The sequence below is a fragment of the Lampetra planeri genome, chromosome 2, assembly GCF_965212315.1.
Source record: "Lampetra planeri chromosome 2, kcLamPlan1.2.h2, whole genome shotgun sequence".
NCBI classification, from domain to species: Eukaryota; Metazoa; Chordata; class Hyperoartia; order Petromyzontiformes; family Petromyzontidae; genus Lampetra; species Lampetra planeri.
Window position 1 is genome coordinate 30,199,126 of NC_136108.1, and position 274,423 is coordinate 30,473,548.

Genomic DNA, 274,423 nt, shown 5'->3' on the forward strand with positions numbered 1-274,423 from the left:
TTCGTGGTTACTTCTGAACGTGGTCGTGAACGACAGAACAACACGAGAAGCACGGAGAGATACGTGGAATTGCATTTGAGAAACTGTCAGTTATACTATATTTTAATTGTATTACTTTGTTAATACAGCAATACAAAATACAATTTACATTTTAAAACGTTCAAAAGTAAATACATTGTTAAATAATGTCTAATAATTCCCTTTCTAGAAAAGCCTAAGTCTCAAGACTATTTTGGCCAATTCCATTTATGAGCGTTTGGCTTAGGGGGTTATTCAAGTGAGTGGCACTTTGTAGGAATTGAAGTGTTATCCCTCGATGGGGGGGGGGGATTGCCTTCAGGTTCTATGATTTCCTCCCACATGAAGTCAAACACTAATGTAATTGGTCAAAAGTGTCTTGAGACTTGGGCTCTTCTGGATAAATATTACAGTACAATTATACTATTGGGTTGCAGCCGTGGTGGAGCGGTGACGAGCGCACCGTGCTGCGTTTGCTTCCTAGCGATTGAAATCATCGGTAGCGACTGAAATCTGAATTGTCCCCCCTTTACCCATCCCCCACATTAGCAACGACCAGCGTGAAGTACTGTACCGACAAATTACCCCCATCCATCGCCTTGGCGTGTGGAGGGACGCCTTCATCAATGAGCAGTGTATTAATAAAGAACTGAATGCGCTAATGGATCGATTACCATCTAACTGTACGAAAAAAACTGTAGTCTAACGTGCCACCGCCGTGGGAATGTGGAATTTCCAAGGCCACCCCAAACGAGGTGAACCCCGAATAAAGGGAGCTCGTTGGAGCAGCAACAAAGCGGCCTCTGTTGGCTACGTTTTGTTCAAACCCGCCCGGGCGGTTTCGCGGGCGAGCGAGCAAGTGGCTCGCAAACCAGTTCAACTCCTAGTCAGAGGAGGTTGACTCAGCCTCTCATCATCCTGCTGGGTCTGGCGATACAATTAGGAACACTGTATAGGGATGGGGACGTCAACAGTGGCTGCACCATGCAGAGAGACTTCCCCCAGATGTCATGGGCATGTGTAAGAACAAAAAAAATTCCACATGAATTTGGCGTTTCCACTCCAGATGGCAATCGCCGCATCGATGCCCATTTGAGCAGAAAATCACTTTGACTGACTATACACAACGGTTAACCATGACAAAACATGACTTTTCCGCTTTCCTTTGATCAGGCGGACACGATGACGCACAGCCAGAGGGGACCCGCGTGTTTGTTTAAGAGCACAGCGGCTCCGCAACGCGATGAGTGTGTGTAGCCATGCCAAGCTCTCACGCCGTGATGTCTCCGTGCAGTACAGTACAGGGACCGGATTAATGTGCGCGTAAGGCCCTAGGCACTTCTGTTTCGTGGGCCTTTAGTGATAACTTTCCAGAAGTTGGTACTGCTGCTGCTGCTGCCCCATGTTACTACAATCGCAGCTGTTACTCCGCTTGTTTCACGCGTGGCACGACAACGCCGCCTTGCCTCCCCGTGCCCTCTGATCTCTATTGAGAATGAGAAAACCATTCGGAGGTGTTATTGCTAAATTTGCATGGAAACAATACCGCAAAGTTCATCTCCGCGGTTGATTTCTCTCACCTTATAAAAAAACGATCGACATGACTGCCTCTTTGTATGTACAATGTGCCTACATTTTTTCTATGTAAATATTGTTTATTTAAGAAGATATATTGGTTACATTTTTTTATCATACAAAAATTTAACTTTTGTTTTATTAGGCCCTTTTAGTTTTAGTAGGCACAATACTGTACTGTCGGTACTGTGCCTATGGAAACTATTGGATAACACGGCCCTGGTACAGTATCAAGGCCGTAATTATAATATATTGGGGGGGACACATTCCCCCCCAATATTCAAATATGCAAAAAATGCCCCCCCCCCCCCCATATATTGCAAAAAAATTGCTATGCTATGAAAATAAAAACAACAATTTGCTAAACCTTGGCCACAATATCTGGCCTTGTCTTCATATAAATTAATGCATAGATTTCTGCTTATATGATTGTGGTTATGGTTGTACTTTATTAATCCCTAATCTCTGCCATTACATACAATGAAACAAAAATTTAGATATTTTTCTGGGTTGGGACCCCCAGACACCCTGGAATATTTGGTGCCCCCCAATGTTGCCTCCATGGCTACGGCCATGTACAGTATATACACTATATACTTGTGAAAGACCCAACGCAAAAATATCCACCGCACAAACCATGACAGTAGATGCAGATACCTGATGCACAAATGGGAACATTAAAAACTCTAAAAAAGCGTGCGACTGTGGTCACCCAGACGAGCACGTGTTTTGTGTGAAACTCAGGGTCCATATATCTTGCTCATTTCTCCAGCCCCACCCGTCCATGCACGCCACAAACCCTACCCCCTCTCCCCTGTGAACCCCTACAGCCACACTTATCCTTCTCCCCCGTGCTTAACCCCTACAGCCAAACTCCCCCCCCCCCCGTTCCGAACTCCTACAGCCAAACTCCTCCTTTCCTCCCCCCTCCCGTGCCTATATAAAGCCACAACAGCAGATAATTTTTCTCACCTGAAGACGGCAGCTTGTGTTGCGACCGAAACGTCGTGTTTTCTTTTATTATTTTTTCTATCTACGTGACTTTACCGAAAGAACCAGAGAGTATCTGTATAGTACTGGTGGAATAAACATTATTTAATGTATTCATAATAAACCGGCCTTCATCAATCCACTGCTGGATGAAGGCCGCATCTGCCATGAATGGGTTGGATTGGCCATGCCTCGCATCGCTGGTGAATGCGAAGGAAGGACGGGGTGGACAGGACCAGTTCAGATATCACGCGTCACCGATGTTAGCCGTGGCCGGACATTGAACCCACGCATCTGTGACTGTATGTTGAACTTCTTTCGCACCGTACGTAGCCAACCACGCTAATCGGGGGTGCGGGAGGAGGACAACAAGCGCCTCTTACTCGCAGCAAATCAAAAATTCATAATTTGCTACTTTTAATCGTAAAGTGGAAAGACAAACGCTACTGTGAAGGTTGTGTGCCACAATGATGTCCATTTATGTACAACAATGCATTCAATGAATGCAGTGTCGTAAGCATGTTTTTTTTATATGCACATGTATTTTAAGTGCTGACTTGTAATTCTTTGAAGGTCACGGGATTTGTTTTCTCTCGTAAATTTGGTAATTTGCCAACTTGGTCTGTATTGTATGTTACGAACGTTCCCTTTGTTAGTGGCATCATCATCATTGGCATAATCAAAGCCGATGCCGCCACCATCATTATCATCGTCGTTGCAATCAGAATCATAACTATCACTATCTTCAACACAACCGTTAGTACAATAGCTAACATCACATCCACGTAGTTAAAATGATCACAATATCCATTTTGAGTTACCGTATTATGATGATGATCCTTCTGCGAGAGAGACTGGACCACAATTCTACAGAGTTTAGTCAAATACGATAGACCCGGTCATAGAAATATGGCATGTATAATGAGGATGATGTGATTATGGGTACGTGGACATGGGGAGATATGACACTGCGTCGTATAAATTGCTGATGTGCGGCTGGCATAACGCGGTGTTTGGTGTGTTACACGGACGCAGGGTTAGGGAGGCCCTGCAACCAATGGGAGCGAATTTTAGTGGGGACAACGTAACCCCACCTGAAGAAGGACGCTTGTGTTGCGCCCGAAACGTCGTGATTTAATTTAGTTTTCATTTATTTTATTTGATTTTGTACCTACGTGACTTTACCGAAAAAAACAGAGAATGGGAGCGAAGTTAAAAGGTCACTGCTGTAGTGCACAGCAAATAATAATAATTTACATAAGTAAGGGGAATTTCATCCGTAAAGGAAACTTTTGCACAAGAGCAAAAGTTTTGTTAAAGGTCTTGGATACAAATTCCACCCAGTGGCTATAGACCCAGGCGACGTGGAACGTTGGGTCAACGTTGGACAAACGGTTCCAAAACGAATGCCAACGTTGGGCTCAATGAACCAATGCTTGAAGAGTCAGCGAGTGAGAGTAAACTGAAAGACGCGGCTCCCTGGACATGCAAATCTGTGGATCGTGGCCGATTGTTGGGTAATCGAGGCTGGATAACGTGGCGGGTTGTGGCCAAGGGTGGCACAGTCGGGTTTTTTACAATCGGGTTTAATTGTCTTTTTATATTACACCCAATCCGGTTTAATTGGTTCAAATTGCAGAACTGCACTTTTCAACGATGGGCTTCCTCCATTCCAAGCTAAGGAACTCACTGGCGCCCACGATTGTGGAGAAGCTCGTGTTCATCAAGACCAACCTGCCCGCATTCTACGACTACCCCGTGCCCGATGGCCCCGAGTACGATAGCCGCACCGACGAGGAAGCAGCCTAAGCCTATCAGGTTGAATTGTATTAAAGAAAAAACCCGATGCCTGCCGCTGGAAAAAAAATCTGTTATTTTCCACCCATGGTTGTGGCGGGGGCGGTGGGGTCGCCATCGCGAAGCAGGCCACATCGGTCGTGGTGGCCAGAGCGTGCAGCTGCAGCGACACTCACGAGTGAATCGAGCGAGATAGGAACATTTCACAACGCGAAGAGAGAACGTGATGACGGTGGAACATTCATATTTCGATACCCCAACCGTATCGGACCATTAACAGGCCCGATGCGTCCATCTCCTTCACATTTAGAATCAACTTGCTTTTAGAGTATTTATTAGCTCCTATAAATTTCCACGTGATGAGACGCTTCGTTGAGCTGTCATTTGTGGCCAGATCGCTTCTGAGAAAGAGCTGCTTAGCTCAGTGGGCCTTACCTGGTAACTTAAACAATTGTTTAGTTTATAGTTTAGTTTATCAACTAACTGGCATCTGTGGATACAACAGATGCCAGTGAAGACCTATTGACGAGCACCTATTAATCTTAAACCCAGGAGCTGATGTTTACATTTAAGCTTCCAACCGCAACACACGGGTGCTATGCACTTCACCCCGAGTTTTGTGACTCGGCGTGACGCATGCCAACTGACAACGGCGTCGTTTGTGCGGAAATCATCGTGTGTAGGAATGTTTGTGTGCAGTAACCAACGAGAACTAACAAAGAGGAAGATCCCCCCCATATGACCTTTGCAGACTGTTGGGGAAGATGTTGATAGTGAGCACATATGAAGGCCGGCGCCTTTGTCACCCCAGTGGCGATGTTTACACATCGCACCAGGTACTCGTTTGAGGCCGAGTCAACCTAGGGGAGGCCCAGGACCGGTTCAGATAATCTGGTATTCGTGGTGAACGGGAATCGAACTCACGTTTCCGAGTTCGTATCGCAGTGCGCTAACCACTGCGCCACCGCTCCCTAACGAGAACGTCCACACTCTCACACCAAGACACTTCCTCAATCGCGCACACGCACAGTTGAAACTCACACATACACTCTCTTACGCTCGTACGTTCACTCACTTAATTTCACATACATTCCCTCAATCCCACACACACGCAAACTATAGCTCACGTACAAAAAGAAATATTCCCCATACAGCCATTAACAGGTTGTTAACCGAAGCTGCTTGGGCGTGCCTAGCCAACATGTTTGAAGCCAACGCTGGCATTCCTGCAAACGGGCCTACGTTTCGCAAACATAAAGAGCAAATATGATTGTAGTTGAGTTTTGTGACATGCCCAGGTAACTATACAGACAGTGTCACACAACAGATGACATGTACGTGCGTTTAACTTCTTTCGCACCGTACGTAGCCAATCTGTGCTTATAAGGCTGCTCGCGCTGATTCAAAGTGAGACATCTGCTGCCAAGCCAGAGCTGGCCATGATAATTCTACCCAGCTACGATAACTTTTCCAATATGATAACAAAAACAAAAAGGCCCACCACTTATTGACAGATTTAGCTGCAGAGTCTCCAATTCATTCTTATTACCTGCAGGTCATCAGCACACATAATAACATGGCTGACCAGTTGGAAGCCATCGATCCACCGCATTTGGGCATCAATCAGCCTTTTATTGTACTATCTGTACCAGATGGAGAGTCCATGTGTAGTGACATTGAATGAGTCACTGTAGCGCATGCCACTGGAAGATTGGTAAACAATGAAATTAGGGGTAGCAGCCCGTTCTACCAGTTGGACCTGTGGGTAAGGCACGGAGCCTTCTAGGGGATCCAGAGGGGTGCGGGGCCGAGGACAGAACCTGGCCACGTTGGGCAGAATAAAAGGCGAGTTCCGACTCACAGTCGGGGCTGCTGCGATCTGGAATGGAACTTGCGGTCCCGTCGCTGTAGTTGTGATCTTCGCCCTCTTCAAGCTGCGGATCTGGCAGCGTGTTGGCTGTCCCGACCGGATATGTAGTTATCCCCTAAGGCTGTGAAGGCTGGAATAAAAGAAAGAGAGAGAGTACCTCCTACTAGTGTTTGGGAATTAGAACACTACACATGGAAAGATTTTCAAACTTCGGGGGGTTGACTCCAGTTTCAAAAAATGTTATGCCAATTTGTGGGGAAGTCAACAATGATTGTCCAATGGACAGATTCACCCCTGCCATAGAAATGTGTAATTTCTACCAGTGGCCCAGGGCTCTAAACAAGAGATGAGCACCGCATCAATGTTCTTTAGAGCAGGAAATCACCCTGACCTTGTAGTTACTTGAATACATGGACACTAACACATTCCTGCAGAGGGAGCTGGTAGGAACGTTGGGTTGTTCGGTCAATGGCCAGGGTCAACGGCGGCGTGGTGTATTCCGCAAATATTCCCGACTGTGAGGGCGGGCACAAGCCGGCGTGAGTAGGTTAAACGTTGAGTTTTATAAGGGCACCACGGGGTGATCAGCCCCTCCCCACCCAGCCCCACCCCACCCAGCCTCTCCCCACCCAGCCCCACCCCACCCAGCCCCTCCCCACCCTCCCCTCCCCGCCCAGCCCCTCCCCACCCAGCCCTTCCCTGCACGACGGACGGACACAATAATCCCCGGTGGGCTGGTGTAACCAGAGGTTCCTACCAGTACCAGAGGATATCTCTAATTCAATTATTATGAAGGAAACCAGAATATCAGTTGGTACCGGAGATCAATACTTGCAGCCATCTTTGTTACAATGCAAAGGTTACAAAGGGAACCCGATCGTCCAACGGAAATGAACGCAACGTGGGTGCTGTCGAGGCGACGCAAGTTAATGTCAGAGTTCAATTGAAAGTGGCTCTCTATAGCTTCATGATAATCACGATCCATGGGCAGATAGCCCGTAGGTGTCCCCTGCACACGTCGTCATTTGTTTCCACCTTCCTCTATCTTGTGCCAATATACTCAAGTAGTGGCCACAACTTTCTGGCACCAATCTCTCGTGTCGTCGTCAAGCCATTCTCTGTTAGGTCTTCCTCTCTTTCCGGTTCCGTCCATTTTTATGAACAACACACTTCAAATGTTCCTGTTGTTGTCCATTCTACATATGTGTCCGATAGCTTCATAGTCGGTGTATTGATAGTGAGCATTTCTCCGTGCGGGGGGACCTAGTTGACCTTCGGGTTCAGGCCTCGTCAATTGTCAGAAACTACTCAAGAGATGGCATTTGCAGAGTGAATTACTTGCTCATGGCTTCCTCGCACATTACGTTTATGATGCAAGTTTTCCCCTCGGTGTTGTGACCGCAAACCTGCAGCTCTCAATCTCTCTCACTCTCTCTCTCCCAATATGCAGCAAATCTGGCTGTGACGGTCCCACCTGATGACGGAGACTTGTGTTGCCTCCGAAACGTCGTGATTTTATTGTTTTATTTTTATTAATTTCATTTTTTACCTACGTGACTTTACCGAAAGAACTAAGAGTATGAATCCTTGCAGTCACGAAAGCTTCAAATTTAGAATGAAAATATCTTCTCACCACAGCAAAGGAATGTCCTTCTTCGTGGAATGCTCGCTTGACTCACCAAGGTGTGGCTCGAATACCCTACCCCTCCAGCCACACGTTACGTCCGCAGTTAGCGCTCTTCTTGGCGTCTCGCGCAAAAAATGTCACCGATGTCGCGCTCAAACCGTTTTTTGATGGGGTGGTAGTTGCACCGTGCCATGGGTGGAAAAACCCCGATTTTTTCCAGCGGCAGACATCGGGTTTTTTCTTTAACACAATTAAACCCGATTTCGGGGAATTAAAACTTGGTTTAATGAATACGAAACTCTGATAGGCTTAGGCTGCTTCCTCGTCGGTGCTGCAATCGTACTCGGGGCCGTCGGGCACGAGGTAGTCGTAGAATGCGGCGGGCAGGTTGGTCTTGATGAACACGAGCTTCTCCACAATCGTGGGCGCCAGTGAGTTCCTTAGCTTGGAATGAATGAAGCCCATCGTTGAGAAGTGCGGTTCTGCAATTAAAACCAATTAAACCGGATTTCTCCCAATCTCAGATGATCTGGTTTAATATAAAAAGACAATTAAACCCGATTGTAAAAAACCCGACTGTGCCACCCTTGCAACGTGCACCCTCCACGGTGGCACGGGAGCAGTTGCGTCGTGCGCTCTCCACGGTTGCACGTCAGTGTCACCTCGGACTAAATTGTGTTGATGACATGTCAGACACAGCCCTGACTTTCCTCACGAATAAAAAGTAACGACGAGAGTTGCTCTGGGTGGAAAATTCACTCTGCGGTCGGTTGGCCCATCCGTTGTGCAACGTCCGCAAATAACACGGAACAAATGTTACTTCGTAATGTAAGCATTCATTGAGCGAACAGATCCGTGATGGACAGCAGCACAACATGAATAAACAACACACCACACAGATTAATAACCCTCAAGGCATCTATTTTTCAAGTCAACTTGTTACCTCAAGGTTATTTAAGCATGCTAAAATAAGTATAGGTTTTACCCTTTCTGGAAACAAAACGGGAGGTGTTAAACACCAAATAGAAACCTTTTGCAAGGAATCAATTCTGCATTAACCACCCGTACGTGTGGTGAACATGAAACAAACATGATCTGATAATATATGCATTGTGTTTTAAACGGATTGGCCTACACCAGAGACAGCCTTCTTTAGGGCCTAGTCTCATCAGCTTCAGACCAGAGAACGCCAAACGGCCAACAGTACATAGATAATTCACTGTCAGAGCATTTATAGCTCGGGTGAGGAGTGTACTTTGATGCTGGCAAAAAAAGGTCCCATTTTGTTATGTAAGAAATTCGCATTCCTTTATTTTCACACAAAAAGCCAATGTGTGCACCTCTTACCTGCTGTTAAATGACATAATATTATCATACAAGTTATTATATTATTTACGATTGTGGCCTTCTCCATTGTATTCTAGATATGTATTCATCCCTCCCTGAAGTGTATTAATACCAGACTCTCTTGTACAAAAGGACCTCAAGTGGCACACACACATTGTAACATTATCTTTTTACAACACACCTGCCTGGAAACTACACTCGGTACATTCATGCTTTGTGATGTTATCTGTTTTCACTTCAGTTACGGGCCGTCCATAAATGACGTCACGCGATTTTGGACGATTTTTGACCCCCCCCCCCCCTTTCGTCACAAGGCGTCACAAAAAGTCAGACCCCCCCCCCCCCCTCAAATATGACGTCACAAAGCTCTGCCCCCCCCCCCCCAAAAAAAAAATATAAAACATTCTTCAAATCGCTTCAAACTATTGTCATTGTAGTGCGTATTTAATGTGGCGCTGCACTCTGATGTTGTAGGAGAAAACATTTATTAAAAAGTCTATTTAATTAAGTAGAACGTGTTGTCTATATTTATTTATTGTTGCGGATTTTTATGTGACGTCACATTTCTCACCCCCCCCCCCCCTCGTCACACATCGTCACAAATGTCTCCCCCCCCCCCCCCCAGGTGCGTGACGTCATTTATGGACAGCCCCTTCGTACATTTATAAACGCGCAGCTCTTATCAACACGAGTGCATAATGTTCATACATTGTTAGCTCTATTAAACAGTTTTGTCTTGCATTTTCTACTGAACTGGTGAAATGTCTGTGAAGAGTCTCGAACATCGTGCAGCGGTAGTGAGTTTCAAGCTGAAGGAAAGCTGAGTAGGTGAGTGGGTGGGTGAGTGGGTGGGTAAGTAGGTGAGTGGGTGGGTGAATAGGTGAGTGGGTGGGTGAGTAGGTGAGTTGGTGGGTAGGTGAGTTCCAGACCGATGGACCGCTGAGTAGGTGAGTGGGTAAGTAGGTAAGTCAGTGGGTAGGTGAGTTCTTTGCCGATGGACTACTGAGTAGGTGAGTGGGTGAGTAGGTAAGTCAGTGGGTAGGTGAGTTCTTTGCCGATGGACTACTGAGTAGGTGAGTGGGTGAGTAGGTAAGTCAGTGGGTAGGTGAGTTCTTTGCCAATGGACTACTGAGTAGGTGAGTGGATGGGTGAGTAGGTAAGTGGGTGGGTAGGTGAGATCCAGGCCGATGGACCGCTGAGTAGGTGAGTGGGTGAGTGGGTGGGTGAGTAGGTGAGTGGGTGGGTGAGTAGGTGAGTGGGTGGGTAGCTGAGTTCCAAGCCGATGGACTGCTGACCGCAAAGCTGCGAGGTCCAAATCTCGCTGTCCAAGTGCATGAAATGATCAGGTCACTGTGAGCTTAGACGTTTTTGTTTCTGCAAATGTGCGTTCCATGTTTGTGACTGTTATGGGACCCTTTTGCCAGTATCAAGATATGGAATGTACCAATCTGGTGCAGGCCAATCAGTTTTAAGGACATTATCGAAACATAGTTGCTTGCGTGTTTTTTGTACCACAGGTATGTGCGGTTAATGCAACCTTGATGCTTTGTAATAGGTGTCTATTTGGTGTTTAAACATCTTATCACCTTCCTGTATTTATTCCAGAAAAAGGTAGAGCCTTTTTTTATCATTCCGTATCTTTTATATTGGCGAAAGTTTCCGAAAGCATTCACTGCTTAATCTGAGTTATTAATGCGTTGGTGTTTGTATTGTTCCTGTTACTGCTCGCTTTTGGCAGTCATTGGTCTGGCACCAGTGAGATAATTCCATAAAATAAATAAACAAAAAAATCCAGGTAAGGCCCACCGAGCTATATAGCTAGTTTCAGAGGCGACCTGGCTGCAAATGATAGCCCAACAAAGTGGGTTATCGTTTTGAAAATTATAGCAGCCAAATACTCTAAACGCATGTTTCTACATTTGGAGGGGAAAACTGGAGGACCCAGAGAAAAATCCGCGCGACGACGGAGAGAGAGGCATGCAAACTCCAAATATACAACAGGCGTCAGGGTCGGGATCAAACCCACGACCTCCTGAATACCAGGTGGGGTAGTTAACATCTCGCCACCATGGCGCCAGAGGCTATCTGTGGTGGGTGCAGGCCAATCAGTTTCAATGACGGTGTATACATTATCAAAGCATATTTTTCGGGTTTTATGCGTGGCTAAAATGCAGACTTGATTTCTTGTAGTTATTATATATTTGCTGTTGAAACGTCTGTTTTTACGCCAGAAAGTATTACAGCCTCTTTTTATTATTCAATGTTTTTTTTATTGTTTATACGATGTGCATATTTTTTTTGAAGAAGAGATAAGGGCCTTCCCCCACCCCACCTGGATACAGAACAATAAATATGACACAATACATCACAAACGAGTTGCTCGGCTGACACTGAACTCAAGTTGCGTGAATCGCCAATTTGGACGTATTGTCGGTACAAATCTGTTTATTAGTTTTGATTGATCCTGTTGCCAAGTTTGACGCGATTCGAGGGTTTATTCAGTCTACTGAGATGTGAACAATAAGAATAGGTTTGACCCTTTCTGGTAATAAAACAGGTGTTAAGATGTTCAAACACCAAATAGAAACCTTTTGCAAGGAATCAAGATACTGGTGAGACAGGCCATAAACAAGGCTGTCTCTGGTGCAGGCCAACCAGTTCCAAATATAATGCGCATATTATCAGATGTTTGTTTGCATGTTCACAACAAGTGGTTAATGCAGACTTGATTCCTTGCAAAGGGGATCTATTTGGTGTTTGAATATCTTAACACCTGTTTTATTGCCACAAAGGGTAAACCCTATTATTATGTTTCATACCTTTGTAGTGCCATAGATGGGCCACGCTTACTGGCAGTGGTAGACGGGGCCCATCTGCAAGGGTACCCCGTACCGCCAGGGGAGGGGCTGGCGTGCCAGCCCAAGAGGGGAGGAGCTGCTGGGGGCTCAGGACCCCAGACAGCTAATCCCCTCGGCGCCACACCTCGATGGGCAAAGGGGCATAAAAGGGGACCTCCCCAGCCGATCAGGACCAGTCGCAGCCGAAGTATGAAGACCAGCCAGCTTAGGACCCTGGACGCCCTCGCCCCACTTGTCCTTGTAAGGGCCGGGACGCTGTGCGGGCTAGTGGTGGGACTCTGGGACTCCCGGCTCTATGCCCTTGTAAGGGCGAGGTCCGAGGAAGCCAGAGTCTAGACCCGCACCTTGGCTGGGTCGGGTCAGGTAGCCTCTCCTAGGGTAATTATAGCCGGAGGACCCGAGAGCGTAGCCAGAGTCAGGCTCGCTAGAAGTAGGCTGTGTCCCTAGGCTGTAACAGTGTATCAGGACTGTTGGAGTGGTGTATTGTAATAAAGAAGTTGCATCTACAAAGTGTCTCCGGAACCCATTACACCTTGATACTGGCAAAAAAGGTCTTCTGAGACCTGTTGAAAAAGTTCAATATTGACCGTTGATTTGGGTCCGGGGCACGCAATTTTTTGGGCCGACCAGAAGGGCAAGCGCCTGAGCAGCAGGAGCAGAAGCTTTCTTGCGTTGCCTTACGAGCCTGAGGTGGGACTGGATCATCGTCGTTGTCTTGGACCACCGATAGATAAGTACGGCAAGAAGAGCTTTGGGATCGTTACGGTTGGGTTAGGATTATTGTAATGGCAACAATAATGAGGCCAACATATACATCCAAATGTTATTTCAAGGCAAAGTTTTCGAATATAACCCGAACCTTCCGACCAAGTCAAGGGCACGAGTCAAAACACGGAGCTAATCGTCATCAGGCTGGGTGCTGCTATACGGCAACAGGATGTGAAGCTTCGTGTTCAGCTGCTCTTAACATTCGTCTTCCGACTGGTTCGACATCACAAGAAATTATTTTGACGCACCTCGCAAGATTTTATGACCGGGGTTGCCAATCGCGGGAAAATAAATAAAAAACATAATTGTAACGAAAAATGTGTTTTTTTTTATACCCAACATGTTGTATCGCCAACGGGTTCAATTGTCTAAACTAAATGTCCCTTTTCGTTAGGACATATTTCAGTTTGCAGTCAAATGTCTTGTCAAGACATTACATTTTACAACGTTTAACTCTTGTACACAATGTTAACGTACATCCTAAGAGAATATCACTTACTTGACTACAATTAAATTATACATTTACATTTCAGAAAAGGCACCCATACTACAGTCCACCAGGGCAACTTTTCAATTAAAAGACAAAAAATCCCCGATATAGCCTTAACAGACTGTTGGGGCAAGGGCTGTTAGTGAGTAGCACCTATTCATGCCATTACGGCCACATGACGGGCTGGCGGCCAGCACCACGCCGAGCCGCCTTTGTCTCCCCAGTACTTATGGATACACTTTGCATCAGGTACCAATTTAAGGCTGAGTCGACCTAGGAGAGGCCCAGGACCAGTTGAGATATTCGTCACCAACGTTGGCCGTCAGCGGGAGTCGATCTCGGGCCACCGAGTTCGTAGCAAAATGTGCGTATCACTACGCTGCCACTCTCCATTCACAGACAAAGCCACACACTCACACGATCACTCGTACAAACAAACGCACTCCCACTTCACGCAATCGCAGACCAGTGAATAACTTGAGAAGACACTATGGGAACCTTTTGGCGTCATCTGGTCCAACCCATATGAGACTAGGCTCTAAGGAAAGCTGTCTCGGGTGTGGACAGTGCACATTATCAGAGTTATGTTCTTTTGTTTGTATTATGACTGCAGGTATTGCGGTCTATGCAAACATGACTCCTTGTAAAAAGGTGTCAGTTTTGTTGCCAGATAGAAGGGTAAAGAACCAATGATCAACTTGAGAAGACTGTATCGTTTCGTGAAAAGAATAACTTCACCATTACAAATGTCACAAACACATTCCTCGCAAGCTCCGAAACATGCAGTTTCAGTTTCATTTATTGGGTAGAGCCCTGTGAGCCATGCGGCTCTTGACTCGGGTGCAATCGCAACAAACAAAACATGAACGAAGAAGATCTTCTTAAAGAAACTACGCGCAACAGAAAAATCCAATACGAAATAGTACAATGAAGCAAACAGTTAAACAATTACAATGATCAATGGCATTTTCTTCCAATCAGGAGCTCTGAAATCAGACGGTGATATGTTAAGATACTGCCAGTGGCATAGTAACATCATCATCATCAGTTCAGTGCTCCCCCCCCCCCCAATATTGCGATTCATCTCGCACGGTTGGACCTAGAGGCTATCACACACACACACCTCTCACCGGCTCCTCGTGCCTAACAACAACAGAAAACCCACTACGCTCACCGTCTATCTAAACGTTACTTTCCACCGACGTTAGGCGGGAATCGAACTCGGGTCACCAAGGTTCACGCGGAGTAGTGCGCCCGCGCGCGCCACGGACACCCCCCCCCGCCCCCCCCCCTTGCAATATGGTCGCGTCCATGGGATGCAGCAGCAGAATATTTATTCTGGGAGGAATCCGATGAACTATAAAGCTCTTTTTCGTCTCGTCGTTCTGGCCCCTGGGTGGGAAGAGTCACTAGCGAATGGAGGAGACGGGGGCGGACGCGATTCCAGGTTCCATGAATGCGCACGTGTTGGTCACTTAGGTCTCCGACGTGTAGGTTTCTGTGCCTCTCATGTTTTTTTTTATATTGATTCAGTTTAACTTGTGAAGGGTTTTAACTGTTCATTGTGGCGGAAGCATCTTGAGTAATGGCGATCAAGACCTCCCTTTCCCTGGCGACAAGACTCCAGCACTATTACACTATACACTACTACACTATACACGACACTACTATACACAGACTCTAGCTCTTCCTGGGGAATTCCCAGGTGTTCCCAGGCCAGCCGAACGACATAGTCACACAGCCAGTGTATCCTGGGCCTTCGTTAACGACCGTCAAATACTTAATTTGTCAGAAGTTACAATATTCGTTCTGGGCGCTGCTCGACTCATTCTCTGCAATGTTGACGCTTTTGTCGTGTTGCTGCTGCTGTGCTCTCACTCCTCATCACGGATCTCCCGTGTAAAATAATCCGGGAAACTGGCACTAAACGGGACCATTGTCTGTGAAAGAAAACCCCAACAACAACAACAAAATCCAACCATTAAACCTGTGTGAATGGCGATGTGGACAACGAAGTTATTTTTTTCCATTACAGTTCAGTTTTTTTCCTTCTCTCTGAACCTCTTTACCACGTTGTTTCTGCGCAGCATCTTCACGAAGTTGTTGGGGTCTGCCGATCTCGCCTTTGTGCTCACATAGATGATGTAAGCGGTCTTGCCTTGAGGTCAAGGTCTGCTGCATTGACTTCAAGGTTAGCCGCTTGTGAGCCCGCGCTCCCTTCGGAATGCAAGCGTCGATCGTTCACAGCAGCCCAACCCGAGGTAATCGCACTTGGCTCGCAAGAACGTACATGTCGTTCCGTCTACAATGCACGGGTGCGGCGAGTGAAAATGATACATCACAAATACACACTTTGCTTAGCTACGACGGCGTTTTTTTATTTTAAGAGTCAGCCCAACATGTACTCGATGTCTACTCGCATCTGCTTTTCGTACGACGGGAAAACAAGATTGTACTGACATGTATAGTTTGGCGATCCACGCGGTGACTCCTATTGAACTGTTGAATTGAGAAGTGTTCGTTTGTAAGATTTTTCTTTACCAAAAATTTTACCTTCCCAGTTTTGCACAAGTGCCAATCTTACTTTGAAGAGTCATTCTCCCTGTTCTTAAGGACTATACATGTGCAATGTAGCACTCTTGTTCAAGTATGTATATATATTTATTGTCTTTTTCAGTCCGCCCGGCTCGATGGCATGTTAACGTGTAGACGCGAGTTGACCAGTGGCGGCTCCTGCAAAATCTCTCAGGGGGGGGGGCAAATGTCTGGATGATTGATAAGGATAAGGTCCACCCATGCAATGGATAAATTAACAGCTTAAGCATGTAAAGGCAACTTCACTACTTTAATCTTAATGAAAAATAAAGTGACTCTTACAATACATCTCCTTGTTTGTTTCTATACTCACTATTATTACAATCCACTCAGTTTCTTTTATTAAAGATTCCACTAGGTGGCGACAAATAATATTGTTGACTGAAACGTGCTTACGTATGATGACGTAAGCACGTTAGTGCGAGCCCTCCCGGAAGCCATAGAGAATGCATTGCAGCGCCTGCCGTTCGAAAAAAAACATCTTTGAATGTAAGTCTATGGGAACACTCTGGGCGATTCTCAGCCAGAGTGAAATCGCTCAAAAAGAGGCGGTACTCCACAGAACGTGACATGACGCTGATTGGACTATATCCAGAGGCACAGTAATAGCTAGCGTAACTCTGGTTGAATGAGATTTTGAATGTGATTGAAAAAGTCCCTTTCACACTTTGGTGGTGCGTCGCCCAATCGCCCTAATGAAGAAACCGCCCCTGGAGTTGTACAGTGGGTAACTTTATGTAACTACTACACGACCTTCACCTATATAGCTGTCTGACTATATAGGAGCCGATGGAGTAGCAGCTACGGCGACGATATATAATCTCCCCCTGGTCTTCCAAGACGATAAGGCGACCCGCTCCCAGACGGTGAGGACGATCCACTCCAAGATGACGACAGCGATGACGGTCCAACTTCGAATCCCCACAGCAGCCCTAAGCCCCGCTTCGCGCTGCCTTTTATCTCTCCCTCCGGCTCAGCCACGCCCCTCGACTCTAGCCTCATTTGACCCTGCCTGTCCCTGTCGCTTCAATTACTATTTACGACCACTAGGCCCCGTACTGTCCTTACACATGTATATGTTATCAGGTAGTGTACATAATAAATGCGGGTGTGTTTTTGTGTTTGTGCACCACTGTAATTGTGGAATGCTTCGATGTTGTCTGCAGGCCGAGTGGACCTCCAAAAAGAGATTCTTAGCTCAATGGCCTTTACTCGGAAAGTAAACTTCAGATTTTTATGATTCTAAACCGTTTAATTAATCACAATAACAATTGCCATGTCTCCTTGTCGCACCTCCCCTCTCTCTTCGATATTATGGCGACGGCTCGGAGAGGCCTGGGGCTGCTGTGACAAGAGGCTATATAGGTAAGAGAGGGGTGGGAGGAGCCAGGGAGGAGAGATAGAGAGGGGGGTGTGGGGTAGGGCGAGCAAGTGGTTGCTGTGGTTGTCCCACCTGATGACGGATGCTTGTGTTGTGCCCGAAACGTCGTGATATAATTCATTTTATTTTATACCTACGTGACTTTACCGAAAGAACCAAAGAGTATGGATCCCTGCAGTCACACATCTAGATTTATCCCCATCCTACCAGACAAAGCCAACTGAGGTATTAACTTGTTGTCCAACACGAGGTACTCATTTGAGACTGAGTCGACCTAGGGGAGGCCCAGGACCGGTTTAGACAAGTGACGATTATAATCGTCACTTGTATTGACCATGAACAGGAATCAAACTCGGGTCGCCGGATTTGTAGCGCAGTGCCCTAACCGCTTCACTACCGCGCGTACACACATACACTTGTACACCTGTTTTAAACTATAAACTAAACTTTTTTTTATTTTACCAGGTAAGGCCCACTGAGCTACATAGCTCTTTTTCAGAAATGACCTCGTCATAAATGATAGCTCAACAAAGGGGCTTATCATTTGCATATTTAAAGGCAGCAAAAGAATATAGCTCACCCCACGACCCCTTAATCTCACCCTCATAACCACCACCGTCACTGTTCCCTATTCATATTCTTAATATATGGCTATGACTCATTCGCCATTGATTTGATCCATTTATCATCATTTACTCTCATCAATTTCGCGCAACACATTTCCCATCGCTTCCTCTCATCTATTTCATTCACCTCATCTCCACCATTAGATTCACACGTTGTATCGTGAATTATTGTAAAGGACCTTGGTTAAGGCGCTATATAAATGCCGTTAAGATAATTGTATGCCGAGTCTACCCATGGGAGACCCAACTGGGTGGCACTGTGATTACGAGTTCAAAATCATCGTCGAGGGTCTGGCTAGCCCAGGGGTCGGCAACCAAAATAACAAGAAGAGCCATTTTTTTGAATTTGGTAAAAAAAAACCCTTAATATTTCAAGAGCAGCACAATGCATCCTTAATAAAGAGTCGCATGCGGCTCTGGAGCCGCAGATGGCCAACCCCTGGGCTAACCCATCATCATCATCCGACAGGAGTAAAAAAAAAATCGAGTACAACTTTGTGTGAATTTCAAGCATGACCCGCACTCGTAGTGTCTGGGGTTTCTCCAGGCACTCTGATTTCCTCGCACATGAAGCCATACGCACATTCATGGTATTTGACAAAAAAGCCCATCGTCCCTCCAGGATCAGTAAAATGACACCACCTTCATGCGAATTCACCAATTGTCATTCTATTGTAGTGACATAAGAAGGGAGGGGCTGCTGGGGGCTCTGGGACCCTGGGCGGGCCAGGCGCTTGGGCCCCTTGGTGCCAGGCGCTGGGTTCCCAGGCGGGTCAGACGCTTAAGCCTCTTGGCACCAGGCGTTGGGTTCCCGGGCGGCCCGGGCGCTTAAGCCGCTTGGCGCCACCAACGGGGGGGGGGGCTGTGTGTGCTCTGTGGGATATCTGGAGGCGCACACGGCCCCACCCCTCGTTGGGGACTAGGCATAAAAGGGGAGCTCCCTGGACGATCAGGGCCAGTTGTAGCTCAAGACCCAAGACCCAAGACCAGCTATCTGAGGACCCTGGGATGTTGTGAGAGCGAGTGGTGGGACTCTGGAACTCCCGGCTCTACGTCCTTGTGAGGGCGAGTTCCAGAGCGTAGCCAGAGTAGTGTATCTAGGCTGTGTACCTAGGCTGTGTACCTAGGCTGTAACAGAGTAGTTGGACTGTTGGACTGTTGGAGTGTTGGAGTGTTGGATCGTAATAAAGAAGTTACCTCTACAAGTGTCTCCGGAACCTATTACACTATGAACAGATATGACCCCCGACCATGGACATGTGTATCATTTACGTCACTGACCTGACCACAGCCTCATAAAACGTGTACAGGCACAGGCGGGCTGTGGTATTGCAAATCCGAGTTCACACAATTCTCTGAACCGAGTCTCTTTATTTTCATTTGTGTTGGCATCCATCCCATTACATTAATATAACCATAACATGGGTATATGACATGCATATGGTTAGCATTGATAACACACGATTCTTTACACCTGTAGGGGTCTTACGGAGGAGATATGTGTAGAGGTGATATGTATGGGATCGTATGAGAAACTAGCACAGTGGGCGGGGCTTCGTGAGCACACGGGAGGGTGCTCGCAACGACGTCCGCACAGGGCCCACCCCAGCGGGGAGGGGTTCAAGATATAAGGGGATGAGCCGGAGGGCTCAGGGCAGAATGTGTTGGTAACTCTTGAAGATTGAAGACTGCCTAGTGAGAGCCCTGGTCTCCCCTGAGACGCCGCCCTTGTAAGGGCCGCGCAGGACTGAGCCAATGGCGGGGCCCCGTGAATCAGAGCTAGGACTCTGGGACTCCGGGTGCCGTAGCCCGACTCACCAGTGTCGGGCCAGACAGCCTCCCCTAGCCCAGAGATTGGAGGATTAAGAGGCAGGTCAGGGTAGATAGCCGTGTGTTCCCAGCTATCCGGGTGAGGGGGCCGTTACCCCCTCCAGTATTAAGTATCCCCTGTGCTTATTGTAAATAAACGTTAGTGTGCCTCAACCCCGGGTGTCGATCTGTATTCGACGGTACTACATCTGGCGTCAGAAGTAAAAACAACAACGAACATGGACACGCGCCGAACAGCTCGGGCCGGGGTGCAGGAGGCGGAGGACACCGCGGGAAGTGCGGTACCAGAGACGGCTGATGGGGGCAACGAGCAGCCGGGACCGAATGCACCATTACCGGGGCATCGGGAGGAAGGGGAGTCGCTGTCCGACGGACTTCGGCTGGCGCACGCGAGATTGGCGGAGCTGCTGTACGCTGCTGCCGCCACACTCGAGACCATCACTCGGCTGGGGGCTGCTGGACCACCGCGGGGCGAGGACGGCCGACGGCCGTTGCACCTTCCCGCCATTTCTACCGACGGCACTTTTGAAAGTCCCGCCATCGCCGCTGCAGCTGCCGAGGGCGTGGCCAACCTCAGCCTGGGGTCCGACATCGGCTCCGCTGGGGCTGCCGCGTCACCAACTTCGGACGGAGCATGAATCACGAAAAGAATATTGTTCAACCAAGTAAACGGGGCCTATACGCTTTCATCCTACAAAGAAGGCTTTGGACCACATCGGTGGTTTAAAGTCGACCAAACTATAGTTTTTGTCTCTCCTGATTGGTAAGCCCACACGTTTGTCGCTGTTTCCTACCAAAATAAAGACGTCGTTGTCAACACAGCATTGGGGTAAGTTTTTTGACGGTGTCTAAGTCTTGTGCCTGATTGGGGTTTTGCTTTGTTTTATTTGGCCCTGCCACTGACAAAAGGGCAGAGGTCGCAACTGGGTACCCGATACCCATACCCTACCCGATACCCGGCTACCCGTACCCGGCCGGGTACGGGTACCCATTTGCGACCCTGGTGCGGCCGGGTACGGGTACTGGTAAGGAATCAAAACCCGTTTGCGACCTCTGCAAAAGGGCCACTCGTGTGAGCAGGTTGGGGACCCGTGTGACCTTGCCCCAGAGGGTAGGGGGGAAAAAAACCGTTGCGAGTCTGGCAGTCGCGTCGATGAGCCCACGGCGGTTGGCTCACCGCCAAAGAGGCCGGAATTCAAAAGCTGCGGTCAGCTGTACCAGGACATTGCTCGTGAGGACATTTTTTTCTGGTTTTTTAATGTCCCGCAAAAGCAATATCCTCTCTGCGAGACCCATCCCACGTCATCCCAGTCAGCCGGCTATTTCCCCAATATTGGTTGCCCCATTGCGGCAAACGACGTCATGACCGCCACGCCACCACAAACGGACTGCCATTCATAAAACAGGTTGTTTTTTGTTAGATCGCGTAAATATTTGAATGTCTCGTTAAACCAGCCACTAACCGCCACAGCCAATTAGTAAGGTTTGTCACGTAAACAGAACGTGCCAATTCGTTACTAGTACAGCACACCGGTGTGTTGGAGAGCAAAGCCACAATATTTACAATATGAGTAGGACGTTAATACGACGTTTCGATTGCAACACAAGCAACCGTCATCAGGTGTGAATGAATGCAAGCTTGGAGAGAGACGCACATACAGAGAGAGACAACACAGACACGGAGAGACACACACATAGAGAGAGAGACAACACAGATATGGAGAGAGACGCATACACACAGAGAGAGACAAAGACACAGAGAGAGAGAGACAGAGAGACACGCATGGGGGAGAGACACACGCAGAGAGAGACACACACACTGTGTATCTGTGTGTCTCTCTCTGTGTATGCGTTTCTCTCCGTGTCTGTGTTGTCTCTCTCTCTCTCTGAATGTGCGTCTCTCTCCGAGCTTGCATTCATTGACACCTGATGACGGTTGCTTGTGTTGCAATCGAAACGTATTCTATTATTTAATTTTCTTTCTACGTGACTTACCAAAAGAAACAAAGAGTAATTCCTGCAGTCACGAAAGCTTCAAATCAAGTCTATTATGCATGTTCATTATGCAAGACCATTGTTCTTGTACCTCTTGTTGATTGTCGCGCACTAAATATCCGTACCTGTTATACTGGTAGGAACCTCCTGGTTACACCAGCCCACAGGGGATTATTGTGTCCGTCGTGCAGGGAGGGGCTGGGTGGGGAGGGAGGGACTGGGTGAGGCCTCTCCTTGATCAATATTATTATCATGCACAAATATCTATTACCATAACAATGTGTTGAGGATCTCAATGGTGGATTAAACCGAGTGAAGTGAATTGCGAAGCTAGTCGATAATAAAAGCACTGCAACAGCAAATGTACTCGATTAACATGTGCCACGGTGGTGAGATGTTAACTCCTTCGCCTGGTATACAGGAGGTCGTGGTATCAATCCCGACCCTGACACTTGCTGTATATTTGGAGTTTGCATGTCTCTCTCCCCGTGGTCACGTGGATTTTTCTCCGGATCCTCCGATTTTTTCCCTCCACATTTAGAATAAACATCACGCGTTTATAACATTTACTGTATTTGGCTGCCATAAATTTCCACATGATAAGCCACTTAGTTGAGTTATTATTTGTGACAAGGCCATTTATTAAAGAGGGCTATGTCGTTCAGTGGGTCTTACCTGTTAAAATTAAAAGTTAAGTTTATAGTTTAAAAGAGGTGTACAAGTGTATGTATGTGCGCGTGGTAGTGTAGCGGTTATGGGAAAGAATGTTGATCCAATCTCCGACCCCCAGGAACAGGTTTGCAGATTTGCTGAGCATTTCTGTGAGGTCCTGGGAGAGGGGCAATCCCTCAGCCTGGAAAACATCGTAGGACAAAGTGGGGATGACCCTGCTGAGGCTGCGGTGCCTCAAATATATATTGGAAGAAATCACTCTCTGTGAGTGGCTGGCTGAGATGCCATCTGTTGAGGAAGTACTGAAGGCGATCCAGAGCCTGAGACCAGGAAAGGCACCGGGCAGAGATGATCTCGAAAGCGAAATGCTGAGGGAGGGTGGCGTTTGTGCACAGACTGCCCTACATGACATCATAACAACAGTCTGGACCACTGGACGGGTTCCGCAGGATTGGAATGATGCCCTAGTGGTCCCCCTCTTCAAGAAGGGGGAACGCACAGACTGTAACAAATACAGGGGCATATCACTCCTCAGTGTTCCGGAAAAGGTCCTGGAAAGGATTATTCAACATTGCCTTGCCAGGCACGCTGAGGCAAGGGTGGTCCTGCACAGATGCCGTATTTTCTGTCCGTCGGCTAGAGCAGAGGTGTAGGGAATTCCAACAAGACCTACATTTCTGCTTTATTGACCTGGTCAATGCCTATCATACCATCAGTAGGCCTGGGTTGTTCTTCGTGCTCTCAGTCCCTGACCCGCTGCTCACGATCATTAAGGACCTTCATGATGGTGAGCGGGCCCGGGTAAAACTACATGGGCGGGAGTCGAAGCCATTCCCTGTTCACTTTGGGGTGCGACAGGGATGTCCTCTGGCTCCTACATTATTTAACATATTTCGACCATGTAGTTCATGAAGCCTTCCATAGCTGTACCGGAGGAAATTCCTTCTGGTACAGATACAATGGGAGGCTGATCGATGCCCGGGTGCGGTCAAGGGATGGCTCCCTATTGCTCAACCATGGTATGTATGCCGATGATCTGGTAATTCCTGCTCACTCAGAGGAGTTGGAGGCGCTGCTGCTGAACCTGGAGCGTGCCACTAAGAGGTGGGGACTTACCATCAGCCCCACCAAAACTAAGCACCTGCCTGGGTATTTTGTACCATCGGACATTCTACTCACACAACTCCCAATTGGTAGGGCAGTTGTGGAGTGGAGAGTTTCCCATACCTGAGTTTCCCATACCTGGGTAGTGTGCTCATGACCGGCTTCGGTTTGACAGCAGAGGTCTCACTCCGAATCAGTCGAGAAGCATTATCTTTTCATCGGTTGCATCACGCTGTGTGGAACCTGTCGCTCCACACGAAGCTTCAGGTCTTATTGTCCACAGTCAGTCCCTCCCTTCTCTACGCTTGCGAAACGTGGACCTCCCTAATGGAACATCTTCGCTAGTTAGAAACATTTAGGCTGGCCTGCCTACGATCCATCCTGGAGTTAACCAGGCTGGATTGTGTGAGGAGCTCACATATCTTTGAAAGATCTGGACAAAGTCCCATCGGTGAGCTCCTCCGGCAGGCAAGGCTGCATTGGCTGGGTCATGTAGCCCGCATGTCCAGCCACCGCATGCCTAAACAGCTTTTGTTCGGCCAGATCGAGGGGGCTAAACGAGCACGGCACGGGCGAGAGAAAAGATGGAGTGACGTGGTACAGGAGGATGTGGAGCTGAGTGGACTTGCCGATGACTGGTTGCAGCAATGTCAAGATCGGCCTCTGTGGAGGAGGCTCGTGGAGGAGGCTACTGGGCAGTAGAAGGCAGTCGCCCTCCAACAACAACGGAGGGGGGAAAAGCGACACTCACAACAATGAGCGGAGCGCCGGGTGGCTAAAGCACAGCAAGTTGGCACGGTAGGGGGCACAGGTGGTGCAGCCAGTCATCTCAGTCAGTCGACCCGTGGCACCTGGGTCTGCCCCGTGACCTCCTGCCAGCGGGCGGTCGACACTTCACTTGGCCTCAACGTGCACATAGCCTGGCACAAGCGTCGTGGTGACGTCACCGCCACTTAGTGGCGAATGGCGGTTGTTGTTGTAGCAGTTAGTGCGCTGCACTACGAATCCGGCGACCTGAGTTCGATTCCCGCTCACGGTCAATACAAGTGACGATTATAATCGTTTATAATCGTCACTTATATGAACCGGTCCCCTAGGTCGACTCAGCCTCAAATGAGTACCTGGTGCAGTGTGTAAACATCGCCACGAAGGAGACAAAGGCGGTCGGGCGTGGTGCTGGCCACCCACCCCCTCGTGTACCGTTCCGGCTTTCATAGGTGCTCACAAACGACACTTGTCCCCGCAGTCTGTTAAGGCTATACGGGGGATCATTGTTTGTTGTTTGTCTTTGGTGTGCAGGGCCATACACAGAGGGTGCGGGGCCGGGGGCAAATCGCGCTGTGGGAACAGTAAATTTAACATCTGACACCGTGGCATCGAAACGCCCCCACCCACCCCCAAAGCGCAGGGCCCCGGGGCGGTCGACACGATCCGCCGTACCCTTCGGACGGCTTCTGTTTGTGCACGTGCGTGTGTGGGGGAGCAGCAGTGTGTTGTTGAGGGCACTGCGAGACAAACCCAGCGACAGTAGTGTTTAGTGATTAGCGTACTGTGCTGCCCTACGAACCCGGTGAACCGAGTTCGATTCCCGCTCATGGCCAACACCGGTGACGATTATCTGAATCGGTCCTGGGCCTCCCCTAGGTCGATTCGGCCTCAAATGAGTACCGGTTCTGATGTGTAAAAACATCAGCACCGGGGAGACAAAATGTGGCCGGGCGTGGCATTGGCCACCCACCCTCTTGTGCGCCATACCAGCCTTAAAAGGTGCTCGCTAAGAGCACTTGCGCCAACACTGTTAAAAGGCTATATCGGGGAGATGTCCTTGTGTGCGTGTGCAAGTGTGAATTTTCATATTAGTGCAACCCTATTTCTGTTTAATGTTTCTGTAACTTATTTTGTAATTGTACTACGATCGGTCTAAAATAATCTAATCTACCCGAAAAGATTCACACGACAGGGAATATTCTTTACACTTGTGTTTGTGCGATATATCTAGTTTTTTTCTACTTTTTCTCACATCATGACTCAGTTAATTTTGCTCCGATTTTTATTTCCATTTAATTGCTTTATTTTATTTAGATTTTGATACTTTGGTGACACAGGTAAATCTTGCAAATAAAACTAAACAGTCTCTACAATTCTCACCACCCGGCTAAAACTTGAAGAACGTGGATTAAATCAAGTGATCTACGTTGTTGTTTGGCAAACGTTATGCGTTGAAAGTTCCAAAGCCAAGGAATTGACTCAACTGCTCTTCTGGACACAGCGTTGTCAGCAAAGTCCTGGACACACATGTGAACACGGCAAAAGATTATCCATTCAGCCTTCGACTGTCGGGGCAAGTAATAAGTATTCCGATTTAAAGCTTTCGTGACTGCAGGGATTCATCTTCTTGGTTCTTTCGGTAAAGTCACGTAGAAGGGAAATAATAAAATAATAAAAAATAAAACATAATACAATAAAATTCTCACGACGTTTCGGCCACAACACAAGCAGCCGTCCTCAGGTGAAGACAGAGCTGTCTGAAAGACAGCGCTCCAATGAACACTGCTAAGCTTGGCAGCGTATTTTAAGCTGGGTGGGAGAAGAGCGCCTTGACAAAGGAGTTTACATATCAACAGATGAATTTAGCATTGAATAAGCTGTGTTAATGTGAGAAAATTAGCAGGATGTTAAAGTCAGAAATTAGCATGTAACTGGGAGATTAGCATGATGTTAATGTGAGGAATTAGCATGTAACTGGTCACGGAAGTAGCTATGTTAAAGTCAGAGTTTACATATCAACAGAGGCATTTAGTATATTGACGCTGAAAAACTGCAACCACCCACTATCATACAATAAGCCGATGTGAAAGAACTAAATATACACTACATCAATATAATGAATGTACTCAATATATTTTCTCCAATTAGCTGAGCTATTAACATTAAGCAACTGGGTATACAATACACTATATAATGACTATCATATAGTGAACCGATAAAAAACTAAGATATGAACTACATCAATATAATCTCCAATAAGCTGAGCTACTAACAATAAGTCATTATACATTACACGTCAATGTCGCATAAATTATTATAATATGCCTCCATCTAATCTTTTTTCTTATGTAGTAATTACTCAGGAGGCTTGACAACGGGATCGGAGGCACACTTATTTATTAACACAACTTGTATATAGTTAGCGAGTATACACAGGACCTAAGGGGTAACGTCCCCTTACTCGGCTAACAGGGAGACACAACATCTAAGCCCCGCTAACCTAAGCCCAAGTCCTCCACTAGGGAGCTAGGGGAGGCTACCTGTCCCAGCCCTGGTCAAGCTGGGATCCGACCCCCTGAGTTCCCAGACCTGCTCGTCAGTCTGGGCTCTCGGGGCCACGCCACCGGCTTGCCCTGGTCGGCCCTGATAAGGACAGCGAGCCAGGGGAGCTCCGGGGCCTATTCTAGCTGGTCTTCCGTCTTCGCTGGTTAAAGCTGATACCTCGACCTCGAGCCCTCCGGCTCACCCCCTCTTATAGTCCGCGGCCCCCCCGGGAGGGGCCCGTGGGGGATGCAGGTGCGGACGTCGGTGTGGCCACCTCCTATGTGTACGGCCCTAACCACGCCCCTTGTGTTTGTTTGCCATCCGCTCCCATACACAATTACACCTCTACATCACCCCCCCCCCGTACAGCTCGCAGCCGTCCCCGGCTGCAACAAAACCAGAATAAAGGTGCATGCCTCCCCAAAACCGTGTGTGCCTCGCGTAAATTTAACAAGAACGATAACAGTCATAACAACAACAACAGGAACAGGTAGAAGAAGAAAGAGAAAAAAAATAACCCGGCGCACCCTCCCGAATAAATACCCCATTCCGCAAACCCAACATATATACACGCGCTCCGGATGCCCCTCCCCCACTGTCCGCAAGGGCCCCCCAACGGCCGACCTCACAATAGTCTGCGCGTTTTGGCGCGCGTTCTCGCGGCGGGCCCGTCACAAGGGCTCGACCCGGCACGCTCAGTGGTGGTTGGTGACGGTCCGGGTGCAAGAGAGTCTGGCGTCGCTGCCGAGTGACCCCCGACCCCTCCGGGAGGGGTTGGCGGGCGTGGACCCGTCACTCCTGTTGCACCTGGAGATGGAACAGTTGATGTCATGTTAGGCGAGAGCAGCGACGTCGGGGAGTCGGCGGACCCCTCACACGTTTGGCCATGCGTGTGTGTGTGTGAACCACGGGCCGGCGCAATGAACGGTTTCAACCTTGAGGGGTGCACGTACCACCGACGCCTCCCCCATTTGACGCGAACACATTGCGGCCGTAAGACCTGTACGACCTCCACTGGCCCCCGCGACGGCCGTACCAACTTTGACGAGGTTGCCAGTGGCACCTGGGGACAGTGCAACCATGCCCTGTCCCCTGGTTTCCATTTGAACACATGTACTTCCCCAGCCGAAGCCTCTCGTTCGCCTTCTGGCGGAGTTCAGAATTTTGCACGGCCGCTTCCCGCGCCTCAGACAATTTGCTGATGTTAAATTTAACGTGTTCGGACAAGGTAGACTTCGCCTGAGGCGCCGAGAGCTTCAGCTGGGTCGTCACAGGGGGGTTAGCCTCGCGGCCATACATTAAAAAGAAAGGGGAAAATCCGGTGGCCGCATGGGGAGCCATCCTGTAGGCCTGCAACACACCGGCTATGCGAAGGTCCCAATCTGTCTGGGATTCGGACACCTGTTGGGACAGCATAGACGTGATGGTCCGATGTAGCCGTTCCACCATCCCGTCAGTTTGAGGGTGATACGGGGAGGTCCGAATTTTCTCCGTACCCAAGAGGTCGCACACCTCGCGGAGGAGTTTTCCCGAAAAATTCTTACCCTGGTCAGTAAGCAGCCGTTCCGGAGCACCTTTGTCGAGGACATAGCCCTGGACAAAGGCCTCCGCGATGGCTGCTGCCGACTGGTTGGCCAGGGGCCAGGCCATAGGCCATCTCGTGAAGTATTCGACCCCTGTCAATAAATACCTATTCCCCCTGGGTGTAGCGGGAAATGGCCCGAGTATGTCTAGCGCAACGAGCTCGTTAACCCGGGAAACCTTTATGGACTGCAGCGGAGGGTTGGACCCCCTAGCTGGTGGCTTTCGCTGCGCGCATTGCGTGCACGACCCCAGGAGATCCCCCACGTCCTTTGCCATGCCCGGCCAGAAGAAATCGAGCTGGAGCGTGGCAAAGGTCTTGTGAACCCCCAAGTGCAGAAGCCGCTCATGAACAGCCCATACCACCTTACCCCTCAATGCTGCAGGCACCACGAGCTGCTGGCGGCGGGTTTTTCCGTCCCAGTGCATTAAAAGACCCTGGAACAACCCCCACGAGTCAATGTTCGCCACCCCCTGCCCAACCCCCCCTGCGCGACGGCGCAGAGCGAGGAGGGAGGTGTCCTCCATTTGGAGGCGTCCCCATTCCGCGACCGACAACCCCAGCAACGAATCCCTCCCTTCTTGCTCGATAGGACCCGAAGCCAAAGGCGCATCGGCGGCGGCCACGAGGACCGAATCGGTGGTGACGTTCGGGGGCCTACAACGCCCCGAACCCAGGAGGCAAGCGCACTCCGAAGTGGGTGGCAACCGTGACAGGGCGTCAGCGTTCGTGTGGCGGACGCCCTTACGATATGTGGTGACAAAGTCGTAGTCCTGGAGAATCTCCAACCATCGAGACAACTGGCCCGATGGTTGTTGAACCCGCAGAGCGTACTGTAGGGCCGCATGATCTGTACGGACGGTGAAACGCCGACCGTACAGATATGGGCGGTACTGCTGAATGAAATAAACAATTGCCAATAATTCCCGACGGGTAACGCAGTACCGTTGTTCCGCTGGAGACAGTACCCGACTACCGTAAGCCACCACATGCTCTACGCCCCCAATGAGTTGGGACAGCACGCCCCCGATGCCCGTGTTACTTGCATCTGTATCGAGCAAGAAGGGTTGTGAGAAGTCGGGGTAATTCAACGGCGGAGCCCCCACCAGGGCATTCCGGAGGGCGTGAAAAGCAGCCTCCTCCTCCAGCCCCCAATGAAACCTGACTCCCTTGGACGTCAAGGCATGCAATGGTTTCGCGATCGTAGCGAAGTCAGCCACAAACCGTCGATAGTACGACGCGAACCCAATGAAACTCCTGACCTCTCCCACCGAGGTGGGAGTCGGCCAGGAGCTGACGCATTCCGTTTTGGCGGGATCAGTGGATATCCCCGAGCGCCCAACAATGTGACCCAAATACCGCACCGATTCGCGGAGCAAATGGCACTTCTGCGGTTTAAATGTTAAATTGGCAGCCCGCATTTTGAGAAAAACAGCACGCAGCCTCTGGAGGTGTTCCTCGAAGGATTTGCTAAAGACGATGACATCGTCCAAGTAAATTAAACACGAATCCCATTGCAAGCCTGCCAAGACCAGTTCCATTAACCGCTGAAAAGTTGCCGGCGCAGAATGTAAGCCCATCGGCAAGCGGTTAAATTGGAAGAGACCTTGCGGTGTCCGAAAAGCAGTTTTAGGTTTTGATTCGTCATCCAGAGGAAGCTGCCAGAATCCAGATAGTAAATCGAGGGTGGAAAAGAATCGCGCCCCCGCCAAGGCATCGAGCGACTCATCCATTCGAGGAAGCGGGTACGCATCTGCCACAGAAATTTTGTTCAATCGCCGAAAGTCGACACAAAACCGCAGTGAGCCGTCGTGTTTTTTCACCAAAACGATCGGTGCGCCCCACGGGCTGTTGGAAGAGGAAATGATATCGGCGGCTAGCATGTCATCAACAGCCGATTTGACATGATCCTTTTCGGCGGGACTGAGCCGAAAGGGATTTTGGCGGATTGGCGCGCTGTCACCCGTGTCAATATGGTGTCGCAGCAATTTAGTACAACCAATATCAAATTTGTGTTTACTAAAAACGTCGGCAAATTCTTTCAGGAGAACTCGCAGCTGCGCACGCTGCGTGTCGGACAGATCCACAGATCCCGCGCAAAGTGCATCCAGCCATCCGTCATCACAGTCCGAATGCGGTCGCGACGGAGGATCGGTGGTTACCTGACCCACGAGTGGTTCCTCATAGGGCGCCGGCGTTGCGTGTGCAAGCACGGTCCCTTGAGGAACCACGGCCGTTCGCGATCCTACATTAAGGACTGCAATGAAGGGGTCCCCATCCCCTTTCACCATGGTCTGAGCCGCTAGCAAATCGGGTCCATTGACCCCGGCCCGAGATGGTCCCAACAAGACCCCCCGATCCGCAACCCCTTTAGCAAACGGCCGACGCAACCTAAGAGGGACGAGCATCTGAGCCCCCGGGGGTACGCGCACAGTTTTTGTCACGAGCGCCTGCACGGTGGCAAACGCCCGACGCTCCGTGGTGGGGGAAGACAAAAATGTAACACGTCGGCCCGATGGGAGCTCGATGCACCCCTGGTCAATCAAGATACGGATGGGCATTTTGGCCAAGAAATCCGTCCCCAACAGGCACGGAACCGCGAGTGAGGAGGAAACCAAAACAGGCCCGGATAATTTAATGTCTCCAGTGCAAATTTTGGCGCGGATTTGCCCAATAATGCCCAGCGAGCCCCCGTTAGCAGCATAGCATGGCACGTCAACAGGGAGCAAGGGACGACTTTGAACGGGAAGGATGTTATAAATCAAATCAGATATAATGGTCGCCGATGCCCCTGTGTCAATTAAAATCCGCACCTCTACCCCATCAATATGACCGACCACAACCGATGATCCCGCCGACGCAACAACGACACGATGGGCGAGCTCCGACCACTGACCCGGTTGGAGCGCTCGCCGCATTTCAGAACAATCGCGCGCGATGGGCGGCGATTTTCGAACCCTGTTCAGTTGAGCGCGTGAGTGTGTGTCGGATGTGTGCATGGGCCAAACGTGTGAGGTGCCACGACTCGCTGTATTTCTCTGCTGGAGCTTGGGTGGAGACGGCGTGGCGTCCTGACGAGGTGTCGCTCCGCGCTGACGGGGAGCCCGGCATCCTGACGCAACGTGGCCTTGCAGGCCACAGTTGTAGCAGCGTGTGAGCGCCCCAGATGGCCTGGGCTGCTCCTGGCGGCTCGGTCCATTCCGAGCCTGCGGTGCCGCCGATCTCCATTCCCCCCGCCGCTCCACCCCGCAGACCTCCTCTGATGGGAGGGCGGTGGCCGCCATGGCATGGCCGGCCACCCCCTTGGCAGCCTTGCGACGCAGGGACCGCAAGCCCCCGTGGATGTGGCGCGCGACCAGCAGGGACGACATCTCTCCGTCGTCTTGAGCCAAGACGGCGATGTCCAGCTCATCGGCGAGTAGCAGCAGCTTTTCAGCCACCATGGCGTCCACTCCCTCCTCGTCCATCCGCGGGAAAGCTGCCTTTGCCAGGGCCAGGAGAGCCGTTCGGAAGGCCAGGGGCGATTCGTTGGCGCCCCGATGCCGATCGTGGAACAGCTGCCTGCAGTCCGAAGGCGGCCCATAGACGGCTGACAGCAGCTGCAGCGCCAGGTGCAGCGTGGCGCGCTTTTCCTTAGGCGCCGAGGTGAGGGTAGCCAGGGCGTCGTCGTCCAGCATCGCCGGCAGCGCGCATAGTGCCTCGGCGTCCGTCCAGTTCGCCATCTCTTGATGAGCGATGAACCGCCTTTTGAAGCCGCCCCAATCTCCAGCCGCTCCCACGAACTCCTTGAGAGGCGGCAGTCGCTGTTGTAAGGCGACGTCCGTGGCTGCGGATCTCGCTCCCTCGTTCCCAGCCGACGTTACAGTGTGGGCGGGCTGTGAGCATGGCATCGCCGGTCGCTCCGTTGTTGACGCGCTGGCCGGCGTTGATGATGTCACGGCTCGTGCTTGGCCCTCAGCAGTCACCTGACGCAGGCCGGCCCCACCCTCTGCTCGCACTGTAGTGATGGCGGGAAATTTAACCGCGAGCCGCGTCGGGGTGGCGGGAAATGCCGGCGTGCGTCGGCTGCTGCCGTCTTCCCGCGCAGCCCCTCCAGCTCCCAGCCGCGTGATCTCCTCCAACACGGCGGCCGCGGCATAGAGCAGCTCCGCCAGGCGGGAGTGAGCCAGCCGAAGTCCCTCGGCCGACGCATCCCCCCCCTCCTGTCGTAGCGGCGCGGGTGTACTCGGCCCCGGCTGCTCCGATCCGACCTCGGCCATCTCTGGTGGTGATTCGGCCGCGGTGTCCTCCCTCTCCGACTCCCTGGTACGTGTCGTCCCTCGTGTGTCCATCTTTGGACGTTTTACTTCTGACACCAGATGTAGTAATTACTCAGGAGGCTTGACGACGGGATCGGAGGCACACTTATTTATTAACACAACTTGTATACAGTTAGCGAGTATACACAGGACCTAAGGGGTAACGTCCCCTTACTCGGCTAACAGGGAGACACAACATCTAAGCCCCGCTAACCTAAGCCCAAGTCCTCCACTAGGGAGCTAGGGGAGGCTACCTGTCCCAGCCCTGGTCAAGCTGGGATCCGACCCCCTGAGTTCCCAGACCTGCTCGTCAGTCTGGGCTCTCGGGGCCACGCCACCGGCTTGCCCTGGTCGGCCCTGCTAAGGACAGCGAGCCAGGGGAGCTCCGGGGCCTATTCTAGCTGGTCTTCCGTCTTCGCTGGTTAAAGCTGATACCTCGACCTCGAGCCCTCCGGCTCACCCCCTCTTATAGTCCGCGGCCCCCCCGGGAGGGGCCCGTGGGGGATGCAGGTGCGGACGTCGGTGTAGCCACCTCCTGTGTACGGCCCTAACCACGCCCCTTGTGTTTGTTTGCCATCCGCTCCCATACACAATTACACCTCTACACTTACATCACACTATACCCCGTATTATAAACTGCCATAGACAGACCCCAACATTGAATTATACACTGCGTTACTATAGACTATAATAATATTAGACTTGTAATATTACACTATGTATTATTCTACCAACCCTACTGTATACCACACTGCTGTATATTCACTATGCAATTACGATACTATATATTACCTCGTGAATAATCTTAAACATTACACTGTTATACTATGTATTATACAATCTGCTATAAACCATTCCATTGACCGTCGCGTGAAATGCACTAAGAGGCAATGCCAGCGAATGGACTGCAGTCTGATAGTCACCGTAAAACAAAATCAATGAAGACCCGAAATGGTTTACCACGTCCTTCCAATGATTGCTGAGCCAGACTTCATCTTCTCGGTTGAAATTGTCTCTGTGTTTGTATATGTGGATTGCCTCGTGAACGAATCTCTCATGGTAGCCGGATGGCTTGCAGAGAACCTCCGTCTTGGAGAAGTCAATGTCATGTGAACCCACTGAATAATAACAGTGATCTGCCACGGCTGAGGTGTTCGTCCTACCGTGTTTCAGGTCTGCTTTATGTTCACGGATTCGGTCCGAGACATGTCTTTTGGTTTCTCCAATGTAACTGCTACCACAGAGGCAACTTAGTTTGTAGACGCCCGGGTACTGTATGTCTGGAACCACATATTTTACAGACGGGACCAGATCACGGGTTTTATGTACTGTGTTGAATCGGACCTGGATCTTGTGTTTATTCAGGATTTTGCAGATCTTTTTTGTGACCCCCGCAAATGTAGGGTAAGGTGATGGTTTTGAATGGCTCAAGAAGATCCTTCTTCATGGTTAGAGTGATGGTTACTCCACCTACATAATCCTGAAAGCTAGCAGGAAGTACCTGGCTTGCCTGGGGGAAATACATATTTCTAAATTTGTCTTCTCTCTTAAAAAACATAACATATACATACACAAACACTAAGCTTTGTGAATGCATTCCGTTTGTCTGTTCATTTGTCCGTCAACAAAATTATAAGAGGCTTGCAGAAGTCCTGAATCGAAAAGTAATAGAAAGTGGGGGGTAAATAGTTGATCTAAAAGATTTACAAAATTGTGTGATTTAATTAGTTTACATTTGACGGAGGGTAAAAACAATTATCGTGTTTTCGTTCAGGGGCTTAGTGTGTTGTATCTGTGTACTTTGTTGAAACGTAAACCCAACAATTTGTCAGTTAAAAGCGTTGCAAGGCGTGTGCAGACAGAGACAGAGAGACAGACAAATAAAACATTTCTTTCATAGGTAAGATTCTCATCATTATGATGATGATGACTACTACTACTACTACGGCATTATCATCTCCCTGGGCTTTACCATTCAGTTTTGCGGATCACATAGTACAACTTGGGCTGGCAGAATCCGTTAAACTCGGAGAACATGGCCATGCTGTATGCACCCATGTTGCGGAACAGCAGCCAGTCGCCCACGTGCATCTCCGGCAGTTGCGTGCGCTCCATAACGCAATCCTGCCCATCGCAAGTGGGGCCCCACAGTGACGACTCAAACACTGGCTCCTCCGGATCCACGTGCTGCGCAGCAGAGACAGAGAAAGGAAGACGCCCGCGGACAGCGCTGAGGCAGGGGTCGGTGGGGGTAGAGCTTTATCGAGCTGGGGGCCGTGCAGGGAGTCCGCCACTTCCTGGGCCACTAGAGCCAACCCGTCATCCCCAGATCGGCCTTCGCAGCTGCTGGACCTTCCCTGTGTAGGGTGTCCATAAGAATAATCATCCATTCCTCTTCTCTTTAATCCCTCTATCCAATGGCAGGTCTTTCGTCCGCGTTACATCAATTTTACACAGAGTTCCGCAGATCAACGCTGCAGCTCAAGGGAGGGAACGACACAGTCAATGATAAATGCCGACCGGAATGAGTGACGATACGGTCTGCTTTTGTCCGTCGTGCACTCTGAGGCAGTGACAAAGTTGAGCCCCCAGTGCATTTGCTGCAGACGATTTGCGGTTTCACCCCACGTCCTCTCCCTGGTTAAACTGCGGCGGCGAGAAGTTAACTACCTCGCCTGGCATACAGGAAGGTGTGGGTTCGATTCCGACCCTGACGCCTGTATATTTTACCCTGGGTTCTTCGGCTTTTTCCTCCACATTTATAATTAACATTGGTTTACATTATTTGGCTGCTATACATTTCAACACTATACGCCACTTCACTGAGCTATCAATTGTGGCTAGGTGACTTCTGCAAAATAGCTATATAGCTCAGTGGGCCGTATCTGGTAAAAAATAAAATGGTCTGGAAATATTACACACCATCCGCTTCACAGTGCATGTGAAAGATCTCGTAACATCATTCGAAAAAGAGTAGACCATGTGTGGCGGCGTCACAGTCTTCCTAATTTTATATATTTGAAGGAAAAAAAACCTGCAAATGACTTAGTTGGGAAACACATAGTAACAATGTCAGTACTGTATCAATATTGTCCATCTCATTTGTTCTGCCTCTCTCGTGCTGTACGTACAGTACTGTTTTGTCATGTATGTATGTTGAACTTCTTTCGCTCCGTACATAGGTCAACCGTGATAACCGGAAGTGCGGGGGAAGGACAACAAACTAAACACAAAAAGCAGTTCGAAAGAAGTGAGTTTTTAATCTATATTTAAAAGTGCATAGCTCCAGTGGCTTCCTAATATCAGAAGAGCATTCCAGATGGCTGCAGAAGCACATCTGAAAGTGCATGATGCAGTGACCGTCTTTGTTCGATGGCTAGCCAAAGCCGCTGTGAAGATGACTGGAGTTTGCATGGTTTGTGCTCTTTGATAAGATCAGCATTATTGAATATAAACAATCAAAAAGCAATTTAGATATTCAGGTCCAGTTTATTGAGCCAATTCCTGGCCTTTGTGGAGGCAGTGTGTGTAACTTCTCCACTCCTTTGGAATTAACCTGTGGGGCAGTGGTTTAGGATATGGTTCGTGGTTGTCTAAAGAAATTGGTTTTCAATCTTGACGATTTCAAAGTGCATAGCTCCAGTGGCTTCTGAATAAAATCGTTTCTGCGAAGGTACCACGAATTTCGTTTGAACCAAGTGCAGCCGTTCGTGTTTGTGATGGACCCGATCTTGTCAGTGCGGTGCGTTACTTTTAGTGTCTCTGTGACCACCTCTTCGATGCCATTGATAACGAGGTTGAAGGAGCCAAATATTCCATCATTCATGTAGTACATGTACACGGGCTCCCCAACACCTGTGGGGCGAAAAAAAATCAAATAATTTTGCACGTTTAGCACTTGCGCTTTTCTCACAGCTCTCGGCCATCGCCAAGGCACCATGTCATTGAGGGAGTAAGTTTCATCGGGTAAGGGGCGACCGTTGCTTGATGGCTTTACCCAACCATGTAATTGTGCGAGTAACATTTAAATATGGCACATTTGGGGCCGAGGCCGTCGGCACACATCGGGCTATTCTTTATCCTTTAGCGATCTGTTTTTTTCATCTTGCATTTGTTTTTCTATGTATTGATATTTGCACGGCTGTCTTAATTGTTGGGCGCTACAAGCGTTATAGCGGCTTGCCTTTTGCCCGTCATCGTGCATTTTAATTCACTGAACATTGCTGTCTGTATGGCAGTGTCGACGTATTAAACCTCTGCTGTTTTGGAGGGGTTTCCTGTCATGGGAAATTATATCCACCAATGTTGCTTTGTTCAGATGCAAGTCTTTATATTCTAGAACACCGTCATACTGAATGTTCATATTTGTAGTTCATTTAAAATGGTCTGCTGTTTTATATACAACAAACCCTTGCCCATCGCGGAGGTTGCGTTCTTGAAAATTGCCACAATCGGCAAATCCGCGATCCGCAAAGGCAAATGGGAAAACAATTGGGGTTGTGGTTCACGGCTCGTAATGCTACCCTACATAGGGGATTGACAACACAAAAATAACGAGGGCCATTTTTTTCGAATTCGGTACAAAACTCAATATTTTAAGAGCCACAATGCATGTGAATACGTACATGTATAGAGTACTTACGTGCACGAACGAAGAGGCGGTCAGACACATGCACGAGCATTATGGGGACAGCGGAGCCGGCGAGAAACATGGCTCCCTATTGGCTGAAAGAGCGCACCGACGAATGAGCTCACTCGCCGTTGGTGGAGGGAGACGAATGATATCAGACGTACCTCCCCACGCGGAAGGTGAGAGAGATCGGAAGGTGTGCGCAGCAGCAAATGGGAGACGCGAAGAGGTGTTACAAGGGACAGGGAGGAGATATAAATGATTGGAAAGACAGAAACGGGAGGAAAAGAGTGGGAAAGAGAGAGGAGAGGGCTTGGGGCGCTTTAGATGGTGGAGGTTGAAGTGAACGCATGCTGCAGAAGATAATACAATTTTCTCGCGCCTTTTCAACTCAACTTACGTGTCGGAGTTTGTTACACGTACGTAATGTTACGAAGTGGTCCGTAAAGAGCTGCATGCGGCTCCGGGGCCACAGGTTGCCGACCCCCTGCCCTACATCAACCCAACCATTAAACAGGGAGTATTTGTAATGTAAAATGTGATTTCGATTTAGGGAAAAAAAATCGTGGGTAGCTGAACCTCACTGCCTCCTCACTGGATGCCAGGAACACCGCGTGACCTGGAACCCACTTGGGGGTTGCGTGGGAGATATGCCACCATGTGTATTCTTCTGCGGCAGCATCATCGCAAGCAGTACAGTTGGAGTACCTGTACAGGAATCTCGCGTTTAACCACGAATGGATAGGCCACGGGGATACGATAGGAAAACTACCCTCAATAAATTTGGCGTGAATGGTTAAACCCGCGATGGGTGAGGTTTTTGTTTAGATATGTCCTCATTATGGTCCATGGGTCAGAGTAAAAGTAATAAAGAAGTAAAAATTGGTACCACCTATTCGTACCGTTTTTTTAAATGGACAAAAGAGTAAATTAGTTAATAATCCCACTAATTTCAAACGGTTATCACGTAATTAACTGTTATTGGCCCCATAAATGAATTGAAACCGCTAAAGCTACGCTACCTCGGGTAGTACCAACAAGTGAAACATCTGGTTTGGGGTCATGGACTCAATTAAAATGAGCACCATGGATTATGGGAGGTTTTTGCTGGATCCTTGCCATTCTCTGCCAATGAGGACGTGCAACTACAGATGTCAGGTTAACCTGCACCGTTGGCCAGCGGTTTTTCGAGTGTCTTCTTGGCGATGACGTTGGTGGCCAGGGTGAACGCCGACATGACGTAGTAGCGGCCGGGTTCACTGATGATGTTCACGCCGCAGCCCGCGGGGAAATGTGTGTCCAGTGCCAAGTTCACGATGGCCACGATCTGCGAGCAAGCGTGGAGAGACGTATCAATGGCACCGTTTTTTGCCGGTATCAAAGTTAAAAAAAGAACACGCTTTACGCCGTTCCGAGCTATTAATGCTTCAATATTTTCATTGCCTTTGTGGCGTTCGCCTTTTTGGCATTGTTCTCTGGTCTAACACTTCACTATTTGACTATTTACTATTTTTTTTCTTTTACTAGGTAAGGTATGCTGAGCTATAGAGCCCTTTTTCAGAAGCAACCTGGCAACAAATGATAGCCTAATTAAGTGGCTTACTGTGTTTACATTTATAGTAGCCAAATCCTCGAAACGCATGCTGATTATAAATATGGAGTAAAAAACTGGAGGACCTGAACACTGGTGAGACAAGGCCATAAAGGAGGCCGTTGCTGGTGTCGGCCAATCAGTTTCAAAGACAATACATATGTTATCAGAGCATGTTGGCTTGCATGTTCACCACAAGTACATGTGGTTCATGCAGACTTGATTCCTTGCAAAAGGTTTCTATTTGGTGTTTGAACATCTTAACGCCTCCTGTATTATTACTGGAAAGAGTTAAGCCTTTATTTTTTTTTTATTGAGATGGTATAATTATGTCTATTCAATGTGGAGATACATACCCTAGTCTTAGTGTGTCTTTAAGGCATTTAGATAATAATAAAACTGCCACCAACTTCACCTGGTTCTGTAATTACACAAAATTCATAAATTCACAAGAGGAAATACTTTGGGAAATAACGTGGAATATTCTGTTTTACTGAATCTGTGTGTACCGCTGGGTCTACATGTGTCTTTTAACTGCTCGCAAAAGGTATTGCTTTGAAAATCCGAAAATATCAGTCACAGTGTAAGGCCTCCACACGACGAACTGACCTCATCAAAGTTATTCCTGACATGTTCATTGTAACCAGGAAAGCCTCCTCCAATGTCCAAAAGGGTTAGTTTCACTCCCAGTTCAGCCTGAAAATGGACACTTCGCTTTAGGTTTAAAAGCAGACCACATCTCTAGGCAAATAAGTGATGTCAGGTCAAGAGGTTATAATGACCAATGCAGGTGAGGCCACCACACAGAGCTGTGCGATTATGGTCACAAGGAGGATTTAATTATACCCATGGTGCAGAGCCATCTCAACACCGAGCGACGCTCTGTGTAGATGGAGGGAAGAGGGGCCCAGGAGATAGAAGCAACAGAGGTATACATTTATTTTACAATTTATATTTTTTATGTTTTTTTTCCCCTTTTTATTCCCGCTGCACGATCAGCATCATGCAACGAGACAAATAAACAAAATATAAAAACAATCTTGCCGTGTATCTGTGGCCCATCTGAGATTTTCACAATAAAAAAAATCCTTCAAGTGGTCTTGTTACATTTACACAATAGGGAGTGCACCAAAAATTGGTGTTTGTTGCACGACAAATAGAGATGTTTTACTTGTCAACTGGAATTGTGTCTAATTAAGTCAAGAAAGCACTTTCTTTCAACAGGATAGGCTTTTTGTGCAGCCATTGCCGAGGCCTTTGCCTTGCTGCACTTTGAGAACCCAGTTTAATCACGGGCAGATGACACCCAGATTCTAACCGAATGTCTCAGATACGGACACAATAATCTCTCCTGTGTCACTCGGCCACCTCCACTTACAGCGATGTTGAAAACCCTTCGGGCATCAGCAATGGATCGCGCAAAGGTTTCTGGCTCATTGCAGATGCTTCCAACATGGAAACTGCGTAGAAGCAAAAAGGCAAAATTACTTGAATAAAACATTGAGCGATCATCAACACATTGAAGAGGTTATAACTTTAAGAGGCAATTGCTAAGTCTGGTTAATGTAATGTTTATGCAGATGTTGTGATGTCACTGGTGCCGGCCCGGGAAGGTCGTGGCTTGCGATGTTCCTACGTCGCGGACAGCACTGGGTGAGTTGCTGTGTGATGCCGGCTTTACTTTAGCAACGGCGTGTGATGCACCGTCATCGCGTACACTCCGTAGATGGGTGTAGTACCAGCCCTAGTGGTGCTTGGTGAGCACTGGATAGCGCGGGCACCATGCATAGCGTGTTGTACAGGCTCCCACAAGGGAGAGCGGGAGAGTGTCAGCCCAGGGACAGGGTTGCCCCGGGCCATGGCACTCTAGTTAACCCCGTAGACACGTGATTCGGAGTGTCCACAGAGAGGGACCCAGGTGGGGGGGCTAGGGGGTAACCACGTGTCCGAGGAGAGCTCTCGAGAGGGATCGAGAGGGAGCTAGAATGTTCGAGAAGGCGGGCGGGGCCTGGGCGGAGCCAGCCCCGACCCGGGAGAATATAAGGTGGGTCCCGTGAGGGACCGAGGTCACTTCAGTCTACAAGCTGGAAGCTCTACGTCCTACAAGGCATCAACACGTGGCCGGGACCCAAGTAAGGGTCCGACCCTTCGTAGCTGTAACTCCTCCGTATAGTGTAGCTAGCTGGGTGGTCACCACCCTAGGCTGTATCTGGTAAAGGGGCAGTTACCCTTTTGTATTTACGTATTATAATACATGTGTTGCCTCTAAAGAATAACGTCTGCGACTCAGTTGGACTCACTACACATCTTATAGTGACTCGTGGCTATTAAAAAAATATCATGAATAAAACGAGTTGGTCTGTGGCCGCACCTGTGCATATTTTTGCGGCCTGTTGCATGTATTTGATCCTCCACTTTATTTTACTTAACCTAAGTGTTTTTATTTTGCTTAATGGTCATAGTTGAAACACTCATTCCCCCTCTGTACGCATAATACTGTAGCTTTTTTTAAGTCGCTGTAATTTTATTAGCGATCCACGGGTTTGCAGATTTTGGGACTTTTAATTGGACATGGCTTGTTTGAATGACCTCTTCAGGCCCCGCTCCTTCCTCTATAGGCCCAACTCCCTCCTATTTAGACCACCACCCACTTTCTCCCATGGCCCACCTCCTTCCTGTTTAGGACCCGCCACTTCCTGTTTAGGTCCCACCCCCTACCTTTAGACCCTTCTCCCTTCTCTTTAGTCCCCATCCCTTCCTGCGTAGGTTCCGTCCCTTTCCTTTTTAGGCCCCGTCCACTTGTTTAGACCACACACCCTCTTCTGTTTAGGAAGCTCCTCTCTTAGGTTCCACCCTTTCCTGTATAGGCCCAACCCCCTCCTCTTTATTGACACCTGCTTGCTAGGCACCCACCCTCTTACTCTTTAAGCCCTTCTGTGTGGGCCTGATCCCCCCCTCCCACACACAGAGTTAGGCTGGTTTGGGCAGTGCTGTGGAAGAATAGGGTGGGGGTGTGGAAGGGTAGGGTGGAGAGTGTGCCCCCACAGAGGTTGTAGTGGTGGGCAGGAACAATAGGGGAAGGAGTGGGACCACTTCACGATAACCAAAATCACTCTGACAACAATACATCTGTGTGAGCGTATATGGTATCTCACCAAACTTTATCGGTATATTATGTTTTTCACTTAACGCGGCACTTTTCATGAACGCATCGACCATGTTAAACGACGACTTACTGTATAAGATCCACCCTTCCCTTATCTTGAACGCACTGGATACGATGAAAACACCACCATGGCAACAGATGGAGATGGCAAGTGGTTCAGCCGATACAAAATCTCTCTCCGTTATAACCGACGACGCGAAACACTCCGTAATTTTGCGCTCACCTGACTCCCACGACAAGTAGACCTAGGCCAAATGCCGTCTCCAGCAGCTGACGGCTCGACTCGAGGCTGACTCCGAACTTATTGCTCATCTTGTGCACAGACCTCGAGTCGTTGGTGACGATTCTTAACACGAGCCTGAAGGGATCAGAAGATGCGTGATTTGGGTGGGGAAGCAGCAGCATGAAGTGGGTAACGATGCTTCGAGATATTGAGCGATCCCCGTCAACCACCATTCCGCGTCGTGACTCCGTAGCTGTAAGGCCCCAGCAGAGCCTCGCATCACTGGGCAGGCCTAAGGACGACACCCAGTAGTGGAGGTCTAGAGGTCGAGGTCAGGAGGGAGTCACACGGTAGACGACTAAGCAAGCTCAAGCATTGGGTGGGGGCGGGTGGAAAGTTATGAACACAAAACGTTAATGAATAAAAGTGAATAATAAAAGGAAAAGAGAAAACAGGAAAAACATAGGGTTAGCTGGCACAGCCTAGACCCCAGCAGGCAAAAAGTAATGCAGTGAAAAACAGGCACGACCTTCCACGTAGGGTGGCTGGCTCCGTGCTCACACAAGGCATTGGGGGAGCCCTGATCTAGCGAGCTGCGATCCCAACTCAGTCTTAAGTTAGTTTGATCCTAATCAGAAAATCCATCGGTCCATCCATCGTTTTATCAACGAAGTCAGTATCAGAATCTTTATTTCAACTGGAGGAATCCGATGAGCTATGAAGCTCTTTTTCACAGATGTCCAGTATAGAAGTGCAAAATATAGGAAAAGGTGAATTGTGTCCATACTCAAAGTCAAAGTCACAACGTTGGTTCAGGTACAAATAAGCAAACACGGATAGGACAATGAATCTCAGCAAAAGGCCTAGTTGCAGAGCTTGCGTATCCGTCAATCCAATGCGTCTGTCTACAAGGTGAAAAAGTAGCAAAGTTTGTTCACAAAGTCGATTTTGCCCATCCGTTCGCGTTTGTCTTCAACCTGGCGTTGGGGTTAATGCGGGCGACCTTGTGCAGCTCAGCATCGCTGTCGAACGTCATGAGGTCGACGCCGTAATTGGCCGCGTAGCGCAAGTGCGACGCTTGCTTGCAAGGGTTTGCATAGATGATGCGGTCAGCGCTCACGCCGAGGCTCTGCACCAGCGCTATCTCCTCCTGCACGCGCGAACAACCATGAACGAGCAACCATTATCAACACGCGAACAACCATTGTTCGCGTGTCGCTAATGTCGCGAACCATTAAATGCACGTTAAATGAGTCATCGTCATGTTTCAAAAAATCTGCCGGAATTAATATACTATTGCAATTTTAACTCGTATACTTTGTTTTAAAATGCATTTATTTTCAGTGATTTGCACACCTTTCCTGTATTTTGCACTCATATCGATTTTTGTATTTTTTGTTGAAGCTTTCTGACCCACCCCCTACTGGACATCCGTGAAAAAGAGCTTCATAGCTCATTGCATTTCTCCAATATGAATAAAGATTCTGATTCTGAAACAAACATCATGATTATCATCATCAATGAATAGCAATGTTTACAATCGTCATTAGTTAATTATGATAATAAGGTTCATCATTAATACAAAAAATTATATGGTATGAGTAAATGTTATGAAATGTATGGTTATAATTTCATGACAAGTTTATTCAGTGATTTTCTTTGCTATATGTGTACGGACAGTCCTCGGACCTACGCCAGGTTACGTTACTGGAAAAGGTGCCGTAAGTCGAAGCGATGCAATAGGGGGTTACGTTCCTGACCAAGGGTTGAATGTTCAACTTTTTATGGATAGGAATACAAATGGTTTTAAAATCAACTAACAATCATATTTAAAGTACAATAATAGCGTTTCCCAAGCTCCTACCTTTTTTAAGAATTACTTTTTTTTTACTGAGGACCGCATGTGTATGTACTAACACTGACCACACACACACACACCATACCTTGCTAGCGCAGTCAAAGCCGACGCCCAGCGTGGCGAGGGTGTGTACGATGGTCTGAGTGTTGTTGCACTTGACAGCGTAGAAGGGCCGCACACGTGGCAGGGCGCTAAGCCAGCGCAGGTGCTTCCTCACGATGTCCCCCAGGTCCACCACGTAGAAGGCATCCTTCTCGGCCTGGCAGGTGTGCACAAAGACACAGATCCCTCGTATAGCCTTAGCAGAATGTTGGGGCGAGTGCTGTTAGTGGGCACCTATGCAGGCCAGCACGGCACACGAGGGGGTGGATGGCCGACGCCACACCCAGCCGCCTTTGTCTCCCCAATGCTGATTGTTACACACCATACTAGGTACTCATTTTAATGCTGAGTCCATCTAGGGGTGGCCCAGGACTGATCATGAGCGGGAATGAAACAGGCATGCACACACACACACAAGTCCAAATGGTTCGCTGCTTGTTGCAGAGGATCATGGTTCGAATCCAGCAGTGTGTTTATTAACCGTAAAATTACTATGCTGCCGTCAGTTTCACAGTCGATGTTAAACATCCCGTGATGTCATTTGTAAGAGAAGGCCTTTGTGTGCCAACGTGAAACCCTTTTTTTCAGGTTGCATTTTTTACATGGGTGATGTACTCCACAGTCGGGGGATGATAGCTATATGCACATGGCCTGCGATCCAGCACTGTGGAAGCGAGGGTTAGTGGATCGCACACATTTTACCCTGGCTTAACCAGGTGAAGGGGATACAGCAAAGTGCAGACTAATATAATGTGTCTCTTCTCGATGGCTTAGAGTGCTGCTCCCTCGCATGTATGAGCTTTCGCCAGGCATTCCGATTTCCTCTTACATGTGTAGTGTTCTAATTCACAGACACTAGTAGGAGGTACTCTCTCTTTTATTCCGGCCTTCACAGCCTTCGGGGATAACTACATACCGGGTCGCGACAGCCAACATGCTGCCAGATCCACAGCTTGAAGAGGGCAAATATCACGAAGACGACGGCACAACGAGTTCCATTCCAGATCGCAGCAGCCCCGACTGTGAGTCACAGCTCGCCTTTTATCCTGCCCAGTGTGGCCAGGCTCCACCCTCGGTCCCACAACCCTCTGGATCCCCCAGAGGGCTCCGTGCCTTGCCCACAGGTCCAACTGGTAGAACGGGCTGTTACCCCTAATTCCATTGTCTACCAATCTCCAAGCGGCACGCGCTACAGTGACATTGGGGATGTTACTGTATGGTGCCGGCCCGGGAGGGCCGTGGCGTGCGATGTATTGTCATCGCGTACACCCCGTGGTGGGTGTAGTACCAGCCCTAGCGGGGCTTGGTGAGCGCTGGGATAGCGCGGGCCTCTACACATAGCGTGTAGTGCGGGCTCCGACAAGGGGGGGCGGGAGAGTGTCAGCCAAGGGACAGGGTTGCCCCGGTCCATGGCACTCTGGTTGATCCCGTAGACACGTGATCTGGAGTGTCCACAGAGATGGCCCCAGGTGGGGGGGGGGGGGGGGCTAGGGGGTGACCACGTGTCCAGGGAGAGCTCTCGAGAGGGATCGAGAGGGAGCTGGAACGCTCGCGAAGGTGGGCGGGGCCGAGGGCGGGGCCGGGAGGAACATAAGGTGGGTCCCTGAGAGGGACCGGGGTCGCTTCGTTCTACAAGCTGAAAGCTCTACGTCCTACGTCTGAAGAGGCATCAACACGTGGCCTGGGACCCGAGTGAGGGTCCGACCCTTTGTAGCTGTAACCCCTATGTAACGTGTAGTTAGCTGGGTGGTCACCACCCCAGGCTATATTTGTATATACGTGTTACAATAAATGTGTTGCCTCTGAAAAATAACGTCTGCGACTCAGTTGGACTCACTACACATGTATAATTGCTTATGATTTGGATGGAAATATGTTTACGTATAAAGGACTGCAGAGCTTGGGCAATCGCTGGTAGTGCTAGCTCACCGCCTGGCTGCCGCCTTCTGGCTTGATCTGTGGTTCCTCACCAATCGTAAGATGCAATTTGCATGCATAACAAGGCGTTATAAAACCAAACATGATTATTATTATTATGACTTGCCGCTGAGAGCACAATTAGAATAACATGAGGGGTGGGGGGGTGAATATTAAAATAAAGTTTGAAATGAAATGTGAGTGTAAAACATGACTTTTCCTCTAACATCCCCTACTATCGGCTCGCAGGGGAAGCCGTGTTCTTACCATGGCCTCACCCTCACTAATGGATCTCACCACCTCTACCAGGTCAGTTTCATCGTCCAGCACCTGCAGGATTCTGGCCTCTCCTGTGAGCACGAGAGTGGCATCAGTGGTAAATTGTTACTTTATGTTTCATAATTTTTAAATGTGAGGAAGCAAATAGAAAAAAAATCTGAAATACAAAAAAGAATAATTTTATCAGCAACAGCATGATAAAGGCATAATTATCTTCAAAACATGTCAGTATCAGCATGATCAAATTGCACCATTATGCAAAGCATCGTCATATTATAATAATTGGTTTTTTACCCTTTTATCTGGCAACAAAACTGACACCTTTTTACGAGGAGTCATGTTTGCATAAGGGTGAAAAAACAATTATCATATTTTTTTTTACTGGCAAATGAGGTACCAATGGCATCGTCATATTAGTGTCGAAACGGGCGAGAACGATCATGCCATGGTGTTATGTATCACTGTCGATAAATATGCGGCTCTGCAGCTGCAGCGTTTCCCGTAGGCTCTGATGAGACGTCACCCTATTTCCACCCCCCCCCCCATTTTCCACAAAGCACCCCCTTTTTACCAACCCGTTAAGGGACGCACTGCCTCGACCTCCCTCTTCACCCACCCAAGCATCACCTCTAGCGTCCATACCACGAGGAAGCCAGCTCAGCCACCCACCCTCACCGGGTTTGTCCTCTCCGACCCCCCCCCCCCCACTTCTGAGGCTCCTTTGCGGGGAAGTTGTAAAGAATATGGTCCAAATTGTGGTCTTCCTGAAGTTACGGAGTTTCAAACCGTTGCGTTTCGTGAAGGCGATTGACCGCATGTCACAAGGCAGGTCGTTTGCGATGAAGAATGGAGCGCTCGGAAAGCACATCTCGCCTGAATTCCATTTAAATTGATTCTTGTATTCGATTCAAATACACCGGGCCCTGCCATGATAATGTGGAAATTCAACATTGTTATGACACAGCGTCTGCATTGTGGCCACTTTGCCGTATTTCCATTACTGCTCGCATCCAGGGCGGCAGGGTGGCAATGTAGTGGCATGTCTTTCTCACTGTGGTCGCGTGGGTTTTTATCTGGGTCCCCTGGTCCTTCCCTTTACATTTACAACATGCGTTTAGAGTACGTGGCTGTTATTCATTTCCACGTGAGACGCCACATTTGTGGCCAGATCGTTTCTGAAAAATAACTAGCTCAGTGGGCCTTACCTGGTAAAATAAAAAATAGTTTAAATAGTTTAAAATAAAAGTTCCTGGGTTCGATTCCCGACTTAGACGCCATGCTGTGTGAACCTTTGCACGTTTTTTTCCCTGTATATGAGGGTATTGGCCAAAACATCTCAATGCTGAAAAGTACCTGCACGTTTTTCAATTGGCAGCTACCTCAAGTGGGGTGTTTCCTGTATAACCATGCGTAACAATGGTGGTGATAATGATGATATTCCAGACTGACTAACAGGTGGGTAAAGCATCACAACCGACTTGGCCTGGACTCCTCCTGTCGACACTGGGCAATCGAACAAATTATTTCTTGCACAGGAATAATACATAACGAAACTATCAATATGGGGCCGTCCATAAATGACGTCACGCACCTAGGGGGGGGGGGGTCAGACATTTGTGACGATGTATGACGAGGGGGGGGGTTGAGAAATGTGACGTCACGTAAAAATGCGCAACTTTAAATAAATATAGACAACACGTTCTACTTAATTAATTCGACTTTTTAATACATGTTTTCTCCTACAACATCAGAGTGCAGCGCCACACTAAAATGGCAATAGTTTAAAGCGATTTGAGCATGTAACATTTTGGGGGGGGGGACAGAGCTTTGTGACGTCATATTTGAGGGGGGTCTGACTTTTTGTGACGCCGTGTGACTGACGGGGGGGGGGGGGGGTAAAAAATCGTCCAAAATCGCGTGACGTCATTTATGGACGGCCCCTATGATTTAGTAAAAACGAATACGCTTTACCCTTTCCAGCAATAATGGAGGTGTTAAGATGCTGCCTTTGTGCTGTTCGCTTTTTGGCGTTCTCTGGTCCAACACTTGTGAAACCAGTCCCCCAGAGGAGGCCGTCTCTGGTGAAGGCCAATCCGTTTCAAAGAGAATGCGTACATTATCAAAGCATGTTTGTTTGCATGTTTTACCACAAGCATGTGTAGTTAAAGCAGATTTGATGCCTTGCAATAGGTGTCTATTTGGTGTTTTACCATCTTCACACCTCCAGTATTATTGCTGGAAAGGGTAAATCCTATTCTTTTTTCGTTATCTTGATATGAGCAAAGTATCCAGAAGATTCGTTATTTGGTGATGCTGCTGCTGCGTCGACCAGTAGTACCCAAGCACAAATAGCAAAAGAAAAACGAAGCACATTCGTTGAAATATTGGCAGATATGTTAAATTTAGCTTCTGCTGCTTCTTACGTATTTAATTCTTATATTATGTTTTAATATTCTTTGGTTCTTTCGGTAATTTGAAACACTGCCAATACGCTCACCAACTTAAAAACCAGGCTACAGTCTACATTATAGACTGCCAGTACACTGACCGCGGTTAAGAACCAGGCTACAGTCAACATTATAGACTGCCAGTACGCTCACCGAGGTTAAGAACCAGGCTACAGTCTACATTATAGACTACCAGTACACTCACCAAATTTAATAACCATTGCTACAGTCTACATTATAGACTGCCAGTACAATCCGATTAAGAACCAGGCTACAGTCTACATTGTCTTTTTTAAATTTGTTGTTATTTTTATTCACTTTATTTTTGGATTATTTTTCTATCTTCGTTACTTTACCGAAAAAACAAAAGAATATGAATTCCTGCAGTCACTAAAGTTTTAAGCAAAAATGTATGTTTTAATAGTTAATATATTTGACGTATTTCTTATCATGTAACGATAACGGCAATAAAATAACACGAATAACAAAAAACCTGCATGTATCACCGCGCGTTATTGACGAATTACAAGCTAGTGTCAACGACATGGAGTTGGACTTGTGTGTTGTCGAATTGATTGTCTGTTGTGTGCTTGAATGACTGCGGTACCTGTAACAGCAGAACCGGAGGCTTCGTTAGCAGCCATCGTGGAATTCCTTCTACCAGCAACAGTCACAGAAGTAGACCCATGTTCCTGGTGACACTGTGGGTTATAAGCCGACAAATAAAATCCGATTATTTAACCCCCTGCTAAATTAGCCCCCTCATAAATATTGTAGTCTGTCATGTAAGTTGGCGTGTGTGTTGCAGTGTGTCGCGTACCATCGTGCAGTGCCCCTGGGCAGCTTTGGAACGCCCTTGGCGTAGGTTTATTTGTCGACGCAGCGCGACGCTCCGTATCGCCTCTTCCAGGGAGCCGAGTTCCACCAGCAGGGAGGGGGGGTCACCCCGTAACGAGCGCGGAACTGAGTCTCGCGCCGTGCGTCTCCAGCACCGCGCTCGCTGCCTCTGCCATCTCCGGGTGGGCCGACAACCCCAGATGCTCGGCTGCCTCAGCCACTGCTCTCAGAGTTCGCTCGACGGAAGAGATCTCGTGTAGTGTCCGTGACATTCAAGATGGGCTCCTGCTCGAGAAAGGTTTTGCCCTGGCTGGTGTCTGTGTAGCAGGGGCGGTTTCTTCATTAGGGCGATTGGGCGACGCACCACCAATGTCATTCAACCACAGAGTCACGCTAGCCGTCACTGTCAGCCTCTGGGTATAGTCCAGGGGTCGACAACCAAAATAACAAGAAGAGCCATTTCTTTCCAATTCGGTACAAAATTCAGTATTTCAAGAGCCGCAATGCATCTGAGTACATACTGTACATACGTACATATTGTCAAGAAGCAGCCCGTAAAGAGCCGCATGCGGCTCCGGAGCCGTAGGTTGCCGACCCCTGGTATAGTCCAATCAGCGTCATGCTACGTTCTGTGGAGTACCGCCTCTTTTTGGGCGATTTCCCTCCAGCTGAGAATCGCCCCGAGTGGTCCCATAGACTTACATTCAAAGATGTTTTTTTTTCGAACGGGGGCGCTGCAATGCATTCTCTATGGCTTCCGGGAGGGCTCGCCCTAACGTGCTTACGTCATCATACGTGCTTACGTCATCATACGTAAGCACGTTTCATCCAACAATATAATTTGTCGCCACCTAGTGGAATCTTTAATCAAATAAACTTGAGTAGTTTGTTTTAATAGTGAGTATATAAACAAACAAGATGTATTGTAAGAGTCACTTTAGTTTTCATTAATATTAAAGAAGTGAAGTTGCCTTTACATGCTTAAGCTGTTAATTTATCCATTGCATGGGTGGACCTTATCCATCCAGACATTTGCCCCCCCTGAGAGATTTTGCAGGAGCCGCCACTGCTGTGTAGTGTTGTAAATAACAGATGAATAAACTCCTTTAAGGCACACACAGGTTTATTGTCTTTCTTTCGACACGGTCCCTACACACAGAGGGATATACAGTTCCCTCACCCGTAGCCTAAGGAGGTACAGCCTCCGTACGTGGCGGGACCTATAGACGGGTCTGGCTGCTAGCCCAGGGAGGTACAGCCTCCGAACTGGCGGGAACCACACAGTCTACCCGTACCCTAGCGTCCTCCGGCTGGGACCTAGGGGAGGCTAGCTTGATCCACTGCTGGTTTGGTGGGTTCCCTGACCACTGGTCGCGCAGAACCTTAGCTCTTAGAAGAGCTGGAAGGCTGGGGAGCCAGGGTCCTGCCTGCCAGGACCTATTCTCCCCTGACCACTGGAACACGGAGCCTCAGCTCTTAGAAGAGCTAGACGGCTTGGTCCTGGGTTCTATCTTCTTCAGCCCGGGCTTCGATCTTCGTGTGAGGAGAACTGAGCCAGAGCTCTCAGCGCTCTGGCTTTTATACCGGTTTGTGGCTGGGCTTGTCCAATCCCACGCCACTTTGTGGACCCCTCTGATTGGGCCTTCCCAATCTGTTGTTTGGATCCTCTTTCTGTCAATTCGATCCGCTCTAACCTCTCACTGACCCCTACCGTTTACCGAGGGAGGCAACGCTGTAACGTAATGGCGGGAATCCCTTCTCGCGCACCGCTCAAAATGGCGGCCGCCTGCGTGGACTGCATCTCCCGCGCATCCCGTGGATGGGACGTAGCAGCGGCAGAGTCTTCTCCTCGTGGCCCCGATCCTCCGACTCGTTTGGCCAGCTCGTCCAGGCCCATATCTGCCACGAGTACTGCCACGGCAGACAGCAGATCGGCCAACCGCTGGCCACGCGCTCGCCTGTCTCTCCCCGCAGCCGGCGGAGTGGTGAGGTCGCGTTCCTGGCGCTGCTCTGCAGGCCTAAATCCCTCGTGGTCCATCTCCAGACCCGCCTCTCCCGGGGCCGTCTGGGGGATCGCTCCCTCCTCATCTTCCTCCTCCGAAGATGTTTTGGTAGGTTGTCTTCATCTCGTATACATTTGAAGCCTATGCCAATCCTAGCAGTAAGTATTTTCACTTCTGGCACCAGATGTAGTGTGTATCTGACGAGGCGCACACTGAAGTCTGGAGGCACCTCGATTCATTAACACTTTAACAGGCTTACAAGTTAACCATACTCGAGGCTATTCTAGACCCCATAAAGGGAGAGGGGGTTCCTGTCTCACTGAGTCCCTCCGACCGACGTTCTCCGGCTCCCCCCCAGCGCGACCACCAACGGACAGCTCTTCCGCTAGACAACCATGATCACTCCCCCTCCGTCCCTCATATCATCCTCGAGCGTGGCCTCGCTCCGTCTCTCGCCACGTCCCTTCTTCGGTCTCTTGTGAGGGAACCGGAGCCAGCGTCACATGGCCCCCGTTTCCAGGCCTCCTTCACCACTGTGTCAGCACGTCCTCTCTCTCCGACGAAACCCCGCTTTGCAGGGCCCGCTTCTCCGACGCGTCCCAGTCGGCCCCCATCGAGAGGTAAGTGCGCATTCACTTACCCGTTGTGGTAGTATTCAGCTTATACGCCACAGAGACGCTATTTACGTCTCTACATCTGTGTTCCTGACTGGGTTGTCTGGAACTGGAAGGGCGAACTGCTGCTCGTCTCCCACCCAGTTACTTTGCTCTGGATGTTCACCCCATTGTCACTCAACCTATCAAACTCGCCGTCACTGTCACCTCATCCATCACGCACACAACACACCCCTAGACTGTGTTAAACAATGGCAATTCCCATATTCTGTTAATTTATTTTCCTCCAAAATACAATATTCTGCAATTTCATATTGTTCGTATCACAATGTCTTCACCGGTCAACCGGAGCTTAAAGTTTTCTGTCCATTTAGGACAGCAACTCTTTTACAAAATACATTGTAAAACTATTCATTTTGTTGATTAGGTCAGGCGTTTAAACCAATCCTTGTCCCATTACTGCTGCATCTTCTCCATCACTCATCAAAATGTTTAATCATTCAGCATTAAACCTCTTTTCTGATTACATGGTCATACGAGCGTGGCCAGTGTGGGCTTGCCTGTGACGAATCACACTTATAATTGCGCACTATGCAACGTTTGGCATCATATGCGACGCAAAGAAACCGTTTTATATTCCAGTTCGCAGCTGCATGTGGCTACGGGTAACCAGGTGCGTTTTTGTTGTTGTATTATAAGTGAAAGGCAATGATGATCAGGTAAAGTACCATGATGCTCACGTGCACAAGCAGAGTACGGGGCACACCCTCAAATTCAGATTTGGGATGGATTCCGTGCCGAGGGACTTAGCCGAGATGTTGCGTGACATGGAGGGTGATGAGGGTGTCTCTGGTCATGTCCCTTGGAAGAACACTTTGAAATAAATTGTGGACAATTTACAAACCTCTGGTGCTCATCTGTTGTGGAGTCGCTGACATCTCAGGATAACAGAACACAATGCAGAGCATCTACTCGTCTCCGAACCTTGTTACATATATTTTATATTGTTGTCTATTTAGCCGACCTGTCCGCTCATTACGATTCACGGGAGGTGAGGGGCAAGGGCAGGCCGGCTACGCTAGTGTAATGCAAGCGTAAACGGGATTCGCTGCTGGGCTCTGGCCCAATCATACGGCCCGGGATATTGGGGGGCGGAGCCCAGTATGGGGGCATATGGGAGGGCCCGCCGTTCACCTCGGGTCCAATCAGAAGCGAGGTGAACGGGGGTGGAGCCAGCAGGGCGCTATGGGAAGGCTGGATCTGACGGTCCGGAAGGGAAGGAGACAGGATCACGTGGTAAAGGGGATATAGGTGGGAGCCCGGAAGGGCTCCGCGTCAGTTGTTGGAGTGAAGAAGCTGGACCACGTTGGGTGGCCGGAGGGGATCCGCGCCATCAGCCACGTGGCTGGAGGAGCTTCGGCACACCGTCGGCCAGCGGTGTGCGAAGTGGGGGAGCGGAAGGACTGATGAGGGAGCGCGTGCGGGGCGCGCGTGAGGAGACGCTGGTCCGCTGTCAGGACCAGCGGGGTGCGAGCAAGTAGCTAAATAAAGAGCAACGGAGACCAGCAGTGTGTAACGAAGTCTTTTATTACAATAGTATCAGGTAAATCTCCCAACGAAATCAGAGAATGTCCGACGATTTAGATTTCATTCAACATCAATCGTCACCACTAACATTGCTCCTACATCCTAAAAAAACGAAGATCATGGGAATTTTTCTTCAAACAAAAATCCTGTTTCATTCTCTTATGGATATCAGAAAACAACATAATTGAACAATCGGAGTGCTTCAAATACTTGGGTTTACTAATTGATTCAAAACTTATAATTCAACCCCGTATTTATAACATATCAATGAACATCTTAATATTTATTTTTAATATGAAAAAAACAAATCGTTTTCCCGTTCAATTACGCCTGCAAATAATTGAAGCTATCATTTAACCACTGTTTGACAAATGTTACGCTGCTTACTGATCAGCTACTAGCGAATCACTAAACCCATAACAAAGGTGTTTATTGGTTATATCGCGTGAATGTGTCGTTAAACCCACCACCACCCAACACAGCAAATGTTTGTCACGTAAACAAAACGTGCCAATTAGTTACTTCAGAAAACCGGTGTTGTAAAGGAAACCTGCATTTGCAATTTGACCCAAAAAAACGTTATCACAGACTAAACCCGCTTTATCATTCTGCTCTTCGATTTGCACTGGATGTACTCATACAGGATGCACCATTGTGACCTATACTTAAAATCCAATCTCACATCACTTGATGCAAGAATACATCTCCATTGGGTCCTGTTCTTCCATAACATTTCTTATTGGCAAATCTGCACTATACTTTAGCCAATTCATTTACCCAATTGTTGAGTCCATCTAATTGCCTTCTAACTATCCCAAGAACAAGAATTGACATAGGTGACAAAGCATTTGCCTTGGCAGCACCAGCGTTTTGGAATAACAACCTTGTTTCCTCTCTTAGAAATATTCCTTCAAAAAACATTTTTAAGCAGAAGATTAGTGCTGGATACAGCCACATTTGCCAATGTGATTTGTACATTTGATTCTTAACAATGTATTGATATTCTTGGTTTTTTCGGTAAAGTCACGTAGAAGGGAAATAATAAAATAATATAAATATAAAACAATAAAAATTCTCACGACGTTTCGACTGCAACACAAGCAATCATTATCAGGTGTGAAATCCACAGCAAGATTTTTTTTATTGTTTAATATTTATACTAGCAGAAGTACCCGGCGTTGCCCGGGTGAAAAATATATTTCTTAATAACCTTACATATATACACAGATGGCCTGCTACCCCTGCCCCTGTCCCCCCAGCCACGATCTCCTCGGCCGCTGTGCAGTAATATCTACGGCCTATAGTGGTAGCATCTAGCAAATGTATAGTAGTAATCACTGCACGCATCGGGGTGGGGGGGACATCACACAGTGAAGAATTTACCTGAGCGTTTAGTGTATTTTTAAAGCATTTTTAACGCAAAATAAAATGTTCCCCTCACTACCAACTATTAGTCTTTTATCAACGTGACACTTTTTTACTGATTGGCCGTGTCGGGTGGTGGAGGGTTACAACACATTAATAAATAAGGCGATCTAAACCCAATAACGTTGTTTATGAATAATGGTCGCGAAAGCCTACGTGTTATAAATTGACTCACTTTACTTAATAACCAGGCTACAGTCTACATTATAGACTGCCAGTACACCAACCGAGCTTAATAACCAGGATACAGTATACATTATAGACTGCCAGTACGCTCACCCAGCTTAATGACTATTTGTACAGTCAACATTTAAAGAATCGATTCTTGGCGCGTCGGGTTTAAAAGTAATGACACAGTTGTTTTTTCATTAGTATGTAATGTTTGAAAGTTTTCAGAAGGTTTTAAATGTATTTTCCCCCCAGGCAACGCTGGGTATATCGAGTTTATACCACAAAGTCGTCGCTTGACACGGGTGGGGTGTCGAGGCCTAGTACCGTGCAGAGCGTCCGGCCTCGCCTAGATTGCCCACCCGGCTGAGGCTGGGTACTGGGGCCGTTACCCCCCCCCCCCCGCGCTACAATAATACTGTCTAATCGCTATAATTTAATTATCTACCGACCCTATAATAGTAAGTGCACACATTGGGGTGGGGGGGGGAGTGAAGAGGACGTGAAACTTTGATGAATTTACCTCAGAGTCGCGTGTTAATGCGTGCGCATATTTTTAACGTGAATTAAAAATGGCGTCCACTCCGCAGCGAATGCGTCGCTACCCGTTGCCAGGGGCAACCGCCGTGGTCCGCGATGAACGGGCCAATGAAAGTGCGTATGGTCCGGCGACACACAGACAGACAGACACACACACAGACAGACAGATTTGCGATTATATATATATAGACTAGCAGAAGTACCTGGCGTTGCCCGGGTGAAAAATATATTTCTTAATAACCTTACATATATACACAGATTTCATTGTTATGTAATGTTTGAAAGTTTTCAGAAGATTTTAAATGTATTTTCCCCCCGGGCAACGCTGGGTATATCGAGTTTATACCACAAAGTCGTCGCTTGACACGGGTGGGGTGTCGAGGCCTAGTACCGTGCAGAGCCTCCGGCCTCGCCTAGATTGCCCACCCGGCTGAGGCTGGGTACTGGGGCCATTACCCCCCCCCCGCGCTACAATAATACTGTCTAATCGCTATAATTTTATTATCTACCGACCCTATAATAGTAATTGCACACATTGGGGTGGGGGGGGAGTGAAGAGGACGTGAAACTTTGATGAATTTACCTCAGAGTCGCGTGTTAATGCGTGTGCATATTTTTAACGTGAATTAAAAATGGCGTCCACCCCGCAGCGAATGCGTCACTACCCGTTGCCAGGGGCAACCGCCGTGGAAAACCAAACGGACCAATCGTGTCTCGCAAATCCCTCACATTTCGTCCAATGAAACTGCGTATGGTCCGGCGACACACAGACACACACACAGACAGACAGATTTGCGATTTTATATATATAGATTATTTTATTATTTCCCTTCTACGTGACTTTACCGAAATAACCAAGAATATGAATCCCTGCAGTCACGAAAGCTTTAAATCAAAATTTTAATGTATTGATAGTTCAATTGCAATGTACAAATTTATTGAGGGACTATGTGTTGTCTTGATATGGTCTTGGACTGTTTTTGCTGTTGTTTTACTGCCTTTCCCAAGCTTGGGAATTGATGTACTTATGCAACTTCAAATAACCTTCAATTATTTGCCCCACCATCTTCCTGCAATGTGTGTACATCGTAACTCGCCAGACGGTTATCATTTATGGGGAAATTGATTCCGCGTAACGCGGCACTCTTCAGGAACACATTTATCGCATCAAGCGAGGATTCAGTGTATATGTGTGGGTCTCTCGGTGCCCATTGCCCGGTCTCTCTGTGCTTAGTGCCCGGTCTCTCGGCGCCCATTTCCCGTAAAAAACCCACGATAGGCGCCTGGTAATTAATTGATTTTGACGAGGCATTGTTGCAATTACTTCATGATTTACATCAATACGTGATGCTGTGTGAAACTATTAAATGTGCTTAAGCATATTGGTAAATGCAGTTTAGTTGCCATTTTTAAAGTTGAGGGATGACATTTATTCCTGGTCTTTACTTTCCTTGACCAGCAAAGACCTGCTCACACGCATACACACGTACATGTGCCCACACACACAGCAAGTGCTGCTAGTGAGCGTCTATTAAGGCCAGAACTACACATCTTATCTTATTTTAAATTTATATAGTGCCTTAGTCCCAGGCGCCTTACAGAGATTATAAAGCAGTAACAAAAATTAGAGTGATGGCAAGGGCGTGCAAGGGCCGTGGAATGACTGTCACGTAGGGGTCATGAATGCACAGGAGAGGGATGGTATGGAGTGGAGGGGTGAGGGGAGGGAAGAGGAAGGGAATGGCAATGGAGGAAAGGTGGAGCTTTAAGAGAGGAGCGAAAGGAGGATAAGGAGGGGGACTCATTAATGCACAGGGGAAGCTTATTCATGAGGGGGTTGTACGGCCAGGACCATGCCTGGCCCTCATTGTTTCACTGCTGCTCATGTTCACACACTGAACATGGTAACGTTGAGTTGAGGGGCCAAGGTCCCGTTCATGCCCTTGATGTAAGCCGTGGCCAGGAATCAAACTCAGGTCACCATATATTTATAGGGCAATGTTATTAACAAATAAGCCTCTACTCCTTATAAAAAACAATAGCCTGTAACAGACTGTTCGGGCAAGTGATGTTAGCAGTAGCAAGCATTTATGAAGGCTGGTACGGCACAAGAGGGGGTGGGTGGTCAGCACCATGCCTAACCGCATTTGCCTCCCTATTGGCAATGCTTAAACATCGCACAAGGTACTCATTTGAGGCTGAGTCGACCTAGCGGAGGCCCAGTACCGGTTTCAATATTTTCCATTCTTATTGGTCGTGAGCGGGTTAGTAGTGCAGCATGCTCACCGGTGCACTACCGCTCCCGATACACAGATGCGTGTACACACATGCATCATCGCCACTTGCTCAGTGCCACCTAACCATACCCGCTCAACACCACCCATCAAAACCACCAGCCCACCCAGCAGTACCATACACCACTTACTTATGAAACATATTCAAGACCATCTATCACTGCCAACAGAACATTGGATGCTAGCACTGGACCATCTAGAGAGACCAAGTGACTCCATCAATTCAAGACAATCACATCATTGCCACAAAACATCCGGGGTGGCACGTGCCCCCCCCCCCCCCAATGATCTGATCGAAATCCCTAATTTCGATCGGATCATTGGGGTTTATTAGTAATAAATCGGCATTTTGCGACCCCCCACTGCTACTGTGTAGCATATTATTATGTGCCAGGGACTCTATGAGATGATAGGACAATAGTCTGAGTCCATAATTGGCAATAAGTAATGGCAACGCAGTTATAAGTAACTCATAGAATTGTGCGCTGTTGCGTATACAGTACACGACTTCCCTGAAGGCAAACGCCTTCAGTGAGCGCGATGTCAATTACACACGGTTCTAATTCGACCCTCGATCGATGGCTGTGCCATCTGCCGCACACGCGTCGAATAAAAAGCAAGGGACAAGTCCTTACTTACTAACAACTCCTATAATTTTTCATTGCTGAAGGGGTTGCCCCCCCACCTGAAAATCCTGACTCCGCCATTGCCGATACACCACCTTCAGAATTATCTATGGGGCAGTGCGAAGTTCTATAGTCTATTGTTTGGTGTTCGTAGCTCAAGTCGCACACAGGAGTGTTTTGTTTTCCACTCGTACATGAGGTATCTGCATAACATATATTATATTACTTAAGATACTACTAAACATTTTTACAAAACAAAAAATTTACCAAGACCACCAACTCCACACATTCACCCAAAACTAGACCATCAACGGACCACTTAATCCTATCTACTTAGAGCCACCCGTCAGCAATATTGACTTCGCCTAACCCTGTCTGCTCAACAGTGCCCATCTGCCCAGCCTCACCACTCGGCATCACCAATCATGTAGTGGATGTTGGGCAACGGGAATCCGTTGAACCCTGAGCTGAGGGTCAGAGTGTACGCGCCCATGTTGCGGAACAGCAGCCAGTCGCCCACGTGCAACTCCAACAACTGTGTCCGCTCCATCACGCAGTCCAGCCCATCGCAAGTGGGGCCCCACACCGACGACTCAAACAGCGGCTCCTCTGGCTCCACGCGCTGCACAGCAGAGAGAAAGAAAGAAAGACGCAGCGGTGAGGTGCGAAAGAGTGGCCATGAACACGAGGGATTGGGTGGGCGCAGAGCTTTCACGCATATTTTGATACCGTACACAATCTTGAGAATGATTGGCCTGCATCAGAAAATCACTCCTGTGACTTATCACGAATTTGCTTCATGCGGCAATTTTCAGGAACACAACGCCCATGTTAAGCGGGGACTTGCTGTACTACGCTGAACGGGCCCCACATTGTCCGTGTAGCACTGTTTTGCCTGTATAACGCCGACGTTTGTTTCAGAATCAGAATCTGTATTTTAGCGAAAGTGGGGGATTCCAATGAGCTATGAAGCTCTTTTTCACAGATCTTCAGTATTGGGCGGGTCAGTAACTTTTAACAGGTCACAACACCCTGCGTAGACGTCGATATGACATCAGGAACGCCAGTGGGATTTGTTTAAAGGGCCATGACACATGCCAGGGTGCAAAACCTGCTTCGCACTTCTGCAAATTCACTTCACACAGAGGTCCTCATACATTGTGACTGTACAGCAGCATTCATTTTACAAATTATGTAATATTCTCAATTACCTTCAATGCAACTGGGGGAGTGCATTTTTCTTTGAAGAACACAAAGTTAAACGATCCAAAGTTGCCATCGTTTATGTAGTACATGTGCGCTGGCTGCCCCTCACCTGTGGCGGAGGCAAGGACACAACAAAATCGTTTCCTATTACAATATAATCACAATACAATCACAATACATTCACGATGCAATCACAATTAAATTACAATACAATTACGATACAACGAGAACATCCCATTCTTCTACATACCCCCAGCAGGGTGCACGGCAGAGAGTTCCTATAACTTTGTCATTTTTGTTACTTATTTTTCACTAAATTCAGAAAACTTTTCGCATAATGAAGACATTATTGACGTATAAACTATTCAAACGACGGGACAGTCTCGTAAGGAGTGAGTCTCACTTGAACGCATGCGAACCCGAACGAGTCTTCAGACCAGATGTAAACACAGCCACAAGGCACCAGCATTGCCAAGGTTGATGAAAAATAAGAATAGGTTTTATCCTCTGCATTAACCATGCAAACATACTTGTGGAAAAACTGTTCGCCTTTTGGCGTTCTCTGGTCTAACACTGGCGAGACAAGGCAAGGCCATCTCTGGTGCAGGCCAATCAGTTTCAAACACAATGCATATATTATTAGAGCATGTTTATTTGTATGTTCACCATAAGTACGTGTGGTTAATGCAGACTTTATTCCTTGGAAAAGGGATCTATTTGTTGTTTGAACATCTTGACACCTGTTTTATTGCTAGAAAGAGTAAAATGTCTTATTCTTCATAATATTTAGATACTAGCAAAAAGGTCCTATAGATATTCACAAGGTTACAAGGGAGGGAATTCCATACAACAGCAGCTGCAACAGAAAACAGCGACCTCCCGACGGATGAGAAGATTCCAATGCCACAAGGTACTTTTTCCGTTGTGCAAGTCCACCACAATATTCCAGAAGCTGGTATATAACCGCATCCCGATGCAATCGTATCTCAATTAAATTGATTTACAACGACTTTCACCGGCTAACATGCTCTGGGAATGACATTAAACTCCGCGGCTCCCAACCCCTCTCCTGCTGCCTATGCCCACACCGTCGGCCAGCGGATTGACGAACGACTTCTTGGCGATGACGTTGGCGGCCAGGGTGAGCGCCGACATGACGTAGTAGCGGCCGGGTTCGCCGATGATGTTCACGCCGCAGCCCGCGGGGAAATGCGTGTCCAGTGCAGAGTTCACGACGGCCGCGATCTGAGAAGTCGGATTTGCGAAGACACGTGCGTGGCAGCAGTGCTGAATCAACGTCACCTTAATGAGTGTGCAAAGAGTGCATTTATACAGCGCCACCAGTTCCAAAGTGTTTTTCTGTCTCTATGTATGCCTCACACTCGATGCAACTCTGTGTTTTTAATTATATCAAAGTTTTGATGTTTCTCGCTCTGCGTTTGTCTCTATGCTTCTGTCTCTCAGTGTCTGTCTCTGGTCCCAGCTAGGTCATTTTACCTCATTCGTACAAGGCCCAAACACTGCACTGCAGTATCTATCACATGGCAACCAGGCATATATTGATCCATAGATTAATTGACGAGCATCAATTCTTACATTCAAAATATATGCGGAAAATTGTCCACGTGAGAATCAATGCTTTTCAATTCATATATGGTATATGCAATGGGTTTGTGGCACCTGGAGCCACTAAAGGCACTACTTTCACTCCCAATGTAAACAAATTATAATATATTTTTAAATAATAATGGGCTTGAATATTTTCAATTCATGCAAATTAATGGAACTACAAAAGTTCATGCTGAAAGGTTCAAAACCTGTGCTTTGAGGTGGCTCGGTGGATCCGAGGTCAAAGAGCCACTGATGAGTTCATGGACTCAGCCAGGGTCATTATCAGTGACTGCAAAACATCATTCACATTTCTTTTTAACCGAATTTGGCTGAAATACAGCTGCGAGAATTAAAATGTAGGTTTGACCTTTACGTGACAAACACCCATCTCACTTTAGAGTGTGTACGAAAGTGTGACCTTGTGATGTTGGTCACCCACCGCCTTGTGTGCCTTGCCTGCCTTGATATGTACTCACTAACAGCATTGTCCCGACAGTCTGCTGTTGAAGGCTATACGGGGGATCAGTGTCTCTTGTGTGAAGATGAAGAGGCCACTTGGCAGGGGTTTAAAGAAGTTCTGAGAAAATATCTTGCTGCACAGCTGCTGCCAGACACTTAAGAGTCGCACAACAGTGTGTGACATGATGTTGACAGCACATCAGGGGAAATTATTGCGGGCTTATTTTTTAGATGTATATATAAACGATGCATTTATTTGTTTACAGATCAAATCGCTCCACGGTTATGATTAATGAAAATGCTTGAGAAGCTCGCGTTCATACCTGACGCAAGGACATTTCAGATAAGCTAAACGTAGATAAGTCATGGCAAGTATGTCATCCTGATTAAATTGAAAACGTTTGCTCTCTGGGTGTGACAAAACATCGATTCCCTCTCCAGGTTACAATATGTGCGTTGACTCACGCATGTCAGAATCGATGTTGTTTGCAATGTGTTGATGTCACTCGTGCAGCCACTAGAGGCTACGTATGGTGCAAAAGAAGCTCAACGTACAGAGGAGCTACAAACCAGTGCAAATATCTAAACAGAATTATTATTGAATCGAACCGCGACCCGAAACCAAAAAGTTCAATCGAATCGCCGTGGGAGGTGATGTGGAGTCATTCCACCCCTACTAACACTGACCTCCTCAAATGTAAATTTGGACTCTCCATTATGGCCTGGGAAGCCTCCTCCAATGTCCAGAAGAGTCAGCCTCAATCCCAGTTCAGCCTGGAAACAGTGTTGCAGCGGAGGCAGAGTTAACAATGCCTCGCCAAACATTGACAACTGCATATCGCTATAATTGTATACGTATTAAAAAGTGTAAAAAAACAATCCATCATTAATGATAAAAAAAAGTAAGCACTTGTGGTATTCATGCCATTATTAAAGCACAACGGCTATCGTGAAGGCATTATGCTCCAAGGTTCATGGGGCGCCACGTTTGCTAGATGTTAACTCCCTCGCCTGTTATGCAGGAGATTGTGGTTTGATCCCAACCCTGACGATGCCTGTATATTTGGAGTTTGCATGTTCTCCTCGTGGTCATGTAGATTTTTCTCCGGGTCCTCAGTTTTTCCCCCTCGTTATTTAAAAACGTGCGCCTAGAGCATTGGGCTGCTTTATTTTTTTTTTATAAGCCACTTCATTGGGCTAAAACGTGTGGCCAGGTCACTTCTAAGCAGGTCACTTCTGAAAAAACTATCGCTCATTGGGCCTTACCTGGTAAAATAAAACAAATTGTGCAGTTTAGTTTACTATCTTTCTGGAGGATGGAAGAGGTGGTGGACCAGTGACACTGGTTCATGTAATGTGCTATAAATTCAGTGATATCTGAGTTGGAATCAAATAGAAAGACAAAATGTGGGCGATGTTTTCCAGAGTATAGCAGCACGGGGTGTGAACTAGGATTAAGCAGATCCCTTCATGTGGCAGGATCACCAAGGAAACATAATTCACGTGAAGAGATGAAGAGAGGGCACGTGCACAAGTGGGGCCAACAGACACGTGGATCAACCAATGGGAACGACTTGGCAAAAGCACAGACCAAAGAAGCACCGGTAAGAGAGGGAAGAGATGCCCAACAGGACTAGATCCTTGATTGTGTTGGAAGACAGAAGAGGCATTTCCATGGAGAGTTACAGAGTCAGCACTTCAGACAATTTCATCAAAAATCTAAGTATCAAGCGATTGAGGGCGGGGGGGGGGGGGTCACTTACGGCGTTGTTGAAAACCTGACGGGCATTTGCAATGGCCTCGGTATAGGTCACAACATCCTGGCAGCAGCTACCAACGTGGAAGCTGGTGAAGAAACACACACACGACAACATGTGCGGAGAGAATAAGAATGAAACTGCCAAGCCAGTCCATTTTGTGATGCTTAACTCAAAAAGCGTACAATTGTGATGGCCCTCGACCCACGGTATTTTGTGGAATGGTGAGGACATGCCGAGTTGCGAAGGGATGAGCAGGGAGCATGTCACAGAGGGCGGCAAGATTGGCTGCGGTTGTTGCTGGGCAGGAGCGGGCTCAGAAACGCCCTGGACCGGATGGTGTTCACGCCAGGAATTCTGAGTGCACGTGCAAAGGTGCGTGATTGAACAGATACCTGTGAAACTCACGAACCCCAGCGGGTTTTTCAGTTTCACAAACCTCTATGTGATCCACCAACCCTTAAGAAATATGCAACAAACCCAGTTTAACGCTACAGATGGATCCTCACTGATGAATGGAATATATCACCACTTCACACAGTGAACGCCAAAAGATAATTGGGAGCAGGTTTAAGCAGCAGTGGTGGAACTCGGGTTATGGGTTAGGATCAGGGTTAAGGGTTGTGATAGTATTCTTGGTTCTTTCGGTAAAGTCACGTAGAAGGGAATCCCTGCAGTCACGAAAGCATTAAATGGAAATTTAAAGGTTGTGATAGTGTTTAGTTGGCTATGAGGGTAGGGTGTAGGGCTAGTATTTATTGGGTAGTTTAGCTGTGTGTAGTGGGATGATCGAGGTTAGGGGTTGAGTTCATGTTTTGTTGGCTATTGTCTGGTTATCCAGTTGATAAGAAGTTTATTTTAATTAAACAGGGGACACCTCAAGGGACCAGCATAGCCTAATTTTCAAGAATTACCTGGGCCATTTGTCTGTCAGTAGGGTACGTTCATTGATATAATTCCAATTTAATAATTTGTAGGGCCATTTTTTTCGGCAAACTGTGGATTACCACCGTGAACCTCTGCAACAACAAGCTGCGAACACGTGACCACTAGGCCATGTTACCTGGTTGGCTGGTTTGGTTAAGAGTTGAACTAGCATCGACTTAGCGAGTGTGCTCTCATCTGCAACAAGTCCGCTCCTCCCCCCACTGCCAAGGATGGCAACTTAACAGTTTGGTTCGCCTTTCACTTGTGCCATTCTCATCGCCATTCGATGTAGACTCACCTGACCCCCACGACGAGTAGTCCCAGTCCCTGCGCAGTCTCCAGCAGCTGATGGGTCGACTCGATGCTGGCACCGAATTTACGGCTCAACTTGTACATGGACTTGGAATCATCGGTGGCGATTCTCAGCACGAGCCTTTAGGGTTAGGGTAAGAGCGTGTGGGGGGCATTAAACTAGCAGACAACTTCTGTATTTGTGGACAAAAGTTGACAACACATTGTCACGGCCAGCGTTTGTTGATGCAACCTCATCTCACCTCTTTACTTCTGCAAAATTCTAAGTTGTCCTGATCAAGTCTTGGTACAACTGTACTGATTTTAGCGCCAAAAGTGATATGGGTCTTGTTCACCCTGGTTATTAGGATTTGAAGATCCACCTCATTCTCTGCCGGTAGAGCCGTGTCATCCGGTCACCTGATGTTAGAGAGTCTTAACCTTGATATGAGAGCACCACTTTGACAATGTACTATTTGCAATGCCATTGCTACCTCTGACAAAGAATGTTGTCAGCGAGCCTTCTACACTTCGCGTGGCTTCGGAGTGCACCTGGCCTGGCACAAGCGCCGTGGTGACGTTACCGCCGCTCAGTGGCGAATGGCGGCTGCTGCTGCTGCTGCTGCCGTCCATCCATGAGAGAAAAAATAAAATAAATTAGCTTTTCCCTCCGTTTGCGTTCACCTGGCGTTGGGGTTGATGCGGGCGACCTTGTGCAGCTCGGCATCGTTGTCGAACGTCATGAGGTTGACGCCGTGCTCGGCCGCGTAGCGCACGTGCGACGCTTGCTTGCAGGGGTTCGCATAGATCAGGGGTCGGCAACCAAAATAACAAGAAGAGCCATTTCTTTCCAATTCGGTACAAAATGCAGTATTTCAAGAGCCGCAATGCATCTGAGTACATACTGTACATACGTACATATCGTCAAGAAGCAGCCCGTAAAGAGCCGCATGCGGCTCCGGAGCCGTAGGTTGCCGACCCCTGGCATAGATGATGCGGTCAGCGCTGACGCCGAGGCTCTGCACCAGCTCTATCTCCGCCTGTTGCGACACACACGTGTACACACACGACCATGACTGTGATCGTGAAAAGGAACAGGCTTTACCCTCTCTGTGGGTTGAGATTTTCAAACATTAAATAGGCACCTATTGCAAGGCATCAAGTCTGCATTAACCCAACGTGCTTGTGGTAAAAAAATGCAGGCCGTCTCAAGTGTGGGCCAATCCGTTTCAAGGACAATGCACACATTATCAAAGCATGTTTGTTTGCATGTCCACATACACAAAAGACAAAGATCCCCCGTCTAGCCTTAACAGACTGGAGGAGCAAGTGCTGTTGGTAAGGAGCACCTATGTAGGCCAGCACGGTACACGAGGGGGTGGTTGGCCAGAAAACACGGCCAGCTGACTTTATCTCCTTAGTGGCGATGTTTACACACCGCACCAGGTACAGTAGAACCTCACGACCATAATTCGTTCCATAACTTTGGTCGCAACCCGATTTGGTCGTGACTCGAACCTAATTTCCCCATTGGATTGTATGTAAATACGATTAATCCGTTCCAGACTCCTACGAACTGTATATAAATATTGTTTTATAAAGATTTTTAAGCACAACAATAGTTAATTATGCCATAGAATTCACAGTGTAATAGTAAACTAAATGTAAAAACATTGAATAACACTGAGACAACCTTGAACAACAGAGAAAACTAACATTGCCGCGTCAAGGTTTAGAATCGTTCAACAAGATGATTGTTTCGTCTGCTACATCAGTCGGTCGATTCTGAGAGAGAGAGAATATTCGTACGAGCAATTCATGTTTCTATTGAAAGTAAGTTAACAGTAATATTTGGGTACAGTATTGTTTTTGGAAGCATTCACCGTAATATCGTATAAACGTTTACTTCACCGCATCATCGTATGAATGATGCGAGAAGAGATTAACGGGTTCTTATGTTAGCGATTTACGTACTCAGCGCTTTCGCTCTCTAAATTACGGCTTGAATGAGGGGGGAGGGGTATGACTACACTCACAAAATGTATATCTTACTAGTAATTTTATATAACAAAAGTTATATATATATAACTGTTACGCTTTGTGTTGTTCTTTGTAAACAAACAACAGGAAATTTGGCGCTTACAAAAAAAATGGCGTGGAAGGGGAAATCGGCCGCGGCCGTGTTTGATCGTCACCCGAGTTTGTGTTCGTGACCAGATTAAAAATTTTTGTGAATTTTTTGGTCGGAACCCGATTTGGTCGTGGTCAGAAGCGTTCGTGACCAGAGGTTCTACTGTACTCATTTGAGTCACACATACACCAACCAATACCAATACCCCCGCCATTCGCCTCTAAGTGACGGTGACGTCACCACGGCGCCTGTGCCACGCCAGTACACTTTTAGGCCACTTGAAGTGTCGAAGGCTCGCTGACAGGAGGAGGTCTCGGGACAGACCGAGGTGTCATGGGTTGGCTGACTGAGATGACTGGGTAGATCCACCAGCTGTACCCCCTACTCTGCCAACTTGCTTAATTTTAACTGCCCGGCGCTCCGTTTGTTGTTGTGAGCATCGTTCCTCTGCCCTCCATTGTTGCTGGAGGGCGACTGCCTCCAACTGCCCAGTAGCGTCCTTCACGAGCCTCCCCAAAGAGGCCGATCTTGAAACTGCTTGTACCAGTCGTCAGCAAATCCACCCAGCTGCACATCCTCCTGTACCACATCAGTTTAGCTCTTCTCCAGCCCATGGCGTGCCTGTTAGGCCGTCTCTATGCGGCCAAACAGAAGCTGCTTGGGCATGCGGTGGCTGGGCATATGGGCTACATGACCTAGCCAATGTAGCTTTGCCTGCCAGAGGATCTCACGGATGGGAATGTGTCCAGATCTTTCAAGGATTTATGAGCTCCTCTCACAATCCAGCCTGGTTAAACCCAGGATGGATGGTAGACATGCCAGCCTGAATGTTTATAACCAGTGCAGTTGTTCCATTAGATGGGTCCACGTGTCACAAGCACAGAGAAGGGGGGGCATGACTGTGGCAGAGAAGACCCGAAGCTTCGTGCGGAGCGACAGACCAGGTAGCTTCCACACAGCATTGCACAGCCGATGAAAAGAAAATGCTACCCCCGACTGATTCGGAGTGAGACCTTTGCTATCAAACCGGAGCTGGTCATAAACACCCTGCCCAGGTATGGGAACTCTCCACTCTCTCCATAACTGCTCAATGGGCAACTGAGGGGGTGGAGTGTTTTGTGGCACACAATACCCAGGCAGGTGCTTAATTTTGCTGGGGCTTATGGTAAGACCCCACTTCTTAGTGGCACGCTCCAGGTTCAGCAGCAGCACCTCCAACTCCTCCTCTGGGTGAGCAGCAATCACCAGATCATCAGCATACATAACATGGTTGACTAATAGGGAGCCATCGCTCGACCGCACCTGGGCATCGATCAGCCTCACGTTGTTTCTGTACCAGGTGGAAATTCCGCCGGTATGGCCATGGAAAGCTTCTCGAACTACTCTCAAAGACCTCGCACACACAATGACCATTCACACTCACACAAACTTCACTCAGTGATCACACACACAACACATTTTGCTTCTCTCGTTCATGCCATTCAATGACTCCAGCCCAGGTGCCCGCGTCATGACCCACTCGGTCAATAAAGTCACCCACCACGATTACCCCATCTCTATGCGGTTACTATAACCAGAAACTGGGACAGGTCATAGAAGGCATCTAAACACAAAAACACACACACACTGATCGCACACAATCACTGAAGGCACCTTGCTGGCACAGTCAAAGCCAGTGCCCAGCGTGGCGAGGGTGTGTACGATGGTCTGAGTGTTGTTGCACTTGACGGCGTAGAAGGGCCGCACACGAGGAAGGGCGCCGAGCCAGCGCAGGTGCTTCCTCACGATGTCTCCCAGGTCCACCACGTAAAAGGCATCCTTCTCATCCTGGCAGGCGAGCACAGAGATAAGCAACGTGGACGTACATACACAGCCGAGATGGATGGGGCTGATGCGGCACAGCAGGACATGTGCATTCGTACTTCATGCAGAACTCGCTTGTTAATTCCCCCCTTAATCATGGTTCTCAAGCATCAAATGATAGAGGGAAGTGTGTCTGTTGAGAAAGAAGCAGAGTAAAATGTTGAGTTTGAGTGTAAAGGTAAAACGGTGGTAGATGGGCTTGATATCAGTGAGAGTGCGTTTGCGGTAGGTCGACATTGTGGTATAAATGCATCGACTAGGAGGTCGATTATTAAAAATGCGAATGCAATAAAGGAGTGTTGCGGCTAGAGCCCCCCCCCCCCCCGCCGTGTTATCTAACACTCGCATCTGCCGTGGAGGCATCCTCCTGAATTCCTCACCATCGCCGCCTCCATCATCGTCGAATCATCATCACCATCAGATATAAACATTTTTAAACACATTGTTCTTTATAATGTATTATTTATTGTAGTCATTGTTATTAAACATTTACTATTTCTCCCCCTATGTGCACTTGTACCGGGAACGTAACCCCCATTTTTTCCGTTAAACCTGTCAACCCCTTATCAGTGACTACCTGAAACTTGCCAATCCAGACCTAATTGGTCACCCGTGCCCTTATTAATCTCAATGTTCATCTTAGGGGCCGTCCATAAATTACGTTATGCACCTAGGGGGGGGGGGGGGTGTCAGACATTTGTGACGATGTGTGATGAGGGGGGGGGGGGGTTTGAGAAATGTGACGTCACATCAAAATACGCTACTCTACTTAATTAAATAGACTTTTTAATAAATGTTTTCTCCTACAACATTAGAGTGCAGCGCCATATTAAATACGCACTACAATGACAAAAGAGATTTGAAGCATGTTTAAAAAAAATTTGGGGGGGGGGGCAGAGCTTTGTGATGTCATATTTGAGGGGGGGTCTGACTTTTTGTGACGTCGTGTGACGAAGGGGGGGGGTAAAAATCGTCCAAAAAGCGTGACATCATTTATGGACGGCCCCTTACAAAATCCCATCACAAGGGAGAAACACAAAGACGTACATTTTTTGCCCGTCTTGAAACAGCTGTACGCCGTATGGAGCTGGAAATTAAATTTCCCTGTACAAGACTACGGGGTAAACCGTGTGGGTTGCCAGCTACAGTATGTCAATTCTACATTCGCGAATACTCTGCACGTGGCCTCAATGTGGTGAGGTCCCTGCCACCTAGTGGCAAATGGCAGCAGCTGCTGCTGAGAAATTAAAGCATTATGTGTGTGTGGGCATGTATGTTATGTACTCGTGGGTGCGGTAGCGTAGCGGTTAGCGCGCTGCGCTACGAACCCCGGTGACCCGAGTTCAATTACCGCTCACGGTCAACACCTCCCCTAGGTCTACTCAGCCTCAAAGTACGTGGTGTGTGAACATCACCACTGGGGAGACGAAGGCGGCCGGGCGTGGTGTTGTCCCACCCACCCCCTCGTGTGCCGTGCCGGCCTTCAAAGGTGCTCGCTAACAGCACTTGCCCCAACAGTCTGATCAGGCTATACGGTGGACCTTTGTGTACTGTGTGTTGAACTTATTTTGCACCGTACGTAGCCAACCGTGCTAATCGGAGGTGCTGGAGGTATTTGTGTGTTACACATATTTGCATAATTCCCACATATTAATACAGACTGTAGGGGCAGGTGCTGTAAGCAAGCACCTAGAAATGTATCCTACAAAACTATAACTTTTTTTATGTCACCAGGTAAGGCCCACTGAGCTACATAGCTCTTTTTCAGAAGCGACTTCACCACAAATGATAGCCCAATGAAGCGGCGTGTCACGTGGAAATGTTTCGCAGCCAAATGACTCTAAACGCATGTTTCTAAATGTTGAGGGAACCGGAGGATTCGGAGAAAAATCTACGTCATCACGGAGAGAGACACGCAAACTCCAAATATGCAGGTGTCAGGGTTCGGATCGAACCCACGACCTCCTGTATACCAAGCAAGGTAATTGACATCTCGCCACCGTGGATAAATCCAATACCACGCCGGGCCAGCTTCATCTACCAAGCACTGATGTTTGCACACTACATCAAGTACTCATTTAAGGCGAAGTCAACCGAGGATATGCTCCTTGTGGCACTTGTGATATGCATCGTGGCCAGGAATCTAACAAACATACATCATGAGGCCTCCTTTGTCAGTACCAAAATATACTAATAGGGGTTTTCCCCTTTTTTTCTGGCAACATGTAGATGCTTAGCCCGAGCTCTAATTACTCTGATAGTGCGTTGTCTTTGAAATGTGCGCCTTTTGGCGTCATCTGGTCGAACGCCATATGAGACGAGGCTCTAAGAAAAGCTTCTCTGGTGTGGACCAATCAGTTGCAAGGACAATGCATGCATTACCAGAGTATTGTTTTTTGTTGGCATTTGACTGCAAGTATTTTGGTTAATGTTAACATGATTCCTTGCAAAAGGTGTCAGTTTCGTTGCCAGAGAAAAGGGGAAAACCCCTATTAGTGCCGGGGTTGGTAAGCATTGCGTGGTTCCGGTCTTACCGCGTATTCTCCTTTGCTGAGCGATCTCAACACCTCCTCTGTTTCAACATCATCATCAAAAACCAGCAGCTCACTCTCTTCTGAGGAACAGCAGAATCATCATGAGTCAGCAGCAGGGCAGAAGTAGCAGCAGCCAAAGAATAGTAATGCATATAATCAACAAGTGTCATCATCAGCGGCAGCAGCAGCATCAGTAATAGCAGCAGTTGAAACATCAACATCAAAGGCATCAGCATCGGAATAATCATCACTAGTCACCTCTTTAGAGCGCTGGTAAAATCGGAAACATCATATTCCACAGTGCATTTTCAGCAAGTAGTGTAAAATAAATAAGCTTCCATGATTTGGCACCCGCCATAGGAACGAGGAATTTCCACCACTCGACCTGGACCGACGACATATATACGGAGGACCATCCAGCGTTTGTTCGCTGCAACGCGGTTCCTTTACTTTGACTTTGCAAATAACATATTTAACAAGCATACACACGACTATGTATAATAAAGGTTTTTGGGTTAGATCGCGTAGGTATGAGATGTGTCGTAAACCTCCACCACCCGACACAGCCGGTCAGGTTTGTCACGTACCCAACGTGCCAATTAGTTACTACTTTAGCCCACCAGTGTGTTGGAGAGTAAATCCACAACATTTACAATTGGCGTACGCCGTTTCGCTGGCATTACATCCAGCATCATTGGGCGATTTTCCAGAATAGTGAAGTAATCCACCTGCTTCCGCTCTTACAAAGAGCAGGACGACGTCATCACTGAATTCATCAGGTGCAGAGATCAGAGACGGAGGAGGGGGTATTGTAATTATATAATAGATTATTAATCAGTTAATTAGCATGTGTTTCCTCTATGAGGAATGCAGTTGTAACATATATTTACTACTATATTTACCCAAGAATGTCAGTGTGTAACGCGCGTGACGTTACTCCATGTCTACCAGCCCCCATTAATAATCATGAGCAGGTGACATCCTCCACATGGACCCCCCCCCGCCATTAATAATAATTAGCGGGTGACGTCACTCCACATAGGGGGGCGAGGAGCCTCCTCCCCCCTCCTCTGCGTCAACTTACAACCCTCACTACAAAGGCAGAACCCTCACGTCACGCGATCTCCGTAACGCTATTGAGACATTGAAGTGAAAAGGACGTCATGATTAAAAAGGGATTATAACCTTTAAATGAAAGAAGTCTGTGTCACGCGCCCTTACAAATTGCACACGAATGGATGCAATGAATATCACGTGGCGGTCTGCTTTTCGCTTGCAAGTTTCACATTTACTGCAATACACCCGCCCTTGGACGGGCAAACGGCTAGTTACTTAATAATACGCTTCAAGGCCGCACTAAGCCTGTAGCTGTCAGAGTGGTCAAAATTATTTGTATTTCTCTCAATTACAATGGATTCTTGAATTAATCTCAGCCAGTAATAATTCGTTTTAAACAACACTTCAACGTTATCTAATTCAATTGAGTATCCTGATTGGCAGCATGTTCTGCAACTGCCGACAGTTGTGTGGTGAGAGTATTGAATATTTATTTGGTGTTCTTTTAGTCTTACACTAATGTTACATTCCGTCTGCCCAATATAGCATCTGCTACATAAGCAATTGAGCCGATACACACCTTCTGTTGATAACTTAGGCAATTCATCTTTAGTACATGATACTAGTTTTAGAATTTTGTGTACCGTGCCAAATCTTACTCTGAATTTTTTGTTTTTCCAAAACTATAACAGCAATACTGCTATTTTATTGGGTCTTTCCGTAAAGTCAAGTAGATAGGTTCAAAGAAAATAATACAAAATAACAGAAAACTACGACGTTTCTATCGCAATGCAAGCGGTCGTCTTCAGGAAAAGGGGGCTTAGCTTCCAAGGGAAACTGTTTATAAGGCTGATCGCTTTCAGCAATATTGCTGTTCGGTATTGGTTTGGCATTCAGTGCTCTGTTAATTTGAGCATTATTGCAGCCATTTAATCGTAGTGTAGTGAGTCCACCAGACAAAGTATAAGGGTCAACACTTTATTTTTCCGCGGGCTCACGCCATACGCGTCCACCCTGTTCCGTTCCTCTCCCAGAAGCGCCCCGATCGCCCCGCCTCTCCCGATGACGTCACCTCTATCTACATTTCCTCGTAACGTCATCCTTATGTAATAAACGACTGGACCACGATGTCTGGCTCAGTGTCCTTTATTCGGTTCGTGCTGTACACCCACACGGCTGTCTTTACTCTGTAGCTTCTCCACGGTGCTGACTCCAATGTCGGCCCGGTCCACAACAGCAGCCCCGCTGCTGTTTCTCTCACACAGCCCCCCTTGGCTGTACTCGCTGCAACTCCTCTCTCTCTCCGCAGCTCTGACAGCCTCGTGCTGTCTCCCTCTCTCCCTCAGCAGCTCTGACAGCCTCGTGCTGTCTCTCTCTCTCTCTCTCTGCAGCTCCTCCTGGCAGCCACACCGCTGCCTCTAACACGCAGCCCTTCTGGCTGTCTCCTCTGCAGCTGCACACCACTCCGCAGCTTCCTCTTCTCTTCGGGGTTGGCTCCCGATGGCCGTCGGCGCCCCCCCCTCTTCTCACTCGTCCGCGTGGCCTCACTCTTTTCCGCTCACACCCCGACTGACTTCCCCTTCCGGTTTACCCGCTTAAGGACCCGAACCTTCCACCCACGTCACATGACTCCACCCCCCGTGACGTCACATCCGGAAGGTCGCTTACGCCCGCATTACACCACCCTCCCCCGTAGAAAAATCCCAGCCGACCTCGGCTGACCAATAGCAAATCGTAATGCGGCGAACCGAGCTTCCCCCCCTAAAGGACACTAAGCATACAATGTAACAGCAAGAACAACAACAACAACGCAATTAACATCAACGAACGTACAAAAAGCATGCAATAAATACAACTGTAAGAAAAAAAATAACAAGACAGCAACAATCAACGAAACGTAAGCGATTTGGAACGTGTGCGGGTCGCCGGCCCGTCCCGGACGGTCGGCGGCCCACTCGCAGAACGGGAACGCGATGAAAGTCGAGGAATGACAGGGGGTAATCCCCCTGTCGCAGCTGGAAGTCCACCGACGTCCCGTGTCCCTAAAGAGTTAGTCTTGGGCTTGTCCTGTGACCGTGCCCGCAGCTGGGTCGGAAGGGCTGCAGGGCTCGAAGGTCCCGCAGACCTGGCAGGCGTCCTCCGAGCAGGGCCCCTCGTCCCCCGCAATGTCACGGCCGGCCTGTCTGGAACAGGTACGACAGGCGCTCTAGCAAGATCAATGGACGCAGGCAGGGGAGAGTCAGCAGCAACAGACCCCGGCAAGGCAACATTGGGGGATGACGCATCATGTAAGGGAGCAACATATGGTTTCAAGCGCGACGTATGCACAACCCAGCGACGAGACCCAATCTGGACGCGTGCTGACTGTGGGTTGGGAACCGCAATGAGGCGTACGGGACCATGCCAGGGTTTGTGCAATTTCGGCGAGGTCCCCGGACGTACCTGTGGACAATGAAGCCAGGCTAGGTCCCCAACCTTCCAAGGGCACTCCCCCTCAGACCGTCGCGCATATCGCTCGTTCCGGGCCTGGGCTTTGGCCGTAGCCACGCGGGCATTCTCCCGCGCCTCCGTGACTCGGCGAACCGTGTCCTGAATGTATTCAGGAAGTGGTTTACGAGGTCCCTTCACCCCAGTTCCCAATTGCACATCCACCGGCGGCACGTTTTCCCGACCATACATAAGGTAAAACGGCGAATATCCTGTAGCCGCATGAGGCGTCATCCTGTACGCCGAAAGCACCCCGGGGATGTGCAGATCCCAATCTGATTGTTGTTCACTCACGGTATGGCAAAGCATGGCAGACAATGTCCTGTTCAGCCGTTCAACCATACCATCCGTCTGCGGATGGTATGGGGATGTCCGTACTTTCTTAGTCCCAAGGCCCGCGCACACTTCCGCCAATAATTTAGAAGAGAAATTCCTGCCCTGGTCCGTGAGGAGTCTCTCAGGCGCCCCCTTATCCATAATATACCCAAACAAAAAGGCGTCGGTAATGGCCGCGGCCGACTGATCGGGCAACGGCCAGGCCATCGGCCAACGGGAGAGGTACTCAACCCCTACCAGCAAATATTTATTACCCCTCGCCGATGGTGGAAAAGGTCCCAATATGTCCAGTGCCACCAATTCATTGACTCGAGACACCTGAATCGACTGGAGAGGCGGCACGTAAGGATGTTTGGGCGGCTTACGCCGTGCACACGCAGGGCACGCGCGCACGTGCCCTACGACATCTGTCGCCATGCCGTGCCAAAAATAATGACGTTGCAACGTCAACAAGGTCTTCTGCACCCCTAAATGTAAGAGAGTGTCACAATGGAGGGTTCTAATCAACTCGAATCGCAAGGACGTTGGTACCACCAGGCGCCAACGTTCCTGGAACCCCTCCCGCCACATAAGCAGACCATCTCGGAGAGCGGTTTGCGGCCCCATAGCCGTACTCGGACTCCCATTGTCCCTAGCAGACCGCTTCCGCAAGGACACCAATGACTCATCCATCATCTGTTCCCGGATCCAGACAGACCGCGGCAGATTCAAAACCCCGTCAGCCGGTCCCGGTTCCATCGGAGTGTCCGACTTCTCGACGGCCAACGTAAGCGGCTGAGGGGGGTTTGGAATCGGCGAACACCTATGCGTCCCCGACTCACATTTACAAGGGGCGCGCCGCGGTAATCTGGAAAGTGCGTCAGCGTTCGCATGGCGCACTCCCTTCCGATGTTGAATTTGGAAGGAAAATTCCTGTAGCGTGTCCAACCAACGTGCCAACTGTCCGGATGGCTGGTCAATTTTAAGGGCATATTGCAAGGCCGCATGATCCGTACGCACAATAAAAGAACGACCGTAGAGGTATGGTCGAAATTGCCGTAGGAAAAAAACAACCGCCAATAGTTCTCTGCGAGTGACACAGTAGCGGGTTTCCGCAGGAGACAAGACTCGGCTACCATACGCCACGACACGCTCTACACCCCCTTTAGACTGTGATAACACCGCCCCAATACCTGTGTCACTCGCGTCCGTATCAAGAATGAATGGGTGATCGAAATCGGGATAATCCAATGTTGGGGCCGTGGCCAATAGATCACGCAGACTCCGAAAGGCCGCCTCCTCCGGCTGTCCCCAAACAAACTTCCGTCCTTTACCCGTAAGGAGATGCAAGGGCCTCGCAATCGTCGCAAAACCCGGCACAAATCTTCGGTAATACGAGGCAAATCCCAAAAACCGCCGAACATCCCCCACGGTGGCCGGAGTCGGCCAATCCCGGACGCACGCCGTCTTTTCCGGATCCGTGGACACTCCCTCGGCACTCACAATGTGCCCCAAATAGCGGACGGACCGTTGCAGTAGGTGACATTTCTTTGGTTTGAATTTCAATTTGGCAGAACGCATCCTCGTGAACACTGTCTCCAGCCGCGTCAAATGTTCATCAAATGTGCGGCTGAAGACAATAATATCGTCCAAATATATAAGACACGTCTCCCACTGCAACCCCGTCAAAACGAGCTCCATCAATCTTTGAAATGTAGCAGGAGCCGCATTCAATCCCATCGGGAGACAGTTGAATTGAAATAACCCCTGCGGCGTACGGAATGCGGTTTTCTCCCGTGAGGACTCGTCAAGGGGAAGCTGCCAAAATCCCGAAGAGAGGTCCAGTGTGGAAAAGAACTTAGCCCCCGACAATGCGTCGAGGGAGTCATCCATACGCGGCAGGGGGTACGCATCTGCCACCGATATCTTATTCAATTTGCGGAAATCAACACAAAATCGCAATTTGCCATCCTTCTTCTTAACCAAGACGACTGGAGCGCCCCATGGGCTGTTAGATGGCGATATAATGTCCGCAGCCAACATGTCTTCCACTGCCCCCCGTACGTGTTCTCGCTCCGCAGGACTCATCCGATGCGAATTTAATCGAATAGGGGCAGCATCGCCCGTCTCAATGTGATGGTAAAGCAACGAAGTGCGGCCCAAATCCAAATCATCGGAGCTGAACACATCGGAATATGTCAACAACAATTTACGCAGCGCACCACGTTGCTCCATGGACAGGGAAGAATTTCCGTCACATAAATGAGCAACCCAACGATCATCCGAACTCCTTGGCTCGGAAACCCCAGCAACAACTCCCCGGCTATGTGGACAATCATGGGTCGCAAACGCCGTAGTGGCATGTGCCACAACCGTACCGGCCGGGACACGGACGTTTTCTCCCCCCGCATTAAGCACCTGTAAAAACGGTAATTGATCCGGCCGGACGATGGTCTGTGCCCCCACTAACGCCAACCCGGTTGTTATCGTGGCGGACGGTGACAACAAGACCCCTACTGCTCCTAGCCGATCAGGCAGGGGCTTCCGATACCGCAAGGGTATAAGCATCTGTGTACCAGGTGGGATGTCCACAGATGCGACGGACAGCGCCTGCACTTGTACGGCCGAAGCAGGTCGCCCCCAGGGCGACGGCAGAAACGAGATTTGACGGCCCCCCGGCAGTTCAATACAATTCTCATTGATTTTGATCAAAATGGGCATCTTAGCCAAAAAATCGGTGCCTAACAAACAAGGAACCGCCAAAGATCTCGATATCAACACAACACCCGAGGCCGACACATCCCCAATAGATATCTTAGCATCCACCTGACCCACGATACCCATGCTACCCCCGTTCGCAGCGACGCACGACCCATAAACCGGACGCACAGCCCCCGGCGGGATGCCCAACAGATGGAAAATGACATCCGAAATAATAGTCGCAGACGCGCCGGAGTCGACCAAAATGCGTACGTCCACCCCTTGTATAGACCCCGGTACAGTGGACGAGCCCGTAGCGGCCGCGACGACTCTCCGTGCCAACTTGCGCCACTGCGTGACCGAGCGACAAGGCCCCGTCGAAGGGCATGCTTTAACCACAACGTTAGGATGGCGCAACGACGGTGATGGGTGAGGTGTAAAGCCTTGCCGAGTGTCTGGTGCGTGCCGACATGCCTGTTTCGGAGGATCTTTAGCCGACTTGACCGGTGCCGAGGCCTCCTGCTGCGGCGGAGCCGGGAAGCGGGCCCAGCAGTCTCTGGCGTAGTGGCCCCTACGCCCGCAGCGGAAACATTCGGCCTCGTTGCGCCGAAGCGCAGGCCTCGCCTCCTGACGGCCCCGTTCTGGTAGCGCCGCGCGCGGTCTCGGCCCGCCGCGTCCCGTCCATGGAGCGGAGGCGGCCGTCAGTTGTTGAGGGCCCCGGTCATCCGGAACATAGACAGCCTGCGCAGGGTTCCACCCCAGCGCATCCCCTTCTTTGACGGGCCCCCCCGTCCACGCCGTCACTTGTTTCCAGCGACGGAGGTTGAATTGCGCATCGAGACACTTAGCAGCCGTCCGGGAAGTTAGCTTCTCATGCCCACACACAGGCATGGGGATCCCTAGATCCCGAGACAGCTCCAACATTTTCCCTAATATGAGAGGCTCGAGCAGGTCCTGTGGCGTCTCAGGATAAGCTGCCATGGCCAGCTCCAGCACCGCACCCCTGAACGCCACGGGCGACTCCTCTGGTGCTCGTTGTCGTTGAGCGAATCGCCGATGCGCATCATCTGGTGGCTCATAAGCATCGGCCATTTCTTGAAAAACACCACATAAAGTTGCCTTCTTATCGGTCGTTATGGAACGGAAGAATCGGACAGATTCGTCGTCCAGGAGAGTCGGCAACACCTCCAAAGCCTCCGCATCGGTCCATCTTGCTGTGCGTACCGCCGCCAAGAAGCGGCAGGCGAACGCGCTCCAGTCCCCACCGACGGAAAATTCTTTAACCGTTGTAAGGTGGCGACTCCGACTCCTCTTCCCGCCGTCTTCCAATGGTGGTGGTTGTGATGGCAAATTCAAAATGGCGTCGGCCCGCGGCGTGGCCAAGATGGCGGTTTGGCGCCACGGAGCGCGCAAAATGGCGGCCTCTTGCCGCGTGGGCAATGGCGGCGGCAGGACAGGCAACGTGGCGGGCCGCGGAGCACCAATTGCATCATCCATCGTCCCTGGCGCGACGAGATGGCATAGATGCGCCAGGACGTCCTTAAGTGCCTCCAGTTGTACCGCCATCGCTTGCCATCGTTGATCCGCGTCTGATGATGTCGACGGACCCGCCACCGCGCCAACATCCTCCACTCCCGTTCCCGTGGTCGCCTCAGCCGGGCTCTCCTCCACCACCCCAACAGGATCCGTGGTTGGAGGGAGTTCGTCGTCGTCGGACGAAGAAGCCGATGCAGGCGCCGGATTAACTTTCTTCCTCACTTGTTTCGACATGCCGTTGCACTTCCGACACCAGTGTAATAAACGACTGGACCACGATGTCTGGCTCAGTGTCCTTTATTCGGTTCGTGCTGTACACCCACACGGCTGTCTTTACTCTGTAGCTTCTCCACGGTGCTGACTCCAATGTCGGCCCGGTCCACAACAGCAGCCCCGCTGCTGTTTCTCTCACACAGCCCCCCTTGGCTGTACTCGCTGCAACTCCTCTCTCTCTCCGCAGCTCTGACAGCCTCGTGCTGTCTCCCTCTCTCCCTCAGCAGCTCTGACAGCCTCGTGCTGTCTCTCTCTCTCTCTCTCTGCAGCTCCTCCTGGCAGCCACACCGCTGCCTCTAACACGCAGCCCTTCTGGCTGTCTCCTCTGCAGCTGCACACCACTCCGCAGCTTCCTCTTCTCTTCGGGGTTGGCTCCCGATGGCCGTCGGCGCCCCCCCCTCTTCTCACTCGCCCGCGTGGCCTCACTCTTTTCCGCTCACACCCCGACTGACTTCCCCTTCCGGTTTACCCGCTTAAGGACCCGAACCTTCCACCCACGTCACATGACTCCACCCCCCGTGACGTCACATCCGGAAGGTCGCTTACGCCCGCATTACACTTATACTGTACCCTCAAATCTCGTAAGTATCATCTCTACATCACCCACCCCCTCCACTGAAGAAAAAGTCGTCCTCGACTAAACACAACCCGTGCAAATCCATGGGATTCGGGGTAATCCTGACGGTAGAAAAAAAACACTTTTATTGGTCAACAAACAAGCAACTTCGACTCAACCGGAGTCCTGAACTTTGTGTGTGTAAGTTGTGGAATGCATCTGTATACAGAACAGAATTTAAGACAGCAACAAAACGAATAACCGTAAGACAAGACGGTACACACAAGGGGTCAATCGGACCCCCCAACCGCGACATGCGAACAACCGATGAAAACCTCCGGCGCGAAAAAAGACTGTCGTTTTCTTTTTTCCATCTGTGGTCTTGTGGTCTTGCATGCGGTAGTTGTCTGTTACTGTGGGAGCGTCACGCGGGCCCGTGTCCAGATAACCGGGCCGTGTAGCTGCGGCTCGGTCGGATGTTGCTTCACCTCCTTGGTAACGGACGGCCTAGGCTGGTTCGTCATGGAAAGTGACTTTCCCGACCTCGGCAGTGATGATGCAGGTGAGTGAAGGGATGAAGGTGTAGGCGTTTGCGGTAACCCGGTTTTTGGCGAGTGTAGTGGTTATTCTTCCGAGTGGAGTGGTGCATCTGCGTTTCCCGTGTCTATGTGATGTGACATTAAATTAGTACAACCTAAATCGTACAGTCCCTAACTAAAAATGTCCTCAAAGTCTTGTAAAATGCCCGAAGGCCCTGACGCTGTGGCTCGGACAAGTTAGGATCCTGCGATATCATGGCTTCCAGCCAGGGCATAACTTCCTCGCTCGCAGGGTCAGTTGCATTTGTCATTATTCCTGCCTGCACTTCTCGGCCCCCTGCTGGCATGGGCCACACATGTGCCGAAACCGTTCCTCCATGCATAGTGACAGGTGTGGTTGCCGTGTTAAAAACTTGAATAACATTTTTTGGTGGCGTGTCGATCCATGATCGCCATCGCTGGTGATACCAATATGGCTGTGTCTGGTCGAGCCGTCACGAGTGGTGTGCGATATTGAAGCGGAATTAAGATTTGTGCTGCTGGAGGTACCATGAGCGTCTCTTTCGTGACCGCCTGCACCTGAGCTGATGTCCGGGTATTGTTGTCCGAACGCAAGAAATATAGACATTCTCCCGACGGCATTTCGATGTACCCTTGGTTCGTCACAATTTTTATAGGGAGCTGGTTCAAAGAGTCCGTCCAATCATACGGCCCGGGGTATTGGGGGCGGGACCCAGTATGGGGGCGTATGTGAAGGTCCGCCGCTCACCTCTGGTCCAATCGGATGCGAGGAGAGCAGGGGCGGAACCTAAGGGCAGAGCCAGCGGGGCGCTATGAGGAGGTCGGGATCTAGAAGGTTCGGTGAAGGGCGTGGTGAGAGGGAGGAGACAGGATCACGTGGTGAAGGGAATATAGGTGGGATCCAGGAAGGGCTCCTGGTCAGTTGGTGGAGTCACGAAGCAGGACCACGTTGAGTGGCCGGAGGGTACCCGTGCCATCAGCCACGTGGCTGGAGACGCTTCGAGCACACCGTCGGCCAACGGTGTCCGGGAGCGGGGAGCGGTGTGACTGACGGAAGGGCGCGCACGGGGCACGCGCGAGGAGCAGTCGGTCCGCTGTCGGGACCAGCGGAGTCCGAGCGTCAATGAGAATAGAGAGAGACGGAGACCCAGCAGTGTGTCGGCGAGATCCTTTATTACACAGGGAACCGTAAACGTGCTGGAGATGAGTACAGGAACGGATGTAACTAGTTCTCCCACTCGAATTTGGGTCTCCAGCTGCCCCATGCTTCCCCCATTTGCCGCTATGTATGATAATTAATTGAATGGGACACAAGCACTGGGCCCTGTGGGGAAGCATATAAAAACGTGCAGGGAGATAATAGTCACCGACGCTCCCGTGTCTACCAGCATCTGGAATTCAATTCTCCCCACCGAGTCTACCACCACCGACATCCCCGCTGAGGCTGCTACTACCGTCCGTGTCAACTTGCGCCATTGTGTCCCCGAAGTCGGCCATCATTGTGGTGAAAAATCGCGTGTGTACAAAGGTGACTGTGATCGTCGAGAAGTGGCAGATGCATTGACAGCCGGTGTGTGTGAGGTCTGCAATGGGAACTGCCGAGGTGTCTGGAGTGCCGCGACTCACCTGCTGGTTGTACATAGGGGTAAAGAGTTGCCGTTGGTGTGAGTGTGGCCCTGGTGGGGCAGCATCGACACACGCATGCGATGTGGCCCGTGTGGCCACATCGGTGGCAGGTCACCGGGTCCCGGGTCCGGCTGGATGCTCCGAATCCCCAGGGCATCCAATGACGAGTGCTCTGGGCCGGTCCCCAGTATGTCACCCTCACGGCCACCAGCATCTCCTCCTCGGGCAGTCCCACATCCATATCTAGTTCGGCGTCTTCTCCCACATTCCATTTTCTCTGAACACTCTCCAGTCCTTGATGGGTTTATGGGTCTGCTATTTGCGCAACCACACGTTGTGGCCTCATCACCTTCTCATGGTCTCTTATGCTCTTCGCAATCCACAATGAGGTCTGCTTGTCCTCATCAGTGACTGGCAAAACTATTTTAAAGGTCTGTGCCAGCGCTAACAGTACCCCTGCATCCAGGCCCGGGAAAGCAGCCTGTGCCAGGGCCATGAGAGCGCTTCTGTAGGCCAAGGCTGATTCCCCTTCTTCCCGCCGACGGTTTTGGAATCGTCTATTTGCACTGGATCGCGGGTCAAAAATCCTCCCCATGTGGCTCCAACGCTCTGCTGCTAAAGCCCGGAGCGGCCATTTCCTCTGGGCCTCGAGAATTTTGCACCATTTTTGTCCAATGGCGGTTAGCGATGTCGGCCCCACTAAGGGTGATTCTCCCCCCTCCTGAGGGGACCCTTCCCCGTCTCGTTGTGGTCCCGGTGCTGTCATTTGTGGTGCCATGCTCTCACCCATTGGCGGCGCTGGCTTCTCCGTCTCTGGCGCTGTCGTCTCAGTTGGTCTGTCCTGTGTGGCGACCACCCCGGCTGTCCCTGTTGCCCGTGGCGTCCCCACAGTAGGACTTCCCGCTCGTGCAAGAGGAGAAGCCGCTGCAGACGCCAAGGGTGGCGTCGCCGGGTTAGCAGCGTGACCCCCTCTGTTAGTTGGTCGACCCAGTCCGCCAAGGGCCTCCCCTTGCGGGGTCGAGGGCCCTCCGATGTTAGTATGCTGTGCTACTCACGGGTCATGGGCCTCCCCGAGGTCAACTCAGCCTCAAATGAGTACCTGGTTTGGTGTGTAAACATTGCCCAAGGGGAGACAAAGGCAGCCGGGTGTGGTGCTGGCCACTCACCTGCTCGTGTGCCATGCCGGCCTTCATATAGCCTGTTAAAGCTACAAGGGGGATCGTTGGAGTGTTTGTGTGTCTACTCATTGCAACCCTTCTGACAAGCAAGCCAGCATCAGGACTCAAGGTAAGTGAAAATTAAACAGATTTTTCTTTCTTTCTATTTGTTCCTTTATTTTGTGTTTTATTTACTATACAGTGTTTTTATAGTGTTGCATGTAATTGTACAATATTCCTTCTTAATTATGACTTTAACAGTGCTTCCCCTTTTTGTTGAACCGTAACACATTTCATAACATTGACCGTATGGGCATTTAAATGCAGTACATTATTTAGTTCGACTTACGAACGGGTCTCATCAACGAATTATGCCCGTAAGTCGTGGACTCCCTGTATGCACCTCCAGAAGGCAGTATAGCCAATGGGTTGCGGAAAGAATACTTGTGTAGTGACATAGCGCAGTCTGTTGGACAGCAGTAGCAACTGCAGGTGGGCACTTAGCGCACACGCCGCTGAGCATACACGCGGGTGTGCCGGCAGGGCGGAGGAACTGGGGCAAGGGTCATGATAGACCTTGTGTAGAAGCCCCTGAAACCCTCTAGAGGGTTCGAGAAGGGAGGTGCGGCTAGGGCGGAGCCAAGCCGCACCGAGGATAATATAAGCAGCGGAGAGCGAGAGCTCTGGCCTACAACTTCTGGGATTGGACTCGTCTCGTCGTCGCTGTCGTCATCGTCACCCTCGTCGCTGCCGCCTTTGCCCGATCACTGCGCGGCCAGACAGTGGTTGACTGTCCTGGTCGACGCTGTCGGTGCAATGTGGACAGGATCGTGTCTGGGACGGGGCGTGCGGCAGCGGGGTCATGTGTGAGAGAGAGATGGGGCCCGAGTGGTGGTGTGAGCTTGGCAACAATGAATAAAGACGGTAGAGCGGTGCCTCCTGCGACCACATCGTCTCCAGCTAACTGTGTGTGCGATGCACGCCACCCGCACGCACGGACAACACTACACTAGTATACTTTTTTTTTAAGTGGACAGACGATACGGATATATGTTGTGGGGGTTTTTGTTGTACCTATGAAGTATTGGAAATGACGGCAGGAAACTCCTTGACGGGTAACACACTTCTTTTATTAAATCTTCGCTTATCTCGATACAACGTGTGGTCTCTATTCTTCCGAGTACGGTCACCAGACACCGGTACAACTCGTAACCTCTATTCTTCTTATAACACACCGTACTCGTCTCGTGTAGACCCTATGCCTCTGGCTACACACATCACTCGTCTCGTGTAGACTCTTCTCGTGTAGACTCGTCTCGTGTAGACCCTATGCCTCTGGCTACACCCACATCACTCGTCTCGTGTAGACTCTTCTCGTGTAGACCCTATGCCTCTGGCTACACACACATCACTCGTCTCGTGTAGACTCTTCTCGTGTAGACTCGTCTCGTGTAGACCCTATGCCTCTGGCTACACCCACATCACTCGTCTCGTGTAGACTCTTCTCGTGTAGACCCTATGCCTCTGGCTACACACACATCACTCGTCTCGTGTAGACTCTTCTCGTGTAGACTCTAGGCCCTGGCTACACACTCTAAATGCTGACACTGCATGCCCACCCTACACTCCGCCTCTGGGTTACACAGAGTCCCGGTCCTCACAGGACAGCGGGACTAGGTACCGCAGGGCCCTATCTCTTCCTCCCGTCTTCAGTCTTCGCTGGTTACACTCTCCCCGTGCGCCTGTGCGCATCACCTTATATAGTCCCTCCTCCCGGGAGACGGAGCGGATGCGGACCTCGATGCGCGGCATCGCTTCTTAGTGAACCAATCACAACGCGCTATCTCTACGATCCTCTTTTCCCCAACGCGTGTTTCCACTCACCAACCAATCACGCCGCGCTGCCACCCGATCACTCCCACACCAGCGCGTCACCGGCACCCAGCCAATCAGCACCACACAACCCACGATCCCGCGCTGACCCCTGATCCCTCACCGTCAGCGCGCGTCACCACACACACATCCAATCACGACGCGCTGGCACCTGATCGCTACCCCAGCGCGTATCACCACTACACCTATGTTGGGCGTAGTTGTTCTCTCACTTGCTGGCCACGTCTTCTGGGCTTGAATTTCACACAGTTCACTCAGGTGTCTGCTCACTCCACGCACGTGTCTGTTGCATACGTTTTCTGTCACACACACACACACAAACGGCGAGTGAGACCTCTCGTAGCCAGTTTCATTTAGATATTAAAGGGCAGTAATCCCCCGTTTAACACGGTAGATGCGTTCCTGAAAAGTGCAATGTTAAGAGAAAACCGCGCTCAGCGAGAAATTGCTGTTTACTGAATTAGCTCATGGCGGGACAAAAAACTGAGGTAACGGTACACCGCCGCATACTGTATCATTCCGCGTACCACATTGTACCACTCAGCGGTGCAACTCAAGAAAGTAGTTCATCATAGACTACTCAGAAACCGCCTTATAACGGGTTCGTGGTCAGCCGTTAGCATTCTGCGTGAGTGTAAAAATCCACCCGGTCATGAATATTAATGACGGGGGGGGGGGGGGTGCGGCATGTGGAATGACGTCACGCGCGCTACACACAAATAGATATTCTTGGCTCATTATAGTAGTAATAAGTGGATGTTAATAAAACATGCAACTAGTCGTATTCAAAATTCCCTGACAATGTGCTGTATTGTCATGTAACATTGTATCCTATCACCAAAGTTAACGTTTACTATCATGATGTTTAAGAATATTCATATGCAGTGGTTGACATTTGAACGTTTCAACATTCCAGGCACCGGGATTTGTTAATTGAGAGAGTGAAATGGCAAGGGCCATTCTTGTCTCTTTGCCCTCGGGTGGGCAGCGAGTTTTTATGGTGTTTTGTCATGGGTCCTCCCTTGCATAAATTTCTCTCAGAAAGTTCCCTGGGTCACTCCTTGCTCATGCAAGAGTTATTCCTTTATGGCCTGTCATGAACGTGTTCCTCCTTTGCAAAATGAGTTAGGTTAATTCCTGGGAAGAAAAATATACTACGGATTCAAGGCCCTCCTCAGCTCTGGTTATTCTCATCATGCCCATCTGATCGATGTCGCTCGCATTCTATGTCCCTGCTTCTCATTCTAGTGCTGTTTTCGCTTTGTTATCTTAGTCAATGAAATCATCATCAGAATACATTTTCCACAGAAACACCACTATAGATTGCATAATAATACTATTACCAGGTGCGGCCCGTCCATATAGGCGAACTAGATGGTCGCCTAGGGCACCAAGTACTGGTAAGAACCTCTGGTTACACCAGCCCACAGGGGATTATTGTGTCCGTCCGTCGTGCAGGGAGGGGCTGGGTGGGGAGAGTGGGGAGGGGCTGGGTGGGGAGGGTGGAGAGGGGCTGGGTAGGGAGGGGCTGGGTGGGGAGGGGCTGGTCACCCCGTGGTGCCCTTATTAAACTCAACGTTTAACCTACTCACGCCGGCTTGTGCCCGCCCTCACAGTCGAGCATATTTGTGGAATACACCACGCCGCCGTTGACCCTGGCTATTGACCGAGCAACCCAACGTTCCTACCAGCTCCCTCCGCAGGAATGTGTTTAAGTGTGGCACCAAATTCGAGGGAAAATAATAAAACGACCAGCGCTAGATGGCGGCAACGCCGCACAAGATGGCGCAGCAGCAGCAGCCATCTGCTCGATCCCTAATTTCCCCATGCCATCCCTTACCTCCCGTACCCCTCTCTCCTTCTCTCTTCCCCTTCTTCCCATCCTCCACCATTATTTGTTTCATTTATTATTTTGCCGATGCCTTTGTTTTTTTGCAGGCGCCACTCCCCCGACCACGTCTCCTGCCTGCTCCCGCGCCCATTGGGCATCCTCTAAGCAGCCTGGCTGCCGCCGGTTCCTTGCTGGGCCGCACCGTCGCCCGCACCGGGCGGCTTCCTCGCTGCCTCTTACGATCGGCACTGCTCCCCTCCCCCATCTCCTGCCTTCCCCCGCGCCCACCGGGCGTACTCTTGGTGGCCCGGCTGCCGGCGGTTGCCCTCCGGCCACCCCGGCGCCGTGCGACAAAAAGCATTAGTCTAGATCTGCCCTTGGGGGTGGGGGTGCCGATTGTATTGATCACCTAGGGCGCCAGTTGGCAGCTAGCCTAGGGCCGCCCCTGACTATTACAACCTCTATACATTCATTCTGCTATAGATTCACACCACTACAGATGACATTCACATCACTATAGCCTCAGCAATAGTCACACCACTCTACTGTCCTGTATCCTGTATAATCCAAAGGTAATTCCAATACCTATTGCAAAGATGTCATGTAAATTCATCGGTGTCAGTTACTCCCAAAAAAATGCAACGTATTGTAAAGCACTATAATTTGAATTTATTCGAAACCGTAATTGTGTCGTATTTACCTTTCAAATGTTGCCGAAATTTTAAAAGCTACACCGCAGATTTACTCAATGGGGATCACACATGCATAGTAACCAGTGACGGTCTGGGATAAAAAAAAATCGGCCCTAATTGGGGCTATGCAGTAGCTAGACGTTCCGATGTGACGAGATATGAGCGTGATTTTGCCATGCGATCTCATTAGCTCATTTGGGCTGGTGAGGAATAATCTTTGGGGCAGCCAAATATGGGGACTTAATACCAACCAGTCACTAATAAGCAATGAAGTGTACACATTAGAAGTAATACAATATTTGAATTAGAAACTGTTTTTTTTACTCTGATAATTTTTGCAATTTCCCCACACAGACCGGCCCCCTGGTCCTCGAAATGGATCGGCCTACTGGGGGCATTTGCCCTAAGGACTGCTGCCCTATGGCAGTCATGTCGACACTACTGCGAAAAACTTGGTAGGACCCTCCTGAAAGAAGAGTCATGAGACTCAGTGAGGTTCTCGTGGGTTAAACAAGCGGGCTTTACTCGAAAACATCTTCTGAAATAAATTAATGCAACGTTTCATTAATAAGAATCAAGATAATACGATATTTTCCAAAATGGGGCGATACAATTACCGTGAGTCTGATATCGTACACAATAATAACAGCACAGTAGTAATCATGAAACAATTTTTCACAAAAACAAAGAGATAAACACCCCCGTATAGCCCACACAGACTGTTGGGTGAAGTGCTGTTAGCGAGCACCTATGAATGCCGACACAGCAGACGAGGCAGTGGGTGGCTAGCACCAGTAGAGATGTTTACACTCCGGACCAGGCACTAATTTGAGGCTGAGTCGACCTACACCGGTTCAAATAATCGTCACTGGTGTTGGCCATGAATGGGAATCAAACTCGCGTCGCCGGGTTCGTAGCGCAGCACACAAACCAATGCGCCACCGCTCCCCACATAACACGCACATTGTCATGAAAAGGGAATTTCCAGCCGCGACTCGGAGGCTCTGCGGAGCCAGGCTCAGGTTTCCTGCTCCTCACAAATAACGTTCGATGAAACAGATGAGCAGCCTTCAGCAGTCTCTTAAAAGTGGCAGTCCATGGATTTGATGATGCTGCTGGTCCGTATGTGCTGTAGTGATGCAATTCCACCACACAGATCGGTGGGAATGAGAAGTTGATGGATGAGGACACTAGTGTCCGTGTGTTTACCGAGGCCCGTGATTTGAGGACGGCCAGGTAATGTGGAAATAATAACAATATATAAAAACAATGATATATTGGAGTTCAGCATCGTCATATAGCACAGTACACGTTTCTGATCCATGCATTGTCATGAATACGAGCACAACTTCACTTTCCTCGTGGGAAAGATAATCACGATCATCGTTATGAATACAAATACTCAGGATATATATTATTTATATAAAATGCACGATCACCATCCATGCATCTTAGACATAGACCAAAATCAGCATCATCGTCTTCATACATCAGCGTCATAAAATATACATGCTAAAACATAATGTACAGGTATTTGGCAATCCACTGCTGGATGGAGCCCTGCCCGCACCATGTCGGTCTTAGTGGTTGTTTGACCATACCTCAGCACACTGTTCAATGGGAGGGAAAGTGGTCGCCAGGACCGGTTCAGATGTCAATCACCAATGATGTGTTCGAGGTCGCCAGATCTATAGCGCCGTGTTCCAACCACTGTCACTATGCACCACTCGACATCAATCACTGCCATAACTGATGATTACGTCCACCATCTACTAATTACAATGATCTTAAAATACCACTGATACGATTAATTATCATAAATCCTCACGATGAGTCTTACCCATGTTAGTAAATAAGTCCTCTTCATTGAGCGCGTGTGACTTCGGTCTTGAATGATCTCTTGAGCATCCGCACTTATATATATAGTTGCATGATGACCTAAAAGTGTATGAACATACTGTCCTATTTAGTATCTCTGTAAAGTAACCTCTTGATATCTCTGCATGCATTCCAATGGTAAATATTGACCACGTCTCGGTGGGATAGAGTGTTCAAGTTATTGTGACATTTTATCAATGTTAACGATCATCGACCACAACTTCCACCCCCAAACATGAAAAAAAATGGGTTTTTCGGGGGATGGCAAATTGAGCACACTCACTGCCCACATATGTTGGCGGTTTTTGTTCGAAGAGGAATTCGAACCCCGTGCGATGATCGTGACATCCACGTGGTCGCCTCAGCAATGCACGGATCATACTCACTTATACCAGCTCTCCTACAGAGATTTTGGTCTCCAACTTTCCCAAAATTCCCATGCTTCCAGCATTTTACCACTACGTAGGATGACTGTACAGGCGGCAACCGCTGGGCTCTGTTGGGAAGCATATCAAAAACCTCAATTCCCCCCACCGAGCCTACCATCACATGCGCCATACCCGAAGCCGGCCATCATTGTGGTGAAAGATTGCATGTATACGATGGTGGTTGTGATCATCGGGAAGTGGCAGGTGTATCGACTGATGGTGTGTATGAGAGGTCTGGGATGGAAATTTCCGAGGTGTTCGGGGTGCCGCCACTTGGCTGCTGGTTATATGTAGGAGTAGAGAATGGCTGTTGGCGCGAAGTCGGCCTGATGGAGCAACTTCGGTACGGCACCCGTGGGTGATGTGGCCAAAATGGCCGCATCGGTGACAGGTCACCGGGTTCCGGCCTCGCCTAAGTGCTCCGAGTCCTCGGGGTGTCCAGCGAAGGGTCCTCTGGGTAGGGCTCTGGATGGCTTCATGAACAAGCCTTTGATAGTAGCCCGAAGGTTTGCAGAGCACCTTGGTCTCGGAAAAAACAATATAATGAGAGCCCACAGCGTTATAACAATGGTCAGCCACGGCGGAGGTATTAGTCCTGCTGTGTTTCAGATCTGCCTTGTGGTCGCGAACACGGTCTGACAAATGCCATTTCGTTTCCCCAATGTAACAATCACCACAGAAGCAACTTAGTTTGTAGACTCCTGGATATTGCATGTCAGGAATGATATCCTTCACAGATGGGATTAGATCACGGATTTTGTTATAACGCTGTGGCCTCTCATGATATTGTTTTTTCCGAGACCAAGGTGCTCTGCAAACCTTTCGGGCTACTATCAAAGGCTTGTTCATGAAGCCATCCAGATATACAAACATAGATATAACTTCAACCGAGAAGATGGACACAAATTGAGCAATCATTGGAAGGATGTTATTAACCAGGTAAAACCGTAACTGCTTTATAGTTTGCCTTTGTATCCGCATCTCCAGTTTCTTCAGCCTCCTACCCTCCAGCTCCGCCTATTTCCCAGACCCGGCATTGTGTTGTACTCGAGCTCGGGTTGGGGCTTATACTTCGCCACTCCCCCTACCCCACACCCCCACCCTCTCTATTTCTCCTCCCTGGCTCCTCCCCCCTCCCCTCTTACGTATATATAGCCTCGTGTCACAAGCAGCCTCCTTTTGCCCACTTCAGCAATTGTTTATTGCTGTGGTTGTTTCCACCTGATGACGGGCATTTGTGTTGCGCCCGAAATGTCGTGATTGAATTCATTTTGTACCTACGTGACTTTACTGAAAGAACCAAAGAGTATGGATTCCTGCAGTCACTAAAACTTCAAATCTAGATTGAAATGTTCTCCAGTCCCCTCCTTTAGCTACAAATGTGTCCACGTGGCCTAACCTACGTGGTCAATCAGCGCCCTCTCCTCGTCGTTGCTCCGATCACCCAGGTAATTAATTTCCACGACCTGGGCTACGGTTGCTGCGCGTGCTTCGAACTGTTGTTCTAGTGCTTCTCCATGTGGCTCTAACGCTCCGCCGCTAGAGCTTGGATTGGCCATTACCACTGGGCCTGGCGTGTTTCGTGCCAATTTTGCTCCGATAGTGGCCACGTGTTGTTCCTGGCAAATTATTTTCTACTCCCTCAGGAGGTTGCCCTTCTCCATCCCTTTGTTTTTCCTCCTGTTTCGTAGCCTCCGATGGGCTCGCCGGCCCGGGAAGGGAGGATTCCTTCAATTGTGGTGCCGCATTCTCACCCATCAACAGCTCTGGCTTCCCCATCCCCGGCGCCGATGTCTCCCGCGCTCCATCGTGGTCGGAGACCATCTCGGCCATCGTGGTTGCTCGTGGCGTCCTTACTTCTGGGTTTTCTGCTCGAACTGAGGGAGAAGAAGTAAAGTAGCTGCTGCGGGCGCCAATGGCGCCGTCGTCGGGCCAGGAGCTATTATGTCCCCCCGCAACTGTTGCAGGAGTAGCATTACCGCCTCCATGAGTTGATCGACTTGGTCCGCTCAGGGCCTCCTTCTCTCACCTTTTGGCGTCTTCTTATGGTTTGAGGAACCGCCTCGACCATCTGTATACCGTACTATCTCCGGATCACGGCTGTCCGGGGCACTGGGAGTGGAGGCGCGTTCTTCTCTCTCTTTGCTGGGGTCTCGGTCGGGATCCTTTCTGTTACCGAGTCGAGGCATCTTCTCAATCCCTCCGCTGCCACCAGTTATAATGAGTCCACCAGACGAAGACTGAGATGACACACTCTTCTTTATTTTCCGCATGAGCTCACGCTGCGTGTGACCACTCCACTCTAAATCTTACCAGGAAGCGCCCTGATCGCCCCGCCTCCTCCGGTGCCGTCACCACTCTCTCTTTGGCCTTCCCTCTCTCTCACGCCCCGCCTTCTTTCCTTTTGTTCGTGATGTCACCTTTAAGAGGAACCTGGGATCCCGTGGGTATTCCTACCTCCGGATTGTGTAAGTATTTGCACTACACGTATATTACCAACGGCATCAGCGGCGACCGGTAGCAACCCTTTTGTTAAATGCCGCAAAACGACCATGTTTTTCTTTGCCCACGTGGGATTAATTAATTAAATTCAAAGACCATCCATGTTTTCCACGTTTGCAGTTTTGTTCTTCTACAATCAGAATAGGTGAACGACTGAAGACACGTCAGGATCGGCATTGGTGAAATAAAGACAGGGAACAAGAGGACTTGTCCACCTAGGAAAACGCGCACTTTGTAATTAGGAATTTCGTGATGAAGACCCACGCGGCGATACAATGAGGGCTAAACGTTGCTAGGTCAACACGCAACGCAGGCGGTCATCATTGTAACCATGGCATTGACAAATCTGTGCAATTAATTGCATATTTTGTTTAAATTGTATGTATATGGTATGCTAGCTTTACAATTAGGCTAGCGTTTGATTTCTGCCAGGGTCAGTGATAGGGGGCAGGTTGGTGAAAAGGGGAAGAGGGATGGTCAGGACTGATTCTGATGTCACTGTAACCGTGGCCCCGAATCAATCCCGGGCTCGCAATGGAGTGGACAAAGCACTGCGCCACCATTATAACCCCCGAAGGTGGCTACTTCATTATCACTTCTGGATGAAGGGCCTTGCAAAGCCTTCACCATCCCTAAAGTATACAAACTTGAATAAAAGCTGTTCGTGTGATATGTTTGTATTCTTCAGAGCAGAAACTCAGAATCAAAATCTTTGTTTAGAATGGAAGAATACAATGAGCTATGAAGCTCTTTTATATAAATGTCCAGTAGGGGCGGGTCAGAAAGTCACAACAACAAATACAAAAACTGATATGAGTGCAAAGTATAAGAAAGCTAAGCAAGTTACTTAACATCGATAAAAATATGAAGCATACAGGTCCAAATTTTATAAGAAAGCTTTGCTACTGGAGCTGTTTGCAGGGCATGGAGTGGGAAAAGTTGTATTTACAGAACTTACCAACAAAATTCACTTCCATAGATTCCTTGCGACTTTTTTTTATCGCCCTTGCACAAGAGACCATGTTTCACATGGTGTCTTAATGGCTTTATGTCCTGATCCAAAAAAGTATGCAAACACGTGAATTCAGCACAGGGTCACGCTGACTAGAACAGCTTATCTACGCAGTGTCATACATTAAAAACATGCATATTTGGAGATCCAGCCATGTGGCTTAGAGGGCAGAATACTGAGCAGACACCACTGCAACCCTGGATAATGGCACCGCGGAAGCGAGATTTTAAGTATCTTGCCTGGTATACAGAAGGTCGTTGGCTAAATCCCAACCCTCATACCTGCATATTTGGAATTTGCATGTTCTCTCTGGTCGCGTGAATATTTCTCCAGGCTATCCACATTTAGAATCAACATGCGTTTAGAGTATTCGGCTACTATACATTTCCACTTAATGATAAGCCACTTCGTTGAGCTATCATTTGTGGCCAGGTCGCTTATGAAAAGTGCCACATAGCTCAGTGGGCCTTACCTGGTAAAGTAACAATTTTAGTTTAAGCTTCAGATTTAATGCATGTGTAGAGAGGAGCCGACACGAGATTGCAGGGGTCTCGTCCTTTATTCCTTTCCTTCCATTCACACCTGTCGCCAGCCGTCCCAATCCCGTTCCCGCAAAAGGCCCCCCTTTCCCGCCCGTTCTCTCCTTATATCACCTCGATCACCCCTCCCCCTAACCCATCTATTGGTGGGAATCCTTCCCCTGACACCCCTACATCACCCCCCCCCCCCCGGAGAAAAAATAACCGTCCTCGGTTCTGCCTCCCCCATGGACCATTTAAGTCTCCCCATGCCTCCCACCACTGACAGTGACGACAGCCCTTACCCCCCCCCACAACCATACAATGCAATATAACACAACAAATCAATTGCGCGGCCTGCCCAGGTCTCCAGCCAGCATCCCGTAACAGCCCGGACATCCACAGGCAGCAGATGACCGTGGCGGCCCCCTCCTTCGAAGGCCCTCTCGTCGCGGTCCCTGGTTCGGTGGTGCCGGTGTCGCCTTGCCTGGCGCCGCTGTCTCTCCGGCCCCCGCTCGTGCCGCCGCTCCGTCAGGCCTCACATGGGGTGCTGTAGGTGACAAGGGAACACAGGGCACCGAACCCCCTGCCGGTCGGCGCGTGGTGGTCGGCGACCTTGGCCTGGGTAGGGATGATGATGATGTTGGCAGTGATGTTGGTGGTGATGTTGGTGAAGATGACGGTGGAGAGATGTATGGCTTAAGGCGGGTGGGGTGTACAAACCATCGTCGCTTACCCAGTTGGACCTGGACGCACTGCGGTCGGAGTGCTTTGATGACCTCGACCGGCCCTTTCCAGGGTCGGTGCAGCTTTGGTGAGAGGCCAACCGGCACCTGAGGACAGTGTAGCCATGCCTGGTCCCCGACTTTAAAGGGCTTGGCTGTCACTGTCCTCTCCCGTATCCGTACATTACTCTCTTGGCTCGCGGCCGATGCGGCCTCGGCTGCTTGGCGGGCCTCTCTCAAATAAATGAGGGAGGTCTTTAGTGCCTTCGGCCATGCGTCGGCTCTTGCCGGAATGTCCGTCAGCTGCACCTCAATAGGCGGAACGGGATCCCGTCCGTACATCAGGAAAAACGGCGAGAACCCCGTCGCCGCGTGTGGGGCCACCCTGTACGCCGCTAAGACCGATGGAATGTGGAGGTCCCAGTCGGAATGGTTTTCGTCCACCACTTGGGACAGCATGGCCGCTATGGTGCGGTTAAGCCGCTCTACCATCCCATCGGTCTGGGGATGATATGGAGATGTTCGGACCTTTTTAGTGCCCAGGATAGAGCAGACGTCCTTCAATAGCTGCGAGGAGAAATTCCTGCCCTGATCCGTGAGCAACCGCTCCGGTGCCCCCTTATCAAGGACATAGCCTCCCACGAAGGCATCGGCGATGGTCTGTGCCGTTTGGTCCGGGAGGGCCCACGCCATCGGCCACCTCGTGCAGTACTCGACTCCGACCAACAGGTATTTATTTCCCCGTGGCGTGACCGGCAGCGGTCCCAAGATGTCCAACGCAACCAATTCGTTGACCCTGGTCACCGTGATGGGCTGTAGGGGCGCCCGGCTTACCCGGGGTGGCGGCTTTCGCCGCGCACATTCGACGCAGGTAGCGACCCATCGATGCACGTCAGCGGTCATACCTGGCCAAAAGTACCGACCCTGTAATGTGTGCAGTGTCTTCCGCCCTGCCAGGTGCAGCAGCTGGCGGCCGTGTACGTCCATAACCAATTGTTGACGCAGCGACTCCGGAACTACCAGGCATCGCCGGCGCCCTGTCGGGTCCCATCGCATGAGGAGATCCTCCCATACGATGTACTCCTCCCCCCCTGCCTCTGCTGAGGCGCGTAGTGTTCGCAGTGGGGCTTCCTCCAGCTGTAGCCGTCTCCAATCGTCCAAGGTCAGCCCCAGGTCGTGGTCGGTCAGCTGGACCTCACCCTGTGCGCCCTCCGCCGTGCGTACGGGAGCGATGACCGTCCCCTCCGGCCTCGCCTCCTTGCAGCGTGCCCCGCCTGTGGTGCATGCACAAGGGCCCTGGGGCACCAGTCGGGACAATGCGTCTGCGTTGGCATGTCTGGTCCCTTTGCGATGCACTACTTGGTACCTGTACTCCTGCAGGCGTTCTATCCATCTGGCCAGCTGGCCCGAAGGCTGGTCGATGCGGAGCGAATACTGCAAGGCCGCGTGGTCAGTGCGGACCGTAAATTTGCGACCATACAGGTAGGGTCGGAATTGCTGCACAAAGTGAACGACTGCCAGGAGTTCCCTACGTGTGACGCAGTAGCGCTGCTCCGCTGATGAAAGCACGCGACTACCATAGGCGATAACCACCTCCCGACCCTGCTGGACTTGCGACAAAACACTGCCGATGCCCACATCGCTGGCGTCCGTGTCCAGGATAAAGGGGAGGCCAAAATCCGGAAAGGCCAATGGTGGTGCATCTGTCAGACGTGAGCGCAGCTGCTGGAATGCCTCTTCCTCCAGAGGGCCCCAATAAAACCTCTGGTTCTTCGCCGTCAACACGTGCAAGGGCTTGGCAATGGTTGCGAAGTTGGGCACAAACCGGCGGTAGTAAGAAACGAAACCCACAAACCGGCGTACCTCCGGAACCGTTGTGGGAACAGCCCAGGCCCTCACGCAGGCCGTCTTTTCCGGGTCTGTAGCCACTCCCGACTCACTGACGACGTGGCCCAAGTAGCGTACCGACGACTGCATAAGGTGGCACTTCGACGGCTTGAGCTTCAAGTTCGCGTTCCGGAACCGCAGGAACACCTGACGCAATCGGTCAATGTGTTCCTCGAATGATCGGCTGAAAACAATGACGTCGTCCAGGTAGATGAGGCACGTTTCCCATTGGAGGCCTGCCAAGGCCAACTCCATTATGCGTTGGAACGTTGCCGGCGCCGTCTGGAGGCCCATAGGCAGGCAGTTGAACTCGAACAGGCCCTGTGGTGTCCGGAATGCTGTTTTAGGCCGGGAGTCCGCGTCTAGTGGGACCTGCCAGAACCCGGACAACAAATCCAGCGTACTGAAAAATTTTGCTCCCGCCAGTGCATCCAATGAGTCGTCGATACGTGGTAGGGGATATGCGTCGGCCAGCGTGACGGCATTGAGGCGTCGGAAGTCCACACAGAATCTCAGTGACCCATCTGACTTCTTGACTAGGACCACCGGTGCCCCCCAGGGACTCGAGGATGGAGAAATTATGTCGGCCCGCAGCATTTCCTGCACCGCTTGTTGAATGTGCCCTTTTTCCATTGGGCTCATTCTATATGTGTTTTGGCGCAGGGGTGCGGCATCTCCCGTGTTGATGTGGTGCTGTGACAGATTTGTGCGCCCTAGGTCGAACGGTCCCCGGCTGAACACGTCCGAGAACTCCTGCAATAACGAGTGCAGCTGCTGTTTCTGGTCGGGCGGCAATCCCGGCTCAGGCCCCGCCAGCTGGTCCATCCACGATTTGGCCCCTCTGTCCTCGGACTGGCTGATGCTGCCTACAAGCTCGGGCTCTGTCCCTGGGGCTCCTAGTGACAAGGGACTAACGTGGGCCAGAACTGTTCCCTCCTGCACCGTCGCTGTTCTATCGGAGGTGTTCAGCACCTGAATGAACAGATGCTGGTTCCTCTGTACAATAGTTTCGGCCCCCACCAGCGCATGACGATCCATGGCCGCTGACGCCGGAGACACCAGGATGGGTGAGTCTGGTCGGGCTGTCACGAGGGGGGACCGATATTGCAGCGGAACCAGCATCTGGGCTGCCGGGGGAATGGAGACAGACTTACTGACCAGAGCCTGCACGTAGGGTACACCCCGGCTGGCCCCCTCCGCCTTTAGGAAATGGAGATGCGTTCCCTGGACTTCCACCCGCCCATTGGCCAGATCGATTTTCATTGGCATCCGCCTCAGAAAGTCCGTCCCCAACAGGCAGGGTACGGGCAACGTTGCGGAGACAAGGATGGGTCCTGCTACCGAAAGCTGCCCAATCTGTATCGGGGCTTCAACCTGGCCCAGGAAGCCCATGCTGCCTCCATTTGCTGCAATGAACGTTGTCTTGACGGGGACTAAAGGTCGGATTTTATCCGGCAGCATCTCATGCATGGTGCTCGAGATGATCGTGGCTGATGCCCCCGTATCGACCAAGATACGTGCCGACACTCCCGCGATTTCACCGACCAGGACCGAGGTTCCTGACGTGGCCGCTACCACCCGCCTTGCCAGCTTCCTCCATTGTGTGGCTGAGTCCGGCCACTGACCAGGCGGCGTCTCGTTATCCTGTGGTGCATGGTGAAATGATGGGGGATGGGTGTGGATGGACTGAAGATGGGGTTCCTCCCTTTGGAGTGCGTCACAGCAGGGTGAACGCGCCCTTGTTACATAGTGTGGGCTTACCCCTGGGTTGCGGGCTGGGCTCTCTATGTAGTGCAAATTGCCCCCCCTAGGTGACGTAGGATGGGCCCCCCTTGTGGTGTGGGGGGGCCCCCCCATTGTAGGGGGCGGTGGGGACTGGGGGGTGGGCCTTCCCGTGAGCCCCTCCCTTTCCTTTGTCACGGGGGCGTGGTCCCCCTGGTTCCGTCTCGCTCTGTCGCAAAGCGGTGGTGAGGCGGGTCGTGGAATTGCTCCAGGGCGCAATGTCAATCGTGTGGGCTGCCTCCGCCCCCGGGCCGTTGCCCCTGGCAACTCGCCGGCGTTGCAGGTAACTGGTGACGTCACGCCCGCCGGCGACGTCACGCCCGCCGGTGACGTCACGCCCGCCCGCGAACCCACGCCCGCCCGCGAAACCACGCCCACCCGCGGCGTCACGCCCGCCCGCGAAACCCCGCCCGCCCGCGAAACCACGCCCACCCGCGACGTCACGCCCGCCCGCGAACCCACGCCCGCCCGCGAAACCACGCCCGCCCGCGACGTCACGCCCGCCCGCGAAACCCCGCCCGCGCGCGACGTCACGCCCGGCATCGACGTCGCTGCCGGCCGCGACGTCACTTCCGCCCGCGACGTCACCTCCGCCCGCGACGTCCCTCCCGGCGTCGGCGCGACTCCCGGCGCGGTCCCCGGCCTCGGCGCGATCCCCGACGCGGTCCCTGGCCCCGGCGCGATTCCAGGCGCGGTCCACGGCCCCGGCGCAATTCCCGGCGCGATCCGCGACACCACTTCCGGCCGCGACGTCACTTCCGGACGCAACGTCACGTCCGTTCGCGACGCCACTCCGGGTCGCGATGCGACCACAGGCCCCGGCGCTATCCCCTTCCCCCGACCAGAACAGCGGGGACCGGGAAACGACACCACCGGCGCCCACCCCGAGGAGACTCCCGGTGAGTTCGCGGCGTCGGAATTGTAATTACCCGGCCCGCCCGAGAGGCCGGGTGAGACGGCGTCACTCGCCTGGCTCCTGTCGGCGTTCGGCCCCGGCAGGTTCCAGGTGACGTTGGCGGCCTCCGGCTCCGTGCGGCACCCCCTCGCCACATGCCCCTCGCGACCACAACGGTGGCAGACCCACGGGGCGTTGCGTCGGGGGGGCTCGGCGCGATGTTGTAGAGGCGGCTGCCAGCGACGCGGCGGCTGGTCCCTCTGCTCCGCCAGTCCCCGGATCGCCGCGTACACCTCCCGCAGCGATGGCTCCGTCTCAGACGTCGGCGGTCCGTCCCCAGATGCCCCACCGGCAGCCTGTGGTGACGGTGCAGGTTCGGCGGTTAGTGTCGCTGGACCAAGTAGCGCCGCGGCAACGGCTCGGCTGTTCCCCCCCGCCGCGCCAGCCACCGGGCCCACGGGTGGCGCCCGGCCCATGACCTGCTCGTGGGCTTGGATGGTCCGGGCAGCCCACAGCGAGGTGCGTTCTTCCGGCGTGACTACGGGCATTACAACGCCGGCGCGGCAAGCGTAGGCGATGAGGTGCTCGACCACGAGGTCCTCGAGCGCTTCTTCAGCCAGGCGAGGGAAAGCTCTCCTCGCCAACACGAGCAGCGCCCCCCTGTAGGCTAAAGGGGATTCTTTAGCCCCTCGCTGGCGATCCTGGAACCGTTTAAAGGCTCCTTCCGCCGGGCAATAGATCTCCCCCAAAGCCTCGTAGGCCGCCTGTAGCGTGGACTTGCTGTGCGAGGGAAGGGAGGTGTAAGAGGAGAGTGCTTCTTTGCCCAGAACAGATGGCAGCGCTCGTAGGGCCTCTTCGTCTGTCCACTCGAGAGCGTGGAAGGCAGCCTCGAATCGGCGGACAAACTCCTCCCAATCTTCTTCCTCAGCCACAAACTTGTCGACGGGCCCCAGCCGACGCGGCCGTCCGGCCACCTGCTCTCCGTGTTGGGTGTTTAGCCCTGGGAATTTTGGCGGGAGCGGCGGCGGCTGGCGTGACGAGGTTGGTTGCGGCTCCTGCCCGGCCGGCTGGTCGGCGTCCGGTTCCCGTGGCCTCTCCTCCCGTAGTACGCGTGGGGGTGGGGGTCCCGGTGCCGGCGGGCCCCCCATAGGGAGCCTCTGCAAGAGCTCCTGGAGCGCCCTCTCCACGCGGGCCATGCGGTCCTCCATGCGATCCTCCAGGCGATCCGGGCCCCCTTCTGCTGCTTCTGACAGCAGGCCCCCTTGTTGCCCAGGATGTGAAGGATCCCCGGCCCCTGCTTCCTCCTCCCTCGGCTCCCTCCCGCGAGGATTCTTCTTTGTAGCCATTAGGATCCCACCGCTGCCACCAAATGTAGAGAGGAGCCGACACGAGATTGCAGGGGTCTCGTCCTTTATTCCTTTCCTTCCATTCACACCTGTCGCCAGCCGTCCCAATCCCGTTCCCGCAAAAGGCCCCCCTTTCCCGCCCGTTCTCTCCTTATATCACCTCGATCACCCCTCCCCCTAACCCATCTATTGGTGGGAATCCTTCCCCTGACACCCCTACACATGTGATTAAACCAGACCCTCAAGTTCAAATAGTTGATTGGCTCAGCCCGGTCACCAAGGGCTACACACAATAAAAACCCAGCAAAGTAACATTTCGTTATCAGAGGAGGGCCACTTTCGCCAAATATACACCATCAGCAGTGTGAGGGCCGCCACACATTTGAAACCACTGGGTTCGATAGCATGATGGGGGTGTTTTTACATTTGCGTATTGTCGGGACCGCACGTCAGGGGCCGCACTAAAGGCCGCCAGGGGCCGCCAGTGGCCCACGGGCCTTGCAATGAACACTGCTCCAGATAATGGAAGAAAAAAAGTACCTGTATTTGGATGTTTGTCCAATATATTTTAAATGTGTTTTGTCCGACAGATGAAAGCCTCCCCATGCCACGTCAGTCACGCTGGTCAGTACAGATTGGTCAAGGGGGGGCCCAGGATCAGTAAGCATATCACTCGTTGCCGAGTCTAGTTGTGTCCTGTAGCTGTTCGCAGGTCACTAGCGCAGTGGAGTACACGGAGAAAATCAACCACGCATAACAAGCTTTAGATGTCCGTCTGCACAGATGGGTTTCACAAACCCACTCGTTGTTTTAGCATCTCCTGGTCACCCAGCGGCCCCGTGGGTTTGGGAGTTGCACAAATCTCTGCGATCCACCAACCCTTGCCTCGTCCAATAAGTAGATTCACACCACCATCATCATGTCAGGAAAAGGCCTTGCAAGTTGACCACATGACCACTTCCATCGCGGTTCATTACAGGTCTCCCTCGATTTACGAAAGGGATGCGGCTTTAATTGTAAATTGGAACGGCTTTCCGCATTAATTTATTGCCGAAAATTAGGGCTGTGTTTCGGACAGTCATTCCAACTCTCCTCCTAACTTAAAATATACGCCTATATCACTCTTCACAATACGAAAATCGTTATCTTGATGGGGCAGTTAATGATTAATTCGGTTGTGTCGAGTGTCCCGAGGCCCTTTAATGTCCCATGGGTTGCCGTGTTATTAGCTCGCAGTGTTACATCGGCTTATTTTGTTGGTCAGATCTACATTTTGTTGTTGTTGTTGTGATTGCAATTTGTTAACGATGTATTTATTGTATGGGGCTTTTCTCGCGATCGCGATGTGCGGACTGTACGTACTGCATATAATGTGTCTCTGCACGGATAAGGGTTGTGAGGTGCATTGTTGTGTTCCTTGGTACGGATCGTTAGATTGTGACGATGACATATGGGGCCAGTGATTTGGATTGTGCTGCTGGCTGTGGCTTATCTGGGGCAAAGATTCTGCACAGAATGCCCCTGTTATGGTTGCATGTTAACATGAGTGTGGTCCCGTCATGCTGTGGCTGGCGGCTTGACCTGACGGCCCGGAGTTCGAGACACTCCGAGGCACGTCTGAAACAGTGAAACAGAGGTTCAGGGAGCTTTTGGTGAGTTGCTTTTGAGTTTGGTGCTGAAATCCCGTGGTTAATGTCATAGGGATTTTTGGTTGGCAGGACCGGTGGGTTCCTGTCTGTTGTTGCTCCCTCCGCTCGATTGCATGCAGCCAGGGGCTGCATTGCGAGGAGGAGCATGTGAGCGAGGTGTCTTCTCAGCTCGGTTGAGACAGCTGATTGCTACAACACGAGTCTTGGAGAGATACCGCTTTAAATTTCCCCCGCTACGGCTGATGTGTGCGGGGGGCTGCGGCGACGCGCAGAGACGTCGGAGGGTGTAAACATGGGACATGGATTGTCCGTTGTGATTCCCAAAGGAGTATACTGCGATACAAATGCGGGGAGAACCGCGGGGATATGAGTGTGCGCGAAGATTGCCTTCGAGCATACGGCCGCCATTTTGTACGCGTGCGGGAAACCGCAGAGATGTTCGCGCGTTGGGCCGCCATTTTGGGCGCGCGCGGGAAACCGCGGAGATGTTCGCGCATTGGGCCGCCATTTTGGGCGCGCGCGGGGAAACCGTAGGGACGCGGGTTGCGCATGCGCCCGCCATTTTGGACATACACGGGTCGCCTCGGGGATGTGGGGGTTGTACGTGTGAACTATTTGTGGGCAAGAGCAGGCATTTTTCTTTTTCGGTGCCACGTTGATTTCACATATTTTCAAAAAGTGAGACTTCTTTGCCCAGTACATAGGTCAACCTGGAAGCATGGCTTCCTTGACCCGGGATGTTGTACGACATCCAACGTTATACCTTGGGTGCAGCTTACTGGCTCGACCTTGAAGCGTGGCTTCCTTGAGCCAGTACATGGGTCGACCCTGAAGTGCGACTTCTCGACCTGGGACGTAGGGAGACGTCCAGAATGTTAAGTGGTGTGTGTAGGTGGGTGTTAGACTTTCAGTTTTCGCCCTATTGCCGCCTGTGGGGTGGAACGGTAGCAGAGCGGTGTGAGACCCTGCCATCCATGGGGTGGTTGTGTGATTGATTTGATTACCGGTGTTGGTTGTGCATCCAACGCGTCGGAATCTGTGTATTTTTGCTTTTCTTCCTTCCACCGGGCGGAATACGATCATCTCCACTTCCCTGGGCCGGGTGGATGTTGTGTCCGACGAGCTGAGGCACGGGCTTGTGGTGCTGTGCCTCAGGAGGTGGTTCTTCTCGTCACAGGATTCCTGCACCTGCCGCCCTTGGAGTCGCCGGTTGTGCTGACGTGGACTTGAAGGGGGAAGTGGAGTGCCCGTACATCACTCCTGCTCATCTTGTTGCCCGACTCCTGGGGAGGGGCCGTGGCCTTTTTCGAGTTCCCTCAGGACCTCCAAGGAGAGCGTGCTTGCCTCCCCTGGGGGCTCAGCCACGCGAACTCGTTCGAAGACTGGCCACTGTGCATGACTCTCACACCTTGTTGATTGCCTACGCCATTGTCAAACAGTGACTTTCATATGTCGGTGCGTGCGTACAATTTGCTATGGGTGGGCTGTGCTGAGGGATAAGCGGGTTGACCAGTTCTTCTCGGTGTACATGTGTTGTTGTTTGTTCCCCTCGTCCCATACGTTCTTCCTTTTACCCCCTCTCGGTGCGTGTACATATGTTCTCGCGGTAATTGTTATCGTCGCTGGTTATTGATGTTGTTGTTGGAGGCACACTGTTTTTCTGTATTGTCACAGCCGGGACGGCTGGTTTTTTTTACATGGGGAAGGGTGATGTAATGATTGTGGTATCATTACTGTGTGCACACGCATGACGTCACTGTGCCAGGAGCATTACTACCACGTGGGTCTACACACACACATGACGTCATCCCGGCTGGAGGCGGGAATGACGTCAGGGCCGGTGCTGGACACGTGACCGGATCCTAGTGGGGGCCAGGGGTCCAGGGGGCCCCCGGGGGGCACGTGGACAGCAGGGGGGCTTCGAGAGGGTGCTCGAAGGGAGGCGTGGCCGGGGTGGGGCCCGGGCACGCCGAGCCCCATATAAGCAGCCTCCTCAGGAGGTTCGGGGCTGTTCCTGCGGAGAATGAAGACGCCTCGTGAAGATGCCAAGAAGAGAAGGCCTACAGTGAGCGGACCGCCAGCAGCGACCTGGCTGGGTCACGCTGGAGTAGCTAAGAGACAAGTGTGTGCGCCTAAAATGAACTCATTACACATGGATAGGCACCCCTTGCACCCTCGTGTTAATGCATTTGCACCGTTAACCCCTACTCAAAGCCAGCGTTCCGGAAAATACCGATTGAGAAATGAAACCCTGGTGAGGCGGTTAGTTTTACGGTAAGGTCTAAAGGATATATAATGGTTAAGGTTTGGTCTAAAGGGTTAGGGCTACGACTTGCGTTTATAGATTGGTTTCAAGGCTAAGAGGAAGGAATGACATTAAAGTGAAGTCCGGATGTTTGGGGTTTAAAGTAGTAAAATTAAATCTGTTGATGATTAATTAAGGCCACGTTGACACAAGGGTTAGCGTTAAGGATCTGGCGGGTTTAAAAACTTAAAACTTTCGTGACTGCAGGAATTCATATTCTTTGGTTCCTTCGGTAAAGTCACGTAGATAGAAAAATAACAATAAAAAAAAAAATGAATACAAATAATAAAAAAAAAGCATGACTGTAGTCTGTAGCCTGGTTCATAATCGGAGTGAGTGTACTGGCAGTCCATAATGTAGACTGTAGCCTGGTTTCGATTTAAAGCTTTCGTGACTGCAGGGATTCATCTTCTTGGTTCTTTCGGTAAAGTCACGTAGAAGGGAAATAATAAAATAATAGAATCGGCGTTGTGGCCGAAACGTCGTGAGAATTATTTTATTATGTTTTATTTATATTATTTTATTATTTCCCTTCTACGTGACTTTACCGAAAGAACCAAGAAGATGTAGCCTGGTTCTTAACCTGAGTGAGCGTACTGGCAGTCTATAATGTAGACTAATTCTTGGTTCTCTCATATCATTTAAGGTAACTTGGCATGGTTTTTGCATTGCTCAACATCCAAGTTGAACACTAAAAAATATTTTTATCTGTACAAATGTTTACAAATGAATGACCGAGATAACAAGGATTACGCACCCATAGTTCAATGACACTGGCTAGTGTACCGCCATGATGTCAGGCGATGTCTTCGAATGAGCATTACGAGTACTGCAAGTCCTCGCTTAACGCATGTTCACACAACGCATTTTCGCTATTTCGCCGTTCTTCCGTCAGGGAAACCCTTTTCGCACATCGCGAACCCTGCCCGTTATTATAACGCGGAACGTGCACCGTTATAACGCAAAACACGCCCGTTAAAACGCGGTTTCTGAGTGGTCAACGACGAACTATTTTATTGAGCTGCATAGCCGAGTATTGCGATACAGTAACGCGGCAGCGTACCCTCAGTTATTTGTCCCACCATCTCTGTGTGCGCATGTGTACATCGTAACTCGGCAAACCTTATTGTTACATTGTGGGGAAACTGTTTTCGCTGAACGTGTCTGTCGCTTTCCACGGCACTTTTCAGGAACACATCTAACACGCGAAACGAGGACTTACTATACTGGGGTTGCTGCAGTATTTCACGGGACAGTATAACATTTCACGTGACGATTATGGCAATATCAGTTTCCCATAACGTTTAATTATACTTGGAACTTTATTGTATAATTTTATGGTATTGAATCAATCGTGTGCATTGCTGCAATTCCAGTACAAATAGGATTCCTTTAAAGTTCTCATTGGATTTGACTGAACATCATTAGTAAGTCAACTCATCGTTCATTGCAGCTTTACCTACTACAACACTAATAATGCACACGCTGCATTAATCTGTACAGGAAAATCATTGCAGCTATTAATTGGACCTTGAAAATATTTTTCACGTCATTTCGTTCATATTTCATCAGGAAATACGACACCAATAAAATACCCGAGTTCAATTCAAGCTCACGGCCAACACAAGTGATAATTATTTTAACCGGTTCCAGGCCTCCCCAAAGTCGAGTCAGCCTCAAGTGAGTACAGTAGAACCTCTGGTCACGACCATAATTCGTTCCATAACTTTGGTCGCAACCCGATTTGGTCGCGACTCGAATCTAATTTCCCCATTGGATTGTATGTAAATACGAACTGTATATAAATATTGTTATCTAAAGATTTTTAAGCAAAAATATAGTTAATTATGCCATAGAATTCACAGTGTAATAGTAAACTAAATGTAAAAACATTGAATAACACTGAGAAAACCTTGAACAACAGAGAAAACTAACATTGCCGCGTCAAGGTTTAGAATCGTTCAACAAGATGATTGTTTCGTCTGCTACATCAGTCGGTCGATTCTGAGAGAGAGAGAATATTCGTATGAGCAATTCATGTTTCTATTGAAAGTAAGTTAACAGTAATATTTGGGTACAGTATTGTTTTTGGAAGCATTCACCGTAATATCGTATGAACGTTTACTTCACCGCATCATCGTATGAATGATGCGAGACGAGATTAACGGGTTCTTATATTAGCGATTTACGTACTCGGTGCTTTCGCTCTCTAAATTACGGCTTGAATGAGGGGGGAGGGGTATGACTACACTCACAAAATTAATATCTTACTAGGAATTTTATATAACAAAAGTTATATATATATATAACTGTTACGCTTTGTGTTGTTTGTTGTAAACAAACAACAGAAAATTTGGCGCTTACAAAAAAATGGCGCGGAAGGGGAAATCGGCCGCGGCCGTATTTGATCGTCACCCGAGTTTGTGTTCATGACCAGATTAAAACATTTTGTGAATTTTTTGGTCGTAACCCGATTTGGTCGTGGTCAGAAGCGTTCGTGACCAGAGGTTCTACTGTACATGGTGCGGTGTGTAAACATTGCCACTAGGGAGACAAAGTTTGTCAGGCATGGTGCTCCCTAACAGCACTTTCCCCAAACGTCTAGAGGCTTTAAGGGGGATCTTTGTATTTGTGTGCATACTAGAGCCAAACGTGTTAATGTGCTTGTATAAATGAGCCAGCTTTATACAGGTCAGTTATATAAAAGGTGAGCTTAGTACAGATGACTTGCTTGTCTACAGGCGAGTCAGGTGTGGAGAGGTCAGTTGTGCGGGCAGGTAAGACGAGGCGTGTAGATTCGGCGTCTTCAGATGCAGTTGCTATATATATGTAAATCGCATTGTATTACCATATTGTCCGAGTGTGCAGGGGGGTAACAGGTGTACTCAAGGGTTCAAAAGCAAACCTGAGTACTACTGATGAAACACAGAATGTTGAAAACGATTTAGTTTGCTTGAACTGAATTAAGAACCAACTCTGCTGATAAGACGCACTCCCAGAAGGCCGGGCGGCCGATCAGTTATGTAAAAACTTTATTCTTTTTTATGCGAAGACACAAATATGGGAAGGGGGGCATTTATTTATTTACTTTGTTGCACGTGTGCGCTCGCCTGCTATGTCCTCAATGAGGTCCACCCCTGCCCCGGCCCCCACCTCGTCCCCTTCCGCGCCCCCCACCCCGCCCCCCCACCCCTCCCCCTGCCTCCCCGCCACCCACCCCGCCCCCCACGAGCCGTCCCTGGAAGGCTCCCAGCCGAGCGCCGCAGCTCCTTCCGCTCGCGGTGGTGCTGCCTCTCGGCCGTGTGGCGCCGCTCCTCCCGCTCCGTCTGCGGCGGGGAAAGACAAGCGCGGCGCTCCGGTTAGCGGCACGCGCACGCCTCCAACCACGCGGAGGGCCACATTGACCACGACGCCAACCGCATCGACCGCAACGCGGTGTCGGCCACACATGCACATGTGCAAGGGCCCGCAAACACACACACACCATGTGTCTTTCCACTGCACCTCCGATTAGCATGGTTGGCTATGTAAGGTATGAAAGGAGTTCAATATACATACGTACATGTGTGGTTGTTGAACAGTTATACTTGGGGACTTGTGATCGTGGAGTGTTTGGATGGTGTTTGTGTTGGTGGTGGAGTGTGTGGGTGGCTAAAACACAGAGATTTGGCACAGTGGGCAACACATTTGGTGCATCTGCAAGTTACCGCAGTCAACCCATGGCACTTAGGTCTGTTCTGTGACCTCCTGCTAGCCGGCCTTCGACACTTCACATGGCCTCAAAGTGCACCTAGCATGACACAAGTGTCATGGCGACGCCACCGCCACTCAGTGCTGAACGGCGGTTGTTGTTGGGTGGTGGAGTGTGTAGGTGGTGGGAGTATGTGGGCGATGGGCATTGCACCACCTCGTGTCTAAGCAACCGTGGAAGATGACATGGGAGTTGTCAAGCCACATCAACTGCCCTCTGGATCCACACTCGGTGCACTCCTATGCCTTGCAAAGAGCCAATGACACCCTCATTTTTAATTCTGGTATCTGGGATAATCGATATTAAGTGACAAACCAAATTTAATGAGCAGTCACGAGGATGAGCGTCAACTCATCACGGATGGCCGAAACACGGATTCGAGTGCAGGATCTCAACGATGACAGTGTTGCATCTATGACATGGCCATTATGAACCCCTGGGCCAACCCGGCCATTCAAAGAGTCACCTTCTTGAGACGGAAAGTCAACTCCTTGCTGCCCACGGAAGAGTGTGCGAGGCCCACGGGAAGATCAGACTCCTGTTCCTTCACCCGATCGGCAAGCGAGGACCTGGAGCCAGAAACAGGGACCCGTAGCACATCGTGAGCGCTTTTGTTAATGGCCTCTCGCACGCACGCCGGGCTCCGGTTTCCTCGCACATGAAGCCAAACACATGTATTAACGAAATTGTCTGAACACTGAATGGCGATCGAACGCGACAGGAATATTGTAGTGAAACAGTGAGGTGCCAAGAAAGAAGTGACACGAGTCTTGGAGAGAAGGGGAGAAGTTGTACGCACGTGAGGCTTTTCCGCTTCTTTGCAGCATCCTTGAAGCTGTTGAATTCCACTCCTTGCCGGATTTCATAGAATCGTGGCTGCTGCTGATCTCTTGTCGTCATCGTCCCGGCAGCAGAATCGGCTTCCTCATTGCCTTGCCACGGTCGTTTCCTTCCCGAAACGTCTGTCTTTCCACGACCACCACCACCACCACCAGACCCCGGTCCGGAGGCCGCCCCTCGCCGCAACTCCTTGCCGGACGCTTCGAGGCGAAGCAGCTTGTACTGCCTCTGCACCTCGGGGACCCAGGAGCGATCGTCGTCCGAGCTGTCGTCCGAGCTGTTGCGTCCGTCGGGCTCCGAGTCGTTCTCCTCGGTGGCGGAGATTTTCTGAGGATGACAGAAGGCATTGGGGGTGGTGAAGGAGGGTGTGCGGGGTGGGAAGGAACAGCACAGGGCTCTTAATGGTCATGTTGGAGGATACAGCAAGTGGACCTAGAGCAGGCCCAGGACTGGTTCAGACATCAGTTGCCAGTGATGTTAACCACAGTCGGGAATTGAACCACAGGTCTCTGTGTTTGTAGCGCAGTGTGGAAATTGCCACATGCTCACTCACAATGACTCGCCCACCGAAAAGACAATACACAAAGAGTCCCCGTATAGCCTTTACAGACTGTTGGAGCAAGTGCTGTTAGCGGGCACATATGAAGGCCGGCACCGCACACGAGGAAGGGGGTAGATGGCCAGAAAAACGCCTGGATGCCTTTGTTTTCCCAGTGCTGATGATTGCAAATCACACCTGGTACTAATTTAAGGCTGAGTCGACCTAGGAGAGGGCCCAGGACAGGTTAAAATAGTCACCACTGCTTCTCGCTCTCACTCTCACACACCCCACTCACCCACACTTACTGACCCCACTCTCTCACACCCACCCACACTCACCCTTTGCTCTGCCTCTCGCTCCATGCCCTTGCGCTTGCGTTTGCGTTTCTCAGTGGCGCGCGACACCACGGGGTTGAGCAGGCGGAAGTCCTCGCTCTGCTCGTCCACCTGGAAGTCTGGGTTCTCGAACATCAACCGGAAGCGGTCGTCCTGCAGGATGCTGCCTACCGACGCCTGCGCACATGGAGTGGCAAGGGCAGGAAGGGTGGGGGTGGAGGACAGGGGGGTTGGGGGCAGAGGGCCAAATATGGAAGTCAAAGGGTGGAGGGTGGAGACCGGAGGGCAGGAGGGTGGGGGGTAAAGAGTGGGGGGGGGGGGGGCGGAGGATGGAGGGTGGGGGGCGAGGGCAGAGGCCAGGGAGAGATTTAAGAATTTAGTGAAATGCAAAAAAACATGCTTCGAGATTTAATTTTACGTTGTTGGGCTTAGGGTTAGGTTGACGAATTTTCCTTTCCGAACGATCGCAGGAAGCAATGCATCACCTTGTGTGCGGAACATTCTACTGAAGTCTCATCACTGAATGACCTTTGAGGCCCCTCAAATGACCTTTTGGCAACATGCCCAGGGGCACTGCACTGTCTAAACATGCTCTGCCACAGAGAAATATTTTTGTTGGATGGCAGTCCAGAATGATGTATTTCATTCTCAGAACAGGATTTTAGCCAAATGCAGTTGGAAAATAAAACTAATTTGACGCGAATGCTTTCTTGTGTGCAGGCATCGGTGACCATGCCAAGAAGCCGGTTTAATCACGGGCGGCCAAAACCCGGATTCAAACGCAGGTTTGCCAGTGTTGCTGACTCAGTGTCTCTAATGCAGCATTACCCCTCTCCTGAACTGCCCGGCCACATACATTTTGCACAATTTTCAGCTGCTGCATAAGCCTAGCAAGTTCTCAGAAAAATCCCCCGCATTTCACTTTTAAGCATTACCAATTGACACACAGCGGTCAGTTTTCTGCTCGGGGAAAAGCCCCAACCATGGATTGTGCACCGGAGGCCCTCATAATGAATAAGTGGGGCCCCAGTGATTGGAGGTGACCTCTGACCTTCTTGCGCTTGAGGGCTCGTGAGGAGGTTGCCTCGTCCTCCTCGTCATCCAGCAGCTTCTGGGCGAGGTCGGCGTTGACGCGGGGCAGGCGCTGCTCACACACACACACGGGCGCACGTGTGAGTGTGTACGCACGGGCGTGTATATGTGTGTACACAGAGGTGAATACGTGAGTGTGTACGCACAGGTGTGTACCTGTGAGTGTGTACATACAGGTGTGTACATTCGAGTATGTTCAGGTGTATACACACAGGTGTGCACGGAGTATGCCTACATACCCGTGTCTACACACACACGGCAATGCATCGCAATGTTGTATTCTAGCCTTCTTCCATCATTGATATATAATGAATGAAAACACACCAAAGCGCAGCAAACTGCAAAACACCAGGTGTTGTAGTAATGAACGGGAGGAGGGCTAGGATCAGAATTGCAACCTTGCTTCAAGGAAAGATAAGGCCTGATGAACGGACCTGTCACCCGTGCAAGGGCAGAGACAGTGGGAGAGTCAGCCAGACAGTTAAAGCAAAAAGCCAACCATCTATGACCTCAGCACATGGGCGAATAATGGAGCAGTGTCGACTCAAGGCAATGAAGGAAGCAGAGGCGCCTTTGTCTGGATCACGGCCACAGAAGGCCGGGGGTCATCACTGATTGTGTGTTAGGGATTTCGAGCTAATTGGAACACGTGCACACAGGGAGGAGAAATACGCCTTGTTCTTTCTGCAGCTGAGAAAAAAAGGCCAAGGAACTAAATTATTAAATAAGTGGGTCAGCTCAAGGCTGTGTACACACGTGAGGGGGCCTTGTCCTGAAATTAATCACACTCCCAGAGCAGAAGGTTGGATGACCACAGTGAGACGAATAAGAGCGTTGTATATCTCAAGGCTGCAGGCTCAGCTGAACAGCGAGGCTGCGGGGGTCGCCAGAAGTTCATGTTCGCCTAGTTAAGTCAAAAAGCTCAATTATTCTGTATTGCTATTAAAGTCACGTTAAAGTCGGAATTTCACAACAGGGTAGGCTAAAGTTATTGATACAACTCGACCCGAAGCATAACGGGATGAATCACCACCAGGTCGGAAATAAAATACATAATAAAAGAGCGATGTTAAACCCAGGGTCGGAGAGAAAGGGAGATCCCGGCCGTCTTTGTATCCCCGCAGCGCGGGATATGAGTGTGTATACGCTCGGGGAAACACCTCCACTTGAGTCAAGCACCACGATGGGAAATGACAGACCTTAGGTTAAATACAGAATCATAACTGGGAAATGGTAAGGGACAAATGTTAAAACTTTTAATCATTTCTTCATGCGTCAGCGAGGGTCGGGGGGAGTGTGCCCCTCCCTCCAGGTGGTGCAACACGGACAAAGATGCCTGTGAGACGGTTTGTAACGTCTGTGTTTTGGTTCATGAAGAAGGCCAACCAAGAGATAAATCGCACCCAGACAGAGAGACGACCTCGAGGCAATTTGTAACACCTGACTGTTTGCTCGTGGATTTTATGGAGGGAATATGACAACGGAATATGCCGTGGGTGATGCACACAAGGACACACGGACGTACGGACACACACATGAACACACCTACACACGGACAGATCCTGACACAGTAAATCAAAAGAAAACCCCGCCTTGTGGGCAGGACCCAAAGGGATTTTTCGGCATAAAAAGAAGGACTCTGAGCATTGGAAACCAGTTCGACAGGAGGGTCAACTCATCACGAGTTCGACCAACAGGGTCGGCTCAGGAGCGAGCTCGACCGGGAGGGTCGGCTCGACTCATCTTGAGTTCGACCAGAAGGGTCAACTCACCAGCCGAGCTCGACCAGTGGGTCGGCTCAGGAGTTGACCGAGCGGGTCGACTCAAGGGCGAGCTGCGACCAACGGGTCGGCTCGACTCTTCAGCTTCTGGGACTCAGCCGAGTTCAAACGGCTCTCGGGGCTCGACTCAAGCGGCTCCCCATCTCCTCTGCAGGCGGGCAAGACCCGCTTGACAGCTCAACCTCTGCCGAGTCGGAGGTCCCTGCTGCAGCTGACAATCGCGGTTTGGCGACGAGGCGACGACCCAACACTGCACGCCAGGAGCGAGCTGTGGGCGCCACCTACCGACCGAGCATCCAAACCAAATTCCCCACGGCGACAGAGGAGCGACTAATACGTATGACGCGCACCGCCCCCTCACCACACGACCACCAGGCGTCTGTTTGACATAAAGAACCGACTCCGAACACTGACTATTGAAGACAACTCTTACCACTCAAACCCACTCGAACCCATAAGCCGTCCGTGGCTGTGAAGAGAACACTAGAGACCGAGTGATGGCCATCCGTCATTTATAAGAGTATTCGTAATTTTTATCTTTAATATTTAGTGGACTGTACTCTTAATCGCATAAATTCCCAACAGATCCATCAATACGAATTGATTCTTGGCACCTCCTTCCGCCGAGCCACGCTCACGGGGGGAGTGGTGGCCCACCAGATCCTTATCAGGTGATCTGGTCCCCAATTAGTAAATTTGATATAAGATAACGATCTTCGGAAGAGGAGCATCGTCGCAGGCCCTTACTCCGAGCCATTCTGTTGTCAGATAACCTGCCGATGTATCTGTTGAGATTGGTGCCTTTAAGAATAATAACTGTTTTTGATTGTGTTTTTATCGCCGTATAATCTTTCAAGTATCTTTCATTCATTAACGTTAAGGTTTTCTTAGCATAGTATTTGCATGTTTTAACGACTCTCTCTCTCACTAACAACCATCGCGTTATGCGGGATCTATGTGCCGTTGTCAAAGTGAAATCAGACAATCATTGATGATACTGTATTGATGCCGTGTTGAAGTTCCGGGATTGAGAGTTCGCATACTATATCATAGTTGAGGTTGAATTAGTAATAAATTGATTAATACAGAAGTGGTTGTGTGATTCTTTCCTGAAGTCTATGCATAAGATCTGCTTCTGCGTTGAGATCTGAACTTGGTGACCTTAATAAACACACTAACACGTACTCAGTAAATGTTAAAGCGATAACGGGGTGAACCGGGGACCTAAAAATAAGCGAGAATGAGACGAACCTAGACAACGATGCCGAGTTAATCTAAGTTAATCTTGCATACTTACACCACACCTGCATAACTGCATAAGATTAATTGCCTTATTCCGATCGATAACCCACCCTCGTCACCGAGGCGGGGTCTGGTTATCATAACGACTGGCATTATCATAATTACTCCCACTCGCATAATTACTACAATTACCTCTCGAATTGGCATAATTAAATGTGCATAATTACATCAATTAACATATTTCCGGATAATTACACATTTGGCCAAATTTCATTTGATTATTATTATTTTCACTGAATATTCATAACCCACATATACAACATAATAATTTCACCCACGCACGCATACAACACATCAAAATTTTCATACCCAACATATACAACAGCACCATGTTAGAGAATGGTCCAAGGACGTGGCTATCACAGAGCTTATTCTGAAATCTCTTCCGAGTGACCAAATCCACACACGAGGGGATATTTTGGCATGGGCCCTGCTACAGAGAAATATTTTTGATGGAAATTTTACAAATTCATTAAAAATAAATGTAGTTTTTGTTGCACAGCCACTGGCGACTGCGCTACAACAACTCAATACTATACTTGAGCACCTGGGTTCAACCAAGCCCAGCCTATCGGCGCTCCCAATTCCTACGGCGCCCAGTCCACGCTCACGAGAGCTGCTCCCGACGTATCGACACGTCGGGGGGGCACGCCCAGTCGGCGGGGCCGATTGGCGGACAGTCAACGCGGGGGGGGGGGGGCGGTCCGGCGGGGGACGGCGCTTCTCGGTAAACCCACCTTGGTCTGGACTCGCTGAACTCTGCCCTCCTCGATCTTCTCTCGAATCTTCTGCTTGCGGTACTCGTCGTAGGCGAACGGGTTCGCCATGGCTTTCACCTGAAAACGCACGCGGGGTGCCGCGTCACAATCACAACGTTCACATTCGAGACTGGCGGAATCCGATGAGCTGCGGAGATTTTTTTTTCACAGATGTCCAACGGGGACGGGAGCGCCTGGCCTCCAACAGGGCTAGGCCATCACCTCAAGGAAACACATTTCAAAGAGAGTCGGGTAAAGGAATATTAAATGAGGTGATGATTCACCCACACCGCCACCCGTCCCACCAAGCTCACCCACACCCTCCCATCCAACGGGCCTCTGCCCCCAGAGAATAGATGAATTACATGTGACAATTAGCTCAAGAATCGATAATTATTTTAACTAATTTTTGTCGCCTCATTTATACCGTTTCCCCGTTTATCCCGTCGCATTCGCCGTTTTCTCAAACGCAAGATGAACCAGGCGGGTCGATGGCAAAGCAGCCAACAACAGCGAAATCCCTGGGAACTTTCAACAACAACGGTTTCATTTGCACAAAGCATCGTCCATGCAAGACAGCACTCCCAAAAGACTGACCAACTGTGGCACTGACGAATCGACGCATAATCCCAGTTGTAATTTGAAAAGATTAGGAATCACGAAATGGGGGATCATGGTGGGGGGGGGGGGGGAAGGTGGTTTGGCGGGTGTGGCGGTGACGAGAAACAGAGGTGAGAAACGCTGGTCGGGAGAAACCATCATCGTGGCTCTGCGAGCGGAACCTTGTGGTAGAGGCGGATGTCAATGAAGAAGCCGTGCATGTAGGCGCGGAGTAGCGGGGAGCCCACGAGGTGCGTCAGACCTGCCACACGCACATAAAAGATGGCCACATGGCGTGATATGCAGAGGGGGCACGCTCACACAGACACACATGAAGACAACCCATAAAGCCTTAACAGACTGTAGGCACAAGAGCCGTTAGTTATCACGGCACACGAGGGGGTTGTTGGCCATGAGCAGGAATTGAACTCGAGTCGCCGGGTTCATAGCGTAGTGCGCTAAGGGCTGCACTCCAAAAGACCCTAATCGCGACCCCGAATCGTGACGAGTCACCAAACCACGCAGGGAGCCGAGTGACCGGGTCGATTGTCGCCACGTGCCTCTACCGACGCGATTTTGTTTCTAGAGTGTGAGCAGGGGTTGCATTCTCGGTGCTACGGAAATCCCTGCTGGTGCCGCTGTTGGTCTTGGTGGTGTTGGTGGCGGTGCTGCTGGTGTTGGTGGTGCTGGTGTTGGTGGTGTTGATGCTGGTGGTGCTACTCTAGGAGCTGGTGGTGTTGTTGGCGGTGCTGCTGCTGGTGTTGGTGGTGGCAGTGCTGCTGCTGCTGCTGGCGGTGCTACTAAAGGTGTTGGTGGTGTTGGTATTAGTGGCAGTGCTGTTGCTGGTGTTGGTGGCAGTGCTGCGTGCTTACCGAGCGCTTCAAGGTCGGTGCGCGTCAGGAACTTGTAGTCGTCGTAGACGGTGCTCTCCGGGTTCTCCTCCAGCTCCTCCGTCAGACTGTCGAGGAACGAGCACCATCGCGGGGCTGAGCCCAGCGCCTAAATGCGAAGATGGGAAAATCGCCGCCGCAATGCACTCAAATGTGAAGACACGTGGCAGCTACCGCCTCCACCCCTCGACTGCCAGGGTAATGCTCGTTTCCACAGGGTCAGCTACCCCTAGGCTAGACCCCACAGCAATCATCGCCCTCCCCCCCCAATGGCAGACGAATGCCCGTTTGCAGGCCAGGTGCCGAGTCACCTTGTGCCGCACAGGGACAACTGCTACTGGGGGTGCCCTTTCACGCGTGTTGAGATGTGATGGGAGGTGTTTCGAGACGCTGCGGTGTACGCGAGGGCGCTCTGATGGACTTTGAGGTCACGGGACAGACCAAGATGCCATGGATTAACTGAAATGACTGACAGATGCACAAAGACAAAGCGAGCACCTATGAAGGCCAGCACAGCACACAAGGGGGGTAAGCTCGCCAGCAACCCGCCCAGCCGCCTTTGTTTCCCTAATGGTGATGTTTACACACAGCACCAGGTACTCATTTGAGGCCGAGTCGACCTAGGGGAGGTCCAGGACCAGTTCAGATAATCGTTACTGGTGTTGGGCGTGAGCAGGAACCCAACTCGGGTGGCCAGGTTTGTGGCGCAGTACGCTAACCGCTACACGACTGCTCCCCACACACAAACGAACACACACGCGCGTGCGACATCATCGGTAACCATCACAGTGGTCGCGCCACACAGCCCACGCACCGGAACGTAGTACGTGTTCATCTTGGACGCCTCGCACGCCAAGAAGAGCATCCCTGTGGGTTAGGGGTCGAGCCAGGGTTAGGGGTCACATAAAATAAATCGCATAAAACCGCGTGCACCCAACAACGAAGGTTAAAGCGAACTCGATGATTAAAACAGAAAAAAATATATACAAAGACGCAGAGGCGCCATCAATGATGCGATGTAAGAAATATGAGTCAAAGAGAAAGGCAGGATGAGAGTGATGGAGAGACAGGAGTGATGGAGAGATGCGGGTTATGGCAAGACGGGTGTTATGGAGAGACAAGAGTGATGGAGAGATGCGAGTGATGGATTGACTGGGGGGTAGGGGGGGGTGACAGAGAAACGGGAGCGATGAAGGTAGAGCTGAGGAGTGCGTTTACCGCGTACCGGAGTTGGGGTAGAGGCACATGTTGTTAATGTTGTACTCGGGCTCAAGGGAGGTGAAATTCTTGCCCTGCCAAGTCGCAGACAAAACAACAGCAACGTTTAGATTTCGGACTGCCGTCCCTGGCAGCAGAGACACAAGCCCAGAAACAAGTGCAGCACTATATCCTGTGCGCATACACGAGTGTGTAAGCGCGTGAGCGTGCGAGTGTATGGGGGAATGAGCGTGTGAGTGTACGTGAACCTGTTGCGGGCAAGTGTAAGCGAACAGGCACAAGAGTGCATTAAAGAATAAGCGAGTGTAAAAGCATAGAAATATGTAAGCTCGTGAACGTGTGAGTGTGCGAGGGATATTCAAGTGCGAGTGAGTGAACAAGAAAGAGTGCAAACGGGTAAATGAATAAATGTGGGCGAGTGTGAGCATATTTGCACTCGAGTGTGCGAGTGTCAAAAGAGTGAATGTCTGTGAGCAGGTCACTGTGTAAGATCGAGAATAAACCGAGTGTACGAGCAGTGTATATGCACATTAGCGGATGACTATAGCATGTGTAGTATATCCTTGCCATTTAATTATTATGCGCAAATGTAAATATGTATACGGGCGTATGGGTGTGTGTGTGTACCAGTGTGGCGAGCGGTGACAAAAGCGCTTAGGGCGCTGTGCTATGAATCCGAGTTCGATTCCCAGTAATGACTAATCATCGTACGGCAAGTGATATGTGAAGCAGTGCTGGGCATCCTCTAGGTCGACTCAGCTTTAACCGAGTACTCGGCACAATGTTTAAATACATCAGGCAAAGCGCGGATGGGCGCCAGCCACACCACCACCCCATCGTGTCCCTCGTCGAAACCCAATAGGTGCTCGTTAACGGCACCGGGCAGGGTCGCGTTGCGAAGGTGCCGCGCGCTTGCTGCCGGCGCTGCTCACCGTGTGCTGGTTCCACATCTTGACGATGCGCGAGTCGGCCGTCACCACGAGGTCCAGGTCTTCCCGAAACTCGATGTTCCGGATCGGCAGCCCAAAGCGGTGGTCCTTGACGAGGAGCGGGCGAGCCGAGCGGAGGTCGTACAGCAGCACCTGGCCGGGCGGCACGGGCAGCGCTCACTACTGCACTCGCCGCTGGTCGTACAGCGGCGACGGGCCACATGAGCGGCCCTCCTTCACCCAAGTGGGCCGCGAGCTTGACAACGTGCTTGTGCACCGATCATGACCCCACGCAGAAGCCTCGACAAACTTGGACTAGGCCACCAAGAGGGGCTGCACGGGACGTGTGCGGCTTGTGGGTCGCAGATTGCCCACCACTGTTGTAGAGTGTTGCGGGGAGGGGAGGGGAGATCCATACCTGCCCAGTGCTGGTGCCCACAGCCATGTTCAGGGCTCCGTGGAACTTAAGTGCTGAAATCGCCGGAATGCCGGTGACCCTGAGACACAGACACGGCCGTTCAACAACCGGTCACAGCGATCAGAGATCCCGGCTCACAACTCAAGAGGTCACGAGTTCAAATCCCAGCCATATGGGGGATCTTTTATCTTTGTTGTGTATGAGTAGCACTTACTCTGTATCAGCTGTGATGCTGCTAAGGGCGCAGTCAAGCACTCCGGCACGTGTACGGTCACGTGGGTCCCAGCACTCCACCCTGCCCTACAGAGATGAGACCCACACACCATAGCCTATTACACACCGCCAGGATAAAAGCTCTTGGCGAGCACCGATTTAGGCTGGCACGGCGCACAAGGCGGAAAGTGTGGCCAATGCCACACCAGGCCGTCTTTGTCTCCCCAGTGCTGATGTTTACACACCGCAGCAGGTACTCATTTAAGGGGAGACCCAGGACCGATTCAGATATTCGACACAAACGTTGGCCGTGAGCGGAACTCCAACTTGGGTCGTCGAGTAAGTAGCGCAGCGCGCTAACCACAAAGCCACCGCTGCATACATATATTCATATACACAGAACACAGGCGCATGCAATATCAAACACATACCGATACATGCATATAAGCACCCACATATATACACATGCATATGAAGACACTAACACACGTACACAAGTACACGTGTGTGCACAACAGGCGTGTAGGCGGGAACAGGCGATAACTGACCTCCGCTGTTCCGCAGGCAAACAGCTGATGCTCCGTATTAATCCCACACACATTGTTGGATCTGCCGGTGCACACACCATCACACAGGGTGGTTCATTAGCATTGCTAATATCAGCTTTTGTTGCCTTGTAAAAATATTACAAATAATATAAAAGTGATGATTAGTTTGCCAACCCGCAATGATCAGCGTGAAGTGTCGTTATTGTTGCGTTTGTTTAGCCAGGAAGGCCCCCCTAAGTTTTCGTGACATTTTTTAAAAGGGTCTTGTTATGTTTTCACAGCAGGGGGCAACTATTGCCAAGGCATAATTCCCAATTGAGTAATCCGTGGCGTGATTTTTCAAATGTGGCAAATTTAAACCATGGCATCGGCATGCAATGGCCTGCTTTTATTAACGACTAGCTGTACTGCCCGGCTTCGCCCGGGACTTGGATTCACCACACCCGGCCGCCTTTGTCCCCTCAGTGGCGATGTTCACACCAACAGTTACTCGTTTGAGGCTGAGTCGACCTAGGGGAGGCCCAGGACCGTTCAAATAATCGTCACTGGCGGTGGCCGTGAGCGGGAATCGAACTCGGGTCGCCGGGTTCGTAGCGCAGCGCGCTAACCACTACATTACAATGTGTTAAGCTTCCACATGCACGGGTCACGTGACAGATTTGATGGTGTACAGTCTGGAAAGTACCCACATTGCAAATTTGCAGTTTGTTGCATGTCGGGAGGTACGCTAAACATTTTGAACAGACACACATATTCACAACTTTGCCTTTTATATATATGGAGATGTCTCGGGATATTTAACGTCCATTGACTGTCACAAACCAAATGTGATTGGATTAAGTTATTTTTTTGTTGCAATCATCGGTAACAGGGATGAAACCATCAACTCACTGCACTTGGGGACCCAGTTTAATAGCGGGAAGCGGCCGAAACCCAGGTTCGAACACAGCACCTCAAGTGGTGCTGACTCAGTGCTCTGACCCTGGAGGTTTCTGGCCCCCTAGAGACTGACGTTACATTAACAATGGTTGCTGTGGCCCCCTGGCTCAAATGATTAATAGGGCAACACCCATTTCAATTGGTGGACTATTCCAAATCTATATATGCAAGGGACCAGTCTACCCATAGGAGAATTCGTGCTGTAATATTGGCTGTTGATTTGCCAGGAGGAGGAGTAGGAGGAAGAAGTACATACGATCCCTCGGTTTGAAGTGAATTCAGGAAACGGCCTTGCTCCAGATTCAGGCGGAACACTTCGGAGCTGCAGACGACAAGTGAGCGCAGTGCATGGTGAACCCAGAATACAGTGAATACAGCACACAGTGAAAACAAAACAGCAGTGAATACAGCAAAGTGAATACACACAGAGCGAACACTCTGTGGAACACACGTAAATTTGCCACTGTTACTGGTCGTGAACGAGAACTCGAACTCTGGTTGCTGGGCTCGGAGCACAGCGCGCTAACCGCTAAACTACCGCTCCACAAAGACAAAGATTCCTCGTATAGCCTCTAACAGACTGAAGGAGCAAGTACTGTTAGCGAGTAGCACCTATGAAGGCCGGCACGGCACACGAGAACAGTGGGTGGGCCAGCACCACACCCGGTCGCCTTACTCGGGTTCTGGTAGGGAGACCGTGAGGGCAGCACGCACCTGGCTCCTACGAGGTAGAGGTCGCACGAGGGATAGTGGTAGGCGAAGTCGCGTCCGAACTTGGGGATGCGCGTGCGGTAGTAGATGCCGTTCTGAGAGTGGAACTCCACGTATCGGTCGCACTGCAGGAAAACCAGCTGCAGCAGACAGACGAAAACCCCGAGAAATAGTCACCACCCATAAGACTACCCAGAGCTCGAATCAGAAGGGCATTTACACAATCAAGGCAATTTCAGAATTCAAAGTTTAAAATCATTCTAATAATTTAAATTGGGCTAGAAAATTTGAAGGTAATTGATTCAGTGTATTTTGGAATATATCATGTAGGAATAACATTAATGTGTTTCACGATAACCCTCCACAACCCGACAGAGCCAATCGAAACAAGATGTCACGAGGGCAAATGCGCCAATTACATTTGGTTTACCGGAGGAACGTTTACAAACAAGCAAAAATGTCAGAAACCTTTTCACGACGTTTCTCTGGAGATTACATACAGCATCGTTAGGTATTAACAAAAGCTCAGCTCTCACACGAGAATTGGTCGTTCAAAAAGATAGCAGTCCATCAGCCTTGGCATCCGACCCTGAATTAGTGCCAGCGTTGACACACAGCGCAAACTCACAGCGGCGACTCCTCTAATGGGGCCGTGCGATAGATCGCGCTGTGATTAGTTTAGCGGAATACTCGCCGAGTTAGACTCACCTTGGAGTAATCGTCCGAGAGGATTTCAAAGGTAACCACTGCAAGGGAGACACGGAAAGAGCAAAGGGTGAGAGCACGGTCATGTTAATGCAGAAAAAACAATTCCTATTTACACAGCAAAGCCTCGCCGAGCCATCAGACTGCCGCATCACTCGAGGATCCTGCGCTGGGATGTTTGGCGAGTGGAGTATTTTTTTTTAATATACCTGGGACAAAAATTAAGTACCTTGGGTGAAAACCCACCACACGTATAAAAAAAATAATGATAAAAAATCTACTTGCTTTACTGGCCCCAACTGGCAAGAGAGTGTCTCATCAATATAAAATCACTTCACCGATGTTATCTCTACATAATCAGCGAGCACATTCGCCTACCACAGCTCAGGTCCTCCTTTGCAATACAGCTCTTTGTCTCAATCAAGGTCAAGAAGAGGGCCAATCATGAGCCAATCCTTATTGAAGCCACCACAATTCGCCATCACTTCCTTCTGCCAGATCCCACACCTGTTGAGAGTATTCCAAACTCTCAATTGAGGTGATGAAAGGGGGCTCACCCTCTGAGTCCATGCAGCGCTCAAACTTCATGGAGAGCTGATTGACGTCATAACACCTCACCCGTGGCTTGTAGGTGCCTGCACAACCACATGGACAACGTGATAACACAATAAACTAGCAGTCAATGTCTTGTTGATTCGTCAAAAAACAAAATTACATTTCAATCTATTACCGACCATCCTCAACAATGTCTTCCAGTAGCTTGTTTAAGCAGACAATCCTTGGACCGATTTCGAGTTGCCTTCGTCTCATCAGCAGTGTGGCATGGTAAACAATTGATGGGTGCTACAGCAAGCTCCATCCGTAAGCACTGAATAGCACATTTTAGATTATATATGTACTCATAACATCAGTGACAGGGATGAGGCCATCAACTCACAACACCAGAGGTTCCCAAACTCCAGTCCTCTTGACTCACCACGCTACTTCTTCCCTTGTTCCCAATGTACTCCCGATTCAAATATAAATTAACTGGTTCAACACTTTACGCGCCCGATGATTGTTAAACAAATCCCACATGACGTGCTCAGCAATTAACGCTGTCTGCATCACATGGAACACGTGGACCATGTGTACACACGCACGGGGACCACGTGTACGCATGCACACGCAGAATACGTGGATACACACACGGGGACCACGTGTGTACACGCACCATGTGTGCACACGCGCCACATATACACACGCACCACATGTACACACGCACAGGGACCACGTGTGCACGCACATCGCCTGAGATTCCAATCTTAATTTGAATCGGATCTATTCACGCAGACAGCGTTAAATTCATAGCGCGTCAAGTGGGACATGTTTTACAATTTATCGGGCGCATGCAGCGCGTAACGAATGGGGAGGAGTAAATTGGTGAAATTGGTGAACACGGAAAAACGGAGCATGGTGGGTCGCGAGGACTGGAGTTTGGGAGGCCCCGCAAGACACGATTTGCCGTGCCGGACAAGAACCAAACTGACTCGCTGGCCTCATAACACCTGTGACTCTGGCTCGGGGCCAGCGAGGGTCGCATTAATTGCACGTGACAGTCAGTCAGTCGACACAGTGTCACCGCGTCATCTACACGCGTCTCCATTAGTTCATCCATATTATTTTTGAATGCATGTCAGAGGTTGCAATCGGGTACCCGATACCCGTACCCTACCCGATACCCGGCTACTCAGCCGGGTACGGGTACCCGTTTGCGACCCTGGTGCGGCCGGGTACGGGTACGGGTAGGCCGTGAGTCACTGGTGAGTAACCGTTTGTCACTCATTTCCCAACGTCTTGTCTCTTCTCACAATTCAAGTTCCTAGAATCAACCCACCCGCGCCTGCAACATGGCTTCATCCCAGAGGTCGCAATCGGGTAGCCGTACCCTACCCGATACCCGGCCGGGTACGGGTAGCCGGGTATCGGGTAGGTTATCGGGTACCCGTTTGCGACCCTGGTGCGGCCGGGTACGGGTAAGGAATCAAAATCCGTTTGCGACCTCTGATGTATGTTGAATTTCTTTCGCGATCACTCGTGTTGGCCACGCGTGCACATGTGCTGTCCCACTGGCTCACCTGTTGCGAGCAGGTACTGCCCGTCCCGCGACACGCGGATGTTGTTGCATACGGTTGGCATCTCCCAGTCCTGGATGAGGTTGATTCGCTTGCGTACGGCTGTGAGATACACACACACATGTACGCACACACGCGTCAATGCATGCACGTGTGCGAGACATAAACAGACACTCGGAGATGGCGATCACCATGATAGCATACGCACTTGCTAGCATTCATGTCAGGTTGAGTGGATCAGAGTGTATCGAGTGGCTGCTGTCAGTGAGTAGTTTGCGGTGAAAGGTGAACGCTCACCGACATCTTGCTTGAGTAATTCTCGCCTCTTGCGGTCTGTGAGCCACTGTGTACGAAACAAAGACAAAGATTCCCCGTATAACCATCACATACTTTTGGGGCAAGTGCTGTGTGCGAGCAGATATTAAGGTCAGCACGGCACACAAAACGATGGGTGGCCAGCTCCACGCCCGGCCACATTTATCACCCTAGTGGTTATGTGTACACGCCGCACGATGTACTCATTTTAGGCTGAGTCGACCTAGGCGAGGCCCAAGACCGGTTCAGATAATCGTCACTGGTGTTGGCCGCGAGCAGAAATCGAACTCGGGTCACCGGGTTCGTAGTGCAGCCCGCGCGTTAAACACTGCGCCACCGTAAGATAAATGTGCCAATTAAACATCCAATTACTTGGCTGCGACCTCGTCATGAATTTTAAACCATCGTCCATCATCCCAAATCACGTGTCCTGCCCGAGCTCACCAAACTTTTCTTCACAGTTGGAGTGAACAGGTTGCGTTTTTTACTCTCCGATCCACGCCTTCCTTTTTTCTGTCTGGGGTGCAATCCCAAGCGTGCGTGGCCTATCACCCAGCACACACTCCTGTGTAACCCGCAAGTAAACAACGAAATGGTTGGACCGACGGTTCGAACTACAAGCCAACGTCGTATGCTTTACTGCCCAAAGCACTTTCCCGACTCTCCCATTCACCGCGGCAAGGAGCTCGCAAAGCGGACCCCCCATTCTCCCCACGCACCTCAGGCAGGGATTTTCCGCTGCTCAGGTTGTAGATCTTCACGTTGTTGATGCTGGACACCTGCATTGCGACTCGAAGGCAAGAGTCGAGTCGCTCGAAATCCCTTTCGCGTTACACGTGCTCCACGCGCCAACATGTGTTCGCCATGTGTTCGCCGCTTCCGTTTCCGGGTCAAACCCGCGGGGTTGGGCAAGGGGCGGAGCGTCGCGGCGAGTGTGAGAGGCGCAGACTCATGAATATTCATGAGGATTAAACACATTTTTAAAAATCAACCCATGCGGTTTGCCCGTATTGTGGCCGAAACGTCGTGAGAATTTTATTTGATAATGTTTATTTTTATTATTTTATTATTTCCCTTCTACGTGACTTTACCGAAAGAACCAAGAAGATGAATCACTGCAGTCACGAAATCTTTAAATCGAAACAGAACAGTGTTGATTAATTTATATTAATGTGATGGGATGTGGTTACCTGAAAATTGGCAGTTCACCAGCCTTTGCTGAAGCAAGCCTGAACCCTGCTGATGAGACACTGAATCTCGAAACCGGTGCATGAAGTTATTCTTGCCTTGAATCATTGTTGCTGAAATGACGCGCTTCCAGAAAGCCGTGCGGCTGATGGGTTGTGGAATAATTAATTGAATATCTATGCGGAGAAACGAATATGCGAAGGAGACATTGCTTATTTTGTTATTTATATTTTCCCTACAACGATGCCAATTATTATTCTTAACACGTGAAGGGGGTTTGCAACTACTGTAATACGATTGATAATTTTTTTTTGGGTCAGATGACGTAAGTCTAATTGTTGTGTCGTGCACTCTCCTCCATCCGACACAGCCAATTCAAAAAGTTGTCATGTGATGCACAAACGTGCCAATTAATGCTTCTGCAGCACCACCGATTTTATTGGAGAAGCAAAACGCAACATTGCTTGGTGTAATGATGCTGTTTGTGATGAATGACGCCAACGACCACTGTATTTTGAGTTATGCTTGAATTGCATTGAGTGCTACGCCTCCTAGCGAACAAGGCGCAGCATCGCATCAAACGTATCGAGCGGTCCCGCATGATTGGTGGAGGACAAACCCGAACGAGGGCTTTAAGGGGCTGTCCATAAATGACGTCACGCACCTGGGCGGGGGGGGGGGTCAGACATTTGTGACGATGTGTGACGTGGGGGGGTGAGAAATGTGACGTTACATCAAAATGCGCAACCTTAAATAAATATAGACAACACGTTCTACTTATCTTCTTGGTTCTTTCGGTAAAGTCACGTAGAAGGGAAGTAATAAAATAATAAAAATAAAACATAATAAAACAATTCTCACGACGTTTCGGCCACAACGCAAGTAGCCGTCCTCAGGTGAAAACCAGGTCTGTCGAGGCGACAGCGTCTGAATGAAACAGCACACGTGCTTGGAGCATGTATATAAGCTGTACTAATCACATACCTGCATTTCCCATAAATATGCTAAATTCCTCTTGATATGCATATTCTTTCCCCCCCCTTCCAACCCAGCTTATATACATGCTCCAAAGCACGTGTGCTGTTTCATTCAGATGCTGTCGCCTCGACAGACCTGGTTTTCACCTGAGGACGGCTACTTGCGTTGTGGCCGAAACGTCGTGAGAATTGTTTTATTATGTTTTATTTTTATTATTTTATTACTTCCCTTCTACGTGAGTCTACCGAAAGAACCAAGAAGATGAATCCCTGCAGTCACGAAAGCTTTAAATGTTTTCGCCTACAACATCAGCGCCACATTAAATACGCACTACAATGACAATAGTTTAAAGCGATTTGAAGCATATTTAATTTTGGGGGGGGGGCAGAGCTTTGTGACGTCATATTTGAGTGGGGGGTCTGACTTTTTGTGACGCCGTGTGAAGGGGGGGGTTTGACCCCCCCCCCCAGGTGCGTGACGTCATTTATGGACGGCCCCTAACGAGGATTTCACCAAATCCATAAACCGGACTAAAATGCCGGCTCTTTATTCACAGTAATCACAGTAAAATTGTGTTGTACTAACCCTGTTAACGTAGAACGTTGGGCTATAACGTTGGGCAAAAATGTTGGACCAACCACATACCAAAATTGGCCCAACGTTGGATGTCTTTATTGACATTTTCACGGTCGATTTGTGTTCCAGCAAGATACGCACGCCATAATACAGTTTTTTTGTATTAGATCGTGTAAATATAAATGTTTTATTAAACCCGCCACCGCCGACACATTTATATTTACGCGATTTAACCCAAAAAAACTTGTATTATGGATGATATTGGTCGCGAAAGTCTACATGTTAAACATACGCACGCCTATTCTTGGTTCTTTCGGTAAAGTCACGTAGAAGGGAAAAAAACAATTCTCACGACGTTACGATTGCAACACAAGCAATCATCATCAGGTGTGAAAATCATCATCTTGCTGTGAACATTTTCTTGCTGTGGTTTTCACACCTGATGATGATTGCTTGTGTTGCAATCGAAACGTCGTGAGAATTGTATTGTTTTATATTTTTATTATTTTATTGTTTTTCCCTTCTACCTGACTTTACCGAAAGAACCAAGAATATGAATCCCTGCAGTCACGAAAGCTTTAAATCGAAATACGCACGCCTGTGTGAATAGTCTACTGGATACAAGGCGTCTTGGATACATTGCAACAGCATTTCAGTTTTATCGACTAGTTTTCTGGCCACATTCTTTTTGACAAGAGATTAACACACAGATAGCCCGCCTTGTTGCCACACACCTAGCCCGCAAGATACATCACCCACCACACACAGCCCTTCTCACACACGAGGCAGGGCACTGTAAAAGGACATCCAGGCGAGCCACAATTGCACTCTCGTTGCGTCTCTATGGCGACATGGTACAAAAAAGGAAGCGTGTCCTTGACTCATTGATCAAAATCGATTTTCCAATTCAAGACGTGCATCGCTATCGCTGATATTACACTGAGCTGCGCAGGCGAGAGCTTTACGCGACTTGGATTGATTGAATTGATTCTCGGGAGAATCAATTCAATGTTACGGCAGGCAAACCTGGAGAAACTCCGATCGGCGGCGTGTAATATTATTTAGTTTTTAGAGGGGACGATTTTTCGCAACAAATGCGTGATGTGGCAGTGAGGAAGGAAGGGATGGCGAGGTTTGGCGCATCAAAGGCATTGACCATCGTGACCCTCTTGACTTTGACTCGATTAGTAAGGTGGCTATGTCACGCGGTGCGAGGGGGAAGTGTGGTCGGAACAATGCACGCCCGACCGTCTCCCCCCATTGAGGGTGTTCACGATCTCACAGTCACCGGTTTTCTCCAACACCAAACAAACGAGAAAACAAAAATCGCCAAATAAATGGCAAAACTGCCGAAAGCAAAACCCTCTTTACAACGAGTCTCGAGATGCCAGCGAGACTCTCCAGAGTAAACGATGATGAGGATGATGATTATGAATAACTGACGACGACGGCGATTGTGGCGATTATTCGATGATGATGATGACGATAATCATTTGACAATGGTAATGATTTGATTTCACCTAACATTACGATCCCATGACCGCCATGACAAGGATTCGTATTAATTTACCATGATTATAATAATGATCCAATTATTATTATTCATACTTGACCACGATGGTTATTATGATAATTCGTTGATGATTGCAATCCATTTAAGAACGTTCATGATTTGTATGAATGATGGTATTGATGATGATAGCGACGATGGTGATGCTTGTTTATATAACGATAAAAAGTTGTTGGTTATCCATTGACAACGACGACGATGATGGGGGATGATGTTAAATTATTAACCCACAACGACGATTTCAGACCGGCAGTCTTAAAAAAAATAATCACACGAATTTGCGACCTCTTCGAACGGCGAACATCAACGCATGTCTTTTCTCAGCAGTGAGCTCACAACAAAGCTGCCCTTCAACCACCTGCTCCCTCCACCACGTCCTCCATCTCCAGCGAGTCCCGTGCAGGTTAGGTCTGGCTCGGAGCAGTCACACACGCTCTCTGCCCGGTCACAACAGACCACACCGGTCCCAAACCACCTCGGGCCTCCCGGTACCTGTCACCCTATAGAGACACACACAGGGGATAGAGGGTGGGGGGGGGTTCTGGGTGGTGGGGGGAGGTGTGGGTAAGTAGATGTGGGTTTCGGGCACGGGGTGGCTTTATAAGCTGGAAGATCACCGATCCGCTGTCTAGATGGTGAGTGCGAAGGTCGAGTAATTGAAGTCAGCACCATCATCTATCTGCCTGGAGTCTCCCTGGCTGTCCGTCCTCTGTCGAGACCGATGATGGACACGAGCCATTCGCGCGACTAGGACCGCTACTCGCGGTGGGGTGTAGTGTGGAGGGGAGCGGACAGAACCTGGGGGACACTCCTGCAACTTGCCGTTCGGTTACCTGCCCCCTGCCTCGCACAGGTGTGTAGCGATACGCGAGTCGGGTCGGACGACCACCGGCTACATTGTGTGATATGCATGCGAATAGATGGACACACGTAGATGCACACAGAGACGCGCTTAGAAACAGACACATTGCGATATAAACACACACACGCACATAGCTGTGAGACGAGATAGCTGTGGGAGAGGGGATCGGAGGATAAAGAGGAGGATGAGGAGATGAGGGGTGTGTGTGTGTGAATGTCGTGTAGTTCCTGCTCTGGCACTGTTCCTAAGGTCTACAGCAAAGTCCAGTGGCGTTTCACTCGAAATCAGTAAATTAATAATGACCATCGTGCTGCCGTTGTGTGAGGGTTATCGCCGCTGGCCTCGCAATCCACAATTTGGGTGCTTGGATTCTATCTCCCGTCGCGGCAGTTTAAACAATGAGCAGATCCTTAATACCCGATCCGACCCGCCGCTGTCCACCAAATGAGTGTTAATGGGCACGGTAAGTTACTCCTTGATCGGCAGGCAGTGTGGTGGGGTAGAGCGTGGATAGTGCCGCCTCTTGCGCCGTGGTGGCAAGATGTGAACTACCTCTCCTGGTATACAGGAGGTCGTGGGATCGATCCTGACCCTGACGCCTAGAAATTTGGAGTTTGAATGTCGATTTACACGTGGTCGCGTGGACTTTTCTCCGGGTCCTCCGGTTTGCCCCTCCACATTTAGAAACATGCGTTTCGCATATTTGGCTGATATAAATTTCCGCGTAAGAAAACCACTTCGTTAGGCTATCATAGTTTCGTTTTAATAGTTCTCTTCCAAGAGGTCTGGCCAGCGTGGAAGCGTAGGCCAATTCCCCTCCAGTGGGAATCTCTCTCCCTAGAGCTCCCTCTAGTGGAGTCCCTTCCAACAACAATGGTGTGAGTGAGTCATTGCAGGTCTGTACCTTTGTGATGAGCATCGCCAGATCGAAGTGGATGCCACTCCTCTACTGCTTCTAAAATTCTTTGACCACTGCCTTTCCCCTCTGCCAGCATAACTGCCATCGCCAATCACGCACTACTTACCTGCGACTGCTCTCAAAGTCTGGTCCGACACCATCGTTATTATTTAGCCTACAGTTGACTACAACAACGGCGATGCTAGACGCCATGGAAGCCACGTCCAGCTACAATTCAGCGACACGGAGACGGGGTTTATGGATCAAGTAGAGATGGGGTAGTGCATCTGGTTCGGAAGGTCAAACAGGGGCTTTTGCATTTGCGGTACAGCAAGTAGGTTGCGGACAGGCTCACACACTATAACGAACAATGTTTGTGTTTCACCACTGCCAGGATTTGAACCTATACCGGGGGCATGTCTGCGAGCGAGCTGTGGATCGTTTGCGCGCCGGGGGAGCCCGGCGCTCCTCAGGCATGGGAGAAACTCCAGGCGGCCACGGAGAGAGTTGGGCTCTCAGAGAACCACAAGTTCCACATCCCCGAACTCAAGGTATGGGGTGCCTCATCCACAAAGACCAATACCCCTCCCCCCGTATAGCCTTAACAGACTTTTGGGACAAGCACCTATTAAGGGCGGCACGGCCAGCACCACTCCCGGTCAATTTTGTCTCCCGAGTAGCGATGTTTACACACCGCACTAGGTACGTATTTGAAGCTAAGTCGACATAGGAAAATCACAAACACAATGACACATAATGGCACAGACACACACTGACACAATGAATCACACGCTGACACACAAACGCAATGACACTCAATGAGACACACGCACTGACACAATGGCACATTGACACAATGATTCACACGCTGACACAATGACACACACGTTGACACACAAACACAACGATACACAATGACACACGTGCACTGACATATCGATTTACAATGACACACAGATACATTAACAATGACACATTGGTTGCTGATACTGCGTTGGCAGTGGTGCACAGGCACAAATAAAAACAAACTCAACACGTTTGTCAATTACACTGCCGCAAGAGAGAAACATATAATTGGTGACGTTTCGGTCAACAACCCTTCTTTATAGCACTAAATAGGTGACGTTTCGGGTAATTACTATTTTTATAGCACATCATTCGATGTACGTGCTTTGAAGAAGGGTCATTGCGCGAAACGTCACCTATCATATATTTATCCTTTTTCAGGCCACACACACGCAGTGTCACGGACGAACGTGTTGAGTTTTGTTGCACTGACAATGACACACTCCCTCCCTCACACGTTGACAACGACACAGACAAATATCGCCACTGACACAATGAGACGACGACACAACACGATGACACGCGACACGTGTCCCCCGCGACCTTGGCCCGCCAGTCCCCTCCCGTTGGGGGCCGGGCCGCTCCGGTTATTTTCGCAGCTGATCGGGATATTAACCCCCCCCACTTCTCCAACTCACACTCACCCCCCACCCACCCACCTACCCCACCACCACCCCACCCCAGCACCCGCCTGGTGCGGTGTGGTGCGGACCGGTTGCCAGTGTTGTGTATACAGCACGGGGCCCGCTGGCGTGTACCACTGTCACTTTAGAGGGCAAATGACTCCACCTCTTCCTCCTCCTCCTCTCGACAAGTCCCGATATAGGGGTCGACGTGACGGGAGACTCGGGAGGGTCGTGTATTGGCTCTGGCATCGACACTGAGCCACGATGAGCCCGCACCGATGGCATGGATGCTGGGTTCGGTTTGCAAGCGACCCGTGAATGAACCTAGACGGTTGTTAAGTAAGAGAGAATTGCCAACCATGCCAATCAATGTAGCAGTACCCTCCTTCACAAACAAAAAAGGATTGAGATTTAGTGATGGCTGATTTGCATGAATTGATATTATGATTTCTGCTTGATGGTAACCAATTAGTACATACATACAAATACAAATACAAAGATCCCCCGTATAGCCTTAACAGACTGTAGGGGCAAGTGCTGTTAGCGAGCACCTATAAAGGCCGGCACGGCACACGAGGGGGTGGGTAGGCCAACACCACGCCCGGCCGCCTTTGTCTAATGAAAATGAATGCCAATAATTTATAGAGGATATCCTGACTGAGTCTCTGCTATTTTGTGATGTTTGGTAAATCCATTAATGTGTGCTTAGAATGTGCGAGGAAACCGGCGTACCATGTGAACACCCATCACGTGACGCGCAAAACTTCGTACATATAGAGTAAATACATTGTATGTATGTATCAATGTACTGCCATCTCCTTCGCAGCCCACGTGAGCTCACACCATTCTCGTGTGAATAATACATGTACATACAGCCTTCGTTTGGTCAATCCACTGCTAGATGAGTGCCGTGCTGGTTGTAAGGCGTTATTTGACCATACTTCACCACGCTGCTCAGTGCGGGTCGGTGACGGCGGTGAGCATCGTCGTGAGAGCACGCGGAACGGTCAGACGGATGGTTGATGGAACAATCTCCAACGTGATTCACTGACCTCCCTGGGGCCCCCTACCACACCCCATGCCGCACACAGGTGGGGACGCTCGACTCGCTGGTCAGTATGTCTGATGACCTCGTCAAACTGGACACATTCGTGGAGGGGTAAGTGGTGTGTGTGGACGAGTGTGTGCGCGAGTGTGTGTTTGGGGAGCGGTGGTGTAGTGGTTAGCGCGCTGCGCGACGAACCCGGCGACCCGGGTTCGATTCCCGCTCACGACCAACACCGGTGACGATTATCTGAACCGGTCCTGAGCCTCCCCTAGGTCGACTCAGCCTCAAATGAGTACCTGGTGCGGTGTTTAAACATCGTCACTGGGGCGACAAAGGCGGCGTGGTGTTGGCCACCCACCCCCTCGTGTGCCGTGCCGGCCTTCGTAGGTGCTCGTTAACTACACTTGCCCCAACATTCTGTTAAGGCTATACGGAGGATCGTTGTCTTTGTTTCGTGGCACATGGTTGGGGAGCGGTAGCATAGTAGTTAGCGTGTTGCGCTACGAACCCTGCGGACCGGTGTTCGATTTCCGCTCATGGTGGCAGTTCGAGGGCTGTCAAGGGCAAGTGGTGGGGAGACAGAAGGACAGATCGTAGCAGGAGACGCAGACATCAAGATGCCAATCCTGAATATTTTCGACTTGAAATAAATATCTTGAGACTCATCGATGCTTATTCTGGATGAAGGGGATTATTATTAGGATTGTAATTGTTGTTATTAATTATGAAACGAACTAGCCAATAAGTGAACGAATGCGTGAATTAATTGGTCTGGCGTTTTGATGTCCGTACAGCGTCGTTCGCAAGATCACACAGAACATGGTGGACGTCTTGGAGGACGCGCGTGACAAGGCACGGGAGAACCTGGTGGCTAACGGGGGTACGGCGCCGATTAACGGGTTTGGGGAGCGGTAGCTGAGCAAGGACGCTGTATATATCAGTTCGGATTCGAGGATAAACACGATTTTGTGTGGCCGTTAGACGGCACGTGTGGAGCGTCGGATAAACTGGAATTTCGTGAGCAGGTGGCCTGATAAAGGTGGCCCATGTGTGTAAGATAAAAGGAACGGCGTGTGGCGGATGGAACAAAGACAGTCAATCATCGCGCACTTTCAGATGCACTTCTGCGGCCGTCTGGAATGCTCTTCCTTCCAATATTAGGAAGCCATTTTAAACATAGATTTAAACCTTTTCTTCTTTAGAACTGCTTTTTTGTGTTTAGTTTGTCCGCCTTCCCCCGCACCTCCGATAGCATGCTTGGCTACATACGGTGCAAAACAAGTTCAACATACATACATCATTGGGAGGTTGAGGTCAGGGCCGACTCATATATCTGCGTGGTGCAGCTACAGTGACCAGGTTATGACGGAGTCATCTCTCGATTCGCCCATCGTGGTCTGGTCACGCTGCCTGCCCACGTGGACAAGCATCACCGGCCCTGCCCAGCCTCCTCATCATCACTCATCATCAATGATAATCATTATCGTCATCATAGCATCGTAATAAAATAAAGAATCCATCACTCGTCATGAATAAACATCAATTATAATCATTGATCATCAACCAATCATATACAAATCATCATCAAATCATAATCGGCAGCAATCATTGTCATCATCAACAGCAGAAGAATCATCATGAGCAGATGAAGCATCATCAGTAGTAGCACCAGCAGAAACATCGCCATTATCATCAGCAGCAGCAGGAGCCTCCGCCAGGTCGCCTCAGCCTTAAATTAGAAGCTTATGCGGTGTGTGAATATGAGTACTGGGGAGATAAAGGCGGATAGGCGTGGTATTGGCCATTATTACCCCCTCGTGCGCGGTTTGGCTTTCAATAGGTGTTCGCTAACAGTCTGTGCGGCTGTATGGGAAGCTTTGTCTTTATTTTTTGCTGTATCAGTCATAGAGGAAGCAATGGTGCAGTGGTAAGCGCGCTGCACTACGAACCCGGGTGCTCAAGTTCTATTCCCGCTCACGACCTCTTCAGTGACGAATATTTGAACCGGTCTTGGGTCTTCGCTAGGTTGACTCAGCCTTAAACGATTAGCTATTTTGTGGTCTCGGCATCGGCACTGGAAAGACAAAGGTAATCGGGCGTAGTACCCGCCAAACCGTCCCCTCGTATGCCATCGGGTGCTGGCAAAGTGCACTTGCGCAATAGGTTGTATGGAAATATGTCATATATTTGTCTTTGTATATGTGCTCACTATTTGAACTCTTGACCTCAGCTGACCCAATGACCTACGTAACCAAGTTCCAGTGGGACATGGCTCGCTATTCGGTGCGGCAGCCACTGCAGGCCGTGTCAGATGTCATTGCTAAGGTACTTGACGCACGCACACACACCCACACCGTATACGCACGCATACACAAATACACAGATTGCCCGTATCGCTTTTAACAGACTATTGGGGCAAATACTGTTAGCGAGTAGCACCTATGAAGAATACGGTTCACGAGGGGGTGGGTAGTCAGCACAACGCCCGGCCGCCTTTGTCTCCGTAGTGGTGACGTTTAGCCATCGCACCAGGTTTAGGACAAGAGTCTGTCACAGGCAGAGGAGACGAGGAAATGAGGGATGGAGTTGGCAGCACGCGTAGCTGGGGGGGAAGGGCTCCAGACAATGGGGGCAGCAACAGAGAGAGAGAGTGACCTCCCTCATATTGATTGAAGTAAAATCGTCATTTACTTGTCCAGGAAAGCCTCGCAGAGTCTCAATACTTTTTTTCAGGAGGGTCCTGCTGCATTGGAATGTTTGACCAGTTCCCCCTAGCCCCCCCCCCCTCTCTCCCCCCCCCCCCTTGCTCCTCCCCCCCTTTTTTACCTATATAACCTATTTTTTTTATAACCTCTTGCCACGGCAGCTCTCTCGCCCACTGCATTGGAATTGTTGCTGCATTGGCATTGCTGTTACATTGGCATTGTTACTGCATTGGCATTGCTGTTACATTGGCATTGTTACTGCATTGGCATTGTTGCTGCATTGGCATTGTTGCTGCATTGGCATTGTTGCTGCATTGGAATTGCTGTTACATTGGCATCGTTGCTGCATTGACATTGTTGCTGCATTGGCACTCGTGCACCGCCCATGCTCCTGGTGCTGCTGATACACTTGGGCTACGCCCATCGCCAAACCTTTATAAACAGTTTGCCTTTAGAGGCAGACTCCTTTGCCTGATGACGACCGCTTGTGTAGTGATTTATTTGCTGCATGTTGAGGGAAACCGGACTTCTAGGAGAAATGTCCACATGGGTGTGGGGGCGAAGGGTGGGGGGGGGGGGAAAGGTGGGCGGGTCTATAGAACAACAACCGCTGACTTTCTCCACAAAGTGGTACTTATTTTAGCGACCCCGGGAAGGATGATGGGCTGAGTTAACCCCCACGAACCAGATCATTGAACTCGTTCATCTGGCCGTAGCCGGGCGGCAGGAACTGGGAGCTGCGTTAATTTCATCGCTGTTCAAGGGCTTCTCGGCCCGTGAGGTGGATGATGGTTAGACACTTGACGAGCAAAGCCGTGTCTCGCCCAGCAAGTGTCGCAGATCGACTCCGACCTCAAGAGCCGCGCCTCGGCGTACAACGCGCTCAAGAGCGGCCTGCAAATCATCGAGCGCAGAGCCACGTGAGTCTGCCGTCCGCACGCGTGGAGCACACGTGGAGCACAACGTGTGCGCCCTTACAAAACACGCGCATATCCCTCTCCTTATTTGAGCACCACCTTAAAGGCCCGCCGGCTTTCCGCCCTACCCCCCCCTGTTCCCACCACCAAAACGCCAAGCGGCCAGCAACAACCAGCGAGTGCCACTGAATGCGTAATAGATACGAGTGAACACGTTTCTGGGTTTGATCAAGGTTGTTGGGTATGAGGGCGTGAGAGAATAGACGATGGTTTGCAAAGTGGAGCGGTGCGAGGTGAAGAAGTGGAAAGGAAAGCCCTGTAGCCTGCAGTGTGGTGAGTGAGTGAGTGAGGGAGCGAGTGTGTGGCGACGTGCAGTGTGGTGGCGGAGCAGTGTAAATGAGAGGAGACAGTATGGGAGGAGGAATCACTGAGTGAAGTTCACGGCAACAGCAATTGTGGTGGTGGTGGTAGTAGTAGCGATGAAAGAGTGACAGGGAGGCGACTGGCTGCTGGCGCGTGAGTGACGGGAGTTCATCGGGGAGGTTTGGTTGAAGGCAGATAGCGTAGGGACGTTTACACACACATACCAGTTTGCCTAATCCTATGCCTGTCCACCCGTACAAAAATAAAGACAAAGATCTCCCATATAGCCTCAACAGAAATTGGGACAAGTGCTGTTAGCGAGCATCTACGAAGGCCAGCATGGCACACAAGGGGGTGGGTGGCCAGCACCACCCCCGGCCGCCTTTGTCTTCCCAGTGCCAATGTTTATACACACCATGTACTCATTTGAGGCTGAGTCGACCTACCCATACACACACCAGCACACCTTCACATTCTTACACTTGTATAGACGTGCACGAGCAGAGTACACGTACTATAAACACCTTCACCTGTGCATCTAAGTATGCATCTCTACACCTCCACGTAAAATTATAATTGAATGAAGCTGATGCTGATAATACCACTGCTGTGCATGATGATTAGATGTTGCTGCTGATGATAATATTGCTGCTGCTGCTACTGGTGATGCTTCTGCCGCTGCTCCTGCTGGTGCTGATTATTCTGCAACCGCCGCTGTTGTTGATGGTTCTGCTGCTGCTGCCCCACAGTGGCAGTCTGATGACGCGGAGTCTCTCTGACATCGTCAAAAAGGACGACTTTGTTCTGGACTCGGAGTACCTTATCACCCTGCTGGTTATTGTGCCCAAGTGAGTCCTCACCACGTCACCGTTATCAACTTCATCATCATCGTGGTGGTTCCATAACAAATCCTCCTGGAGAACTCCCACCTTCAGGAGATGGTGGGGTGGTGCGTTGGGGGGTGCACATGTTCAACCCCGCTGGACGCACAGCGCCAGCCATAAATAGGGCTGAATGATTAATCGATTTCAAATCGAAATCGCAATTTGAAACAATGAGATTAGCAAATAGTGAAAGCTGCGATTTTTTGCAATTTGAAAAGTCATATTACTTTCTTATTGGAATTGTTTTATTATTTTTATTATTATTACTTTATTTATTTAACTTAACAATTGTTCTATGTTTGATTGTTCTATTTCAATTAAACCATTTAAATAAATATATGTTGGAAGAAATTCATATATTTTAAGTTCTCATCCTTGCATTAGAATATATAGAGCAATTCATATTTTTACGCGATCGAACTCAAACTCCTCTTATTATGGATACTATCATTGTTGTCGTTTGATTTGTGTGTGCGTGTGTGTGCAAGTGATAATAACGAGGCCATTAATTTACCCGGGAAAGCCCGAGTCTCAAGACTCTCGTTTATTTGAGCAGGTTTCTCTGCAAGACTCTATTCTATACAGACGGGAACAGGTGGATTCCACATTTTTTGGTTATACTGGCTCCTGCTGGCAAGCCAGAGAATTATGTCACATCCTCGACGCCAACGGGAAGGTAGTTTCGCAACGTTTGAGCGATCTACCAAGCCTCGCTGCCTCCTCAGAATGCTGAAATTCAAGCCCACGTGCTTTGCCACGGGATAAGGAGGATAACGTGACGGTGCAATGCGGTCGAATGGTGCGCAATATTTATGATGCATTGCGGCATTATGAGACCATTAGGGATGGGGATGAATTCTTGGATGGCTTCATCTAGCAATGGAGAGACCATGGCTGATTGATGATAATGATGTGTATGTATATGTGGGTGTGTTGTGTGCTGTGTACCACAGGCCGAACATTGGAGACTGGAACAAATGCTACGAGACTCTGTCTGAAATGGTTGTCCCACGGTCGAGCAGGTAGGATGCAGAACTTTGATCACAAAATCCCAATCCCGATACAACACGATTTGAATGTATACAATTATATACAACCATCAGAAGCAGCAGCGTCATAATTTGTATTATTAGTAACAACAGCAGAATCGCTTTAATCATTTTGACTCAACCCCCAAGTTTCAAACAATACGAAGAAATGCGTATCCTGCAAAAATACCATAATCATTTCCTCAAGAAGTGCATTGTGGTCTTCTTGTCTTAGGTGACTACAGAATGCATTATTGGTGTTTTGGTTTGAAATTCATGGTCTTGAAGTCAGCACTATTATTCTGTCATGATGAATTTTTCTCATAATTTACAAACTTGACTCTTGTTAGCATTTAGCCATGCTAATTGGCACCCATAGTGCAGAAGTGGAGACTTCATATACAGTGTATGGTTCCCAGAGGTACACCAGAAGTACACCAGCAGTGATTACCGGTGGCTATACTGCACCGATGAGGTCTAATAATGATGGAACTGGTCCACAGTTTTCAATCACCACACTACCGCTGCTGCTACTGGTGCTGTCAGTCGCGCACATTTGCTCAAGTTTATTTTGATGGTGACCATACCAAAGACAAGAGCACCACAATGCACTTCTTCAGGAACTGCTGATTGTTTTCACATCCTGTCGTAAAATATGTTTTGTGCACGTTTCTGTGCTGTTTTTGTTCAACGCTTTTTTTTTCCTGCACTATTTTGTTCTGTTATGATGGGTTGCCCTCGCCATTTCCAGATTTGATCAAATCCCAGCGAATATCCACGAACCCAATATCTCTAGAGTCTAGAGGAGGGGTAGGCATCCAAAACTGGCATCTCCCGAGCCGCATGCGGATCTTTCATCCACCACACGCGGCTCTGTGAAAGGGGCGTGACGCAGAACTACTATCACAGTAGCAAAGAATAATACATGTCGCCCGTGCTGTGCAGAAAATTGGCAATATATATACACTTATATATATTTAGTTCTTTGCCTGACTCATACGTACTTTTTGGCTCTTGGTCTGTTACAGGTTGGCCTCCCCTGATCTAGAATCCTAGATCACAGGCGGGCATCAGCCACTAGAGGGTGCTGCTCCCACATGCTTCTATTGTCGACTATTCGCTCTCTGTTTTTTTCGACCCGCTGCCAGGATCGTGTTTGAGGACCCAGAAGGCTACATGTGCACTGTGACGCTGCTGCAAAAAGCTGTGGAGGATTTCAAGCTAGAAGCCCGGCGGAACAAGTACAGTTTGATAGCGTGAACACGACCTGCAAAAAATATCAACGCGATACGGATTCGTAGTGCGCACGGCTGTGGCCGCATCTCGATACGGTGGCGAGATGTTCACAACCCTCGCCTGGTATTCAGGTCGTGGGTTCGATCCCGACCCTGACTCCTGCTGTATATTTGGAGTTTGCATGTGCTGCCCGTGGTCGCGTGGATTTTTCTCAAAAGTCCAGACACAAACCCACTTGCTGTACTACCACCTCCAGGTAAATACTTGCCCAATCAGATTAATAACATGAAAATTATATGTAATAAATTGGACAGCTGTCTGCCCAATAATTCAATAGACCATGCTAATCTATGGATTTATGAGTTTGCTTGGGTTGGCTGCTAATTTCGCGAACTTTTGGCCCCAGGTTCATGGTGCGCGAATTCCAGTACAACGAGGAGGCGCTAAAGGCAGACAAAGAGGAGATAAACAGACTCATCACGGACAAGAAGAAACAGTTTGTACGATGCACTCATCACAAACACGAGTATCACCGTTACCACGACTGTCATCATCATCATCAGCGGCACCATTTTTTACAATCTACGTTATAATGAAGATCGTCGTCAAATCATATTATCATCCGAAATAGAATAGATGAATTAACGTCATTGAATGTATCATCATAATCATCGTGAGCATTGCCACATGAAGCAACAACAGCAAAATCATAATCCGGTTTGTTATTACTTCTATAATTAGCAGCCATTATGAGCTTAAAGAAGTTAGCAATTATCATTGTTATCATCTTCAGGCGGCATCATCATCAAATCCACCATCATGGTCATTATCAGTGTCATCAATATAAACATCATGAAAGCCATCATCATAAGGATCCTTTGGTATTGTATGTCATTTAAAAAAATCATATACTGTCATACCATGAGTTTCATCATCAGCATCAGCTGCCAAATCCGTCCAGTGCCAGACTGTTGCCTCAATGAGCCCACTGCTGGTTTGAAGTAAAGGCCACTGACAAACTGGCTGATTTAGTAAATGACCGACTGGCCCATTGCTCGACCAACTGATGAACAGACCAATCAATTGACCGACCGACTGGCTAACCAAATGGCCAAGTGACTGGTTGACTGACAGCTGATGTACCGACTGACCAAATAATGACCCAACGACTATCTGATGGGCCAATTGCCAGACTGACGGATTGACTGATTCACTCTCCAAATGACCCACCGATAATGCGACTGACTCACTGCCGATTGACCTGCTGACCCACTGTTACGTGTGTGTTGCAGGGCCCTATGGTGCGCTGGCTGCAGGTGAACTTTAGCGAGGCGTTTGTGGCGTGGATCCACCTGAAGGCATTGCGCGTGTTCGTGGAGAGCGTACTCAGGTGAAGACCAATGCTGCAGTGAGAAATACCGAGGATCAAACGCAAAAAATATATTAATGTATTAATACTTGTTAGCTGGGGAAGTCTCAGCCCCACGATGGCGAGATGTTAACTACTATCGCCTCTTATACAGGAGTTCGTAGGTTCCATCCCGACTCTGACGCCTGTATATTTGAAGTTTGCATGTTCTCCCCGTGGTCGCGTAGATTTTTTTCCGGGTCCTCCGGTTTTTCCCTCTACATTTAGAAAGACGCGTTGAGAGTATTGGGCTGCTTTCAATGTCCACATGATAAGCTACTTCGTTGAGATATTATTTGTGGTCAGGTCGCTTCTGAAAAAGAGTGATATACTCAGTGGACCTTACCTGGTAAAATAAAAAATAGTTTAGTTTAGAGTCTCAACTCTTCTTTAGGAGGGTCCCACCAAGTTTTCGCAGGAAGGGGCAATTTTGCTATATTGTATTTACATGTGACGAACGCTCTTGACAGTGCACGCAATAATTGTGTGCCCCGAGTGTTGATAAAGGCTTATTAGAGTGACTTTAGAAGCGTTTCCCGTGTTATCTTCTGGAGCAATTCTGACACACGGCGGTGCACTGCTTGCTGTGGGAATTCCAAATAGAAATGTTCTTCTCATCACGTGACACCTACAGCACAATTTCAATATAATTGGGAAGACATTACCAAGCCCTCAGCGGACATAACATGGACATAACGATGATAAGGGAGATGAAACATTGGTCTAACCTGGGCATTGATCGGCGTCCCATTATGTATGGACCAGTCGTAGATTCAACTGCTATAGCTATGGAATGATTGTTGAACTGCTTAGACATGTTCGAATTGTGAAGCAGAGGTCGCAAACGGGGTTTGATTCCTTACCCGTACCTGTACCCGGCCGCACCAGGGTCGCAAACGGCTACCCGTACCTGGCCGGGTACGGGTAGCCGGGTATCGGGTAGGGTACGGGTATCGGGAACCCGATTGCGACCTCTGTTGTGAAGGAGTCAGAGGATATATCTAGCAGTGCCTCCTGGCCATGTCTCTTTATATGGGTCGACTCACTATAATGAAGATTCTTAATGGTTGTGAGCACAGTGCTCAGGAGTCTAAAGACGAAACTGACAATTCAGAACCATGGCTTCCATATGGCACCACGGACCTTCACCAGGTTAACAAAGCAAAGATGTAGGTCTTGTTGAAATTCCCTACACATCTGCAGTAGACGGACAGACAATATTGAATCTGTGCAGGACTGCTCCTGACTGAAACTACAATGGGACTCCACAAGCTTCTCTTGAATGTGCCTGGCAAGACAATGTCAAATCATACTTGTCAGGCGGTCCTATCCTGACACGGTAAGCAGGTAGATGCCCAGATAATTGCACTAAATCACAACTCCCACTTCGTGCGTGTACGTTACCCGCTTACCCGCCCTAGGTATGGGCTCCCTGTCAACTTCCAGGCGGCACTGCTGAAGCCACGCAAGAACCAAAAGCGACTCAGAGAAGTGTTACAGCAGCTGTACAAGCACCTTGACAGTGGGGCCGGCATCTCTGTCGATGTGAGTGGCCATGCATATTCATGTCTCATTTCGAGGATCTCCATCTCCCTGGCCATGCATATTCATGTCTCAATTCCAGGATCTCTACCTACCTGCCATATGCAAGGGATGCTTCTCTGGGAAATGCTACTTAACCCGAAATTACTTCAAGAGAACTCTAATTTCCCATAGACATAATGTTATATAGAGGGGTTGCGTTCCTAGCCGAAGTTTCTGGAAAAATACATTTCTTGAGTAAATGTCATTAAGTGTTCAAAAATGGATGAGTATAGGTTCGTATACATTTTAACTCTTAATAAATGCAAATGTGTATTAATTCACATATCTACAAAGACACCATGTACAGCATACATAGACGAGTACTGTCAGTGAGTACCTGTGAAGACCAGAATGGCATACGAGGGAGCTGTCGTCTGCCCCGTGCTGATATTTTTACACTCCGTACCAGGTACACATTCAATGCTCAATTAACCTAAGGGAGGCCCAGGACTGGTTCAGATATACTATGCCACTGATGCGAGCCGTGGCCTGGAATTGAAGTCGGGTCATTGGGTTCGTAGCGCAGTGCGCTAACCACTGTTCCACACACAAAGACAAATATCCCCTGTATAGCCTTGAACAAACTGTTTAGGGAATGTGCTGTTAGCGAGCTCTGCAAACACTTGTACACTCACACATGCAGTCTACTCATATCCTCGTTAATGTATACACACATTCTTGCGTACACGCTGGCAATTGTTTACACTGCACTCACATATAAACACAACCTTACACTCACAAATGTACAGATACACACTCGGTAGTCTCACTTGCATACTACACAATCATGCTTTATCATGTATGCACACTCACGTATACTGGCTACTAACATTTACTAACGTACACACTGCTCAAATACACACTTGTACACCTACAGCACCCTCAGGTGTGTATACTCTTGTGCATTCACGTCTAATGACACCGACGACTCTATACTGGGAGCCTCTTTATACTGGTAGGAACGTCCTGGTTACAGCAGCCCACAGGGGATTATTGTGTCCGTCGTGCAGGGAGGGGCTGGGTGGGGAGGGGCTGGGTAGGGAGGGGAGGGTGGGGAGGGGCAGGGGGCTAGGTGGGGAGGGTGGGGAGGGGCTGGGTGGGGAGGGTGGGGAGGAGCTGGGTGGGGGGTGGGGATGGGTGGGGAGGGGGTGGGGCTGGGTGGGGAGGGACTGGTCACCCCGTGGTGCCCTTATAAAACTCAACGTTTAACCTACTCACGCCGGCTTGTGCCGGCCCTCAGTCGGCTATATTTGTGGAATACACCACGCCGCCGTTGACCCTGGCCATTGACCGAGCCACCCAACGTTCCTTCCAAAGACAAATATCCCCTGTATAGCCTTGAACAAACTGTTTAGGGAATGTGCTGTTAGCGAGCTCTGCAAACACTTGTACACTCACACATGCAGTCTACTCATATCCTCGTTAATGTATACACACATTCTTGCGTACACGCTGGCAATTGTTTACACTGCACTCACATATAAACACAACCTTACACTCACAAATGTACAGATACACACTCGGTAGTCTCACTTGCATACTACACAATCATGCTTTATCATGTATGCACACTCACGTATACTGGCTACTAACATTTACTAACGTACACACTGCTCAAATACACACTTGTACACCTACAGCACCCTCAGGTGTGTATACTCTTGTGCATTCACGTCTAATGACACCGACGACTCTATACTGGGAGCCTCTTTATACTGGTAGGAACGTCCTGGTTACAGCAGCCCACAGGGGATTATTGTGTCCGTCGTGCAGGGAGGGGCTGGGTGGGGAGGGGCTGGGTAGGGAGGGGAGGGTGGGGAGGGGCAGGGGGCTAGGTGGGGAGGGTGGGGAGGGGCTGGGTGGGGAGGGTGGGGAGGAGCTGGGTGGGGGGTGGGGATGGGTGGGGAGGGGGTGGGGCTGGGTGGGGAGGGACTGGTCACCCCGTGGTGCCCTTATAAAACTCAACGTTTAACCTACTCACGCCGGCTTGTGCCGGCCCTCAGTCGGCTATATTTGTGGAATACACCACGCCGCCGTTGACCCTGGCCATTGACCGAGCCACCCAACGTTCCTTCCAGCTCCCTCCGCAGGAATGTGTTTTTAATTTAAAATTTTTTTTACATACGTGACTTTACCGAAAAAACAATGAGTAGAATGCCACCCTTGGCCAAAAAAATGGGAAAAATGGAGGGGGGGGCGGGGTGAAGGCCTCCCAAGGTGGGTAATGGGGGTTTTGTTTGACCATACTTCACCATGCTGGTCAGTGTTCGTTGAAGGTTCTCAGTACTGGTTCAATGTCATTCCCCAATGTTTGCCATGGTCAGGAATTCAACTCAAGCACCGGGTACATAGGTCAGTGTGCTAACAACACTTCTCACCTCTTTGTCTTTGTATGCGGGCTTGTGTTTCCACAACAGGCGAGTATGGATCTACCAGGAATGAGCTTCAATAGCCAGGACTACTACCCATATGTGCACTTTCGTCTCGACCTTAATCTCCTCGAAAGCAAATAGGAGGAACAAGAAGTCTTCTGTTCAATCATGAACGCGGCAGAGGGAGCCACGACTTACTTTTAGGAACCTCAGGATAGTTGACCAATTCCTTATGGAGTAACCTACCTGCTGTACTACGATCTTCTGGCCAACTTGAAGGCTGTCCGAAGTCTCACTCGCGAATACACAATGTATTTAAATAAAACACTTTATTGGAGCCAATAGTTTATGCAGCAACACCGTGCTGATGACGGAGTTCGTAACCAAATCAAGGCAAGGACCCACATCAGTACCCAGTAGCACTGGCGTATGAGACAACACGTTACCGACGGGTTTCCGTGAAGTTAAAGCCGGTAGCCAAATGTCCACTGAATCATCATAAAATCAGAAGGCCAACCCGTTAATGAAATGTGTTCTAGTTTTAGCGCCTACAAAAAAAACCCCACATTTCTATACGCTTGATATCCAGAAAGTGTGTATAAAATCGTGGTTGCTAAGCATGAATCCAAACGCTGAAGAGACAGCCGAATTGACTGTTGCTGTATTGACTTTTCATTCTTTTCAGAGAAGTCAATACAGCACCAAATACTTTAGAGCACCATTTTCTGCATACAAGTAGTTTGTGAAAACATTTAATTAGTTGGTTCTCAGTTGACTTTTTTGGCTATTGAATTAAATTTAACCATTTAAGTTTTCCCCTATATCAAGTGGTATGAATTTCAGCTCTGGCCTGTGTATGAGGGTGTTGCATTTCTCAAGTGGCTAAAAAAAGAGACTTATTCCGGGAATCTCGGTTAAAAAGTGAAAATGTCTTTCCTCAACACAATCAGCACAAGAACAATGCTCAGCTCGTGGACAATAAAACATTGGCCATTTAAAATCCTGAGCTACAAAATCAATGACTTCTCACTAAAACACATTTCAGCACACACAGACACGCTATTTTTTTTGTAAACTTACGCAAATTCAATACTCATGTTACGGGTTAAAGCACCGTTTTTATAACAATTTGGGTCATTTGCGAGATATTGAAATTGTATGAAGATGTGGAACATTTACACATCTAATTCCGAGTCATGTCCGTGTCATCTTGAGTGAAATGAGGTTTAAAAAAAACTGTACATGTAAATGTTGCCCACAAACACACTTCATTGTATTCATGCAGTCACTTTTAATGATGTAAAATAAACTGTTGATGTTTCAATTATATTCCTTTAAGTTTAACAACCACCACTTTGAATGGCTTTTTGTTATACCCCAAACAGCCTCAATGAGTCAAAAATGTTCCAGTTTTGGTTGAGCCGTTTCACCCATTTTTTTTTTATAATTCTTTAAACAAGCCTGTCACTAGTATGTTGGTCTTCCTTAATGTTTTGAGATAGATTAACGAGGCTCTTAAGGGTTTAGACGATACAAATCACACCGGTCTGAAAGGGCCTTAAACAAAAATCTGAAATATTGCTCTCCGATGGGATAGACGAACAATGGACTGGTACTCAACGGGGTATTTAGAGAATGACCAACACTGGGCTCAGATTAGGTGGAGATAATTCAGACTGACCACTCGGATGGTGTCCCTAGACGGTTGTCAACCACCAATTAAAAAATAGATGACCAATATGGGGGAAAAAAGCATACCATAACACAATGTTGGAAAATAAGCCGTCTTTATTGAGGCTTTCAAATGGCAAGGGTGTCACCAGTTTCAGATGCATTGTGGTGAGAAAAATGCACTCTAGCATAGGTGCATTTCCCACGAAACATGTATGAACAAACCAAGAACCTCCCAATTCAAATACAGTACTGCATGTCGGCTAGGGTCTGGGCTAGCAGGAGTCATGGGTAAACTGGTCTATGGTTGGGCAATAGTCATTGCCCATGCCAACTGTTAAACGTGTGAAGAGTTTTATGAAAAGCCCCCCCGCTTATCCACCTTAAGGTGCATTTCAAGCAAATCATGCTTGAATGCGCATTACAAATAACCAACATCCTAAGAACATTAGCGGACCAATGCCTACCCCAGACGCTGCCATATTTTTACACACAGCACCCCAGTGTTTAATCATTAATTGGTTAAAACAACCGAGTAGGACTTAATGCACTGCATCTCGTCAAGCCAAATCCTCCTCGACATGAATTGTCTGGCAATGGAGACTGCCTGGCTTCAAGTGAAGCGACTGGGGTGGTTTCATTAACCACACGGCACAGCGCCATCAAGAAAGCATGAAACGGCAAGTGCATAACGATTTTACCCGAGCCAAGGAATCAGCGGCACACGGCACAGCACTGCAAGACCAAAACATTCCAAAAGCCTAAACAGTCTGCCAAGAATTGATGCAGGAATTTTATTGCACCGCATGGCACAAACACAAAATGACCAGCAACTTTAATAACCAATAAAGTTAAATTACCAAGCCATTACAAAGGTGACGTATGTAATTGGCGTACAATAACCAATTGACTGTAGTCATTTTGAATAAAAATTGAGGTGCATTAACATGGTTACTGGTTTATTTTGTTCGTAGTTAGTGAACGCAAACCATTAAATTGCTAGGTGATGTTCGAAAGCAGTGGTTAATTTAAATGAAGCAAACCCCTTTACAAAAAACTTAAAATAACCAACCAACAGCCATTTTACAAACTCCTTCGTACGTTTACGAAATTGTGAACATGGCTTTTCAAGAACGTCTATAAATATCAGTAAAAGTCTCTACATCAGGGCTGCACATCCACTAAAGGGAACGACCTGTTGAGCAGCATTAGGTGAAGAGTCAACCTTGACAGATAGGCCTTTTTGGGTTGCGGAGGAAGACTTGCACACGCTCGACTTCAGTACATGGGGGTGCCATTGGCAGGTATGAAAGGGTCGTGGAGCGTGCAGGACAATGGGGATTGCACAGGGCACTCTCAACCTAAGTGCATGCATTTATAATGCATGTGCATGCACTGCAGAAGTGACTTCTTTGATTACTCAGGAAGAGACCTGTTTTTCACCTTTCTGCCAAAAAACCCAGTGGAAACTGCTTTTCTGCAAACGCACGAGTCAGACCAAAGGGCTTGTGTACAGGGAGAACACGAGGGCAGTTCCCTCAATTTCTGCCACTGTGGCATAGGTAGTAATTTTGGAGGATGAACACCTTTTATGAACGCATCATGAAAAATGCAACTTGCCAACCACCCTGCTTGAGCAGTCGAATATCCCGATTCACACATTGCCACACTGACAGATAACCAGCCCATATCATGCACAAGCACCCTTACTTTCCTCCTCATGCTGCCACTGGCACGTCCCCATACTAATTTTTAAGACGAGCCCTGCCCTTGGATGCAGTTGGAAAAAGCATTGTCAAATTCAAAATAAAAAACCTAAAAGCCACCCTTCAACAGACCGTATTTTATATCTGGGAAATCTTTACACGGGTCATGTTTTTACGTTGATGAAACAGCTGTATTTGTTCCCCAGTGTTAGCTTGCGGACCCCGCTCCTCCTGGACATGTGACAAAGAGCTTGATAGTTCATCTTATTCCTCCAGTATGAAGATTCTGATATCACGTGTGTGCAATTGCATGTTCATGATGGTGAGAAGCAGTAGGAAAGGCTGGGTGTATGGTGCAGGGGTGGGGTGGCGGTTGCGCGCGTGCACGCACTTGTATGCACGCGTACACGACGCTGTGTGCACGTGCGTATACAGGGCTGTGTGCGCACACACGCGGTTGTGCGCGCACACGCTAGTGTGTGCGTGGAAGTGTGGGTCAAGGAGGCAGACGTGTGTGCGGACAAGGTAGAGAAGAGATTTCGGTGGGGAGGTTGTGTCTGGGAGGAGAGACGGGATGATTACTGCGAAGTGGTTAGAGCTCGCTTCTGTCAAATTCGTCCAGCTCGACATCGCTGAGGTCAATATCGTCCTCCACTGGCAGCTGTAGAAAAACAAAACCGGAAAATTTAGGGGCAAGACCTACACAAGCACACAAACTACAGGCAAAGATAAATTCCTGTGTGCAGTTGACAGGATCTGTAGTTTTATTCGAAGGCTGTAACTTAGTTTAACAAGGTCCACGATTTTATACGTTCTCATGCTTTGGGATCATAATTATATTCCTTTTTGTGCCTGTTTTGCATGTACAATCAATCGTGGTACAAAACCTATAAAACACATTACGAGTTGCAGACTGTTTGCTTTATAAATTGGCAGACAAATTACTGATGCCTCCTGCCCATGATAAAACCAATTAACTTCGAGGCCATAATTTGAGGGGTCAAAATTTGAGGGGTCAAAATTTAAAATCTTTGATTTTTGTCGGTAGAAGCATAGCTTTGACTGCTGTTGGCCTTCCAGCCTGGTGGTGGCTGGAAGATGTGCGAGCAATCTCGACAGCTCCCTCACCTCTCCATCCTTGCCATCCCATGCCTCCTTACTGATGATTGGCGGCAAAGCAGCTCCCTTGACCGGTGCTGTCGAGCCCCGTCCCACAGACAGCTCCCTGCAAGACAAAGGGACCCCCCCCCGCCACAAGGCAGCAACACTCTTGAGAATACGAACCACTCAACATTGTAGTCGTTTTCCATTTATTCCTCTTTCCACATTTTTAAAAGCTGCCAAAATGAAACATGGTTCCAACAAACTGCCTTACATGCAGTTCAGGTTAAAATGTTTTTTTGGTCTGTTGGCTTCCCACTGTATAAATCTAACATATAATCTCAATCGATCTCATCGTCAACGTGGCTCTTCACTCGCCTTTTCATCTATACATTAAAGTTTCATCAAGTTTAATTTATTAGGTATAGCCCTGTGAGCTATGTGGCTCTTGAGTCAGGTGCAACCGAAACAAACAAAATATGAACAGAGAACATCTTAAAGCGACGACACGCAACAGAAACATCCTGGATAAACCAGCAAATCTTCCAAAGAAAAATAACGTATTACAACGCTGTGTGCAAAAATCCCAGTGTGATGCAAGTCAAACAATAACAACCATAAGACAATTTAGATAAGTTCAAGCAAACTCCGCACTTTCGTAAGAAACATGGCTTAACCATATATTTTCGAAATCACCAAAATAAAGCTATAAAACAATGTAACAACAGTGATCATAGGAACTGTGATTCAAATTTAACAATAAACGATATACATAACACGTACAACCAAACTTGCAGCCATAGCTGGCAGCATGACACATCACCTCTACATCCACTGTTTGTTTGCATCTCTTATAGTTTGTCACATCTAAACTACCATGCGTCTCCTCTCACTGTGTCGGCTTTCTCTGGCATCATCGTCTTTCATCTGGTTCAGTCTGATTTCTGTCATACAACTTATTTGCTCTTATAAAATACTATTCAGCTTCTGTTCTCGCCACAACCAAATAGGTATTCGATTGGATAAGCAACAACTGCTATTTGGTGAACCTCTAAATTACATGCCAACAGTGTTCTTGTAATTGAACATGATAGGTCTTCTTGACGCTCTACATTCAGCAGTCACCTGGCTACCCCCGAGTTTGACATTTGTACATCCAAGTTTACAAGTACAGTGTAAGTCTCTGAAACTCGTGTTAAAAGTTGCATGTGCATCCCAAAAAATGTAGAATTAATTCTTTTATAAGTTTTGTGCCCATTTTGTCCCCATCCGTGTTCTGCTAAAACTTTACAATTGGCAATGTATGCCAGCCTCAAAATTGTACCCACACATTGCCCTCCCGACTCCTGCCACCAGGGTAGGATGGACGAACACTTGTTAGTCACTTGCAATTTTCATCAGCAAGGACAGAACTTAAAAATAATAGTGCATTGGTCGTTACACAAGTTGACATAGCCCAAAATGAGCTCTACCCAAGCATCTCGAAGGGCAATTGATCAACCTTAAGCCAATATAAAACTTTACAGCGTTTCCCAAAGGTTTAATGCTAGGATTAAGATGCACCCAAAAAAATGTATGTTCCTGAACAAGAACTACATTTTATAATTTAATTTCACAAAATAGCAATGCACATTCCCAGCAAGTGTATCACTGCCTGTTCAAAACACAGCACCGCAGCATTTTATAAAACACACGTGTTTTGACCAGAATGAAAATTGTCCCATCTTCAAAATTTAACATTATAACAAGATTTTTTGAGCAATGGTCCTTCAGAGCAGGTAACATGCCCCATTTCTTATTTACATAAGGGCTCTTAATAAGGGCTATTACCTGAAATATTTGCCGACTAAATATTTCTGTTTTCAGTTGTCATTAACGAAAAAGGTAATTTTTTGTCTACAATTTGTGTTTTCACAACACTGCCAATGCACTCCAACATTTTCTATCTGGTTTGGACCACCTTACTTCAAAAAAAAAAATCCAAAATCGAGCTACCCAAGAGCCTCAAATTAAAAAAAACAAAAATAGGTGAGGAAGGCAGACTTTCCCATCTTGACATGTAATTGAATGGGGCAAAGGTCACTGCAGAATGAAAGTTTGAGGCTCAGCAGGCAGTGACGTGCTGCTCCTCACCGCAGGAACTCGTTGATGCCGCTTTCGCTGAAGGAGCCCTTGAGGATGGCGAACTTCATTTTACGGGCGTTGACAGCCGCCATGGCTGGATAGCCGAAACCTCCGATCCCCAGGGAATCCTCCAGCTCAGGCTGAGCCCCAGCTTCTGTCCACAGCCACCTTGTGGATAAATGCACATCGCACAGGGCAACAAAATATTGCGTAACGTCCTTTCAGGATGAACAGCTCACACCGTGCAAGTAAAATTATTCCACCCATTGTTGAGGGTTCTTATGGACTGGTATGGACTCAGGTCGCTGGAGTTGTACTGCCGTGTGATTATCACCTACTCCCACCAGAGGCACATATCTATGGTTCCTCACATGAACACATACAACTGCAGAGATCACGACATCTCTTATGTAGCTCTTGCCGTATCGCATGCACACTGCACTGTCTCATTGCATTCTCTTCTGTCTACAATTTATTGCACTACCGATTCTGTCTCTTCTGTCAGATTGACTGGCACTTTCAAAACGCACCATAACATCCATACATGTCCCCACACACCCACACATCCATCCTGGTGAAGCATTAATCCGAGGCAGCTTGAATAGGTGTAAGGTTTCAACTCCCAGCATCACCCAGCCCTCGCTGCACACACATTCCAACAATCACAAGTGCACAAGTCCAGGTAGCCAAAAAGCAGACATGTAATTTAAAGAGATGCTTTCAATGCCTCGCCTGCCCAGTAAGGTAGTCTCGCATGCTCACCCCCACAGCTTCTTCTTGTATTTGTCGGCCATCCCTTGTAGGGTGGCGATATAGCCATTCCTGCCAGCAGCTCCTACAAGAGGCAACCGAACAATCCGTCAATCAACCAGTAGGGGTGTGCGTGAACAAGCGCGCGTAGGTATGAATGGGTGGGAGATTGAGTAAGCGAACGAGCGAGCATGTAAGCGAATTGGTTGGGTATGTGAATGGGCGAGTCAGTGAGCGAGCACACAAGGTGACAGTATCAGTTTAAGGTGACAGTATCCGTTTACAAATTAGTAAAATAAAAATAGGCAGATGACAGCAGGTTGGGAGAGCTTTTGGAAAACTTAATTTAATAATGAAAAAATATTTTTTAAGTAATGTTTTCATCAGTGATATGGTTCAGAAACATGGACATTGACAAAGAACATGTAAAAACGTGCAAAAAGATACTTGGAATTCTACAGAAATAGGAACATCGACTAGAGAAGATTTGAAAGTTGTAGTAATTTTGACTGTTAAGAAAGGTGGGCATGGGCAGGACACCACTAAATGGGACGATGGACAATGCTTGAGACTAATAACAAGGTGGCAGCCAAAGGTCAACTGTGGAGATGGGGTGATGAAATCAGCTTGTGTGCAGGGACTAGAATTGTTACATATAATACCCTGGGACACCCTTGCAAATGAGATGGATGTTACGTCAATTCAATTCAAAGTGATTTTTAATAAATAAGGTATCAGGATCACGAGAGATGTAATAGCTTAGATAGACCTTTATCCAGCAGTGGAAGAATCATGGCTGATCAGTGAGCTAACGTGCAAGTTGGCGAGTGGGAGTTTGAGTGAGCAGGTCAATGATTGGACGATTGAGTAGGTTGAGTGAGCAAGCGAGCAGAAGCGAATGAGTGAGCTAATTAGTATCTGAAAAAGTGAATAAGCATTGAATATGAGTTTGGTAAATGAGTGAGTAACAAGTACCTGTGTCAAGAATGTGTGGCAGGATGGACACTATGCACAGCTGATGCTCTTCACAGCTTTTCTTTACCACATCCTGGTTGAGGATCTATGGCAGACATCAAAACACACAAAGGTGTTAAAACAGAGACCAAGAGGCAAAACAGGGGCCCCGTCTCAGGGATATGAAGCTCTTGTCCATGTCACCAACACAGCCAGTACCAGAGACCCTTCGTCCGAATCCTGGCAGCTACCTACATCAGATTCGACTACTTAACTGCAGTGACCTGATAGTTTCAGCCTGATAAACAATGTCTTCAGAACTCATAAAACTATTTTAGCTTTTCATTTAAGGACACCCCATTTCATGCCTCCAACATGCTTATCTCACGCCTGCATTATATAGTCACAATGCCCGGTGTGGAACACACATGTGCAACAGCTTCAACTCGCAGCTCACTTGTAAATTATTTTTGATACTATAAAAACAATAAACCTTTTACTTCAGAAAGGCCTTACTGGGTCTAGTAGAAAATGCACTGGGCCTGTCCCACCAGTTGCTTCCCATGTATTGTTTTGCACAATGGAGGAAATCAGAAGTTATGGAGAAAACCCACACATCAAGTAAAAAACACTCCAAAATGTAGGCAATTTTGGCGAAGCTACTGGCTGCATTGCCACAAAATGGGCAACTGAACTTGCAGCCTGTACGTGCGGTTTCAAGAAATAATCTCACCTCCACGACCTCAGGAGCAGGAGCATTGTCGGTGTACAGTTCAAGAGCATACGCCACAATGTCGGACTTGGTGCGGCCACCCTGGTACTCCTGTGGCTCGTCCTCACCCTTGCGGAACACCTTGATGGTGGGGAAACCTCGGATCTGTGCACATGAACACACGTGGTTTTACACTCCATGTTAAGATTCATAATGGGCTCTTGCCCCCTGCCATTCTCTCCCATCTCATTTCACTACTCCCCTCCAAGGGGAGGGGAGGGCATGGTCATGTCCAAAAGACGTGTGGCCTGCTAGTAATATTATTAAACATATGTAGAACTTCTTTCACACTGTACGTAGCCAACCGTGCTAATTGAAGGTGCGAAAATGAAGCGTCCACCAGTCCCCTCACCCCAAAGCGGTTGGACAGTTCCTGATTGACGGTGGCGTCCACAGCAGCGAGTTTCACACGCCCATTTGTCTGTGCCTTCACCTCAGTGGCTGCAGCAGCCCATTCAGGTTCCAATCTGTTCGCACCACAGCCACAAAGTCAACCACAAAGAGAGAAAATCATATCTGGTTAGACGCAGTCCGAGACACACACAGCAAGCCACATGACCACAGTCAACACAAGGGGGACAAAATGGAGCTAAAGTACCAGATGTCATTCATGAGTCTTGTTTGTACATTTCTGTATATAAATGTGATTTCCCGTTGACATTTTCACATTATAAATTAATTGTACCATCAGGGGTCAAAAAATGAAGACAAAATACATTCATTCCAGAACTTGTATATAAGGTTTCGGCCTCAATCTAAAACAGTTGGCCTACTTCAACAGCTGTCACTGCGATAGCCTTCTCTCATCACTATAGTAATGCTTTCTAATTTGTATAAAATGCCACTTAATATTAATCATAAAAAATGTTGGAAATATTTTATCCCAATATAATAATACCAAGTTCATCCCTCACAGCCAGTTAAAGAAATATATATGCTAAAAGAGCAAACAAATGACAACCTTTTATTTATGCAGTCATTGATACCAGGGCAATCTATGCTGTACAGGTGTGCTGCAGTGGAGGGTGTTTGCGAAGCATCGTGGTTTTTCTAAATTAACTTGCTTTTTGCAATGGCCACACCAAGGCGCAAAGAACTCCACAATCCAGGTGTCATCACTGCCAATGACTTTCTTATTGAAGTCATCATCTGAGAGGTTGATGACGTCATCTTTGCCACTTCCAGAACCACCGCTGCTTCCTCCCTGTCAAACGGCGACAGTGCTTTATCATACACACGAATATGAAGTAAAAAACATATCCAAAATTATATACCAATCTCCAAATGGCAACCTTTGAAGCACAGATTCACCCCTTTCACATTCAAATGAACAATCACAATTTGATTGTATATTTTGCTTGTGGTGCATGCAATATATCTGGTGGATTGTTATACCAGTGTTACAACCCAAAGTAGTTAGGGGTTTACTACATTGAAGATGAAATAAAATGTTTACTCTTACTCATTGAACCAAATGTATTAAGTAACTTCAGATGGGGTAAGTGCTATTTTATTTGTTGTGCTTGAATAGACCCATAACTATGTACTATATACAATTGAATTATATTTTACAGATTTTCCAACTTTCTTTATACATTCAGTGGTATTCAGTAAAACTTTGTATCTAATATTTTGATGATCTATTCAAAAATTAAAGCACTTTTATCACGAAATAAAATTAGTTTCTGCGCTTCCCTGCCAAACCCAGAAAGGCTCCCACAGTGAACAGGTCAAACGAGAAGTACAATGACTTTAAGTGGATCATTCATGTCCATTTGCATAATGAGTACTTAAAAACTCAGCTTAACAAGCTGGCCAGTGTACAAATGGCTCCACCAGAGTAATACAATTGAAAAAACTCATCTTTGCATCAAAACGTATTTGCGTAATGGAAGACCATGAATGGATTGTTCAACAAAAATTATGTTCCAAAGCACACACAAAGCTCTGCTTATTCCCATGTGCCCTACCCATAAAGGCCTCATTACTATGCATATTTTTAGAAACAGAGTTCAGCAGTTAAAATGCATAAATCAGGAGGCATGCAATGATCCATAGACACAATGTTATTGATTCTTAGGCATACAATAAACACATTGATTTGTGTAAGAATGGATACGTTTATATTTTGCATGTAATTGGTTCACATGACAGCAAGCAATAATAACTGGTTCTTTCATAAATGACAATTAATAGATTCTTGGAGGGAATTACTACACGTGCCAATTAGGGTTTGCCTTCCACAACCTAGCACAGTATACATTCATTATGCTAAATGATACTGGTTTACGCTTACAGAAGCCCTTTCCTGAAAATGTATATATACGATTTAAAATACTCTTTGGTTCTTTCGGTGAAGTCACGTAGGCATAAAATAAAATACTTTTAAATAATGTCGTTTTACAGAAACTCGTCAATGATTATCAAAACATTTTATAGAGTCCGGCCTTGGAACTTTTAGCCAATTATATTTTCAAGAATGGTTTGCAATTTTGAGGAAAAACAAGTATAGATATTGATTAAACAATGTAGTTAAATTTACTGCTCAAATATAAGATGGGCACAAACCATCATGGATCTGTGTTGTGTAATGCCAAGTGCATGCCACGAGTGTGTTGGTACCTGTTTTCCAGAGTCAGAGCCTCCCTTTCCTCCCAGCCGATCCTTCACAAGTGACCGCAGGGCACCCAAAGCACCGTCCACTATGCCCTGTGTCGTCCTGCCACCTAAAAAAAACACAAAGCTCAGCTCAGTGTCTGCGAGTCAAATTCAATCAAGAGAACTTATTTACAACAGGGACCTTCTTCTGTCAGCACTGTCAACGGGATGTCACTTCCCCTTTACAGCCTCGTCCACTCTCAATGTGAAGTTGTTCCTTCTCTACTTCCTGGTACCTGGAACCTTCCCATTGGCTAACCCAGTGCCATATCCCTCCCACTGCTCAAATAAAAGATGGTGTCCAATGTGTCACGTGAATTATTTTTTCTCAATTCCTAAATCTCATTATATCGACACTGTTGAAATATTGTTTTGACTTCTAATAACCTTTTCACCACATGCTTAAACAAAATTCCCCTTTCTAAATGTCTCCAGTTATCAAAAAATAGGCCATCCTCCACCTCTTCAGATACCATCATATTTAGGCTATTGAAAATTCCAGTTGCAATGCATTGTATAATCAAGCAAAACTTGGTTTTATTCAACGATACAAGACTTTTAAAAAAGCATCATAGAAAGCAACTGCCAATGAATAATGCTGGGGTATTTAGTTGAAAAGTTATACGATTGGAGTGCGAGATTTGTTTGTGAGCTCACCGTTGAAGTCCTCAGGCTTGTTCTTGTTATTGCCAAAGATCTTGATGGTGGGAAATCCACGAACGTTGTATGTGGAGCCGAGTCCCTTGTGCTCGTCTGCATCCACAGCGCCCAACTTCACTATGCCCTGTAGCAATTTGAAAAATACTCTTAAAAATGTTACCCTGAAAAAACACGTTTTCCTTTGTGCAATTTACTACGATATTTACCCAAAAACGTCAGTGCGTAACGCCAGTGACGTCACTCCACGTCGATCAGCCTCCCTCATTAATAATCATGAACAGGTTACGTCCTCCACATGGACCCACCCCTCATTAATATCACTCCGCATGGAGACCCCCCCCCCCCCCCATTAATAATAATTAGTGGGTGACGTCACTCCACATGGGGGGGGGCGAGGCACCTCCTCCTCCCTACTCAGCGTCAACTTACAACCCTCACGTCACACGATCTCCATAACGCTATTGAGACAAGTAAAAAGGACATCATGATGAACAAGGGATTATAACCTTTAAATTAAAGAAGTCTGTCACCGCGGCTTTACAAATTGCACACGAATGGATGCAATGAATATCACGTCGCGGTCTGCTTTTCGCTTGCAAGTTTCAGATTAACTGCAATACACCCGTCCTTGGACGGGCAAAAGGCTAGTCTTAAAAATACAATTTTACTGGTAGGAACGAAGTGAACCAGCCTACAATAGATTATATCGTCCGTCCATCCAATGTCCGATTAGGTGTAGCAACATCGCCCCCTACTGCAAACACTTGGCAGGACCCTACAAAAACCTTTCCACTCAGTGAGGCTTTCCTGGCTAAACAAGTGTAACATTCCCTTATAATTCCCTGACAGCTTTTAATTAAAACATTTAAATGAAAAATTAACTCACAGCGGCCTAAAGCCTACAACTAGGCCTAAAGCCTAGAACTAGGCCTCAAACTCTCCCTTCGTATCGTCCGATTAGGTGTAGCAACATCGCCCCCTACTGCAAACACTTGGCAGGACCCTACAAAAACCTTTCCACTCAGTGAGGCTTTCCTGGCTAAACAAGTGTAATAATACATTATGTTTATATTCTTTGGTTATTCGTTCCTACCAGCCCACCCCGCAGGGACCTGTTAACATCATGAAACCTAAAAGGAGTTTCAGGACTCCTTTTCAGGTGGATCTTGCATCGGTATGTTTGACCAGTTATTACGAGTTTTTCCATGTGGGAGAAAACAACCATATAAATGACGATACTCTAAAGTCTACACTGATAGATTCAAGAATCAATTTGCTGTACTGCCATCTCACAGCCTAGCAGGTTTAGAGATTCAAAAATGGATTTGATCTACCAATAAATATCTTCAAATCGTTGAATTACAGGCAAGTTCCAAACACCGCAAGCCACGTGGTAAAGTTAGTGGCCCTACATCTCTAACTCCTACCTCAGGTAGTTTCGTATTTTGTTTTTCAGAAAACCGCTTTCTTAACTTTCCAGAATGTGTAAATGCGTACAATTAGACAATTCACCACCCACCCCCCTGAGAGTCCACATTTTGCCACGATTCTGGGACGTGAATTTGAGTTTATTTTATTTACATTGTGATGAATATCATTCCACGAGTGGCTGCACAGGTTATGCAAATTGCTTACTTAGCAATATAATCAATCTTGCATACACGATGCAACCGAGTGACCTAGTACATTTTTTTTTCAATAAATCTATTTTACCAATTAAAATGAGCTCGACCACTGCATTTACTATCAGTTGTAAACTCCTTTTATCATTAAAAACTCAATGTCCTTTGTTTAACCAGCTAAGCCTATTAAGACTCATTACCGCATTAAGGAGGGGGACCTTAATAATGCGTATAAGCAGGAACAGATTCTTAATTCAAATTTGTTTTGCATCAAGTAATTTGGCAAATTTGTGAACTAGTTTATATGTCACTTGGTACACAATGACCTTCTTTTGCAAATGTCATTTTATAATTCATGGTTGACTTTGATGCACTTCAGGAATTATTGGGCAGCTCGTGGAAATTAAAAATTCTCGGTGCAAATGGCTCCGTTGTGAGTGTAATGACTGATGATCCTGTTTATATACCCCCTTTTTAATGTTTGATAAACAAAAATCGTGTTTAACTTATCTTATTCTTATGTAAAGTGTGAGAGCGTTCAGTCTAGTAAATAACTACAACGTAAGGGAGTCAGGTAAACAACATATATCCATCACCTTAAGAGCGGTGGCCGCCTTCTTCCATTCTGGTGTTAGCCTTTGGCAATGCCCACACCTTGAGGAAAAAAAAAGGTACAATTCTAATAGACGTATGCAGAAAACCCCAATAAAGAACATTGCACTCAAACATCTACTGCATGATAATTGTTTTTTACCCTTCTATCTGGCAACAAAACTGACACCTTTTTTTACAAGGAGTCACAAACATGACTCCTTGGGTAAAAGGGTAAAAAAACAATTATCATATTTTTTACTGGCAAATGAGGTTCCAATGATCTACTGAATAGATACACTAGCATCCCACTTGCCGAGTATTAAAATAAATACACGGTTGTCTGTTTAAATGCTGACATTAAACAAGATCACTAATTAATGGCCCTTCCAGGCCTAGGGTTTACAACAGCATGTACCGGAAAAGGAATATCCTGGATTTATTTAAATGTTTCTTGGTTTAATCACCAGGGTGTGGCCTATGTTACTAATGCTATCCAGGACTCTAAATGACAGATGGCCACAAACCAACTTCTTTTTTTCCCAGGTTTCCTGTGGAAATGCGCTGCTATCTTGTGGCCACATCAAAGGTCATAAACACAAGCGAGATACAAGGCCAACGCATGTGCGAGTGTCGTACCAGGGTGCGTAAAACTCCACGAGCCACAGGTCATTGCTCTGGACAACTTCACGGTTGAAGTTGCTGGCCGTCAGTTCTATCACATCATCGCTTGGCGAGTACAGGGCTTGTGCCCCGGCCACCAGCACCCCCAGAACCACAGCACCTGCGCACAATGGGGTAGGGTGTGAGAGGGGATTGAAGCAGGAAACAAAACAGTGGGATACGCAAAACAGCATATTTCACTAAAATTGTTAAGTAGGGTTACATTTACCAGTTGTGAGAGCAAAGGACTTGCATTTGGAAGGTTGTGGAGTTAAAATCTCAGGCGAGAGTCAACTCAGCCAATCATCTCTTTGGGGTCAGACCACTTTTCAGGTCAACAAGTGGCTGTACTCAGGATTTACTCGCTGCTGACACAATATGGAATTTCCAACAATGACCAAAGACTTTAACCTCCCCATTATTGGGAAAACCACTGCATTTTTTTACTTTTAAGAGTAAAAACGGCGAAACTTGTCAGCATTTTCTGGCAACTAAAACAGGATTTTACGCGCGTGTCTCGTGTACATTAGCCAAACTGACACGTATGAGCAAAGTAAGAATGACTTCGTGACAACTGACCACATGCCAATCGTGTTATGTAGAGAGGACTGCATTATTCATTTGATCTTACTCTCTCGTATATGATACAGAATTGAATTACTGTACTGTATTAGAGTATGGAGCGGTCTCATACAGCAGACGATGCATATCTATCGAAATTCAACTGTATACATTTCTCGCTGTCCAAGGACATACCATTAAATTGCAGTAGTCAATCTAGCTCTCCTTTGCTGGTGTTTATCGAACGCAATACAATATCAGCTGGTTGAATAGACACAGCAATTGTGGACCTGCCTTGCAAAAAGTTATGAATTTTAACCGTGAACAATTAAGACCTACGGAGTCAAAAGTCTCTGATCTCGTTTCCATAGAGTTCACGATGCTCAAATATGATCTGGTTAATAAAGGACATTCAACTTACTCTTAAAGAGGACACGTACGTGGGACAGAAAACCTGTTTGATGCTTCAAAACAACTTTGATTTGTGTACAATTGTTGCCGAACTTCAGATGGAACACTCATTCGTAGATTTACTTTCGTAAACAACTTTAACATGTTACACGTAGCACGTAAAAGAAAGCTATGGTTTAAAATGCAACGGTGACCCAACTTAAAGTGCCATTTGCATCAGCACGGCATGGCAAACACGGCATTAACAAAAACGTATAACATTAAACATTGATATCAATATGACGATAATATTACCAGGGCTTTACCACAATAACATATTATTTAGTATTCGTGTCCCCTTTAAACATATCGACCCGCACGCCTTTTAACACCAAACGATGGAATAACATGAAAGGCAGATCATTGCAATGAATGGCATCGCTATTACAATATTGTACCTCAAGAAGCTTATTGAACATGTTAAATGTTAGTTGAGTTTAACGAGTTCCTCACCGTGGAAGAACCCCATGCTTCGATTGTCGCTCTCACCGCTGTCCAACACGCCCCCCCCCACCAACCGTGAATTTATATACAGGAATCGATTTATGACACGCGGGCGATTATTTAACCTTTACGATTCGCGGTCACGATTGAACCCGATCAATGGTCGGCGCCGTCGATTCCCGCACGTTTGCCGCAACGGCGACAAACACATCCGAATCGATTCTCCAATATGCCCACATATTCGGGAGTCGAACGCAAGGGGGAATCTAAGAGGAGCGTTGGAATCGCTCCGAGGCGTGAATCGTCGGATCGAGAGGCCGTTCGCACCCCACGACAACGCGACGCGCCGTGGCCCCTCCGCATTGGTCCGATCGGCGCGTGACGTCACGTACGCTCTCGGTTAAATTAATTTTTAAAACATTTTTTTTTATTTAAAATAAACGCGAGCACACCAACGTCACTCACGCGCTTGTCATTATTTCGGTCAGAATTGCAATAAAGTTAGATTTTAATGTGAAAGTCCCCCTGCACGGGATGTCGGTGGGCGGGGTCGATGCCACTTGCAGATGTCCGATTGGCTGTTGGAGCAGCCAATGAGCGACAAGTACGTGTGTTATAATGACCCAATCTCGGCGTACACACACACACGGGGTCGCGTGTGTAGTGATGTCTCATTATCTCATCTATATTTAGACTTTAAAAAAATATATTCATGCAAATGACAAATGAGACGCAACGTTTCATTGCCAAGGACGCAACTTTAAAACACATTGCGGAGTTTTATTTTCCGCTGATGGTGAAAATGTACCGCAGAAAAGGGAACTTTTTTGTTGCCTTGACCACGCACTGTGGTGCCACACGTGTTACTTAACTGAGACCAAACGAAAAAAATGAACAATGTCTGTACATATCCGTCTCCATATATACAAATACTACAGAAAACATTTCTTACACACCATTAGTCGCAAGCATTGATTGAAGACAAGAACACTTGGACTGGTTTAGACACACGGTGTCTCAGAAGCAGTCAGGCTCCCTCGTCACTACAATACACAACATTATAAGTGACCTGCCATGTACATCATCTCGCAAGTTCACATATGCATGTGACACAGCCCTTGCTGCGCAGGGCACAACCCTCGAAACGTCCTGCCAGTACTCTTTAACGGCTGGTCTAAGTTGGAGGCTTATTTCTATCGACGGAAACTCCGACCAAATCCCTCTGAAACAACCACAAGCGCTTTCCACCTGAACAATCCCGTTGAAGATGCCTCCCTTGATGTGTCCTTCTGTGGTAGCCCAGGGCGCTGTGACCCCAATTCTACATATCTAGGGCCTATCATGGACAAAAGTCTGACCTCTACGCTCCAATGAAAACAGATCCGTGAAACGAACAATTCAAAAATCGCTCTGCTACATAAACTTATAGGGTCGACCTGGTGCTGAGGTGTTGCGAACTGCCGCCCTATCACTGATCTACTCAGTGGCAGAGGATTATGCTCCAGCCTGGTTCAGGAGCTTGTACGCAGCACTGCCAGATGAACAGATAAATAACGCAATGCGGATCAGAGCCGGAACACTGCAACCGATACCGATTATCCCGGTTACCTGGCGAACATTCTGGCCCCACACGTTCTTGCCAACGACAGCCTTTTGGCGTCATCTGGTCTAACCCATGTGAGACTAGGCTCTAAGAAAAGCTGTCTCGGGTGTGGACCAATGATCTTCAAGGACAGTGCACATTATCAGAGGTGTGTTTTTTGTTTGCATTATGACTGCAGGTATTGTGGTCTATGTAAACATGACTCCTTGTAAAAAAGGTGTCAGTTTTGTTGCCAGATAGAAGGGTAAAAAAACAATTATGACAGCCTACCTATCAATCAAGACCACAACAATGTTTCTCGCTGCCGACTCAAGTCCCTATCCTCGTTCTGGAATTGTGCCGTCAACATTTTTAAATCTCACCAAGTGACAGAAGAACAGAGTGGAACCACGTGGACGTCTAGAATAAACGCCTCATTCGAGACCCAAACATAGCACCTCCCGGCTTTGACATGCCTCCTCGAAGACGCCGGTGGTGGAGCCATCAACCGCACCAGGACAACAGTGGGCCGATTTGCGCAACTTCATGAGTGGACTGTTAAACACAAACCAAAGTGGTGCGACCGTGGCAGTGCAACACACATTATAGAGCACGCAGTTGGTAAACTACTGCAGTCTGTGATTCTTCAATAGAGGAATATCTGTGTGCCTTTGTGTGTGTCTCTCTCTCTCTCTGTTTTTCTCTGTGTGAGTCCCTCTCTTGCTTGTGTGTCTGTCTGTGTCTCCGTGTCTATGTTTTGTCTCTCTCTCAAATTTAGCAATCTTTGGAAGAGCGTAATCAACCAGGTGGGGTGTTGACTGTTTTGTTGTCCGACTCTCTGTGTTGTATTACATTATATTTCCAAGTTGACTATGTTTGTTTTCTCATTCATTTGTACCTGATGATGGTTACTTGTGTTGCAATCGAAACGTCGTATTCTATTATTATTTAATTTAATTTATTTCTACGTGACTTTACCGAAATAACCAAAGAGTCCAATAACTCTCTTGAAGCCCTCTCGTGGCTATCAGGCCTCAAAATTGGCATATAGCTCCTTAACATATTGCCATATGCAGGGAAAGACTAGAATGCTGGTAAAAGCACAGGCAAGGACCGTTTCTTTACGCTATGGGGTCCCGATTAAATTATTTGGTGACGTTGCTGCGTTTTGTGGCAGTGGTGCACAAACACAATTCACAAAAATCCTAATACAATCGTCAATAACACTGTGGCCTTAGAAGGAAACATATAATAGATGTTTCGGAAAAACTACCTTCTGCATAGTAGATTAATGATAGCTGGCTTCTGCAAGGCACTTATGTGTGATGAAGGGTCATTATCCAAGATGTCGGCAATTATATATTTTTTTATTTAACGTTATGAACGAACGTTTTTAGATATAATCATATATAAAATACACCTTTCAGAATTAACTATTATAAACTCATGAATTCGCAATTGTATTGCCATATACATCAATGATAATATTTATAATACAGGTTTTTTGGGTTAGATCACGATCTAACCCAAAAATACCTGTATTATGGATGATATTGGTCGCGAAAGCCTACATGTTGAACTATAATATTTTTAACCAACCGGAATGTGCCTGACCTCGTTATATTACAGCAGCTAAGCCGGGTTGAGTCTCGGTAGTGCTTGATTGGGCGACCACCAGGTGGTATAGGCTGCCACGGGGTTATGTTTTGGGAAATAGAGGGCAAAACCGATTCGACCGAAAATCTATGTCCCCACCGGCTTCACTAATCCGCAGCTAACCAATGTGGTGATTTCGATTTAAAGCTTTCGTGACTGCAGGGATTCATCTTCTTGGTTCTTTCGGTAAAGTCACGTAGAATGGAAATAATAAAAGAACATAATAAAATAATTCTCACGACGTCTCGGCCACAACGCAAGCAGCCGTCCTCAGGTGAAAACCAGGTCTGTCATTCAGACGCTATCGCCCCGACAGACCTGGTTTTCACCTGAGGACGGCTGCTTGCGTTGTGGCCGAAACGTCGTGAGAATTATTTTATTAGGTTTTATTTTTATTATTTTATTATTTCCATTCTACGTGACTTTACCGAAAGAACCAAGAAGACAGCGTGGTGATGTATGGTCAAATAACTCCTACGGACCAGCTTTGGTGTGGGAAGATCCTCAACAAGCAGTGGATTGACCATTGAGTTCTAAATAATAATTGTTATTACGTGATTTACAATGAAATTTACAAACAAATGTTAAACTATTGGTTGATATGACTACATATACCGCCTATGATGTCTTAAATCGCATTAGTTATTGTTACCATTTGTGCATTATTATCCTACATTTGTTTATAAAAACAACTGAAATAATTTACATTACAGCATTTCCTGGGTAAACAAGTGTAATAATAAGCTTAATACTATTTTAACATACTATTTATGCACAGTAGGAGGCACCCTTTGGCCAGATAATAACGCTAATAATAATAGTTACCACTAACATTACTTCAATGTTGTCCCCTCGTAATATGTGGGATTTCTCCGACAACTCCGGTTTCTTCACGCAAAGTAAAACATTGCCGCAAGTCGACTTGGTCAGCAAATTGCAGTGCAGCAATTCAATTGTGGAATTAATCTGTGCGGATCACTCCGGCGCTAGCCCCAATGCAATGTGTGATGGCTTTTTTTTCCTCGGGCACCTTCAGATGCCATGTGAGACTCGGTGATGATATTCTGGGTAAAAATAAAAAAAAAAGAAATGACCAAATATCTGAATGTAAATTAGTTTGGTGATGATGTTGCGTTGGCAGTGGTGCACAAGCACAAATAAGAAGACAAAACTCAACCAATACGTCAATAATATTTTCTTAAATGTTTATACATCCTGTATTACCTAAAGTTTCGAGCAATGGCCCCTCCTCATAGCAAATAAATATCTGAATGCAACGACCTTTTATAAACGAGCCTGAATAATCAGTCGTGAGACTTTTCATGGATGAAATATTTTACACTCTTTTTTTCAATTACTATTTTGTTACATAAATGTTCCAACAATTTGATGGTCGTTTTTTAATTATGTTTACATTCTGTGTGTATATGTAATTGATATTTGTGCAATTGGATTCAGAACACATGGATTCAAAACACAGGCGGTGGTGGCACAAACAAGCCCAACTCGAGCCAGAGAGAACGAGGAGGCGCTGTCCACACAGCGGGTGCTGAAACTTGAGGTCACGTGGGTTTGAACGTAGCACCTGGCTGTAGAGTAAACAACTGGAGCCTAACAATAGTGCCACTGGTCACGTGAGCCTGGTAACCCCTTCTGCTAACGTTGGCTCACCCCAAAGTCATGTTAATGAGTTTTTTTTTCTGTAACCAGCTTTCTGTGTGTTTATTTCTCAATGGGTTTTACATGAGCCCAAATAAAACTTTACCTCAACCAAAGCCTTTCTATATACATATTTCTTGCACCTCGTTGTATTCGCTACCTACGGAAAATAATAGCGATGGGCGTCTTGCTGGTGTGGTTTTAATTTAATAAGGGCATGGCACAGTCATTGATTCATTGGTTCAATCATCGCCCCTTTCTGCGGATCATTGACATGTATAAACTTGCATAGAAACCCACAGGTCTACATAGACAAACGTACACTTACATACACGAGGGAGTGAATTAAGGAGTGAATGAGTGATGCTTTGGCAGTGGAGGCAATAAGCGAGTGATTTGAACAGCATGCTTGAATTAAAGCATGATGGAGTGAGTGACGGTTTACCAGTAGCGAATGAATGAATGAATGAGTGACGATAACTGTTGATCTCAACGACTAATCGTGGAAGACAACACTGCAGCCAAAATGCGCATGCGTTTGCTTTTGCCCAGAACCATCCACAGCGCAGCGAAAGACAAGTACAAAGATCCCCCGTATAGCCTTAATCGACTTTTGGGGCAAGTGCTGTTTGCGAGCACCTATGAAGGCCAGAACGGCACACGATGGGTTGGGTGGTCAGAACCACGCCCAGCCGCATTTGTCTCCCCAGTGGCTATATTTACACATCGCACCAGGTACTAATTTGAGGCTGAGTCGACCTAGGGGAGGCCCAGGATTGGTTAAGACATTCGTCACTGGTGTTTGCCGTGATCGGGAATCGAACTCGGATGGCCGGGTTCGTGGTGCAACGCGCTAACCGCTCTGCAAAAGCAGCGCGCTCAGAGACACACAGACACACTCACCAGCACACACAGACTCACTCGGCATAACAAACCCGCGCTCGCGAATTCGTCCATTCCTGCTCGTGGCGCAGAGACCGACAAGAGGCGGCGACTGGAGTGTGAGCCGAGGAGAGACAACAAGGCGGGCGGGCGGGCGAGCGAGCGGGGGGTGGGTAGGGGGGTTGGTGATTGAAACCACGACAGCAGCAGAACAGTTACGCACGCCAGGCAGTCAGTCAGCTAGCCGGTCACTCAGACAGAGAGCCAGTTATCCATGCCACTGATCAGTTAAGTCACCTGCTTAGCTCGCTATCCAATTTATCTGACGGGCAGCTATCCAGCTAAGCCAGCCTGCTCAGCTGGCTCTCTTGTCAGCTTTTCGGCCGATCAGCCAATTATTCAGTACACACACATGATTAGCCGACCAGCCACTCTCTCAGACGACCAGCTAGCCAGCTATACCACCAGTGTACCTTGTTATTTCTTCATGCTATTTTATTATCATCATATCAGATTTCAAGCCAGTCAGTATTTCAGCCAGCCAGTTATTCTCTCAGAGGAAACTTCCAGTTTTAGTTTTATCTCCCATAGTCAGCCAGTATCTCAGCCAGCCAATTAAGGCGGTGTATACGGCTGGCGGGCAATCCGTTTCTCAGATTGACAGCGAGCGGCTATCTCAGCGAGTCAGCCAGTGGGTGTTCTGTTGTGTACAATATCAGCCGGTCATCAATACATTCAGGTGCGCGTGGATAGGTAGGCGTGTGCATAGACCAGCAGGCAGACCGAGAAGCGATCAAGACAAAGCAACTGCCCACCGGCAGACTCAATATTCCTCGCGGAGACAGCGGCAGCTGCAGCAGCAGCAGCTTTGGCTGTTTCGCCGCTCAGCCCTAGTCATCTGGACGTGCGTGGGAGCGAGCGAACGAGGCAAGAGCAGAGGCAAGCCTGCGCGCTCGCGTGTGTGTCAATGTATCTGTGTGTGTCTATGTGTATCTGATAGTCTGCGTGTATATTTGGTTCTGCGTTTATATTTGTAATTGTATCTGCATGTTTGTGTGGATCTGAGCATCTGTTTGTATCTGCGTCTCTAGATCTATATGTGTGTGTCTGTGTATATCTATGCGTCTGTGTGCATCTGACAGTCTGTGCACCTGGGAGTCGATCTATGTGATTGTGTGTATATGCATGTCTTTGTGGATCTGAAGGTTTGTGTGTATTTGAGTCTGTGTGCATCTGGGGGTCTGTATTTATCTGCGTGTTTACGTGTGCGTCTTTGTATGCGCGTGCGTGTCTGCCTATGCTTTGGGTGGAGCGGTGGCGCAGTGTTTAGCGCATCGCGCTTTGAATCCAGCGACCCGAGTTCGATTTTTGGCTACAACTAACATCAGCGGTGATTATTTCAAACAATTGCGGACCTCTGCTATGTCGACTCAGCCTCAAATGAATAGCTGGTGTGGTGCATAAACATCGCCCCGTCATGTGTCGTGTCGGGCTTAATAGGTGCTCGCTAACAAGAGTAGGTTACGGCTATACGGGAAATCTTTGTCTATGAATACATTCATGTGTTTGCGTCTGTCTGTGCTTTTCTGCATCTGTGTCTGCATGTGTCTGTCTTTGCGTGTGTCTGCGTGTCAGTATGTTTCTGTGTGTTGTGTCGGTGTGTGTGTTTGCCCATCTGTTCGCTTAATTGGCCTCATACTCCACTTACTCATGCTTGTCTATCACGTGCCTCTCTCTCTCTCTAATGCCTGTGTCTCCCCGTCTCTGCCCTTCCTGACTCACTCACTCTCTGAATCCTGTGTCCTTCCCTCCTGGTCTGTCTCTACACGTCCCTCCCTGTCTCTCTCTCTCTGTCCCTGCATCTTCCTCCCTACACGTCTCCCTCCCTTTCACTCTGTTCACCCCGCATCTGTCTCGTTCCCCGTATGTTTGCCTCCCACCTTCCCTGTCTCTCCCTACATCCCTGTCTCTCTGTCTCACCTCCGCGTCTGTCTTTACCTACGTTGTCTCTTCCCAGCCTTCCCGTCTCCCTGTCACTCGTCCACCATCCCTATCTCAACGTCTCCCACCCGCCCCTACCCCCATCCTGCCTGGTCTCCCTCTTGTCTCCCTCCTCTGTTCTCTCGTTGGCCACACCTGTTGGCTCTCGCTCAATACCATTAAATCGTGCCGCCCTTTGCCGCACAAGCGGTTACACGTGGGCAACGTGGATGTTGAATTCGTTTAAATTGAATTTGCGTTTTGTACCACTATTCATCATATTTTATGTGAGACCATTGCACACAGCACCGATGCGCGTCTCAATTACCAATATATCTGCACAATTATACAATGTATATTTGGTATATTCAGTGCTACAAATATTGAATGTCCGTGCAGATACATATTTATTCATATATTTGTTTAGCAATTGTATACGTGCAAGTGATTACAATTATTGTGAGTTTAACATGTACACAGGATATAACGTAATTTAGAATGACCGTGTACGTGCAAATTGATCTTTCACATTTGCAGACTTTAAGTTATAAATGTTATCCGATGTCATGCGGTACGTGTAGTGCTGCTTCCGACCATGACGTTGATGCACGACCTTGCCATTCGAAACTTGACCACGCACTCAGTCGGCTTTGGATTTTTCACGGTTTTTTTGCCGTCGTGATCAGGTTTCTGTCACCAGGTCCCTATCGAAAATGAGCATTCATTGCCCAATGAGTTTTACCCGTGCCGAAAAAGCCCCCCACACATAGCATTCTAATGGCAAGGGTGATGCAATAGATTTGCGTTACAAGTACTGAATCCAAATGGAATAACCGTGTTAATGCTGCACTGTTGTGTGAAGTTAACACACACTACAATGTTTATTTCATCCAACACCCCGTCCATTCACGTATCTACCTCTTCGTCCCTCTCTCTCGCTGTGTACCCCACAATATCATCATTATGACTGTGCTCCATTATCATAATAATCATCGTCACCATCATTATGCGTCGACGTTGTGATTGAATATAATCACGCGTCATCATCATCATCATCACGCAATGATCATGCGAGCACACTTTCACCGTCACGTCATCATCGTCACATCATCAGTAAGGAGAACAGAGGCTGCATTGACCACTTTCACCACAACCACCTCCACCTCTTTCTTCTTCAACACCCCTCACCTCCCCAACCACCTCCTTTTTGTTGGAATCTTCCACCTCCACCGCCTCTGTTATTTTTTCTTTATATTTAACCACCTCATTCACGTCCACCATCTCCTTGTCCACCTCTTCTACCAGAAAAACCTCCACCTCATATCCACGTTCTATATCCACCACCTCCTCCACCTCCTCCACATATAAACCCTTTTACCTTCACAACCCCCACCTCGTCATCCGCTCTTACTCCCACACAACCTCCATCTCATCATATCCACCTCTTTCACGTCATCCACAAACTGCACCAGCGCCACCACCAACTTGTCGTACGCTCATCCTTCCCCACTGCCTCCACCTCATCGTAAACAACGTTTGTCACCTCATCCACAAGCTGCACCTATCACCACCCCCACCACCATCTGCGTCCACCGGCTCCTCGTCCACTTCCTCAACACTCGCCTCCCAGGAGGTGGCGCCGGGGTGGATGAAGTGAGAAGCCCTGGAGGCGCTGACGATGACCCAGGGCGCGTGGGGGGTCGGCTCTCGGGGGTGAGAGGCGCTCTCATGAGGCCGGGAGCTTCAGTGTAACGAGGTGAGTGTCTCCTGGCTGTCTGTCTGTGTCCCTGTGTCCCTCCCCCAATCACCGCTGTCGCTCTGTGCATCTTCGTGCCTCTGTTTTCTGCTGTCTCTATCTCGCTGGTGCTCGCTAGCAGCACTTGCCGCAACAGTCTGGTAAGGCTATGCGGGGGATCTCTGTTTTTTTGTCTATTTCGCTGCATAATCTGAGTCGACGTCTCTCTGCTCCGCGTGGCCACACGAACGACCGATATCAGATTTTGTTGTTGTCGTCCAGCGCCTGCCCTAGGCAAGACTCAACCCTTAAACGCGTGCCTGGTGCGATGTGAAGCATCATCATCGCTGCGGGAGACAAACACGGCCCTAGGTAGACTCGGCCTTAAATGCGTGCCTCGTGCGGTGTGAAGCATCATCATCACTGCGGGAGATAAAAACAGCCAGATGATGGGCTGTCCAGACCCCCCATCCACCCCCTCCCCCCGCCTCTCCGCCCCCCACGTATGCTGTACCATTCTATTCGATGTTCGCTACCAACATTCTATGTCAGGCTACACTGGGGGCTTTATTTGGCAATTAAGCTCTTAATATACAATTGTTTTTATCTTGGAACGAGCGCGATGTTTTACTTGTCTTCAAGTGAATGTGAAGCCTCAGTGCACCTAGCCTGGCACTGGCGCTGTGGTGACATAGCTAACATTTAGTGGCAACTGGCGGATTGTGTGTATATGTTTTTGTTGTTCTGTGTAGGAAGCGGTAGCACGCTACGTTACGAACCCGGCGATCCGATATCGATTCCCGCTCACAGCCAACACCAGTGAGGATTATCTGGAGCCGGTCCTGAGTCTCCCCTAGGTCGCCTCAGCCTCAAATGAGTACCTGGTGCGGTGTGTAAACAGTGGCCACCCACCCCTTCGTGTACCGTGCCGGCCTTCACGGGTGCTCGCTAACAGCACTTGGCCCAACAGTCTGTTAAGGCTTTACGGGGAATCTTTGTGTTTGTCTGTGCCCATGTACACGCGTGCCAGGTCGTTATCATCTGTGCGTTTATCTTTGTCCATCTCAAAAGAAAAAACCTCAATAGGTTCTGCCGTCTTCAAATAAAGGCAATCAATCAATCTAGATAACGCATCTCAAACGGCTCTCACTTGTTTAAAGGCCAGAAATCAATCAAGAGAATGAATCTCAACAGGACATCACATCTTAAAATGAAGAACATCAAACTATCAATCAAGATAATGAATCTCAATGACCCCTTTTCCCTTCTATTTGTGCAAAGGACACCAATCATATTGGTGGTATATCAACCAAAGGCGCTGAATTGGTTAAATAAAGGACATCATCATCGCCATCACAAGTTGGGAATGATTAAATTACCTTTAGATAAATTAAATAAATCTCTCCTGAGATGGGCAGAAGCCTTGCGTGAGAATAGGGAGTAAATTAATCTCAATGGGCACTCACTCACTTGGACCAAATATAGACCGTGGCTTTGTGTTACCGTGGCCTTGGCTTGCCAAATAGCAAATCGGGAACTGTTACAACCTCGCTGCTGCTCAGTTGAGATGCGCTTTCTCTAAGCCGACACTGGCGTCCACGGGTCCTTAACAGCCTACGACATTCAAGAACTACAAAGATTCCCCGTATTGCTGTGAAATATGTTTCGGACAAGTGCTGTTAGCGAGCACCTATGAAGGCCGGAACGGCATACTAGGGGGTGGGTGGTCAACACCACGACGCCCGGCCGCCTTTGTCTCCCTAGTGGCGATGTTTACACATCGCACCAGGTACCCATTTGAGGCTGAGTCGACCTATGGGAGGCGCAGGACCGGTTCATATAATCGTCACCGGTATTAGCCGTGAGCGGAATTCGAACTGGGGTCACAGTGCGTTAATCACTTTGCTATTGCTCCCCGCGGAGACACCACACACACACACACAGCACGGTTACACCCCTACCTACTACAATACGAATGCATGTAATGTTTTCTTTATTACTGCCTCTTGATTTGTCTCTTGTATTGAGCTGTTCGAATGATCTAAGTTAAGCGATTTGGGGTGGTCGTCCAATTTTCACGATCGTGAGTCATTGCCTTTGCACTGCTGAATTAAGGCCTCCCCCGACGTCGCCACCCTTCACGGTCTCGCGACGCCCCCAAATCCGTCTCGTTCCTGCGCACGAGTTGTTGATCTAATCGCTCCGTCGTACACGGCGGCGGTGCTGGTGGTGGTCCTTTTTGAGCGCGTTCCCTCCATTGGCTGCCACTGTCGTCGTTCCATCTGGTCGTGGCGCGTCATGTACACATTTCCACCAAATAGTTTTTTTATTTAACAGTCCATGCGAAGTCTCGAATTTAGGATTTGATCGCTTGGCACCACGCGCTCCTTGTTCTCCTGTCACTCGGTGTCATTCCAAGCGTTCCAGAACAGACCGTACAAACATATAACGATGCAATGCCCGATCCACAAATACGAAGGGAGACATCACGGCGACACACTCCGCCACTGCTCCTGCCTCGGTTATTATCTGGCTTGACCACCTGGATGTGAAATTGTACTTGTTGCTCTGCATCTGCATAAGCAATACGAAAGAGTTGGAAGATTCCAAGCGTCTCTGTCCCATTGTCCTTGTGAGCGGTCACGCTTCCGAACCGCGTCACAGCGAAAAACTCAACGCATTAGTCAATAACGCCGCGTGGCCTAAAAAGGACAGATATATAATAGGCGACGTTTCGGGTAATGACCCTTCTTTATCGTACATACATTGCACAGCGGGTAACGTGCACCGATGAAACACTTTCTTCCGTCTGTTTGTATGTATGGTGCTCAAAGGCAAAATGTAGCACGCTAACAATATGACAAACACACAGCTTGACAAACACATAAAGTCAGACGCGGTAACGCCCACCTGTGATTCGGCGATTTGGGGGGGGGGGGTGCAAGGGTTGATGGATCACGCATAGACTTGTGCTCCAGGGATGGCAGTACATCAAGTCGGTTCGTGAATATTCCTCCAGTATAAAAATTCTGATTCGGAGTCTCTGCATGATGTTATCCCCACGTGTGCATTGCGGATTTTCTCCGGTACTCTGGTTTACTCCAACACAAATACACTTCCTGCTTTAAACAAATTAGGAAACGTTTCACGTCTACGCGTGGATTATGCAATGCATTTCAGTGTGCGCCGCCTGTCGTCGGAATAATTCAATTAGCGGGATGGGGAGCTGGCGGGCAGCCGTCAGAGAGAGTTTATGTCCAAGTTTTGGGCACCGTTTTCATCAATTTGGCCGGTTTTCAATGCGGCAAGTCTCTAATAGCAACACAATGTGATACTGCAGTCTGGTTCATTATTTACGAGAGTTCTAGTACGGCAAGATATCCTCCCACTCTCATCTGACCCTCAATTGGGGCGGACTAACATAAACTGTTTTGATCAATTTGGCCGGTTTTCAATGCGGCAAGTCTCTAATAGCAACACAATTTTATACTGCAGTCTGGTTCATTATTTACGAGAGCTCTAGTACGGCACGATATCCCCCCCTCTCATCTGACCCTCAATTGGGGCGGACTAACATAACGCATTGCCGCGTTCAACTTCAGTTAAAATACGTTGCAAAGGCATTGGCTAAACGTCCCATTGCAGAGTGAGTCACCCTGATAGCGTGTCCTAAAGCTCATTGAGCATTTATTCGGGTTAAACAATAAGATGATGCAGATTATTATTATAATTGCGAAATCAAAATTGATGCGTTATTGACTGATTGGTTGATTGAATGAATCCCCGACCGCAGGCATGAATCGTCGCACCTCTCGCTCCACGTGCTCGCTACCTCCCGATCCTCCACGGGTCCCGCAGGACCTCGGCAACAACAACAACAGCGACGGCATCGGTAGCCACCAGCAGCAGCAGCCGTACCCAGCGCACTCACGGCGAGTTCGTATCAACGTCGGGGGCATTACTCACGAGGCACTTTGGCGAACATTGGAACGCCTCCCACGAACCCGCCTGGGCAAACTGCAAGCCTGCGTGGTGGGCAGCGAGGAGGCCATCATGGAACTCTGCGACGACTACAGTCGAGCAGACAACGAGTTCTTCTTCGATCGACACCCGGGCGCATTCACGTCCATCCTGAACTTTTACCGCACGGGTCGCCTTCACATGATGGAGGAGATGTGCGCGCTGTCCTTCAGCCAGGAGCTCGACTACTGGGGCGTGGATGAGATCTACCTGGAGTCGTGCTGCCAGGCGAGGTACCACCAGAAGAAGGAGCAGATGAACGAGGAGCTGAGGAGGGAGGCGGAGAGCGCGCGGGAGCGGGAGGGGGAGCAGTTCGACGCCACGTACTGCGCGGAAAAGCGCAAGAAGCTGTGGGACCTCCTGGAGAAACCCAACTCCTCCCTGGCGGCTAAGGTGGGTGCGTGCGATGGTGATGATGATGATGGTTATGGTGGCGATGGTGATGATATTAAGTGGTGATGATGATATTATTGGAAATAAATTATGATCTTTTCGACGATCATGCTGATGAGAGTTGTATTGATGATGAAGACGATTGTGATTTTAATTATTACTAACAATCCCCACACCCTTTGGACGTGATAGTTCATCTGTCTTTACCTCCAGCCAGCCAGCAAACCTTTTTTCGAATATTTTCTTTATTATACTGGTGATGGCGGCGGTGGTGATATTGATGATGATGATGTTGATAATTACGATGTGTTGTTATTGAAGGCGTTGCTAATGACAGGGACATGATTATTTTGGGGGTTTATCTTGTTCTTATTTATAGTGTTTGAGAAATATTAATGAATGTAACCTAATTATCACACGAACATCTATATCCAAAGAGTACGATAATAATGATCATTAACAGTAGCATCACCAGTAGCAGCAGCGCCAACAAAGACAAAGATCCCCCGTATAGCCTTAACAGATTGTTTGGGCAAGTGCTGTTAGAGAGCACCTATGAAGACCGGAACGGCACATAAGGGGTGGGGTGGCCAGCACCACGCACGACCGTTTTTTTCTCCCCAGTGGCGATATTTACACATCGCACCAGGTACTCATTTTAGGCTGAGTCGACCTAGGGGAGGCCCAGGATTGGCTAAGACATTCGTCACTGGTGTTGGCCGTGAGCGGGAATCGAACGCGGGTTGCCGGGTTCGTAGCGCAGCGTGCTCACCACTACACTACCCCTCCTCACTAACATCCCCATCACCACCATCACACATAGCAACACCACAATTTATAGTCGTAGTATCAATACCATCATCAATAGCAACATCACCACCAACAATAGCCGCCATTTTGCCACGAAATTAGAGTAACGTCACCACAGTGCTTGTGCCAAGCGAGGTTCACTGTGAGGCCACGTGCAGTGTCGAAGGTTCGCTGGCAGGAGGTCACGGGACGACCACTCAGGGCCGTCGCCACCACCCAGGGCCATCCAGAGGTGGAGGGGGGGGGGGACAATAGGGGGGAATTGGCACAGGCCTTACACAAAAGAGGGCCCACAATGGGCCTGGTTTTTTGTTTGTTTTGTTGTCGTGACATTCTGCCCCGGGCCTCAAGCCCGGCGGCCCTTCCATCACCGCTGCTGCCACTACCAACGCTAAAAATAGCAGCACCATAAACACCATCAAAAGTAGCATAATCATGACCACCACCACCACGAAATGTATCAAGCACCAGCACCGTCAAAGACAGCATCACCACAACCACCACCAAAAGTAGCAGCAGCACAACCACCACCGCCATTAAACGTTGCATAATCACCACCACCATCATCAAAAGTAGCAGTAGCATCACCATCAAAAATAGCATCACCACCACCATCAACTGTAGCTGCAGTACCACCACCATCATCATCAAACTGCTAGCCAATACAACCACCCTCCCCGCCATCCATCACGTAGCCGTGCAATTTTGCTTCCTCCGCGTCGCGTGCAGAGCTCATCGGAAAGTCGCGTCTGGACGCGCCTGTGACCGTAGCCCATTGTTGTGTGCAGTGAAAGTCGCGGTCGTGGCTTTAAATTTGGCTGTTGTGTTTTTCTTTCTTTCCGCGTCTGTTTTTTTTTGTTCATTTGCCGGGAGGCAGGCGTGGGCCACTTCTGTTGTGCGCGTGTGTTGGTGGAGTTTTTCTTCTTTCTTTCTTTCTAGACGGTACAAGTGGCCGATTGTCCCTTTCATTGTCTCACCTGCCCTCGCCTGTCAGTGAGGGGGGCTCTCGTCTTATTAACGACGGCGGTGCAGGACCGCGATGTTTACTGAAGGAGTGGGGAGGGGACACAGAAGACCGCGCGAGTTTTTTTCCGTGTGCGGCCGCGTGTTACTCTACAGCGCGCTGCAACCGCTAGAGTCATAATAATCGAATGTCAATTGTAACGCGCTGCCGCACAGAATTAGCTCACTCTCGTCGAGAGAAGGAATGACAGACGAGCAGGAGAGGCAGCGACCAGGTAGTGAGCCGGCGCAAACTCAGCCCCCGCAAGCTCTGCGGTCCTCTATATATGAAGGTGTTATCGGCCAATTAATTGGGGTTTATATATGGGAGAAAACCGGAACACATGGAGAAACCCAACACGTGCGAGCGAGGGGAGGGGTGCAACACTTCATCCCATACAGGTGGAACACGTGGAGTCCACATTTCGCTGTACCGCCTTCTGCTGACGAGCCAGGGTACGGCACCTCGATGAGGTCCACGGGAAAGGAGTTGCAGAGCATTTGTGTGATCCACCAACCCTCCACAGTGCTGGATTACAGGCCACGTCCTGGGCCAAAATCGCTGCCCGGCTGCTTTATTCTCATCATCATCATCATCGGGGTTTAGCAACATTGTCAATCAAAATTATCCTAGTCATTTTCGAGTGTAGTCATTGTTCGTACGTATAAATGAAGATATTTCACCTGGAAAACAACCCTTTCAAATGTATCACTTCGTCTGCACGGGTTGTCTAGGGTATCATCGACACACGCATCATAGCAAACACGTGGTGACACCGAGTACACAGTACACACATTTTACATGTTTAACATGTATGGTTTGCAATGAATATCACACACACACACCCAGTCAAACACATATTTACGTACATAAACACGTAAATAACATAATTACATCGGGCACCGTTTGTATAAAATGTAATAATGTTTATAATCATGAATTTAGTGACCTTTTAATGACGATGATGATGACCATCATGAAGAGCCACAATAAACGCAGCACAGTTGTCAATAACACGACCGTGTGGCCTTCGTCAAAATACTATTTTCAAGAGGCGACGTTTCAGGCAATGACCCTTCTGTGTTACGAAGGTTAATTGCCCGAAACGTAACTTATTTTTGTTTTGTTCAGGGCACACACACGCACATAGTTGTTATTGACGAACGTGTTGAGTGCTGTTGTTGTTGTTCATTGTGCTTGTGCGCCACTGCCAACGCAGGAGCAGCAAGCATCACCAAATAACGAGTATCATTAAAATGTTGTGTTTTTGTGGCAATCATCGTAACCCGCTAACAGGTGTACTCGGCACCGTCGTCATTATTCTCGTCATCGTCATCATCGTCCGTTTTCGCAATGCTGCCCGACAATAAGAATCGCAATCACAATCCAGTAACCGTGCCATAAATGGGAATCTTCACCAAACCTCATAATGCTGCACGCACGCACTGTCATACTCTCTAGAAATTATATTTAAAAAACAACCAGTCAGCATAATTACATGTAGAAATCGTGATTTGACGATAATAATGATCACGTATCAAATTGCGCTATTTCCATGAATAAAGTAATCATTCCGTCAACGTTGCGAGTACGAATAAGTACAACTCTCCGCGTGCTCGAGGGCAAAAAAAAAGACATGAAACAGACACCCACTTGCTGTACCCCCTCTCCAGACACACACAGGTGGGCGCCTCACACACACAATAACAGCATCTCTACGCAATCCATCAACCAAACTGAGGACGAAATGCATGCTGCTGCTGCTGCTCATGGTAATCATGTTGCTTCACTAACTCATGATGATAATGCGGCCTCCGCTGTTGCTGGTGACGCTACCCCTGATGCGGCGTCTTAAGATGCTACTCTTGATATTTCTGCCCCCGACTGATGCTGCTGCTGCTGCTAATATTCATGCCGCTGCATATATTTACATACTGCCTCGACCGACGCTACCGCTACCATCACTGATGGAGGATAACCGTGATGCTGCTCCTGATGTTGATGTAGAGTGATGCTGCTGGTGTAGACGGATGATGGTGATGATCATGATGGCGACGAAGAAGCTGATGCCAGTGATGCTGCTGCTGTTGCTGATTAGCCAATGGGTTTGCCTCAATGTCCCGCTACCCTGACTGCACGCAACCCATTCCTATGCGGAGCTCAGACCATGACAAGACGACGCTGCGGGCAAAGATACGTGGATGGGGGAGGTGGGGGGAGAAAATTGTGGGGGGGGGGGGGGGTAGTGGGGGGGGATAAGGGGTGGGGGAAGGGATACAGAAGGTTGTAGTTTCTGCTCGAAAAACCATTCCGTTGCCATGGAAGCCGTTTCCAGGCAACGGGAGCACGGAGCACACGCACACACGCATTGCATGTGAGGCACGGGGAGGTTCGAGGTAGTGATCCGGTTTAGCGTTAGGGGTAGGGCTTGGGGTCTGGGGTCTGGTATAGGGTTATGGTGAAGAGCAGAGGTGGGGTTGTTGTCATTATTAGGGGTCGGGTTAGTGGTAGGTGTAGTGTTAGGAGTAGATATAATGGTAGGGGTAAGGTACGTTTTGAGTAGTGGTTAGGCTCATGGTTTTGGGCAGTGTTAGTGTGAGGAGTGGATATTGGGGTTTGAGTTATAAATAGGGTAAGTGTATGGGTAATGAGCAGCGGTTGGGTTCGGGTTCACGTAAGCTTTCGGGTTGGTATAAGGGTAGGGTATATGGGTTAGGGTTATATATGGTTAGGGTTAAGGGTATGAATATGAGCATCGTTAGGAGTAGGCGTCGCATGAGTAATAGGGTTAGATCAGAGGGTTCTGCCAATGGTTTGGGTGAGGGTTAGGTGTCGAGTTAGGGGTAGACATGTAGGAGTATGATTATGGGTATGGTCACGAGTCGTGTTCGGAGTATGGGTTACGCTTGGGGTAGGATGTTGGGCAGTATTTTTGGGGGATATGCACAGACCTTTTGTCAATCCACTGCTGGATGACAGCCTTGTCACGCCGTCCACGTCGTGGGAGTGATTTGACCATACTTCACCACGCTGGTCAGTGTGGGTTCGTGAAAGTGGAGGGTGGGAAGTGAGGGGGGGGGATAGCCATGGCAGAATTGATGTGGAGAAACATTGGATTCTTATGCACTGCACTCTGATGTCCATCACGTAGCCCTGCAGCCCGATGGAAACTTGTTTGTGCATGTATAGTGGCCGCCCCACCAATTACCATATATTCTCCTGTTTAATTAGCGGCAGGGTTATGCGCAAGATTCGTGTACATGGGCTATAAATAGGGACAGGCGTATGTATGGTTAGGGTTATGGGAAATGTGAATGTAGGTCGTCGGGGCTATGAATAGGGGTGCGGTATGATTGAGGGTCGGGTTATCCTCGGGCATTACCACTCCTCACCAAGATGGTATCGGTACTTTTGAGTCTAGTCACCTTAATTTGCTGCCAGCTGCTTAACTTGCCAATTCGAGGAATAGCGGAACGATAATGATGATAACTCCGAGTCTTTTATGCTGATGATAGTCACCATTTTACCAACGCAGATGATTATTTATAGGAGGATGATGAAATTGATGATGATGATGGCGATAATGCCGATGATTTGGGACCTTTGTCTGGGTGGCTATTGTTAACTTGACCTTAACCCCAACATAGCCCCAGTTGTATATATATATGGCCACACGGGGATGAATAAAGGAGATTGCAGAACCAAAGATGTCTTCAAGAAGATTAAGGCTCCGCGACAACCTCTACCGTCCCCTTCACCTTCCATCATCCCATCCACAGTTCGGGCAACGGCAGCCACAAGAATGAATCTCCCTCGCAATTGCAATCATGTCCGTTGGTCTCGCTTCTTCACAAACACAAAACCAATCTTGATACGCAGCCTAAATGAGAGTCATCGATTACCCGGGGATTATGGTTCCATTAAAAAAGGGTTCAATCAGAATTATATCCCCCCCCCCCGCCCCAAGGGCGGTCAGGACTTTACACACACACAGATACACATACACACACGTACACACACATACACACATCCACAAACAAAGATCCCCGTATTGCTTTAACAGAATGTTGGGAGAGGGCTGTTAGCGAGCACCTATGAAGGCCGGAACGGTACACGAAGGGGTGAGTGGCTAGTACCACGCCCGACCGCCTTTGTTTCCCCAGTGACGATGTTTACACACAGCACTAGGTACTCATTTGAGGCTGAGTCGATCTAGGGGAGGCCCAGGACCGGTTAAAATAATCATTACAGGTGTTGGCCGTGAGCGGGAATAGAACTCGGGCGGCCGGGTTCGCAGCGCAGCGCGTTAACCACTCCACTACCGCTCCCCACATGTATACACGCACGTGTACAGACACACACGCACGCGCGCACATTGGAACATATTATATGGTGATGCTGCTGTTGCGGTGGCAGTGCTGCACTAGCACGATTAACAATAACAACACGAAACACTCCACACATTCGTCAATAACACCGTCGCCTTAAAATTAAATGCCATGTAAATCCGCGACGTTTTGCGCAACGGGTCTTCTTGACTGCACGTAAATAGCAACATTTTAAATGTCACATTGAAAGATGCAGACGACAAATGCACACGACCACCCGTCGTTCACCTACAAAGTGGTTGTGACGTCACCGCCGCGCCTGTGCCAGGCTAGGTGCACTTTGGGGCCACGTCAAGTGTCGGAAGGCTGGCTACTGGCAGGTCACGGGACAGACCAAGGTGTTATGGGTTGACCGAGCGAGATGACTGGCAGGTGAACCAGCTCTGCTCCCTACTGTGCCAACTTGCTGCGTTTTAGTCGCCCGGCGCTCCGCTCATTGTTGTGAGCTGTTGCAGGAGGGTGACTGCCTCCAACTGCCCAGCAGCGTCCTTCACGAGCCTCCTCCATAGATGCCGATCTGGACACCGCTGGTAGCGCTCATTGGCAAGTCCACTCAGCTCCACATCCTCCTGTGTACCACATTAGCACATCTCTTATCTAGCCAGTGCCACGCCCGTTTAGCCCCCTCTATCCGGCCAAACTGAAGCTGCTTGAGCAAGCGGTAGCTGGGCATGGGGGCTTACGTGACCCAGCCAACGCAGCTTCGCCTGTCACAGGAGCTTACTAATAATGGGGCTGTGTCCAGATCTTTCAGGCAACAGGGCTCTGAAACTTCCACAAGGCGTTACACGCACTCGCTGAAAAGACGTTGCTCGACCAATTTGAATTGAGACCTCAGATGGGAAACCAGAGCTGGTCATGAGCACACCACCATGCGCGTTTGCTCACTCTCCCGCACTCTCTCCACAACTGCCTCATTGCCTCGGGAGAGTAGAGGGTGAGTGGTGTGTTTGACAACATGCGCTAGCCATGCAGATGCTTTGTTGCTGAGTGGCCGCTTGCAAGGCACCGTCTCTTGGTAGCAAGCTCCAGGTCAGCAGCGGGGATTCCCAGACGTGTGCAGCAATTACCAGATGATCAGTGCACGTAACATTATCACCGTCTGCAATGTCCCACGACTGAGAACGAGGAGGCTTCCCGCAGCCTCCGCTCGGAGGTTGGGAGAGCCGTATTGCGGCGCTGCAATGATGCATGTGTGTATGTTGAATTTCTTTCGCACCGTACGTAGCCAACCGTGCTAATCGGAGGCGCGGTCTGCGTGGTGGTCGCGAGTTGCAAACTGCCGGGGATCCGAGCGCAATTTCCTTACAAGAGCATGTTTGTAGATTTGCTAAGCATTATCTGTGGAGTCTTTGGGTAGCGACATCCCTCAGTCCCAGATGACATCGTCGGGCGAGGAAGAGGTCCAAAGCGGTTGACGTCGACTGAATTCAGTCGTGAAAAGTCGTAAGCCTCCGCCTGTGGGGAGGAGCAGGAGCAGCGTTCTTGGTCAGAATCTAATCGATACATTGGCACCTAATAATAATTATCACTTTGGAAACGTGACAGGTGGTGGAAGGGGCATAAAGCCACCGCCACCGCTAGCACGTGTTCTAATCCAAAAACAAAATATGCGTCACGAATAGTCGTATTTGGTGCGACAGTTTGTTATCATCAGTAAGTAAAGAAGTAATGTCTGATTCGTTTGTTATCGCGCCCTCCTCGGAGTCAAGTCCACCGCAGCGTTTGCAATCGTGTTGCATTACTGTTCCGAATCAACAGCAGTACATCTTATGGTATTTTATTACAGTTGCAATCAGTAACCAACTGTAATTGCAGTATTACCGTAGCCGGTAATTGCCATTGTGGATTAATTAAGTGGTTGGTGCGGAGAAGAGATGGGGGGAGGACAAGATGGGGGGGGCTGGGGCAGACTCCTTCATATATCTCTGATGTTGTTAGCCATGCCCAGGAATCGAACTCAGGTAACCGGGTTCATAGCACCACGAGTGACGTCTCTATCGAGTGTGCAGGAGGTGCCACTGCACCGGGGTCATACGGGGCTGGAGGGGCCCAGGCTCCGGGCGCGAGGAAGGGGGAGGGGTGCATACAAATTAAACAGGGGACCCCATTTTATTCCATTGCACCAGGGACCCGTGGCAACCCCTCTACGCCACTGGTTAATAGCCAGAGTGCGACAACCACTCGCGCCACCACTCTCCACAATGCCTCTACCTGTGGCATTAATTCATCTTTGTACCTGCCGCATGAAGGACTCGTCCCAAGAGACTGACTTTCGATCTGTGTAGAGGAATCAAGGCGTGAGCGGATCAGGCGAGCGCAGATGAGGTGGTGGCGCTTCCTGCTCGCAGAACGATCTCCCTCTTTCAATTAAGTCAGGCCAGCAAATTTGGATTTCCCTTCAAAGCATTTCCATCAAAGCCATTTAAAATGCCTCGTCTGTTGCGGCATTAAAGGGTTGGGCCCTACCACTCTGGTTGGGTGGAGGGTGGCACGTCGCTGTGATGGCTGTGGCCAGGGCTCGGCAACAAAAATAACAAGAAGATGCATTTTTTTCGAAATCGGTAAAACAAACCCCCACCCCTCTAGCACTGTGGTGGTGGTGAACACGAGACGGCGGAGTCTTTCATAAAGAACGTCACGAGGCAAGTCCTTAAAGAGCCACAAGCGGCTCCGGAACCGCAGGTTGCTGACCCCTGACTGTGGGTCACACCTCCCCCACCCCCTGCCCTCGCGCCATGTAAACGTTGGTACATTCTGGTCCATAGATCAGTGGTGCCGGCCACCCACCCCCTCGTGCACCGTGCCGGCCATCATATGTTCTCGTTAACAACACTTGTCCCAAAAGTATGTTAAGGCTATGAGGGAAACCTTTGTCTTTGTGTGCATAAGTGTGCGTTTGAATTTGTACGAGTCGGTGTGTGCTTGTCCCAACAGCTGGTTAAAGGCTATACGGGGGATCTTTGTCTTTTTGTGTGGCATCGTCACCATTGTCGTCGTCGTCGTCACAGTCGTCTTCATCAACAGCAGTAGCAGCAATTTACAGAAACACGATCATCATTATCATCGTCATGATCATCGGCATCTTTGTCATCGTAATAATAAGAATAACTAGTATCATCAGCAGCATCATTCCACGCAAGCAGCAGCAGCACCAGCAGCAGCATCATCATCACTGGCGGCATCATCATCAGCTGCAGCACCATCAGCAGTATCATCATGATTGGCAGCATCATCAGCTACAGCACCATCATCAGCAGTATCATTACCACTGGCAGTATTATCATCAGCTGCAGCATTATTAGCAGCAGTATCATCATCACTGACAGTATCATCGTAAGCAAGAACAGCACCAGCAGCAGTATCATCACTGGCAGCATCATCAGCTGCAGCTTCATCAGCAGCAGCATCATCATCAGCTGCAGCGCCATCAGCAACAGCAGCAGTATCATCACTGGCAGCATCATCAGCTGCAGCGCCACCAGCAGCAGCATCATCACTAGCAGCATCATCAGCTGCAGCAGCAGTATCGTCACTAGCAGCATCATCAGCTGCAGCGCCACCATCAGCAGCAGTATCATCACTAGCAGCATCATCAGCTGCAGCAGCAGTATCGTCACTAGCAGCATCATCAGCTGCAGCGCCACCATCAGCAGCAGCATCATCATTAGAAGCATCATCAGCTGCAGAGCCATCAGCAGCAGCATCATCACTAGCAGCATCATCAGCTGCAGCGCCAGCAGCAGCAGTATCATCACTAGCAGCAGCAGCAGTATCATCACTAGCAGCATCATCAGCATCACCGCAATTGCTCAGCGCTGTTCCGCCAGCCAGGTCACGTGTTCATTGTGATGGAGAGGAGTCCGGTTGCCATAGTTACTCGTCTCCAAGCTCAGCGTGCTGACGTCAGCGCAATTAGAGTCCAATTATGTATGCGTGTTTGACATCATTGCCGTTATTGTTTCTAGACATTTGTCAAGATTAGTTTTTATTTCTTTATTTCGTTCGGAAATCATGCACGTGCCGTTTATTTTATAATCGCAGTCTCTGATTTGGCCAACTCTCTGTGCTCGGATAAATGTTGTGTATACCCTAATAATGTATGTAGGATGGACAACAATAGGGAAATGATCCGTCTGTTGTTCGGAAGAATGGAAGGAAGCGGAAAGAGAGGAATACCTAACAAAGCAGTGGCTTGACGACGACACGAGAGCTTGGTGCCAGAAAGACGTGGCACTATGTGAGCATGCTGGCACAACATTCAGGAACGTTGAAACAAATGACGATATGTACGGGCTATCTGCCCATGAATCGTGATGATGATGGTATACTTTGTTTTTTTTTCTTATATCCCGGAAAATATAAATGTTAACTTAATTTTAGGTGGGGGGGGGCGAGTGCCTGGCTCCTTGCCCAGCCGCTGAACACAACCCTTAATGGGGCCCAGGCTTGCCCAGTGACACCGGAGGAGTGGTTTTACTCTCAGCTGAATGAGCCTGAAGAGGCAATCCTAAAATAAACCCAGCGATTTTGCGGCATCTCTCAGCGGTGCGCCTCTGCATTAGAGCACGGCAATTACGAAACCTCATCAGAGGACAATCCACCCAGTGGACAGGGATTAAACCCAGGTGGGCTGCAGTGTTGCTTCGGTTGCTGTAACTCAGCCATTATGAACCCCACCCCGCCTCCCACCACCACCACCACCACTCTTCCCCCCACCACCACCCCTCCTCCCCCCACCAACAACTCTTCCCCCCACCACCACCAATCTTCCCCCCACCACCACTCCTCCTCCCCCCACCACCACTCTTCCCCCCACCACCACTCTTCCCCCCACCACCACTCCTCCCCCCCACCACCACTCTTCCCCCCACCACCACCACTCTTCCCCCCACCACCACTCCTCCCACCACTCCCCCCACCACCACCACCACCACTCCTCCTCCCCCCACCACCACCACCACTCCTCCCCCCACCACCACCTTCCGTATAGGCGGCAGACTCTGTCCCATGCAGGGCTTAAACTCAGGATGTCATTGGTACAAATTCAATGGCTTTGATGACACGGCCATTATGAACTCCACAGCCCCCCCCCCCCGTTATGACTTAATGCCCCCGCATTTGCTGCCCACTTGGGTGGGGCAGTGATCCCAATCCCCCCACCCCCTCAATGGGGTCGCTGTTGCGTCGAGCTCGGGTTGCTGTTTGTGGAGTTTCTATTCCCCCCGCCACCCTCCGTTTAGCGATCGGCGTATTGTAGCGGGGCTTCGCGAGTGAGTTGCAATTAAAAAAACGCCTTTAAAAATGACGTTGCACGAAAATAAACAACAAAAAATACAAAGAGTGAAATAAGAATAACATGTGAAGGTAAACTAAGTTTAACACGTAGGCCTTCGCGGTTAGATCACGATCTAACCCAAAAAAACCTGTATTATAGAAGGTAAAATAACTACAAAAAAATAATTAGAGTGCGGGTCATCGTCCTCTCTCGGCAGTGAGACACGACTGATATTCTCCACTCCATCAATGTGCCTCGGGCCCTTGAACAGTCTTGATATCACTTTTTATTCATATCTTAGTTGTATCTCCCCCCCCCCGCCCCCCATAGAGACAGGCAGAGAACTGGGCCAGTCCTTCGTCAGTCGGTGTGACAGCAACACGAGCAACGGGAAACGTTCGACACGCGAATCGGGCCAATTAGTTGCACAGCAACGGGGATGAGATCGAGCCTGCTTTCAAATGGGACTGTATTAGGCTACAAATCACCCATCAATCATCACCCCCCCCACCACCAATTCTTCGCCTCCCATCTCAGTTGGAAATCACGGTATTATTAGAAACAGCCCTTGATTAACGCGGGGATAGTTTAATTAATAATGGTCCTTTATTAACCCACGAAAGGTCTCACTGAGTCTCAACGCTGTTGTTAGCAGGTAAGGCCCGCTGAGCTATGTAGATATTTTTCAGAAGCGAACTGGGAAAAATGATAGCTCAACGAAGTGGCTTATCACGTGGACATTTATAGCAGTCAAATACTCTAAAACGCACGTTGCTTCTAAATGTGGAGGGAAAAATCGGACGCCCCGGAGAAAAATCCACGCGACCACGGGGAGAGAGACACGCAAACTCCAAATAAACAGCAGCAGGCGTCAAGGTCGGGATCGAACCCACGACCTCCTCCATACCAGGCGAGGGAGATAACATCTCGACCACCGAAATGGGGTTCCTTTACATGTTTTTCTATGCGCACACGTGAGTCTGTGTGTGTCTATGTGTGTATGTTCAGACTACACATAGACACACACGTACCCGATGCGGTGTGAAAACATACAAAGGCGGCCGGGCGTGGTGCCGGCCACCCACCCCCTCGTGCACCGTGCCGGCCATCATAGGTTCTCGTTAACAACACTTGTCCCAAAAGTCTGTTAAGGCTATGATGGCTACGAGGGAAACCTTTGTCTTTGTGTGCATGAGTGTGTGTATGTATTTGTACAAGTCGGTGTGTGCTTGTCCCAACAGTCGGTTAAAGGCTATACGGGGGATCTTTGTCTCTTTGTGTGTGTGTGTGAAGTCAAAGTCAAAGTGTTCCAAGGCTCAAACGAGTGCGGAGACACTTTGAAGCTTGGTGACGAGTGAAGGTGGCGTAGGTGGCGATGGCGATTATGGCAGTGACAGGCACGGGAGGCAGTGGTGATGACGAGCGATGGCGAGGGATGGTCGTGATGGATACCAGTGATGATGATGATGAGAGTAAGGCTGCTGCCATTGCTGGTGATGATGAAGCTGCTGCTAATGATGACAATGCCAATGTCGCTGCTGCTATTGATGATTATGATAATGCTGACGCTGCTCACGATGAATGAGAAAGTTCCGCAGCGAAGTAAGATGATACCGCTGCTGTTGATGCCGATGAGCGAGGGAGGGTGTGAGCTGGGGACCCGAGTGTGGTGATGGAGGGGGCTGCTGTTGCTAAGACACCAGGCACGTTACCGTAACGAACCGGCGTTGTCATGGAAATGAGCCCGAGCAACGCACATGGAGACGCGATCTGTCCCGACAGTGACTGCTTCAGGGCACAGAGGCTCACGTGTTTATACTGATGACGACTAATCCAGTAAACATTCAACGTTGGAAAAACGTTGGCAGGCGATTGAAACAGTTGCGGCAACGTTGCCCCAACGTTTGTCCAACGTTCAATATTTACTTGGCAAAGAGGGAACACAGACAAATTGAACATGCCAACTCGTTACTAGTACAGCACACCAGATTTGTGGATTAATCCTCCTGTTTCTAGCTGTCGCCTGATGATGCTAGTTGTTATCACTGGCTAAAACGTCGTACTCAGAATGCAAATGTTGTGGTGGGTTTACTCTCCAACACACCGGTGTGCTGACCTAGTAATGGAGTGGCATGTTCTGTTTACGTGACAAACCGTACTAATTGGCTGTGTCGGGTGGTGACGGGTTTAACGACACAAGTATACTTCCTCGATCGAACCCAAAACACCTTTATTATGGATATTGGTTCGCGAAAGCCTCCTACGTGTTAAACTAAAAAATGCTGTTCGCAAACACCCATGAAGGCCGGCACGACGGACGTGGTTTGTTCAGCACCACGCCCGACCGTCTTTGTCTCTCCAGGACTGACACTTACCCACCGCACCAGGTACTCATTTACACCTGATTACAACTAGGGGACTGCCTTTTACACACGAGCTAACCACTACGCTACCGCTCCCCTGTAATGTACTGTACTTGTATCCACCCGCACATGCACTCATGCACGGACGCATACAGGCGAGCGAGATATTTATTCCGATTAGCACGGTTGGCTACGTACGGTGCGAAAGAAGTTCAACATATATCCATACATGCAAGTGAACTGGTGAAGTTGGGAGAAGTGATGATAGCGAAGGATGCAATTGTGGAGGTGATGATGTGGGGAGTTTTAAGTTTGGGAGCTGACGGTGATGGGCCCAGTGACGTTAGCGGATGTGATGATGGAGGTGTTGATTTCTGTAGGATGCGATTGATGGGGGAATTTATAGGAGGTGACTACGGGGAGGGGGTGATTTTGGGCCCGAGTTATTTATGGAAAAACTTGATTTGAAGCTTTCGTGACTGCAGGAATTACTCTTTGGTTCTTTCGGTAAAGTCATGTAGAAAGAAAATACATTAAATAATAGAATACGACGTTTCGATTGCAACACAAGCAATCGTCATCAGGTAGAAAACAACATAGACATATTGTGTGTCTCTCTCTCTGTCTCTGTGTTGTCTCTCTCTGCTTGTCTGTCTGTGTGTCCCCGTGTCTGTGTTTTGTCTCTCTCTCTCAAATTCAGCAATCTTTGGAAGAACGTAATCAACCAGGTAAGGTGCTGACTCTTGTATTAGCCGACTCTCTGTGTTGGATTGCATTGTATTTCAAAGTTCACTAGGTTTGTTTTCTACCTCATTACGATTGCTTGTGTTGCAATCGAAACGTCGTATTCTATTATTTATGTTATTTTCTTTCTACATGACTTTACCGAAAGAACCAAAGAGTACTCACGATTGTGACGATGAGGGATGTTGGTGGTGATGAGGAAGCTGGTGGTGATGAACGAGGTGCTGATGATGACGGAGGAGGTGGTGATGATAATGAGTGGCTGGTGGTGATAATGGAGGAGGTGGTGGTGGTGATAATGGCGCTGGTGGTGATGATCAATGTGGTGATCGGAGCGCGTCGATCCCAAGGGGTCAGGTTGTCACGTCGCATCACTCGCTGTCACCGAGTGTTCCAGTGACACGGGCTCAAGGGAACGGTTTTGATATTTGTGATGGGAGGTGTCGGTGGGAGGAAGGGGGCACGTGTGTGGGGGGGGGGGGTAGTAGCCACGGGGGCTTATGTCCAGTTGCGGAGGGGGGGGGGTGAAATGAATGATGTAAAGTAAGAGGGCATATAACAGTGTTCTACTTTTCAGGAGTGGGGGGGGGGGGCACTTTCGCCCATAAGACTTCACCAGTGCGAGGGCTGCCACACATTTGAAACCATTGGAGGTTTTACAGTACGATCGGGGTGTTTTCACATCTGTTGTGTATTGTCGGGTGCCGCGCGTCAAGGGCCGCATCAAAGGCCATCAGTGACCGCGGGCCTTGCAATGAAGAACACTGGCTGAGAACATACCCTCCCTCCCCATGTCCGCACCTCCGATTAGCACGGTTGGCTACGTACGGTGTGAAAGTAGTTCAACATACATGCATGTGCATGCCAAACACCTCTAATTCGTTATGTTTCCACTGTTCGTCGTAGTGGTTAGGCTTGTAAGGTTTGTTTGCTGTTTATTCACTCTGTGTGTGTGTCTATATGATCAATATCAGTGGGCGTATGCATGCGTATATAGTATGCATGTGTGTGTGTGCATTACAGTATTGTATTGTATTGGGAGTACGTGTATGTACTGTGCAACAGCAATCCTTGCCCCCTGCAAAACTAAACTTGGCAAGACCCTCCAGACCATGAGTCAATTCGACTCTGAGGTTTTCCTAAGTAAACATGCGTAATACAGCGATACCCCGCTTTACGTCGGGGATGCGTTCCTGAAAAGTCGCGACGACGAATATCGAAACGACGTAAATCAAATCGATTTACAGGGTAGTAAGGTGGAGGCGACGGCTGAGAGGCTAGAAAAAGACGGACGATGCTGCTGCTGTCAGCTACGTGAGCGTGGGGGTTGAGGCGACGCAATTCAGGCGGCGGTGTTATTAACGTGACGACGCACTTGCGAAACGACGTGAAAAGGGGGAAGACGTCAATCGAGGCATTACTGTAATACGGAATTACAATTAAAGCATGCGTCAGTTATGTGAATTTGTGGGGGACGGCGACCCGAGTTCGATTCCAACTCACGGCCAACACCAGTGACGATAGTCTGAACCGGTCCTGGGTCTCCTCTAGGTCGACTCAGTCTCGTATGAGTACCTGGTGCAGTGTATAAACATCCCATCTGGGGAGACAAAGGCGGTCGGTCGTGGTGCTGGCAACCCACCCCCTCGTGTACCGTGCTGGCCTTCATAGATGCTCGCTAACAGCACTTGCCCCAAATGTCCGTTAAGGCTATACAGGGAATCTTTGTCTTATATACGACTAGAGATCATGGAGCTTTACACCTGCTATTATACACATATATCATGCGCTTAACAAAATCAATATTGATCGATGAATCGATCCATAACATTCAAACCCTCGTGCGTACGAGTGTGCGTGTCAATCAAAACAAGTCAGTCCACTGGCTACCTACTGCTAGACGAAGGCCTTCCTCTGCCATGTTGGGATCGTATGACCATACTTCACCACGCTGGTCATCACGCGTTGGTGAGATGTTCAGGAACTCATTCATATGTCACATTGTCCGGAATCTAACTCGGCTGCCCCTGGCATTATCGCGCAGTGCACTAACCACTGCGTCACCCCGCTCAAGTTATACCATTTAACCAGGTGAAAACTCAAGAGACCAGGATAGATAGCCTCATGTAGCAAAATTACAAATTCAAAGTAAAGTACAAGCGAAAATAAATCATAGCGAAAACAAACTCCATCCCCAATGTGTGTATCAGATCGTATTGCACGTTGCCTCTTGTAGGACACGAAACCTAACAGGGGCGGTTAAATTTCGATTTAAAGCTTTCGTGACTGCAGGGATTCATCTTCTTGGTTCTTTCGGTAAAGTCACGTAGAAAGGAAGTAATAAAATAATAAAACATAATAAAATAATTCTCACGACGTTTCGGCCACAACGCAAGCAGCCGTCCTCAGGTGAAGAACAGGTCTGTCGGAGGACGGCTGCTTGCGTTGTTGCCGAAACGTCGTGAGAATTATTTTATTTTTATTATTTTATTACTTCCCTTCTACGTGACTTTACCGAAAGAACCAAGAAGACTAACAGGGGCGCTTCACGGCCAGCCTCATTGTGATGCGGTGGGTTTCATTGGCTGCGATTACAATGACCGGTGGCCCTCTCTTCATTAACAGTTGCAGTGCCGGATGATCCCAGTAGCAAAAGTAGCTACCATATGCTACGGGCCCCGCACTTTCAAGGGCCCCGGCGCTAAATGCTTTCAAGCTATCATTTCCGGTTCAGTGATTCTGCACTTGTTCTGTCACTATAGTACTATACTGCCTTCAACTTTTATAAACGACTGGGTGTTTAAGGTTAGCGATTTGTCGTATTATCTGGCTGTATAGAAAATGAAAAAATACAATTACTTTACTATGCAAGTAAAAACTGTGTTTTAATATGTATGTGTTTTTATTTTATTTAGGGCCCCTCTATAACACTAGCTTTTTTGCCCGTCCAAGGACGGGTGTATATTGCAGTAAATCTGAAATATTCAATCGAAAAATTGTTCAGCTCATGATTTTTAATGAGGGGGGTTGCCCCATGTGGAGTGACGTCACCCGCTAATGGTTATTGGGGAGGGGTGCGGCATGTGGAGTGCGCGACCTTCTTGTGCGTTCGTGTAAATTTCCACACGGGCATGAATTTTAATGAAGGGGGGCTATTTTGCAGTGACGTCACGCACGGATGTAGCACTGTGCTGCGTATATTTATTTTTACCGTCACTTTCTGTAAAGAAACGCCATATTTGAAGCGACTTTGGGTATTCAATTTATACTGGTAGGAACCACCTGGTTCCACCAGCTCACAGGGGATTATTGTGTCTGTCCGTCCATCCGTCGTGCATCCAAAAATGGGAGGGGTGGGGCTGGGTGGAGAGGGGAGGGTGGGGAGGGGCTGGGTGGGGAGGGGCTGGTCACCCCGTGGTGCCCTTATAAAACTCAACGTTTAACCTACTCACGCCGGCTTGTGCCCGCCCTCACAGTCGGCCATATTTGCGGAATACACCACGCCGCCGTTGACCCTGGCCATTGACCGAGCAACCCTACCAGCTCCCTCCGCAGGAATATGTTTAATTTAGCTCGACCTTCCTCTGCGTTTGTGTAAAAATCCACCCACTCATGAATATTAATGAGGGGGGGGTGGGCCTCATGTAGAGTGACAGGCATTTATGGGTGATTATAGCAGGTATTATGCTCCAGGACCCGCACATGCTAAATTCGGCACTGAACAGTTCTCTGCGAGAGCGATGTGGGCCGTGATCCCGCGTGGCTTGGTTAAGATTTCGCGTCCTCAAGTCGCCCTCTAGCGTTCGAAATGACCGCTGCTACTCGTGGCAATGAGACGCGGCGTGTGTGGAATAGGGAGCGGTGGTGCAGTGATTAGCGCACTGCGCCACGAACCTGGGGCACCGGAGTTCGATTCCCGCTCACCCTACCAACAAATAACAGCGGCGAATATTTAAACCGGTCCTGGCCCTCTCCTAGGTTGACTCAACCTTAAATTAGTATTTGGTGCGGTGTTATAAAACATCAGCTCTGGCGTGACGTTGGTCATCCACCACCCCTCGTGTGCCGTGCTGGCCTTAATAGGTGCTCACAAACAGCAATTGCCCCCAACAGTCGGTCAAATGCTTTAAGCGGGGTCTTTGTTAAGTATGTATCGGTCCTCACATCTTCCTACCAATCATATGTCTGTGAACTCTTCATCAAATCTGTCCACCTCCCGCGCCTATCTCCTCTAGATATATCTCCATATGTCTATGCGTGTATCTGTTCACATATTGATATATTCACGTGTAATGTCTATTGATGTCTGTATTTTTAAATCCGTTCATTTGTCTTCGTGATCATGTCTATATTCCCATATCCATCTGCTCACGTCTGTTCATATATCTATCTGTTCATCCACCTCGTTATCTAGCTATCCACTCTTCATGGAATCTCTTTACCTTATCTATAACCACTCCCATCTCTAATATCTCACACCACATCACCTCGCACCGTCTCTGTGTCTCTGCCTCCGATTAGCACGGTTGGCTATGTACGGCGCGAAAGAAGTTCAACATGCATACCTCCCACCTCCTCAATTGTCCCCCGACTCCAACGTCATCAGCCCATCATTAACCACTTCCCTCCCTCCCGCAGGTCCTGGCCATCATCTCAATCCTCTTCATCATCCTGTCCACGGTGGCTCTGTCTCTCAACACCCTGCCGGAGCTGCAACACATCGACGAGTACAAACAGGCCACGGACAACCCCAACCTCGCGCACGTGGAGGCCGTCTGCATCGCCTGGTTCACCACCGAGTACCTCCTGCGCTTCGCCTCCTCGCCCAACAAGTGGAAGTTCTTCAAGGGCCCTCTGAACGTCATCGACCTGCTCGCCATCCTGCCCTACTACATCACCATCTTCCTCACCGAGTCCAACAAGAGCGTCCTGCAGTTCCAGAACGTCCGCCGCGTCGTCCAGATCTTCCGCATCATGAGGATCTTGCGCATCCTCAAGCTGGCCCGCCACTCCACGGGCCTCCAGTCGCTGGGCTTCACACTCAAGCGCAGCTACAACGAACTCGGCCTGCTCATCCTCTTCCTCGCCATGGGCATCATGATCTTCTCCAGCCTCGTCTTTTTCGCCGAGAAGGACGAGGACGGCACCAAGTTCCGCAGCATCCCCGCATCCTTCTGGTGGGCCACCATCACCATGACCACGGTGGGCTACGGCGACATCTACCCCAAGACGCTGCTCGGCAAGATCGTGGGCGGCCTGTGCTGCATCGCGGGCGTGCTCGTCATCGCGCTGCCCATCCCCATCATCGTAAACAACTTCAGCGAGTTCTACAAGGAGCAGAAGCGACAGGAGAAGGCGGTGAAGCGGCGCGAGGCTCTCGACAGGGCCAAGAGGAACGGAAGCATCGTCTCCATGAACATCAGGGACGCGTTCGCCCGCAGTCTGGAGGCAACGACGGCATCGAACGCATTGGCGTCGGCGACGGCAGTGGAGGAGGAGGACGGGGACAGCGGGAAGCTGTTGCCCGACACGGAGAGGATTTCACCCACCGGGGAGAGTGAGCGGGTGAACCACATCCCGTTGCAGGGGTTTGCACCTTCGTCGTCGTCGTCATCGGCCAGAGATGGAGGCCATGCAGCCGAGGGGAACGCGCAAGGTCGGAGCGTCGTCGAGGTCGGTGGTGGTGCGTCGTCGGGTAGCGCCGTCGCCATCACCGCGGCCTTCAACAACGCCACTTGCACCACCACAAACATCACCACCACGACCGCCGGCAGCAGCAGCGTAAAGGCGCCCGAGCACCTGAACGCGCGGAGGCTTGAGAAGATGTACAGTGACCTGGTGTCGACGACGCCGAGGGTGGCGCTCATGCCACTGCCGACGGAGCCGTGGTCCGAACAGGGAGCGGGCGTCAACCCGAGGCCCCGTGCCCTTGCTCCTCCGTCCAGAAGAGACCCCAAGGTGAGCGACATGCGAAGCCTCTCGAGTGCCGACAGCTTCGTGAGCTGCGTCACGGACTTCGTCGACAGCAACGGCGGAGGACACGGCAGTGGAGCCGCATCGACCTTCAGGGTCGGGTCAGAGGGAGACCTCCTCCTCCTGGACCTCGCAGGGCTCCAGGGGCCGGCGGGGACCCAAGGGGTGCGTGTGGCCGTGGGGCAAAATATGCTCGGAAAAGGTGTCAAGGAGGTGGCATCCATGGGGAATGCGTTGCTCTGCCAAGATTCACCATCGGCTCTGTCGCCTTTTCTGTCCTCGGCAACGTCTTCGTCCTCATCATCGACATCATCAACTTCATCTTGCTCGTCGACATCATCGCTCGTCCAAACCAAGGAGCATCATCATCATCAGCATCATCATCAGCAGCAGCAGCAGACGGCTAGTGTGAGTTGGGTCACAGACTCAGAGAGCGAAGGCACGATGGAAAGGGGACATCAGCATCATCGCCAACATCATTATCGTCATCCTCTTCATAATCAGCAGCAGCAGCAACAGCAGGAACTTAGGCAGCGGCCAAAGTTGACTTCGCAGGCGAGCGTAGGTTGGTCTGCTATGGATACAAGCATGATAGAACACGAGCACATTAACCAACATCAGCAGCAGCAGCAGCATCACCACGAACCGAACAACCCACACCACCAACACCAATTACACCACCGCCAACAACCGCGCCTCTCTCGTCAGCCCTCGTCACAATGTTTGGGGAACGTGCAAAATTGCGCCCGAACCGGGTTCCTGTGCGCGCACATTCGCGCTCCGCTGGCAGACGGGGAAGACTTGAGCGACGAGACGAGGATGTGATGATGATGGTCGTGGTGATGATAATTGTGGTGGTGGCGGTGATTATGATAATGGTGGCAGTGGTATAATTATGTTATGGTAATCATCACCTCAGCCACAAACCTGCTCCCAATTCTACAATTGACATATCATCCGTTCACGGCATGTCACATGATGAGAGGAAGAAAGCCAACGGCTCTCACCTTGTAGAGAGACGCACGCCTAAGATGCGTAGCCGTGTTTTCCGACACGAATTTTGGTGACGAAATATAACAAAAATAAATAAATAAGATCTACGCTTGCGACCGCCACCATAAGCGCTGCTGCGAATGTCACTGCACACCTTCGATTAGCACGGTTGGCCAGGTACGGCGAGAAAGAAGGTTCAACATACTGTACCGTGCATACACTGCGGTGACCTGAATATTTATCCAAACACGATGTCTCCTTCCCGTAAGCGAATAGTAAAACAAAACAGCAATTCCAGCACGCCTCGCATGCCACGATGCCATCGCCATTCTGGAGCGTAGTGACGATGTGTTGTTGTTACACTACACACATTCCTTTCCATTGCCACCAGCTCCAAGAAGAAGTGGATGCTGGTAGAGTTCGTGGACCGTTTGCAAGGGGCGTGAAGGCGACTCTTATATACCAGCGCCTAACTGCCATGTTCCGTTCCGCGATGACGTAACCGCGGTGGGGGGGGGGCACTGCCGCGATATTGAGTGGATATCCAATGGCTCTCCCCGCTTGTCATGCGGTGAGATTTCACGATTATTTTTTTTTTGGAGTGGGGGGGGGGGGAACGGGGATTCAAGAATTATTGGGGTGTTTTTTTGTCTTTCCCCGTAGCCATTGTGGTGAATATAGCTCTTCTCGTGGCCGCACAGTTATACGTTATCCAATTGAACCTTATGGCGGGACCCCGGGGTCCCGAATACACGGAAGTCAAACTCGTAATTAATGTATTTACTTTTGGCGACTCCGTCCCACCCGCGCACATAAACGCCGCAACCCACCTGGCGCGAATCATTCTGTTGTCATGTCATGTCCAAGCGCATAGAGGACGAATGCGCAGAAGAAACAAAACTTTGATTAGCGCATCGTGTAGAGCTCGTCGAGAGGAATCGATTGCGTATCGTTCGCCTTCAGCAGACATAAAATGACGTCGCAATGCAGTTTATGCGAGAGCTTATGGGACTCCGGGGTTCCGCCATAAGGTTCATTTGCACATACTTCATAGACACCATCGAAACAAAAGCATCGAGTGTCATCTCAAGCATGCATCGTGAGAGTGGAGATTAAACAATTCGATGCGTTGTCACGCGCCTCTACAAACCATCGTATGAGGCAACAGCTGTTCACCTTTTGCGCTGAAAGCGAACTGAAGCGTATTTTTTTTAAAGAATGATCTTTGATGGGGGGGGGGGGGGGGTGAGCTAAATAATCTTAACCATCCGTAGAGCATCATCAGCAAACCTGGGTGAAGACTGTTTTGGTGTTTCAGAATCTTGATCACAGCAGCGTGTACAGGATATCATGTTAGGAGGATAAGGCACTTGCAATTCAGAGGTCAGCGGTTCGATTCAATCTCCCGCTACGCCAGTTGAAACAATGGGTACGGTCGTTTAAATCCCACCGCCCCTCTTACAGTTCGTCGATCGGGGGAGGGGAGTCGCACGTGGTGGGGTCAAGTGTGGGTTACCGCCACCTCTTCCAAGACGTCCGGGACATCTGGCCAGCGTGGAAGAGTAGGCCAAATACTCTCGAGTTGAGGTCCTCGATCTGTGGCTCCCTCTGTTGGGAGGCCCTTCCTCTGGCAGTGGCGTGAGCGAGTCATTGCAGGGCTGCGCCTCTAGCTGTTTTTTGTTTGTTTCGTTTAACCGAGCGGCCACGTGCGCGGCCCGACTGTTGGGGGTTGAGACGTGATGAGATGTTGGCGTTCTCCCGTGGATCTTGTGATTTGTGGTGTGTATGTTACGTGCACAAGTGATTCCTCGTTTAACGCGGTCGATGCGTTCCTGAAATAGTGCCGCGCCAAGCGAAAAACAATTTCCCCCCACGAATAGTGTAACGATGAAGTTTGGCGAGTTACGATCCGCTACGCATACCACGCAGTAAGATGACGGGACAAACAAGTGAGGGTACGCCGTCGCGTCACTGTATCATTCCGCGTGCCGTACCGCTCAGCTCGAGAAAGTAGTTCATCATCGACCGTTTAGAAACCGCGTTATAACGGGCGCGTTCCGCAAAAAGTGCTCCCTAGTTGAAGAACCGCGTTATAGCGTTATAGTGTGAACACGCGTGGAGTAGGGACTTGCCGTATGTGTTTGCGCGTACATGTCTTCATTTTGTTTATGTGTACAGTGTGTGTATGTTTGCGTGTTCATGTAGACTTGTGTCATTTGTATGCACGTATTTAATGTGCGTGTGTGGGTTTTTAAAGTGTTTGTACGTGTGTGTGTACGCGCACGCGCGCGTCGGAAGCAGTAGCGTAGTGGTTGGCGGACCGCGCTACAAACTCGGCGACCCTAGTTAGATTTTCGCTAAACGGCCAACATCAAGTGATGATTATATGAACCGGGCCTGGGTCTCTCCTCTCCCCTGCCTAGATCGACTCAGCCTTAAATTAGTACTGGGGAGACAAAGGTGGCGGAGTGTGGTGCTGGACACCTCCATCCCCTCGTGTGCCGTTCCGGCCTTAAGCAGTGCTCGCTAACAGCACCTGTCCCAATAGCCTGTTAAAGACGACGAGGAATCTTTGTCTTTGTGCGTGTGGATATTTGTAATGTGTGTGTGTCGACTTTCGTCATTTATGTGTGTATGTATTTGGGTGTGCATGTGGATTTTAGCCATTTGTTTGGGTGTATATATGTTTGTGTGTCATTTTGTGATTTGTGTTGTCATGTAAACTGTGTGTGCGTGTACTTGACATCATGTGTGTACGAGTGTGTGTCAACGTGCTTATGAATGTGAAACTTGTCTATGGAATATAGCAACGTGTGGAGCGGTGGCGCAGTGGTTAGCGCACTGCTTGATCTATTAAACCCCAAGACACGAGTTAGATTCTTGACCACGGCTAACATCAGTTTGCAAGTGATATATATGTGCGCCTCCCCTAAATCAACTCAGCATTAAATGAGTACCTGCTGCGATGTAAATACGTCAGCACTGGGGGAGACAAAGGCAGCCGGGCGTGGGACTGACCACACCACCACCACGTGGACCGTTTCGACCTCAGCACGTGGGTCGCCAACAGCACTCTGTATGCATGCGTAACGACCCCGGACTCGAGCTGGAGAGGTTTCTTTTTTTGCACGTAATGTAGCTTAGGACCACGTCGTCATGAGATAATGCCGACGTGGAGGTCGTATGCCCGAGCAGACAGCGACGACGTGAAGACAGCAACGACGGCCTGAGTCCCTCTCGACAGCCCCGAACCTCCCTTCTTGTCCTGCTTTTATCCTCGTGGATTCTCTGGGGGAATTTCTCTAACCGTCTATTTTTGACACTTTGGTGAATTCCCCAACCAAGATCCTCCAGACTTGCTGGAGCCTTGTCTTTGCATCCAGCCTCGCTGACACCCTGTCTTCATATCGAGACTTGCTGACACAGCCTTTACACATAAACACACACAAACGAGTACCTGGTGCTGTGTGTAAACATCACCACTCGGGAGACAAAGGCGGCCGGGCGTGGTGCTGGCCACCCACCCCTTCGTGTGCTGCGCCGGCCTTCCATCGGCGCTCGCTAACAGCACTTGCGCCACCAGTCTGGTTAAGGCTATTTGTGGGATCTTTGTCTAAACGTACGTGCGTTTGTGTGTATGTATCATGTGTACGTAGGCATATATTGTGTGAACATGTGGTTACGTACATGATGTGTATGTGTGTGTACGTGATGGTATATACGTGTGATGTCTGTGGGGAGTGGCGGCACAGTAAAAAGTGCAACGCGCGACGAACCCGGCGACCCGAGTTAGATTCCCGCTCACGGCCAACATCAGTGACGGATATCAGAACCGGTCCCGGGATTCGCCTAGGTCAACTCAGCCTCAAATGAGTAACTGTGCGGTGTTAAAACATCAGCATTGGGGAGACAAAGGTGGCCCGGGCGTGTTGTTTGCCACACAACCCACCTATTGATGTGCCGTGCCAACCTTCATATGTGCTCGCTAACAGCACTTGTCCCAACAGGATCTTTGTCTCTCTACGGGGTGTGTGTACTGCTGTGATATTTGTGTATTCTTGTGATGATGTTGATGGTTTCCTACGCATAGCATTCCTGATCTCCACCATCGCAATCACCATTCAATCCTCGAGTTTACGCACAGCGTGTATAATAATGACATCCACGCGGCACAACGATATAAAAACACGCGTGCCAAATCAAAAGCGTTCACACTACATAGACGCGGAAGGAAGGGGACGCAGGTGGAGTAATTTTCCCCCGGGCTTCAGATCAGAGGGGGGCCCTCAGAAAAAGAGGGGGGCGGTGGGGGGATCAGAGGAGGGGCTCATGTGGCTATGGCTATTTTTGCCCCGGGCTTCCAAAATTTGTTGAGGAGCTCCGTCCGACGCTGTCTCAGCTGTGGCTCAATACCACAGCTGAGACAGCAGCCAGGGGAGCGCCTCCGTTTGGGCCACGATGATTAGCCTTGACCCCTAAACACTGTTATAGGAACAGCTATACCGCTTATAAAATACGTAAATAAATCTTCAGTTGATATTGCATACAACTGCGGTGGCTACTACGCCTGGCAGTGTTGCAAAAATCCGTATTCTTATCTGTCTTGTCGAGCACTCTATTTATTTCCTATTCGATGGAGTGTTAACGTTTTCGTATGTACGGCGCTTGTGATCTTTCAAAGGCTCTATAAATAATGCATATTATTCATCATTATTATTAAAGGGAGAAATGGCCAAACGAACCTCAAAAAACCGTTTCTAGATGTCGCGAATAGCTGAAACCTTCCGCAAAATCACAACTGCCACCGAACTGAAGACCCCGAGGTGCCAGACGTGAGCAAGTAAACTGATACACGCGATCCTTATTAACGCAGACCTGGAATCGAACATAAATTCGCATCACGTCTTCGTTGCATTAAAAAAACAACAACTTAGCCAGAGTTGTCCCTTAGTCGCTTTGGCAAAAACGTTGTCGCTACGGAATCCCGTCGGACGAAGAAGAGCCCACGAGAGCTGGAGACAAAATCGCCCAGTTGGCAACCACGAGGCCACCCTAGGCCCGATAACAGTTAGACTAGCAGTGCTATTCAATAATTTTCAGGGGGGGGGGGGTGGAGGGGGGAGGCACTTTCGTTGATAAAACATCATCAATGTGAGGGCCACCACACATTTGAAAAATTCAAATAACGCGCAATCCATGAACAGCAGGAAACAAAAACAGAAGCAGGGCAACCGACCAAACTAAAGAGGGAAGGCCACTTTAAAGAGATGGGTTTTCAAAAGCAGACTTAAATATATTGCCCGACTTCAAGTGGCAAGGCGTTCCATAGCTTTGGTGCCACACTAACAAAAGCCCGATCGCTAAAAGAGTGCAACCTAGACCTGTGGGAGCCACGAGCAGTCGGAGATCGGAAGCTCTTCAGAACCTTGATGGAATATATAAATGTACTAGTTCCTGCAAGTAATGTGAGGTGAGCCCTTTCAAAGCCTTATAGGTTAATAGCAGTATCTTAAAATCCACTCGGAATTTGACCAGTAGCCAATGAAGAGATAAGCGGACTGGTATAATGTACGTGGTGTAAGCACTCCAGCAGCTGCATTCTGAACAAGCTGGAGTCCACCCAGTGCTTTGCTCGGTATACCAACCAATAAGGCGTTGCAGTAGTCGAGTCGGGATAACACAAACACATTAACCAGTCTCTCCAAGTCAGCAGGTGACGGGGAAGCGATGCATTCTGGCAATATTTCTCAGGTGGAAATCATACATTATAACCACCTTAGATAGATGTGCCTCCGGATAATGACTGGTCAAACTCAACACCAAGGTTTCTGACCTCCCGTGTGGGACCGACATCGTGACCATCAATCAACAAACGACAGCAGCACGATAATGATAGGGGCTGTTTTCACCATTTGTGTATTGTCGTGGGGGGGGAGGGGGGCGCACTAAAGGCCACCAGGGGCCGCCAGTGACCCGCGGGCCTTATAATGAAGAACACTGTGTTCGTAGACACACACACGGCGACTCGATGTAAAATTCAATCTCATCACGAACTGCAAGTGAGAACGCATATTCCGTAGCGAGCTCGACATGTATATAATTTTAAATGTAAGTATACGATTTTCAACCACGACATCCTTGTAAAGTCATTGTTGTGCATTTTAATAAAAACAAGTTAAAAGGCAAACTGGGCATTTACGATGCGTCAGTGTTTCTGTTGAAATTTTTTTAACGGACATGCGTTCGTGCGTGTGTTCTCAATCGTGTTGGGGAGCCGTAGGGCAACGGTTACCGCGCTGCGCAACAAATCCGGCGATTCGAGAGTCCAATTCCAGCTCACGGTCAACATCAGTGACGTTTATCTGAATCGATTATTGGCCTCCCCTAGGTCAACTCAGCCTCAAATGAGTACCTGCTGCGATGTATAGCCTTCGCCACTGGGGAGACAAAGGCGGTCGGGCGTGCTACTGGCCACCCACCCACTTGCCCCAACAGTCCGCTAAAGCTATACGGGGGATCTTTGTTTCAATCTCAAACTCTGGTAGGGAGAAGGCAATACTGCAACTCACTGCCTTGAATCTATCTGTGCGCGGCGCTTTGAGTGGCCCAACTGTCCCGACCCCCACCGCGCCCAGTGTACGCCCCTGTCAAACGGCGAGGCCAACTTTTGCCCGGGCGACACAGTTGCGCTCACTTAAACCACGTTGAGGCCAACTTCCTACGGAAAGAAAAAACGATAGGAAACGGCCTAATCGCCGAGTAGCCTAATCGCTGAGATCGGCCCAATCAGTGAGAGTGGCCTAATCGCTGAGTGGCCTGATCACTGAGAGTTGCCTAATCGCTGAGTGGAATGATCGCTGAGTGGAATGATCGCTGAGATCGGCCCAATCAGTGAGAGTGGCCTAATCGCTGAGTGGCCTGATCACTGAGAGTGGACTGATCGCTGAGAGAGAGTGGACTGATCGCTGAGAGAGAGAGAGAGTGGACTGATCTCTGAGAGAGAGTGGACTGATGAGAGACCGCATTATACTGTCCACCCAAAACGATCACATTGTTGTGGCAGAGCGCCACCCTTCCACGACGGCCCGTCACAACGTTGCCTGCTAGCCACCTTCAACTTTTCAACATGGACACGAGCAATCCTGCCGGTCACGTGATTCCCAGAAGAGTGAATAGACTTTGCACCAACGACACTGTCGGCACGCTTCAAAGTACGCATCTGGCCATGAGTGGCACCATCCTCCACTCATCTCACGGCAATGGACATTATTTACAGTTTGAAACTACACCCCTGCCCCCGCCTTTACACTACAAGCTCTAAACTTATTTCAGCAGGTAAAATTATTTTTAAGTGAGCTGTATAGCTTTTTTAGCAGAAGTGACCTGGCCAAAAACTAAAGTCACTTATGATTCTGTAGGAATTTATAGCGGCCATATTACCCTAAAAGGCGCGTTTCTAAATGTGGAAGGAAACATCGTAGGGGGACTTGGAGAAAAATGCACGCAACCACGGGAAGAACACGCAAACTCAAAATATACAGCAGGCGTCAGGGTTGGGATCGAACCCACGTCTTCCTGCATACCAAGCGAGGGAAATAACATCTCGCCACCGCGGCGCCCAAACAACAGTGACAGCCTTCCACTCCGACAGCAAGGCTGTCGAAGAAGCTTACCTCGACGTCACTTTCGTGGTCAGCAGGTGAAGAGAAATGGGCGCGACACGAAATACCCGGGCCTGACCTTAGCCAGAAGCTTCATCTTTCAAAGACGCATAGAAAAAGCACTCGAGAAGGTCAATGCCACGGTTCAACCTCATGGGAAATCTATCAGGCACGACGTGGGGGAGAGCCAACGCCAGCGTGCTCCGTACATCAGCACTGGTGGCGTTAGATCAGACTGGACATCTTTCATAGCTCATCGGATTCCTCCAGTCTAAATCAAGATTCTGATGAGATTTCAATCAGCGGCTAAAATACCGAGCTGCAGTCTGGCCCAGCAGTACCCGGAACCCAGGCTCAAGACGCACCGCTCACAGCCGCGAATGCAGCATGGTAAGCAGGACACTGAGCCAATTGCCGGACAGACGTGTGTCTGTAGACCTGCATCATAGTGCTGTACTGCACAAACTGGACTTACTGATTCAATAGTCCCCATAGTTGAGACAATAGTCCTCAACCTGGTCATCCTCGCCACTTTGGTCATCCTTGCATCAGCGGCTTTTCGCTAGCCAAAAGAACAAAGACGGTCACCGCATCGTGCGCTTTTAGATGCGCTTCTGCTGCCGTCTAGAACGCTCTTTTTCCGATTTTAGGAAGTCACTGGAGCAAGGCACTTAAAAAAATACATATTGACAACTAATTTATTCAGAACCTCCGATTAGCACGGTTGGCTTCGTACGGTGCAAAAGAAGTTCAACGTACGAGCCCCATTTTGGGCTCGAGCCACAAGCTCTCGTAGTTTCATCATGCAATCCAGAGGCTCGGTGGTGAACAGCCCGAGAAAATTTCAAACATCGGCAACGCGACAGAAAAAAACCTCCCAGCCTCAACTTCCCTCCTTCAACAAGCGATGTACTGCATACAAACATTGTACAAGAGATAAGGCTGTTTGGCACATTGAAGGACAATTAGGAATGGCAGCCGTGTGACTGCGGTCACCAAACTCAAACCCCGTACCCCACATAGGAACGCCACTGCCCAAGATTGATAGGTCAGGCGGTGGTGGCTATTCTGCACGTGGCCTGTGATCCAACACTGTGGAGGCAGTGAGGGATCGGTGAATCACCGTGCAAATGCTACGAAACTCCCTTCTCTTGGGCTTGGCCAGGAGGCAGGTAGGGCAGCAAGTTAACTGATCTGTTTCCACCTGCACGTGATATCGAGTGTTGCACCCTCGTACAAGGATCAGGTTTTCTCTGCGTGCTCCGATTTCCTCCCCACGTTGTTTAATACACGCTCATTAATTGGCCGAAACGTTGGCTCGACGTTGCAAGTTCACTGGCCTACCACTGTTGTCATCACAAATATCCTCACGCCCAAACATTTCAGCTGTTCCACCCGTCCGTAAACATTACGATTCGTACAGTTGTGACAAAAGTGCATCTTACATTGAACTCGTGCCCTCGTCAAAGGACGACCCCAACGATTAATAAACAGACCGCCGCTTTTCTCACGTGCAGTCGTGCAAGGCAAGGCCCTAGCCATGGAGTCAACATTGGGGGGGACCAAATCTTTCAGGGTATCTAGGGGTCCCGACCCAGAAAAATATCTAAATTTAAAAACTAATTTCCTGCCTAAAATATTTAAAAATTCACTAACACATGGGATGGACTTTTTACTTATTTTTTACAATAATGTCTAATAGTGCATTGCATTACATTGCTCTGTTTTTACTTTTTTTTTTACATTTATTGATTCATTGTATGTAACCACAATCATATAAACAGAAATCTATGCGTTGATTTATTTGAAGATAAGTCCAGATATTGTGGCCAAGGTTTAGCAAATTGTTGTTTTTATTTACAGAGCATAGCAATTTTTATAGCAATATATTGGGGGGGACATTTTCAGCATATATATTATAATTACGGCCTTGGTGCAAGGACATCGCCGCCTTTGATTACGGGAGATGCCTGTTATCAAAACAAAATCTGAAAAAGGAAAACTAAATACTAAACAAGATGAGTGCCAGGGTCATGCCCCAGGTGATGGTTACCACAACGAAATATAATCGTCATCAGCAAGACTACGACCACCATTACAATATTATAACTACGCGTGTGCCATGCAGCATCGGCAGGGCCGGATCAAGGTTCTTGTGTGCCCTAGGCACTTCTGTTTCGTAAGCTTTCAGTGATAACCTTCTGCAGGTGATGCTTCTGTTACCCCATGTCACTACTACCGCGGTCACTCGCTTGCTTCACGCCTACTCCGTTCTCTGTTGAGAAAGAGACCGTGCGAAAAAACACCATTTGAATGTTATTTGCTCATTTTGTAATGGGAAAAAAATCTCGAAAAGTTCATCGCCGGTGTGAATTGATCTCACCCTCATGAGAAAAAGACGATTGACATGATTCTGCCTCTGTATATACAGTGAGGGAAAAAAGGTATTTGATCCCCTGCTGATTTTGTACGTTTGCCCACTGATAAATAAATGATCAGTCTATAATTTTAATGGTAGGTTTATTTTAACAGTGAGAGACAGAATAACAACAACAAAATCCAGAAAAACGCATGTCAAAAATGTTATAAATTGATTTGCATTTTAATGAGGGAAATACGTATTTGACCCCCTCTCAATCAGAAAGATTTATGGCTCCCAGGTGTCTTTTATACAGGTAACGAGCTGAGATTAGGAGCACACTCTTAAAGGGAGTGCTCCTAATCTCAGCTTGTTACCTGTATAAAAGACACCTGTTTACAGAAGCAATCAATCAATCAGATTCCAAACTCTCCACCATGGCCAAGACCAAAGAGCTCTCCAAGGATGTCAGGGACAAGATTGTAGACCTACACAAGGCTGGAATGGGCTACAAGGCCATCGCCAAGCAGCTTGGTGAGAAGGTGACAACAGTTGGTGCGATTATTCGCAAATGGAAGAAACACAAAAGAACTGTCAATCTCCCTCGGCCTGGGGCTCCATGCAAGATCTCACCTCGTGGAGTTGCAATGATCATGAGAACGGTGATAAGGTGGGGTGGGACAGGGCGCGCTTGTGTGTGCGTGAGCGCAAACGAGGAGGCGTGGGAACGATGTTGAAGGTGGAGGGCAAATAGTCAAAGGGACCCATGTGGAGGAGCCGAGGGGACCCGTGTGGAGAAGTCGAGGGGGGTGTGTGGAGGAGTCGAGGGGGGTGTGTGGAGGAGTCGAGGGGGGTGTGTGGAGGAGCCGAGGGGACCCGTGTGGAGAAGTCGAGGGGGGTGTGTGGAGGAGTCGAGGGGGTGTGTGGAGGAGTCGAGGGGGTGTGTGGAGGAGTCGAGGGGGGTGTGTGAAGGAGTCGAGGGGGGTGTGTGAAGGAGTCGAGGGGGGTGTGTGGAGGAGTCGAGGGGGTGTGTGGAGGAGTCGAGGGGGTGTGTGAAGGAGCCGAGGGGGGTGTGTGGAGGAGTCGAGGGGGGTGTGTGAAGGAGTCGAGGGGGGTGTGTGGAGGAGTCGAGGGGGTGTGTGAAGGAGTCGAGGGGGGTGTGTGGAGGAGTCGAGGGGGGTGTGTGAAGGAGCCGAGGGGGGTGTGTGGAGGAGTCGAGGGGGGTGTGTGGAGGAGTCGAGGGGGTGTGTGAAGGAGTCGAGGGGGGTGTGTGAAGGAGTCGAGGGGGGTGTGTGGAGGAGTCGAGGGGGTGTGTGGAGGAGTCGAGGGGGGTGTGTGAAGGAGTCGAGGGGGGTGTGTGAAGGAGTCGAGGGGGTGTGTGGAGGAGTCGAGGGGGGTGTGTGAAGGAGTCGAGGGGGGTGTGTGAAGGAGTCGAGGGGGGTGTGTGGAGGAGTCGAGGGGGTGTGTGAAGGAGCCGAGGGGGTGTGTGAAGGAGTCGAGGGGGGTGTGTGAAGGAGTCGAGGGGGGTGTGTGGAGGAGTCGAGGGGGGTGTGTGGAGGAGTCGAGGGGGGTGTGTGAAGGAGTCGAGGGGGTGTGTGGAGGAGTCGAGGGGGGTGTGTGGAGGAGTCGAGGGGGGTGTGTGAAGGAGTCGAGGGGGTGTGTGGAGGAGTCGAGGGGGTGTGTGAAGGAGTCGAGGGGGGTGTGTTGAGGAGTCGAGGGGGGTGTGTGAAGGAGTCGAGGGGGGTGTGTGGAGGAGTCGAGGGGGTGTGTGAAGGAGTCGAGGGGGGTGTGTGGAGGAGTCGAGGGGGGTGTGTGAAGGAGCCGAGGGGGGTGTGTGGAGGAGTCGAGGGGGTGTGTGGAGGAGTCGAGGGGGGTGTGTGAAGGAGTCGAGGGGGGTGTGTGAAGGAGTCGAGGGGGTGTGTGGAGGAGTCGAGGGGGGTGTGTGAAGGAGTCGAGGGGGGTGTGTGAAGGAGTCGAGGGGGGTGTGTGGAGGAGTCGAGGGGGTGTGTGAAGGAGTCGAGGGGGGTGTGTGAAGGAGTCGAGGGGGGTGTGTGAAGGAGTCGAGGGGGGTGTGTGGAGGAGTCGAGGGGGGTGTGTGGAGGAGTCGAGGGGGGTGTGTGAAGGAGTCGAGGGGGGTGTGTGGAGGAGTCGAGGGGGGTGTGTGGAGGAGTCGAGGGGGGTGTGTGAAGGAGTCGAGGGGGTGTGTGGAGGAGTCGAGGGGGTGTGTGAAGGAGTCGAGGGGGGTGTGTGAAGGAGTCGAGGGGGGTGTGTGGAGGAGCCGAGGGGGGTGTGTTGAGGAGTCGAGGGGGGTGTGTGAAGGAGTCGAGGGGGTGTGTGGAGGAGTCGAGGGGGTGTGTGAAGGAGTCGAGGGGGGTGTGTGAAGGAGTCGAGGGGGTGTGTGGAGGAGTCGAGGGGGGTGTGTGGAGGAGTCGAGGGGGGTGTGTGAAGGAGTCGAGGGGGTGTGTGGAGGAGCCGAGGGGGGTGTGTTGAGGAGTCGAGGGGGTGTGTGAAGGAGTCGAGGGGGGTGTGTGAAGGAGTCGAGGGGGTGTGTGGAGGAGTCGAGGGGGGTGTGTGAAGGAGTCGAGGGGGTGTGTGGAGGAGTCGAGGGGGGTGTGTGGAGGAGTCGAGGGGGGTGTGTGAAGGAGTCGAGGGGGGTGTGTGAAGGAGTCGAGGGGGGTGTGTGAAGGAGTCGAGGGGGGTGTGTGAAGGAGTCGAGGGGGTGTGTGGAGGAGTCGAGGGGGGTGTGTGAAGGAGTCGAGGGGGTGTGTGGAGGAGTCGAGGGGGGTGTGTGAAGGAGCCGAGGGGGTGTGTGGAGGAGTCGAGGGGGGTGTGTGAAGGAGTCGAGGGGGGTGTGTGGAGGAGTCGAGGGGGGTGTGTGGAGGAGTCGAGGGGGGTGTGTGGAGGAGCCGAGGGGGGTGTGTGGAGGAGTCGAGGGGGGTGTGTGAAGGAGTCGAGGGGGGTGTGTGGAGGAGTCGAGGGGGTGTGTGGAGGAGTCGAGGGGGGGTGTGGAGGAGTCGAGGGGGGTGTGTGGAGGAGTCGAGGGGGGTGTGTGGAGAAGTCGAGGGGGGTGTGTGGAGGAGCCGAGGGGGGTATGTGGAGGAGTCGAGGGGGGGTGTGGAGGAGTCGAGGGGGGGTGTGGAGGAGTCGAGGGGGTGTGTGGAGGAGTCGAGGGGGGTGTGTGAAGGAGTCGAGGGGGTGTGTGGAGGAGTCGAGGGGGGTATGTGGAGGAGTCGAGGGGGTGTGTGGAGGAGTCGAGGGGGGTGTGTGGAGGAGTCGAGGGGGGTATGTGGAGGAGTCGAGGGGGTGTGTGGAGGAGCCGAGGGGGGTATGTGGAGGAGTCGAGGGGGTGTGTGGAGGAGTCGAGGGGGGTGTGTGGAGGAGTCGAGGGGGGGTGTGGAGGAGTCGAGGGGGGTGTGTGGAGGAGTCGAGGGGGTGTGTGGAGGAGTCGAGGGGGGTGTGTGGAGGAGTCGAGGGGGTGTGTGGAGGAGCCGAGGGGGGTGTGTGGAGGAGCCGAGCGGGTGTGTGGAGGAGTCGAGGGGGTGTGTGGAGAAGTCGAGGGGGGTGTGTGGAGGAGTCGAGGGGGGTGTGTGGAGGAGCCGAGGGGACCCGTGTGGAGGAGTCGAGGGGGGTATGTGGAGGAGTCGAGGGGGGTGTGTGGAGGAGTCGAGGGGGGTGTGGAGGAGCCGAGGGGGGTGTGTGGAGGAGTCGAGGGGGGTGTGTGGAGGAGCCGAGGGGGGTGTGTGGAGGAGTCGAGGGGGGTGTGTGGAGGAGTCGAGGGGGGTGTGTGGAGGAGCCGAGGGGGGTGTGTGGAGGAGTCGAGGGGGGTGTGTGGAGGAGCCGAGGGGGGTGTATGGAGGAGTCGAGGGGGGTGTGTGGAGGAGTCGAGGGGGGTGTATGGAGGAGCCGAGGGGGGTGTGTGGAGGAGTCGAGGGGGGTGTGTGGAGGAGTCGAGGGGGGTGTGTGGAGGAGCCGAGGGGATCCGTGTGGAGGAGCCGAGGGGGGTGTGTGGAGGTCCCGAGGGGGGTGTGTGGAGGAGCCGAGGGGGGTGTGTGGAGGAGCCGAGGGGGGTGTGTGGAGGAGTCGAGGGGGGTGTGTGGAGGTCCCGAGGGGGGTGTGTGGAGGAGTCGAGGGGGGTGTGTGGAGGAGCCGAGGGGGGTGTGTGGAGGAGTCGAGGGGGGTGTGTGGAGGAGTCGAGGGGGGTGTGGAGGAGCCGAGGGGGGTGTGTGGAGCAGCAGAGGGGGGTGTGTGGAGGAGTCGAGGGGGGTGTGTGGAGGAGCCGAGGGGGGTGTGTGGAGGAGCCGAGGGGGGTGTGTGGAGGAGTCGAGGGGGGTGTGTGGAGGAGCCGAGGGGATCCGTGTGGAGGAGCCGAGGGGGGTGTGTGGAGGTCCCGAGGGGGGTGTGTGGAGGAGTCGAGGGAGGTGTGGAGGAGCCGAGGGGGGTGTGTGGAGGAGTCGAGGGGGGTATGTGGAGGAGCCGAGGGGGGTGTGTGGAGGAGTCGAGGGGGGTGTGTGGAGGTGTCGAGGGAGGTGTGGAGGAGCCGAGGGGGGTGTGTGGAGGAGTCGAGGGGGGTATGTGGAGGAGCCGAGGGGGGTGTGTGGAGGAGCCGAGGGGGGTGTGTGGAGGAGTCGAGGGAGGTGTGGAGGAGCCGAGGGGGGTGTGTGGAGGAGTCGAGGGGGGTATGTGGAGGAGCCGAGGGGGGTGTGTGGAGGAGTCGAGGGGGGTGTGTGGAGGAGCCGAGGGGGGTGTGTGGAGGAGCCGAGGGGGGTGTGGAGGAGCCGAGGGGGGTGTGTGGAGGAGCCGAGGGGGGTGTGTGGAGGAGCCGAGGGGGGTGTGTGGAGGAGTCGAGGGGGGTGTGTGGAGGAGCCGAGGGGGGTGTGTGGAGGAGCCGAGGGGGGTGTGTGGAGGAGCCGAGGGGGGTGTGTGGAGGAGTCGAGGGGGGTGTGTGGAGGAGCCGAGGGGATCCGTGTGGAGGAGCCGAGGGGGGTGTGTGGAGGAGTCGAGGGGGGTGTGTGGAGGTCCCGAGGGGGGTGTGTGGAGGAGCCGAGGGGGGTGTGTGGAGGAGCCGAGGGGGGTGTGTGGAGGAGTCGAGGGGGGTGTGTGGAGGAGCCGAGGGGGGTGTGTGGAGGAGTCGAGGGGGGTGTGTGGAGGTCCCGAGGGGGGTGTGTGGAGGAGTCGAGGGAGGTGTGTGAAGGAGTCGAGGGAGGTGTGTGAAGGAGCCGAGGGGGGTGTGTGGAGGAGTCGAGGGGGGTGTGTGGAGGAGTCGAGGGGGGTGTGTGGAGGAGTCGAGGGGGTGTGTGGATGAGTCGAGGGGGTGTGTGGAGGAGCCGAGGGGGTGTGTGGAGGAGTCGAGGGGGTGTGTGGAGGAGTCGAGGGGGGGGGTGTGGAGGAGTCGAGGGGGGTGTGTGGAGGAGTCGAGGGGGGTGTGTGGAGGAGTCGAGGGGGGTGTGTGAAGGAGTCGAGGGGGGTGTGTGAAGGAGTCGAGGGGGTGTGTGGAGGAGTCGAGGGGGGTGTGTGGAGGAGCCGAGGGGGGTGTGTGAAGGAGTCGAGGGGGTGTGTGGAGGAGTCGAGGGGGGTGTGTGAAGGAGTCGAGGGGGTGTGTGAAGGAGTCGAGGGGGGTGTGTGGAGGAGTCGAGGGGGTGTGTGAAGGAGTCGAGGGGGGTGTGTGGAGGAGCCGAGGGTGTGTGTGGAGGAGCCGAGGGGACCCGTGTGGAGGTCCCGAGGGGGGTGTGTGAAGGAGTCGAGGGGGGTGTGTGGAGGAGTCGAGGGGGTGTGTGAAGGAGTCGAGGGGGGTGTGTGGAGGAGCCGAGGGTGTGTGTGGAGGAGCCGAGGGGACCCGTGTGGAGGTCCCGAGGGGGGTGTGTGGAGGAGCCGAGGGGGGTGTGTGGAGGAGCCGAGGGGTCCCGTGTGGAGGTCACGAGGGGGGTGTGTGGAGGAACCCTTTTCAGTCGCCAAAGGGACCCACGTCAAGTTAATAAAGGGAATGTCCAGTCGTTAAGGGGTATATACCTCCGTGAATTAGAGAAGGCGATCCCGTTCACTGTGTTAAGGGGTCGGGGGGGGGGTACGGTCAGGGCATTGTGATGGGTGCCAGTGACGGAGCGCTTTGAAAGGCTGTGGCGAGGTGGGCCAGCCGGCAGGCACAGCACGTCGGTTGTTAAACTCGCCCGCGTGAGCGCTGACCAGGTCTCAACGTCACGGACGAGTTGCGCAAGAGTGTCACGGGAGGTTGTTGCGCTCGGTTGAGGTGAAGCCACGCGGGTGCATTCACGCCGCGGGTCTCGCGCCGCAGCACCCTCATCGTCCTGCTTACAACCCGAAAAGCAACGGCAGTATAAATGAACAACAACAACCACCCAAAAAAAGGACAAAGCTCCCCCGTATAGCTAGTGCTGTTAGCGAGCATCTATGAAGGCCGAAACGGTACACGAGGTGGTGGGTGGCCAGCACCACGCACGGCCGCTTTTGTCTCTCCAGTGGCGATGTTTACACACCGCACCAGGTACTAATTTGAGGCTGAGTCGACCTAGGGAAGGCCCGGGACCGGTTCATATAATCGTCACTGGTGTTGGCCGTGAGCCGGAATCGAACCCGGGTCGCCGGGTTCATAGCGCAGCGCGCTAACCGCTGCACTACCGCTCCCCAACGACTACCACCACAAAAATCCACTTCCCCCAAAAATGAGTTATCTCATCGTACGTTCCATCTCGTTACCTCCTTGTCATATCTCGAGTGTGACGAGGCGATCGCAGTCGCCGATTGTCTGTCACAGCAGCTCCGGTCGCCTGGCACTCGCCTCCCTGTCCCTCCTCCTCCACTCGCACTGCACCAACGATTGACCTCTCTGCTGCTACCCCATGACCCTGGTTGGCGTCATGGTTAAGCAACGGAAGTTGGCCAATATCATGAAATGGCGTTCTACTCTCGACACCTAATCGACGCACTGCTCAGGAACGACACTTTCAGGGCACACCTTGCTGGTAAAACACAGCCACGAGACAATTCTGAATATAGCTTCCCGCAAGACTCGGAACTCGCACCGTCACTAACTAACATACGGGTATATCATAATCATTTAAGTGAAACAAACTCAGAATTCATAAAGGACCGAGTAAAGGGATTTCACAGTGACGTGACCTGCCACGTAAATCGTCTCGCAAGTTCATATGTAGAGGTGACATCGCCCTTCCCGCACAGGGCACAAACCGCGAAACACACTGCCAGTACTTTTAACAGCTGATCTAAGTTTATTGGGAGGGATATTTCCATCGATGGAGACTCCGACAAAATATTTCCGAAACACCCACAAGCGTTTTACACCTGAACAATCACGCAAGATGTCTATGGGCTCTCAGGGACAGACGCCTGACTTTCGAGTTCCACGTAAAAACGGATATGTTGAAGACGTCAAATCGAGAATCGCCCTCCTACAGAAACTTGCACGGACGGCCTGGGGCGTCTCAGCCACCCCCTCACGGATTTGCTCAGTGGCAGAGTCACTGCGCTCCAGCCTGGTCCGGGAAAGTTGAACACGAAACTTTGACGCGCTAATAAAATAACGACGCAATGGAGGCGTCATAACTGGAACATTGAAAGCGACGTCAACCCCCCTGGTGCTCTCGGTTCTAGTGAACGTTCTGCCACCGAATATCCGCAGAGACAGGCACATTGCAAGGGAGTTTGCACGTTAAGCTCGTCAACCAAGACCTGAACAATGCTCATCGCCGCCGTCTCAAATCCCCGATTCCCCTTCTGGGATCGCGCCGTCAATCATCCCAGTATCTCACCCGGACCCAGAAGAAACAACGCGGACGTCCAGAATAAACGCCTCGTTCGAGACCCAAACATCACACACCGCCTCCCGACTTTGACATTGCTTAGAAGACACCGGTGGCGTATCCATCACTCACATTGTAATAACCTCGGAAACACAACTTACTACTTCGTGATGTTTCGTTATTAATGTTTGCCACCACTCACAAAACGATAAAAATAACCGGCTGACTACTTAAGTGAGCGTGTTACCCCTAAACCCAAGATGTCCTTTAAAACCACAACGATTCATCGCGACAGCTAACTCTTATTTCCGCCTACAATTAAACTGCTACGTAAACCCGCTGCTCACCCCGCCACCCCCTAATCCCAACCCCTTCATATGTATAACCCCTCCAATCATCTTCCCCGCACTTCCTTATTACAAACCCGTGCCCCCCCCCCCTCCACCCCCCTCTGCATCACCACCCAATCAACCCTCCACAGGTACCCACGCCTTCCCAATCACCCACCCGTTCCAGCCAAACAATAGTAATCACTAATTTAACCTCCACACCCTCACCTTCACCTTTATCGGTCAGAACATCAACAAGCCGTTGCGCCCCATCGCCTTCATGAATGAATAAGTACAACCCGTAAAAACAAAGTTTTTCACTATAAATCCTTTATATGCGTGGCGGCTAGAGTCCTCTCGTCCTCTGGCTTGAGATGGCTGCCACCTATGGGTCAGATGATTGCATTGCACCATTAAGCAATTGGTAATTAAATATAATATTTTTGTCCTAAAAAGTGTACAATTTTGGAAAAACATTTTCACGAACATTAATTGTCACGCACAACGAGTCTGTGCGGAAGATGTCTGCTCGATTGGATCACGGGAAGTGGGTTAAAAAACGACCGAAAGATTTGCACGGTCCTAAGCAAGCAAGCGAACTTAATATAAAGGATTTAAAAATTAAAGGCATCGCCACAGAAGTTGCGATGTGTGGCCATGTAACCACGTGGCTAACCCACTGTCGTCTGCACTCCTTCAGTGGAGGAGGAACCGCAAACACGACGCGGACTCTCTGCTGAAGCCCTCTCGTCGTGGCTAGCAGACCTCGACATTGGCGGCATCGAGCTGCTGAACAGACGACTGCCATCACACGCAAGGATATAATCGAATTGCCCCGTACATCGGCGTCCCCGTCATCGCTTCCGTCAGCATCTGCGGACTGTTCTCTCTCATGTCCTCTCCCGCGTCTCTGAATGTCCTTTTGAAGCTCAATTTGTGCGCATTGCTAATTTGTGATCATTATATAACTGGGCGTTTGTGTTTATTCTGAGACGGCGTGACCTGATTCGAAGAATCGAGCAACATTTAAAGAGCACACAACATGAACAAAGTGCTTGAGATATGTTTTATATTACTCGACATGTGTGTGTGTGTGTGTGATCACCCGGTGGTGTAAGCGGTTAGCGCGCCGCGCTAAGAAACCCGTCCACCAGGGTTCGATTCCCGCTCACGGCCAACACCAGTTACAATGATCTGAACCGGTCCTGACCCTCCGCTACGTCGACTCGGCCTCAGATGAGTACCTGCTGCGGTGTTGTCTGACAACACATCGCCACGAGGGAGACACATCCCCCTCGCGTGCCGTGTCTGCCTTCATAGGTGCTCGCGTTAACAGTACTTTCCCCAAAAGTATATTAAAGCTATACGGGGGCGGGGGGAGGGAGGTGGAATCTTTGACTTTGTATTCGTAAAACTGCCAACAATGATTCTAGATAAAAAATAATAAAATTTAAAATAATAAAATTTATTATTTTTATCTACGTGACTTTACCGAAAGAACCAAAGAGTATGCCAACAATGATTCAAAATGTTACGTTTGATCGAACAGATTCGCCTTTTGCTTATCCCTCCCCCCCTCCCATGGCACACGCTCACTCCGCCGTCTTTCGCGCCCTTATTCGCTGCGTTCTGGTGAACGACGCCCTCATTCATTCTCTTGGCTCAGTGAGTGGGTGGTCACCCCTTCTCTGCTGCTGCCCTCCGTGGTCTGGAATGCCCTGGCAATTCGTGCTGACAAGCCCCCGCAAGAGCAGACTCAAGACCTTCATCCCAGCTAAGAAGCGTCTCATTTCAAGAAAATATAAAGACCCCCCCCCCCCCCCCGTATACCTTTAGGCACTCGGGAAAAAAATCCACATTGTGCTGTTGCCCGTGACGGTAGGCTACGGTCAAACCTGTTTCTTGTTAAATGTTAAAATTCCCTGCCGTGCAAATCGGCTCGGGCAGATTGCCACCACCAGATCAATCACGACACAAGTGACACACACTGAGCTGCAGAAACATTGAATGATTAACAGATCGAGGGTGACTATAGTATTAATATGAAGAAGAAGAAGGAAAAGAACATGGAAACAAAGAGCAGCAGAAGAGATGGTGCAGTCTCTCGTGGACCGGCAACCTCGTGATTCACGCAACGGAGAGGTTGAGGTGGTTACCTAGTAAACATCCCAACGTTGAGGCAGCGTTGGCACATGCTTGGAAACGTTGACCCAACCTTGAACCAACGTTCCACATTTTACTGGGGAGGCGTTGACATTTACTGAGTCTTGGCGTCAAATGTATAACGTTTCACCTGAGCAGACCCACCCCCCCCCCAATAAAGAGTCCATCAGTCAGAGCTCTCGATTGTGTAACGGGAAATACAAGTGCAAGGTCGCGTGGAGCTGACCACGCAACTCACTCACTATCTTGTGGTGGTTTTTTTTTTCCGGCAATAATAGGTGCTCGCTCATATCGCTTGGCCGTACGGCCTCTCAGCTTTTACGAAGGACCTTTGTATATTTATACGACGAATGTCACTGCGCGCTGGTGTGTGTCCAGCGATGAAAAGACCAAAATCCCCCGTATAGCCTTCAACGGACTTTTGGGGCAAGTGCTGTTAGCTCGTAGCCAGCATCACGCCCGGCCGCACTCGGAGAGCAGCGCTCTCCAGGGTTGTTTAATCCCGGAAGCCTCGATCAGAATCAGAATATTTATTTATACTGGAGGAATCCGATGAGCTAAACATATTTTTTTCACAGATGTCTAGTAGGAGCGGGTAGGAACGTTACAACAACAACAACACACACCTTGCCATGGATTTCCCGTGAGAGAGAGAAAGAAAGTAGGGGACATTAGGGGGGTGAGAGTGACCCATCGTGGACCCTGTGTTAACACAAGGGGTGAGTAAGCTCAGCGCAAAGGAAGGGTGTGCAATTCCAATCCCACTGTGTGAGCACATTGCAAATTCCAAGATGCGATCGCCGCCTATTGCAAGGCGAGTTAGGCATCGCAGGACCGGGAATGATGGCGGGGATACCTTCATTCTGCACGGCCGACGATGATGATGAACTTGTTACAAATGTGTAGCACATTAGGAATGGATCACTCTTTTAAGTATGTCCTTGTGCAGCAAGGGAGTAAAGTGTGGTTCTGTGTGTACAGCAGCATGTGTGTACAGCAGCATGTGATGACTGAGTCGGGCCTGTAGGTGGCTGGCAGGGTTATTGATTGACCACGCGGATATACCAGTCACATGGTTAATGGCGGCTCGGGAGCAAGGCTGGTTGTAACACACGTGTTGTTGCATTTTACAGAGTGACGGTGCGGTTCTTCACAAGATTAATATTAACTACAATAAATAAATGTGCTTGCCCTCGATTTGGAGCACCTGCCCACGTCCTTCATTTCGAGTGTGCAACAAATGTATTAGACATATTAGGGCAATTACGTGAACCGTGAATTGGACTCAGACTTATAGGTTAGGCAGCTAAGATCGTGTGTGCAATGCGTGCGAATCTCTGCACGACCGCTCCTCAAATAACAGGTGATCGCAAAGTGCACTTGCTCTTGCAGTCTTACGACTAAAGTTTAGAATATTTGTTGTCTGTGTGTGCTCCGTGGAGCGGTAGTGTAGCGGTTAGCACGTTGCACTACGAGCCCGGCGACCCGAGTTCGATTCCCGTTCACGGCCACCAACACCAGTGACGATTACATGACCCGGTCCAGAGCCTCCTCTAGGTCGACTCAGCCACGCGGGAGACAAAAGGCGGTCGGGCGTGGTGCTGGCCACCCACCCCCTCGTGTGCTGTGCCAGACTTCATCCCCATTCGGCTGTCCATCGCGAACTATGATGACAGCGCTGATGGGATGAGAGCCCAGCCCTTGAACGGGAGGCATCGGCCGCACTGTGGGTTAGAGTAGCTCGTCAGCTTCACGGGATTTGTGTCGTGTCGTGCCGCTGCTGGTGTTGCTGCTGATGTTGATCGGCATTTTTTTCTCTCCCTGTTTTTCTTCAACCCTCTTGACCGAATCGGCTACAGCACTTCTCCACTGCATGCTTCATAGGTGGCTCGCTAACAGAACTTCAACAGCATGTAAACTCTTTCTTCTAGATTTGAAGCTTTCGTGACTGCAAGGATTCATACTCTTAGGTTTTTTCGGTAAAGTCACGTGCGTGTGTGACTTTACCGAAAAAACCTAAGAGTATAAACTCTTTCTTGATTGTTAAAGGCTTTACGGGCGTGTTTGGTCCACATACCTGTCAACCCATACGGTTTACCCGTGTTCTTGTCCAGGGAAATTGAGTTTTAAGGTCCATACGGCGTACAACCGTTTCAATATGGGAAAACAAAAATTGTCAATTTGTTTGTGTTTCTCCCTGGTGATGGAACTTTGTAGGATGAACGTTGAGATTTATAACGGCACGGGGTGACCAATGCGGTCTGTAGTAAGGAAGGCACTTATGAGGGGTTGACAGCAATGGGTCCGTGAAGAGTGAGTGGGTGGGTGAGTAATTAAGATATTGCATACAATGGCATGTCAGCCCTCATTCTTTCCCCGCCCCACTCGACATTACGACATGACCTTGGAAGGTGCCTTATAAAAAGTTAGGCTTTGACAATGCGAGCTAGCAGAGGTGGTTAGCCATCAAACCAGGGTCCACAGCGGAGGCAACAGCAGCTGACAATTGTGTTCGAATCTATAAGTGAAGAAGTTGCGACACAATCTGTAATTTTAAAAACATCTGTAATTTGGTATTGTCAAAGTATTGTTTTATTTAATTACCACAGTAAATTTTTCATCAATTATCAGACGAGTAATTATGCCTCGCCACGACCTGCCAGCGAGGATGACGACGGTGGTGATGGTGGTGGTGATGATGGCCGTGGGGGTGTCCTGTGCCCTGGATCCTGACGCCGACCTCACGTTCAGCACCGAATTATCTCCGGACAAATTCCACGTCTCGTGGGCGTTCGACAGCGACCAGATCGTCCTGGAGGCTCGGGTTCGAACCCGGGGCTGGGTTGGCCTGGGGCTGAGCTCCACGGGGATGATGGCCGGCTCTGACGTGGTGGTCGGATGGGTGGACAGCGCAGCCGGTACCCATCTCGTGGTGAGTGCCGAGCCGCGGGCAACGCGGTCCTCTGTCCACTCACCACAACACTCCCCGGTGTTTTCCAGAGCGTAGGCTCTCTGTTTGTCTCTCTCTCTCCTTATATTGACCCCCCCCCCCCTGTTGGAGGCGTATTGATGACTGAGATACTGCTGTGATGGCGATGGTATTAATAATTGTGGATGAGGTGGCCTTGGTCACGATGATGATAACGGTGATGGGTGATAATCATAGGTGGGACAAAGTCATTGTTATGCAAGTCCAAGTCGAGTCGCAAGTCATCAAATTCATGACTCGAGTCTGACTCGAGTCCAAGTCACATGACTCAAGTCCACATCTCATAGGTGGGACAAAGTCATTGTTATGCAAGTCCAAGTCGAGTCGCAAGTCATCAAATTCATGACTCGAGTCTGACTCGAGTCCAAGTCACATGACTCGAGTCCACACCTCTGGTGATAATGATAAGGATAGTGCTGCTGTTAGTTCTGGTATCGATGATGGTACAATGGTGTTGGTAGTAGTGAAAGTGACGTGATGAAAGTAACTTAGGTAATGGTGATGCAGTGATGATGTTTAGTTTACGATGGTAGTGATGATGGTAGTCTAGGTAATGGTGACATAGTGATGGTAGTAATGATAATGGTGGTTGTAGTGGTGATGTGATTGGTGTAATGCGTGGCCACGCTGCCTCTAAACCCACACGAGAATCATTTCCGCGCCCACATAAAACCCTCCTGCATCAACCCATAACTCGGGTTCCATTCCAAAACCAAAGAGGTGACTAATGACATTCTTCCAACCATGGAAACACTCCCTGAGCTTCAACACTTTTTCGGCTCCTGCATTTGAGTGTTTGGCCGCTTTTATGAATGGGTGTTTGGCTTGTGTGGATGCGAAGAAACCAGATCACCCAGAGAGAGAGAGAGATAATCCACCACGCACACAAGGGGACGAACACTCAAAATCTCAGCACACATGGATTTACGAATCCATCACAGCCTAAGCCCTGCGATACCTGGTATTCCCAATGTGTGTGCTGTCAACATCAGTGCGATACAATTTTACTCAAAGTTGTTTTCATCTGGCTCATCGCTTTCCTTAAAAAAAACCTTCACTCAAACGGTGATAGTTTTTAGGGGAAATCTCATCGCCGTGTTTGCAGTTTCCTAAAAAGAAAACTGCAAACACAAGGACCGCCACGTGTGTGTGCGTCCAACTCCTGAGCCTATTTAAACAAGGCAGGAGTGCTTTCAATGGGAAGGTCGCACGACAATTGGGGTGCTGCGTTTGACATGGAGATGCCATCTCCCTCGCCTGCTATGAAGGAGGCAGTGGAGTTCGATCCCGGACCCTGACGCGTTTAAATGATTTGGCTACTACTATGAATTCCCACGTGTGGTGATGATATAAGGCACTGTCGATGAGCTATCATGTGTGGCCAGGTCGCCTCTCACCTTGGTCCATTTTTCATCCCCTTTATCCCACCCCCACACCCGCATTGGGCTGCTGCTGTGCGGTCAGGACGGACACATCGAGGGGGAGCGGAGCCTGGTGCGGGACGCGAGCCAGGACTACAAACTCGTGCGGCTCAGCCAGAACGACACCCACACGGTCATGCGCGTGGTGCGCGCGCTGCGCACGTGTGACGCCAACGACAGGGATATCACCGTGCGTGTTGCACACACACACACACACACGTGCACACACACGTGTGCACACACGTACACACACACACGTCTACACAAACATACGTGTACACACACGTGTACACACACACACGTGTACACACGCGCACAGACAAATACAAAGATCCCCCCTTATAGCCTTTAACAAGCCGTTCGGGCAAGTTCTGTTAACGAGCACCCGTGAAGACCAGAACGGCACACGAGGGGGTGGTTGATCAGCACCATGCCGGACCGCCTTTGTCTCCCCAGTGGAGATCTTTACACATCACACCAGTCACTCATTTTGAGGCTGAGTCGACCTTGTGCTACCCTCTTAGACTCCATGTGTAGACCACAGGTCACTCAAAGAAAGGAGGCATCTGATAGGACCCTCCGTCTCGTGGCGTGAAGCCGTGAGTCGTGGCACAATCGGGACGCAATTGGCGGAAATGTGACAACGATTTTAATTCGACGGTATCCTACTAGAGCTTACATGGGGGTAAGGGCTGGAAAGTCACGCGAAGGTCGACCATAATCCAGGTGCAATACTCTGGATGTACTGACGAACAAACACAATTATCTTTTGACGAATGCCAGCTTAGGCTTTTAAAATGCAGAAAATGGTCACTTTCACACTCAACAAGCATCGTAAACTTGGCAATAAACCGTACCGCCCATCCTTCACGAGCTTCGCTTCACGATGGAGCAGTGCCATCGACACAAGGCAATACATCAGCTATTGGTCGTAAAATAAATCCATATATAAGAAGTGCAGACATATTGTCCTGTGTAAACCATTTAGTTAAACACAAAGTGTGTAATCAAACAATTATCTGGTGATGCTGCTGCGTTGTCGGCGGTCCACAGGCACAAGAAAAACAACAAACAACATTCATAAATAACTCTTTGGCCTGAAAGAGATTGCTATATAAAATATGCGACATTCATAAACGCCACCAATTAAATTATTTTCATTTTAAGGCCACGGTGTTATTGGCGAATGTTTTGAGTTTTATTTGTTTCATGAAGAGACTTGTGATAACCTTGTAACCCGCGCCTGTTTGTATTCGTAATTGATTTTCGGGTCAGATCGCGTAAGTAAAACGTGTTTCGTCAACCCTCCGCCACCCGACACCGCCAGTGAAGAACGTGTTCACGTGACAAATACACGTGTCAATGTATCTCTGATTTTCAGCAGCAGCACCACCCGTATTGTTGGAGAGCGATCCACGCAACATTTTAACACATTGGGTACGAAGTTTCGCTGGCAGTTACATCGTCAGCCAGTTGCCAGAATCAATTGGCCGTGTCGGGGGGAGGAGGGTTGACGACACTTCGTTTTACTTACGCGATCCGAGCCCAAAAATCGAATCATATTTTGAGAGCGAGAGTGTCACGTGACAAATCATTGCGACGTCTGCAAACACAGCACACGCACGCGCGCATCATGCTCGAAGGCACGACCCCGGCTCTCATCCTGTGCAGTATTGTTTATCTTTCTTGCAGACCTTCCTGCCGATTGTACACACGTAGCACGTGATCAAATGTGGCCGGTGTCCTTGCACAGCTGCACATCGGAAAAGCAGGGCTCCGTTTATTATTCACTGGGTAGTCATTTGACGAGGAATGCAAAGTGTTGTTTATCTCACAATGTAAGCCGAAATATGTTCACAAACGTATGAATGAAAAACATTTACAGTTGGGTGGAGCAGCTAAGTTAATTAAGACGCGAGAGTATTTGTGATGAAAAGTAACACTTGACCTACTCAATGTTTTATTCATGACTCAAGTTGATACAGGGCAACAACTAGAATGTTACACGAGGTGGTTGACCCAGATAATTGTATTGTCGATTCGATTACTCGAATTTATTTCGTCTTAAAACAGTAAAACAAATTCCGTTATGGTGCACATAGAATCTACAGCGGCCGCCTCCTCCCCCTTGAGTATTACTGCTTAGTGTTGTTCATTCAAATGTCCCCATTACTAACTATAGGGACTCCTCTACTTACGAACGAGTTAGGTTCCAGAGGTCTGTTCGTAAGTCGATTTCTTTCCTTCTGTCGATTCCTAACATGTTGTACGGCATGTACACTAAACACAGAAATTACTTTAAACGTTGTATAATCTCCTGTAGATGTAGATGCGACTGGTTCTTCATGTTCTGCAGATGTAGATGCTACCATCGCCATCTATTACGCGGCAGTTGAACTTTTACGGATAGGTTTGTTCATATCTCTGAAAGTTCGTATGTCGAATGTTTGAAAGTAGAGGAGTCCCTGTACTGCACGTACACATTTACTGAGTCAAGCAGTCCACTTAAAGAGTCCGTATCCTACAGCGTTAACAGCAGACACCTTCCCATCGTCTCACGCCACCACTGAGCAATGTCATCACCGACAAGGGTTCTCGCAGTGGTGGCAGTAATAACTGAACGTGACGCCTTTCCACCTCCCCTTAAAATGTTCTCAAATGTTCACACCCAGCAATGTTCTGAATCATCAAGCCTTGTTGACCTGCGTGTGTGTCTGTGTGTCCACTCGTGCAGGAGGACACGGTGCGTCTGATCTGGGCCTACAGCGGTGAAGACCCAGCGAGCGAGACTCAGATCCAGTACCACGGCGCGACCACGCGGGGCTCCAAGAGCGTCCAGCTTCTGAGCCACGGATCTGCCACCGAGCAGCCCTTGCCTCCAGATCACGACTCCTTTAGCCTGGCTTTTGACAAGGTGTGTGTGAGCCCCAAATCACGCACGGGCGAATATCCCCCGTACGGACGGCATTATTTAGATTATTTTGCTGCTGTAAATTTCCACATGATAAGCCACTCTGTTGAGCTATCATTCGTGGCCAGGTCACTTTTGAAAAATAAGTGAACACCCCAGTGGGCTGTGTCTGATAAGATTAAATTGCTTAGTTTCATTTGTATTTTTTGTTAAATTGATTTGTTTACCTTACCTATACTTTGCACTACTATCGTGTGTTTATGTTGTTGTAACGTTCTGACCCGCCCCTGCTGAACATGTGAAAACGAGCTTTATAGCTCATTGGATTCCTCCAGTATAAATAAATATTCTGATTCTGTTAGCACGTTGGGGGTCAGTGCCATAAGTCTCGGCGCTTACACTCCATGGCCCCGTTGGGTTCGTTGCTGGATATTTTTTTCCCCCACTGATAACAAATATGTCATGTTGAGTAAGTCAACGTTGGTTGACATTGGATCAACGTTGTATGTTAACTGGGAAATCAGTTATATTAACACGTAAATCAATCCATAAGTATTTTTTTTCGATGATATTCAAAAGTCATTTTTGACTAATTGCATTAAAAAATGAACTACATTTATTTTAGCGTAAAGAGAGACGAGGGCACGACGAGGCAGTCTGACCGGCAGCTGTTGTTATGTGGAGCGCTGCGGTGGCGAGATGTTAACTCCCTCGACTGGTATGCAGGAGGTCGTGGGTCGTGTGGATTTTTCTCCGAGTCCTCCGGTGTTTCCCTCCACATTTATAAACATGCGGTTAGAGCATTTAGCTGCTGTAAATGTCCACATAAACCACTCCCTGAGCTATCATTTGTGGCCAGGTCGCGTCTGAAAAAAGAGCGATATTGCTGGTAAAAATAAAACATCGTTTTTTAATAGTTTCGTTTTCTCTGTCTCCCCTCGCCGTGTCCGCTTCCAGTACACGATCCCGACCGTCTCCACTTACTACGCGTGCAAGCTCGTCTCTCTGCCCAAGCTCAGCAAGAAAAATCACCTCATCAAGGTTCACAGCGGGGAAAACACTGCACGCACACTTCCACTGATGTCGCTTGCTGTGCGATGGAGCTGAGGGAGCGTGTTTGTGGGAAGGCGGGGAGTGGGCGCGTGTCGTCATCACCGTTTTTGGCCCGTTGACATTGAAACACCCTGTGTCACAACGTTGTCACCTGACACGGTAGTGGAGTGTAACATTTACGACGCAAGAAATTTAGCTTTTTGTCCTTCATGATGAATCTTTAAGCATATGTGTTGAACCCTGCCCTTTCCCGTGTAACTTCGCCTGCTACCTTACCCGCCGTGTTGTCCGCGTGGCCACTGAAAAAGAGCTTCCCCAACTCACCTGGAAAACCCCCCCCCAAAATATGTGAGTCTCAAGACTCTTTAATCGGGAGGGTGTTGCATTGGGATGTTGGGCAAGTGACATTATTAAGTGTTTGGAATGTGACAGGAGACTAGAGCATCTACAGCAGGCTTATATGTACAGGGTGGTCCAGATGTTTTGTAACCCACATTGAATTATCCAAACTGACTATTTTTAAAGCTACATTTATTTAAAACAGAAACGAATATGCAAACGAAAAAACTTCTAGGGGTCAATTAATTGGGAGTCACAAGACATCTGGAGCATCTTGTACAAGCTGACACACTCCAATCTTCTGGCCACCTCGCAGTCCGTGCCTGTACAAGTAGTGAGCTGGTATTCCTAAGCAGTCACCCACCAAATCAGGCACTTACTCGGCTCAATCCCACTTGGCTTGGGATATCTGACGATATTGCAGTGCATTGAGGGCGATTGACTTTTAGAGAGTGGCTTTGATGCTTCGTCCCCTTTAACATGTAAAGTTGGACCAACGTTGCCCCCAAGTTGGATCAACGTTGCGTCAACGTTAGTCAAACGTTGGACCAACGTTGGTCCAACAGTTTGTAAACAAAATGTCAAAGTTGGTCCCGTGTGTTGCACGGCCACCCATGCGTTCTTCACGTGTGCACCCCCTCCACTGCGTGTGCAGGTGGAGCCCATCGTCCAGGCCGGCAACGAGGCGTTCGTGCACCACATTCTCGTGTACGTGTGCCTGGACAACGTGAACGCGTCCCACGTGGGAGTCACGCACCAGTGCTACCACCCCAACATGCCCGACTCCTTCTCCACCTGCACCTCCGTGCTTGCCGCGTGGGCCATTGGCGGCGGGGTGCGTGGTAACCCCGCACGCACGCTCGAATGCACACGCGTCACCCATCGCACATCTGCGCTGACGATTGTGTGTTTGTGTGTGTTCGTATTTGTATTCTCATATTCGCATGCACGGTGTTACTTTGTGTGTGTTCATCTCCTTGGTTCTTTCGGTAAAGTCACGTAGAAGGGAAGTAATAAAATAATAAAAATAAAACATAATAAAACAATTCTCACGACGTTTCGGCCACAACGCAAGCAGCCGTCCTCAGGCGAAGAATGAGAACATTATCAAGCTAGGAGCTTATATAGGTGTAGCGAGGAGGAGCGCCTTAACAAAAGAATGTGCATATGAAGAGGAATTTAGCATACCAATGGGCAATGAGTAGGAGGTGGGCGGAGGGGTTTCAAAGTACCATTATGCCCATGCATTATGCAGGATCAACAGCACCACGGGGGGGCGCAAGGAACAGCGTTAATAAAGGAAAGGAATGTTAATGATATGTAGCTGCATTTACCAAACAACCACGTAGAAAACCAAAGTAAAAACTACATAAAAAACTAAAATATAAACTGATACTTACTATACTCTACAATAAGCTGAGTTACTAACAACAAATAATAAATTGCAATTCTACGTCGTAAGAAGTATATAATATACTTCCATCTAAACTTTATTCTCTTAGCATATACAGTACTATATACTGCCATAGATAAACCCAACATTAAATTATATACTGTATTGCTGTAAACCACCCTATACTTTATACATTTTAATATAACACTATGTATTATTCAACTCACCCTAATGTGTATCGAAATGGTTTATTACGTCCTTCCAATGATTGCTAAGCCTGAATCCATCTTCTCGGTTAAAATTGTCTCTGTGTTTGTATATGTGGATCGCCTCATGAACGAATCTCTCATGATAGCCAGATGGCTTGCAGAGAACCTCCGTCTTGGAGAAGTCAATGTCATGTGAGCCCACTGAGTTGTAACAGTGGTCTGCCACGGCTGAGGTGTTTGTCCTACCGTGTTTTAGATCAGCTTTATGTTCACGAATGCGGTCTGAGACGTGTCGTTTGGTTTCCCCAATGTAACTGCTACCACAGAGGCAACTTAGTTTGTAGACGCCAGGGTACTGTATGTCTGGAATCACATCTTTTACAGACGGTACCAGATCACGGATTTTATGTACTGTGTTGAATCGGACCTGGATCTTGTGTTTAATCAGGATTTTGGAGATCTTTTTTGTGACCCCAGCAATGTAGGGTAAGGTGATGGTCTTGAAAGGCTCCTCAACAGGATCTTTCTTGATGGTTGGAGTGATGGCTTTGCGGATTGTGTAGTCGGAGTAACCATTAGCCTTAAGAGCTTGGCGTACGTGTTGTTTGGTAAATGCAGCTACATATCATTAACATTCCTTTCCTTTATTAACGCTGTTCCTTGCGCCCCCCCGTGGTGCTGTTGATCCTGCATAATGCATGGGCATAATGGTACTTTGAAACCCCTCCGCCCACCTCCTACTCATTGCCCATTGGTATGCTAAATTCCTCTTCATATGCACATTCTTTTGTTAAGGCGCTCCTCCTCGCTACACCTATATAAGCTCCTAGCTTGATAATGTTCTCATTCTTCGCCTGAGGACGGCTGCTTGCGTTGTGGCCGAAACGTCGTGAGAATTGTTTTATTATGTTTTATTTTTATTATTTTATTACTTCCCTTCTACGTGACTTTACCGAAAGAACCAAGAAGATGAATCCCTGCAGTCACGAAAGCTTTAAATCGAAATTTGTGTGTGTTGTTCGGTGGTGCTGCCATCCCGACCTTCATAGGTGCCCGTTAACAGCACTTGCTCCTGCAGTTTGTTCAGGCTATGTGGGTGATCTTTGTATTTATATTGTTTGGGGAGCGGTGGTTGTCGCGGTTAGTGCACTGTATTGCGAACCCGGTGACCCGAGTTTGAAGCGGTGCTGGGCCCACCCCTAGGTCGACTCAGCCTCAAATGAGTACCTGGTGCGGTGCGTGAACATAGCCACGTGGTGCTGACCACCCACCCCCTCGTGTACCGTTTCCTGCTTTCATAGGTGATCGCTAACAAGGCTATACGGGGGCATCTTTGTCTTTGTGTGCCTGTGCTACAGACGTTTGACTACCCCCCCGAGGCCGGGTACTCGCTGGGAGCGCAAGGAGACCCCAAGATGGTCCTGATCGAGATGCACTACGACAACCCCGGGCTCGTGTCAAGTACGGGACGCACCTTGAAGCATGGTGTCGCTAATCAGGGTGGGGGGAGGGGTGTTGCAATTAATTGAGTAGCCTCTAGGTGGGGAAGGATCGCATGAAAACACTAAATATGACGTGAAAAAACATTGATTGTTATCCGATTCGGTGCACGTATTGAAGGATGAACAATCCATGCCAGTCAATGGATTGATGGGTCATTAACTCCCCTATTTATCCACCTCTTCACTCATCGCCACCACTACCACCACCGGTTCGAGATCTACCACTGGATACATTCATCCCATATGAACACCCACAATCCAATAACGCCTGTGCCCTGACTGTGTTACTCAACGTACTTGAACCTTCTCAATCTGGCAATATCCGTGCTCCAAATCCAGTTTCGGCTGACGGCAAACTCCAGGCCATTGCCCTGCTCGTTCTGTTCCTGATCGAGATGCACTCCGTAAACCCCGGGCAGGTGCTAGGTACGGGACGCACTCACCTGTGCGCGTGGCATGGCTCGTTAGCCAGGCCCTTCCGAGAACCATCGCCTGTTCTCGAGCCACTTACTCTCCAAATCGTCTCCACCTTCCTGCCATTCCGACTCCATCATGATCATCATCACCCATTTTCCCTTTTCCCCATGATTTGTGTCCACTCTATACTGCACTAGATGCACACAGATGCATTATAATACTGTATTCTGACATTTGACAATACTATCAATCGGCAGAGTTACCATGTGCTCTGATAAAGGGTCATTGCCCGGAACATCACCATTTATATAGTATTTATTTTATCAGAGCAAGTTTGTTTGCATGTTCACCACAAGTACGTGTGGTTAATGCAGACTTTATTGCTTAGCAAACGGTTTCCATTTGGTGTTTGAACACCGTAACGCCTGTTTTGTTGCCAGAAAGGGTAAAACCTATTCTTATTTTTTCATACATATTATTTATTTCAGCGGAGTGTGTTATTGATGAATGATTAGGCTTTGTTTGCTTTATAACCAGGCCAGAGTCCATTGTGCCTGTCTTTTTTGAAGGAAGCAGTGAAAAATACAAATTTATCACGAATAATAATTAAGCATTATATATATTTTATAAATTAAATTTAAGATTATACATTTAACTGGTTGCAAATCACGGACACGCAAACCTAATAGGTTGGTCTGGAAATGGCAAGCACGGAGAAAAATGTCAGTGGGACATCTCACGGACTGCGATTAAGAACAGCCGATGTTGATTTACAACAACAAAAAACCTTGTAAAACACGACGCGATTTGAAGTGTGCCCCCCCCGCACCTCTTGCGCTCACAACGACCACCACCACCAGACGTGATCGACAGCTCCGGCCTGCGCTTCTACGTCACGCCGCAGCTGCGTGCCTACGACGCCGGAGTGCTGCAGGCCGGCGTCGGTGTCAACAACCTTCACTTCGTGCCGCCCGGAGCCTCCTCCTACACGAGCTACGGCGTCTGTCCCACCCAGGGATTCGCCACCATCGATCACAACGGGACCTCGCTGCGAGACGCGATGCCACGTCCGAGGGGCGTGATGCTAGGTAGAGAGGTGAGGTGCCCCATAGGACCGACAACATCCACTCACCTGGTCCCTGTCTACCTACGAACCCCCCCCCCCCCCATGCCCAATGTCTCGAGTGGTAACCGCACAGCAACACCACCCGTCGACCACCCAGCACCCGTGATATATGGATCTTTGTAAATGAACTGCCGGATGGTTTCCCCGATTCACGGTGTGTGTCGGTCATCGGGGTCGATTGCCCGAGCTTCTTCGCCATGCTGCTCAGGCCGGGTTGGTGGTTGGAAAACCTGTTTCATGCAGTAAGATTCTGAGCCCATACACGATGGCCCCCAGTCCCACAGTCATCCTTCCAACAACGGCTGGCAATCATTGTGTGAATGATGAACACCGCCGCTGTTAATGGGACAATAAAATCTGGCGATGCGCAAACGTGGACAGTGGTAGAAGTACCGTTGAACAACGGTAGGGCCCTTGAGGCCTGGGGTTAAGAACACCTCTTGTTAAGCTACTCGCCCGTGAAGGTTGGCTGAATCAGCTCTATTAGGTGCCTGTGTTGGAACCCCTTGGGCCCCTCTTGCAGGGTTCGCTGACCGACTCGTGTCAGGTGCAGTCCTCTTTGGTGACCCGTTGCTAGCTTGCCTATCTTGCCCCATTGCGTACACCTATGCCCATCACTCTCCTCATTGTCCCCTTCCTCTTCTCTTTAAATTTTTTCTCTCTCCTCTGCTTCTCTTTCCTGCCTAGGTTCATTTTACTTTAGATGCATTCGTCCGTGCCGGACACGGCGACCCCCCACCCCTTCCCCCGTTATATATGTATTTGTTTGCTCGATTGCAAATATAACTTAAAAAGAGGAAGCAAATTAATTGGAACAAACACTCTAAAAGTGTGGGCCTGACCGGTGGAGTGCTACGGCCGAAGAGAAAAATGGACGTTGTGTTCACACAGGCGACGCAGAGCGGAGAGTTGAAGGTCTTCGCTTCGCTCCTGCATGCTCACCTGCTGGGCAGGGCCGTCCAGCTGCGGCACTACAGGTGAGTGCGACGCTCGTGGCAAGAGCAGCACGAGGCTAATGATACGCCCATTCTGGTCCTTTACAAAGCGTCACAATGCGGCGATGTTCACGAGGCTTTAAGAGTTTACGCGATAAAAGATTGCAACTCAAGTGGCACCGGTGTCAGCTTGAACCAGTGAACTGTTCGTCACACGGCAAGTGTTTACACAATCATCAGGCGCTCGCAGCATGCAATTATTTAATTTGTATTTGAATTGAGAAGATTGGTGAATGTGTAAATGCGGCGTCGATATATTAAAACAATATATGATTGGCAACTTTTTGGGCAACGGCCCTGATTCACAGCTCTTCTTCATGTGCTTTGAAGAAGAGCCATTGCCCAAAACGTTGCCTATTCATCTACTTCTCCTTCTAAGGCTGAGCAGTGTTATTGACGAATGTGTGGAGTTTGTTGCCATTTACCTATTACATTTTTGCACTCCATGGCAAAGTCTACACCACTGCCAATTTGGAAAACCAGGTCCCAGTCCAACACTCACCCAGTGTTCACTGTCGCTTTGGCCAGGGCTGGAAAGCAAATCGACGAGCTGGGTCGCGACATGGGCTACGACTTCAACTTCCAGGAGACGCGCTACCTGAAAAAGCTCGTCTCCGTGATGCCGGTGAATACCTAGGGGCCGATAATGATCGCTCACATGTGGGACCAGCTGCAGAATTATAAAATTAAAATACCGAGTCATGTAGGCCAAAGGTTCGGCTGCCATTTGTGTGACCGCACAAGACTCCTTTTAAACCAGGTTTACTACTCAAGCGTTGTAAGTGTAATGAAGGACTCCGAATGTCGCACTTCTTGGATCAAGTTTATTGACCTCAACAACAACGTCCAGTGCCCACCAGCAGCCAACACAACTCCCTTGCTTTCCGTCTCCTAAGCACCACCTCCTCCCCCTCTCTATTCCCTTGTATCCTCTTCTCCCTCCCCCACTCCAATCTCCACCCATTCCCTTCCTTCTAACCAATATCTCTGCTCGCCTTATAACAGTCCACAACGGACCCCCTTTCAAATATCCCCGCCTTCTCCCTCTTTCAACCTTCCAACCAATCACCATCTACTCATCTAGCAAGCCATGGCATTGCTCGCCTTGCGCAGTAGCGCCCCCTCGTGACGGTTGTGGTGTTTATGATATCCATGGTCACCCCCATGTCCTACAAACACGCTATCCAAGTATGTCTGACATCCTTACATAATCGGCAGGTATCAATTCGCCTCGCTTGCGAAAGGATGAATTGTAATTGATCGAGGGTCACGTTGATACAAGTATAGATTTTTTTTAAACATTGTGGTGTAGTATATTGCGCTGCAAGTGTCTGCCGGGTTCGCGTTAGCCAATCACAGACAACATATGCAAATAAGACAATAATTTATTCTCATGCCAATGATTCAATGCATGCATCGTGAGCTTATAAATAATCAATTATACACGAGCATGGTTGATTATTTTACCTTTTTGAGGACCTTGTGTTTCACGCCAATGTTTTGTTGCATTTGATTTCAGGGCGATTTCATCATCACAGAGTGCCTCTACAACAGCAAGGACAAAGCCACGACAACCACGGTAAATTAAATCTAAACGCCTCCAAGTATGAATTATGTTATATGGTGTCTTAAAGAAACGTACGTATGTCCGTATGTATGTTGCACTTCTTTTGCACCGTACGTAGCCAACCCTGATAAGCGTTACCGACACAAGTGCTGGGATCCTCCTGCCCTCCTCTCCATCAACAACGTCTCACAATCTCTCTACCCCATGATCCCATCTCTCACGCCTTTCTCCCCACAGGGTGGGCTCAGCACCCAGGAGGAGATGTGCCTCGGCTTCCTGCACTACTACCCCAAGGTGAACGTGTCGCAATGCCTCAGCGTTGTCAACATGACGGAGCTGGCGCCCGCCCTCGGATACACCGTCATGCCGTGAGTTGTGGTGGAATGATTCATCGGATGGTATATATCAGCGTTGACTAATATACCGAACGCTGTGATCTTTATTTGTCGATCTCAACGGGCTCTGCAATCCATCAGCAACCTTTGACCACCGATTACCCATGTCGATTTAACCTTATAATAGATATACAGTGCTTGTATCATCTATTGGTCGACATTATTCATTTTTTATGTATGAATGTTTGGTTGGCGATAAGCCCACTTACTTTTTGTAACGGTCAAGATTATGTATCTAACCTGTGTATGTTCTCTAATCCACTTGTTCCTCTTTTCTGTCTCAGTGTCACCCTAAGCGTACATCTCTCCAGTGTTCTTTGTGCCCCTTTCAGACACTACCTCCATTTGCACAGAGATTTGGAGTCTCTGGCCCCTCGAGTTCCCACCTGGTCAAACTAAATCATAATAATTCAAATGTATAATGCGCATTCCATCCTAGGATCCCAATGCGCAATGCATAAAAAGCAGGAAACAAAAACAGAAGCAGGGCAACCGACAAAACTAAAGAAGGGAGGCCACTTTAAAGAGATGGGTTTTCAAAGCAGACTTCAATATATTGCCCGATTTCAAGTGGCAAGGCGTTCCATAGCTTGGGTGCCACACTAACAAAAGCCCGATCGCTAAAAGAGTGCAACCTAGACCTGTGGGAGCGCTGAGCGGTTGAAAATCAGAAGATCTTAAGGACCTTGATGGAATATATAAATGTACTAGTTCCTGCAAGTAATGTGGGGTGAGCCCCTTTAAAGCCTTATAGCTAAAATCTTGACTGAAAGCTTTCGTGACTGCAGGAATTCATATTCTTTGGGTCTTTCGGTAAAGCCACTGAAAGACCCAATCACTACCCCTATCACTGCCCCAACCCCTCCTCCTTAACTACTCCCACCTGTCCTCCTATCACCATAACTACACCACTATCTTATGCACACTTTCATAATTGTTGTAAAGCGCCTTGGATTGGGAGGCTTGGTAAATCCATATAAGTTGAGATAAGCCAGCAACGTGCATTATTGATTGCCGATTAATGCTGAAGTTCCCACACCGCGTCGGAAGGCCAAAATGCTTCATGCTCCGCGTGTTATCTGCCCACCTCACAGTGATTACCCACACGCGGTCATAACCCCCGAGGCGGACAAGGGGAAGGCGATCTTCACCGTCTACGACAACGTGAACTGGACTGAGCAGACTATCCGCTCTGTGGAAAAAGCGACGCGAACGGCCAACCATTACGCGGTGCACATGGACACGGTGAGAGGGGGGCTATGTTGGGAGATGGGGTTGACAATGAACCGCATATTAACAGACTGTTAGGGCAATCGCTATTAGCGAGCACCTACAAAGGCTGGCAAGGAACATGAGGAGGTGGGTGGCCAGCACTACGCCCGATATTGCCTCCCTCGTGGCAATGTTTACACATTGCACAATGTACTCATTTGAAGCTGAGTCGACCTAAGGGAAGTCCAGGGTCTGTTCAGATTATCGTTACTGGTGTTGGCCGTGAGCGCGTTGTAATACATTGGGCTAACCACTACACTACCACTCCCCAGACGCACAGAACATATTACAGAGATGTAAGAATCATATTGACCTGCTTACCTTCTATATTCCTCAAACCCCCTTCACCCATTCCCACTCTCAACACTTCCGCAGAATGGGTACCAGTATTTCCCTTATCAGAGAATCCCCGAGATCCCTGAGGACCCCGAGGTGCCACCCTGCAACCCCACGAAACCCACCACGACAACTACCACGAAACCCACCACGAAGTCCGGAGATAAGGGGGCAGCACCGAGCGTGCACCCCCACGGGAGTTGGCTGCACCTGCTCCTGACCATGCCCATCGTTGTCTTCGCTCTGCTGTTTGCGGAGCCTCTCCTCGCCTAACTCGCGGAATAAAGAGGCTCAAGAGATCTGATTTTAAAAAATATGATTGCATTCACGACGTGTGAGAAATCAATTATTTGTGATAAACATGTGTTGTATCTGACTTGTAAGGGTCGGAATGCATCGATTTACCACGCTTACCTGCGCCGTCTACATGGAGTGCTACGGAGTGTGCTGCTGCTCCGCTCACCCATTGTTCTCCCGTGCTCATTAATTCTAACCTACTGGTCTGCCCTTCTTGCCTAATATTCCACCCTCCGCCTCTCCCAATGTCGTGAATAACTTATTGCGGTTGGCCCAGTGAACCTTTTCCTTTTGCGCCCATACAATTTTAAGCCAATTTAGGGGCACCGCAATGTAACCTGTCCTGTGAGGGTCGGCCAATCTCCTGGCACCGGGAAACCGTGGGACTCTCCCTCTAGGGGCCCTTCGGATTAAAACCCGATGTGCCAGGCAATCCCCCGCTAGGACACTACATGGGTGCAAGTGCTGCATGTGTGCGTGTGTTCAGGGTGGGGGCTGCAGAGTTGCTCCGTGGTCGTGGCACCACAACCGCCGCGGTGAGAGAAGCATACCGGAGAGGTCGGGATTTTTGTTGAGCTGAGTTTGAAAGTTAAGGAGTTTATACGCACACAAGAAATTGGAGAGCATCCTTGAGTACATTCACGAGGGGTGATGCCACACTGAGGCCGGTGTCTGCTATGCGTAATACGGGCAGTCCTCAACCGACAAATAGGTTCCGTTCCAGAGACCCATTCGTAAGTGGGTTTGTTCATATCTCGGAACTAAATATGTAATTGTACGTACTGTACATAAAACATCTTGTGGTTCAACATAAGAGGGACACTCATCAATAATAAAGTTTGCACATTTACATGTCACACTGTAATAAATACTATAAAGTAAATAAGACAAAGTAAAGTACCACGAAAAGAAAAATAATCAGTTTTACTTTCATTTACCTCGAGTCCTCATGCTGGCTTGCTTGTTGGAAGGGGCGCATTGAGTCCCCACAATTGCACACACGATCCCCTGTATACTCTTAATAGACTGGTGGGGCAAGTGCTGTTAGCGAGCACCTATGAAGGCCGGCACGTGACACGAGGGGGTGGGTGGCCAACACCACACCTGGCCACCTTTGTCTCCCTCGTGGCGATATTTACAGAGATGCATCAGGTACTCATTCGAGTTTCAATTTAAAGTCATCTGGCCACATGGCCGGCCTGCTCTAGACCAATTTCTCGACCACATCAATTCCATACACCCAGCCATCAGATTCACCATGGAAGTCGAAAAAGATGGCAAGCTACCCTTTTTGGATGTCCTAATTAAAAGGAGACCAGATGGTTCAATGAGCCACTCTGTCTACAGGAAAGCCACCCATACGGATGCTTACCTAAAACCGGATTCCCACCACCATCCATCCCAGAAGAATTCCCTCATCAAGACTCTATACCATAGAGCCCAATGCATTTCCGACCAGGAACACATTGCCAGTGAACTAAAACACGTACACCAAGCTCTTAAGGCTAATGGTTACTCTGACTACACAATCCGCAAGGCCATCACTCCAACCATCAAGAAGGATCCTGTTGAGGAGCCTTTCAAGACCATCACCTTACCCTACATTGCTGGGGTCACAAAAAAGATCTCCAAAATCCTGATTAAACACAAGATCCAGGTCCGATTCAACACAGTACATAAAATCCGTGATCTGGTCCCGTCTGTAAAAGATGTGGTTCCAGACATACAGTACCCTGGCGTCTACAAACTAAGTTGCCTTTGTGGTAGCAGTTACATTGGAGAAACCAAACGACATGTCTCGGACCGCATCCGTGAACATAAAGCAGACCTGAAACACGGTAGGACAAACACCTCAGCCGTGGCAGATCACTGTTACAATTCAGTGGGCTCACATGACATTGACTTCTCCAAGACAGAGGTTCTCTGCAAGCCATCTGGCTATCATGAGAGATTCGTTCATGAGGCGATCCACATATACAAACACAGAGACAATTTCAACCGAGAAGATGGATTCTGGCTTAGCAATCATTGGAAGGACGTAATAAACCATTTCGGATCTTAGCTGATTGTGTTCACGTTTACGGTGACTCTCAGACCGCGTTCCACTCACTGGCATTGTATTCTCCGCAGGGAATGGATTCTTTGCCCTGCTACTCTCCCATTCTCATATTTCGTTGCTGCCTCTTAGTATCTTTCACACGACGGTCAATGGTACAGTGTATAATAACAAATAGTATAACATTTATATGCTTAATACAATGTACAAAGTAATATATAGTATCGTAATTGTATAGTGAATATATAGCAGTGTGATATACATTAGGGTGGGTAGAATAATACATAGTGTAATATAACAATGTATAAGGTGGTGTATAGTAATACAGTATATAATTTAATGTTGGGTTTGTCTATGGCAGCATATAGTACGGGGCAGACCTGTTTGATGTAAGGGAAAAAAGTTTAGCTGGAAGCATATTATATTTTTTGCGACGTAGAATTGTAATGTATTACTTACTGTTAGTAGCTCAGCTTATTGGAGAGTATATTTAGTATACTGATGATACTATGAAGTTTATACTTTAGTTTTTTACGTGGTTGTTTGGTTGCTGCAGCTGCATACTATTCACATTCCTTCCCTTTGTTGGTGCTGCCCCTGCCCCTGCCCCCTCCCTTTGATGCTGCTAATCCTGCATAATGCATGGGCATAATATGACTTTGAAAACCCCCCGCCCACCTCCCACGCATTTCACAATTAGCACTATTCGCATTCCTGCATTTCCCATAAATATGCTAAATTCCTCTTCAAATGCAAATTCTTTTGTCAAGGCTCTCTTCCTCCTCCCTCACAGCTTAAATAGACACTCCAAGCCTAAGACGTGTCATTTAGACTCTGTCTTATCGACAGACATGTTCTTCACCTGAGGATGGCTGCTTGCGTTGTAGCCAAAACGTCGTGAGAATTATTTTATTATGTTTTATTTAAATTTTTGTATTACTTCCCTTCTACGTGACTTTACCGAAAGAACCAAGAAGATACTCATTTGAGGTTGAGGCGACCGAAGGGAGGCCCAGGACCGGTTCAGATAATCGTCACTGGTGTTGGCCGTGAGCAAGGAATCGAATTCGAGTCGCCAGGAGCGTAGCGCAGCGTGCTAACCGCTACACTACTGCTCCCCACTACACACAAACGCACACACTCACTTACACACACACGTGCAAGTGAACACACACTCCGAGTGGGATTCTGGGACTGATTAACATATCGCGGTGGGTTGCTCCGCCGAACAAAATAGTTCAGCGGTTTGGGTCGTACACACGACTGGATGTTCACAAGTCAAATGGTTAAAATTAATAACATCTTATGGCGGTTCATTCGTAAGTCAGACGTTTGTATCTCGGGAACTGCCTGTGCAATGAGATGTGCTTCTGTGTGCGTATGCATGTTTGAACTTCTTTCACACCGTACTTAGCCAATCATGTTAATCGGAGGTGCGGGGCAAGGACAACAAACTAAACACAAAAAGTGTGCACATTTCAAGGGACTTTGGGGTCACCATCACAGTTGATTCACACCACACAACTCTCAAAGAAGCTGACTACTGAAAGCTGGCACAATTATGAACTTGTGTGCCGAGCTGAGAGTTGTGTGATACAGGTAGGAACAACAGGTTCCATACTGCCCACCAGGGATTATTTGTCTGTCGTGCATACCACGGCCCCGCCCCACCGGGGGTGCCGACCAATGGGAGCGGTGGGTTGGGGTTGGTAGAGGGGGGGTTAGTGGGGGGGGTTAGTGGTGGGGGGGGGTGCACCGCCGCGACTCGGGCCAATGAGGAGACGGGCGATGTTGCTTTCACAAAATGGAACTGGGGGAGGGTGGCTCCATTCATAAAATGGAAGCCTTGAAAAGACAAAAAGCGGATCTTTTTGCCTCGTGTTTCTTTCAAAATTCCCAGCCTAAAGGTGATTCAGTTTGTCCAAAAAAGCAAATGCATCCCTTGTAAAAGGTAAAACAAATTAATGCATTTCTAGGTTAACATGAAGCATATAAATTAACCCCCCCCCCCAATAAAAGATACTTTACGGAGTATTATATGACAATGCATATTACAGGTAGGAACAACAGTTCCACACTGCCCACCAGGGATTATTTGTCTGTCGTGCATAGCCACGCCCTCGAGTTGTATTTCATAGAGCGCTTCGGGCGGGCTCAGCACCACGTGACGCGCCGCCCCACGCAGCTTGCGCCGCGTGACACGGATCGCACGAATGCACTGTCCAACCAAGTTCCTACCTGCCCACTCCGAAGGAACGTGTTTTTATTTTGCGATTCGGTGAGGGCTGGCTGACTTTTTTAACCAGTTTAGTTTGCATTGCGTGTATATGTTTTTTTATACATTTAAAAAAATTAAATCTGGCAATGAAGTGAGTTAAGTGGATAATTGTTTGGTTCACTCTGACCACAGAGCACCTCCAAAACTCACCTCTTTAAACTGCCATTTACCCCCCTAGTTATCCCCATTTACCCTGGTTCTGTTCATTCATGCTTTCCATATATAGCCAGCCTGCCCTGTCGCTCTCCTCTCGTGAATCGTAACGAGTGGACAGGTCGGCTAATTAGACAAGAATAACAAAATAAAACACGCTTTAATGAAATGTACCTACCGTACTCGTAATGGCAGAACTCCACGACTCCAGGAAGTGGCCCCACAGCTTGCCATAACGAAAGGGCCCGTGGTGATTTACAGGCAACGTGAGTTGAGCGTGGACAATTAGACCCGTAAAAAAGATTGTTTAAAATTTATTTTATCTTATTTTTAATAATGGAATATAGTATTGTCATCAGTATGACATAAATATACCAAGTTTGCAGTTGATAGCACATTTGGAAGTGGGTATAAATTGAGTTACAAGATTTTTTAAGGATACGACAACAGACGGAGTGAGTTAAATGAAAGCGCGTAAAATAATACGTTTGGAGATGAGTCCTCCTGAGAAGTGGGCGACTCCACAACAGATGAGCACCAAAGGTTTGTGAAACGGCAACGATTTATTTCAAAGTGGCATTCCAAGGAGCATGGCCAGACACGTCCTCATCGCCCTCAATGTCACCCAACACCTCGGCTCAGTCCCTCACCACGGAACCCACCCCAAATCTTAATTATGATAACAGCCTCTTATCATATTTAAGAACATTTAACATACAATTCACAACAAATATTTGAAACGAAGCAATGCATACTTGTATTTAATAATACAGCAATTATCGATATGTAAATTAGGGAAATCATATTTTACTGACAATAAATATATAAAAAGTATTCTTTCTTGTATCCGAATCACTTTTTCTGTTCACCCCATAAACTCAACGTTAAATTCAGGCTGCAAGCTGCCCATTTTGTGCATTCCCAAATGAACAGCACAACGCAACACAATAACACCAAATGTTATCAACTATCACAAAAAACAACTTCTATTTTCATCACTTAAACATTCGAATTATCTTCCAACTACGTCATATCTATTGATTCGAATTAGATTGTTAAAAAATAAGCAAGTTATAAACAACCGTGAATATGTAATGTAGTAACTCGGCGGGAGACGACTTCACGGGTAACACACTCTTTATTTTACCAAACTCGTTCACAGGTGACTAACACCTACTTTGTATCTCGGGTGACAAACACCCACTTAGTATCGCGGGTGACAAACACCCACTTAGTATCTCGGGTGACAAACACCCACTTAGTATCTCGGGTGACAAACACCCACTTAGCTACCCTGGCGACTAACGCCCACTGAGCTACTCGGGTGACCAACACCCACTTAGCTACTCGGCGACTAACGCCCACTGAGCTACTCGGGTGACCAACACCCACTTAGCTACTCGGCGACTAACGCCCCTGAGCTACTCGGGTGACCAACACCCACTTAGCTACCCTGGCGACTAACGCCCACTGAGCTACTCGGGACACTCCCTGCCCGGGGTATCCGTCTTGACTGTGGGTCCCCAGCCCGACCCACGTGGGCGTCGGACCCCGGGTCCCACAGTCTCGCCTCCGAGCCACACAGGGCCCCGGTCCCTACAAGGACGGCGGGACTAGGGGTCTCGGGGCACTAGGTCTTCAGCTCCGTCTTCTGGTCTTCAACTGGGTAACTCTCCCCGAGTGCTCTCGCGCGTCCCCCTTTATACCCCACCTGCGGACGTCGCTGCGAGCACCCATCCTATTCGACCAATCACTGGGCGCTGGCTACGATCCTGTTTTCCCACATCTCAGCGTGCCTCAGCACCCACGCCGCGCCGCCCCGTCATCTGTCACTCCCGGCGCGCGCGTCCACACCACGCCCACAACGCGTGCCCAACCCCGCACCTCGCGCCGCCCCGTGATCCATCACTGTCACAGTCGGCGCACGTCAACACCACCACTACAAATACAATAAAATACCTGGCACCACGAAGGCGAGGCCATCTTATAATGAATTACCCGCGCAACAAAAACCAAACACAATAAAACAAAAAAAGTTAACATTTCATATCTGCAATGATTACCAGACACACCGCTATCACACTCCATGTAACACAACAATCCCTCTGTTGATGGTATTGACCACCATTGTTAATATTCTAGACCCAATTATTATACTAAATCAACTTGAATATCGGTCTTGTGAACATCTTCACCGCCAATAACTCAATCAACAGACAATTAACGCTACTGATTAGCTATCATTCGATTAACATTCGAGTAATATTAATTTAAGTTATATTTAATTATACTTTCCACCGCCACCACCCAACACAGCTAATTAGTAAGGTTTGTCACGTAAACAAAACGCGCCAATTCGCTACTAGTGCAGCACACTGGTGTGTTGGAGAGTAAACCCACAACATTTACAATTCGAGTACGACGTTTCGCCAGTAATTAAAGCTAGCATTATCAGGTGGCAGCCAGAATTGTGGCGAAATCCTCCTGTTTGATGTGGCAAATGTCCATAACACATTGGACCCTTTGCTAAGAGCTGGGGCCCAAAAATCGAATGGCTTACAAAATTTAAGAACATTGCATAGGTCTTCTTGGTTCTTTCGGTAAAGTCACGTAGAAGGGAAGTAATAAAATAATAAAAATAAAACATAATTAAATAAAATAATTCTCACGACGTTTCGGTTACAACGCAAGCAGCCGTCTTCAGGTGAAGAATGAGACACTGCCAAGCTAGGAGCTTATATATAAGCTGGGTTGGAGGTGGAAGAAGAGCGCCTTAACAAAAAGAATGTGCATATCAACAGGAATTTAGCATATTCAAGGGAAATGCGTAGGAGGTGGGCGGGGGGGGTTTCAAAGTCATATTATGCCCATGCATTATGCAGGATCAGCAGCACCAAAGGGAGGGTGCACGTAGAAAACTAAAGTATAAACTACATAAAAAACTAAAGTATAAGCTGCATAGCATCATCAGTATACTTACTATACTCTACAATAAGCTGAGTTACTAACAGCAAGTAATACATTACAATTCTACGTCGTAAAAATTTATATAATATGCTTCCATCTAAACTTTATTCTCTTACATCACACGAGCATACACCGTACTATATACTGACAAAGATAAACCCAACATTAAATTATATACTGTATTGCTATAAACCACCCTATACCTTATACATTTTAATATAACACTATGTATTATTCTACTCACCCTAATGTGTATCACACTGCTATATGTTTACTATACAATTACGATACTATATATTACTTTGTACATTGTATTAAGCATATGAATGTTATACTATTTGTTATTATACACTGTACCATTGACCGTCGTGTCAATGGGTGAGTCGTGGTGGGGAAACTTGCAGTGGAGCAAAGAATCCTTTCCCTGCGGAGAATACAATGCCAGTGAGTGGAACGCGGTCTGAAAGTCACCGTAAACGTGAACACAATCAGTTAAGATCCTAAATGGTTTATTACGTCCTTCCAATGATTGCTATGCCAGAATCCATCTTCTCGGTTGAAATTGTTTCTGTGTTTGTATATGTGGATCGCCTCATGAACGAATCTCTCATGATAGGTCACACATGTTTGCATTTTCGATTCCACGTGGCTGACGACGTGGCCGGTAGGCCTCCCGATGTAAATGAGACTTGAGATTCCAAGAAAACAGCAAACTCCACCGTCCTGCTTTTCCCTACTCCTCACACTGTTGTTCCTCACATGTTCTAGAGAACCCTAGGGGCAACTTGTCACGCTGTGGGAAAACAATGTTTTAAGAATTATAACTTGACTTGAAGCTTTCATGACTACAGGAATTACTCTTTGGCTCTTTCGGTAAAGTCACGTAGAAAGAAAATAAATTAAATAATAGAATGCAATCGTCATGTCTCTGTGTTGTCTCTCTCTGCTTGTGTGTCTGTCTGTGTGTACCTGATGACAGTTGCTTGTGTTGCAATCGAAACGTCGTGTTATATTATTTAATTTATTTTCTTTCTACGTGACTTTACCGAAAGAACCAAAGCGTTTTAGAATTATCTTAACCAGGTTTGATTGGCGGCGTCAGACGACCCACGCGTGCCACCCGTCCGCAAACTTCGCGGGGCAGGGGGTACGGGGAGGAGGGGGGGGGATCCCCGCCCCTCCCAATTCAAAGGCCAACCCCGATGGCGATTACACAAACAGTTATTTGTCGATGTTTTATCCTCAGAGATGGAATTTAGGCAAGTTCCGTTGTAGATGATTCGACTTAATTATTGATGGTGCAATCGAACACCAGGATCTTAGGAGTGACAAGTCAGCGACCTTTGAGTCACCCTGCTATCAGGGTTATACACCTTATTTAAACAAATGATTTGCTGTGCATACCTTTGTTTAAGCAGATTATTTTATTGACGAATGCGCTTTGGTTCGTTTTTTTTAATGCCTTGTGCAATCCAGCAGAGGGAGAACGATCATGGGCAGTGCGGAAAAATAAACGTTGTGAACCTGGACTCAGATAAGGGGTGTAACGTCAACAACTCGTGATGGATGAGGTGGCAGAGCGCGTGACACACGGTCCGTGTTTTAACGTCACCTGCACTCCGATTAACGGCACCGATCGTGCCGTATTTTAGAGCCCTCGATTGTGAAACGTTAAGTTGAAGTGCATCGTGCGCGGGTCCACGTGCCTTTTCGTATCGTCATTCCGAGCCACACTTTTCACTTTCATCCGGTTACCACCCTAAGAGATACTTTAGGGAGAGTGGTGGCGTCGGGGTTACTCATGCGCGACGTTATAAACCTAGACATTTTTTTTTAAATTTTGATTTCTGGCCAACATTCGGTAGAGAGTTACATCAGACCCAATCCGAGGCTATCCACACCCCTTAACCAACCCACACTGACGAGCGCTATGAAGTGTGTTCCAGCATTCCGAGCGACCAACGTGGTGTAGGGCGGCCTTGATCCAGCAGTGGATTGACAAAGGGCGATCAAATATTGTTTTCATAATTTTAATTACACTTGCAACCTGCATCATGCAAGGCTTCAGTGTTCTTCATTGCAAGGCCCGCTGACCACTGGCGGTCCCTGGTGGCCTTTAGTGCGGCCCCCGACAATACACAACGTGTTAAAACACTCCCCCCCCCCCATCATGCTGTCAAACCGCCAATGGTTTCAAATGTGTGGCGTCCCTCACACTGGTGATGTCTTATCGGCGAAAATGGCCCCTTTCTGAAAATGTGTGAAGAACACTGATATAAGGCTACACGGGGAGTGCATTGTACTTTGGAAAAAAAATCACATGCATCTCATTCGTTCTGTGTTAACGGTCCTAACCCCTCGAATTCCATCACTTAAAACAATGTCCCTGGTTACTGCTCCATGTTGAATCACAATGTGATGGTGAGATGTCGATTCGGTGCGATAACTCCACTTGTAGTTGTACTGAGCAGGTTTTTTCGGTAAAGTCACGTAGGTAAAAAAAAGCATATATCCTCGTCTAATTACACACGAGTGCAATCGTCACTCTATACCAACGTTTTTTTATGTTTCTGTAACTTAATATGACCATTAATTTTTCGATTTAAAGCTTTCGTGACTGCAGGGATCCATACTCTTGGTTCTTTCGGTAAAGTCAGGTAGAAGGGAAAAATAAAATAATAAAAATAAAACAATAAAATTATCACGACGTTTCGATTGCTACACAAGCAATCATCATCAGGTGTGAAAACCACGGCAAGAAAATAAAAAAAAACCGTGAGAATTTTATAGTTTTATTTTTATTACTTTATTATTTATCTTCTACGTGACTTTACCGAAAGAACCAAGAGTATGGCCATTCATGTTTTAAGTAATTCGTCTGAGCCAACTTTCGCTACAGAATGTGTATTTTACTTAATACTGATGATATGTTTGTGCGCCGTTTGCAATTTCTTCTGTAATATGACGGACGACAGTTGTTACGATCTTGCTTATGTCACTTTTTGTGACCTAGGTCGCTCGTGTAAATGAGACATATCCTTGTCTCTTGAGTTCTTACCTGGTAGAAAAACGATAGCTAGAACTCTATGTTTGTGTGCCTCGGTGTTTCTCAGTATGTTCATGGCCATGCCCATCATGCCCATCAACACCCCCTTGTGTGCCGCTCTCGCCTTAATCATAATGCTTAGCCACGGTCTATCCACTGCCACTCTACTCCGTCACCATCAGGTCTGTCAGGGAGACAGCTCGTTAATATGACACGAAGATAACTCTTGGACTTCGTGTCAGCATTATCGCGGGATAGATAAGGGGACATGTGCGATTACATTGACCTTGGTTAATTTTTTTAAACCCCGCCTTGACTCATGATGTCTACAATTGCAACACCGTACCAAGAAGGGGCATTATATAAGGTATATTCCACACACAGAGGCAGCGCAGGTGCACGTTCGTCCAAGCAAGATCAACATCAGCAGCCGAGAATTTCCGCTTATTTTAAGGCATACTTACTAAGTATAATTTAATCGAAGAAACAACATCTGTAAACATAAAAAAAAACTTAATATTTAGGTGTCGTCAAAGTATTGGTTTTTTTTTCAATCATCACAGTCGATTTTTCATCGATTATCTGACAAATTCAGTCACAAGCAGTTATGCCTCGCCAAGACCTGCCAGCGAGGATGACGACGGTGGTGATGGTGGTGGTGATGATGGCCGTGGGGGTGTCCTGTGCCCTGGATCCTGACGCCGACCTCACGTTCAGCACCGAATTATCTCCGGACAAATTCCACGTCTCGTGGGCGTTCGACAGCGACCAGATCGTCCTGGAGGCTCGGGTTCGCACCCGAGGCTGGGTCGGCCTGGGGCTGAGCTCCACGGGGATGATGGCCGGCTCTGACGTGGTGGTCGGGTGGGTGGACAGCGCAGCCGCTACCCACCTCGTGGTGAGTGGCAGGCGGCGCGGTCCTCACGAGGAAATATCTGGGCTCGATTCCTGGTCACGGTTCTTTTTAGAACACAATCACATTCACCATGACGACCATCGCTTTCACCATTAATCGTGATGTTCATCACAATGACTGTCACCGGTGCCACCCATAACGCCGCGTGTCTTAGTTGTTCAGCAATTGGTCTCAATCTTGGTATATTTACGCACGAGTTTACAATGGTGATAGTCATGATGAGAGTGATGTTGATGGCAGGCTATGGTCTTGGTGATGATGATGATCATGGCAATGGTGCTGGCGACAGTGGTGACCGTAACGGTGGAAGAGATGATCCTTGTGATTTGTCATTCCCGATAATCCCCATCGTTGTTGCTGTACCCACTTTCATAATTTCGTTAAATGTACATATATATCGCTAGGTTTCCAATAATGATGACAACAGCTTCAATACTTTTTTCTCTGCATTCACCACCTCCCACATGTATGCACCTATCTTGAACTGTTTTCGAAAACATCTATTCGACAAAATACAGGGCCGTGTAAATGTGGCATTGCATTGAGCAGGCCTAATGGTAGGTTTTTACCCTTTTAACTGGTACAAAACTGACACCTTTATTCAAGGCATCATGTTTGCAATGACCACAGCACAAGTAGTCAATAAAGCAAACAAAAAGAAGCAACTCTGATAAGGATAATAATATGCACTGTCCTTGAAGTTGTACGCCTTCTGGTGTCATCTGGCCCTACACCAATGGGGACTAGGCTCTAAAGAAAGCCGTCTCGGGTGTGGGCCAATCAACTTCAAGGACAGTGCATATTATTATCCTTATCAGAGTTGCTTCTTTTTGTTTGCTTTATTGACTACTTGTGTTGTGGTCATTGCAAACATGATGCCTTGAATAAAGGTGTCAGTTTTGTACCAGTTATAAGGGTAAAAACCTACCATTATATTTTGCCACTGGTAAAAGAGATCTCATAGTGTAAATGTTGAGCAGGCCTGTTCGTTTGAACGCAGCAGGAGAGCATGACAATAATAATCCACTGCTGGATGAAGGCCTCCCCCGCGTTGATCACCGCGGGTTAGTGGAGGGGAAGGGACGCCTTTGAGTGGTTCTGATATCCCTCGCCACTGATGTTAGCCGTGGTTGGGAAATTAACTGAGGTCGTTGTGTTCATAGCGGAGTGCGTTAACCGCTGGGTCACCGCTTCCCATGTCACGTCACACGCCCCACACCTCACACACACGCATCCATCACACTCACGCAAATCACACACATCACATACACATTACACGGACCACACATCAAAATAACGCACACCCCTCTCAAACCAAAGTGGCTCGGTATCGTTCATGTTCAATTATCCTCGGCAACAATCATAATTTGCACATTAATCGGAAAACTTTACATTCTTCCACACGCGATTCCATGTATACATGACTCGTCACTCAAACTTTAAATCTTCATTAACAGACATGTGCAGTCGTAAACCAAAAAGCATCAGTTGCAGATCGAGGACGATTGAGCGTTTTTCTCCCAGATCGGGGTGTAATCTCAATGATTTGAGAGTAGTCTTGTCTTCTGACAAACAATGCGCCGTGTGTCCCTACTACCCTACCCCCACCCCCCCTGGGCTGCTGCTGTGCGGTCAGGACGGACACATCGAGGGGGAGCGGAGCCTGGTGCGGGACGCGAGCCAGGACTACAAACTCGTGCGGCTCAGCGAGAACGGCACCCACACGGTCATGCGCGTGGTGCGCGCGCTCCGCACGTGCGACGCCAATGACAGGGACATCACCGTGCGTGTTGCACACACACACACGCACGTGTATACACACACACGCACGTGTACACACACACGTGCACACACACGTGTACACACACGGTGTGCATACACGCACGTCTGCACACGCACGGGTATACACACACACTTGTACACACACACACGTGTACACATACACTTGTACCCACACGTGTAGACACAAACACGCGTGTACACATGTACACACGCATACACATAGAGTCAGTGTACACAACGACACAGATATACAAACGACAGATCCCCCGTATAGCCTTAACTGACTGTTGGGGCAAGTGCTGTTAGCGAGCACCTATGAAGGCCGGCATAGCACACAAAGGAGTGGGTGGGCAACACCACCCCCGGCCGCCTTTGTCTCCCCAGTGGCGATGTTTACACACCGCACCAGGTACTCATTTGAGGCTGAGTCGATCTAGTGGAGGCCCAGGACCGGTTCAGATAATCGTCACTGGGTGTTGGCCGTGTTGAGCGGGTTGCCGGGTTCAGAGCGCAGCGTAGCGCTAACCGCTACACCACCGCTCCCACACACATACACACACTTGTACTCACACACACACACGTGTACACACAGACGTGTACACAGATGCATACATAGATACACATACACATAGATACGCATGCACTCTTAGAAAAAACGTGCTTTTTAGCAAACCAAGGTTTTCTCCCTAACAGCCACTGGTGCTGTGATTTACACATTTATTTCTTCGGGTAATTTTCTTAATTGAAGCTGTCTCTTAATGTGTGGCATCCGCCACGTTCAGCTTACTTCCAATCAAATGTAGTTATCGTAAAGGGTCGCGCACATGTTTGTCCTTCGTGTGAGCAATGCAGTTCAATTTTGATGGGGCTTGACGTGTGCACATAACTGGCATCCATTCTATCGTCATAACAAGCAACTTGTAATTGAGAACACACGGCGTGGTAGCGGCTATGCTGCTGCGCGTGGCTGCCTGTAACCCAGCGTTGTGAAGGCAGCGAGGGTTGTTGGATCACCGCACAAATGCTGCGAAGTTCCCTTACCGTGAGCATCGAGGATGTGCCAACACCCTTGGCTCGCCAGAAGGCAGAAGAGCAGTGGTTCTTAATCTCTACTGCAGCCTGCACCCCTTTGGTTCTCAGAAAGGGCATCTCGCACCCCCAGCGGGTGGATGCACCCCAGGTTAAGAACCACTGCGGTGGAGCACACAATGTGGACCTCACCTGCTCCATCGGAATGGGATAGAGTGGACCCCTCCTCGCACGCGTGGGCTTTTTGCGGGTTCTCCAGTTTCCTTCCACATACCTGTGGGTACCTCTCGCCCGCAAGTCATTCTTTCTCTACGAGAGCGAGCGGATACCGTGCAACGCGCCTCAAGTTACAATTATTATTGATTATTATTTGATAAACGGCGTGCGCCATCACACCCCCCCCTCACCTGTGTCTCTGTCCGGCAGGAGGACACGGTGCGCATGATCTGGGCCTACAGCACCGATGACCCAAAGAGCGAGACTCAGATCCTGTACCACGGCGTGGTCACGCGGGGCTCCAAGAGCGTCCAGCTTCTGAGCAACGGATTTCCCACCGAGCAGCCCCTGCCTCAAGAACACAGCTTCATTGACCTGACATTTGACAAGGTGTGTGAGCCCCAAATCACGCACGGGCAAATATCCCCCACAGCAGCCTACTACATAGACCGTTGAGGATAAGTGTCATGGGTGTCGAGGCCATAAGTGTCAGTGATCGGTATCATTCAATGCAGAAGAGATGTTTGTCAATGTCCCTCCTCCCTCACTATTCGGGCTAGAGATTAGGGGCTCAACTATGGGGGGGGGAGCAGCATTATGGGACGCATAGGGACCGGTCGGCCACAAGGGAACCTAACATCAACAGATAAACAAGCAGAAATGTTTTAAAAATTTTATATATATAAAAAAAGATTTCAACAATTAACCATGAGTGCCAAAAAAAACATTGTTACAAATGAAAACATATTTCCGAAAAATACACAGCGTGAAATCTAGTAACGCTACTGCTGTAGTTTGTTATTGAACACCACCAGGCTTGCTTGCTAACTGACATGCACATGAAAGCAAGACGCATGCTAATCTAATCGTGAGTATTGTACCTTTACATCTTTTTTTATTGATACGGTCACCGTGAGACAGTCGTCCTCTAAACCCTATGCACGGTGTAACTAAAATGATACATATGTAGTGAGTCCAACTGAGTCACAGACGTTATCCTATAGAGGCAACACTGGTAGGAACCCACTGGTTTCACCAGCCCACAGGGGATTATTGTGTCCGTCCGTCTGTCATGCAGGGAGGGGCTGGGTGGGGAGGGGAGGGTGGGGAGGGGCTGGGTGGGGAGGGGCTGGGTGGGGAGGGAGGGGCTGGGTGGGGAGGGGAGGGTGGGGAGGGGCTGGGTGGGGAGGGGAGGGTGGGGAGGGGCTGGGTGGGGAGGGTGGGGAGGGGCTGGGTGGGGAGGGTGGGGCTGGGTGGGGGTGGGAGGGGTGGGGCTGGGTGGGGAGGGGTTGGTCACCCCGTGGTTCCCTTATAAAACTCAACGTTTAATCTACTCACGCCGGCTTGTGCCCGCCCTCACAGTCGGGAATATTTGCGGAATACACCACGCCGCCGTTGACCCTGGCCATTGACCGAGCAACCCAACGTTCCTACCAGCTCCCTCCGCAGGAATGTGTTCATATCAACACGTAATACACAAAGGGGTAACTGCCCCTTTACCAGATACAGCCTCGGGTGGTGACCACTCAGCCAACCACACCATACGGAGGAGTTACAGCTACGAAGGGTCGGACCTTCACTTGGGTCCCAGCCACTTGTTGATGCCTTGTAGGACGTAGAGCTTCCAGCTTGTCGGACGAAGCGACATCTTCAACTGATTTTTACTAGAAAAAAGGTCAACAAAACACCACTACTTTCTGCCAATTTGTCCATTTTTACCCCGCTGAGAAACTAGCATTCAAGCCGGGCCATGAATTATGTTTCAATGATAGTCAAACGTTATTCCTGGATGAGGCGCCACGGTGGCTAGATGTGAATTACCTTGCCTAGTATGCAGGAGGTCGTGGGTTCGATCTTGACCCTGACGCCTGCTGTATATTTGGAGTTTGCGTGTCTCTCTCCCTGTGGTTGCGTGGCATTTTCTCCGGGCCCTCCGGTTCTTCCCTCCGCATTTAGAAACGTGCATTTAAAGCAATTTTCCTGCCATAAATTTCCACGCGATAAACCGTTCCCGTGGAGCTATCATTTGTGGCCAGGTCACTTCTTAAAAAAGAGCTTTACAGCTCAGTGGGCTTTACCTGGTAAAATTAACAATAGTCTAATATTCTTGGTTCTTTCGGTAAATTCACGTAGAAGGAAAATAAAATAAATATAAAACAAAAAAAATTCTCACGACGTTTCGACTGCAACACAAGCAGTCATCATCAGGTGTGAAATTCACACCTGCTTGTGTTACAGTCGAAAAGTCGTGAGAATTTTTATTGTTTTATATTTATATTATTTTAATATTTCCCTTCTATGTGACTTTACCGAAAGAACTAAGAATATGAATCCCTGCAGTCACGAAAGCTTTAAATCAAAATAGTTTAATAGTAAAAAATCATGACATTATGTAAGCAAACGGAGAGACGAGGGCTTGACGAAGCATTGTTTGAACAGCAGCTGTTGTGGTTTTGTTTCTCCCTCGCCGTGTCCGCTTCTAGTACACGATCCCGACCGCCTCCACATTCTACGCGTGCAAGCTCGTCTCTCTGCCCAAGCTCAGCAAGAAAAATCACCTCATCAAGGTTCACAGCGGGGAAAACCACACACACTTATACTGAAATAGTGGTGGGTAAGGGGGGGTGGTCAGTAGGTAGCGGGGTGCGGGGGTGGGGTGCTTTCACGACCAAATGTCTCTCTTAGAGCAGCAATATAAGAATAGACTTGCAAAAAAAAAACCTCTAACTGCAGGACCCTCCTGGAAAAAAAGAGTCAGCGGGACATTACTGGGTAAACAAAGGACACGACCCATAGAGCATTATCTGAACTGGAATTCGTGAAGCTCTAAGCGATGACAACCGAGTGACGTAGGCTGGAAATGGATGCGAGCTGGTGAACAGCTGGTATTCCGAAGCAGTCGCACACCCAATCAGACGCTTAGTAGGCTCAAAACCCTGCTTGGCTTGGAAGATTTGATGATATGGGGGTGCATTGAAGGTGATTGGCTCGTAGGGAGTGACGTCAATGCTGCGTCCCCTTTAACATGCAACATTGGACCAACGTTGGCCCAACGTTCGTCAAACGTTGGCCCAATGTTGACCCAATGGTTCCAAACCAAATGTCAAAGTTGGTCCCGCGTGTTGCACGTCCACCCATGCGTTCTTCACGCGTGCACCCCCTCCACTGCGCGTGCAGGTGCAGCCCATCGTCCAGGCCGGCAACGAAGCGTTCGTGCACCACATTCTCGTGTACGTGTGCCTGGACAACGTGAACGCGTCCCACGTGGGAGTCACGCACCAGTGCTACCACCCCAACATGCCCGACTCCTTCTCCACCTGCAGCTCCGTGCTCGCCGCGTGGGCCATTGGCGGCGGGGTACGTGGTAACCCCGCACGCACGCATCGCCAGTTGCATGTGTGCCAAGTACTTGTGTCTGAGTGCGTGAAATACCGCCTGTAAATCCAGCACTGTGGAGGCGAGGGTCGGTAGATCGAATAGATGTTGTGACACTTCTGTGTAGTGGGCGTTAAGGAGGTGCCATACCGTGCCTTGTCCGAAGGCATTCAGCATATAGTAAACGAATCCCCATCTCTTCCATGTTTATGTAATAAAGTGTTGCCAACTCGCAGGCGTGGGAAAGGGCAGAGAGAAGAAAAAGAAATGGAAATAGAAGGAAAGTGGATTCTGGTTTTGGAGCGGCATTTCTTTTCACAAGGGAGAGAGGAGGGGTTCAGCGTAGCCCTGAGCTAATTTAGATACAGAGATGTGTGTATGCGATGGTGTAACCACAGCCACACCTGCTTAGCAGTGTTCGCAGATTGTGCGGGCAGCCAACTCGGAGGGCAGGCTCTGTTTTCAGGCGAGTGAAGCCTGTGGTGCCATCCTACCGCCATGCGGGCAGTCCCAGTGATTGGCCTTTGCTGGCTGGTGAAGAAGAGAATGCTGGATTTGAAGCTTTCGTGACTGCAAGGATTCATATTCTTAGGTTTTTTCGGTAAAGTCACGTAGGTAAAACATTAAAATTAATAGAAATAAAAATCACGACGTTTCGGAGGCAACACAAGCTTCCGTCTTCAGGTGGAACCGTCACAGCCACGACAGCTGTATCAAGTAAATGACTTTACCGACAAAACCTAAGAATAAGCGAATGCTGCCTTGGGGAAACTTCCGTGGGCTGCTTGCTATTGGCGGTGTTGTTAGTGTAGGTGTCTCCCTTAGATAATGAATACAACAAGATAGACAACACATAACAAAAAAATACAGCATACTAGAATAAAACAAACAGATACAATACGCTAAGCAAGTAAAACTCGACAAACAAATAACATCAATCATCACCATCATGCAATATTTCCTGCTGCATAGCCTAATTGGGACGATAGCCAGTTTGCTGGCTGGGTCAGTCTGGTTTCTCAGCCTGGACTAGTCAGTTTGAACGCCAGTGGACAGTGTTAACACAGCTTAATAGCACTTGTGCCAAAGATTTGTTAGTTTGTTTTCATCCAGAGCCCTCAAAATAATGATAGTGCATTGTTTCTAGATTTGAAGCTTTCGTGACTGCAAGGATTCATACTCTTAGGTTTTTTCCGGTAAAGTCACATAGGTAAAAAATAAAATTAAAAGTTAATAAAAGTAATGATGGAAGTAAAATAAAATAATAAATCACGACGTTTCGGAGGCAACACAAGTCTCCGTTATCAGGTGGGACCATCACAATTACTGATGCAGTAATTTTAGCTGTGACGGTCCCACCTGATGACGGAGACTTGTGTTGCCTCCGAAACGTCGTGATTTATTATTTTATTTTATTTCCATTATTACTTCTATTAACTTTTTATTTTATTTTTTACCTACGTGACTTTACCGAAAAAACCTAAGAGTATAGTGCATTGTCTTTATGCTGTTCGTCTTCTGGAGTCCTCTGGTCTAACACTGTTTGAGACTAAGCTTTAAAAAAAGCTGTCTCTGGTGTGGACCAATCCGTTTCAAAGACAATGCATATACTATCAGAACGTGTGTTTTGTTTGCTTGCATGTTCGCCACAAGTATGTGTAGTTAATGCAGACATGATTCCTTGCAAAAAGGTTTCTGTTTGTTGTAACATCTTATCACCTGTTTCATTGCTAGAAAGGGTAAAGTTTATTCTCATATTTTGAGGCTGACAAGGGAGGTCCCATGATGTTGTTTTCATTCGCATTCCACCTCGATCATCACGGTTGGCTAATTATCACGGTTGGCTACGTACGGGTATCAGTTATTTTCTTTGCCCTAACTCTTGTGCTCATTTTCGAGCTCATGCTTGTGTTTCCCCATAAATAGTGTCTGCCTAAACACAGCATCCACACGTAGGAGACAGACGTGACTGAGGCTTGAACAAGCACAGTGCTGACCATACAGTCTCCCCATTTCTGGTAGCGACCGAACAATGCTCCTGGCAATCGTGTGGACCTTTGCCGTTGTCTTGGGACTCCCAGAAGACAATTAATGCTTTTTGGCATTTTGCCATTGTTTGGCAACACCTAGGACACCTCACCAGATATAGGCTTAGTTAAGATTTAGAGTTTGCTGTCAAGACGTAATCAGGATCAGTTAAGTACACGTAGTGGTGAAGCTATGTGGGATGTTGTTATACCAGTGATGTGTGTGTGTGCCTGTGCTACAGACGTTTGACTACCCCCCCGAGGCCGGGTACTCGCTGGGAGCGCAAGGGGACCCCAAGATGGTCCTGATCGAGATGCACTACGACAACCCCGGGCTCGTGTCAAGTACGGGACGCATCTTCTAGCATGGTGTCGCTAATCAGAGGGGGAAGGGTGTTGCGATTCATTTAGCAGCCTCTAGGTGGGGAAGGATCGCATGAGCACACGAAATATGACGTAAAAAAACATTGATTGCTATCCGATTCGGTGCACGTATTGAAGGATGAACAATCCATGCCAGTCAATGGATTGATGGGTCATTAACTCCCCTATTTATCCACCTCTTCACTCATCGCCACCACTACCACCACCGGTTCGAGATCTACTACTGGATAAATTAATCCCATATGAACACCCACTATCCAATAACACCTGTACCCTAACTGTGTTACTCAACTTGGAAATTTCTCAATCTGGCAATATCCGTGCTCCAAATCCAGTTTCGGCTGATGGCAAACTCCAGGCCATTGCCCTGCTCGTTCTTTTCCGAAGAGTATCGCTAAAGGCCTATAAAAATGGACACAGGAAAGGTCAATAAAAAATAGAAATCAAGAAACTCAGATTTACAAACGAAGATGCGGCCAGGGCATCCTATCTTATAGCGCCTTCGCCAAGGCGATTTACAGAGAATTAATAACGAGACATATGATGGTAATGGTGGAGATGAGGTTAACAAAGTAGATGAGAGAGGAAGCAATGGGGGAGAATCTGTGATGATGCGTGAATTCGGTGAAAGCGAAATTTATGACAGTAAATGATGAATGGAATAAATGAGTGGGGAATGAGTGATAGCCATGTAATGAGAATACGAAGAGGGAATAGGAACTGTGGTGGTTATGAGGGGTGGATTAAGGGGCCATGGGTAAGATACGAAAAATCAGTGAATTTTGAATGAGGAGCGGAAAACTAGTACTCGAAGGTGACTGCTTAATGTGATGGGGAAGTTTGTTCCAGTGAAGGGAGGCGAGAAGGGAAAAAGAGCAAAAGTGTGGATTGAGCACAAGGAGAAGGAGGAACAGAGAGAGAGACGGCAAAGATTGAGAACGTAAAGAGCGAGAATGCGACGTAGACAGGTACAAGAGTGGCAAGATATGTGTGGGCAAGACCATGTACGCGACGTGCAGCAGGAATCCCCAACTGTTGCGGGACGTGGACGTGGGGTACCACATTGTGCCACGACTGAGGATGAATAAGATAACGACGCCAAGGTGGTGGCACTCCGATCTGCGAGATGGCATGCGGCGAGTTGGACTGGTAATGGTAGAGAGATTGTTGATGTACCGCCGAGTAGGGGCCGTAACAGTTGCACGTATCCAGCAAGTCGAGTGGAAGGAAGGTGAAGCAAAGGAGGTGGGGGGAAAGATAAAGGCTACTTTATAGTGGACACAGTGCACAGAGAAATGGAGTGGAGTAATTTGAGACAAGGCGCTTACAAAAAGATGTGGTAGATGTAAATGATAGATTGGGATATTTGGGAAATTAAAGACTGAGGAGGAAATGCTCAAGAGACCAATCAGTGTATGCACTAAATGGACGTATTGACGGTACACTAGTGCAGCATAACACACGGTCCTCATAAAATAGTCTAGAATCAAAATTTTAACTGGCATTCGTCTTCTGACTGCTTCGACATCACGAAAACTGATTTTGACACACCACCCGAGGGTTTGCGACCGGGGTTGCGAATCATTAGAAAATAAGTAATAATTTTGAAAAATTTGCTTTTTTTTACACCGCGCACCAGTGTACCACCAATACGGTCAAATGCAGTTTGAAGTGAAGAAAGATATCTACTGAGAAAGGCCTTTGAAAAGTAAAGTGCATGAATCACCCGAAAGAGAAAGATTGATATTGAGTGCGGTCCTAAATGGACACGTGGGAGAAGAGGGGGGACAATTTTTTGAGAGTCCATGAAGGCAAATGCTTTGACAAAGTTTACGTGAAATAGAAAGGCCAACTCATGGGATCGAGTGGCAGAGACAGAGTGAGAAAAGTCTAGAAGACCTCAGTTCAGGTTTGCCGATGACAAACTGCAAGGAAATGCCGCACTGTCATTTAAAGTCTGCGCCTGCACCTTTGAACCCCCAACTCCAGGGGTGAATGACAGCTCCGGCCTCCGCTTCTACATAACACCGGAGCTGCGTGCATACGACGCGGGGGTACTGGAGACCGGCCTCGACGTACAGATCATGCACTTCGTACCGCCCGGAGCCCCCTCCTACACGAACTACGGCATCTGCCCCACTCAGGGCTTCGCCACCGTCGGCCCGGACGGAGCCGCGCTGCCGCTCCAGGGAGCGATGTCGCGACCCAGGCGTGTGGCGCCCGGCAGAGAGGTGAGGAATCTCTCACAACACAAAACATCCATTCCACCCCAATCCCCATCTGCTCACAATGGCCTCTTCTCTGTGCAAATGTCTTTTGAGTGGTTATGGAAAAGATCACTCGGTATTCCCGACTTAAAGCAGCTACACTACATACTGCCCGTAACTAAATCACACTCAGTGTGCCCTGTCTTCATCTTAACATCGGGCATATTTTGAGTGCATTATAAAGGTTTTTGGGTTAGATCGCATTATTTATAAATGTGTCGCAACCCTCCACCACCGGACACGGCCAATCAGTATAAAAATGTGTCACGTTGACAAGAGACAAATAGTTCACTATCTTAGCCCACCAGTGTGTTGAAGAGTGAATTCACAACATCTTCGGGGGATTTGCCAAAATAGTGAAGCCATTTACCTGCTTCCGGTCTTAGATCAGTAATCAGCTAATTATTATTACATAATTGCATACACCCCCACCTCCGCCTTTGATCTCGAATCATGATGGGGTTTAACAATGATGACATCATCATGCACTATTTAAGACCGGAAGCAGGTGGATGGCTTCATTATTATGGCAAATCCCCCGAAGATGCTGGATGTAATTTCCAGCGAAACGTCGTACTCAAATTGTAAATGTTATGGATTCACTCTTCAACACACTGGTGGGCTAAAATAGTGAACTATTTGTCTCTTGTCAACGTGACACATTTTTTTACTGATTGGCTGTCTTGGGTGGTGGAGGGTTGCGACACATTCATAAACAACGCGAACTAACCCAAAAACCTTTATTATGAATAATACTGGTCGCGAAAGCCTACGTGTTAAACTGATATTTTGAGTGGTTTGTAGGCACTAACCTCTGTGTAGCACACAATTATATGACCTTTCAGCGTATTCCTACCTCCCAAACGAACAAACATTCTTTAGCACGTTCGCCAACATCACCCGTCCCCCATCAAACTATCGGCAATGTTTTCATAACTCACTCTCAAAACCTCAAGACTACAAGTTACAGACACGGTAAAAGTAAACATGGGACCTTTTTTTTTATAAAGTCCATTATTGAGAGTGGGCCTGACCAGAGGAGTGCTACGGCCACAGAGAAAATGGGCGTTATGTTCACACAGGCGACGCAGAGTGGAGAGATGAAGGTGTTTGCTACGATGCTGCACGCTCACCTGCTGGGCAGAGCCGTCCAGGTGCGGCACTACAGGTGAGTGTGACGCTCGTTTATGGGATCTGCACAAGTTTGTTGGGACCTCATCTACTGTGCATTATTTTCTCACTTTTGTTTACCTTTCCTATACCTTTTCTATACTTTTGTTTTGTTTGTTGTTGTAACGTTTTGACCAGCCTCTATTGGACATCTGTGAAAAAGAGCTTTACAGATCATTGGACTCCTCCAATACTGTATAAATAAAGATTCTGATTCTTTCAATGCTTGGGTAATGCCGCATTGCCACATCATTGTAAATGTGCAGAACTTGTTCAGCGTTTATCGAATAAAGTATGTAAGCCGTTAAAAAGAATAGTTCTTGGTATTCATATTATACAGGAAGCAGTGCTGCAATGGTTTGCACATTGCACTTTGGACCTGAACCTTCTCAACACAGCCTCACATTCTCTTATAATACACGTGCATTTGGTCAACGCTCAAGCAGACCTTGCCGGACGGAGGGGTTACGTTCATGGAAAATGTCGTGTTGGGCAAAACCGCGTTAGAAAAATAATAGACCTCGTGGGAAAAATATGGTTGCGTTCCTGGGTCCCAAATGATCACTCCCTCCCTCTTTGTTTAACTAACTGTGTGCAGCCGAAAGAGAATAAGAATGTTTGTTTATCCTGGAGGAATCCGACATCCAAACACGCATTCGATAACGCGTGTTTGGATGTCGATAACACGTGTCGGACAAGATTTTCTTGTACAGTAGACTCACGATTATCCGCGTGCGGTTTATCCAATTTGCGAATTAACCACGCACCTGAGATTTTGACATGAATGAATAACTCATGGAGTTTCCCTTAAGTCCAAATTAATAATCTGAAACGGTTCTACATTGTTATTCTTGGACATGTTTATTACAAGTCACGTGCTTAAACCGAAAAAATGTTCTCCGGTTCATCCGAAATCCACGTGATCGCCGCTACAGTACAGTAGTTGCATATCTTTACAGGAGTGGGCGGCGCTTGATTGATTTTGATTGGCGTGGCTCTGCTGTCCACTTAGTGAGCGGAGTCTTCTGCTCGAGAGTACAAAAGTGTTATCACTGGGCACGCGCATCGATCGGTCAATCAGTAGTTTTTTGGCATAGAGATTGGTGGAAAATGGATATTTTCGGAATATCCACGATTTTTTATTATCCGTGGCCGCCCTCCCCATCATTAGCGCGGATAATCGAGTCTACTCTACTTCTAAACCGCTTTACCTTATAGGTGGGGAGTACAGTCTGTTTTCCTATAATGCAGTAGTTGCGTTCCTGAAGAACACCGCGTTATGGAAAAATTGTGTTATAATATGTAATAAAGGGTAAGGCACAGTCCATGATAACACGTGAGATGCATATGCAGGCTGAACAAAGACTGAGGCACGTGGGTAGCATCTAGAAGCATCCAGCAGCATCCCACCTTGTGTGATACTACGCCGAGGCAGCTTTGCAAACGTTTATTCCTACTCGCGCGACCTATAACATGAGTAAAACCCGTATCAGGAAAAACAAACATTCTTATTCTGTTTCGGCTACACACAGTTAGTTAAACAAAGAGGGAGGGGGTGATCATTTCGGACCCAGGAACGCAACCCTATTTTTCCCATGAGGTCTATTCTTTTTCTAACGAGGTTTTGCCCAACACGACATTTTCCATGAACGTAACCCCTGTTCTATCCAATTTGCATCCGCGTTATAACAAATGTGTTCCCTATAACATTTTGCGTTATGAAAACTGCGCGTTATAGGAGAACACTGTACAGATACTGATCCCAGTGTTCACTGTCGCTTTGGCTAGGGACGGCAAGCAGATCAGCGACCTGGGTCGCGACATGGGCTACGACTTCAACTTCCAGGAGACGCGCTACCTGAAGGAGCTCGTTTCCGTGATGCCCGTGAGTAGCTGGGGCCGATTATGATCATCCACAAGTGGGACCAGCTGCAGCCACTGGACAGCTAGAGAATTTTAAACTTAAATACTAAGTCATGTTGGCCAAAGGTCCAGCTGCCATTAGTGTGACCACGAAAAACCCTTTTAAACGAGGTTTACTGCTCGATCCACCAAATCCGGCCAACTGAGTGTACCAAGGACAAATCTGCGTTCAATGGGTTATAGAGCTTTCAGTCGTCGGGCGCAGTCCAGTTAGGGACGCTTAGATAGTCGAAGTTTTTAGGGCTCATCTGAAAACACATTTATTTCCTCTTTCGCATCTGTCTGTGTCGGGTTGTTTTCCTCGCAGTTTTAATGATAAGGGTGTTTACTCGTGTTATAAAGTGCTGTGAGGCCTGGCGTGAATGGCGCTATATATAACTGAGTTTGACTTGCTTAACAAGGAATAAAAAGGTATCAATGCTCCTGTATAGCGAATGAATGAATTGTGGTTGATTGGTGGTCACGACTTGATTTAATACAATTCTTTTTTACATAATAGGTATAGGGTCAGGTGTGACAATTACAAACGTATGTAAATTGAACAAAAATATATTGTAAAGCAGTTACAGATATTTGAAAATGACCAAGTTTTGCTTTTATGTTGATCCATTGGTTGACCCTATGTTGTATGCCCAATGTTTATCTCATGTTCAAATTTTAGGGCGATTCCATTATTACAGAGTGCCTCTACAACAGCAAGGAACGATCCAGTACAACCACGGTAAACTACACATGGCACAAAGGTCTATATCTTAAATTACAACTTAGTGCTCTACATATCATGAGACAAATACAAAGATGAAGATCCCCCATATAACCCTTGCAGACTGTCAGGAAAAGTTATATTAGGGAGCACTTCAAGGTAATGAAACGGCATACACAGGGGGTGGATGGCCATCACCACGCCCGGCCGCCTTTGTCTCCCTAGTGCTAAATGTTACACACTACACCGGGTACTCATTTAAAGATGGTATGTGTGTGTGAGACACAAACGTACGTATGCACATCAACACACAAGATCTCTACGTACATTTGGGCGATCGCTATTTTTGTTATGAGGGATAGCACATGCACATGTAATAAAGGTCGTTGAAGCGACTTCTGGAATCTGGTCTTTATTCGTCTTTCATTACAACACTCCTTCATGCTGCTGACAGAAAGCGTGAGAGGGATAGAAAGAGAGAGACGCGCGCAGCCACGTGGCAGCCTGGACCCCCGCTCTCATGTGGCCTCTTCCCTTCGTTCGTTCCAGTTCTGACCATGTGTTGTTCATCTCCATCCCTATTTAATACCCGGGTCACGTGGTACGTTTCCACCAATCCTGGTTTGCCTCTATGGAATCTTCCAGACTCCACCGTAGGCTCCCGGGACCACGCCCCTGACTCGTTTCCCCAATGGCTGTGGCTAAAGCCAGCAGAACCAATCTTCTACTTACAACTGTCACCTTTCCATTACGTCAGGGCCACGCCCCTAGGCTTCCCCCCATTGGCTATGGACCAGGACTGGCAGAGCCAATCATCGTGACGAGTTGTGATCCGTCAACGACCCGGATTAATCCTCACATTACATACATATAAATACGAGCTATATACGTGCTTCGCTGGATGTTCTTGGCAATCATTAGGCACGTGCAATTTTAAATTGGACGTAGAGGATTGGTAAACATGAAAGAGTGGTCCCGTAGTGGGGAAAAACCCTGGCCCTACCCCATCATCTAAAAATAACAATTCACATTTGTAAGGTGCATTTCATCCGTTGATCCCAATGCGCCATGTAAGGAAAGCAGGAAATAAACAAAACCAGGGTAAATGGGCAGAACGAGGGGATGAAAGCCAGTTTAAAGAGGTGAGTTTTCCAAGACAGACTTAAACATATCTCGCGATTATGATTGTCTTATGAGCAAAGGCAAAGTGGCCCAGAGCTTGGGAGCTGCACAGTTTGCAAAAGTTCGATCACCCCTGCAGGAAATGAGTCTTGACCTCTCAGCGACCCATTTTTCCCCACAGGGTGGGCTCAGCACCCAGGAGGAGATGTGCCTCGGCTTCCTGCACTACTACCCCAAGGTGAACGTGTCGCGCTGCCTCAGCATCTATGACATGACGCAGGTGGCACCCGCCTTCGGATACATCGTCATGCCGTGAGAAATGCAACCACACGCGCGCGCACGCCAATATGCACTCATGCAATTTGTACCAATACACTTTATTTATATTTATTTATCGTGGCATGCTTACATTTTCTTGGTTCTTTCGGTAAAGTCACGTAGAAGGGAAGTAATAAAATAATAAAAATAAAACATAATAAAACAATTCTCACGACGTTTCGGCCACAACGCAAGCAGCCGTCATCAGGCGACGAATGAAGCACCTCCAAGCTTGGAGCGTATATTTAAGCTGGGTTAGACCGGGGGAGGTGGGAAGAAGAGCGCCTAAATAAAATAATTTGCATATCAAGAGGAATTCAGCATATGGAAAATGCGTAGGAGGTGGGCGGGGGGGGTTCCAAATCAATACTATGCCCGTCCATTATGCAGGATTAGCAGCATCAAAGGGGGGGGAGGGGGGTAGCATTAACAAAGGAAAGGAATGTTAATAGTATGTAGCTAGAGTTACTAAACAACCACGTAAAAAAACTAAAGTAAAAAACTGCGTAACAAACTAAAGTATAAACTACATAGCATCATCAGTATACTTACTATACTCTACAATAAGCTGAGTTACTAACAGTAAGTAATACATAAAACATTCTACGTTGTAAAAAATTATATAATATGCTTCCATCTAAACTTTATTCTCTTACATCACACGCGTCTATACCGTACTATATACTGCCATAGGCCAACCCAACATTAAATTACATACTGTATTGCTATAAACCACTCTATACCTTATACATTTTAATATAACACTATGTATTATTCTACCCACCCTAATGTGTATCGAAATGGTTTATTACGTCCTTCCAGTGATTGCTAAGCCAGAATCCATCTTCTCGGTTAAAATTGTCTCTGTGTTTGTATATGTGGATCACCTCATGAACGAATCTCTCATGATAGCCAGATGGCTTGCAGAGAACCTCTGTCTTGGAGAAGTCAATGTCATGTGAGCCCACTGAGTTGTAACAGTGATCTGCCACGGCTGAGGTGTTTGTCCTACCGTGTTGCAGGTCAGCTTTATGTTCACGGATGCGGTCTGAGACATGTCGTTTGGTTTCCCCAATGTAACTGCTACCACAGAGGCAACTTAGTTTGTAGACACCAGGGTACTGTATGTCTGGAACCACATCTTTTACAGACGGTACCAGATCACGGATTTTATGTACTGTGTTGAATCGGACCTGGATCTTGTGTTTAATCAGGATTTTGGAGATCTTTTTTGTGACCCCAGCAATGTAGGGTAAGGTGATGGTCTTGAAAGGCTCCTCAACCGGATCCTTCTTGATGGTTGGAGTGATGGCTTTGCGGATTGTGTAGTCGGAGTAACCATTAGCCTTAAGAGCTTGGCGTACGTGTTTGAGTTCACTGGAAATGTGTTCATGGTCGGAGATGCATTGGGCTCTATGATATAGAGTCTTGATGAGGGAATTTTTCTGGGATGGATGGTGGTGGGAATCCGGTTTTAGATAAGCATCCGTGTGGGTGGCTTTCCTGTAGACAGAGTGGCTCATTGAACCATCAGGTCTCCTTTTGATTAGGACATCCAAAAAGGGTAGCTTGCCATCATTTTCGACTTCCATGGTGAATCTGATGGCTGGGTGTATGGAATTGATGTGGTCGAGAAATTGGTCTAGAGCAGGCCGGCCATGTGGCCAGATGACAAAAGTGTCGTCTACGTACCTCTTCCATAAGGTCGGGCGTAGAGTGGCAGTCTGGATGGCGTCCGTCTCAAATTTCTCCATGAAGATGTTGGCTACAACCGGAGATAGGGGGGAGCCCATTGGGGTGCCCTCAATTTGCTTGTAGAAGGTTCCATTCCAGGTGAAGTATGTATTGGTTAAGCAGTGTCTCACCAGGGGGGGTACCCCAGCATTCAGTCCTTGATGAACCAAGTCTTCAATGATTGCGATGGTGTCAGGCACAGGCACCTTGGTGAACAAGGAAACCACATCAAAACTGACAAGCAGGTCGTCTGGGGACAGGGCAATCCCCTTGATTGTCGATACCAGGTCAGTAGAGTTTAGTACTGCAGAGGTGGTTTTTCCAGTGAAAGGCCGTAGGATTTCGGACAAAAAACGAGCCAGTTTGTAAGTGGGGGAGTTGATAGTAGAGACAATGGGACGAAGAGGTGTATCTTCTTTATGTATCTTTGGCAAGCCGTACAATCTTGGTGGCCTGGCTGCCGAAGGTTTCAACGAGAACTGTTTGGTCTGATCAATTAATGCGGTTGAAGCAGAAATGATGTTGTTGGTTTTGGAGACGAGGCTGTTGGTGGGGTCTCTTTTTATTTTTGTATAGCTGCCATCGTTGAGTAGTTCTTGAATTTTGTTGTTGTATTCTATTTTGTCCATGATGACAGTGGCATTGCCTTTGTCGGCTGAGAGGATGACAATGTCATCCCTCTTTTTTAATTGAGCTAATTCAAAACGCTCATCTTTGCTGATGTTGCTAGCTGGCATCTTAGCGTTTTTGAGGGTTACAGAGATTTCAGATCTTGCTACGTCTGCAGCGATGTGACTCAAGCCCTTGAGAGCTACATCTACTCGAGCAATTATATCATTAACTGGTATGTGTCTAGGTGTGACTGCAAAGTTTAGTCCTTTAGCTAAAACGGATTTCAAACCTTCAGAAATAGGACTGTTACTGCGATTAATTACGACTTTGTTAACATCTAGCTTTTCAATGTGTGGGTCCGGTTTCTTGTTTGAGAGGCGGTTGAATTTGGAAATCAAGTTGTCCTTACATTTAGTCGACATAGCGGCAGCTGAAGAGGCAGTCATTTTTTCCACATGTTCCCAATCCGATGTGGACATTGTTGCACTCAAAGATAAGTGTGATTTGTAGAGTGTCTTGTCTAACTGATCTAGTTCGGTCCGCGTAAGTCTGATTTTCTCTGAGATAAGAGCTAAGCTAGTTCTAGACAGAATTTGTTTCGCATTAGAAGAAGTTACAGCAGCAGATGTTAGTGTAAATGCGGTTGGTATTACCTTAGAGTCGCGGCATCTCTTCAGAAAGGTGAGAGACTCGATTAGCTGAGCCTTCTTATCCCGGAGCTTGTTGAAGGATCTCAAAGTTATGTGGAAACCCTCCCCGTAGAGGCGGTTAAATTTCGATTTAAAGCTTTCGTGACTGCAGGGATTCATCTTCTTGGTTCTTTCGGTAAAGTCACGTAGAAGGGAAGTAATAAAATAATAAAAATAAAACATAATAAAACAATTCTCACGACGTTTCGGCCACAACGCAAGCAGCCGTCATCAGGCGACGAATGAAGGACCTCCAAGCTTGGAGCGTATATTTAAGCTGGGTTAGACGGGGGGGAGGTGGGAAGAAGAGCGCCTAAATAAAATAATTTGCATATCAAGAGGAATTCAGCATATGGAAAATGCGTAGGAGGTGGGCGGGGGGGGGTTCCAAATCAATACTATGCCCGTGCATTATGCAGGATTAGCAGCATCAAAGGGGGGGGGAGGGGGGTAGCATTAACAAAGGAAAGGAATGTTAATAGTATGTAGCTGCAGTTACTAAACAACCACGTAAAAAACTAAAGTAAAAAACTGCGTAACAAACTAAAGTATAAACTACATAGCATCATCAGTATACTTACTATACTCTACAATAAGCTGAGTTACTAACAGTAAGTAATACATAAAACATTCTACGTTGTAAAAAATTTATATAATATGCTTCCATCTAAACTTTATTCTCTTACATCACACGCGTCTATACCGTACTATATACTGCCATAGGCCAACCCAACATTAAATTACATACTGTATTGCTATAAACCACTCTATACCTTATACATTTTAATATAACACTATGTATTATTCTACCCACCCTAATGTGTATCGAAATGGTTTATTACGTCCTTCCAGTGATTGCTAAGCCAGAATCCATCTTCTCGGTTAAAATTGTCTCTGTGTTTGTATATGTGGATCGCCTCATGAACGAATCTCTCATGATAGCCAGATGGCTTACAGAGAACCTCTGTCTTAGAGAAGTCAATGTCATGTGAGCCCACTGAGTTGTAACAGTGATCTGCCACGGCTGAGGTGTTTGTCCTACCGTGTTTCAGGTCAGCTTTATGTTCACGGATGCGGTCTGAGACATGTCGTTTGGTTTCCCCAATGTAACTGCTACCACAGAGGCAACTTAGTTTGTAGACACCAGGGTACTGTATGTCTGGAACCACATCTTTTACAGACGGTACCAGATCACGGATTTTATGTACTGTGTTGAATCGGACCTGGATCTTGTGTTTAATCAGGATTTTGGAGATCTTTTTTGTGACCCCAGCAATGTAGGGTAAGGTGATGGTCTTGAAAGGCTCCTCAACCGGATCCTTCTTGATGGTTGGAGTGATGGCTTTGCGGATTGTGTAGTCGGAGTAACCATTAGCCTTAAGAGCTTGGCGTACGTGTTTGAGTTCACTGGAAATGTGTTCATGGTCGGAGATGCATTGGGCTCTATGGTGTCTACAAACTAAGTTGCCTCTGTGGTAGCAGTTACATTGGGGAAACCAAACGACATGTCGCAGACCGCATCCGTGAACATAAAGCTGACCTGAAACACGGTAGGACAAACACCTCAGCCGTGGCAGATCACTGTTACAACTCAGTGGGCTCACATGACATTGACTTCTCTAAGACAGAGGTTCTCTGCAAGCCATCTGGCTATCATGAGAGATTCGTTCATGAGGCGATCTACATATACAAACACAGAGACAATTTTAACCGAGAAGATGGATTCTGGCTTAGCAATCACTGGAAGGACGTAATAAACCATTTCGATACACATTAGGGTGGGTAGAATAATACATAGTGTTATATTAAAATGTATAAGGTATAGAGTGGTTTATAGCAATACAGTATGTAATTTAATGTTGGGTTGGCCTATGGCAGTATATAGTACGGTATAGAGGCGTGTGATGTAAGAGAATAAAGTTTAGATGGAAGCATATTATATAATTTTTTACAACGTAGAATGTTTTATGTATTACTTACTGTTAGTAACTCAGCTTATTGTAGAGTATAGTAAGTATACTGATGATGCTATGTAGTTTATACTTTAGTTTGTTATGCAGTTTTTTACTTTAGTTTTTTACGTGGTTGTTTAGTAACTGCAGCTACATACTATTAACATTCCTTTCCTTTGTTAATGCTACCCCCCTCCCCCCCCCCCCTTTGATGCTGCTAATCCTGCATAATGCACGGGCATAGTATTGATTTGGAACCCCCCCCGCCCACCTCCTACGCATTTTCCATATGCTGAATTCCTCTTGATATGCAAATTATTTTATTTAGGCGCTCTTCTTCCCACCTCCCCCCGTCTAACCCAGCTTAAATATACGCTCCAAGCTTGGAGGTGCTTCATTCGTCGCCTGATGACGGCTGCTTGCGTTGTGGCCGAAACGTCGTGAGAATTGTTTTATTATGTTTTATTTTTATTATTTTATTACTTCCCTTCTACGTGACTTTACCGAAAGAACCAAGAAGATGAATCCCTGCAGTCACGAAAGCTTTAAATCGAAATGCTTACATTTGTCCTATTTTGCATTCCTATCGTTTTTTGTGTTGCTGTAACTTGCTGATCTGCCCCGACTGGACATCTGTGAAAAAGAGCTAGCTCATCGGATTCCTCCAGGATAAAAATTATGATTCTAATAAGAGTGCACCCACAAAGACGGCCAGGCCTGTCAACCGTCAGAACAAGTTTCTGCGATGCCTCATGTACCACTACCGCTTGGAACCAATTGTCACCATTCTTTGGGACAGCCTGGAACCAAACTTTTATGCCCAGAACACAATCTCCTCATTATTCATTGCTGTTGATCACTGCCAGTCAAAGATAATATATATCAGAACTCCATTCTGTGATTGGCTCCACAAAAACAACAGCTGTCATTCACCACTAAATGGTGGTGATGTCACCATGGCGCTTTTGCCAGGCCAGGTGCACTCCGAGGCCACGTGTCCAAGGCTCACTGACAGGAGGTCACGGGACACACCCAGGTGCCGTTGGTTGACTGACTGAGATGACTGACTCCTCATATACAGTACATACATACATGTTTTAGTCTATCAAACTACTCGCTTTCCAGATTAATATCAGCATTTGTTTAAGAAGCAAACTTGGACAGTTTTGACCTTTGTGTTTCATAAGCTTGTTAAACGAGTCACTCTGGTTGAATAATTGCTGCTTTGGATTACCAGGTATTATTGGCAAGAGCACTACATCGAATGGGGTTCCGATATTCTATATGGAGGGCTCTTGCAATGTTCTGGTTGGAGTTCTTTGTGTTTTATTTTTATTTACGTGTGTATTTATCTCGGTATTCCTGACTCGAAATACTGACCTTCCTGAGTCGGGCTTCTTGAGGTTTTACTGTACGTTATATTGTCCGCCTCACAGTAGCTACCCACACCTGATCATAACCCCTGTGGAGGACAAGTGGAAGCCGATCTTCTTTGTCTACGACAAAGTGAACTGGACAGAGCAGACTATCCGCACCGTGGAAATGGCGGCGCGCATGGCCGAGCAGTACGCGGTGCACGCGGACACGGTGAGAAGAGCGCGGAGTGGGGGGGCCGGCAAAATATTTTTTTACCAAATGACAATAAGTTTGACGGCAACATCGGTTGAAGGATGACATTTGGGTAGTCGATGCCAACCCTAAATTGCAGGCAAAGAGAGCTATTTCTAGCTTGGTTTGACTTTGCGGGGTGAATTTACAATTGTCTAAAGAGTATTCTTTGGGTCTTTAGGTAAAGTCACGTAGATAGGTTCAAGAAAAGGCGGTGGTGGTCTTTCCACCAATGAAAGGGCTGCAGGCAAGAATTAGCATGTCAATGCAAGATTGCCGAGCATCCTTAACGGTGAGTGCACCAAAGTGACTATGTTAATGTGAGAGATTAGCATGTTAATGTGAGAGATTAGCATGTTAATGGCAGATCATGAAGCAGCAGCCTCGAGGATGGCGCGTGAGATAGCTACATTAGTGAGAAATTTAATCTGTTAATGTAATTAATCAGAGGGCCGAAAATAACAACTAACATCGGAAGGTGGTAGGTTGGGAACATCACAGCAAGTTATGACTTAAACTGGTTAATAACGTCCTTCCAATGATTGCTCAGTTTGTACCTATCTTGTCGGTTGAAACTGTGTTTGTGTCTATATATATATGGATGGATTCATGAACTAATCTTTTTTGATAGCCAGTGGGTTTGCAAAGTACATTCGTCTTGGAGAAATCAATTTCGTGTCAGCCCACCGCATGTAAACAATGATCAGCCACGGCCGAGGTATTGGTCCTACCGTGTTTCAGATCTGCCTTATGTCTACGAACACGGTCCGAGACATGTCGCTTAGTTTCTCCAAATGTAACTACTGCCACAGACAGCTTAGTTTGGAGATGCCGGGGTATTGCATGTCAAGGATCGCATCCTACACAGATGGGATCAGATCACGAATTTTATGTACTGTGTTAAATCGAGCCTGGATCTTGTGTTTGTTCATGATTTTGAAAAAAAAATTGTGACCCCTGCTATGTATGGCAAGGTGATTGTTTTGATTGGATCCTCAGATGGCTCTTTCCCACTGGTTGGGGTGATAGCTTTACAGATTGTGTAGTCTGATTATCCATTCATCTTGAGAGCTTGGTGTACGTGTTCCAGTTCACTGGTTAGAAATACATCGAGCTCTATGGTGTAGAGTTTTGATGAGGAAATTATTCTGGGAAGGTAGGCACCCATATGGGTGGATTTCTTGTAGACAGTGTCCCATTCAGCCATCTGTTCTTTTTTAAATTTTTGTTATTTTGTTATTTTCTTTGAATCTGTCTACGTGACTTTACCGAAAGACCCAAATAATATGAATTCCAGAAGTCACGAAATCTTTAAGTCAAGGTTTGTAAAGAGTATTGAAGCTTTAAGACTTTTGGATTACACACACACACAGATGCCCATTACACACATGTATTTCTCAAGTTAATGTCAAGGGTTCATCTAGCCAATGCTGTTGATGCCACAACACTTAGTCATAACTCAAGCAGAACTCAGAGTATTGAAGTAATAATTGTACCTATGTTTGACTATCTGTTCCCCTTAAATTCCTCTTCCATCTTATCCGTATGATCTTTCACTCTCAACACGATCTCCACACCTTCACAGAATGGGTTCCAGTCCTTCCCCGGGCAGAGAATCCCCGAGATCCCTGCGGACCCCGAAGCGCCCCCCTGCAACCCCACGACACCTACCACGAAACCCACCATGAGACCTACCACGAAACCCACCATGAGACCTACCACGAAACCCACAACGAAGTCCGGAGATAAGGGGGCAGCCCCGAGCGTGCACCCCCACGGGACCTGGCTGCACCTGCTCCTGACACTGCCCATCGCGACCCTCGCTCTGCTGTCTGCAGAGTCTCTCCTCGCCTAACTCACGAAGTAAAGGAGCTCAAGAACTGCCATGACAATTAGAAATGTAATAATTCACTGACCGAGTAAAATGGATGTTCATGTTCATGCAACAAGCATTGGCTTTTATGTAACGAAAATAAAGTATTTCCAATTACTTTAAGTTGTATATGACTAATTTATGGGCTCCTTGCAGCTACCATGACTTTCACGTGCACCACACTAGGAAATACATCGTGGGAGGGTCATTTGATGAATCATCACCGATTTTATATATATATTATTTTAAAGCCACAGTGTTATTGACAAATATGTTGAGTTGTATTGTCCAAGAAGGAACTGATCAGTGAATCAAATCGCAACTGGCTGTGTTGACCGGCTACTTTGTTGTGCAAGAACACTTGTTTTCGACTGCTACGGCCGAGCTGACCCGATTTTTTGATGAATTAGAGTTAAAAAACAACTCCAGTTGTATATTATTTTCAGAGTTTACCCAAATAACCAAAATAAGCTGACCAGGTTTTCTGATAAAGACTCACTCAGAAACGCTTGCACATAAAAGTGCCAGGACTGCTTTACTGACGCAATAAAATTTTGCTTAATTAAGGGTTGGTTCTGCTGGGAACATTTTCGATTGAGATGCTTGTTGATATTTTAAGCTTGAGCAGAATTCTAAGTTGGATAATGAGAGCCAGTCGGTAAAGGAAAATCAGCCTCAAAGATTTGGGTTTCTGGCCAACTCGTGATGTCTAAAAACATGGAAACGTGATTTGGTAGAGGAATGGGGGCCAACTTCAGTTCATACTCGAGTTGTACTGTTTATGAAAATGTGAAATACATGTGATATGGAGTGTGATGTATATTCATATAGATGTACATTCATATAGTGGTGATGACATCACTATGGCACTTGTACCAAGCTAGGTGCACCTTGAGGCAAAGTTCAATGTCGAAGGCCTGCCAGCAGGTTGCCACGGGACGGATCCAGATGCCATGGGTTGCCTCACTGAGATGACCAGCGGAGGCACCACCTGTGCTCCCCACTGAGC

The 274,423-nt window shown here is 48.7% G+C and overlaps 9 protein-coding genes across 13 annotated transcripts; 4 read left to right on the forward strand and 5 right to left on the reverse strand.

Moving 5' to 3' along the window:
• Window positions 1-25,590: 25,590 nt before the first annotated feature.
• Window positions 25,591-50,042, reverse strand: LOC144731449 (ornithine decarboxylase-like). Of its 2 annotated transcripts, none has more exons than XM_078612509.1 (12): window positions 49,769-50,042; window positions 49,556-49,649; window positions 46,490-46,572; window positions 44,289-44,462; window positions 43,323-43,495; window positions 42,346-42,480; window positions 40,335-40,416; window positions 39,566-39,652; window positions 38,536-38,692; window positions 36,487-36,590; window positions 34,708-34,922; window positions 25,591-25,828 (listed from the first exon to the last, which is right to left on the reverse strand). In XM_078612509.1, the coding sequence occupies exons 1-12, from the start codon at window positions 49,769-49,771 to the stop codon at window positions 25,756-25,758; spliced, it is 1,380 nt and encodes a 459-aa protein (XP_078468635.1). In that variant the 5' UTR covers window positions 49,772-50,042; the 3' UTR covers window positions 25,591-25,755. The 2 variants fall into 2 exon arrangements, with proteins under 2 accessions (XP_078468635.1, XP_078468626.1); XM_078612500.1 differs by having other exon boundaries at window positions 38,530-38,692.
• Window positions 50,043-56,920: 6,878 nt separating this feature from the next.
• Window positions 56,921-91,594, reverse strand: LOC144731470 (antizyme inhibitor 2-like). Its single transcript, XM_078612534.1, has 13 exons — window positions 90,344-91,594; window positions 86,166-86,279; window positions 71,822-71,901; window positions 69,078-69,251; window positions 66,278-66,333; window positions 65,978-66,094; window positions 65,301-65,435; window positions 64,082-64,163; window positions 63,006-63,092; window positions 61,337-61,493; window positions 60,254-60,357; window positions 59,450-59,664; window positions 56,921-57,588 (listed from the first exon to the last, which is right to left on the reverse strand). The coding sequence occupies exons 1-13, from the start codon at window positions 90,510-90,512 to the stop codon at window positions 57,552-57,554; spliced, it is 1,527 nt and encodes a 508-aa protein (XP_078468660.1). The 5' UTR covers window positions 90,513-91,594; the 3' UTR covers window positions 56,921-57,551.
• A 2,442-nt stretch (window positions 91,595-94,036) lies between these two features.
• On the reverse strand, window positions 94,037-101,609 carry LOC144731476 (uncharacterized). The gene is made up of 2 exons (XM_078612546.1): window positions 100,205-101,609; window positions 94,037-95,391 (listed from the first exon to the last, which is right to left on the reverse strand). The coding sequence occupies exons 1-2, from the start codon at window positions 101,474-101,476 to the stop codon at window positions 95,380-95,382; spliced, it is 1,284 nt and encodes a 427-aa protein (XP_078468672.1). The 5' UTR covers window positions 101,477-101,609; the 3' UTR covers window positions 94,037-95,379.
• A 4,818-nt stretch (window positions 101,610-106,427) lies between these two features.
• Window positions 106,428-126,345, reverse strand: NOL10 (nucleolar protein 10). Its single transcript, XM_078612521.1, is given in 22 exon segments — window positions 106,428-108,614; window positions 108,616-108,756; window positions 109,648-109,750; window positions 109,981-110,348; window positions 110,901-111,074; window positions 111,949-112,041; window positions 115,810-115,908; window positions 116,613-116,692; window positions 117,303-117,429; window positions 118,135-118,187; window positions 118,546-118,612; window positions 119,471-119,620; window positions 119,886-119,964; window positions 120,100-120,185; window positions 120,647-120,707; window positions 121,842-121,907; window positions 122,300-122,436; window positions 123,005-123,042; window positions 123,559-123,636; window positions 125,119-125,217; window positions 125,413-125,458; window positions 126,150-126,345. Coding segments are annotated over 22 exon segments (2,274 nt in total). The 5' UTR covers window positions 126,216-126,345; the 3' UTR covers window positions 106,428-108,551.
• A 4,025-nt stretch (window positions 126,346-130,370) lies between these two features.
• LOC144731483 (V-type proton ATPase subunit C 1-like) lies at window positions 130,371-147,843 on the forward strand. The gene is made up of 13 exons (XM_078612560.1): window positions 130,371-130,595; window positions 131,897-132,053; window positions 134,066-134,133; window positions 134,817-134,902; window positions 136,253-136,347; window positions 137,556-137,647; window positions 138,757-138,855; window positions 139,845-139,913; window positions 141,068-141,160; window positions 141,562-141,655; window positions 142,448-142,545; window positions 143,985-144,108; window positions 146,565-147,843. The coding sequence occupies exons 2-13, from the start codon at window positions 131,919-131,921 to the stop codon at window positions 146,658-146,660; spliced, it is 1,149 nt and encodes a 382-aa protein (XP_078468686.1). The 5' UTR covers window positions 130,371-130,595; window positions 131,897-131,918; the 3' UTR covers window positions 146,661-147,843.
• Window positions 147,844-148,289: 446 nt separating this feature from the next.
• Window positions 148,290-163,358, reverse strand: PDIA6 (protein disulfide isomerase family A member 6). Its single transcript, XM_078612574.1, has 13 exons — window positions 163,256-163,358; window positions 161,768-161,912; window positions 161,134-161,191; window positions 158,913-159,039; window positions 158,220-158,323; window positions 156,662-156,801; window positions 155,950-156,064; window positions 155,559-155,702; window positions 154,847-154,931; window positions 153,884-153,956; window positions 153,131-153,289; window positions 151,025-151,121; window positions 148,290-150,557 (listed from the first exon to the last, which is right to left on the reverse strand). The coding sequence occupies exons 1-13, from the start codon at window positions 163,269-163,271 to the stop codon at window positions 150,489-150,491; spliced, it is 1,332 nt and encodes a 443-aa protein (XP_078468700.1). The 5' UTR covers window positions 163,272-163,358; the 3' UTR covers window positions 148,290-150,488.
• A 13,177-nt stretch (window positions 163,359-176,535) lies between these two features.
• On the forward strand, window positions 176,536-198,818 carry LOC144731491 (potassium voltage-gated channel subfamily B member 1-like). Of its 3 annotated transcripts, none has more exons than XM_078612588.1 (2): window positions 176,536-177,153; window positions 196,378-198,818. In XM_078612588.1, the coding sequence occupies exons 1-2, from the start codon at window positions 176,536-176,538 to the stop codon at window positions 198,535-198,537; spliced, it is 2,778 nt and encodes a 925-aa protein (XP_078468714.1). In that variant the 3' UTR covers window positions 198,538-198,818. The 3 variants fall into 3 exon arrangements, 2 of the variants coding, with proteins under 2 accessions (XP_078468714.1, XP_078468723.1); XR_013587962.1 differs by lacking the exon at window positions 176,536-177,153 and adding an exon at window positions 189,225-189,287 and having other exon boundaries at window positions 196,378-196,499; XM_078612597.1 differs by lacking the exon at window positions 176,536-177,153 and adding an exon at window positions 189,268-189,542.
• Window positions 198,819-221,440: 22,622 nt separating this feature from the next.
• Window positions 221,441-237,241, forward strand: LOC144731506 (DBH-like monooxygenase protein 1). The gene is made up of 13 exons (XM_078612614.1): window positions 221,441-221,924; window positions 223,446-223,592; window positions 226,137-226,316; window positions 227,271-227,354; window positions 228,361-228,540; window positions 230,666-230,768; window positions 232,087-232,322; window positions 233,244-233,329; window positions 233,876-233,972; window positions 234,867-234,926; window positions 235,152-235,282; window positions 236,404-236,554; window positions 236,957-237,241. The coding sequence occupies exons 1-13, from the start codon at window positions 221,634-221,636 to the stop codon at window positions 237,188-237,190; spliced, it is 1,980 nt and encodes a 659-aa protein (XP_078468740.1). The 5' UTR covers window positions 221,441-221,633; the 3' UTR covers window positions 237,191-237,241.
• A 10,839-nt stretch (window positions 237,242-248,080) lies between these two features.
• Window positions 248,081-273,531, forward strand: LOC144731514 (DBH-like monooxygenase protein 1 homolog). 2 transcript variants are annotated; one of them, XM_078612626.1, is made up of 13 exons: window positions 248,082-248,612; window positions 250,267-250,413; window positions 251,868-252,047; window positions 254,141-254,224; window positions 254,835-255,014; window positions 257,302-257,404; window positions 259,433-259,674; window positions 260,793-260,878; window positions 262,669-262,765; window positions 263,465-263,524; window positions 264,810-264,940; window positions 271,370-271,520; window positions 273,127-273,531. In XM_078612626.1, the coding sequence occupies exons 1-13, from the start codon at window positions 248,322-248,324 to the stop codon at window positions 273,394-273,396; spliced, it is 2,022 nt and encodes a 673-aa protein (XP_078468752.1). In that variant the 5' UTR covers window positions 248,082-248,321; the 3' UTR covers window positions 273,397-273,531. The 2 variants fall into 2 exon arrangements, with proteins under 2 accessions (XP_078468762.1, XP_078468752.1); XM_078612636.1 differs by lacking the exon at window positions 271,370-271,520 and having other exon boundaries at window positions 248,081-248,612.
• Window positions 273,532-274,423: the final 892 nt, after the last annotated feature.

Excerpts from the sequence above, each read along its gene's own strand:
- LOC144731470 (XM_078612534.1), bottom strand. The coding sequence starts at position 90,512 with ATGCATGCAGAGATATCAAGAGGTTACTTTACAGAGATACTAAATAGG. Across the intron at positions 64,164-65,300 it reads CTACTCGTCGTGGGGGTCAG|CTTCCACGTTGGTAGCTGCT; the intron begins GTGAGTCTACAT and ends TTTCTTCACCAG. Across the intron at positions 59,665-60,253 it reads CTCCCCCAGTTGCATTGAAG|CGCGTGGAGCCAGAGGAGCC; the intron begins GTAATTGAGAAT and ends TCTGCTGTGCAG.
- LOC144731491 (XM_078612588.1), top strand. The coding sequence starts at position 176,536 with ATGAATCGTCGCACCTCTCGCTCCACGTGCTCGCTACCTCCCGATCCT. Across the intron at positions 177,154-196,377 it reads ACTCCTCCCTGGCGGCTAAG|GTCCTGGCCATCATCTCAAT; the intron begins GTGGGTGCGTGC and ends TCCCTCCCGCAG.
- LOC144731449 (XM_078612500.1), bottom strand. Across the intron at positions 43,496-44,288 it reads GCTTTGACTGCGCTAGCAAG|GAGGAGATAGCGCTGGTGCA; the intron begins GTATGGTGTGTG and ends TCGCGCGTGCAG. Across the intron at positions 38,693-39,565 it reads TCAGGAATAACTTTGATGAG|ATCGTGGCCATCGTGAACTT; the intron begins GTCAGTTCGTCG and ends GCTTGCTCGCAG.
- LOC144731506 (XM_078612614.1), top strand. The coding sequence starts at position 221,634 with ATGCCTCGCCACGACCTGCCAGCGAGGATGACGACGGTGGTGATGGTG. Across the intron at positions 228,541-230,665 it reads CGTGGGCCATTGGCGGCGGG|ACGTTTGACTACCCCCCCGA; the intron begins GTGCGTGGTAAC and ends CCTGTGCTACAG. Across the intron at positions 235,283-236,403 it reads CTCGGATACACCGTCATGCC|TGATTACCCACACGCGGTCA; the intron begins GTGAGTTGTGGT and ends CCCACCTCACAG.
- LOC144731483 (XM_078612560.1), top strand. The coding sequence starts at position 131,919 with ATGTCTGCGAGCGAGCTGTGGATCGTTTGCGCGCCGGGGGAGCCCGGC. Across the intron at positions 132,054-134,065 it reads TCCACATCCCCGAACTCAAG|GTGGGGACGCTCGACTCGCT; the intron begins GTATGGGGTGCC and ends TGCCGCACACAG. Across the intron at positions 144,109-146,564 it reads GGGCCGGCATCTCTGTCGAT|GCGAGTATGGATCTACCAGG; the intron begins GTGAGTGGCCAT and ends TTTCCACAACAG.
- LOC144731514 (XM_078612626.1), top strand. The coding sequence starts at position 248,322 with ATGCCTCGCCAAGACCTGCCAGCGAGGATGACGACGGTGGTGATGGTG. Across the intron at positions 255,015-257,301 it reads CGTGGGCCATTGGCGGCGGG|ACGTTTGACTACCCCCCCGA; the intron begins GTACGTGGTAAC and ends CCTGTGCTACAG. Across the intron at positions 263,525-264,809 it reads AACGATCCAGTACAACCACG|GGTGGGCTCAGCACCCAGGA; the intron begins GTAAACTACACA and ends TTTTCCCCACAG.
- PDIA6 (XM_078612574.1), bottom strand. Across the intron at positions 156,802-158,219 it reads GCTCTGACTCTGGAAAACAG|GGAGGAAGCAGCGGTGGTTC; the intron begins GTACCAACACAC and ends GCCGTTTGACAG. Across the intron at positions 156,065-156,661 it reads TGGTGTGGCCATTGCAAAAA|ATTGGAACCTGAATGGGCTG; the intron begins GCAAGTTAATTT and ends TGGTGCGAACAG.
- LOC144731476 (XM_078612546.1), bottom strand. The coding sequence starts at position 101,476 with ATGGCTACAAAGAAGAATCCTCGCGGGAGGGAGCCGAGGGAGGAGGAA.